Source organism: Hetaerina americana, unplaced genomic scaffold (genome assembly GCF_022747635.1).
Source record: "Hetaerina americana unplaced genomic scaffold, ioHetAmer1.1.p SCAF_9, whole genome shotgun sequence".
Lineage (NCBI taxonomy): Eukaryota > Metazoa > Arthropoda > Insecta > Odonata > Calopterygidae > Hetaerina > Hetaerina americana.
In genome coordinates, this window is record NW_027287538.1 from 63,963,894 (window position 1) to 64,228,991 (window position 265,098).

Below are 265,098 nucleotides of genomic sequence, written 5' to 3' on the forward strand. Positions count from 1 at the left end.
ACATCTACTCTTAAAAGTATACACTCTGTTAGGAAAGGGCTCGAATATTTTTGCAGGTAAAGTGTTCCACTCAACAATTGTTCTATTTAGAAAAGAAATTTTTTTTTTATTTGTTCTCTGTGCCCGGCATTTTATCTTAAATTTGTGATCATTTCTGCCTATAAAATTTGGGTTCCCCGCCTCTTTCCTAAGATCTGCCCAAGCTTTCTCCCCCTTCAAAATTCGGAACATTCCACAAAGTCTGCTTACTTTTCTTCTAGATTCTAGAGGTTCCCAGCCCAGCGTTTCTAGCATGTCAGACACACTCTCCTGTGCACATACATATATTAGCTAGCTCTATCAAATCTACTACATGCTAATAATATAATGCTATTATCTTTTAAATAACAATAAAATTCATTTTATATATCACTAGCGACTTAATAAGCTTTAAATTAAAAAATCCACAATGCATATTTCTTTTGTAATTTATTTTCAATAACAGATTACCTAGTTTATGAACTCTCCGGACTGTCTAATCTTCTTATCGTGTTTGTAGCAAAAGTGAACTATTTAAATGTTGATGTTGCGTTTAAATTAATGTAACCTAACGGCAAATGCCGATAATTAATATTCAGTACTAAGTAAATTACATATATTTTAAATAAGAACTGTCATGCTGGATGCTAATTAGAGACTATTACGTAAGAAAAATTCTGGAAATTTATAAATTAACTATCCTTTTTAATTTCTTTTCGTAATTTCAGTGATGGAACATTAATGATTGACCAGATAAATAAACAGGATTCATTTAACGTTGTTACGATTTGAATCTCTTCCCGCGATCTGCTACCATTTAAATATCAACCAGCTCTTCTTGATTTAATTTCTTTATAATTCTAAACCACCCAATAGATTTAATGCATAAATTTTTAAAGCTAGATACGATAAATTTATATATTTGTTAATATAAATATATATGAAATTGAATATTTTTACACGAGTTAAAGCACTCACTTTAATGCTGAAGGAAATAAAATCTATTTCATAACCAATAATTTTTGTTAAATGTTGAATGGCATTGTTGTGTATCTGCAATTTGTAGTACAGTATCACACACAATTAATTTACATTAAGGAGTAAACAGATATGAGTTTCCTGAATCATACTCGTACTAAATTCATGTTTTATTAACTTTGTCTCTTCCATAAGGAAGCGTGTTTAAGTGGACGCACGTAGTTCTAAACATTATAGTATCTATCAACTTCACATTTCTTAGAATTATTGCATCCAAACTGAATAGTGAATTCCCAAATGAGTCTAATGGATCCAAATCTCAAGAAATAATTGTTTTCACTTAAGCAAGCTTTCTTTTGTATTTCCATCGCCAAATTCATTTTCCGTAATATCTCCATGAGCTATAATCTATTTTTCATTCACTAGGACACTTTTACGTTTTGCGTTACAGTTCATTGCAAATCTAATGACCTGAGCAAGATTAACCTTGATCTGGAGGTAATTGAAAAGCTGGCATTTGCGGATTGTTCAATACAAGTTCCGAACAAATTTGCGTGAAACTAATTAATGAGCTAAAGGGGATACACGCACTTATTGAAGACTCCGACTCAATTAAAAATGGGACCCTCCAACCAAAGTAAGGTCAATAAATGTTTACATGACTATAACGTAAAAGTATGTTCATTGGAGAAAGTTCGACACAAATTTCAAATGAGCCTCGCAGTAGAAAAGGGCATATAATAAGCAAATGAAACGCAAACAGGTAATTTGCAGCATGTCAAAGAACACGTCGACATCAAGTAATCGAAATTGAGTTTGGTCTTATTTTTATTTTATTCATACTTCAATAGAATTCTTCTGACACTAGAGTAATGAGAATTCGAGTCTACCTACCTTATTGAAAGTGTAAGATTTCATTAGCAAAAAATGTCATCTACATCCATAGTTTTGCCACCCTTCCCGATCAACATGTGAGCACGGATTTGAAATATTTTATAATATGTAAGCTAAAGCATCGCACAATCAAGTGGTCTCTCATTTTCCAGGATGGTAAAGTTACCCAAAAAATGCTAAGTTCACAATCTAATCAGTAATCATACCAATGTTTCCAATATGCGAAAACGAAAGACATGAATACAAATATGCGTCAAGACGTCAGTAAGATAATGCAAAGTTCGCGTGTAGAGATGGATCCAACCAATCCTATGGATAATAATGCATTGAATGTTGTCCTTCTGAATCTGTTCATAGAAGATATGGAGAATCATAGTTATTCACTGACATTCAAAGGAATGAAAGAAGTTGTCACTCATTCCGAGGCACTGCTGACTGTCACCGATTATTGGCCATGGAAAACAATGATAACTGACCTTGACAGACATGAGAGAACAAACCAAAAAAATCACACAATATGGACGTAAACTCACTCAAGAATGAGGATAATAGGTGGGCCGACCAACTTCTCCATCAAAAGGAAGCAGGTATACCCGCACACACGCGCGGGAGGGCCTTTTTCGTTATCCAAAGTCAGGGAAAGTGCTGCCAGAACTTCCCTCGGCTTAAGAAAACCTATTTCCGAGGCAAGCACAATGATTTGAAACAACTGCTATACAAAATACGAACTGAAAAAACTTGAAAAAGAATGTTGATTTCTTCCTATATGAAGTGTCTGTCTTGGACAATGAAAGTCGAGAGTTTTCTCTTTGCGAAGTCGCAATATATAAAAATTGCCTCTCTCAACTGACGGGTTACATCACAGCGCTCAATGAAAAGCAGGGAAGAAGAGCCTCCAACAGAGCATTTGGTTTGAATTAGTAGTTCTTCAGATAGTCTCAATAGCTCTTGAATATACTCTTATTGAAATATTTCTCTTGCCATCCCCCCCCCCCTGTGTCTCTCCCGTCCTTTCTTCCTATCTCTGATCCTAGAAAATTCTTTTAGCTAAAGAGATCCCTTTACTATTTCTCCAAGAGAAATGACGCAGCTAAGACCATAATAAATTTCAATTTATTCCAGAGTGGCACTCAACATTCGTGTTAACTCTGTGTGTCATAAAATAAGTTGTTTGCTTTATTATCACCCGAGAATGTCATTTTTCTTCAAATTAAATTTTGGAAGACACCAATTTCTCGAAAAAATTTTAGCACTTGAAACAACGCAGGAAATTTCCCTCGAAATACTATGGGAATGAGATTTTTGCACACCTCTTGAAAGAAAGCACATGTTCTGATGAAGAAACTTCTCCGTTTTGTGATGAGTGCAGTCATGTAACCAGTCAATTGTCCTATGCAGTTTTTAAATATCGCTCCGTCCTAGAATAAAATTAGCAATTTTCATATTCCGATATAGGCATCGCATGGGGAAAGAAATTATCCTTCTTCTCCAGGTTGACATTAGGTTTCCCTTACCCACCGATTTTTATAGCAGTGTGTACGCATTTTACTTTGAGAAATGGTCGCTTCAAACCTTCGTGCTTGGCTTGGAAGCAGGAGTTTTTTAATTCGAGGGAAGTTTCGTCCCAACGAGGGCCACGATGCGTTCCGAGTATCCGGACATCGTCAACATGCCTCACGGCACAAGAGCAGCGACGTATTTCCGTGACCCAAATGTTTAGCAGGATAAATTAGTCGGACTATGTGAGTGAACAATGATAGAATTTGAGCGAAACTTAAATTTACGCGACAGTCTGAATGTTGGCCTTGTTAGCGTTTTGCCTCGTCAGATGAGTGAGCTACCGGCAAAATAATGACTCCAACCGAGGGAAATGAAAATGCGTAATATTCGAGATTATCCTTTAAAAAACGTTTGGCTTCTGAAAATTCAACGTTCCATTCAGCAATAAGATACAAGGCAATGAGTAAAACATTTGTAGTTAATCGACTTGTCAGAACTAAGGACATTTGAAGTAGATACGTACATGGACAATTATTTAACAGGCTAAGTCTTCATTCTCCTCTCATTAATTCTGAAGTTTCATTTTGTTTTTCTGTTAAAAAAATTGAATAATAATTCTACAAGACGGTCATCCAAGTGGAATTTTTTTAACGCTAGGTCTAATATTTTATTTATCGATTTTAAGATTGCTTACAAATAAACGTCATGTTCGCGGTAGATCTTCATTATCAAACGTTTTTTCAATCATAATTTTAATCAGCATATATCTTCGTTTTCTATCTCACCAGCAACGTTAAGATCAAATTGCTTTCTTACCCAAACACAAATATTAAGAGGGCCCCACCTTATTATCCCTCTCGGGCTGAGAAGCACGAAGGAATTCATCACATTACATCTTTTTAAGTCAATGTAAAGTGCCTAACGTCTTTCTAAGAAAATGCGTTAAGGGTTGAAAAAATTCTTACAAAGTTTAGACGTGCCGTTTGGAATTAAGTTTAAAGGAAAGCAAAGGAAAATCTCCAAAGTTCGCCATGTTAAGGCTTCCGGCATTTAACTACACGCAAATTTTAATGGTGTGTTTCTTCACTCGGTGAAACTTTATTAGGTCGTTCCCAAAGAGGAGCAAATTCGTTACTCCGTTCAACGCTACCTATCAGAGCATATCTCCCTCCCAACGCCATCACACTATTCAACAGAAGGAGAAATCGCATTTCACGAGTACGAAGAACTCTGAAAAATGACTTTCAAAAAGAGACTTCGAGTCGATAGCTCACGAAACTTTTTACTTAAACAGAGTTAAAGTGACACGTCGTATATATCGATAGCGTGAGGATTATCTGTATAACATGATGGCCAAAGGCCTATAAGGAGGTCAAAGGGGAAGGTAAAGCCAAGCCATTAATTCTGAAACTCAGTCCGTCCTTCCAAATATATGACTTCAACGATGTTTAAGGAGAGGTAATTTCACGGGAGTAACTTTTAAATGGAAGAGAATTTCTTGAATATTCAGTAATAAATCTTTAAGCATCAAAATTGAAATAATAAGCGAATTACTATCATCAAATTATTGTTTTTTTGAGAGTTTAACCGTATGAAGTTTTCACGTTTTAGATGGGTAACCAAATTACGATTCTCGATAAGTAGCCATTACTATCCACTTATGAGCATTTACTTACTGAAAAAGGACATTATAATTTACTTTATAATGTATTTCCTTAAAAAACTGAATTAAGGGAGCCGTCTATATGAACGATTCCCCGCATCTCTTCATTCAAATTAAGTAATGCGAGTTTTAATGACGCTCAAAAAAGGTATAACATTGAACAAAAACATTTTTTCCTTCTTCGATGTTCTTGATACAAAAATCTTCTGCTAAATACTGATTCGCATTTTAAAAACTATGAGTAGGTTTAGAACTTTCAAGATATTACATTGAGTAAGTCTAGTTATCCTCGTTAAAATAAATAACCTCCTATTAATTCCATTATTGATATTATTCCCAGTAACACATTAATTAATATGAATGCTTAACTCATAATCGCTTGAAAGGCTTACTTCATTTCATCCAAATCTGCATATCTGTATTTCTATCTTTATTGCGCCGATCCAAATGATGAAGGCTAATTCATATATCTACAACGATTTACGCTGCGCATATGAGTTACATCCTGAAACAAATAAAATATCCTAATAGGTTCAAGTAGCATGGAATGTTTCGTAATTCGATGACCTGAATGAAGTTAGTTTTAGATGAAGACGGAAATGACTTTTCGGGTATATTTGTGCGCGGTTCTTTTCTTTTTTAACGCCACTACTTTCGTGCAGAAGTTGCAGAGGATTTGCTAAAAGCCGCAAACGATGACCCAGGTTTTCTAAAAAAGGTCAACATTACTGGAGATGAGTCATGAGCCTACGGCTATGATCCTGAAACAAAAGTCTCGGTCTTCCCAATAGTCGGTTTTCGAGATAAAGGAGAATGTGACGATGCAGCAGATGACCATTCCGAAAAACGGTAAGACGATAAGTGTGTGAAGTCCTAAGGGGAGTATTTTGAAGGGGACTAAGTCTTCATTGCTCTAGGTGGGCTATTTTTCTCAAACTAGTGTATGGCTGGATCCTTTCCGGAAAGATCTTATTGTAAGATTTGAAGTTTAACAGAAGAATAAGTACCAATGTATTGAATTTGGGAGATTCTTTTGAACGCATGAGTCTTTTAAGTATATATAGGGTCTGTCCCAATAATATTTAGTCTTTTTCGACTCAAAAGTCATTGTCCACAAACAGTTAGTGCCTCGGATACAGTCAGTGAACAGTAATCTTTACGTGAAAGTCTTTGAAAGGTGGTGAAAATGATTTCAACGCGTCAGGAAGGAGACCTTTGTCAAACGGACGCGCTGCACCATGACAACCCACGCGCTCTGTCCCACACCACCTTCCTCGTGACCTGACCAAGCTGACCCCTACCGCCTAAGGTCCCGATGTGACACCGCCGGACCTCCTTTGGCTCCCAAGAATAAAAAGGAGCTTCAAAGGCAACCATTTGGGAATGTTAGATAACTTTGAAGAGGTCGTGACGAGGTATTTGACGTGGTTTCCTCCGACGCCTTCCAGGAGGCGTACCTCGACTAGTAGAAACGAAGTGTCGGTGCAACCTGGTGCTATTTTGAAGAATTTTAATAAATTTTACTTTTATCTACAATTCATTTTTTCCCCAAATTTATTCCACTTTATTTTTGGTCAGACTCTGTATATACTTTTAAGACTCATTCTCACTCGTGTGTGTGCTGGGCAAATTAATATTACCGAGGAGCTCCAGTTTGTGAATACGGTATCTTAACCTCAATTCACTAGCAGTTATAATTAACATCAATTCTCGTGTTGTTTAAATTTTATTAGAGTTATAATATTTGGTCGCAACGTCAAATAGAATGGAAAATATGATTTATGCAGCAATACCGGTTACGCCGAAAGCTGAAATATGGAATGCAACCTCGTAGGATACAAGAGAGGGGCGGGAGTGCCTTGCCATCCCTATTTTGGACATGAAAATTGGGCCTAGTGGGCAAGACGTCATGCTGCGGAGTGACTTGTTACCAGGGAGAAACAATAATTAATACATATGTACTGAAAACTGAAAACATACCCCACGCATATGGGTAAAATTTCCGTCACTAGGAACTCTAGAATAAGACCCAATCCCCGAAAATGTAACCTGCAAATTTTATTGCATGTAAAAGAAACTAACGGCTTAATAACCAAAATTGAACGTGCCTTACAACTCTAACAACATCACTTACACTTATGTATAAAAAAATATTTGAAATCATATGATTCTTTAAATCATTCAATAAACTGGATTTAAATTCATTAATTTGTGCTTATAGAGGAGTAAAAAGGGAAATTCATGCAATAATCTCTTGATTGACGCTTGATATCACTTCGGAAATCAGTTGGTTGGTGCATAAAAACATAGAGTTGTCGTCGAAAAGTGACATGATTTTTTACACGCATTAATTATGGTAGGGTGAAGTAAAAAATGTATTTTGAAATACTACAAATATGACTCAATAATCATAACATTTCCATAGTTTACATTTAAATTGCTTCCTAATAGATTAAGCTGAACCTCTCAAATCATACTTGGCTTAATAACGATAACCTGTCATTTTCTATGCAAATTCTAATATTCATAGTTTAGCATAAAAAATTAAAGAGTTTTATCGATGTTGTCAAGCCTTTCATTAAACCATTTTCCACAAGATAGTGTGACCAAGGAATGGACTAGCTAGTAACGATCTAAGAAACATGACAAGGCAGTTGTGTGCTAGATACATACTACGCACTTTGAAGCCACTCACCGAGAGACCAGTTTTCTTCACATGGTAGTTAGGTAAAGCGGAAGAACAGTTAGAGGAGCCGTCACGGACGAAAGTATGAAATAGAAAGCCGCAAATGCGAGCTGGAGGGGAGCACGAAGCATCGAAATTACTCGAGTATATCAGGAGTATAAAAGCAATGGCAGACCACCCATCAAGTCAGTCCAACCCTCAAATCACCTCCGACAACAACAATCACCATGAAGCTACTGGTAAGACTTACGTGATTACTTCACGTACTGCACCTGCCTCTCACATCCTTCGGCTATTTTAAACAGATAATATTTATTCATTAAATCATTTATAAGATTTATTACAACTGTAAGAACTAACTGATAACAAGTATCGAGATTGAATTAGTATAATGTATTCTTTTGTGTTTTCCGTTAGCAATTACATTTTTAGTTAAATTTTCTATTTAAACTACAATAATATAACGATCGTGCTAATATGCGATAGAATTAGAATCCGGTATCCGATAAACAAAAAGAAAAAAATAAAATCTAGATTTTTATAATCATTGTGCAAAATACTCTCCCATTCTATCTATCACATATTTTTTATAATTTAAAACGCGAAAAAATTTATATAAAAGAATGTTGATTTTTTTAGATTAAAAAAATAAATTTCTGATGTGAATGTCTCTTGAAATTTTGGCCACGTATTTCAGTATAGAAATCACCACGAAAGTAGTCAACGTTGTAATAAAATGCGAGCATCACTGCATATTTCCCTTGAAATTTCTAATAGTAACTATGTAAATAAGAGAACGAACGATTCATAAATTCAGACAATCATTTCGCCAATATTTCTTGTGACACGATGTTTTACTAGTTCGTACTGATATTCGGGGCACTGATCGTCGAAATCGAGTGAATTTTCTCATCGCTTCCCCGTTCGACATGATTATGGTGATGAAAAATTTTGTTCAATCACTTTTTCAGCCGTGCACTCTACCCTTCTTGGCGATCTTCGCCTTCTCGTCCTGTGAGGAATCAGCCAAGGAGAAGAATAACGCCAAGAAGCAAGACAAGAGGGGTCTGTTTGACCTAGGCTACGGAGGAGGTCATGGTTTCGGAGGTGGATTTGGCGGCGGCTACGGTGGATACGAAGAAGGACACGTCAAGACCGTGACTCTCACCAAGGAAGTCCCGTACTACGTCCCCAAGCCTTACCCAGTCACCGTGGAGAAGAAGGTCCCCTACCCGGTGCCGCACCCAGTCCCGTACCCCGTCGACAAGCCCTACCCCGTCCACGTTCCCAAGCCTTACCCCGTCCCGGTCGACAAGCCCTACCCTGTCACCGTCGAGAAGCCAGTCCCGTACCCCGTTCACGTCCCCGTCAAAGTCCCAGTGGCTCAACCTTACCCCGTCGAGATCCCTAAACCCTACCCGGTGGCCGTGCCCAAGCCCGTGGCCGTCCCAGTCCCCCACCCGGTGACCATCAAGAAGCCCGTGCCGATTTTCGTGCACCACGGAGGTGAACACGGAGGATACGGTGGTGACAGTTCTTTTGGGTTCGGAGGTCACCATGGTGGATTCGGCATTCACCACTGAATCTCGTCAACGTGAGGGGGAGGGGGGGGGAGGGTTTAGTCGGAGAAAAATAGGGAAGTGTTTTTTTTGGTCATTGAATCCCGGGCTAAAAAAAGAGATGAGTGTGGATCCAAACCCCGACGATGGAAAAACCACCTGCGCTCGCGGCTCCGGCGATCAACAAGCCGAACAACATTCACTGCATGATTTGAAATTCCAATGATTATTTACCGGTGGGAAACGGAACCATTGCGAAGCTTTAATCCGCTTCCGTAAGCCTACTCTTTTTTTTTTACATCTCCATCCCGTGCAGTGCACCCACCATCCATCTCCAAAACCGGTCGGAAACTGTTTCCTGATCCATGTGAAAGCCTCGCCTTGAAAAATAAAAAAAAATGATCGCAACTGTTTATCTCTGTGTTTTTGTTGGCCAAATTTACGTGCCTCGTCAAGTTACAATCAGTTTACGAAAGGAAAGGTTACGGGAAGAGCTTATGAACGGCCAGTGGAAGTCATTATAGAAATATTAAAACTGTGGAATTAAGAATAAAAAACAAAGATTCAAGCATCAAATATGTCTTTATTTCGCAAACTTGTGAACGAATTTCTCATTAGTCAGGCGGAAACCTTCTCTCCCTCGGTTTATTTTGTAACTTAAACCGAAAGGCCATTCTAGCAACATTGGCCTTTCTATTTAGTCGAACTGTGATGAACAAATGTTCACGCGTGTGTTCACACGCGTGGTAATTTGTTTCTCACGTTTCGACTAAATAGAAATCAATAATTTTCTACCATTTTACTCATTGTTTTGGAAAAACTTTATGTACTCATTTATTTCCGATTAGTCAAACCCAAACCAATAGAATATTTTCAAGGGGCAATAGCAGTGTTGCGTTTTTTTATAAGTCGTAATCTCAGCGAATCCGCCTTAACCGAAAATTTTTGTTTGAGTTAGGCGTTCAAATTGTGATCCCAACTCTTTGTAAATGATTTTATTACACGTAAATAATCCGTTTGACTAAATACTGTGCATATAAATACAAAATATCTCTATTACGCCACCATTATAAATGTTCGGAAGCTATATTCACCTGTATTTCCCTACCCACATATTTCTATTGGTTATTTTGATCCTGCCTCCTGATAAAAAAATAACCATAGCAATTCAAGACTGCTTAAAACCAACTGAAAATTACATCTTGGTTTAAAAAACTATAACTTGAATGTCATACTTCACGAGAGTGATCCGGTAATGTCTTATTTCTTGGACGTTCCACAGAAGAAAAAATCTCACATCCGTCGCTTAAAAGCTACGAATGTCAATATGAGGAAATCTGCTAGGCGATTTTGTTTTATTTGTAAACCAACTTCATTTTAGGAAATAAATAAAAAATAAATCGTCTTAATGAGGAAATCAACTCATAAACAAATCTCCCCCGCTATCCTGAGAATGACTGACGTTAAGTGTCAACAAACGAGTAATCTTTGACGGCGATGGCTCACTACGTTTTTCCCCCAAATTATACTTAAAAGTTTTGAAGATGAGATGTGACCAAAGTCTGCCCCACTAGAATAGCGTTATTGTTTCCCTAAAATATTTATTATAATTTTTGAGTCTTTTGATTCGCAACGCTTCCAGTCAATGTTTTTCTTTCGATTCCCTCGACCACTAGCCTGAAGACGCACGCAGAAATTTGATAATATTGAGAATAAGGCGGGATTTCAAAGAAAATCTTACTTTTTTGTTAAATAATGCTTGTGAAGTGGTCGCAAAGCCATAAGGAAAATTCTGATACTGGCCTATCGATACGAATATTGCATATAGAATGTATCGTACTTATTAGAAAAAATTAAATCAACCTACTATAAATTTTGATATCGAGGGATATTTTATTAGCCTTTGATAATTCCAAACTATATTGCAAAACAATATTGCTGTTTTAAGCTACGGAAAATGAGCATCCAAACAAATCGATCTTTTCAAAGAGGTACTTTTTTCACGCCTACGATTGCATTTAGGCTACAAAGCTAAAGTTTGTTTAAAAGAAAAATTGAATTAATCAAAATAAAATGGTGCAGCTAATTGAACTTAAATATCAGTTTCATTGTCAAATTTAATATTACCTTTTCTTTTATTTATCACCATTTTACAATAACTAATAAAACTGCTAATATATCGTAATATTTCCCAAGGCTGCATTGACTTACGATGGGTTGTATCCTTCAAGAGTGCACAATTAACCATTCGAATACAGTAACAGTTTTCCTTCATTCCATTACGTACAAATATGCATTTTATATTTTCGTCATGAGATAAGAAACTTAAATAAAACTTCAGAAGATTCATGTCTCCAAAAATGACTTCCGCTTCCGTAGTCAACATTGGCTAACCAAAGAATGAAAATAACTCGAGTAAAACTCACTTCATTGGGTTTGGAACAGGAAGAAATTGTCTTTTACGATATCACTTATGACGAGTCCTTCAATTTTTACATCCCAAGTTAGTATATAAATATTTTCATCCCTTCTCTCGTGCCACTTCCATCTTAACTGTTTCAATCAGGCACGTTCGCTCTAGTTTCTACTGTTCTTGGCCCTACTTCTACCTCACTCAGCCTTCCACAAACTACTGCTTCAAACACCTCATTCATATAATTATCTCATATCTCTTCTTGCATTACTTTTTGGCATAGATCAGCAACTAACGAATACAAAAGAAAACTCATGCCAGCAGCCCTGATGAACCTTGAGGTTGCCGACTCTTATAAATGTTCACGGATCAACGCTTTTATTCCGTATGTTCCACTTTTAAAATATTTTCCTTCACAAATTTAAACATTTCATCCTGCACACTCATTTTTGAACTTATATTTCAATGTTCCACAGTACTGCGATGGGATTTCTCTTGATTTAAATGGCAAACAACGAAGTTATTAGTATTAAATGGCCATGCCTTGGCGCAAAAGTCTAACCCATCGATCCGGGCAGTAAGAGGAACCACCGGCCAAAGTCACCTGGGAAATAGACAAGAGGAACCAAAGGTTCCGCTTATTCATTATTTGGTAGCCCTCTTCAAGTTACCTGCGATAAAATTCAAAGTTGCCCTACGGTCCGGTGGCCAAAGGCATAGTAACCATCAAAGGATTTACCTTTCCGTAGAAGATTCGTGAATTTTACATATCATCCCTCGTGCTCTATCCGTATTCCAAGGCAAAACATGAGTCAATCCGATGTGAATACTATCAAATCATGAATATGACAAAATGGGTGAAGGAGCTCGTAACGAACCGGAGTGTTTAATTTTAAATCCGGTTGGTACTTACATGCCTCAATGGTCTGAAAAGCTCAGAAAATCAATAAAAATTTAAGTCATGATGATTATTTTTCACTAATATTATTATCTTATACGATAGCAGGGTACTCGTGAGAGTTCCATATTCCTAATCAAAGGGTTTTCGAGGAGCGATTCCAGGAAAAAAAAATTTCATTAAGTATCGAGAGTGTTCGGTCATTCAATTGCACCACTCTAATTTGGTTTTTAATTAACTTCTTCGAATCAAATCAGATCATGAGAATTGTATTTCATTGAAGAAAATCCATGCATATTCATTTTATGTACGAGAATACATACGAATATACATACTCGTATTATGGAGAGGACATAATTCATCATATGACAAAATCATTACATAATATGAGAACATACAGGATATGCCCCTATGGGTAAATTCACACTTTTCAAAGTCCCTGTACGTGGTAAGGTTGATATTATGTTTTATAACAAGTTACTACTGACAATTTGCCTTTATTTCTCTCTATTTTCCGTCACCTAAATCATAAATATAAGTCGGATTTTTGCAATGCTTTCTTCTTTCGTTTGGTTGTAAAACATTCAATTTAAATCTTGTTCGGAGTATTTATTCATGTGTCACATATGCTAAATTTATTACTTATTAAAATCATGGAAATCGCACTGAACTCTCCGATAATTACTTCCGCGGGTCCAGCATAGATTACCAAAACTTAATGCCATGACGGCTGATCAACGTTTCGCTCAACTCTTCCATGCGCCTGCTCTTTCTGCCGACAGATAGAAGCCCACGGTCCATCCAATCAATGATAATCCGATTTGTCACCCGTCCGGGGAACATGCACCCACCGATGAACTTTTGATCAAGTTCCATCGAAAACATCCAAAGTTGGAGAGTTCAATCCTAGCATTGGCTGAATGGTATAGGCTTTTTATATCAGCCACCTCACTCAGATCTCTGGAAAGGTACAGAACTGAACTCTTAAACTAAACGTTTGGATATTCCGCTATAAAGATAAGTCAATAAAAACTGTACCGACAGAAATATCTCAGTAAAGAGGAAAACATGAGACTTTTTGATTGTAGAGGTGAATCTCAATTTTCTTTGCGGTCTACTCTCTAAAAACATACCTTACAATTTTATCATAACAATCTCAAAAGGACAGCGATAGAAATACAAGAAAATTCAATCATTTTTTTAAAAGAAGGCGCATTAAAAATAGTAAATAATGCGATAAACATGCTTCCTGCGCTTTAAAGGAAAATATATAAATTATTTAAACAAAGGCAACGAAAGAAATTGGTTTAATGCTTTATGAGCATGCATGAAAATGTGAGAGGCTAAATATTAAATTATCCTTCGCTTGGAACGGAAATAATTTGCGATAGTAAACTGGCTTAACACTCTATGAATAGGTCAGAGTCAGGTTTTGGTGGAAATGCTGCCGATTTCTGTTAGAAAGACTAAATACGAATTTATACATGGAATTAATTAGAGTTGATGAAAAAGAGCGGAAAATGGTCCTGATAAAATTAATCCATAGCGAGAAAAATGTTTCAGCGTAACAAAAAAATGGCTAATACATAAAACATCATTATAATTATTATCGCTAATGCAAATGCTAATACATCATCTAGAATGATTAATAGTGCATTTAATTTTGCATAAAATAATCGATGTGGCAGCGATTTGGTTTAATAATTCGTTCCTAGAGCCACATTATCAGCTAAAGCAATATTTTCAAATAAGTAATTTACATTTTGATATCAATAATTTTGAACTATTTTACATGAAAATTAACGCTGAGGATTCGCAAAAAAATACGAACAATTTATGTTCAGGAAATGCTGTTTCTTGGCGACATTTAGGACTATAGTTAGGGGAAGACTGAACTCTTAAGGCTATGAAAAGGTAATGTCTATCACTTTGATAAATTATCAGAATTGAATACAACAACAGATTATATATATATTTTACATACACATTTTCTCATTCCGATCAGACAATTGTTTAAAGAAGTTGAAATTTTATTTATTAGCAAAGGATTTCGCTTCTCACCCAACAATCGGCAAAAAAATATGTACTTTAAGACTGATTTCAATCCTTTAAATCCGGCAGTGCTCCTAACTATGCTTATTTTGGACGGATATTCTAGGGAACAAAGTCTGACTCCCATGGCTATGAAAATGTTAATATCTACCTGTGCCCTTAATTTTTTTAATTAAAGAACCATTTACAATTTCTTTTTTCCTTCTAATATACAAAAAAAATTATTTAGCACTGGAAAATGTTATCGAGCTGATAACTAGAAGAATACTGCGTATAAAGCACCACTGTATCTGTTGTCGACATAAGGTTTTCAATGCTTCGATTCCCGCAGTTGCGAAACAGAAAATGAAAAGAGTGCATCACCGGCAAAATACACGGTTCAGCTACGATCCCCAGTGCTCATTAATACTTCCATGTATATGAATTAACAAAGGGCTCCCTAAAATTTCCGGAACAGTTCAAATTCGTCCGAAATCGGAAAAAAAATTATATTCATCGAAGTATCGTTTTGGAATGCACGAATGCCCGTGTAATATGGCTAAGTCCCTTCAGGGCTCTCCAGGTATTCCTCCGCCTCTCAGTTCCCCGTAGGGAACTCTGAAGTGACATGCTTCCTCCTCGGTCTCCCTTTCCTTCTCCATTCGTTCTTTTTCTCATTGTCTACCTCCCTTTTTTCTCTCTCTGTCACTCCCTTCCTCGGCCGACAGGCATTTTTCCTCACCCATCCCTTATGCTCTCCGCTAAATCTCCTCCTTTTTCTTCCCACAGCCATCCACACAAATGTGCGCGTGTCGACCCTCTCTCCATCTCTCCCCAGTTCTCTTGTCTACCAAGACTCCCGATCTTCTACCCTTTCCCTCTCTCGCCCTCTTTCTCCTTCTCGCACACAAACACGCACGTAGTCCACTTCTAGTCGGCACCACACACGCCCCTGGTGCTCTCCCTTTGTTCCCCTTTCTAATTTTCTAAGATGCACGAATATTTGCACCGCAAATTCGATACAAACTGGATATCGCAAACGTTCAATGGTAGCTACGTGTTTTGCGGTGTTGAACGGATGGTAACAATTATCTCCCAATATCTACATCGGAACATTTTAAGATCGGAACATCGGCATGTTAAGGTATGTTAAGGCCATGCGATGATCAGCATTGCTCGACATTATCTCAATTCTTTTTTCAATACGTTACGATGCGATATGCGACTTTAGGGAATTTTATTCAAGTTTCTTTCTCTATCCTCATCATTATAGCTCCAGTTTCCTAATATACAGAATGGGTTAGAAATACAAATATAGCAGACATTTTTCCATACTTTCCAAGAAAAATATTGTCAAAAAAGAACCTTCTTTTAGTTACTTCCATGTATAGAAATTATTCCATAATGTTAATTAGAAATTTTAGTTCTGGTCCCGTATGGTTCGCTTTATCACTTTGAAGACAAACATTGGTCCAAATTTCAGGTGCTTTTATTTTGAACTCCCTTCTTTTTAACTCTTTTCTTTTGAACACATTTCACAATGAGCCAATGGTGTTTTTTCTATAAATTTTTGCCGGAATATTTGAAATGATTTAATTATTTCAGTGTTCCCCTTCATGTTTAAAACTATTTCCATCTAAATCAACAATTTATGAATTCTCTGCCTCTTGTTTAATACCCTCGGCTATCGAAAAGGAAAATTATTGGAAAAATATCATCCCTTTGGACGGTTGTCACAACTCCAAATTTGAACACTTTTAGAGACCGAATATTAAATTTAAAGGAAATGTCGATTAGTATGAAGATATACATCGGCTTACAAGTACATTTTCTACACATCCCACTTACCTCCTCGCCGAGGTATTTTGTGTTTTTTTCAGCGAAATACAGTCAAAATGTGATGAAATTCGTAGGGAAAATAAATTTTTGGAAATAATGGAGTTTTTGAGATATTTTATTTTTATTTTTTTATTTTACACAATTACGTTGCAATTAGGCAAATTTCCTGGTGGCAACGGTCAGGTTAGGTCAAAGATAACTACTAACAACGAAAATTACATACGAACACATAAAAACAGATAAGAGACAAAATATTTTTACATAATGACACTTCCACATCACATACAAACAAACTTCCACACCACCTACAAAATGCCGTCCACATCACATACAAACAATATTTTCAAAACTACAGTGATATGGATATCCAAAATAGCAATGCATTAATAATAACATATACGTAATTTTTTAACCCTACGATCCTCAGAGGAACCGAGCCCTTTCCGGATTGTCATGCATAAGAATTATTCCTGCGATCATTTGCTTCTTTAGATGGTTATTTGATTCACGGAAATTCATTCTGGCCATATATATATATATATATATATATATATAAACTCAAATTGTGTTTTCTCATAATCATTCATTGCGCACATCATATCAAAATTATTTTTTCAACACTAAGTCACAGTTATTTATTTTTTAATCAGAATTAAAGTAACTCATTGCAAAATTAATACACCGCGAAGACCTTAATACATTTATTTGTTCCTTAAAGTTCATTTGAAAGGAATTCCTTCATATGTTACTGTGTCTATATATATATATTCTGCCCTGTATTACTGTTTAAAAATTCAGACTCCTCGATTTGAAACCTTAAATACATCTATTAATCAATAAAATCTAACTGATGATTTAATATAATATCATAAAGTTCAAATAGTGATTTTAATTTTTTAAAGTTTACCGAATACCTCACCCGAGGTGTCGCATCATCGCTTGAGAAACGTCACACTTGGAAATGGACGAACTTTCCGCATCTCGCCCTAGAGAATTTTCACACGCCAGAGAGAACTACGTATTTCCTATAATCAGTATGTTGTCGCTTTCGATGCTCCGGCAACGTCGAAAAGAAACATTTCCCAATTGAACATCACACAGCCATTCCCTCTCCCGCCCAACTCTCCTCCCATGGCCCCTATCCTCAACCACCCAAACACTTTCCCCCATACCTCCGCTGCCCCCCCTGTCGTCTCCCCCCCTCGCTCCCTATCCATCCCATCTCGTATCCTTGGAGATGTCGGCGCCCTCCGCCAGTCCAACCCACTCCCGCCCCCTCTAGCCCCCCTCCCCACACACCACCGCCCTTCGGGGGAGGGGGGGCAGGAAGCCGGAAGGAGAAGCGCTGCGGGAGGATCCCTGGGGAGGAAAGGGGTTGTAGCATTATGAAGGAGCAGCTAACGGAGAAGGAAAAGATAAGGGCGGCAGTGGAGAAAGAATAATGGAGAGAGATGGAGAGGGTGGAGAAATGCACGGGAAAAGAAAGAAAAAAAAGGCGAAGCGTCGAGGGAAAGAAGGGTTGATAAATAGCCGGAGATATAGGTAAAGTACTTCATGCCTCGGGGAAGAAGAGTGCTCCCAACCCACCTTGCGCGAGATTTCGCCAGACCTTGCGTATTTGTTCGGTCTTCTCTCTCCGGGCTAAAGTGAAACAGTTACACGACACATATCTCCACTGCGTAAGCAAATGTGCTCGCGGGTCTAATTGCGAGTGCATTTCGCATGCAATGGGATTTTTTGTTGCCATAAAAACCTTTATTTTCAACCCGGAGGTGCACAGTAAAGAGCAAAGAGCCGTTCTTATTCTTGTTAAGCGTTACTTGAGAAAGGAGTGAGTTTTTCTCCACCACCGACGCAAGACTGAGGCATTATATTGTCATCCCGTGGGTCGTTTTCAAACGGTTAAAGCAAGAGATTTGCAAGAAGTACGTTCAGGCGACTAATTACGAGCGCATTACGTATGCAGTTAAAAATTTTTGGGGTGGTGTAACGTTTAGGTTGGCTAAGCAGAAATAAACAGTAAACTGTAATAAGCCAACATTATGAAAGGCGGAATGTGCCTCTTGCTTCTTACGGCAAGATTTGGTCGTCCCTTATCTTCCATAACAGTCGCACAGGGAGTAAACAGTAAGTAGGGCTCCAAAAGGCATTTTTATACGGTTCATTAATGGCAAAATGCATTTACATAAGGCAATATGAAAGTAACAATAGTGTTATGTACACGAAATTGGGTGTAATAGAATAAGATATGACATTCGCTTCTCTCCCCAATTTTCATCGAAAATATTCTGCTTTTCCACGCAATGGCTTATACCTCAAATGTATACAAGTTATGTTATTATAATATACTGTAGCACTTTGATATTGAAGTTTTTTGTAAGTAAAGTTGTTTTCGACCATAAAGAAAGCACTCAAATGGTAATCAACCGCAGTTTATCTTATTTATTTCTTATACAATTAACAACTACATTTTAAAAAATCTCAAAAATCTTCAGATATTCCTCATAAAAGTCCATATATATATATATATATATATATATATATATATATATATATATATATATATATATATATATAACACGAATAGAATAGAATAGCAACATTTAAAAGGACACTCACACGGTAAGTTGTTCGAGCTTTCGGCCCTCTCAGAGGCCTTCTTCAAGAGAGTCTCTATTGAAGAAGGCCTCTGAGAGGGCTGAAAGCTCGAACAACTTACCGTGTGAGTGTCCTTTTAAATGTTGCTATTCTATTCTATTTGTGTTACATTGTGTCAGCCCATTGTTGTGCCACTTGTGTGAGTTTTTACGTACAATCGTATATATACATATACATACATATATATATATATATATATATAAGACCATGTTACATTGAAGAAATAATAATAATAATGATTATGATCATTCTGTTTTATGGCAACACCGTAGGCCACAGAACAAAATAAACGCCGTTAGAAGCGTCAATCTAAGGACAGAGTAAGTACAAAACTACTAGAAATTGTAAAGCATTCAACAGTATAAAATGAAATAGAACCTCAGAATAAACAGCTTTAAGCATATTTTCCTGCTTGCAATTGAAAATAAATTTAAAATTACAATACCTACCTTTCGGAAAATATGTTCAATTATTTTGATAAAATTAGTGATGTATTCTAAATTATGGGTGAGAGAGCCTTTAAATTAAGGAAACGTGTATTGAAGATATTCATAATTTTCCCATTCCAATATACTTTTCTTCACCCTACCACAATATTTATAAATTCCATAGACAGTTGCGCGAGTCTCTAGAAAGATATAGGTTGAGAAAGCACAATAGTACTAGGTTTTCTTGAAGTAAACCCGTTTCTCTAAACCTGACGTGCCATTTACATTTCCGTATTAAAAATAGAATTCCTCAACAGCCCCGGGAAAGAAAACCACGTACTTTGATAGAACTGTTTCCTGAGTAATGAATCACAAAACACATTGTAATTCCTGTTAAACATAGTTTAGTACTGCACTACCTTAACTCATTTAGGATTCTGTAAAAAACTTGGTACTGCAATGAATAGGAAATTCAAAAGTCTGTTGTCATTTTTCAATCAGTTTTTCAAGACTCAACTGCGTTTGGTGGCAGTTACAGATCTCAGAAATAGCCACAAGTTAATATTTTCCACCGTGGTGAATAATTTTGGGCACACTGAAACCAATAATAATTATTGGATTGCGTCTTATATATCTAGAATGTCAATAGCTATGAGAAATTAAAATTACACAATTAAAGGGTTCACTAAATATAAATTGACAATTAGGATCACTTCTTCCCTACCTTTATAAATGTTATGGCTTCTGCCACCTCCTGTTGTAGTCATATGGAGTTCGAATAAAAACTATTCTACATCTTTACAACAGCAAATGTCATCCTAAATAGCTTTGATTGTTCATTGCAATGAAACATAATGGGATTTGATGGCAAATATCAAGAACTAACTCTCATTTGTGGAAAATTATTCCACTAGATTTAATCCCACTTTAAGCATGTACTTGTACGCTTAAAGATTGAAAGATATACCATCCTCTATTTCCTAAGGTTTTCCTAATGGTCCCCCGCGACCCATGGGTAGATCGATTGATTGATCGACCACAAATTAGATGGTCACGCAAAAAATATTTAGGAACGGAAGCGGGGGTCTTGCCCTTCCGCATTAACAAGATGTTTCAGGCGTTAATTTGGAACGAGATTTTTTATAAAAAAATATTAATGATCCAAAAGAGTATAAAAGTACCATCGTGTACCCCGTAAGGCCGAGCTTCGCTCAGTAAAAAGTAGCTCAATGCTAAGTAGTAGATTTAGGGGAGGCGACCGAGAGCTGAGGTCATTTGCGCCCTAAATGTTAAATACACTGGACATATGAAACGCTATATTTTGCATTTTATCTCTAAAGAAGTTAGGTTTATTCCGCTGCAGCCTTTGAAGAATCTGTGCTTTCCTGATGAAAGAGGAACTTTTCCAAAAATGAGGATTCAGGATCGTTGTTTTATTAGATACATAGTTCATGTTATCGTTACTATTATGATTGTGTGTTATATTTCTTACGCTAGTATCTTTATGTATGCGTGTACATGCATGTCATACTCTATATAGTATCATACACACACATATATATATGGACAGAGAAGAAAACAAATGAGGAAGTACTTGGTATGGTGGGCGAAGAGAGGGGTTTGTTGGGAGAAATCCTATGGAGGCAGGAAAAGTGGATGAGGGGGGTATTGACCGGCAGCGGGATGTTGAAGACTGTAATTGAGGGGAGAATGTTAGGCAAACGAGGAAAGGGAAGGAACAGGATAGGGATGTTGGACGGGATGAAGGGAGGGAGAAAGTACTCAGAGCTGAAGAGGGACCTGATGTAGAGTAGGATGTTGTGTTTTGCTAAGGGTCACAAATTATTTAATTAATAATTATGTCCATCCAAACAGCCTACCTTAACCGGTACATTACCTAATAATAATGATAACATACTTGAATAAATTATCATCACAATTCTTAGGTACCAAAAATTAAGAGCAATATCATTCTGAGCCACCAGGAAATGGACATATATCCCTAGATGTCCTTCGTAAATGTACCACGGGGACACTACGGAGGCTATAGTGGCCAACGGGATGCGCAATCATTAGTTTTCTTGACTAATAAAAACGACCTCTTTGGCGGGACTCATTATATCCTATTACATAATTACTTACTGGGGTTCTTATTAAATTTCATGCCAAGCGTGACTGGAAGGCAGGTATAATGTGGACGCAGTGGCATTATTTCAAACCAATAATCATTATATTTTTTTGTTATTTTTGTTTCCATAGAGATCATTTTGTTCTTTCAATGAATAACTTCAATTATTTTCTTTTTTATATCTGTCCGGGACATTGGCAAAGGGTAACATTGTCAACGTGTTCGAATGAATCCCAGTACCGAAAGCCCCGTTTTTTCGTCCGCGTCACAATCGAGGATTCCCAGCGCCAAAGAGCGAGTGGAGCCCCGCGGTCTTTAGACTCTTTCATGCCCAGGGTCACCCATTTTACGACAGGTAACCTTCCTTTTTTTCAAGCGAGGGATTTAAAGTATATTCAATCTTCCATGCAATTTGATTTTCATTTAAATATCAGGCACTCGGATGAATGATGAGGGATCACAGCTTTTTAAATCAGAAATTTTATATCTTTCCATTTAGCCTGAAATACTTTTACAAATCTGGATGGATATAAAAAATAATTAATTGCTCGATAACTTCACTTTGTAAGCAAGCAAAGGATTTTCAATTTTATCGAAAACCACAGAGTACCGCAGCTCCCTACGCTGAGCCTTTTAACGTAAACTTTACCTATTTAACTTTGATCAATAAACAAGGATTTAAAAGTTTTTAATTGGTTTGTGACCTAAAACTTTTTTCAAGTAGAGTGGGGAGGATTTCTAGGAATGCGGGATGCATTTGAACCATAAATTTGAATTTCCGGACGGCGACCCAACTTTTTAAGACCCGCAAGTGCAAGCAACGGGATGACTTATTTTCGCCTGAGATAAAATGTTTTGGCGGTAAAGGGGATTCTCCCTCAGCCAGGCATCAGTGGTAATTGGCACTAGATGTACCCTTCCGATATTAAATCTACTTCAAGTGGCTGAAACATCTATCGCGATAGCCACTCTGTGTAAAAGTTCTTCGTCTTTATCTTCCCGAAGATGTATTCAAACGTATAAATAAAAAAAATCGAAGTTGAGGAACTCGTATCCGAGGTGGAATAGTTATTCTGAAATGAGGTTAGTAACTTCTGCTTCACATCGGCAAGTGTTTGTAGCCTCAAGAATAATTATCGAAGCTTCGGATTAATATGGGTATCAGATGCACGCTAGGAAACCTGGTTCCATACCATAATGTGATGCAAATTCTTTAGCAATAAGCCTGCTCTCATACATTGGGCACGCAAAAAACATTTCGACTGTGCTCGTAACAACGGTATTGCTGCGATTAAATAATCATTCAATTATGATTAACTCAATTTAGCATTTCGTTACCAGTATGCATGTGAATATTTTACCTGCAAATATTACATTCAGGAGGATAATGTATCTTAAGGATATTAACCCATTTTGAAATTTAATTAATTGTAATTACATTTCAAAATGGGTTAATATCCTTAAACGAAATGCAGGTGATGTGATATGCAAAATAATTTCATACTTACTTCATGGTACATTGAAATAAATTAGATTAATTATAGAAAAATCTTGAGAAAATTTCAGATAGCATAGTTGAATGAGAGGATATGAATGGATAATCCAATATGGAGTTGGTAAGTTGACCAGAGGTAATGAGAAGGTCACACTCCCTTAGGAAAAGGTATATTTAACACCGCTTTATTTCTGTTCGCGTATCCTTACCTTTAAATGTGACCTTTAATTTTTCTGTTCATCTAAGATTTGGATGATATAAAGAAAAGAGCAAATAATAGACTGGAGAGGAGAGGGCACTTGCGACGGAGAAACGATCTTACGGAAGAACGATGAAAAAAAGATCGAGTGACTAATGAAGAAGGCCAAAGAGTGGGCAAGGAGAGAGGGTATGAAAGACACAGAATGGTAAAGAAAAAAAGAAAACGAATTTGAAACCATCAGAGATAACATTTCATTTTAAATCTTAATGGAAGGTGCTATGGAAGAGGAGATCCGTAAAGGGAAGCAAAGGAAAAAATAAGAAAATGGAATTACGGAAGACTTCAATACGGGACGCGACGAGGGAAGACGAAATTATCAGGCCCCACGATGGCTGATTCAATCTAGACCTAACGTTGTTTATGTTTAACGATGTGGTGACGAAACTACTTGAAAGGATAAATTAATTTTAGCAATTTTTTCTACAATAAACACAGCGTCTTCGTACAACTCTGCAATCTTTAAAGACCTCATTGCCGAAAACATTTCAAAATAAAGAAAAGAGTGATGCATAAATTAAAGCTTCTAAATTCGTGAATATTTAATTATTTTTTCACTTCACTAGGATTCGAAATATATGAATGATTTTTATACCAATATGAAATAATTTTAATAACGAATATTAAACCAGTACGTGTGATTGTATACGCAAGGTTTCTTGTAGCGTTCCCCTAATTACCGGCGAAAATGGATTACTTATGAGCCTTTATTGAGGGCATATCACCAAGTCGCGTAAAAAGAACGAACACACATTAATGTATTTTACGGTCGGTCACTCGATTTTTATCCTCTACTAATTGCGAGAGGTTCTTCTTCTTTGCTCTAAATTACACGTATTTACTTATTCAATTATTCGCAACTCCTCCCTGACTTCATGTACATGCAATCTAATACGCCTATCCACTTCTTTACTTTACCCTCATTACTCTACACTTTCTCCCTTCTGTCACGGTCTTCAAAATTCCACTATCTTTCATTTTTTTCATCTCCACTTTCTCTGCCATTTTCGGATTTACACTTGAAACTTCCTCTCTTTGACTACATTAAAAATTTTCATCACTTGTATTCCTCTCACTCCAAATTATTTTCCCCGTGATAAAAAATATACGGTTTTAAAATGTGGTGAACAAGAGGTGAACGCACCACAGAGCAGCAGTGTCTGGTTAGGTTTACACGGACTAGTTATTACCGCAGATTGACATTTGATCATTAGTGGTGATATTATTTCTCGTTAGAAAATACGGGCAACCGCCGATAAACGGAGGCACCCATCCAATGAGCCCGTTCAACCCTTCCGTGACTGAGCTTTCGCCAAGCCATACCAAGCGGGTCGAAATGGCATTTCCTTCTTACATTTGCCATCTAAGTGGAAAGTACCTAATTCATCGCAGTCCTGAGCAACGCGCTCACATCGAACCAACTGCCCGACAGCTTCTGTCCTCTGGCGACGGAAATTGGAAGCAGTCCCGGATGAGAAGTCGACCGCTGAAAAATGTGCCGAGCGAGAGGGGAGTTTCCCTAGGAGGGGGTGGGGTGGGATTGAGGAGAGCCGAGGCGATGGGGGATGCTGGAGGATACAGAGATTCCAGGAGGTTAAGGTCAGGACGAATTCGGCAAAGAAGAGAATGGAGCGATGCTTAAAGGACGAAAGGAAAATCCTGAAATGTAGCTCTCTTTCTCTCCATCACTTCTTTCTACGGCAGGTCTAAAGGGGAACCATTTTTTATTTTCGTTCAACTGATTGCCGATCGTAAAAGGTCGGGAGTAGGGCGAAAAATCAATTCCCCTGAAATTTCTTCGGTCGAGTCGAAGGGGCGCGTAATGTCCCTCCAACAATACCAAGACCAACAGCGTAGAAAGTCGACCCATGGTAGGAGTGACATTTATTTATATCGGCAACAAGGCCTGAAGCGTATATATTCAGGATATGATAATAAAAGTTGGGCGGTGTCTACATTCAAAAGAATTGTTTCGCTTGCAAATTTCTAGACGAAATGGAGATGGATGTCGATAGCTGAAACAATATGATTTCCTCCACTTCCTGCGGTTATCCTAGCCAATAAATCAGGAGCGCAGGTTGGATTTGACTCTCTGGAGAAGAGGGGCACTGGGCTTTTTATTTTTGATACCAGAGGCCAGCCGTTTTCCAATTCCCTTGGTGATGATAAAATAAACAATTCCTGCTGCTTTCCTAGCAATACTCATATAAAAATATATATCCTCTGAGTATGTATTTACAAAAATAGAAATTACCTTTCATATGCAGCGTGCTCATGAGCATATTAAGTCTTTCCTTCGTTCTTCTTCAGCTTCAATAGCCTTTTTAAAGGTATCACAGTTTAGATCTGGTAGATATCGCCGCAAATTGGAAAACTTGTACACTTAATCAATCATTGGTTTATTTTTAAAGGTTGACATCATTTGATTTCGGGGCAAATTAAAAGGAAATTACGCATCATGAAAATTAGAGAAGGTGGAGGATTCAAGGATATGCCAAATCAGGTCGGTCATATCCCAAATATGCCAAATAATATCGGTGAGGTCAGTACGTCAACGGCCAATATCTCGGAAATATTCACCATTTATATAAGGCACATGTACTAAGGTAATAATAACCATTTTCCTCCAGGAAATCGATTGAGAAATTTTGAGAAAGGCATCAATACAAACAAAAATCACTAAGATTATCATTTTAGCGACACTGCCAAAAATGCAAATATATCACGCAATCATCAAATTGTTCTCCGAGATGTTTTTTGAACATATGATGCAAACCTACGGCTATTGTAAAAAGAGAGTCATTACATATACTGGAAAACATACACGTCGGGAACCACGGAACCACAGTCGGTGCAGGGAAAAGAACTTGCCCCCACTAATACCCTGATGTGTAAATAACACAATTTGCCTCTGTATTAGATAAGCTCTACCCTCACCTATTATACAAATCTTCGGCTTAATTACTGTACCTGTATACGTATTTAATGCAGCCATCACCTTTCCATTTCCAAAAAATTAGCAATCCGATGTTTCAGTCTCAAAATCAACGAACAATTGTTGAAAATTGGAATGTTAACCTAGAAATAATTCTATGACAGAAAAGTAAATAGGTGATACCGATAGTGAAAAGTCTTATACTTCATTATCAGAAGACATTAGCGCATAAGAATCTTTTAGTTTCATAGACTGGTCCTACTTCTTGATTTTTTAAGGTGACTCATAATTTAATCAAAATTTAATAATGATCATTAAAGTTGCTAGAGAAATTTCACGATCGGACTAAATGAATGTGCACGTGAATGAGTGCGCATGGTTGGCTTAGACTATCAGACTGCGAACCAAGGATTCGAGAATAACTGTGAAAAATTCAATTTGTCGTAATCAATCCGTGCGGATTATTTGGAAGCATGCGCACATGATGCCATTTTTCCAATAGGGCTCTCGAGATAATTAACAGGTCTCTGAGGGGCTCGTGTTTGTGGGATTGGCTGATGCCGGCTGGGATTGTGTGGCCATTGGTTTCGCCGATGTTCTGTGGTCCGGGTGCGAAATGGCTCTGATTAATGAAATCCTTGTAGATTAAGCCGCTAAAAAAATAAGTCACCCAGGCGCAAAAACCAGGTGCGAGGCAATAATTCATCGAGTTGGTCAAATGAGTTGGTTCCAGTAGCGTTTCTCACACACGGTACACATGATATCGTCGAAGAAGTTGTTGAACATTTTGCAGTAAGTGGTTTGGAAATAATCGAAATAAGTGGGCCTTCACCATTTTGATGGTAGAGCACCACTAGTTAAAATTCAACGTTAAACGACCCCCAGCCAAGCAGGAGGAAATGAGTTGATACTAGGATGAGTGGTGTGTTGAGTGGCAGAACATTTTTTTTTTAATTAAAAGCCCAGAAGGCAAACGGAAAAGAGTGAGTTCTTTGGTGGAGTATTCTATACGAAAGAAATAAATCAACAAGAGGCTGCAAAAGTAGTTTAACGTAGGTGGACAGTTTTAAAATGACCACGAGACAGATCACTCGAGGCCTCTATTTCCACCGATGACAAAACACACACCCTCCTCTCAACCTTTGAAAGGTACAGATAAAGCAACGTTCTTTACACCCGTCACTCTCACCGATTTCCTCTGAGAAGGTCATCACCACTCAGAGTTGGGAAATTACTAAGTTAATTAAAAGGAAACCCCGGAAATGAGAGGCGGAGAAACAATAAATTGACTGCGAAGAGAGATCACTGATGCAAGAGTCCATGGCATGGTGAATAAACCAGCATGACTATCACTTGATGACTGCTTTTTCCTGTCACGAGAAATTGAATCGCTTCCAGCATGCGCCTGTAGGTACTCACTATTTATCCTCTGACATTCGTTCGATGGAGTCGCAGTGATGTGATTTTTCATCAAATTGCATTGTCATCAACTAAGAAAAGGAATAAAAATAGTACGCTGGTATACTTATAGAGCGCTACGCTAAATTTAGAGGATACATCTATTTCCTAGGAATATCATTAAAACTGTCTTAATAATAATAAGATATTGTTTCTCTGTTAAGCAATGTCACTGAAACGAACGGCATGAATGGTTGAATTTATGTTATCGGTTTTAACTCCGTAAGTTCATGGTATTAATTCCTATTGCACAGGACTTTGCGATACGAAATCCTGTTCCAAATTGGCTTTAGCTGGGCAGGTGTCGATTATTTCCAAATATCAACAATTTGAGGCATTTTCAAAAAAACCCACATTGTTTTACATCCTAAACCTATTCATTTTCAAGAGTGTGAGTTAAAAATATATCAACAGCATTGCCGTTGGCAAATTAACGATTTGAACCAAAATACATGTATCTTTCCAAAGACATTTCGAAGTATGAGTATAAAGCAATTAAAAATAGTGGACCTCAATTCTTATCCTTGCAATCACTAGTCTTTTTCATTTTCTTGCATCTTTACTTATTACTTAATTTACTTAAGAGTTGAAAATAGGCGATTAATCTGAAGATAGGGATCAACATGAGCTGTCAGAAAACATGCGATAAAAACACGTAACCTGACTAGGCAAAACATCGAGATAACAGTTTTCCTTTAATATCAGCACTTTGAATATGTTTACAAATTGGCTCAGCAGTCCCAGTTAATATTTTATACTTTTGAAATAAATTCTGGAATTCCTTCCAATTTATTAACGGAATCGGGTAAGTTGTCAAAAGAACTGGGTGCGGCATATATTCAGATAATTCGTTCCATTCTTTAATTCTGCGATTAATGAAGGTTTATCCATATCAATTTTTGGGGCCCACATTTCGTTTTGAATCCCTGGTCTTTCCTCTCTTAGTTATTGGGTTTTATAATGTTTTAACACCACCTTCCTAGCATTTTTCCTTACCTCATTTTAACAATCACAAATACTTAAATTATTTTTCCCTTAATTTGGTGATGTTTCGTTCCAAGAACTCAAACACTGCAGTCAAATTATATTTCTCTAACGCATATTTTGCCTATACTACTTTGCCTCACCGCTTTCCTTTCGATTTATTCTTGCATGTTAAACGAACCTCATAAGGATCACGTGCTGGTATCGGGACCGCATACTGCCACTCCCTACTTAATTATGGTTTAAGCCATTGACTTTTACCCTATATTATTAAATACTTCCCATTATAATCTATACTACCCAATTGAGGGCTTTGAAACCCTTGCCCGTCATCGTGTCTGCGTGTTATCCCCACGAGGAAATGAACGTGAGATTAGAGATATTACAGATAAATGAGGTAATAATTATAATTTTTATGTTTTTTTTCGGTATGAACTGTAGTTGAATGTATTCTAACGTTCAAGGCATTACCTGACCCTTTAGAAACTTAACGCGTCTAAAGATATGTCATTGAGTTCCATCGATGAAATAGAATAGCACAAATTATATCTCAGCGTCGGAATTCCATATCCAAAAGTCAGCAAAAATACTTGTTAAAACCCACAGTGAATTTTTTATTCTGTGACCATGGGTTCTAAATGCGGTATGAGGTGTATATTGGCAAGAAACACGCACATGTAAATAGATAGGGTAGACATTTGGAAGTGGAAGAAATTTATTAGGGATTTGACGAATAGATTACATCGTTTACATAAATTTCTCAAAATAGGCAATCAGGGTTTAAGGCGGCAAAAAAAGGCGCGATGGTATCGCTAATTTATTTTTTCACTGCTTGCGTTTTAATCTAAATGTTTAATATCTAAATACACGTATTTAACCCTAGCGTTGTATGCCATGAGTCGTTAACTCTATATTCCGCTTCTACCCCTTCCCTTCAGTGTAATGAACTATATTTTTTTATCAACTTATTTTTCCTCTTCATTCCATCATGATAAAATGTATCCATTCTAAACATTCATCGTAAACTATTGTAAGATTTTATTTTCAACTTTCTTTTTCCTTCCAAACATTTTTGTCCCCTAATTTGCAAATATTTTTCTAATATATTTATCTAAAATTAAATCCGTTGCAGAAAGTATCCCAGCAAGCAGTTAAATATGCATAATTCCAATTCAATCTAAACTGTTCTAATAGCTAACGGACTAACGTACTTAATTTATTTTTAGGGTAAAACCCAGTGCAGAGTTTCCAAGACTTTGAGTTATCCTTATCCTCTCTTCGTAGGTTCCGTGGTTATCGCGTTTTCAGTTTTTCCATAAATATCATTTCATTTCAAAGCTAAGAAAAACTTAACCGCATATGCATGGATATAGAAATATTCATAATATACAAGGTGTATTCGAAAAGTATCCGACCTGCGTTTTTAATTATTTTTTTATTGTGAGGATTTTGTGCACAACGAATTTGCTCCAAGAGGACAGACGATCAACAAAGAATATTACGCTGATGTTCTGAAAATATTGCGTGATGCCGTGAGAAGAAAACGATCGCGTCTCTAGTCAAGCGGTCGCGACTGGCTTCTCCATCACGATAACGCATTCATCGAACCTTGTGCAGCAATTTTCGGCGAAACACAAGATTTTACAGCTTCGCCAGCTTCCGTACAGTACCTGCGACTTTCGGATGTTCCCAAAATTGAAAATGGCGCTCAAAGGACGACATCGAGACGATTCAGAGTAATGCCACGCGCTAGCTGAAGGCCATTGCAGAATCTGCGTTAGAGGACTGCTTTAAGATGTGGAAGCACCGCGGGGAGCGTGTATTTAAATCAAATGGGAACTACTTCGAAGGATGCCACGGTCCGGATGACGAATATTAGCACCAATGCGGAGATGTGAACGCAGGTCGGATATTATTTGGACACACCTCGTTTTTATAGATATGAATGAGGCCAAAGTTGAACGACAGATTTTCAACTATCTTCAGTATTGGGGCAATGATAGTAAGGAATCCGTTTGTTTTTCAGTATGCCTTAAATTTGAAACAACTTCACAATACAAAGAGGGGACAACGCTCGTTATTTCAATTTTCTTCAATTTAAGGTTTTGCACAAATTTCAAGTAACAGAGCTTATAAATTGATGATCGACAAGCTTGTCAACCTTGCAAGACTTGTAAAAATGTTATTCTAGCTCTTTTATGAAGGATAAATACTAGCAATTAAATTCTAATAAAGTACACTGAGCTAAATTTCAAGACAGAAAGTATGAATGATAACATCTGGGGTAAATCATTTACTTTGGCAATATTTTGGAATAAACTGAGGATAATATATTGGAGGGTTACCATCGATTGTATCAGCAATAACGATATTTAAAACACATGAAATTTGTAACCAAGACGCTGAAAGTAATTAGTCAGTATAAGAATTGTAGAGTTGCAAGGGTAGGAAAGGGATGAGGATTAGTTGTTGCGTGGAGAGATTATTTTAAGTGCGAGCATAAAGAAGAATGGAAAATTATACTGGATTAAGAGAAAAATAAATTAAGCGTCTGATTTTATCGGGGAAGAGGGGAAGTTGTGAAGGAAATTCAAGACAAAATTCAAATTAAAGAGATATTGAGAGGCAGAGATAGATGGTTATTTCACTAAGAGAACGTAAAATAAACTAGCGAAAGGGCAGGAGAGAATATATTTGGGCGACATGAAGAGGGGAAGAAGTTATGAGGAAATGAAAATGGCTGGACTTAGGGATATATATATATACTATATATATTCTGAAGACGACAGCCGTGCTGTCGAAACGTAAAATAACAAAGTGTGAGTGTCCTTTCTTTGTGTCTCTATATTCTAAAAATCTACATCTGTGTTTTTATATATTTGTGTGTCGCCGAAGAGCGTTCCATTTCGAAGATATTTTATATATATATATATATATATATATATATATATATATATATATATATATATATATATGGCTGCAAGCATTGCTTAGTGAATTGGAAATTCAGTGCGACAGGTATGGGATGAAAATCAATATTAAAAAAACAAAGGTTATGCGATTTTCTAGAAAGAAAAAGGCTAAGCTTAACATTAAAATAGCAGGGCAAAAACTAGAGCAGGTAGAACAGTTTACGTATCTCGGTAGTGTTTTGGACCTACACGGTCAAAGAAGAAAGGACGTAAGGAGAAGAATGGCGCTAGGCAAAGAGGCTTTCACAAGGAGGAGGGAGTTGATGACAGGGACTTTGAGTAAGGATGTTAAGAAAAGACTCGTAAAAACTTTGGTATGGAGCGTAGCTATGTACGGCGCGGAAACGTGGTCATTGAAGCAGGAGGACAGACGTAGACTGGAGGATTTTGAAATGTGGGTGTGGAGAAGAATGGAGAAGGTGAAATGGACCGAGAAGAAAACAAACGAAGAAGTACTTGGTATGCTGGGCGAAGAGAGGGGTTTGTTGGGACCAATCCAATGGAGACAGGAAAAGTGGCTGAAGGGGGTATTGACCGGCAGCGGGATGTTGAAGACTGTAATTGAGGGGAGAATGTTAGGCAAACGAGGAAAGGGCAGGAACAGGATAGGGATGTTGGACGGGATGAAGGGAGGAAGAAAGTACTCAGAGCTGAAGCGGGACCGGCTGTAGAGTAGGATGTTGTGTTTTGCTAGGGGCCACAAATTATTTAATTAGTAATTACGTCCATCCAAAAACCTACCTTAACCGGTAGATTACCTAATAAATAAATATATATATATATATATATATATATATATATATATATATATATATATATGTTCCTGTGTATATATATATATATATATATATATAAATAACAAAGTTTGACAGCGACAAAAATGTGAGAACACATAAAAAGATCACTCACACGTTATTTCTTGAACATTTCGACGAAAATTCGGCTCACCGGAGAAATTCAGTCTTTATCGGAAGAAATAGAAGTTATGACTGACGAATGACTGAAGGCTGTTACTTCGACGAAATCATAAATCATATATATATATATATATATATATATTTATATATATATATATATATATATATATATATATATATATATATATATATATATATATTGTAATTGCTTTCAGACGTCGTCAACATTTGTCTCGACATGGCAGATTCTACAGGTATATCGAAGCAAATCTATTTGGGTCTGAGATATTTCTATTGCTAAGGTTAATTGAAACATTTAATCCTACCTAGTCATTTTCAATGATTTTCGAAAAATGCATACCGGCTTATGATGAATGAACTCAAATTTAATATGCTTTTCATGGAACCGCGTCCACAGGCAACGAATGGGATGTAGAGATGAACACGAGATGAAAACAAAGTAAATGAAGCCTCAGTTGCTAAATGTGGTCCGAGTACTCTGCAACTAAGTCTGTCATTAAATCTGTGTCTCCAAATCCTCCGAGAGATCCTCGCATTCAACTCGAGCCATACTCCCTCCCTCAGATGATCCCTTCCTGAGAGTAAACGGTAATGGTAGTTAGGAGAAACCGCGAGTGGAATCCTGGGAAGATCAAATAACCTAGTCCCTAACAATGGAATCCACAGGTGACGGTCAAGACCTTAGCTTATGACAAGAGGCATTTGAAGTAAAAAGTCGATCGATAAATATCCTGTCGCGTCTGATTTATGAATTTTTTTTTATTTTGAATGTGGAGTGAGGTATTTTTGCACCTGGTCACCCTCATGTTGTCGTTGCATGGCAACGCTACTGAGGCAACCTAAGTGAGATTCACACTAAATGGTCAAGAGGAAATAGACATCAGAATTTCAATACGAACGATGGTTGACTGCATGTCTCTTACTTCCTCTTCTAAAGCTAAAGGCTATCTAGGGCATAGCACATACAGCAGTTTATTTTCAGCATATAATTCGTGAATCCAACTACGCCTAGAGAAAATGATGGAGGCAACTAGGAGAAGAGAAAGAGCATCCGAGGTACCTAACCCGGTCAAACCTGCCTCATCAGTGTCTCTCAGAAATCAGTTACACTCAATAATTCCCTATGCTACATTTCTACCTGCAGTTTACTACCTGATAAAAGACTCGCCTTTTTTACTCGCCAGTAATACCACAAAAAACCAATTAACTTGACCGATTTGACCAAAACTTACTTTCTAAGGTGAGCTTATTAGCATAGTGCAATCAATACCGTGTAATTAGGCTATTTAAGAATTTGGTAAGATTATCGATTAATAATAGAAGAGCCTTAAAGTTCCATCCGGATGTTCCATTAAGCATTGCGGTTTTCAAGCATTCCATGCAGCTTCACATGAGCTTTTTATTTAAGTTCACGGACTCAATTTTTACTAGAGATATATGCACTCATGTACGTACATTTATCATTTCGTGTAATGCCTCCAATAAGGTGTATAGGCGGGTATCGCATTTTCAAATGTGTCATATAAATTCTTTTGAACCTACCCGATGAACTTTTCCAATGGCAATTACGGTTAGTGTTACTGGTGTACCCAGGTTGTGAGTTGAGTCAAATGAGAGTAAACCTGATTAATCATATCATCCAGCCATATTTTAGAAAAGCACAGGAAGTTTCTCGAGTTAACTCATCATACCGTGGAAATAATTTGGGTTCCAACCTATAACACTGATCACACTACCATTCAGATAAAATGAGGGATAAAAACTCTGGAAATAATAGGTTTAAATTCTCATTTTTGCTCTGGCACAAATCGCGATCACAACCAACTTAGGTTAAGCTCCGTTACTTTTGCGATAAGTAAATGTAATTCCTTATTCTCGTTCGAATTTTCCTTGTAAGAACACTTGATAACATCAGTTGATACCTGCTGACAAGCATACAACTATATCCCAACAAGCGAAATCTTTTGTATGGCAATCACAAGTGTATTTCCATGCGTAACCGACCTCGATAACGCTTTTGCGTCATTCTCATTTTCGAACGTGAAATCACTCGAAGAAAGCTTCTACACCACGTTCAACTGAGAGTAACACAGCTTCTAATGAATACAAAGTGTGTTCATTTGTAACACGAAGTCAACGCACACAGCTCCTGCTCGTGTGGAGACGGGAAGAGTACTGGGAGTTCGCGAGTGTCAAATCCCGCCGCGGTACCTTCACCCCTTGGAGGAGAGGGTGAACCGCAGATCTGGCGTATGCCCTAAGGAGGATTTGGAATTTTGTTTTTCACACTTATTTATTTAATTAGTCCACAAACTTAAAAGTTCTACCAATTGGTAGTGTAACATAAAAACAAGAACCTGGAACATAAATGAGGACGTACAATCAAGCATAGCAAGTGTCATGAAATATCGGAAAGATGGAAAGAGTAGACAGAGCTAATTATTTTGAAAGGTGAGATAGTGCTTGGCTGGCGATATCGTTTGAGGACAGGGGAAGTGGATCAATGCTATCTGGAAGTGAATTCCGAAGAGGGGTGAAGAGGCGGAGGAGAAGTGGTCGTTCGGTGAGGGATAGCCTGGGAACAGGCAAACGGGATGAGGAGTGCCTAAGCGGATAGGTCGTTTTGGTGCTCTGAAATTTATGAGAGAAAGGAGTTCGGGAAAGGCATTGATAAAGTTATAGAGTGTAATAAATGAATGAACTTTAAATCTGTTTTTAGTCTACGAATGGGAAGATTACAAGCGGACAGTGTGGAGAAAGTGGCATAAATTGGAAACATGGCGAAAGTGGGCTAGTATTTTATGTTTTCCAGTTTTCCCAAAGCAATTGTTTAAGGGATTAAGATTTGAAAGGATAGATGGGCTTAAACAGCGAACATACGGGGGAGCAATTAGGGATAGGGGGCAGGCTAAGTCAGTCTCTTCCCAAGCAAGAGGCCAACCTGCCAGAAAAAGAGAGATATTAAAGAACTGTTGCAACATTAACGTTTATGAGAATACAAGTAAGATGCGTTCAATATGCTAATATATTATGGCGCGTCTTTAATTCAAACCACTCGCTAAGTCGTATATATCGGTCGTTCCCATTGTGGCGATTACGTGAAATGTCTTACGATAATGAAAATGCTGCCGATTGCTTAGGTAAAGAAAGACCATCTCTTCAGCCAATAAAAATTTTAATTTAGGATAGTTTGGCGAATCAAAGATTGGATGAAGGTTATTATTATTGCAGTAGTCGCAAAATCTGAAAATATTATAACTAGCGAATTGCATATTTGGGAGCTTACGCTCTGTTCGTTTTTTACGTTGATAACGGTATCAATTTCGAAAGATTCTTAATAACGCCAAAGCACTTTTTTAATCTCAGAATGAAAGAGGTTATTTTTTGAAAATTTGAATATTTCACGAAAATTAGGAGTTTCGAAACTTGTTGAACGGTTAACGTTTTTATCTCGAGGGCGTTCCGATGGGAAAACACTGCAAACTTCTTCAACTACCCCTCCGCGAATTAAGCCGCGATCTTCAACTTTTACTCAATACCTGCTTATGGCTTTACGTCCCGACGGATTAGACTCTTATGCTATAAATTGGGTTATCCTCCCTTTGGTGAATAACAAACAGGTTATGCTGGATGATATTTTCATGTTTATGGTCTTTTATTCGAGAGTAACTTCATGGAGTCTAAAAAGTTTTAAAAAATTCATGGCATCTTTTTTTTTTTTATCCCCAATACGTTAGGAGACACGTTATGAGGTAACTGCTGGTGCCAGGCGATTGATGACTGTCGCTATTCTGTTTGTCTTAGAAAAAATAGGTCGCGAAACTATTTTGAAAGCTTAGAAAACGAACCCTAGCTCAATAATTATATCATATTAAGAACGATTTCCGAGTAACTTTTGATCAATTTCCAAGATGATAGTTAAGATAGTTAACAAATCAATTTTCTATATTTGGCAACAGTGAAAACAATGATGCTTAGACGGCAAATCTGTCACACATTCAGCGTTACCTGAGTAGTATCGCACTATGGAAATGTATGTAAAAATACAATAAAAAGAGAAGGCGGCGATGAAGTAGTTACCTAGGTGACAAGGAAAGTGAGGTCTGAAGTGAAGGAAATTTGAAGGGGACAGGAAAAGTTTAAAGAAATACTGAGGGTTTGCGGGACGGCCATTATATGGAAGAATAAACATTTTAAGATAAGCGGGAAGGAGAAATGAAGAAAATAAACATTTGAACTGAATGGTGAAGAATAGAAGTTATGAGTAAATTAAAAAAAGCAGGAGTGTAGGGAAAAAGTTCTTTCGTTCTGTCCAGAAAGATTTCAAAAATCCTGAAACCCACGAGCGATCCAGAACTACCTACTACGGTGGACTGTGCATAATGATAGAGACATAGAGATAGAACCTTTATTTCTTGAGGAATAAGACTTAGACAATACTATTTTCAGTACCAATACAATGAGACCGAAGACTGATGAACCTTTTTAATGAAACTATTCAACTTTATTTTCATTTGAACCCTTGAATTAGCGTTAAAGTAACCACTACGCACGTCTAATCACAAAGGCGGTTGGCAACAAATATTTAATGATGAAAATGTCATCTTCTGAAAGAAACTGTCTACAATCTATCGGGCTTGCAAGTAAAGGTTGAGCTAATAGACGATTGTGAAAGTTTCAGGAGTATTGATCAAGTAGCATTTTAAATTAATGCAATTGCCGATTAGGAGTCCACTTTTAGGAATTCCAAAGCAATCAGCGTTGGGCCACAATTAAAAATTGATAGCCATATTAATGAAAAGCAAAGCATATCATAAAAGAATGTCACGATAAATCAAGTATTCCAAAACCCGAGTTCTAAATTGATCAGGAAAATAAGAAAATCATAGATGCGTGTCAATAGAATTTACTTTTCTAAGGACGCAATACGAGAAAGATAACGGCGGCATAAAAATGAATTAGTAGATAGAAATATGGCGCAACATAAGGATGAAGAAAATAAAACTGATATTGCTTTCATGTGTCAACGAGTTGGTACTGAGGAACAAATCCTTCAAAGAGTGGAGGAAGAGAGAAATGTACCTGGGAGACACTTTCCGGAAGAAAATGTTAAGTGAGACGGCAGTTTGGAGCGCAGTTGTTAACTGAAGGCCGTAATGAAATGGAATACGGGAAATAAAAACTACAAAAGTGAGTTAACGATTGATTACGAAAACAAAATAATTAACCCAGTTGCAGAGAAAGACAGCTTTGGAGAGGTGTGTGTTACTATGCCGTTATTCATGGCCACCAGGTTTCCGCTGCCTAATTTATCATTTGCTTCTCTACCATTTCTGTATTACTTTTCTATAGTCCATCCCATCTTCCTTCAATTCGAGTATCCTTTCCTCTATCCAGTTTCCCAGCCATGACCACGGTGAACTTTTCTCTTGCTTGTTTTCTCTCAAGGGTCTTCGTTAAACATTTCAATTTCCATATTATTTCCTTAATCTTCTTGTCGTGGAGTCGGTCCCAAGGTTATGGTTAGCGTTTATATCTGCACCTGGATTTCTGCTGCATTGCTTCCCTTGACTTTTGTATATCGTTCTTCCCGATATGTGGTCGCCACGGTCTCTATCTCGTTCTCACTGCATCTTCAATGTGCACCTTCTTCGCCAATTTAGCTCAAAGAGTACCTTCTCCAATAACATGTTTCTTTCATTAAAGAATCTACTGTCCTTTCTCCCGTGACATCCTATTTTTTCAGCCCAAACTCCCCTTTTCTCCATACTCGCTTCGCTCTCTCCAAATACCGCGTTCCAGTCACTCATTACTTTTAAAGTCTCCTTTCCTTTTACTAAAATGAGGACTTCTTCCAGTTGCTCATATACTCCTATTCCCTCTTCTGTATGCCGGGGTGTACACCTGAACTATCATTCTGTCCATCGGCTCTCCTTCTAATCTAGCGTTAGAATCCTCTCGCTGTACAGCCAACACAACTTTACCCGGCTTCCCCATTCCTTCTTCAGTATGATTTGCGCTCCTATCCCCTCACTATCACCTGGCTATATCACTCTTTACCCGATCGATATGTGAATAAAATACCACTAAATGAGTCTAGGAAAAATGATTATAAATTTGTATTTCTGTTTAGTATCTGGGTCATCAATACTGTCAAAAGACATCGATTACTTCCGTTCCATATTAAAAGAGAGCTGACTTCCAACCCATGATCTGTCGTTTTCCGGTAAGGTCGGTTGGTTTCCCTGTTTTCCAAGAGGCTTACTCATTAGAAGGTACCTATGCGCCAACAGAAGGCTGCGTGGTTCATCCCCTCTATACGACCCAAAGGAACTAATTGTTTGCGATAAAAAGAGCGGCATACCTCCACGGCTTTGCCTTTCTGTATTCATTTGTTTTATTTGTGCTTTACGATCCACATCGATCCAATCTCACAATGAGGAAAAAAGACCCATAGCCCTCGAGTGGCATTCACGACTCCCTCTTCCACTCCCTCCCCCTGATTCCCTTCCCCTAGGTCTCCTCTTTCAACCCCCATCCGTACTCTTTTACGCGACCCGCCCATTCCCCCTCTCCCATCATCCTCCCCCACTTTGCCCACATCGCCTCCTTCAATGCAGACGTCCCAAATAGGCCACGTGCCGCTCGCTCGCCTCTCGCCATTTCATCAAAAGCGATGCTCCTCTGCCCCGATTGGCTCTCGTAACGAATTCATAAAATCCCCCGGTGACATCTTCGCGGTAATAACCGCGCTGGAGCAAAATAAAATAGCGGATTAAAAAAAAACAAATGAAAAAAAACCACCTCTCCCGTGCACTTTGCATGTTTTTAGCTCGCCGGTGTCGCCTACACTTCCGCTCCCAACTCCTACTCTTTCCATACCCGCCCACCCCCTCCCCATCCCACCCCCCATGCCACCCCCCTCCAAACCGTACGAACCCCTTCCTTTATCCCCTATCCCTGTGGAGAGCTCGCTTCTCTTCGCCGCTTATATGCAAATTTTTTGCTTGGTTTTTTTGAAGGCAAGGGAAATATCGAGTGATCCGAGTACGGTGCCGTGGAATGGCAGAGTTACCGGACGGATAGCGCGGCGGATGAAGAGAGGTGAGGAAGGATAAGATAACGGAGCGGGAAAAAGGAGTGAGACGGCACAGGGTTTTCTTTTTATTAGCAGGATTGATGTGGGGAGGATGAGGGAAAAGTGGATAGGGGAGTTAGGCTCTTATCAATTTTGGTTCTCACTCCTGTGAGCGCCCTCCAAAATTCCGTGGTCCAGTCCACTCCCGCCCCATCCTCGTTTATTTCCTTTTTTAGCGAAGCCCTCTTCCGCAGAGGAACATAAATTTTACGTCTTCCGACGAGAGGTGAGCTCCCGAATTGCGGGACGAATACAAGGTGGCAATAAATAAAATCCAGCCGTGACCTGGTTGGAGGACTGCCTAATTGCTGTGGTAGGTGGTAGAATTTGCGGCTCGGTCCGTCAACAACCAACGTCCTTCGAGCCCGGCAGATCACTCTAAAGCCTTCAGTTGTTTCAACAAAACATCGATTCCGGGGCAGCGCCAAGCACGTGCTGGAAAGGGAAGCTCAAAGCCGCCTCCAAATGAAATTTCGGAAATGCACAATGCGTTCGGCGCGCAATGTTTGGGCAAGCCTGGAGTTAATTTCCTGACGTTATGCTCGCTTTGTGGTCCGCGTGGTGAGGGACTGCCATTTAATTGCGAAAAGGCTTTTGGGGGAATGGGGAAAGGGAAGTGTGCAATTTCATTGCTTCCTTACGGGGAGTTGGGAAAGGAATTCATGAGGAATCTTAAGTAAGGTTTATTATTGCATTATTTCAGTCATTTATATGAAGAAAGAATTTTTATTAGCCTTCATCCATGAAGATAATAATACTGAGACAAACTTCGAATGTTTGATTAATCTTCAATAAAGAAATTTTAGCTGCAGCACTATTTGAGCATTCGTTCGACCTGTTGAAAGAGTTTCGAAATATTTGGTTATTTGCCTCTGTTTACGTTTAAATATACTGAATTTTACACTCTGAAATTGTTGCATTGTAATGCAGATTCAGAGGATGACTCCGTTAAAAGTTACTGTCACGGAATCTCCCGCAGTTTCCTGGTATTTGCATTTCATGTCTTACTGGGAGAATGCTTATTAATCAGGAGTAATTATGATTACAGATAAATGGGATGAACTGGAAATGGGAATGAAAGTCGGTAAAGATTTGATAAAATCAGTTTACGAATGATCAATTTTTAGCTTGCCACTCAATCAAGAGGTGGCAACCATTGCTGAGCGGATTGGAAAGTCAGCGTGGTAATTATGGAATGAGAATAAATGCAATCAAAACAAATAATTCGCTGTTTGCAATAAATTGAAAAGATAGGTTAAAGATTAAAATTATAATTCATAAGCCAGAGCAGGTAGGACAGTTTACCTATCTCAGAAGTGTTTTGGACCAAAATGGTCAAATTATCAGGGACATAAGAAGAATAATTGGGTTCGGCAAAGAATCTCTCACAAGGCGGAGGGAGTTCATTACAGGGACGTCGAGTAAGAACGTTTAGAAAAAGCTCGTCAAAACTTTGAAATGGAGGTTTTGTACGAGAAAATGGTCGTTGGAGCACGACGTAGTCTTAGGTTGGAGGCTTTTGAAATGTGGTTGTGGAGAAGGCTGGAAAAAATTTAATGGACGGAAAGGAAAACAAAAGAGGAATTGCTAGGTATAGTGGGAGAGAGGATTGTTAGGAGAAATCCAAAGGGGGAAGGAAAGGTGGATGCAGAGCATTTTTATGGACGATACTGCTATTAGACGGGATAATGTTAGGTAGGGAGGAAGAGGTAGGAATATGATAGGCAAGTTGAACGAAATGAAGAGAGGAAGAAAGTATTCGATTTTAAAGAAGGATTTATTGCAATATTGGATGTCAGGTTGTGTTTTGTTGAGTGAGGTAGGGGAATAGTTGCTGTACCGCTAATTGAATTGTGTCCATTCAAAACATATCTTAACCGGAATAAGTAGTAGTAGTATTAGTATTTCGGGGAGACGACCGACAGCTGAGGTCATTTGCGCCATTAGGGATATACAGGAAAGGATGAAGGGTGGAGGGAAACCCGGCGTCGGCATTAGCCTACTCTTTACGAAAGGCTGGCAACGGGTCCGCAGCTTAACGTCCCATCCGACGGACGGCGTACTTGCTCAAAGTGCCCTCCACAAAGCACCTCAAGTAGGGATCGAGATACCACTGAAAAAATATTCAACACCGCGGGGATTTCAACCCGGGCCCTCTGAGTTGGAAGCCAACCGGTAGAATACCTTAAGTAATAACAATCAAGAGGAGGAAAATCGAAACTTAGCTACATCAATTAGTACTCTAAGAATCCAATCTCAAATGACCCAAGCACAAATGAAACGTAGCATCCACCTAAAGTAGCCAGGAATTTCGAACGTTTGCGAATAACAACGACGACGAACGGATTTGTGGTCAAGATTCGTGCACCCGCGAGAGTTTAACTTAGTCTACCAACTTTTCTTGACAAAGGTTTGCTTAGATGGGGTCTCGAGTACGGAAATATGTATGCAGGTCCCACAGCGAATGAGACCTCGCTACCCTATACAAATAGTTCAATTAGGACTATTATCAATTTTTACACAGCAACCAAGAAGTTCGCGGATGAAATTTCGAGGTTTCGAACTAATCCTAAGTCCACCTCCTTCGTTTATAATTCCGCACTAGTGCGAACTCAAGTTACCAAATACCGTGCGACGCAGTGCGTAGTGGAATGCATGGGACTCGAGGTGGAAGCCATCTGAGAGCAAACTCACGCTTTCGTCTCTTTTGGAAGTTATTTGAAAGGACACCACCCACCTAAAACCCCCCTCCCCAATCCCCTTACGCCTTTTAACTGGCCGCCACAGCGACACGATCCCTCGGACCCTGAAAAGCTGCCTTCCACTGGGGCCTACGTCCAGGCAACCTGTTAAGTATGCACACGCTGCCACTGCGTTAATTCGACTGGGACCACTACTCTATTTAGCACGAAGGAGCGTCAGCTCTCAGTCTCCTTTCCTCCCAATCCCCCCGGTGCCTAAACTTTTATCTATGTGCGTAAGTGTGTGAGTGAGAGAGAGTATGTGTGAGTGTGTGCTCGCGCAAAACCCTCGCCCTTAAAAGAGAGCCCGGTTCCCTGGGTTGGAGATCCCGAGGGAAAAAGGGGGATCAGATGGACGGACGGACAAGACCGTGGGTTTTTATTGCGGTCTAAATTGAGACCACGAGATCCTTCCTCCGTTTCCCCCCCCCCTCCCTCTCGCCCTTACCTCTCTTCTTTCCCTCAGGGTGCGATCCTCTGGGAGGTGTCGGAAAGGGAATCAGGAAGCGAGGGGAAGGAAAGGAGAGAGGGAGAAGAAAGGAAGGTGGTGGTGTGTCACAGGGGGGAGCGCAAGGAGGGAGACCTAGGGAAACGAGGAGGCCAAGGTATAAAGGATGCGGGAAGGGTATGCGTTGGAAGGGGGGGGGAGGGGAGCCAATTCGGCGGCGGTGACTCCATATAGCCGCGGATTCCCCCGGCGCAGTTTCTTTCCCTCCGCTCTGCCCTCCACCACCACACTCCCAGACCTCCTTTCCCGACGCAATCTCAACTCCACTCGCCATGCAAAACTCCCATATTCCCTTCCCATCTTCAATCCGTCCTCGCCGTCAAACCAAGAGAATCTACCCCTTCTAACCCGTCCCTCGGAAAGAGAGAATGATTTTTTTCTCTTTCCCCGATGCAGACAAAAAAACGAAAAAAAAAGTCTCCGAAGGTACTCCCCTACGGCTTCGCCCTACGATCGGTGTCGTGTCTCTATTTTTCCCTTGCGAGACGAAAGCCACAGTCAATATGGCAGTAGCGAAGCAGGTAACATTTATTCATGGGGATTCATTGAAAATTATTTTATCTAAATTTTAATATCAATTTTTACAAAGATTTAAACATTTTTTATGCAAATTGGGCATGCAGTTAATCGAATTTTGGAGTTGAAAACAGAGGAAATATTTTTTTCTCAAACATAATTTTATTTATCATATCCTAATTTCCGTGCATGTTTACATTCCCAAATAACGAAAATTAAATAAATGTTATTAGTTCGATTTTTTAAGGAAAAAAACATTAGCAGTTAATTTGCACATATAACGACAAATAACGGAGAATTGACAGGCGGAAGTAATGAAATAATATTTGCAAACATAATTTTTTTCTCATGCATCATACTTGAGAAAACATAATTAAAGCTTTGATGGCCCTCAGAAAATGTTTCGTACCCCTTAGGAATTTTACAATCTACGTTTACAATAGCTCTAAAATTGGACAGGTAATGGTTAAGTGAACTCGCTTACATGGAAGTGACAGTCAACATGAATCTCTACCCCTTTGACTACCACGACCATATAGCGCTACTACTAATCTTTTTCTGACGACCCAACTAAAAAAGTCATTCTCTGAATTATGCGATTTCATTAATTAGTTAAAGACTAGGCCCATTATTTTGGTAAAGAGAAGACGGTTTATTTTTATTTTCTTATTATTTGACCACTGCGGAGGTAAAAGCGCTGAGCTACTTACCGTAACGCCCGGATTCAATGACGGATAATGACTGTGAATGTACTCAGATACACCTTTGGATTCTTCCATAACTCGTTGATTTTCATAATGAACCGCCAGAAGACAGTAAAAAGAAAAATATGGACATGTGCACGCATATTCGTGCGAAGGTCCTGGAAATAGACTCTGTGTTGATGATTACCTCTTCGTTCGACTTGATTTCTTTCACATCCAATTTTCCGAGTAAAATTGAAAACAATGTACCTTGTAATATGCCTGTGACCTCATCTATTTCGCGAACTTTGATTCGTCCAACACCCAAAACCAAATCGTGGACGTGGTCAATCATTTCGAAAGTAACTTGCTGGACGTCGCAAAAGATGTTCACCATTTTTGAATGCACAGCCAGGTTAAAACTGATTTACCCTATTCAAAATAGTCGCAAGCATAAGGGCAGATGTTCCATGAACTTCATCCAACTCGGCTTTGATCCCTATCAGTATTAAGCCTCATAAATAGGTGTGTTTAATACCGCAAGAAAGTCAGTTTTTTTCATTTTTCTAGTCAAACAAAACTTTGTTGTTTCAATGGACTATTAAAATGAAAACAAGGAATAGAAATAGCTGCAACTTGAACATCAGTCAAGTGAGAGATGATGCTTTACAAAAAAACTTATTCCGATATTGCGAGCTCCTTCTCTTGGATTTTCTAAGGTTATTGAACGACCCATGTAGCCACCATAGTCTGAAACTCAATAGAAAACATCACCTTGTTGAAGCACGGCTATCATCCGAAGAGATGCGCACCATTAACGCAAGCAAAGAGGATGGGTACGGTGCTAATACCCTTAAACGTTTTTATTCGGGTCTTTAAACATCAGCCATGGGCTAGAATAAAACATATCTTAAATAAGGACGTACGTATAGAAAAATGAGTATATTGGGACAATTTCATTCAAGTTCATACACACTGAGGAGACAAACGAGATCCAATGCGATTAATATTGTTCAATACTTTTCTTATTAAAACTACGGCACTATTTCTACTGAGCATTCATGCGTACATGACGGAATACATACCTGTTTACGAAGAAATTGAATATTTTTACATTCATTTCCGTCACTAATATTTAGTTACTAGCAAAGTTTTATTTTTTAATTTCTTTTATAGAATGTAGATACCATAAAAATTGAAGGATATAACGAGAGTAGATGGCAAAACAAAAAATCATATTTTCAAAAATTTTAGATGCCTATTGTCGATAAAAAATTGCATTTAAAAAAGGAATTACAACTTCGGACATTTTCAATCGCACTCGATAATAGTAACTGCTAATATTTATAGATCAAGGTTTCCGAGAAAATTTGAATCTAACATCCACTTGGAAATTACGTTCCTAATGATAATGCACTACACAATTGTCACGACAATAAGAATTCATTGCAGGCGCTTTGCAACGAAGCATTACTTTATTTATATACCTAAAAACTCCTCCTCTATTCATTGGGGGTATAGCTCAGTGGTAGAGCATTCGACTGCAGATCGAGAGGTCCCCGGTTCAAACCCGGGTGCCCCCTGATTTTTTTTATTCTTTGAAAGACATGCAATCAGTATAATATATTTCATTTTTCAATTAAACAAGAGGGTTTTTTGTTTACCAGTTGTTTATTAAAAAAACAAGTTAATGTTTACATATGAATTTATTACAAAGCATATATATGATTGCATCACTCTGGCATGTGCTGAAAGGAGGAGGATATATTATATGACTAGGCTGCCACAATATGCATATCATTAATATCTGTTTATGTTTCTTTATGGTAATCACTACCAGTCAACATTTGAAAATATTTATATGCCAATTGAATTACAAATAACTACTCAATATCACAAGAACATAGATAAACCATTCAAAAATACTTACAGAAAACTTAATTAAATATAGATATCCACCGTAATGAATTGGTGGCACTGATGAACTCGGAAAATTACCATTCCACTGCAGTTCATTCAATTACATTTTTCCTTCATTAGTGCACTGCATAATGAAATGAGGATATTTTTATTCCTGTATGAACTTGAAAATGAAGAGGAAAGGGTTTGAATTTCATGCTTTTTATAAAACTGTACAAAAATATGGGGACAATCCATTATGTAAAACTGGACAAAAACATAAATGTGCATAAAGGAACACAATCATAAATACTCAATCAAAAAAGTTCTTCTCCAAAATGGACTTCAAATACAAAGGGAGTATTTTCATGACCAAGGAAGAGTCTCAAAGTTTTTCTGAGTCAATGATGTAAATCCTGCAAATATCATTTGGTCCATCACTTTGACTCGAGAATAGCATTGTCTGATTTCGAAACACTATTTACATCTTCTTTGAGGCAGTCAGGGGTAAGCACAAATATTGGAGCTGGAGTGGAAGGTGACGTTGGAACCACATCACAAGTCTTATAGTATGAACCACCATCTTCCATATCTCCCATGACCTCACATTTCTTTGAGCTGTCCGTCCCAGTGCACCAGCGGCCATTCCTTGACCTTCCCTTCTGTATCATGAGCATAACTGAAAGTATGCATATAATGAAGGAAGATATGACGCAAACACCCAGAAGAGCTGCTGCTCCATTGCTGTTGCCACCTCCATTTAAAGATCTACTACCAAAAAGTGGGCTCTCCTGAGCATTTCTCTCATCATTGCTATCCGACAACAGTATTTCTCGATGTTCAAGAGCAATAACCCTTTGGCCAGCAGATGATACTGGTCGGTGGCTGAAATATGAACTGGTGATTTCAGCTACGATCTTGCGAAGTCCTTCATCTTTCCTGTCAAAAGTCCCAACTTCTTTTTCCTTTGTAGATGATTTCTCAACCTCAACAACCACTTGTTTTGCTTTTACCTGAAAAATAACAGCATGTGAAATCAACAAATATGACATATATATATATATATATATATATATATATATATATATATATATATATATATATATATATATATATATATATATATATATATATAGTTAGCTGTTTATTCAGTTTGTGTAAATTGGAGGCCAGAATAATTATCTGTTGGAATGTTTATTTTACAATAATATTTCTCAACTAATGTAAATAATAATGGATCTATCCAATGGTGCACACAACTCAATAGTTCTTTCACACACCACCTAGGGTTTTAGAGGATGGACCAGCTAAGAAGAGAAGGATAGGGACAGAAAAATTACGAAGAAGAATGGACCAGAGATAGAAGATGATAAATGTAAGAAGAGAGAAAGAAAAATAAATATAATGGGTAAAGATTAAAACACTCATAAAATGAAGAGTACACTGGAAGGGATGGAGTGTAGACCACAGGGACCACATCCTATGCCCCCAAAAATCTAGAACATAAGTCCCACTGGGCCTTTCACCATTTGTAATTTTATTTTTTTGAGAATGTGAATTAGTTGGCCTGCTATTCTCCCAGATGACTGTTAAATATACAAGTCAGAGCAATTGATAGGCAGACATGCAAATTTTCTGGCTCATATGTGTACGTCCAATCGTATATGGAACTTAATTTAATGAAATGAACATAAAATATCTACAAGTATTATGAGTATTTTAAAATATCTTATATATATTATAATCAACCTGAAAGCACCATGGGTGCTAATTAGCTAATCACATGAAGAGCAGATGATTTCTCAGCCAAACAGAGGGATAAAATTAAGAAAAAGTGGAAAAACAAACATTTTTTTAATCTGAAAATTAGGTCATCTGTTAGTGGTGTATCTTCTCCAAAATAGATTCTCTCCTGAGTCCAGTACAAGCTTAGAACTGAGCCCCTAATAGCCACCCGATAACTGCTAAATACCACTTTCTCATGTATTTGGTTTCAGCTTCAATTAAAAATGCAATCCATATTATTCTTTCTTAATATGACTATGACTTCTGCAATGAAAATTCCACTTTCTCTCTCTGACTACCACTCCACATAAAGGTTCAAAACAAATAGGATTTTTTTCTGGATACTTGGTACTTGAGTTTCAGATTCCAGATGAACAAGTCATTGGATCATTAATCTTATTCTCATATTTAGGGGCTTTGGTCTGGAACTTGAACTGAGCACACCAAAGAAGTTAGCGTAACAATTTCAATAGCACTTGAAATCTGGAATACTCCTCACTCAGTAGTAGAAGACCTCCGGGATTATAGTGTTTTACAGAAACTGAAAATTTTCATCTAAGGTATAATGTATGTATATATATATATATATATATATATATATATATATATATATATATATATATATATATATATATATATATATATATATAATATAATGGAGGACATAGTAGTCCAGTTGGTAGAGCACTCTGTAACTGACCAAAGGGCCCCGGCTCAATTCCCAGTGATGCCCCTAGTCACCCTTAGTTTCACCCAAGCTGTGAGATTTTTCAGATATCACATCTTCCTGGGAAATCACAAGTGTCATAGGTAAAGAAACTGCCCCCCTAACCTGATGTGTGAATTTTACATGCCATCAGGTTCAGTACTAGGCCGGCTCTATCCTCACCTATCAAATCAACCTCCAGGTAGATTGATTTAGTGGTTACATATGAAAAAAGGGACATGAGAGAATCCTAATCTTCCATTCCAGAAATTCTAAGTATCCAGGATATGTTCAATTGGGATTTAATATCATATTTGATCATTCATATAATGTATGAGGGTGGTTTGAAAAGTCTTTTTAAAAATGAAAATTATTGATTTTCCAGGGTATTCTATTTTATTTTTCAACATAGTCTCCTTTTAGGCTTATACATTTCATCAAATTCAGCTGAATTTCATTGATATTTCCAATAAATGCAATTGTTCCAACTCTGCAAAATAGGCATAAGTTCCACAATAACCTCCTTGTTTGAATAAAATCTCTTCCTCAAAAGCAAACTCTTCCTATTACAGAACAGGCAGTCTGAGGGAGCCAAATCTGGAGAATATGGAGTTTGAAAAAGAAGAAACTCCAACAGTTTGCAGCCACAACTGCAGATGAGTGACCTGGTGTATTCTAGTGATGGAAAAGGACTTTTTTGTGGGCCAATTGTGAATTTGGACAATTCCTTGGCTGCAGGAATGAAGTAGTGTATCTGAGCTGGCCTTGGAACATCGCATGGGTTGAATATAAGCAGGGACCATTATGCCTCTATTTCACCCAAATAAAGACCTCTATCTATCTCACACAATGTTGTTTTTGGCCAAATATGAACAATTGTAACATCCACCATGAGGATAGCTTTCTCATGTCAAAATGTTGATGCAAACTCTTATGTATTCTTTCAAGGTATCTACAACATTAGGAAACTCATACATCTTCATTCTTCTATCATACATCACCATATTATGGATTTTAGCTATGACATTGGAGTTATTGACCTTAACAGGATGCCCAGTACATTAAGCATCTCTTGTGCACAGCCACTCCAAAATTTTTAAGTGACCCACAAATCACTTTAAGTAATTATCAAGTTTTTTTTATTTTCCTGAGGTGACTTGCCTTTCATGAATAATATTTGTCAACACAAAATTCTCTTTCACCTATAGCTAAAACATATAACTTTGTAATCCCAGGGTATTTTATTTAGATACCACATGGGTGTCAATGTTCTATGTCATCATCAGGTTATTTCCTTAGAATATGAATTGATTCCATAAAGTCATGCCAGAAACTACCAATTAACTATTTCATTCATTTTTTTGGAAATCACTCGACTTGCTCGATAGTAAAAATACCCCAAACAGCAAAAAATTGACTGAAATGCTTGAAACTTGGTGTCTGTTCTATCCAGGGATGCTACAAACTGGTCTCTGGCTTTGCATGGACTTTTCAAACTACCCTCATTTAATGATTCTAGATGATCATATTTCAAAAAATGTCACCATTGAATATTTAAATACTGCATAGATATTTATATGTTCAGTTGTAAAGTGCGTAGATATTAAATTGATATTATTCTGTTGTGTGGGTGATGTCTTCATAAAATATTTAAATTTTTAAATAATATATCACAAAATTATTCATTTCTCAATGTTTTATTTACTTAATTCCTAATAGATACTTTGAGAATTCATATGAAATTATGAGAGTAAAAAGTATCAATCAAAAATAATGGGGAACTCATAGATACCCATTATAGCCCCATGTTTGCTTCAAATAAATATCACACCCCTAACTTGAAAAATGTTAATTCCCCCAATAATTATCATCCAAGCAATCATATTCTTCAACAAATTTAGAATCTTGATAAGAGACATTGATGACAGCATGTGATTACATTCAAAAATTTACTGTATGGGGAAGGGGTTTAGTTCCTTTTCCTGTGGTACCTGTAGTTCCCCATAAAGTTTGGTGTGTAAGGAATGAGCCATACAGCTTGGTTATAGCTTTTTGTGTCCTAAAACACCAACCAAATTTAAACCAGAGCCTTTCAGATGGTAAATAAACATTTAAGCTACTATGCTGCTCTACTGGTTCAAAAAAATGAATAAATACCATATATAATTCAACATATGAAATAATATTTTCTCACATCCCTTTGAGAAAAACCTGTTGAAATTTAAACAGTAAATTGTGACTATGTATTTATTATTTTTTAAATAATGTTGACTTCCCTGTCAAAACCTTTGGATTCAATATTGAAAAAATTACACCAATTCAACAGCAAACTGTTAAATTTCAACTTTTTTCAACAACAACAAAATTTTGAATATCATCATTAACTGTAGACATTCAGCAGCAATTGTTAAAACTCAACAATAACTGTTTAATTGAAATAGTTTTCTGTTTTAATTCAAAAGGTTTTCACAAAGGGACTGGATGAAGTTCAGTGAAAAAAATACACAATTTGTAGTTACAGACTAAAAACTTCTTTTACATTAGGAAGGAACATGGCATGCACTCAAGGCTATGCATCCATTTAAATAGGAGAGCAAGTGTACTGTTCCACATTTGCTTAATATGAAATTTCACTGGTATTTGACTTTTTATTCCAATTTTGAAGAAATTTGATTAGGAAGTGTAAACATTCTGCATATATTGCATGCCAAAACATTGTTGTTACTTAGACTGCTACAATTAGTAGTATCGTACCATTTGCTCTAGCTGATAGGCAACATCCACTTTATTTGGTCCAATCAAGGAAAACTGGACATGGATTGAGTCGCCATCAGAATCAGAGGGGCGAGTTTCCACTTCAATGGAATCAGCTTTAACCTTGGCTCCCATTTTTGAGAGAATGTCTCTAACTGAACCAATTACAGCTTTCTTCTTCATTCCTACATGGCTTCCTTGAAATCCCAAATGAATTTCTACAGCTTCTATTGGTGTAGGCACTGAGAAAGATATCAAGAAAAGAATTTAAGTTAAATGTTAAAGAAGAAAAGATTAAACTTGCCACACAATAGCAGCACTAGTTAGATACTAGCCCTGTTAGGCCAGAGAGTACAAGTTTCTTCACATATAAATGTTCACCAATTTCTAGCAGAAACAATTGTATTTTGAAATACACAGAGAATTTGATGGCATAGATAATAGTCTAAATTTATTTGTCCAAACCTTTAAAGATAAACCTTTATGATATTATGCATTTGCTTGAGTATTAAGCCAAATGTGACCACTTTCATAAAACCAAAAATAAAAGGGAGGTCATTCAAATTGAATTACAGGGTGCGGCAACATAACTCCCTCCTGTGAAAGTGTTTTATGTTTGGAAAAAGGGAGTTATGTTGCCACCCCCTATATTTCCATCATTATTCATCCTGGCAGAATAAGATACCAAATCTTCATTATAAGGATGATTTTTTTTCTTGTGTATAGAGCTGTCACTGATTTTACTGTGTGGAATAATACAAGGCAAATTCAAAGCATAATACTTAGTATTTTTTCCATTCTGTGAAATGCTAACACTTGTTCTAACAGATAACTGTCATTTTCAATATGCAAATAAATTATTGCTGTGCCCAATCCTTATCCCCTTAAAATATACTCTTTAATTTCTCCCCTAACTTCAACTTTCTTCCAAGTATATGTATTGACTGAATAGCTGATCAAAAAATAGTATTTTCAATAATTTCCACCAAAGTTTTATTTACATCGCCAATTGTGGAAAGTGTTAATATCATGCAGGTAATCACATTGATTAAAAAGTAAATTATGCAGATAAATTGAAATTATTGATTATGCTGTTATGGACTTACTGCACTTCTGAAACTACTTAATGAATTGTTTTTTCCCCATTGTTTGAAGCATCAGAAGGATCATTGGTTTGCATCAAAGTGAGACATAATCGTCTGATAAATTATTTTTACTCATTTTCACATAGTTACTATGTATTTGCACATCTTTAGAAAAGATGGTTCTTAATAATGAACAATTTTTATCAAAAATGGCACATTAGTGAGAGACATGGCTCATTAGTCACCATCGAAATATCTTGAAACTATCACTTCATATACAATGATAAATATGATTCCCCAAATATAAGAGAAATTAATAGTTATTTCCTTTTCAAGGAGTTATTTCTTTAACCAAACAAAAAATAAATGTAAAAAATCACTTATTTATTGATTTTGAAAGTAGTTACAACAAGGAGCATGCTATTGATAAAAGTGCTACTTTGGTGCTACCATCTAAGCAACACACTATTTTGACATTAATTTTATCATAGAGTAAATCATACACTAATATTGCAGTAACCATATGGGAGAGAAAATGAGAGAGTTCAGTGAGTTCGCCAATCAACAAAATTAAGAAATGACACAATAGCACCTAAATAAACACTTTTTTACCACTTCTCACTGCTCCTTTTCTATCCAGGGCTATATTACCTAATTTTTATCATAAAATGGCCAACTTACAGCATATTTTTGTGCCTCTTTTAAAGGTAGTTGTATTAGTCAACTGATTTCCAGCTTCATCAACGCACCAGCACTCCTGATATGTTTCACCAGACATACTCTGAGTGGGATGATAACATTGCATTGGCAGAAATCTAAAAAATAAATCACAAGATATTATGGCAGTGATATTCTTCATTTTCAAACTTCATCATTACACAAATTCAAAAATTTGTAGAAGATGCCAAGGCAGTAACTTTAACAGAGTCATCCGCATCAAAATGCATCAATTTCACAGTGTAAAACCCATTCACATTGGCTGGGATTCAGACATGGATTATTCCATCAAAATCAATCTATTTTTGAGAAAATATCACAATCAATAGCACTAAACTAATGAGTAACTCTTTGTGATCATTAGCGATTACTTGTAATTTTCATAAGAAAAATAAATTGATATTTAGTTTACAATGGAATGCTGTTTTCTGATCTGTGATGTGTATTATACTGAAGAATTTCCTTCTACATTTATAAATATGATGTCATGCATGCTTACCTTCCTTCTCTGTCACATACAACAGATAAACTGCCTTCGCCTGCCGACAATTCTCCACCATTTTGTTTCATTGCCTGACACCTGGTAAGGGGCTGTCCCGATTCGGGACTAGTTTCATAAGTAGGAGTAGTAACTTCTTCAGAAGTTGGAGGCACTGTGCTTATGACTACTTCTTGAATTTCAAAGCTTGATTCTTCCAGAATCTGATCAACTGGTTGGGTCTTTTCTTCCTCCAATTCCAACCACTCATTCTCAAAGTTATGTGCTGCAAATTAAAATTATGATATATTTATTTAGCTGAGTAGGATGATACCATATTATCCTATCCTATAATCTATGCATCAAAGATGTGTCTATATATTTTTAATTTGAATTTGATACAATTGAATTTCATCTATCAAAACATTATTAGCGTATTAAACTATACCATATTTATCTTAGGAGTAGTTTCATTATTCATCAAAAAACCAAGTTTAGCATATAATTCAGTAAGTAGGGATAGAAAACATAAATACCTCAGTATGATGCCAAAGGCAAAAGAAAACAAATAATGACGTTTACACATTTAGATATGCAGGTGCATAATTAAGAATACATCTTGAATGTCTTAATTCAAACCACTTATTCTAAAACAAAATTGAGTGAAAATTCTGCCAAAATGGGAAGAAAAGAAATTTAAAAAATTACACATTGCAAGATCTTGAACTGCCAATTTTTGTTTCAAGAAACAATTACTACCCTAACCAGATTATTATAGAATAATAATACAAAAAATTAATTAAAAATTATATTAAGTGGATTAGAATGCAAACTTCCCTTTTAGAGGGTTGTAATCTGGAGGTTTTTCTGCAAAAAAAACAGTTTTTAATGCATCTAACTCACCTTTTCCAGAGCGACGTCTAGCCATATTATTAGCCACTGGTGGCTGCTTTATACACTCAGACTGCTCAAGTTTTCTTTTAGAAATGGTGCCTTTGATGGGAGTTCCAGAAATAGGATCCACACACCAACAGAGAGGAGTAGTGGCACCATCTAAGCACTGTACTGCTTCCCATGCACCACTTCCCTCCACACAGCGAGGAACAAATGTGGCTGCAATTCCAGTTGCCATATGTGTAGCAGTTAACTTAGACAACCGCTGGGCTAACTGCTCACTTCTTAGCCTTGCTCTCTCACATTTTGTTGGAGCTGAAATTACACAATGCAATGCAATATATTATAATATTATAATTTATTTATATCATATATTATGCAATATTATAATTTATCCCTTCAACTGTTTAATCATTTGTAGGAATACACATAAGTGTCAGCTGGAAATGGCATTTTTATGACAGAAGAATCACACATTTAAAGAAATTCCATTTAACTTATGTAAATCCAATTTCAAAGCTGAGATTAATCAATAATCAGCATATTTTTAGACTGCAAAAAACTTGTTACTTGCATTTTTTTTACAGAATATAGGTTGTATAATTTCAATAAATTATCAATTATTTCTTTCTTTCAGAGTTGAAGGAATATGACTAAATAGATTCCCTGACTTCCTTGACTAATTAGAGCTTGGACTTAATTCAACAATATGGCCACTTAAACTATTTAAAGTTATTCAAAATGAGTGAGCACTAGCAAATTTGTGCAAAATTGGAATATATAAAATTAATTGTGCTAATTTACAGCCTCAAGCAAAGATTATATTGCCCATTAAAAGATTATTGAATAGAGATGAAAAAATTACCTGGGCAGACTATTCGACAGGCTTCCTCAGTTTCAAAGTTGTTCAGATTTCCTCCACATCCTTCAAAAGAAAATTGCTCACAGCGCTTGGAATTGGTGTTAAAGTACCACTTCTTTGATGGTGGTTGGTAGCATTCTCTGCCCCTATCAACTGGTTCCAAACATGAATCTTCTAATAAAAAGAAAATGTCCAACATTAATTTTAAGGTATTATAATTTTGACTTGTCTTGTAATAGCAAGTCCAGGGTTTAATGAGTTCACAGTGAAAAATTGAATTTAAGTTTTACAGAATAAATGAAAATATGAATGTGTATCTAATTCATGCTCGTTTAAAAATAAGGCTGAAAGAAAAAAATATTTTAAAAGTGTACTTTGATGTTTGACAAATTCAATATCTGATAGGAGTATAATAAATTTTCAAAATGAGTGATTCATTTAAATTAAAGATTATCAATGGATGTAAAAATAATGATGAATTGATCAATCTCCACCACCTGCCTTCTCTTAAAATCAGACATGAACTTGGTGAAATAACAGCATCAATAAGTAATGTGAATACCAATTAAAATATGCCTGAATTATTGGAATAAGAAAATTTATCATGCACAAAACCTCTTATAATGTCATAATTAATGATATCATCACAACTGTATTCCAAATCAATAATTAGGGTACAAACATTTTAATCAACAGTAATTTGCCAACAGAAAATAAGAATGTACAATAATTTGGACATTTTTAATTGGTCTAAAAGTGATATTAATATATTTCTCTTTTATCCATTTAACTTTTAAAGTCCTTTATACACATCAATAATGTATTTTATATAAATATTGGGAGAAATCCAAAGTAGGCAGGAAAAGTTGATGTCGAGTATTTTGAAAAGTGATGGAATGTTGAAGACTATGATAAGAGGGGAGAATGTTAGGTAAATGAGATGAGACCATGGGGAAAAGGATAGGCATGTCAGGTAGAATAAAGGGAAGTGGAAGTATGTGGACTTGAAGAATGGAACAGTTTAATTTAGTGTGGGGAGCCAAGTTTTGTCTTATTAGAGAAAACTAGGAAAATATATTGATGCTAAATCATTGCCCATCCAAAAATTACCTCAAATGGTAGGCTACTAAATAAAAATAAGTTATATCTTATGTCCTTTTTTTCTGCTTCTTTACGCAATTCGATCATGCATTTTACATAATTAGATACTTTGGTGCCCAAGGGGACAAATAAATAAATAAGTTATCAAGGAACCATGAAAATGACTGATTCATCATTGAATGTCTTAAAGTGTATCTTCTTGCAAAGAAATAACTGAGGTGTTGGGAGCAACTAACATCAATATAATTCACCTTGTATTTATAGTCACTGAGCACATTACAATCTGAGAGGAAAAAGAAACAAACAAGTAAATTCTACTTAAATACTGCCTTCTCTGATGTATCTTGTCTGAGTGCAAAGTTTTAGAAAGATTTCTGATAATTGTGAAGTATTTTTTGCTCAATTGTTATGTAATCTATTTAGTAGATAGAGCCATGCTCAGATAATACATATGGGCATTATTTGTGCTTATTAATCAAACATAAAACTTAAAATATTCAAAAATAAAATAACCCCTCACTTGTCTTAGGACAACAGACTGCATACTCTCCAAATGGACTTAGGTGGCACTTATGAGTTGATGGACAAGCATCACCCTCAGGGCCACAAGTCACTGGTCTCAAGGAGCTGGAATTGGCTGCAACAGGGGGTATCACCAACAAAAGTGGATGGCCGCCAGAAGATACACATGGGTTAGAGGCTCTGGGTAAGCAGAGAGCCACCGGTGGGCATGGCTCATCCACACACTGGACGCGAATAGCCCTGCACTCTTCTCCCTGAGCACATTTCACTTTTCCTTTCCCTTCAACACCCTGCTCACATGGATCATAGCAAGTGCATGTTGGACAGCCACGTGAATCAGGTAGACGCCCATGGGGACAATTTTCAACACATTTGTACTTGGGACATTCAAGGTGGCCATCTTTACCAATAAACTCAACCTGAGAATCTCCTTCTGGTTCTAATACACTGGTAGGAGACTGACTTTCTTCTGTAAGAGGAGAAAACAAAAAATGTATTATGACCAGAATGAACTTTTTGCCTAGTATTAAAAGAGATGTGTGTGAATTCAGAGTGAACTGAGGATGATTTGGCCTTGTGATTTTCTTCATTCATTCATGGTCTGCATTGCATGGTGCTTCCATGTGCTGATGCAGTGATCAATAGATAGTGGGATAAAACAATTGTCTCATTGCACTTTCATTGTTTTGCTACTGCCAAGATGAAAGCACAATGAATTTCATACTTCAAAAAAATAGTATGTACAGTAAAAGTTTGCCATTTTAAACATTTGTTTGGCTTTATATTTGCCTGTTGTACTTATCATAATAACAGTAGAGTGATGAACAACAAACTTTGGAGCTGTGTTACGGCATCAAATTCTATCATTCATAAGTAGTTTGGATATCTATATACCAGCTACAGTTATTAACCTGAAGGTTGGTCTGTTAGGTGATGGTAGAGCTACCTAGTACGAGTACTAAGCCCAACTGTGTGTGAAATCCACACATTAGGGTAGGGGGGCCAGTTCCTTTCCCTGGGCAACCTATGGTTTCCCTAGAAGTTTTGGTACCCAAATAAATCACACAGCTTGTGTAAAGCTGAGGGTGCCCAGAGGTATGCCCAGGAATTGAACCCAGGTCCTCTGGTCAATAGGATCACTACTACATCCCTTATGATTTCAATATACCTACATTTAAGTTATTTACTGTAACAACCTCAATATGCAATAAAATTCACAACTCAAGGAGCCAACTATAGCACCCTGCTGCAGTTTGTTCAGCACTTCTCTCCTGCAGGCATAACCAGATGGAAGGTTATGAAGTACATACCTTTAATTCACCATATTATCTTATTCATGTGTTGTGACTATTCATGCAAAATTTGTTTTCTAGTGCCTCAAAGCAAAAATTGTACGCAGGAGTATCTAACTCCCAAAGAAGTATTAAACTCTCCCCTCAAATAGTACCCTTGAAAATTCACCTTGAATCAAAAGGAGGAGGTGAAACTATTTAACACACTCAATAGGTAAATAGTAGATCCAGCACTCACATCCCAGTCAAATAAAATTATCAAATCTTCACCCCCAAGTTCATTAACCTACCAGGTTGTTGAGATGGCATGAATGGCCCAGTTGGGCACTTGGGCCGCACTCCATGAGTTGTCTTAGTCCCTGGTATCTCCATTCCCCCAACATTGACACACCAGCACTCCTTATTTATTGGATGGCACTGGACTGGGGCAAATCCTCCACCTTCCTCAAGGCATTCAGGAAGGAATACACGTCTAGCAGGTATACCACTCTCTCTTGCTCTTTGTTCCATAACTGCCCTCTGGTGCTGGCAAGCTAATGACATAAATCAGATATAAAAAGTAAAAATAATGGAGAGAAAATTAACTGTGATTGTCATGTGGAGTGGTTCTCTGACTGGAATGGTGTAAAAACAGGATAGTAAGCCCTTTCACAATGTACATAAAAGGTAGGAGTAATGTTGCAAATCAGTTATATTCAGGCCATCAGTAAAGTACCAACTCATTTCCAGTACTTGTTGTAAATACAGTCTTTACAAATGGTCTATATTTATCTTATTCATATTTTATCCCTTCTCTAGCCAAGAATTACATATTTTTTTGGGCACAAAAGTGAGCACATCTACTTATTCATTATCAGTGGCAAGAAAATAAAATGTTACCCAATTGAAATTATGTTTGGTAATGATACAAAATAAGCATACCTGATAAAAATAGAGGTTGAACACACTGAGTGCCACATCCATTTGAACAGCATTTAGCACTTGCATTACAGTGTTGATCAGTGCGGCATTCATATTCGCAGGATCCTGTACCAGGAGGTACAAGATAAGGGCACTGCCCAGGCTTCTTCCTCACACCTATAACATAATGAGAGGTTCTTATTAACAACAAAAAAGTTTACTTAAAAAGGCACCAAAATACAAACCAATTTCATTTTCACAGTAGTTTTTTGTTGAAATAATGTAAATTCAACAAGTGTTTTTTCTGCTAAAGTTAAGGTTTTACTGGGTCATTTAGTAATTTTCTTCATTTTGTTGTTATTTTAGAGATTAACGATATGTCATAATCATCACAAATAAGTTTGCATTTCCTCCACAATGGAGAAAGTAGAATGCAGATTTTGTGTATACTTCTCTTTATGTCAAATTTGATTTTTTTCAATTTCCAAATGATACAAGTCAACCGCCACCTTACCACTCCTCATGGAATTCTCATATTAAATGTATCCGAAATTAATTTGATAGAACTGTTTCCCTTAAAGCAATATGAGTCAAAGATGGAATTGTCATTTCACTTTTATGAAAGATAATGAGAGTTCTTTTTAGTTTTCAGTTTCATGCATTGCTAAATAGTATGTCTAATTGACATCCATGCATGTGAATCCTAAATGACCTTTTTTCATTTTTTAATGCACTCTATCCATAAGGTCATTATCACATCTTCTGATTAGGTACATTTTTTCTTTGGTTGGATCAAATGGTTTTAAAGTTAGCAAAACAATTAACCATTCTCCATTACATTAAGTCTAATGGAGGTTTGTCATATTTGGAGCCAATTGTTTTTGGTGAAGTTTTAACTACTTGCGATTTAAACCACCCAATCAACTACTGTTCAGATTTTGTCCTTCATGTATATAAGTTGATGAGCATGCAGTAAAATGTCTAAAAGATAATTTTGTTGATAATCATGTACTTACAAGGACGGTCATGATTTAGAATATGGTTCATATAATAAACTCTAACTTTTAGGGAAGTTTTAAGTCTGATTATTAAAATACACCTCTTAGGTTTTGTCAAGGAGTTGTAAATATACTAATTAAACAGGGGTTAAGTACCAGAATGGAGTCAGAAGCATTGAAAATTGGTCTCACTGAATGGAATTCCACATGAGTAACCAGATAAATTAAGTGGGATAATCAAAAATTAATGTATATTTAATGTGCATACTAACATGAAGGAACTGGAGGACAGTAATCTCCTGGCTGGCATTCCACTTCTGCCAACAAGCAATCAAATTCAGAACCGCAGCGGCCACCTGGAAGACTTGCTCCAAAGCATGGATCCCTACATTCGCATTTGGGGCACCTTGTGCCCATTCTCTCTTCTTCCGTCCTGCCAAGTTCATCACCATCATCAAGAATAAAACCAAAATCACACCCCAATCTGCATGTCAGACCCAAACAATCAAGGCTCTCGCGAAGGTGAACACAGTCTTCCTTCGAAGTACCATTGCCCCTGCGCAAATGTAAGAGAAAATAATCACATATCAAGCACTCCAAATCCCTATGCTTCCCAATAAATCTGGTCAGATTTCTCCCAAGCTGATTAGATTCATAAGACAGCCATTTTTGGTAGAACATAAACGAAAATTTTCCTTCACAATTAAGTCATTATTTCATATCACAAGAATTTTTTAATGAGCCCTTTTCACAGACCAATTCATGAAAATAAATGAATGCAATATCAAGTACTTTAAAATATCAGTTAGCACTATCATACACCACATGGTGTTGAAGATGGAGAAAAAATGTAATAAAATGGAATTTACATTCTTTTTACTTATTGTCCTTCAAAAAAGCACATAACTCCATGCAAAAACTATATCTATAAAAACCTGAACAACATATCAGGAAAATTAGCAAAGAGAAAATTTTTAAGTATTAATTAATAAAATGGTATAGAAATGTTCTATATTTTCGAGCAATATCATATCACTCAACTTGTTTTTTATGAAGAAACATGTTTGCTATTTTCCAAAAAATCATCATGTTCAGAAAAATATGCATATGCTCTAAGTACTGTTTAATGATAATGCAAATGGAAAATATGATGGAGTTCACTATTTGCTAATGAAGTCTTTTAATAGCTCCAAAGTATTACAAATTCACTCTTCTGTTACCTTGTTCGTGGAATTTCCGTGCCAAATTCATCAACACACCAACATTGCTTTTGCCCATTGTAAATTTCACATTGCATAGCACTATATGTGCCATCAGTCAAATTACAGAGTGGAATGGGCACTGCTAAGCTCATTCCATCTTTTGATGCTTCCATTTGGGATGAAAAATCTCTCAAGTATTCACACACTGAAACAAGAATATTTTAAGCTCAGCCTTTTTCAGAGTAATTTCCATGTACAAAATTTTATAAATCAACATTACAGCATCAACCGTCCTTCAAATCCAGCTTAACTAATGAGGTTTTTGAACTGAGTGAATTATAATTAGGATGAATAAATTAGCAAGTTAGAAAGAAAATTTTGAACATACTTGTTGGTGTGCGTTCACTCTGTAGATCATCTTGAGATGCTTCATGATTACCTTCTGGATATTCTGACTGCTTTGTGTCATCCAGTTCATCTTTGTTTTCTTCATTAGAAACACTTGTGTCAGGTGATGCCTTCAAGAGCTTTCTTGCTTGACCTGAAAATCAAACAAAACATTTTAAATAAATATATCTGCATTAAAATCTTGGGTTAAAGCATTTAATATCAAATACTGTCATTTATTTATACATGTACAAGTTTAAAGTTAAAGGCTCGGGTAAAAAAACAAAAACTGCACCACAGTAAACTGAAAATCAAATGGCTTGGGTCCAAAAGAGAATAACAGTCTGACAATATAAGTAAAAATAAATAACTCGAACTCACAAACAGGCCTCAAAGATCCACAAAGAGGGTCACTAGAAGGGCAGTTGGGCAATGCTTGCTGAGTGACACATTCTTCATCTGGTTCACATTTGAAGTCTGAACATGGGTTATCCTCACATTCACATGAGGGGCAACCATCACCTGGGATAGCTTTAAATCCAAACTCACAAAGTTGGGCACAAACTCTGGTATCACAAAGGCTGCGAGAACCTGAACGAGCAGATCCCAAATCATTACCTAAAGGAAGAGGAAGGGAAGCATGATATTCAGAGATAAAATATGTAATTTATCCAAAGATTGGGTGAGCCTTTAAACATTATTGGAAGATATACAATGATGAAGTTAACTGTTGGAAGTCATGAACTACACATACCTACCTCTGAAGTTTGTATATATCCAATCACACTAAGGCTAATTGAAGTGAAAATAATTTATATTCCAATGTACTTAAACTAACCTAATGTACTTAAAAGATAAATTGTCATTATCTGAGCAGCATGGAAATTACATCACATAAAAGTGCAAACTTGCAAATTTGCTATTGTGAACAGAAAAAAAGTATAAATGTGCCTACCTGACAAATTCCATAATAGTAGTAAAAAAATCATATTGTGAATGGTACATCCAACAAGTCACATCAAATCATAATTTCCAGCCACTAGGATTTACTAATCAGAATTTTCTAAAATTGAATTGGCTAAAGTAACAAGTTTGCAAGGCAACATATGAGTCACTAATGTTCAACCAAATGGAAAGCATCTACTTTCTTATGGTAAAGGAAATACGTGCTGGTTTTCATAACATTAACAAAATCAGGGTAAATAAATTCTTCTATTCAAGAATAATACCGCATCTCTTACTTCACTGTGACTGTACATTAACTTTGGAAGTGTTAAATATAACTTGCTTGGTTCCTGGAAAGTCTGAATTAGAAAAAATTTTTAGATAGGCCCTATAGGAAAGATAGATGTAGAGATAAGAATGATAGTTGAAATTTAATTCTGATTGAAAATGTACTCACTTGGAGAAACTGTTTTCAGAGACATTGGAGCACATTTGACATTTTGAGCCGGTCCCATTGACCCATGCACTTTGACTCCTGTTGTAGGATCAACACACCAACAAATGAGACGATTTCTGCTACACTGCCGACGAAGGAAATTCCCAGTGGAGAGTGAGCACTGAGGGACATATCCCTTTCGATTTTCACGCTCTGCTTCAGAAGACAACAACTGTGCCAACATCCTCTGTTGTAGACAAACTGAAATAAAATTGGAAGAGAGATTTATTTCCCTGCATAAAAAAAATGTTAAGTGCTAATATGAATGTAAATTTTTAAATTTAAGTGTACTTCATATTAGCATGGTTTTCTTCTTTTTAGTCTTAAAAAATTAGAACTAGCCATTTACCATTAAATTATATGAGCATCATAAATATTTTTTATAAGTATAAGGCAGGTGTAAGAAAGCTGTAACTTTTGAAACCACGTATGTTTTTTGTGCTATCAATGATCTTTCATAGGTGAGTCAACATTTATGATACTCAACGTCTAATAAGAGCATGAAAACATACAAGCAATCAGCACAAGAAATGTGTGACTTAACTTAAACTTACACAGGTTTTTCTGCAGAGTTCATATTTGTCAATTAAGTTACTTACTGGTCATATTCTGAGGTGTAGTACAACGTTTTCCACAGGACTTTCCATGTCCACAGCATTTAAGTCCATTGGGACAGTGCAGATCATATTCGCAGAGAGAGCCTTCGCATATACTCCTTCCCTTTGAATCTAGTTCACTTTCTTCCTCCCTATAGAGTTCTCCCTCTTCCTCCTCTTCAGCAGGACAAGCTCCTTGCTTCTCCAACTGCATTGATGATGAGCAGCAAACACCATAGTCATGTCCTGAAAATATAAAAAAAATGTTGAAAATATGGAAGCATAACTACACCAAATAAGTTTAATAAATCTCTCCGGAATGTTTTTTCCCAACTAATGTGAAATTATTGTAATCATAACTAGTATTTCAATAGACATGTAACATTTTGGCAAAATAATTGTGAATATTCTGGCAATTTCTCTATGGAATAATGAATAGAGCAAGAATATTCAAAAAGTATAATGTGACAGTTCTCAGTGAGAACACTAAGTAAAATGTAGTAATGCCTATGCATAGGAAATAATAAATAGTCATCCAAAACTAACAGGGGATACAAAGATGAATTCAGATAAACAACATCAAAGTAACTTTTGGGTGCATTGGAAAATTAGCTTTTTTATTTCATATTCACTTGCAGAAATATGGAAGGTGAAAAATTATGACATGATCTAGGTAATTAGGGATATAACTTTTGAGGAAAAAATTGACTGGCTATAACTGTCACAAGTTAATCAAAACAAATTCAAAGGAACACTCACCTGATTGTACAAGGCACTGGAATAAGGGGGGACACTGAGGCTTCCCAGGGGTTGTTCCACAGAGAAATGGACGTTCTCCATCAACTTTCAATGGCGGCCCTAAGGGGCAAATATTGTCCAAGCTACGAGCTCTTTTGCCTGTTAACAAAATATACCATATGCAATAATTCAATTGATATGAAACTCTATTAATGAATGTCAGACCTTAAAACAGGTTGAAATGATTTCATAGCATGCTAAAGGTTACAATAGCCAAACAGCTAAATTGACAATATTTTTGTATGATGCAAAGGAATCATAATATAATGTGAACAAAAAGAATACAGTTTACTAAGAACAAAAATTTAATACAACCTAGATATGATGCATGATTTTCATTGGAAAGCTATTTCTTTCGCCAGATAATGCAATATGTTAATAAAGATATCATATTGATTTTGATAATGGTATGTCTCATGGAAACCAAGGTAATATTAAGATTTTTACAACTATTATTCAAAGTGAGCCCAAATCATTAACCTGATGATGATATAGCATGGTTAACCTAATGATCATATATCATCAGTCTAGGTTGTATCAATGTTTCATCCTTGGAATATTTCATTTTGATGTAATATGAAAACCCTCTAGTCAATGTTGCATAGTTCCTCAGTCATAAAATCACACATTGCAATGGAAAGTGAAACAGCTAACCAATACTTACAAGTAGGGATGGGAGGACAAGGCTGATATAAGCATGCTGCTTCTTCAAGCTGGCACTCAAGTGAACCTGGACAACTGACACCAGCACAAGGATCATGACACTGGCAGATTGGGCACCCATCCTCAGGATTCAATTCAAACCCATATGGACAGAGCATACGGCAGGTGTGACCCCCACATGGCCTAGGATCTGTAATACAAAACCAAAAATAATCATGGCATATTTAAAACTGAAATTCACAACAATTTGTGGATATTACTGGAAAAAAAGCAAAAAGAAAGCATTTGAAACCTCAAAAACCATTACTGCAGACACAAAGGTGTCATTAATGCAAGTATGAAAAGTTCATAAAGCAGTCTACTTATATGAACCCATAATGTACCTCCTTGCATTCCAACAATGATGCAGAGAGTAGAAATCCTTTTTAACCACACTAATGAGTGTTTACAGTGCATCATAAAGTTCAAAAATGGTTGATTACCACCATGAAACATTTCTATATGCATCTTTGTTCTCTGAAGTCCTTCTATTAAAATCATTTGCTGCAATGTGTTGTGGTGAGGCAGTAAGGTGGACAGCAATCAAATGAAGAAACATAGGATGCATTCTTAGGTCTATTTTCCATTACGAATGCAGCCATTATTTCTACCTGCATTTGACTTTACCAAAATACAGATATATACTCCTATGTATCCAGCACTTTTGATACAAATTTTGTTTACATAATATTTAATGTACCTACCATACACTAGGTGACTAAGTATTATTAAATATTTTACTTTACAAGTTACACATGTTAGTGCAGTTACCCTGTACTCTATTTCACATAATTTAATAATGTTAAGTGTATTATCCATGTTGGACTTCTATTAGAATCAGTTTTACCATGATCCATTAACCATGTTCGACTTTGGGTTACGGCATATAAAAGATTTAAGAAGACGATTTAGAGCTGTCTTAATACAATTCTATGCTGACAAGTTGCATACCCACAATATATTTACAATTGACTTGAAGTTTCAGACATAACTTTTCGGAAGTTACAAATATTCAATAAGTGACCAGTAGGAGGAAATGATTATTTGCACTGCAGATTTTGAGGACTCCTATAATTCTAAATACCCATTGCTTCTTGGAATAAATGAAATATTACTATGATTACTTAATGTCAACTTACTGCTGCAATTGACTTCACGTATAGATGGGGCTCTGGTGGCTGGGATTTCAAACCCTGCAGCATCCACGCACCAGCATGGTGTATCTTCTGTTTCCAAATCATTAAATTCACACTGCACTTTTTCAAATGCTCCATTCTGATCGCAACTTGGGACTCTCACATGATGTCTTCCTCCCAAGGCTCTAGCTCTTCTCATGGATTCAGACCTCAGTTGTTCGCAACCTTAGTTGAATTGGGAGGATAAATTAATTTTAATAATTCCTTGGGTAATATAAAATAGTTATAAATTAAATGAACTCTTAAGTGATTTGCATTACTGGACAACACTGAAAATGATTGAATATATGATCACAGCACAAAATTCATATAGGCAAATTTTGAAGGAAAACATTTTTGTGCATATATTTCTAATTAATAGGTAAGTATTATGATTTATTAACATATGGGAGGAAATGTCACATTTATATGACATTCAATGCCAACAAACTGCGAGAAAGAGGAAGTAATTTCATTTCCATAGCAGGAAAATATAATTAAACTCAGCTTTTTTTTGAAATGAACAAAAACAAGGCCAAAGCTAATGCTACATTAGATGATATTCCATACTTATATGTACATTATACTCATTACATAGCTGTGGGAGTGCCATGCAGCAACAGCATTTTAGGGTTTGAATTACAGCAGCATTTTTATTTCATTTGGCAGGATTTTATTGGCACAAGCAATCATACAATAATTATTAGTATTTTCTCAACGAACCCACGGTTGATGAGGGAATATTATAGATTGTCAATGTATCCCCGGAAGGAAGGGGCATTGTTACAAATGCAGTGATAATGGGTAACGAGAGAAAAAGGAATTGACTGTGTACACACACACTCACACATACACATAAATGTGGGCATGTGTTATGTATGATAATAATACTTTATTCATTTCGAAAAATGGTAGAACCATATTAAATGTCATCAAAATATAACTATATATAAAAGTGGGTGAGCAAATAACCAGATATATATATATATATATATATATATATATATATATATATATATATATATATATATATATATATATATATATATATATATATACCCTATTCTTGAGAATCTGGATACAGTCCAATTTCAACTGATTAGGAAGAGAATTATACAGTCGTATGTTCACATCATGAAATTTGTTTTAAATTGATGACAATCTACATTAAATAGCATTTAGATTCGCTTAACCCCTTCATACATGTAAGATTGATATGATACAAATTGTAGGACTACTGTCAATTTGGAGGAAAGCTGGTTAATTATCTCAAATAATTTGTTTATAACTGCAGCTATTGTTTCTCATAACTCACAAACAAGAAGCACCAAATGTAATGTAGCGTAATAATAATTATTGGTAGCAAACCTGATCATATTTTGTAAAATATAAATTAGAAAAAAGGATAGCTAAGAATTGGTAGTTATAGTTGTCGAAAAATAAAGTTGAGAACAGTAGAAACAACTAAATAGCATATTTCAAACAAGGAACTCATTGCGCTACATAAAAATAAATAATTGGAATAATAATTAAAGAGAAAAAAAACTTCGCCCCCGGGTGGGCTCGAACCACCAACCTTTCGGTTAACAGCCGAACGCGCTAGCCGATTGCGCCACGGAGGCCGATGAACCACATGTGCTTCAGCAGCAATTTTAAATAGACAACGGAAGTAGGGGGCATATTACTGAGTTAAGTCTGTTAAGATATACACTTACCTGTGAATAGTGGACTAACACATGCACGACCACATGGTGACATGCAGCATTTTTCTCTTCCTCTGCATTCTTCATCTATCGTACAAGGCCTCAGTGGCGAAGGGCAGACTCCCCATTGGTTTAGAGCTGGGCAATGTCCACCGCGGGCTGTTTGAATTTAAAAAGGAAAGAAACATTTACTTCTATGATTGACATAAGATAATTCGTCAATATTATGATGACATAATATATTATCATAATAATGCTGAATGAGGCATACAAGTACCGTAAAATAATAAGTTGGAGTTGAAATGCAATAGGATAGATTAGTGGGAAGGGTTAATTATCTGATTGACTAAAAAAATTAATTGGGAATATTATTGACTAAGGGAGACCGATGAGTTTCTAAACATAGTAATTCTTCAGAAAATGACATTTATTTGTTGACATGCGGGTAAATTCTGTGTCTCTGTCCTTACACCAAGGCTAAAATCGTTTTAATTATTACGACAAGGTGGCTACGCTTCAAGTAAAATAATCAAATTTATCTTTAAGTTTAACACAAAGACGGCAAAATCAATAAAGGATTGAGATTATATAATACAAGAATTTCAAGTTACTTACTTCCAATACCAAATAACCCAAACATCGGGCGAATTATTTCGTATGAACCGTTTCGTATAATTGACGAAATGGTTGGGCTTTTTTGAGATGCATGGCATCTCAAGAAAGCCAAGCATGCAATTCACTCATATCAGACGGTTCCGTTGACTATTATTATATCTATCGGCATCCGCTACATGTACGCAAAATTATGTTGTTGCAATGACTTTAGTAAGCACAAGGATAAAATACGGAATTTTTTTAACTGCAATTGGGGAAAATATTGTAAGGACCCGCTTAGGCGGTTCAAAATTCTGAGATCACATGTACGAGGCACTATACCATATAAGCAATCTTATTCGAATGCAAAACCGTTCTTTGGAAGCAAGCGTACTTTCTTTAAAAGTGACGAATCAGGACGACGAATGACGTTTTGTCCGAGCGTCATCGCGGCGGATGAGGGAGAAAACAGCGATGAGTCAAGACACAAGCTTGAAGCATATTTAGCAGCCTAACTCCAACTACAAAGCGAACTTTCACCAAACCGTCGAGGAGAAAGCTGTAAAAAGAAACTGATCCTTGATCGCTCACCTCAAACCAGTCATAGGTAAGAAATTAAAACCTTCCAAACGCGCATGCTTCCATTTCCCTTGTTCGTCCCTGAGTGGAAATGGGGAACAACATAAGAACCACATTCGCCTTGAAAATGATTGCCAGTTCTCGACAACAATGGGAGCGAGGCATGATATAGTGAAGTTGGTGACGACACCTTCTGGCGTCCTTCGGAATCAACCGATGCAAATTTCGATCATTTTCTGCCGCAAGCTTTCGCAACACTAACAGCAAAATTGATGTTCCGAATGACAATTAACCCTCTGGCCGCCGTCTCTTCTTACAAAATTAATCACGTTCGAAATGTTTTCGCTCGGAAGTCCTTCCATATTGGAGTTGGCTTGCCCGTCTGTGACGCCTTGATCATTATAAAAACAGATATGACTCATGACCAAGAGGACGCAATATGAAACTGATGGGAACGGGATTCCCCGCTAGAGATACAGTGGTATAGGAGCCTCGAGTGGAAATCCGCGTGGGGGTGATCGCCTCTTGTTACAATTCTACGCATGAAACCCATGCTATCCTCCTTCCGGATCTAACCATCGCACAAAGAATGTTCCCAGGATGAATTCACCGATTCAAAACACTGAAAGGTCAAAAGCTGGCTTTTTCCCTTCCCGGTTAGATATTTTCAAGTTCAGGTTTCCGTTGACGGAGTAATTATAGATTTCTGTAATCGCATGCGCACTCTGTTTACTTAAGGTTTTTTATGCCCATTCCACCAGGACCTTTAAAAGTAAGTCTCGTGGATTTTCAATTCAAGATTGGTCACGTACACACCTTCAGCATCTAAGAACGCCATTGGTCACATTATGTCAATGTTTACAATTACGTCACTATAAAACGCAATACCAAATTTTGCGGAATAGCACGTTTGAGCGTTGTTAGGCTTCCAACCCAATCATAAGCCCACCATTTTCAATCACGCATGGGAACGTGGGTGTCGTATCGTGGCGGCCATAGTAAGCGTATGAGTATTTGGAGTGTCAAGATACTCGTAAATGACCGGCAAGATCTTCAGTTCCCTCCCAGCATGCCGATATTACTCCACGTAAAACTAAAAAGTTTATTCAGTTCAAACCTTCTGCTCTTACGATCCATCATTCAGTGAGTGTCTCAGAAATAATTTTACACTGGAAAAGTTTGAGAATGTCCTATATAATTATATTAAGGATTAATCGATGGGTAAGTGGTGTGTTTCTGAAGTACTTACGACACTAATGGTGTTCGGTTTAATAGCGAGGCAAAACGAAGCATAATTTTGCTCTGTAAACAAATAAATTCACATTCCTTTTCAGTCTCCTATTAAGTTTTAGAAGTACTTCTGGGGAGGAATTTTTGTGTAGGTGTGCATATATTAACAGCCTTTTGAAAAATTTCAGATACATCATTTAACAGTTTATAAGTGACAACATAGACGTGAAACATCAAGCTAAATTGTTGCTTTTATAATTCCAACCTAAAACACCATTCAACATTAAGGTAAAATGCCAAGTAATGATAGCCACGAAATGAAAGATTTTCACGAATACCTCCATAAGTAGTAATTTATCATTAAAATATTGTTAAAAGATAATTGGGTAGCCGCAAATCTTTGTTACCATAATTCGTAACAAATTTGAAATATTTATTCGCTGTGGTTCTAGTGCATTTCCCCTGTATTTCAGCCGTCCAGATGTGACTTAATCCTAAATCCGACGTTGAAAACTTGTATGTGTTGACACTAAGAAAATACTCTGCATTTTCATAAACTAATAACGAAACAATGCCATTTCATTTGAACTATGAAATCAACAGACGAATAAATTGCATAATTTTCAAGTCACGCATACTTGAGACAACATTAATTCATTTTTAATTACTACTCCTTCATCATCATACAAATGTCATTATATATCTTTTGATTTCAAAAATGCAAGACCTGAAAAACGACGTTTGTTCGTATATTTCATTACACAACGCAGAAAATAGGTTGGAAAATACACTGATAATTGTTTGTTTCTTTTCAAGTATCATTTAATTCGGAGGGGAAAATAGTATTTTCTCTCACAAGAGGAGGGTTTGCACATTAACGGGTATTGACGTTGGTCAGACCGGCGAGTTGAGGGGGAGGGCGACTGAGGCTCCGGTAACGCCATCCACCCGCGCAATATTGCGCAGCAGCACCCTCATTGTTAGCTAAGCCTTTGTCGCACGTCTGTCTGTCTGAGCAGCATATTATTTTGAAACGACGACTAACGAGGATCATCACGAAAGTACAATAGGAATTCGACGGCTTGCTCTTAATGGTTTTAAAATAATAACCCTCGAGACACGCTCCTATTATTTTACACTACATAGATAATTAATTTAATTGACTTGACCTTCAAAGGAGGAGCCGTGCCTTACAGGATGTCTCTCCACGCTTCGGATGACACGAAGAGAAATTCAACACGACTTCCGTTTTGGGGTGGATTTGAAAACATGAACGTTTCACCTGTTTGTGAATGCGGGCGCAGTTTACTGGTCGCGGAGCTCTCGAAAGGAGATGGATATCATTTCCGAGACTATATATATTTTTCCTCTCTTCAGCCAGATCATCTCCAGAAATTTCGTATTTCATTCGACCCAATGGAAAATCTAGCCCAGTTGTAACGCAATCGAAGGTCAAAAGGAAAAGTAAAGACAATCAGTTCCCACAGTGGTGCGGAAAAAAAGGAAATGGGTCCTGAGAGGGAATGCCCACATGACTCCGCCATTATCTCCAGCACAACAACGCATTAGTTCCCAGCATTGTTACGTCATTGCCAGTTGTCGTTACGAAACATAGTACCCGATGAACGGCCTTGACAGATGACAAAACCGATTTCGTAAAATGTGCGGCATAAATAATAACCCTGCAAACCCATACGGGTAGAATGCGTTCGGCTATGCATCGGAAAGTGATATACTCGTACTTGTTCGTATATACCTTTGAAAAACCCATCTAAAAATCAAGCGGTGATATTTTATGGTCACCATAACTTCGCGGAAATCCGAACGGGAGCCACAAAATGGACACCCTCTCCAGAATGTGCGAATTTCACGGGACAATGTTTAGAGCGAACTAAGTTCTCCTATGAAAATCAACCACCCGTTTGATTACTGTAAATGGTCAATTGTCATGGCATGAGATTCACAGCATTTCCCACCATGACAGAACTATTGCAAATTTCATTGAATAAATCATAAATTACCCGGAAAATCTGTAAAAAATTAGCTTAAATATCTGTTTTAGCCTTAACAGATGCGGGATTGGAAAAAAAAGTATAGATTATTTCAAGTCAATGAAACAATCTCCCATAAATGTCAACACAGAGTTGGTAGCCATGAAAACTCTGAACTGGCCAAGTGAGAGTGCGTCTCCCAGAGCAAAGCACTGATATCGGAGGACCATAACGACTTAATTCAATTGTGATTTTAATTTCAATCAATACATAGCCTCCGAAAACCAGCAGCGATTTCACAAATTTTGATATCATAATAACACAACTTTATTTATCTTGCGCCTTTTACTTATTTTTCAAATCCTTTTCTGCGCCGTCTCATTTTAATGCTACACTCTAAAGAGGAAAATCTCCGAGTAAGGCTCGATTCTTCAGCGATGAGGCAGGAGTAGGCATCTGAGCAACAATATAAAATACCTATTTTTTTTTTAACAGCGTGGTTGATTTTCTCCTGATGAATCACTATAGAAAGTGCATGAGTATTTGACGTAATTCGCGGAAAAGTGGTCCAATAGCGTGTCGGACGACCTCGGAATAGCCGTGCAATGCAGTGGGAGGGGAATAAAGGAATAAAACATTAATTATTGAGATCAACGTATGTAATCAACATGAGCTCACTTCGACCGCAATCGGTGAAAACAACACGGAGATCAGTGGATCACAGAGAATCACGAAGAATTACGGAGAACATTCAGGGGATCAGTTACACTTCAAATCATCGGAAATCACTGAGTAAATAGCGAATCCACGACTACAGGATTTATTCTGTCATATCATCATCATTACATGATTATCGAAATCATATCCATCGTTCATTGTACACACCGCCCTCGTGTATACGAGTATATTGTGAGGTAATCTACCGGTTAAGGTAGGTTTTTGGATGGACACAGATACTAAATAAAACATTTTGTGACTCCTAACAAAACACAAAATCCAAGCATCCTATCCTATATCAGGGATATCTGAGTACTTTCATCTCTGAGTACTTTCTTCCTCCCTTCATGCCGTCCAACATCCCTATCCTGTTCCTTCCCTTTCCTCGTTTGCCTAACATTCTCCCCTTAATTACTGTCTTCAACATCCCGCTGCCGGTCAATACCCCTTCATCCACTTTTCCTGTCTCCATAGAATTTCTCCCTACAAACCCCTCTCTTCGCCCACCATACCAAGTACTTCCTCATTTGTTTTCTTCTCTGCCCATTTCACCTCCATTTTTCTACACACCCACATTTCAAAAGCCTCCAGTCTACGCCTATCCTCCCGCTTCAATGACCACGTTTCCGCGCCGTACATAACTACACTCCATATCAAAGTTTTTACGATTCCTTTTTTAATATCCTTACTCAACGACCCTGTCATCAACTCCCTCCTCCTTGTGAAAGCCTCTTTGCCTAGCGCAATTCTTAGTAAACTTCAAAAATTCTTCGATAGTAATTTTATATTTTCTGAAAAAAATTAATTCCAGCCGAGTTGATTGAAACTACTGGTCTTTGGGGAGACAACGATTTTAGCTATTTCAGTCAGCCCTTTGCCAAACTAAGGTTCCGATCGACTTCGGATCAAACCGACCTGATTGGCCGGATTAAAGAGCTTTTTAACTTCCAGAGCAAACGAAAAAATCAATAAGTCAATATATTTTATTTTATCAATGCTCGGTGCGAATCTCGATATTTCCTTCATCCTAATTTCAACCATCAGCCTTCCTTTTACAGCTTCCAAATCAGGCGATTCTTCTTTCCTCTAGACTTCACTTTCTCTACCACAAAATCCATATCTCGAACCATTCTAGCATGATTTTCATCAACGTAAAGCCAAAACGCATTTGATATTAAATCGTTTACATCCACTCAGTACAAAAATAAAGTAGCAAGTATTCCATCAAATAACTGACAAAGGAATAAACCAATTGAATCACGAATGTTGCCATTTTTCACCATTTTTAAGGGGTTTTATTTTGTGGAATTAAATTTCTAATGAGACTATGAAATCGCATAATTCTAAAAATATATTCTTTTTACATCAGCAATCAATTAAATACAAAACGAAGTTTTAATGATCTTCATTTAATTTTCCGCAATTTTTTATCTTAACATTCTTGGTGACCAGTTCATAACGCACTTGAGGCACTTTTCACAGAAAGGCATTGCTTCAAATCCGTTCTCTTTTTATGGCCGCCTCAAACCCCGAATAAAGTGTTTTTGATGGGTTTAGATTGGGGCTGGGTCTGGAGAGTGCTACCTAGTCTAAAAATAGATAAAAACGAGGTAGAACATTGAACTACCTTCTTTAGCAAGAGTAGAAGTAACAATATTTCTGATTGTTTATGCTTCACTACTGAAATTTGGTAGTTAATTAGAGTATACTGCTCTCTTATTTCCATGGAGTAAGAGTCTTCGAGTCAGGAGCGTGTGGTGGAACATGGATTTCAGGTAGTAAATTTCAGAGCAGCAAGAAATGCAATTTCGTCGCATTTAACTCGCGACAAAATTTCGATTGAGGGTGACTTCAATCGGGCGAGTTTCAAAAATGCTCAACAACTTTCGACAAACTCTTCATGAAAAGTACAATTTCGTTCTTGCCCACCTGTCAATAGATATTTCCGTTCGCAAATGTGGGAAATAAGGTATACTATATGTTTAGACTCATGCTCCGCAGGTCCCGAAGGCGTCTCTTCTAAACTCTCACAAACCTCCACTGCTTAGATATTCAATTAACGTCGTGAAAGAAGCGTCAGCCGCAGTCAGGTCCAACGCTTATTCACACACGGGCACTCAAAAGACACCATGCCGACTGGCCGCGGAAGGATATATCGTATAGCCGTCTGCAAAGAGAAAACCCATCTTGATTTCTGAAACTTTGCCAAGAATGTATTCAAATTTCGCCCTTGTATTGCAGGAAGTGCCTGGAACGTGATTCGAAAATTGTAACTTCTTTCCTACATCTGAAAAGATCAAATTTTGAGAAGCCTTTAAAAAATACCTAAAATCTCACATAAACTACCATTGAAGTCATTCTAATTCATAAACTAAGCAACACTAAACTATGCAGCTTTAGGAGTCTATGACGTTACGATTTCACCGACGAAAGCATCAATAGGATTGATACGACTGGAACAGAAAATTGTGAACATCGCTGTTTACGATGACCTTTAAAATTCTCCAGACATCCACCATGAATGATATTAATGTATAATTTGACCTTACGATCCACAGGGCGTTGAACATGCGCACGGTATATCTTAAAGAAGCTCTCTGGAATGCAGTCAATGAGGTATAACAAGTCGGGATGAGGATTACGATTGTTCGATTGATACCATGATTAACATAAACACGCATTCATTTGGCGGAAACAATGAATAAATAAATATAAAAAATGCTGCTTCCATTGAATATTATTCTACCTACCACAATTAAAAATTAGAAGCTCCTTACACCTGCGAAATTAGGGCCCATCTTAAAACCATAATGTATATTTTATGTTTGTAAGTGCATTCAACATGAGAAACATGAATAACAAAATCGATATTGAACTATCTACGAACTATGAACGAGTGCCAAACTTGCGTTACAAATTAAAATAAAATGGTTTTGAAAACGAGATATTTGGGCCACAGTTTGAATATTATAACCGAAACGATCACGAATAGTTCTTCAAACAGATTATTCTCTGATGGCCTGACAGTTCTCGAAATATGGCATTAGTTCAGATTCTGAGTACAGATATTTTAAAAATATTTTTTCATGAGGGACCCTATAGAATTTTTGAATATTTTTGTGAGTAAAAATCTTCTAGTCATTATTTATTTCCAAAAGATGTTCGGTTATGCTTCTAATGCAATGCTAAGAAAATTCCTAATATTGTCTCTGCTGAGCTTTCCGATCCTTCGCGACACATCTTTTATCGACTTCGGAGTGACTTTTCGGAGTAACGACGAATTATTGTCACGGAAAGACGGAGCACTCTGTTTTCTGGGTATAAAATTCCCCACTTCGATAGGAATCTTTCAACAACAGATGTTGTGCCTGGAGGCCGCAGAAACGGGATACATTCTAGTCAGCGGCTTACAGATAATATCGTTATGAAATGTTTCCTTGGACAACTGATGATGAGCCACTTCACCAATGGAAATTAATGTTAAATATTTATCAATAAATGCATTTCGTATTGATGTAACTTTGGATGGATTTCGTTTTGCAGTAAATTTAAATATGGATGTATTTAGTTGCGGATGTGAATAGTTTATCCATTTTAATGGAATAAGTATTACGCTATCAGTTTCACTTCCAGAGATCTTTTCAATGATCCTTTAAGTATAGAAGAGGATTTAATCCGTCCCTCACGATCACCTGATATGAATAAAAGAATATTCACGACTAAGAATGCCACTAATCTATGCCTGACATGGCTCATTCATTGAAATATCGAAAAGCAGAACTAATTATGTTCTCACCGTAAATTATATATTTTATAAAAGTTGCATATATTAGGGACTTCAATGGCTTATCTACAGGGGTAATCTAATAAAATATTCACTAGAGTTTCCAGAAATAATACGTTCTAAATAGAATGGTTTGAGGCGTCACTTTGTGGAACCTCTGTAAGTCGAAACCTAGGTCGTGTTTAATAAAATATATGTGGAATAACTAAGTATTTCTTTTCCGATAATACATTCTGGTTGATGGTGAGGTATTCGTGGAAGGGGATATCACCTGAAAATATAAATGTCACAGCTACTCACAACTATGGCTTAAGACAACTTTCTCTAAGCCTATGAATAGTTCTGCGAATCATTACAACTTTCTAAAAGTAAAACGAATTTATCCTAAAGAGAGACAGGAAGCTGTACCTCTGCAGCTTTTGCAAACAGAAAGTACAAACGAACATTTTAAAACAAAACAGATGAAAAGGTAAAACCTAGAGCATGTAAATAATTACAAAATCAAAAAATTGACAAATAACTGGCTTCCGATAAAAACAAACTTTTTTTATATTTACTTCCAGTCAGTTTCTTAGCAATCAAAAATGTCAGTCCCATTAGCTCGTCCATGCTTTCTCGGAGATGTATCATAATTGCGAAACTATTGCACGAGATCTGTTACTTCACGGTGGGGAAGATATCCATCGAGTGGAATGGGTGAAATGCTGAAAGTAGATAAACTCTTATGGGAAAAACCGTCAAGATTTTGAAACAACGTCTCCTTTGTGAGGTTTGACCGATTTAGTTTCAAGCGGATGAACTTATGAAAGGTGTGTGTACTCATAACAATCTTCAACAAACGCAGTGAAACCGAGAAATTTAGAACGAAGGAGTATACGAAAGAGACCGAGGCTTCCTCCCTCGAAAAAAAAAGAGAGAGAGAGAGTCGAAATTATCCATCCATTGGTGTTATCTGTGAAGTCAATTTAGCTCTGTCCTAACGTTCCACATTCGCTTCATTTTCTTACTTCTGTTTCTGTGAACCAATGGAAACTAGGTGCAAAAAAATATGCACCTTTATTCACACGTGCATTCCTAGCTAATTATTTTGACGGAGGTGTTTTCAGCCGGAAATGACAGAAGTGGAACACTCAAATGTATGACAAACATTTTCGGGAAAATCGACGTTTCGTGACCCATTTCATGAAAAATATCGACGCCTGGGCGGCCATTATGACGAAGCAAACCACCAAACAGAAACTTTCTTTTTCGTGTTGACCACCTCCAATAAAAAAAGCGTTCATGTGTTATCTCGTTAAAAAGATATAAAATATGTTTCCTTGATTTTTGGAACGTTTACATTTGGATATTTATTCACGCATTCACTCTAATTAAAGAAAACTTTAAATGCAAATAATTTATTCACACCCTAAGGCTTCGCAGTGGCCAGAAAATAAAGAATACGATGGATTAGAGAATAGAAGCTATTACTACTAATTCGAACCGACGCCAATTAAACCAGAAAATTGATTCGCCTAAATGCCTAAAATGAAACCTATGGATCACTATGAATTTTCATTTTTCGATCTGAAAACAAAGGCGTCGTATTTCAGTGGGTAGAGCGTTGGTCTACTAACCAGAAGGGCCGGGTTCAATTCGTAGTAGACCCTTACCTTCACAGAGGCTGTGTCATTTTTCTGTTACCAGATCCTCATACTAAAAAAAAATTACAGGTGGCACAGGGAAATGAATTGTCCCTACCCAAATGTGTAAATTTCATCCGTCGTATAGGGTATCGTATCATGTGAGCTCTACACTCACCTATCAAACCTAAATTCGGGTGGATTATTGTGATTTAACTTAAAAGTATATAGCTCACAAGTAAGTGAGATAGGAAAATCCCTAATTTGAAATATTGCTTCGTAATTCATACTTATTGTGGCTACTTCATTCTGTATGCATTTGCACATTTATCGGAATGATTTTAAGAAAAAATAAGCGAGAGCTGTTGTCCGCTGAAACCAAATTGTTGCTCAAATCAAATAATTCAAGTGTTTTCTCTTAATCCAAAGGTTAAGCAAATACTTATTATTCACATTTTTCGATTAGAAAATAATTTCAAAGTTTTTTTATAAATGTCAAATTCAACGCGCAATCCATAAATCAAGTTATGAGACACTTAAGGTTCAAGATTGAATATAAAGATGGATACGCTTTTAAACTGTAGCATATGCTGAATTTCAATGTTTGTAAGGTTGCATTGCAAACTTGATGGTTAAATGCAAATGATATTTTTATACACAGCGCTTGCCTTAAAGTAGCTCAGCAAAACTTTTCAAATGTTTTCTGAACCGTTGACATTATCCATGGATAACCTAATATTAAATTGACGCTCTATTAAAAAAGGAAGAAGGGGGGGGGGAAAGGTACAAGGATTGTTGAAAAAAAACAAGAACACGCAATCTCTTCCTTAGCGTAGCTACCGAGAAAAAAAACCGAGTTTCTTTCGTCAATCGTTTACGTTCGTGCTTTGCCCCAAAAGCCTCGCATCCGCTTCGGAAATTCCAACCCTTCCTCTAGGCAGGAATAACCTCTCAAAGCCGAGAAAAACGACGACGACACGAGAAAAGGAGTCCAGAGGAGGGTGAAGAATTCGTCGGACGTTTTACGATGAACACGACTCAAGTCTCAAGAGAAGTGAAAAACCTTGCAAGAAAAATATCGAGGGGCATTAGGTGGGGAAATGGGGAGGTGTGTTCAATCTGTTCCGAATATCATCACGGGATTACATTAAAATGTTAGGATATCTTGGTAAGAAATTGTTCGTAAGATTATGCATAAACTGTCAGAGTTAACACGGCTCGCACTGCTTTTGGAAATGATGAGAGAGAAGCCAAACCATTTGCAGCAAGATTTTCATAAACCTGATTTCCAATTGCAAGCGCGCGCGCGCTACAGCCGTGGGTCTGAAAGGCTTTTATCAAACTTAAATATGCCATGAGTTTACCTCGTGCCAAGCCCTACGGCGTGAGAAATCACATACCATTTAGGTTGAGAGAGCCAATAACTTTCACTGTGCCATCTACGCCTTCCCATAAAGTTCCGGTATCCCGAGAAGCACAAATCACGGAGTGAGTGTTGGAGGCATCGTACGGATTTGAAACGGGGAACTGCGGTAAGCTCTACCCACTAGAGGGCGACCTGACCGAACCTCTATGGGGATAAATATAAAACCATTAGTTATACATTAGTTACGATATATTACCCCATAATAATTATTTAGCTTGTCACTTTGCCATATATTAAAACCAGGTTTTCGCCGTAGGACATTCGCTGAAACATTAAGTCAATTGATTTGCTTCAGAGAGCACAATGACGAGAATTTTCGCCCGTTTGGGCTCGCACTCCTTCCGTAAACTAAGAAGAGCGATAAAGACATCACTAATGAGGGTCAAAAGAAAAGCAATGAGGGAGATTAAAAGGATTGATTTTTCATAAGAAGGGATGGAGAGGAGAGGGAGATGTTGAAAGACTGACTCACTCGAACTCACCAGACCGACCGCCCCAACAAGAACCTCCACCCAACGCCGACCTTCCCACGTCTAGGTGCATTTTCTAACGGTAAATGCGTCATTCATCCACCCCCCACCCCCGGATGTCCCTACTGCTGCCCCTTCCTCTCCGAACATCGCCGGCATAAAACTCGGCGAGGAGAGCCGACCTGCAGCGGCTCTCCCCCTTTCAACCCTCCTCTTTCGCTCCCTCCCCTCAGCTTTCCCCACCCCCACGGCACGGCACATCCGTCTCGACGCCCCCTTCCACCAGCAATATCCCGCTAGACGCGATCCCCACACCCCCGGCAACCGCATGACACAAACCCCCACTAGCCCAGTCTCCGCATCCCACACGCGGCCACCTACATAAGGACGCTTGTTACGCATGGATGTGTACACACACACAGACGTCGAAACCCTAGACATTTTTTACGTGATTCCACCAATCTAGCCAATGTCATATTTGTCAAATGAACCGATGCATGCAATTAAGCAAGTTTTTAGCTTCGCCACCATATTTCTAGAAACAATCCGATTCACGGTCAAGCTGACTGTTTTTATTTGAATTTGCACACTACGCAAATCTTCAAATGTTTTCCTTTTCCTAATGTTAATGAAACGCGATGTAAGCGAGCAATCGTATTTGCCAGTGAGAGCATAACGGGACGGATAACGAAAAAAGTAACAGGAGTAATTGTGGGGAAAAAATGATGCGATTGGTTGCGTATTTAACACCGTCATCAAATTACTCAAGTCCCATTGCAGTTTGAGTTTAGTAACCGTGCTATTACAAGCAGGACTGTCGAATGCTGGGAACATGGTCCAACCATTAGCGAAAGCAAAAGAACTTGTTCACAATATCCAGTTCAAAAATATTAGGCTAAAAATTTGGGGCCACAATCAAAAGACAGTTACTTCCTACCCAAGTGGGTAAATGAGTCTAAATTGTCTCACGCCTTGGGAAGTTTTTCCAGAAACTCCCTTGCTAACGACCATTGAAGCCCAACCTTTTGTTCAAATGAAAACCTGAAACTTGTTGAGATGCGTAAAATGATAAGGCGATCGGCATAATTCGATTTTTTTTCTCATTAGCATGACAGTATGAAATCAAATTACCGACTGATCGAAGTTCTCCACCGCTCTGCACTACTCGCAGACAGATATCGGATAAATGTTTGGTCCTCGAGGACGAATATCTTTCTTGGTCTAAATGCAGGTACCCGAAAACACGACTTACGTGCTCCTACGGCACGTAACAGTTGGCTGAAGACAAGAGTAGAGGGAATATTTAACGGGTTGGACTACGGACTACCCCCAGATAATGGCAGGGGTGAAAATAAATATACAAGTATAAACAGGGGGAACATTGACCTGGGATCTGCCTTAACCAACCAGGGACATATAGTTGTTGTCCAGGATGTTATGAAAATAATAGACTCTAAACCCACAAGGCTAAATCTTGCCGGGTTTCCTGCCGAAATGCCTTCATTCAAACGCACGCTCGAAGGGCGAGGGAGCCCACCCGGCCTCTCCGGGTTTAAGGTCGACAGAGCGCGGCCGCATATTCGTACGGTAGGGGGTTGAGTGAAGGGGAGGGGGACAGAAGAGCGGAGACCCGTTACAATCTCCCCAGAAAACACAGGCGTCTGCGGAGGCGTGCTCGCCTGCTCGCTCGCTTCCCGAAGCGGGCTGGAAAAGAGAGGGCGCATGGTCAGTAGGCCTGTGGGTCATTGTGCGAAAGGTGCGAACCAACCAAGCTGGGTGATCGAATTCCGTGGGAAGGTCGCATCCGCGACGCCCACCAAGGCGCAGTCCATTCACGCGAACAATAGGTGAGGGGGAGGGGAGCGACGCAGGGTACGCATACTACTACTATTTACGAGTTCAACACTCGCGGGGATCTTTGGCCGAGGCCTGAGGTCCCTCATGGGGCGGCCGGCTAGGTTCCCAAGGGTGCGGACGTCTTTCCCGCGGTTGTTCCCCTCTTGCCATTCCCATGAATAATGGAAGCTGGCGTGGGAATTTCAGGCAGTCTGAAGAAGCTATGCTCTTTTGTTGACTTTTTGAGGAGACAATGGGAGATCCATTATGAAGCACTTAAGGGTATTCCCAAATTTTGGAGGGCCATCGCGACAAGCGTGTGCATAAATATATGCACGCCGTTTCCCTGAACACTAACGGAGGGTTAACGTGGAAACCCCCTCTGAATGAATGGGAGAGGTTTCCGATTGATAATCCACTAACGCCCTTGGGAGGTGAATAATTGCGCCTGTATTGTCTCGAAATGTATTTAACTATGATTTTAATCTCTCCTTCATCAAAATATTTCATCATGAAAATTGCTATTTATTTATCATAGAACGTTCGCCAGGCGGCTGAGTCAAGTTTGCAATTCAGGGATAAGAAATTTCAAGTATTTTCGACCCTGAAATTAATAAATGCCATCCTCATACGAAAGTAAACGTCTACAGCAAATAATTCTCATTTATCAGTAAGAATATTATACGACTGATACGTAATATTACCGCATATAATTACTTGCAATTTTCAGTTACCACTCTCTTGACACATTTTTGTTTTTGAGACAAGTTAAAAATTTACACAAGTAATTTTTCCACGAAGGATAATGGAACAGAAGGATAATGGACACTGTCCGACCGCGGTAGGGGTGAAAATATTCAGTTAAAAATTAGTCTGGTGTTTATTTACCCCCTGCCACACACCCAATCAGTGGCTTGCAGGGTACTAAAATATCAAAATATGCATAAACATTATATATACATATATATATATATATATATATATATATATATACATATATATATATATATATTTATTTATTTATTATTTGCGTACATATACATACACACACGTGCATATCCTATCTAAGGGCGCCCCGGATCCAATAGTTTGACAAATTCCAAAGAAACTGCGGGAGATGCCGCAACAGTAACTTTTAACGGAGTCATCCGCTAATGTGCATTTCAATGCAACAATTTCAGAGTGTAAAAATCATTCGCCTTGACTGGGATGGGACTCTAAATCCCAGTCAAGGCGAATGATTTTTACACTCTGAAATTGTTGCATTGTTGATGGGACTCTAATTCCCAGTCAAGGCGAATGATTGTTACACTCTAAAATTGTTGCATTCCGATAGTTTGGTTAATTAAATATGTTCATCACCTAACGTAGTTATCATCTACGAGTATAGCGACATTTACCATTACTTTTAAGCTTTTTATGAAGCCCGTGTCAATCTAAACTCCCATCAACGTAGCATTTCACAATATTCTCTTCCAGATGCGACGATTTTCCACAATTTTAATGCTCCAGACGAAACTTTGCCAATTTTTCTCACTACTTGAAATCACAATTTTATTACAGAATACCTCACATACCACTGAGAACATAACTCACGTGTGTTCTGAAATTCGACTTGAAGAGTGAAAAATTGACGAACATCGCGACCAGGGTTGTGAATGTATTTCTAGCATTAAACTGCCTTAGCATCGTTCTTAGACTAACTGATAGATTATATCATGATTCGCCATATCTCTTGATAACTAATGTATTTTTCAATGATCGTCTAAAAACATCTCTCATGTCAGTCCTTTCCATTTGGAACTTCCGCTGATTTACAAGGAGTATGTCAGCTGAAGTCGACAGAGTAGATAGATAAAAATGAATTCCAAAACAAACGATTAATATGGGGGAAACTCTACCAAATTACCGAGTATCGAAACTTGAATATGCTCGACCAATTATGTATTCAATACACCAAACTCACGATTTGTTTTTACAGCAAGTAGGCAGTCACTTTTTAAGCGTGCACGTGCACTGATCTAAAAATTCCAAATATTACGTTTTTCAAAAAAAACTCAAAAGCACCTTCGCGGCCCCATTAAGCATAGTGGTGGGGGAGGGGGAGGGAGGGTTAAACGTCACAAGTCATTAAATTTGTTATGAGCAATTCACTCGCGGCTCATCCGCCCATGAACTATAAGCCTCTCACGACTTCTCGATATTTCATCATTTCCCGCATGGGAAGCGATGAGCGACGGTCACAATTACATGAAGAATAGAAGTGGGGGCGAGGGGGGTGGAGGATCGACCGATGAGCTCATTGACGCCATCAGCACCCGGGTTGGGGGTAGGCAGGATTATTGGGGGTTAAAGGAAAGATAGAGGGAAACCCAGCATCATAGTTTCATTACCTACTCTTTTTCAAAACAAAAGGAATCACGCAGTTTGAACACTCATACGACAGACCGAGCAGAGAGTTTCTCTCTTCTCCTTTTCCCATATCTTTCTCTCTCATCATGCGACACCTCGGTAGGCATCGCAATTCTAAATACGGAAAAATCCATCGTCACCGACCTGATGACCTCTCTCAACTTCTCCTCTCAGGAAACCAGTAACAGTCACCGCACCGAATCAATCCTATCAATGAGAGATTTTAAAAGAGTTAGAGCAAGTAGCAGTTATTCCCATCATTGCTATTATAAGCCCCAAAGGAAAAGGCTTGAAACAAGTGAGAGAGGCCGATAGCCGATTGTCAACACAGGTCTTTTCTACGCCGATTAAGAGGGCTATGCTCGTACATGAGACAGGATTTGTCAATTACTATATGACGGTCGGATGAGACATACCATTGTGTGACCACCTGCGTCCTGCGCGTATCGAATCAGTCGCCTGGTTCACTCAACCATATCTCTCTTTTCCCAAAAATAAGAGTCGTCACAACATGCGGATGGATTCTTTAGAAGGAGATCTCGGGAAAAATTCCCACAATTGTGCTTTCCCGGCGAAAAAAAATGAATTACAGAGGGTTCTCGAATAAGACTGAGAGGATTCTAATAATTCTTTAATCAGCTGATAACAAGTCGAACTTGGAACGGAATTCATTCCCCAGCGTACTCGAAAGACAATTTTTAACTCCCATTCGCTAGAGGCATACCTATAAACTCCGCGATTAAGCACGTAATCTTTAAAATAATCAATTCATGAAAAATACCCTAAATTGAATTTAATCAATCATCACGTCAATCCCGCCAATTTTACAGTCATCCCTTCCTACTACCATTATCCTCTGCATTTTTTAACATTCCCGTCCAGAAAATTCTATGAAGACCATTGCACTAAGAGTATAAATGAAAATAGGCTGGGAATCTGTTGTAGATCTAAAAGAAAACTAAATTAACGAGTTTCTCTTGAAAGAAGACGACTAATTTAAGTATCAAAATATAAATGAAAAGAGTATAAAATGAAAGTCGAATGCTATTATCCTAAGGCAAGTCTCGTTGGGCAAACACACAGAGTATGCAAAAATAGCTTTTAGCCCAACATATTTTTAACATGGTCGTAATCCTGACATTGAAGAATAAAGTTAATAAATTTCAAAAATAAGTATTTTTCAGGGCAGATAAAGTATGCTGTTGGAATAAATTGGAAGCAGAGAGAAAATATGGAAAGAAGAGATATCAAGATCGATAACGAAGTCATATATAGAAGGGAGAATATACTTACGCGCGAAAGTAGGGAGAAAATAATATGAATTTAAAGATTAATTAAGAAAGTTAGAAAGCATTCGGAGAGGAATAATGATATTGTTTTCGACAGAAGCTATTTATATCGTCGCTTTAAGCTGAGATTTGGATAAGTTTTTTAGAAGATCATTTTGCTGTGTACTAATTTCTAAAATGATTTCCTTTCTTCATAAATATAAATTGACTAACCTTAGACGTTGTCACCATTTTAAAACTTAAATTGAATTGAGTAAAGCTTTAGTTATCAGAATAACTTCTCGCTCATAGGGTCTTCTACTTTGGCCCAAAAGCCTCCTACAAAGGGTTTTGGGAGAGGCCATCGGTCGCGTTCTACGGTGCGCTCTGTAGGAAGGGAAGGTGTGTTTTGAGTGTGAAAAGTTTTGCAGCACTTAAAAACTAATTTCTTTACTGCTTTAAGACACCTTTCAGAACTAAGCGTTTCGTCATCCCCGAAGAAAATCATAAATCCGAACCCTTGTCTGATTAAAACTCCTGCAGATTCTCTTTTCTTCTAAGTAGTGACGCAGGACGCTGCCGTAAATTTTTAAAATTCAGGTAAGGTAAGAACACCACATCACTTCTTCATTCAAATTTGCCTCACTCCTGCCTAACTAGATGAACCACGACGAGTGGGTGAAGCTTGGGAAAAATAAAAAAATAATAGCGAAATGTAGCCTTATACATCTCATATATATATATATATAACATATACAAATAACAAATTGTGAGTGTCCTTTCTTTGTGTCTCTATATTCTAAAAATCTACATCTGTGTTTATATATATATATATATATATATATATATATATATTTTATACAGGTATGGGATGAGAATCAATATTAATAGAACAAAGGTTATGCGATTTTCTAGAAAGAAAAAGGCCAAGCTTAACATTAAAATAGGAGGGCAAAAACTAGAGCAGGTAGAACAGTTTACGTATCTCGGTAGTGTTTTGGACTAACACGGTCAAAGTAGTAGGGACGTAAGGAGAAGAATTGCCCTAGGCAAAGAGGCTTTCACAAGGAGGACGGAGTTGATGACAGGGACGTTGAGTAAGGATGTTAAGAAAAGACTCGTAAAAACTTTTATATGGAGCGTAGCTATGTACGGTGCGGAAACGTGGTCATTGAAGCAGGAGGATAGACGTAGATTGGAGGCTTTTGAAATGTGGGTGTGGAGAAGAATGGAGAAGGTGAAATGGACAGAGAAGGAAACAAATGAGGAAGTACTTGGTATGGTGGGCGACGAGAGGGGTTTGTTCTGATAAATCCTATGGAGGCAGGAAAAGTGGATGAAGGGGGTATTGACCGGCAGTGGGATGTTGAAGACTGTGATAGAGGGTAGAATGTTGGGCAAAAGAGGAAAGGGAAGGAACAGGATAGGGATGTTGGACGGGATGAAGGGAGGAAGAAAGTACTCAGAGATGAAGAGGGACCTGATATAGAGTAGGATGATGGATTTTGTGTTTTGTTAGGAGTAATAAAATATTTGTTTGGTAGTTGTGTCCATCCAAAAACCTACCTTAACCGGTAGATTACCTTTAAAAATATTGAAAATTGCATATAAATATCATTTCAAACTATTTTTCAACCTTATTATCATTTCCATGAATCGAAGCATCAACTTAAAAACACGGAACAAAACGGCTGGATAAAATCTCTTTCTTATTTATTATAGATATTTATTATGGTGATTCATCACAGCTCGCGACGCTTAATTAACCATCCAGCCGTCCCTGGAATAGGAGGTTTAATAATGCGAGTGAATGAACACGAGTTTGTATGATACATGTACTTACACGGCAAAAACTCGAACTCTTGAATCCGTAAACGAGAAGATGGCGAGACCCGCTTTGCGGAGTTCAGCGACAGGAAACACGGTAAAACGAATCGTAGAAGGTGTTCGCCAGCAGCGATCTGCCATCCAACAGTAATGAGCTCACGGTTTATAGAGACGCGGCCGCTACTTGGCAACAGGTTTCTTTCGTAAGATTCAGCGATGTGCATGCATGCAACCGTTAGATAAATGGACTAGAAAAGTAAGTCCAAGTTCTAATCATCAGTGCATAAAAATTTGGCCTGCAGGCGTGAACATGTTTCCAGTAGCACAGCGATGGAGATGTGAGCAGCATTCAAGCTAACGGAGTTTTTATGTAATGACCCCAGTTTTTCATAACTAAAAAAAAATTAAAAGTACTCCCTCCAACGTGAGCTTTGATTCTGTTCGATTTCTGGAAAAATCGACGCACTATGGAAAATAAACTTGACGAATCAACAAAATAACTCAGGCCTTCCCAAAGTGAGGCCGAATCGTCACGAACACAGGCAGCCATGAGAGACATATTATTTTATTATGCGACATTTCCTGAGAAACAGCTATAGAAACATGAAAAATCACATCGTTTTCGTGGATCGGATCGTTTACTGCAACCCTTTTTCTCACACCGACTATTTTACAAAACATTCAGGGAATACGAACTATTTCTCGTGAGAAAGTATTTAAATGCGACTCATTTCGTCTCTTATTTAGCGAGGTTAACTGCGAGACAGAATTCATAATTGGATCGACATTCCGCGCTATATTACACGAGGAAAGAACCATTTCCCATCACTCGCCCTTTGATTTAGGAGTTTCTCATCAACCGAAAAGTCTCACCGAGAGTATGGGATGGCTGACGCCATGTGGGATACGAAATCTTTCGATGTCGGTCGCCTCAGTCTAAGGATTATTATTTAGGAGTTAATGGATGCCTGGCCATTTAAAATGGAAAAGGAACTCGTAAAAGCTAAGTTGCATGATAAGTTAAATAAAAAGTATTGTTAAAACTAAGTAACCGTAGGAAGATAAATTCAAATGCGTATTACATTTTCACTAGCATGAAACAACAATTCTGTTTCTTCTCGGAATTTGTAAAATTGATCTTTTGCTGACGTCATGCCACTTGCTGCGTGAAATACGACAGAAACGAAATTTTTGTCGAAACAGGATACAAATTGGTTAAATCAACAGTTGATGATATTTATAGAAGTTTTTCTCAGATATTTTTGAGAAAATTAGATAACACCCAAGTTTCATGATTAAAGAAGTGGCGTTAGGGGAGCTGAGGTCATTTGCGCTATTGGGGATAAACGAAAAGGAAGGGTGGAGAGAAACCCGGCGTCGTCATTAGCCTACTCTTGACGAAAGGCGCCTAGGGGTCCACTTAACGTCCCAACCGACGGACGGCATGCTGACTCAAAAGTGCCCTCCACCAAGCACCTCAAGTAGGGATTGGGATACCACTGAAAAATATCTGCCGCCTCTGGGATTCGAACCCGGGACCTCAGGGTGGGAAGCCAAGCAACCACTGCACTTTCACGATCTTCATAATTAAAGAAATGCCAAAACGAATGAATAGCAGCTAAAGTAAATTGTTGATATCGTGAAAGTTATACTAAAACTTTACCTGGCCATTCACCAAAGATAAACTTCAATGATTAAACCCGACTTTTTAATAACCGCCACATAAATAACTCTTTTAAGAGTACAGACATTTTAAAATTAAAATATGAGAATATTCCACAATTAAACATTCAACGATTAAGTTAATTTATAATCCTATCTAGAGAGTTTACATTAATATTTCAGCCAATCCAAGCATATCTTTCAATGTGTGAGAGAGCATTAAAAATTTAAATGAATTCCCATTTAAAAAGCTGCCCTCATTACGTTCGTGTCACGCTGAGGCACACGAAAAGAGTACATGAGGTTCAAAAGTTGCTCGGAAAAACAAATTTTGAATTAAATATAAATCTTCTCTCGCGGGATAAGGAAATAAACATTTCGTTGGAACATCTTAGACACGAGGTGAGGGTAACAACGCAGCACCATGAGTCATAAACGAAGCGCCCTCCAGAGCAGTTTTCCCACGCTCGTTTATAGAGTGGGTGTTACAGGCTGAACGCTTCCCATCTTGATTACACAGGAGTAAACTTGAAGTGTTTGGCGACGCGATTCTTGATTCGGTTCCCATAATCCTCAGGAACAATGGATATTTCGCATGCACGCTCACACAAATCGAATGAAACGACCCGCGGAATTACGGCTCTCCGCTATAATGTGGTGACACTTAAACAAGAAAACCAGACAATTGCAAAAAGTTTAGAGTAGAACGGCTCATAATGTGCTTGATCTTCATTTACTAGTGTTGGAAAATAGTTTAACCTCACAAAAAGTAACTGCACACACTTAGAGGAGTCCTCTTTTCTTTTCTCATCTTAGAAAGTTGAAATGTATAGGTCATTCTACAAATCAAGGTGTTAAATTCTTGGAATACAGGCTCCGCATTTATGGACATTCAATATATTCAATTTTAAGTGGCAGAGTATAACAGGTTGACTTTTTATTAGAACGATTGGCATTAACTAGGGAAGAGAAGAAGAATAAGCAAGTTAGCCCAACAAACGAATGTTTTCCAGGCCACCCTTGACCTTACGTTGAAAACAAGGAAATCATCTCCAATGTATGGTCGCTCGGTGAAATATCTTGACGTTGGATGGTACGTCAAACTGTGTTACCCTCTGGCGCATTTCGATAAGAGTAGGGTAATGCAGACGCCGGGTTCCTCTCCACCTTTCCTTCATTCCCAGAATACACGTATACTACCCCTACCAAATTACTCTCCTATCCCTTCTGCCGCAAATGATCACAGCGGTCGCTCACCTCCACTAATAACTACTAATAGTGCGGTTCAAATACCTGTACCTTCATAACTAATGGCATTTGAAAATTAATCACTAAATCCATAATACTCATTCATTGTAAAAGGTGCATTAGCAGTTATTCGACCAGCCCGTTAAAAGTAATTCTGCGGGTATAATATAAAAAGGAACAAAATAAAGTAAGTGCTTGAGAAATGGAAAATAAATGTATCGATAGACATGTCATATGTTATACGTGTACTTGAACATATGAACAGACTACGATTCTATTGAATATATCGAGAGAAAATGACAACAGAATAAATCAAACAGTTTCGTGATGTCATTTTCGTTAACTTGGGTCATTAATTGAGGTTTATATATTTTTATTAACATCTTTTATGTTATTTTTCTTTTTTCTAAGAGAAATTTGTTAGTGTCCACTGTTTCTATTGTCTAATAAACATTGTGATATTAAATAAGATGAAAAAACACGTGAGAGTGACAGGAAAATCAATGAATCAGAAAGGACGGAGATGAAGGTCCGGGACGCGGAAGTAGAGGGTCGGAATCAATTCAAGGATTTTGCCAAAACACTACAGATGTGAAGGAAAACTGGAACCTTTAAAAGTGTTCGAAGATATGCAAAGATGTGACACTTTCCTTGAAAAAATAATCCTCACCTCACTTCACATCCTCAAGGATTGCGGATGTTTGCTCTTTAATGGCATTAGAGGAGCTGCCAAAAATGTTGCTACACTCAGATGATCTCTTTTTCCAATGGTAAAAATGGCGATATGCCTCCCCACGCGTATTTTCGCAATGACTACTGCCTACTACAACTGGCCACTTTTTCTCCGACATTCTAACAGATGCAACGCCTAGCAAGGGAATCTCACCATAAATTTGAATCTAAGGATTCCTACGGCAGTAATTTTATTAATATCGTTGAATCCATAACGGATTGAAATTTGCCAAAATTAGGCCTCATGTTAGTTTCGGTACGGTATATTTCAATATCGACAACATTTGAAAAGCCGATCGCTGAAAGTACTCATTTTAAACAAACTACGAGTAAAATATTTTTAAAAGACTGCCTGAAGTGTTCGAAATTCTGTTTCAAACGACATTATTCTCGCTGCGATGGAATGACCGAGAAAAACATTAGATGGAGTTGCGGTGTGATCATTGGTAATTGTAAATTTTTATTGAAAAATTAGAACAGGAAGGCCTAAAAAGCTCTTCGCTAAAAATAAACCCCTCTCACTGCAGTTTATGGATGACTCTTTCATTCTATGGTCATATAGACGAGAAACAGTTATTGCATCTTTGAAATACCTAAATAGCCAGCATACCATCACAAAAAGGAAAAGAATGTAATCCTTATGTAAAATAAACCCTTCCTTTATGCAAAAGCAAGACGATAGGGAAACGGCAAGCTGATTCCCGGGTAACAAAGTACACTGATCCTTCACTTAATCGCATGTCACATCGCCTTCCAATTCAAAAAGTATCCGTAATTACCACGCGGTTCTGGAGTGTTGTAGAATTACATAAGATCCAACGACATTAAAAGAGATAAAGAGTAGAATCGAAGTTTTAATCCACTGGCCATATCAAATCATTCACCGAAGGGTATAAAGAAAGAAATGGCAACCCAAACAAGTGTGTGACATTACCGGTACATCGCCGGTACCACAACTGAAGGCATAGGAATGCACCACTGATTCAATTGCGAAATACTATAGAAACGCCACCTCGCCTTCCGTTGACAGGCCGGAGTGCCCGGAGATTGGGCAAATGATAGTCCAAAAAAGTATGTCCCTTAAAGGACTTATCATTCGACTATAGATGATACTTTGAGGAATAGGTAGATTAGTGCATGAGGCTCCCCTCTCCCCCTCTCAACCGGTCCTCAGTCTCTTTCAAGTGTGAATCAGAAAAATGTTGCGTATAAAATATTTGCGGGGATCGGGATTGGTGCGGTGGCTATCGTACTGGCTTCCCACCCAGAGGGTTCGGCGGTGTTGAATATTTTTCAGTGGTATCTCGATCCCTACTTGAGGTGCTTTGTGGAGGGCACTTTGAGTGAGTACCGTCCATCGGATGGGACGTTAAGCTGCGGACCCCTTGGCGCCTTTCGTTAAGAGTAGGTTAATGCCGACGCCGGGTTTCTCTCCGCCCTTCATCCTTTCCTGTCCATCCCCTATGGCGCAAATGACCTCAGCTGTCGGTCGCCTCCCCTAAATACTACTGCTACTATAAAAGATTTGCGTGTATTTCCGTACTTCATTGTCAATGGCCACTTCAACGAGACAAGATCCGAGGATGTTTACCATAGAATTTATGAGGATCCTTTAAGTTCTATTTCACCTCAAACCGACGATAAAACCAATTTTTAGATCTCATTACGGCCTAGAATCTCAAACAAAATTCGAAAATAACAAGAATTTTACAGAAATTTATGATTTAAATGCATAAAATCTTCTTCATTGTACCGTTCCTTTGTAACAAAAAATACTATCATCATTAATATTTTTACATTACTAGTGTCAAGTTTTTAACATTTCAATGAAACAGAATATGTCTGTGGATTAATTTACCAATCGCTGAACTGATGTCAATGTGCAGAATATTTTCGCGAGAAATACAGCGATTCTCAGTGAGATGCGTCTTTCCCTGGGCTGCTATCGTGTTTCCCTTGTCGACATCGCATTATTGAATCAAATTATAAAACACCTTCCAAAAAAATGTTTCAGTTTAAAACAATAAACAATCGTCTCCGTGTGTCTTTTTGTACCGTGGTCCTAGAACAGAAAGCCATCTTTCTGGAAATTCGATGCCTTTTAGATTTTTTCTACTACTCAACCATGTTACCTTGACATTCTCCCTCAGACGGCATCCAACTCACCGAACGCCTCTTATCGAAATGATGGCCGAAGACGAGGGACCTTCTACAACTACGTCACAATAATACATTCCTTATAAGAGCGTAGGACCTTCTTGTTCCTCACTGCCACGACGCGTAACAAGGTGCGTTTCGTATCTCCACGTCAGTCGTTTCGGTTGCTAGGAGGCAGTTATACATGGAAAATACTTATTCTTCGCAAACTTTCTTGAGAAACTATTAGAGAAAATATCGCTAGAGCTTAAAAAAACCGGTCTCGGGAAAAACGTTTATTGAGCACACTCCTGCCTATACGATAAATGCAATAGTATCATGTGGATTAAGGTTTGCTAAAACCTTCACATGGCAATGCACATACACACGCACACACATGCGTTAAATATCATATAATTTTGGACAAACAAAAGAATAAAAATTACGCAACACTAGAATCAACTCATTATACAAAGTAATCAACCGAAAAATTTGTGGAACACATATATTAAATGCGGGATTTTTGTTGGACTGCTAGACCTTTGGCCTACTCTTGTGATTTTTCAAGCAAAAAAGTTATATAAATTAACAGCGAGCAAAATCAGCCCTCATCATTTCGGACGTCAGTATTTATTTCGAAGACTTGATGAAGAAACAGCTTTAAAAAAAACTAAATGCCCGCGTGTCCACAGTGAAAGTTGCACATCAGACGTGTGGGGACGCGACTTTTTCCGGAGAGCTGAACTCAAAAAAACACTTCTATTGCCACGTATTAACTCCATCAATGACATTTTACTCAAAATTCGTTCGTAAGTTTGATATAAATCTGACTTCGTCAGCTATTAGGGTTGAAAAAATGATTACCGCTTCAAGGGGTTAAAAAGATTTAGTGTCAATCAACAGAAATCGTCACTAAAGAAATGATTTCTGTTCCAAAGCCACGGTGGAGGTGCGGAAGCCTTCCGTCCTCTCTCTCGGGACCTTTTACGGCAGCGTCTGGGGTCGGGCAAGGCTGACTACCTGACTAGTGGGTTTGGTGGCCCAAGAAACGAGAGAGGAACAGGGAGTTTTGTGAGTAAAAATCGAAAGATTTGTTGATTTCTGTCAATGTGAAGGGATCATTCTGAGCTCCTTAGCCAAGCAAACATATTTCATTGAGCACTCCTCAAAGCAAGAAATTCGCTCACATCTTCCTTCCGAATACTTTTCAAAGTAAATCTCTCTCTCTTGGATGCATTAGCGCTTGCACGCTAAAATAGTAAAACGGCTGGGTGAACACTCACCGGCGGAGGCACTTCCTACGGCAAACGCGAAAAATAATACTCCAAGTTGCCACCGCGTCGCCAGCAGTTTTGTTCGGACGCATCTCTCCTCCTGGAAATAAATGTATACAGTCATTAGTTCAGCGTGAAAGCCATTATTTCAGTGTTCTAGTATTCCATCAAGGATGATATAAAAATGAAATGAATACACATAAATTTAGAATTTAAATTACTTGGAATTTAATTAATTTTTAATTAAAATTTAATTTAAAAAATTCTGAAACGCTTGAATCCCTATTTCGGAAAATAAATTTAGCAAACTGTCACTGTTCCAAAAATAATGAAATATTTCCTATTTTCAACTTTGTCATCTATTGTGTAAAGCAATCTAAGTTTTTATGCAAAATGAATACATTGTATGACACTACTGAAAATAATAATATACCACATTGAAATTGCCGATTCATTTGCTGCAATTACTACATATATTGGAATAAGTATCAATAATGAAGCAGACCACCATTCATGTATTGTTTCCAGAAGACACTCAGCAAATTTGTAAGTGACCGAAAGAAAATTAATATCTTGCTACGGATCGAATGAAGTAAGAATTTGACGATAAATAATAATGGCGGCATGATTAGTAATGGATAACTCTAATATCAAATGACATTTCATCAAGTGCGAATATTTTGTGGTTTGTAAACACCAAATCGTGTATGCCATTTCGACAATGTTCTTGTACATGTTCTGCTAACAGCAATTATCTCGAGATGGTGGGAAACTAATTTTTCTGACGTGATTCATTAAGCTAACGCCGACAAGAAAACTTCTCGAAGATTCAAGAAAATTTCTCATAGATTTAAATTGCCACTTGAATTAGAAGGCATTTTAAACTTCGGAAATATTTTCGATGGAAATTTCGTTTCATTGACGTTGCTCTAAATCAAGATTCGACATACCGTCAACCTTCTTTCGCATGTTCCAAAGCCAACGTGGAAAACCAAGGATCATTGTCCGAAGAAGATAAAAAGGGTTAAGATGTGCACAGAAGACCAAATAATTAAAATCCCAATTAAAAATTCATAACATCTAGTAGAATTGAGAATAAAACATTGAAAAATCAAGACCAGAATCAAATAATCCAAGCAAAATTATGGAATTATCAATTCTTCAAATATGCATTTTCAAAATTACCAGGTTCAATGCCCTCCAATATTGATCTATAATATAATTTGCGGCAAAATGAATTAATTGATTACTATAGGAATACATATGTACACTAATGTCACCAATAAAAAATATTTCACGTGACTTTAATGATAGTACTTTCCTTTTCCTAAATTCACGCTCTATTTCGACTTCATTTATTTATTATTTTATTCCAGGACAAATAAATAAATATTATTAAATTGATACCAACTTTTTATAATATTCACTTCAACAAGACAAAAATAATAGAGCAAAAGTTACACGCAGCTTGAAATTTTTCTCTTTGCAGTAATCAGCGTGTGAAACTATTTAAGAAATTCCTGTGAAAAAGCAAGAAAACTTCATTGATGTCGCGTCAAAGTATTCTAAGGGGTCTCGGCCGATCATGAGTTAACTAGATGGTCAAAAGTAGCTTAATGGTATCCGAATAAAAAAATTGATATTTTCCCAAATGATATGGATTTCAAAAGGCCATATTAATAAAAGCACAAGCATCCTTTCTTAATTATATCGAAACAAACTTTGTGCTGTATTTATTATCCATGATTTATCTCATATACTAGTACAATGGAGCATAATACATTCCTGGAAGTTGCCTATGAAAACATCCAATGAATATGCCACCCAATGTGAATAAATACTCTGGAATGAAGAATAATCTAGGCTTCTAAGGAAATTACTATAATTACTAAATTAATCTACGTCTTCTTTTATTTTACAGTGCTGGTAATTAAAGAGGCGTGTAAGAATTAGCACATAAAATCGATTTACCAACAAACTTAAAATTTTGAAGGCCTATTTTGGGCAAGTGTTGAGTTTACATTCATTAAAGTTAAATGTTTTAATATGAGCAAAGAAACTGGGGGAAAATTTGTTGTCCCTGAAGCCGGCTTAAATCCTAAAACATCTACATATTTTCCTCTTCGTGTTCTGTAATTCATAATAAAATCACAACAAATGCCATAGGAAATATGATGATAATAATGGTGATAAATTGATGGCGACAAATATAGAAACTAGCATTTTCTAGTGATACGTAGATACGTTCAGCCATATTCATTGGGGGAAAATCACTGGCCCCCCATGCATATCAATAACTCTTGAAGCCTCCTCGCAAAATAATACGCTTAAATTCCACAATCTCCTTCTTTTGTCAGTCATATACGCACTCAAGGACAATTGGTAATTTCACAACTGCAAGGTCAACTGCCTTTGACAGTAATCATCAATTTGGTAAATGGTGCTTGTAGAGATGAAGAGTAATACAAGTTTCAGATGAAAACCCACAACTCACACTTTGTTCAAAAGCAAGAGCTATCACCGGTGCATGAGAGGACATTCGTAAGCTCTAAAGATTATAAATAACTGATGAATCTTAAATTCGAAGCCGCACGAACGACAATACGCAAAGGGTATTCCAAATACTAAAAAGGGCATGTTTCGACCAAACTCAGTGATCCAAAGGATTATCAGTGCTGCAAAGATAAGAATTTAATGGCTTAGCCAAATTAATATAGTGCCATGTGATTTTCGACTATCTATATAAGTGATCATTCATGGATTTGGTGACAGTTCATCTTATACATTTCCATGGACGTAAAAAAAGTACCCTCCTCCATATTACGATGCATCATAATTTATAAGGCACAAATTTATCCAAATCAGTATTTATAAATTAATATCGGAGTGATCATGTTAAACCAAAACATCACACCCTGAAACGTATAAAACAATAACTAATAATTTTTAGTCAAAAATTTGCTGGTGGCGGGACATATTTTTTCTAAAATTTGCAAATGTTAACAATATATATATATATATACGACGATTTTATTAATATATATATATATATATATATATATATATATATAAATAAAATAATAATATAATATAATAAACCAATATATATATATATATATATATTGGTTTATATATATATACACAGTAATCAACCCGAAGGTCGGTTTAGTAGGTGATAGTAGAGATCACCCAGTACGGCGTGTGTCACCCTATACGGCGTGTGAAAATTCACACATCAGGGTAGGGGGGCCAGTTCCTTCCCCTGTGCCGGTTATGGTTTCCCAGGAAGATCCGAAAGATCCGAAAAATCACTTCAGCTTGGGTGCAGCTGCAGGTGCCCAGAGTTCCTTGCCCGGGAATCGAACCCGGGACCCTCCGGTCAGCAGTCCAACGCTCTACCCACTGGACTACCGCGACCCACATATTTAAATATATATATATATATATATATACAGGTATATATATATATAGCCTCTGTTTTGTGTGTATATATATATATATATATATATATATATAAAACAGAGGCAAAACAGAGCCTCTGTTTTGTGTATATATATATATATATATATAAAACAGAGGCTATATGAGTATGCAATAATATGGCATTGGAGAAGAAATTAGTTGAAGGGATTAAGTCCACTGAAATAACCTAAAATTGAGCTTCTTTGGACTTTGCCTAACACGAAAAGAAACTGTGATAAGGGTACCCTTCTCCATAAAACGCCAACTCCATGAGAAAGTCTGGAAATCGTAATCAAGATAACGGTGTGTTTTTCTTCGCCTCACACACTTCTTCACTGTGAATTCGGTGAAACAAAGCTTATCATTTTAGTTTGTTCCAAAGGTCGAAATTAAATTTCTAATTTTTTTATTCCGGATTCCTATCTTAGTTTTTTTAAGAAAAGCTTCTGTCTACAATACAAAGCTACGTAAATGCACAAATTCAATAATAATGTATCGTTCATTCAGAATCGCTCATGATTACGGTAAAACTGACCTGAACGGAGTTCAAATTGTTTAGGCCAATAGATTATAACTCCTAATTGTAGATTTAATTCATACTACGGTCGAATATGAAACATTTATAAATGTTTTCGCGTGTCTAGTTACGCCTAATCCTTTCAGCAATGGAATTCCATCCAAGTGTTTGGGGTGCGGCGAAATTTCTAGTGCAAATAATGAGCAAATAGCACGTGAATATCTGAAGTGTATCATCCCCCACATATCAAATGTCTCCAAAAGAAATCCGCATTTCTGAAGGGTTGAATCACGCGGTTTATATCAAACAATACGATCAACATTTCCGCCTTTCCTAGAACCACGATCTCTCCTCCTCTCGCAATCGCCTGCATTCTTCCGTGCGTCTACTTCATATTTGACCAGCACTCCCAACAAGGCAGCGCGCTTTCACCAGCAATCACTGGAAACGTTTGAGGTCGAAGCTAATTAAATAGCACGCCTATCGCAATACCTCAGGAGTTCATAACTCTGGAGGTCCATTATTGAAATAGAAAGAAAGACTCGTACTTTCTCCATTGCTGCGGATTACATATACAAAGTCTTCCAACCAAACAATCTTCGAAAGTATATTTTGCTAATGTAGACGAAAATTATACGGTGAGTATGCTTCCAAATTGCGTTTCCAAGTTTAACATCCACGGCATAAACACCACAAGAAGTATCACGAGGATCGTACCAAATGGATTAAAGTTTTGCTGCCGACCCGACCGGTAATTCATGGTCACGTTAAATCAACAGTTCCCTCTTAGGTATTAGTAATTTATGGCATTAACATTCTGATGTGAGCTTTTTACTTAGTAAATAAAAGCCAACAGGCACAGCGCGGGGAACGTCCTCGTGTACTTCTACAGAATACCTACGTGTATAGATTGAAATTTACAAAACTACCAATCTCTGCACAGCCATTTTTAATGCCCTTTCGGAATAATTCAGTAGATTTCCAACGAAGTGGGTTTCATGGTAAGTAATGCCTTATAACAAATGAGAATTAATAATTTTTTTACATGAAAAAAACACGTTTTAACATTCAATTTAAAAATGATTGCAATTGACCGTAGTCTTCGCATCACGGATTAATACATGTGAAATGACACCGTGTTTTGCTGGCATATTATTAATGACTGTCGTCGAAGTGCCTGAAGAATAACCCACGGTTGAATGGAAATTGTTGGCGTGAGACACTCTAGAAGACACAACTATTGATACAAGCCTACTCTTGTCAAACGTTGTAACCACTCGAAATGGCGACGCCTAACCCTGGTGCTAAATACCAGCGCTTGTTGGTGCAGCAAAAATTATCCACTTCATTTATGACATGAGAAGACTTTCAATGAGATAATCTTTGTCATTTTTTTCATAATTAATGAGAGGTCTTCGCACCATCGACGACTCAAAAGAAAAGGCTCTTCAAATGAGCAGAGGAAAACTTCGACTCACAGAAAACTTGACAAGGAAGACATTCGATTCAAGCCCTCAAACGCCCAATGCACTAAGATTCTCATTTTAGCAATTTCATTCGACGCCTTGAATTCACGCTGCCAGCGATTGACATCATTTCAAAAGGGAAAATTATCCAAAACGTTTAACGCACCACGAAAATGATAGAATTCATGAACAGTAATTTAAGATTTGAATATGCTTGTAATTAAGACAAAAAAAAGCTGCCAAAATATGTGATGGTATAAAAGTATGCCTCGTCATAGCAAATGGAGAATTCCAATCGATTCCATCTTGAAAATGAGTTAAGAGTACACCCAACGTATCCCTAGGTATCCTTCGGCATTCTTTTGGGGAGATTACTGAAGACTGCGTCGACAATCGCCAGGAATAACCGGTAAATATAAATACCTTGGTCTAAATGGATTGCCATTGATGGCGCCACAAGTCTCAACGGCCTAAAAAGAGTCAAAAAAGGAATCCATAAACTGGTTGCAATAACGGCTGAAAGCAGCCTTGCATTGAAATCTGCCAGAACGGGAATGAATCTCAATATAACAATTAAAAAACAGCCCCCTGGGCCCACTATTTCTACTCGCTGATGACGCGGGTCTATTTTGATGCATATCTCGCTCGTTCATTTACGTGTTTACTCACGGAAATACCTCGTAGGCGCATGACTGTGTACCGACGTTGATTGAACGCACGGAAGTCAGCGCACATATTGGTTTTGCTGGAGAATTTACCCCTTCGGTGTACACAGTATTTTCCATGAAGTATGCAAATTCCGCATTTGTTTGCATCTAACCTCATATTAGATGTTATATGTGCTACAGGTATCGCAAACAGACAGTTGTTCATTCGAGGACTTTATTTTACTCTTACTGATGACGACTGTATCAATACGATTTGATTTTTCTTTTGCAGGTACAAGCATCACAGATATATTCGTAGTTATTCCTAGTCTTACACTTTTATTTATTTCAATACATTCTATATATTTGATAATTTAGTACAGTAGGTATGAACTTCCCGTAACGCTACCAGATTAACAGGCTAAACATTGTCAACTTTGAACGGCCCTTCATTTTGGAAGTAACCGAATTAGTGTAACTAAACCTTCCCACACCAAACTTGCTCTCATATCCTTATTGAGCATTGCCCAAACATGGGAAACCAGGAGACTAACAACCCCACTAGCCCCATCATCGACGAATGTTATCGTCCTTGAAACTAAGAGCGAAGACAACTTTGCTCACCAGAGACTCAAACACGCGACCTTCTGTTTTCTGGGTGGGCATTCAACCCGTGCCGTTCCGCTATCAAAAACAGTTCATTGACACGCTTCATGCTTAAATTGCTTATGCCACGATTCATAAATGATTTAGCGAGAGGTAAAAACATTAAAAAATGAGGCCCATATATTTCTTTTCACATTTTTTTTATCACCATGGTCGATCGAGCCGAAAATGTAGGGCGTGGTTGGCACATTCCCGATTTCCTCACACAAAATTTAAATTCACCAACTCCCAAAATAGCTTTAATGGATGGGTTTGCAGTTGTAAAATAGTCCTTCGTGTAGATAAAAATATCTCACAGATTTCAACCCAATCTCTCAAGGTAAAGAACCAACATCGTTGTATTAATGCCAAAAGGCAATGACCCCAGTGGCATTTCAGAAGGCGAGCGATGCTTTAATTCTTTCTTCAAACGCGGAGCAGCATGGGACAAAAAAAATTGCCCAAAGATCGATGCACCGTTAATAATTTGAACGGCTCCCTGACCTGACCAGCGATCACCCTCAACAATGGCACAAGTGCTATTTTTTGTTGTCGGATCGGAGATCCTCCAACTACATGAAAAGGGCCGTAGGGTGAGCGTGAAGGAAGGGAGAGGGGGAGGTAGTGGAGCCTAGAGTATTTGGGTTAAGGAGAGGGGCGGGATAGTCGAGCCAGTCAGTCAGTAGGGATGTTGAACGAAGGAGTCCGGTACAAGAAAGAGCGATTGGGGCCCCGAAGGAGTTGAGAGAGAGGAGGTGAGATCATTGAAAACCAGGTCACGCCCGAGCGAATGGAAGAGGACAAGAAAGAACGTCGGGTTCGAGACTAGCATCCCTCTCGGAGGCGTCCTTAGTGTCCACAGAAAGACCACGGCGCTCGCTCATGCCCCACGAATTACGCCCGTCACGCCTTCATTAACCAACCGGTGCATTTATGGAAGACCGAAAGGATTTGAGAAGGAGGGTAAAAGTGTGAGGGGAAGGAAGTAGGTGGGGCAACCCATTGTTTCATCACAATCGATCGATCTCCGTGGCGACGCTCTTTGTTTTTCAATATGGTACGGTTTGAAACGGACGTTCGGTGACATGAGCGCCCGGCTCGGGACCGACTATCCCCGCTTGTCGACATCTCCCCTCATCCACAGAAACAACAAAAAATAACATTGGTTGTGATTGGTACAGTAATCCAGCTTTCTACACTTAAATCTTCAGAACTAAATAGATATTTGGTATTATACATTCGGATCCTCCTCTTTCGACAACAAATGATTTATTTATACCGCAACAACATTCGTTTACTCTATTTTTCAATCTCTTCTTGTATGAAATATGGCTAATCGTCTTCGATGAATGAAAATATTAATTCCTGAGATCCTTATACTAGCTATGTCGCGCTATTAAATCCAACCTCAATTAATTGGAAATCTAAGAGACTGAAGGCCTTATGGTAAACACCGGTTTTCGTTACAAGAGCACTTTCTTCTAAAAATGCGTCGCATTTTGATTGCAATATTCAAATGATCACATGGAAAAGGAATTGGAAATGCTGAAAAACGATATAGCTGAACATACGGAGTCGCAGTAGGAAATCCTTTGGAACTGCGAGCCGACAAATCTTATAGCATTGAAGTTACCATACTAAACGGACAGCTGATGGCGTCACTTGGAAACATAAACAATCGAGACTCACCATTTTGCGGTTTAAATCCCCGATAAGGGCACACTTGTCTTAAAGAGTCACACGATAAATACACTGGATGGACACTTAACTAAGATAACATGGTCAACAACATCCCGACGTCCGAAGAGTTCAACACACGACAAATCGAGCGAAGTGGGAGAGAGCACACTCGCTTATCACCGCGCACCACCGAATGAGTCGAGAGGGCACGTCCGAATGACGATTCCGGCCAGCAGTCGAGCATGCTGCCGAGGGATGCCCTTCCCCTATGCTCTTCCCCCACTTCAACTCCAGGAGCCCCCCTCTTCCAGCGCACCGTTCCCCCTCTGCCTGCCCCCCCCCAACACCTGCCTCACGGATATAAGGCCTCCACTTGTTTTCTCCAATGACCGACTTTCCTCGACCGCCTATGCAGCACGGTCGGCGCGCCTCACATGTGCGTCACCGAGTCCGCGAGATTGGGGGGGAAGGGGTAAGGGACCCCCACACCCCCGTTCTCTCCATTAACCCCTTGCGAGAACCTACCCTTTCGTCTCCCCTCCCCCACCAGTCTTGGGTGGCTGATCACGTCATTAGGGATCAAGAGGGTTTCCCTGGAAAAGGAGGATGTGAAGTATTCTCTTAACATCAATTTGATCACTCGGGGCTATTTTATTTCCAATTGATTCGCGGACTGCGGAAATCTACCAAAAAAAAGGATGTTGGCTCAAATTTTTTTATCGCCATCATTATCATACGTAATATGGAAGGATTTTGGAAGTCCCGGAAAACATGCATTTACAGTTCGAGGAATTTCGTAAAGAATGCGGACACCAATTTCTCTCGCATTGCCGCCTACTTAAGCTACAGGATCTCTTGAGTACCAATGTGCGCGTTGCAACTCAACGGTCGGACGAATTGGCGCATAAAAAAATTACAATGTGGAAAATATCGTTGCACTCTTTGTTTAAAATTAAATCCTTCGACAAACTGAATTAAAATGCGAGAGATGCCGCAACAGTAACGTTTAACGGAGACATGATCCGCTAATGCGCATTGAAATGTAACAATTTTTCAAAATGTAAAAAATCATTCACCTTGACCGGGATTCGAAACCCTTAATGTCCGACCGAGTGCTTAAGCCAGTTAAGCTACCTTTATCTTACGCTTTGAAAAGTTGTTGCCTAGTTCATAAATCAACTTTAACAGTTGATTGGTGCTGAATGTTTTTCTCGGGGTTTCCGAAAAAATTTTAATTTCAAATATTTGCTTTTGTATTATTATTCATTTTTTTTGCAGTAGTCATTCGCTTCTTGCAAATATATTTTTGGAAGGAACCAAATTCTTTTAATATTTACGGTCAGAAAAGATTGGAAAATCCAGCAACGGTTATTTACTAGCACCCTTCGCGTCGTTCAAGAGGCTTTTCTTTCCCCTTGCGAACAAATATAACTCTTCCATCGAGCATTTTACGGTTTGACCCCTGTAATAGGGGGAAAAGGAGCAGTAGGGTTCTTAACGGCGATCCTTAATCCCTGATCGTAAAAATTTCTCTGGAATGCGGACTCTGGCGGGAAAACCCGCGCCAGGTCCGTGATAAGAGAAGAATGGGGGGGAGGAGGATCAAAAGAGTGTGTCCTTCCTCCCGCCATGTTCCCTGGCTCATCATTCCAGAATTTGCTCCGAGTTTCACAAATGAATGAACTCGGAACTCCCTCCCATTCCGCAGCCTGGAAAATCCTCTTAATGTAATCCTGGGAGACCCGACGTCCTTCTAGATCTTTCGCGGTGTGGGCTTTCAATTCCTTTAGGCAAGGAGTGGTCCTAAATTTGCGAAACCTTGATCCACTCTCGTTCGAAGTCCACGCTTCATGAATATCTACGAGTTGAAAACATTGTATCACACTTTGACATGCTTCTCTTCCCCCTTGCTTGAGTATTTCAACAGTACTACAACCTTGGGCGCTGTTCGAAGTAATTCCTAACGTTAATTCCAAGCCGTGTGGTTTTAGAGACACAAATCAAACTTGAGTAGTGAACATGAACTGCACAGGGAAAGGAGCAGGATCCATTACCACATGGGGGCACAATTACATGACGCGCTGGGCATAGACCAGTTCCCGTGATTCCGCCCATATTTCGGTTCCAACCCAATGTGGTTACGTGAACTGGAACGTCAAAAACTGTTTCATTTCGTCAAAACTCGTTGTTTGGAATAATCAGCCCCTAATTCCTTGTCCTTCAAGCGTTGCAATCCCAGCGGTAATCGACGTTTTCGAAGTGGATGATCAGCGACAAATCATTAAGCGTTCATGTTGACCGATAGCCTCGCTCCACCTAGCAGTCTTTGAGAAAGCATGTATATACCATGAGATTGACAACAAAAGTGCTCTCAAAAGAGTTCTTTACACCCGCAAGCGAGTTTTTTTTACGTATTTTGGTGCTATGAATCACATAAGTACCGTTATTATGGATATGTATCACTTATACAAGTTTAAGAAATTCAAGATTTGCTTGGCATTGCAATCAATTATTATGTTTATTGTTTTGTATCCAAGGTTACGACAACATTTCTGCAGTGAAAGAGTTGACATTTACTTGTAATTTCTGGAAAATTTTCTTGAGGTTAGTCCTAAGTTTGCGAGGGGGGAATGAGCACGTGCCACGTAAATGTTACATCGGTGACAGTTAAGCATTATACTACGGCTTTATTTTTATTTTCAAATATACTATACTGATATCGAAGTAAAGTTTTCTCTACAGAAGATTCTATAGCAACCTCAAAGGAATAAAATCTTAGTTAAAATACTTTCTTTCATGACCATGGTAAACTTATGCGAGTTTATTCATCAAAGTGTGACCAGTACGCAAATCAATGAATGCTATCAAGCCCACACCACTTAATTAAATTTTGATTTCAGAGCAATATCCCGCTTACCGATTTGCGAATACTATTCAAACTTAATCTTTGCCACCTGAAAATGTATGAAAAATTATGCAACAGTTGTTCTTTGCGAGGTGCGATATAGTTTTATAGTTTGGAAACTTAAACTGCAGTGAACACTACCTAGGTAAAGTCTCATACTGCATTGAATTATTCGCTGTAACCTTTCCAGTATAATGAGATGAGCTGATGATGCAATTTGTGATTGGCATCTATGGCACAAAACACATTTACCCTTCAAAAGAGCCTGACCTTTAGGTCTGGACTAAAGGGAGAATGAAGATTGATTATCAATTTACATTGATTTTCGCAAGAAATTCAGCAGCACCATCTGCGATGCGCGGTCCTGAATTATCCTGGTCGAGTATCCAACCTGTTGCTATATGTAAATATGATCACGTAATTTTCCACATTGTAACATTTAAATTGTCCACACAATTCTACTCCGTGAAAAATAATAGTGTTTTCATTTAATTTTTCTTGCAATCGCTAAAGGAATAGAAGTAATCTTCAACCCAAATATCGATTTCCATATTCCGTGATGGTAACTAAAATATTTTGTAAACCAGAAAATTTCGCTGCATTTAGCTGAGGATTTCCGGAGAACTACCCGGGTTTTTACTCGAGACACCCTGATAAATAGCCGAAGGTTCTATTTCTTGGCCTACGTCACATTATTTACATCATTAAAAACTGGAAATATCATAAAAATTACCTTTAAAGTGTAAATTACCTAAAAATTTCAATAAAAATTGAAATGGAAAAAAACTAATTACAAAGCTGCATTGAAAAGGAACAAATCGTAGGGTAATAATTCATAGTAGAATTTTACACATGTGCTGCATTGCCAAATTAATTTGTTATGTACCACCTTCTTAGATTTACTTTAAGTCAGTGCTTCCGAGAAACAGCAAATATCGAGCTCAGAAAATTTTGGACATCATTGATTTGGAGCAAATATTCCTACATTTTGTGTTCTGAAGCCCATACAAGTGCTTTTAAAAATAACTATGGGTCTGTAGATGGCTTCGGCGTGGATTTCAATGCTTTTATATTGATGGATTCAATAGATACGAAATATTAATAAATAACATTATCTTTACTTTGTCCACTCAATATAATTGATGGTTTCTGGCGTAACTTTATGGAACCGATTCATTATAAATAAATGAAAGGACTAACTTTGTAGTTCCACACGAACGATTCGAAGTAAAACTTCATCATCAGGTGAGCTCTCTACATTTGTAGCCCTTCTTATATACAGCCAGGGCGGGGGTGGGGTGGTACCGTTCGTGTGGAACTACAAAGTTAGTCCTTTCATTTATTTATAATTTGTCTACTCAGTCGAACAGTTCATTTTCTTAACTTTGCAAAACATGGTAATTTCTTGCGGCAAAATCCTATTTAATCGTTTCCTCCACAGCCATTACCTGGGCCGGAGCAGACAGGCGGGCCCATAAACAGGGTAACCCTGAATTTTGGTAACCTAAACGAATACCAGGTAATGATACGGGTAGTTACTGAACAATCAAATCGTCATTAAGGAGGGAATTCGAGGTATTGTTTACAACGCTCTTGATGAATAAAGACTACAATTCAGCCCTGGGGTTCCAAATGAATCTAATCACCATATTTTAGTGCCTTCTCGCCCATGTAAATGCTGGCTTAAATAAAGGAAATGGGTCGCGTTTCTTAATTTTCGCCAGGAGCACGGGAAAGGTGCAAAACGAAAGGGAAAGCGAGGCGAGACAGCAGGGAAGTACGCGGAGATCCGGCTCGAAGGCGGGCGGGGTTTTCCCGTTATATCGTTATAATGAGCCTCCCCGTGACCCAATGGCATCGTGGCTGGAGTAATTCGGGGAGGGAGAGAAGGTGAGGAAGAGTAGGTTATGGAGGACACGCCGTGTCAAATTCCTGTTCATCCCCATTCGTATAACTTAGCAGACTTCCCCTTCTCCAAAAGGCTGGTTCCATAGCATACAACTTATTGATATCAGTTGTGTAACCTGTGTAGTCAAGAGGAATCGGAAAGAGGGAATTCCCTTCTTCCGAAATTCAATCATATCAGAAATGCATACCGTCACCTCCTACAGGTTTAAGCCGAGCAAAGATGGATGGAAGGGACAAGGGATCCATCCCTCCGCTACTGAGGGTTCCTCGAGATGTGTCATAAGCTTGTAAATGACTCCGCCGCACCGGGGTTATTGTTTAATTATAATAATAATAATTATTATTATTATAAGAAGTAGTAGTAGTATTATTATATTTAAAACGCACATGTGCAGTTAGATGATGCCAGGTGGCACTCAAGTCCCAATTGTTATAATCAAACTTGTTTTGGAAAAATAACATGACATTTCAAACCCAAAAAATCCCCATCTCCTTAACATCAGTTTACCAATTAACAAGAAAATAATCATAACTAAGCTGTTGCATACAACTTTAACAGTACATCGATCAAATTATTACATAAATTGTTTACATCTTTTCTTGAAAATATTTACCCTGTTAGGAAAGGGCTCGAATAGTTTTGCAGGTAAACTGTTGCAATAAACAATTGTTTTATAAAGAAATGAAATTTTTTTATTTGTTTTTGTGCCCCGCATTTTACCTTGAATTTGTAATCATTCCTCCATATAAAATTTGGATGTCTCGCCTCTTTACTTAGTTTTGCCCAAGCTCTCGCTCCCTTCATTCCACAAAGTCTGTTTATTTTTCTTCTACTTTGTCAAGGTCCGCAGCCTAGCGTTTTTAACATTTCAGTCACACTATCCATCCTCCTATGCTTCCCCAGTACATATCGGGCAGCCTTTCTTCGTACATTCTCCAGTTTTGTAAAATGTCCTTCTTCTTGCGGGTCCCATACAAGTAATGAGTACTCTACAACTGGTGTTACCAGGGTTTCATACGCCTTTTCCTTAGTTGATCTAATTCTCCCTAAAAGGTTTCTCATTCCCCAATGAAGAAAAGCTATCTTAACAATGTATTCCACATTCAGCCCCCCCCCTAAATTCTTGGTTAAATATACACCTAATTAATTACAGCTATCACTTCTAGGAATGATATTCACCAAGAATTTTTTAGTCCATGTTGGTTCCATTTACCTTGTTACTAAAATTGATGGATTTGCATTTGCTAACATTAATATCCATCCCATTATTTGTCACCCAATCCGCCATTTTATTAACGGCCCTTTGCTGAGGGTTATTGAGGGTCCCCGCAGTACAAGGTGCGGGGTGCACAAGGCTGAACAAAGTCGATCACATTCATAAAAATTATAGCCTTATTAAAATTGTACAATTGGTGTATGTGATGGTTCATACTATCGCAAAGTTTTATATATACTATTTAATATTTTTTAAAGTTCACGTCTGGCCTACATCCATGAATGTCTGTCTGTGCTATCACCATAAATCAACATCCATCACATTTACTTTCGGGGGATTAACAAATGGGCACGTTCAAAATTCGCAGGTACTCTCCGTATTATGTTTGTATGACGTGAAACTTTTTTCCTCATCGGAACACTTTTTTGCGAACCGAAGAGTATTAACACAGTTATTCTGTTATAAGTCATTCAAACTTATGTACCCATGTTATGTGTTGGAATAAAACTTAATCTTTGAAGCAAAGAATGGGAAAAAAGGAAGGAAATTGTGGGGAAGAGTCGTTCATCTTTCGCGTTTCCACAGTAGATTTCAACTTGCAGGTGCTTACGGTTTGTTTTTTTTTCGTCTTACTATTCGTGGAGAAGAGGGCATATTGAATCGTCAATGGTAGCAGCCATTTAGGCTCCAATTTTTATGGAAATGATATTCTGTAATTATTTAAACCCTTCAATGAGTTTGTTTTCTTTGAAATGTGGCGAAACATTTGGCGTTAATTGTTTTGGTATAACAGAACGGTAGCTTCGCCAAATGTTGTTTTGACAACGAGTCAATTTCAAAGTTTCTCTTTGAATGACTATATAAAGACGAATTTGAAAGGAAATGAGTCGGAAATGGATTGTATGCACATGAATATTTGTATAAAGAATTCATATCCGCGGATTTGGATACCTATTCAATGAAGTTTGTGGGTAAAATCTGATTATTTTGTCATCCACGCAAAGCTGACTTACAAAGAAATTACACCTCGCACGACCGTGTCCTGAGATTATTTCCTAGTCATTCTCCTTTCTTTTGCCTTTTTAATCTATCTGTTGCATGCAGATCATCAATGAATATGATGAATCCCACAATTTCATCAGCCCGTTGCATGAGCTTCTTTTCTCGATTAATTTCCAAATTACGAGCTACGTAAATCGTACTCAACCCTATGTCGATTGCACAATATCCCTGATTCGCCACTTTTGAATCTCCCGTGCTATCAGTTCATCAATTTTAGGCATTTTTCCATGCTGCCAGCTACACCTGGTAAATGGTGGTTTTGGGGTCCATCGGACCCCTAATACGGCCCCGTTCATTTGAACTCCGTGTCTCAAATTTGAGGAGTACGTCCCGAATACCTGTGACCTTGCCTTCGCGCTTGCTGTCGTCTCTCAAGTTCACGCATGCGGCAAGTGTATTCCAAGATTAATATTCTTTGAATTTCAAAGAGATGCCATTTTCGATGGGCCGATTAAACGTTTACAAGGCCGCAATCGAAAGTTGCCAATAATTCTCCGTCGTGAGTAGCTTTTCCGGCAGGTAACCACATATCATGAATATGTATGCGTGGCAGTGGTTTTATAAATTGCCCCCAACGAATGGGTTTTCTGTTTTATCAATGGTTTAGATTTTAAGGCAAGAAATGATTGTAATAGAAAACATTTTTATGCTACGCGCTTTGAAATTTGTTGAGCCAATTTCAGGCATTGGTGAGTAACTTTAAACCGTTTACTTTTGTGTCTATCTTTCAATAGCAAACTTTAAAATATTTACGCATTCAACGTTAATAGCGTATTTTTTTGAATTTTAGTGGTTGGATCTCACGGGGAAACTAATTAATGTTATTACGTACAGAATATTTACCACCTATTATCACCGATACCAAATATATATATATATATATATATATATATATATATATATATATATATATATATATATTGTTTCCACCGCAACCGTTTGAGAACGACAGAGAATCGAGATCAATGTGATTAGGTTAACCGCTAGCGCACGCCTATGCACTGATTTAAAAAAAGCAAAGAACATCTTAAACGGGCAGCAGTCCATGCGGAGTTTTTATCACTTACACCTTAATAATTAGCACTTTCGAAATTTTTTTAATAAATGCCGGTAGTTTTCACATCGTTATCGGTTTACATCACAAGCCAAGTTTCTTTCTGTATCCTGCCTCGTAGATAAGTACGTTGACTGAGAAAACTACACTCAAAAGTAATTTTTTAAATTTAATACCTTCACGTGGCTTTGCACAGCGAGAGTGAAAGCTTTATTAGAGATGTCGTTTTTTTATCGTCGAATTTGATGCACTTTAATGCAGATTCCAACCCAACCAATATTTCCAATTTAAATTAATGCTCATAATATACACCATGAAACATTCGCAGAGATTATTTTCAGCATCCCATGACGGTTACGGGTACAACCTGTCTGAAGTGCAGTGAATGGATTACGAATGAAACTTCTAACATGTGACCTTTATGGATTGGATATTTTTTACACGGTGCACTGAAATATTTGAGTTCACACCACAAAGGCACATTAACATGATTAAAAAGTCAGTGGACGTTCTTCTCAAAACCTTGAGTAATCTCATTAAAACGTCACTTGCCTCTTCAAGTTATCTTTCCTGGTTCCTGATGAGTGTACACATATTTGGTAAGAATCTAAGGATGCATTTCGAAAAATTCATTCGATGATGGTACATCCGAAAATATATTCGAGGCTGACATCAAATACTTTGGTATACTAATACGTAAATGGACTGCTGACCGGAGGGGCCCGGGTTCGATTCCCGGGCAAGGCACTCTGGGCACCTCCAGCTCTACCCAAGCAATGTAGTTTTTCGGGTACCAGATCTTCCTGGGAAACCATAACCGGCACAGGGAAAGGAACTGGCCTCCTACCCTGATATGTGAATTTCACACGCCGTCGGGCTTAGTACTGGGTGAACTCCACCGTCACCAACCAAACCGACCTTCGGGTTGATTACTTTGTTTATGGTTTATAATACGTACATGCCTTTTATACTTCCAATTAGAAATAAAGCGTAAGTGTGTACCGAATAGTAAATACGGTACAAAGTATTTCAGGTTAACCTCGAACTGAGAATTTATTTTATTCTCTTATTATTTATAAATTATTTTCGCACCTTTTAGTAAATTACCACAAGCAACTGGAATCACGACATGAGTGGAAAAAATAATTTAGATAAAATGAAGGATTACCTCATGAATCCACGGCAGTACGAAATGGGGCGTCGGCGTCCTAACCTTTTCCCTTCAAACGGAATAAATTTCAAAGAAGCATACCAACGAGTGTTTTACAAGAATACGTAATATCGGTAGGCAATAGAACCGCTAACTTTCTAATGCTGTATATTGTTGCCATTTGAAAAAAATGTGATATTATTAGGTATTTCATTGGGAAAGATGGCTCGGATCGGTTACGGTCAGGCAGATCGCTCGCTCACTGTATGGATCTCCCTTCCTCTCTCAGTGTGACGTAAGGATTCAGGGAGTTCCCAAGACTATTATTTTCGCAACTACCGGGGCGGATGTCAGTCAATGGAAAACTGTGATGCAACGAAACTGCAGTTGTCCCTTTTCCAAAAATGCGAGTTTATTTCTATGAATATGACTTCAGAGAAAAAACACGAAAAGAGAACAGCTTAAGCAATAGGTCTGAGAGTGAACACTCTACCCTACGGCACTTAAAATAAAAGGAAGGTTAAAGGTTAACCGTGTTGAGGCCGTAGTCTAGTGGGGTCCAGTTCCTTGTCCTGTGTCGGTTATGGTTTCCCAGGTATATCTGGTACTCGAAAAATCACACAGCTTGGGTGCAGCAAGAAGTATCCAGAGAGGCTTGCCGGGAAACGAACCCGGGCAGCAAATCCAATGCTCTCCCCCTAGACTATCGCGGCCCTTAATTATAATACATAGTAAATATAATTCCATGAATATATACGAGCGATTTCGAACTAAAGATCTATATTAATGAATAATTCATATTATTATTAAAACGCACATGCGCAGATAGACAATTTCAGGTGGCACTAAAGTATTAAAATCAAACTTGCCTTGCTAAAATATCATGACATCTCAAATCCAATCAATATCACAAAATATAATAAATAAAATCAGTCAGGAAAAAAACCATACACTTAAAGGAAATTTCCAAACCTCAACCTCTAAAACAAAAAAAAGAAAATCCCCATCTCATCAACTTCAGTTTCCCAAATCAAAAAGAAAAAAATCCAAACTAAGCTGTTACATAGAGTTTTACACATCTCTCGAAGGGGCAATATTATATGATCTACAGCACATTGCATGGCTTCAATCATCCAAGGATTTGTTTGAATGTTGTGAAAGAGTATATGCAAGGTTGCCAGCCTTTTCAGCACTAATGCTAGTTGCATTTTTCCCTGCTAACAGTTAATGGCACAAGAATAGTCAGTTTTGGCACCACCATGCCACAAGCATAGCAATTTCCCTAGACCCAATTTCACTCTTATAATTCTTTCAATATCCTTTCTTAAGAGATTATGTACCACGACAGCCTGCCTATAGTTGCCAATTTTCTCTGTTTTTCAGCCATTTTTATGAGGGTGGAATTACAAGGACCGTATAAAAAGTACCGGTAACAATTTTTTCCTGGCGTGTGCGTGAAGTGATGAATTCAGACCGTCGATTAAGTGTGTCCATGATCACAGATTGTATTGGCATTGATAAAATGACAGTGCACACCATTATCACAGAAAATTTGGTGTTGCAAAAGATCTGCAATAAACTCGTCTTGAAGGTCTTGATGGACAATCAAGAGCAGAGTCGAGTGTCTGCTTTCAAAGACCTTCTACCATGGCATCAGGATGATTCCCTAACCCCCTAACAGTCCCAACGTGACACCAGCAGGCTACCTCCTATTCCCAAAAGTGAATATTGACAAACGTTCACAAGAAGAGAGCAGCCTTTTCTTCACATCATCCTTCTATACAGAACACTTACTTGATTTGAAATGACTGCATGGAATCTTGAAGTCATTTGATACAAAGCTTTTATCATTACATTCTTGTTGATGTTTGTATGTTTGTGTCCTTATATGTTGCTGTTATACGTGTCACCATAAATTGGCAATCCTACTGTATGTGCACAATTTTTACTAAATAAATAAATATTAACAGATGAGAAGGCATTATTTTGTTTTTCCATCAGAAAATTGATATCGATTTTGAGGTCTTCTTATACTCTAAGAGGGTCCTCCTAAATGCTTTCACCATAAATAGTTGCTTTGGAACATGATACTCCAAAGCTGTAATATTGTTTGTTTTTTCTGCCTCCTGAGTCACTAATATTTTTAAGTTCATATCATAACTTTGTTGGATTTCTTTCTTCACTTGAGATTCCAAAGGTTTTTTCCCGACATACTAATATTTTCTCTACCCGTTTTAAATTTATAAAAGCTTAAGGTTCAAGAATCATGGCTACAAAAATACTGATGTAAGAGCTACTGACAAAAACACTGATTAAACAACACATATGAGCTACCATACTCATAACCACCACTGAGATCAAAAGGCAAAATGTATGTGAACGTGCTAAAATTTAGCCTTGATCAATTATTTTCAAAATTTCTCTTCAATAAGCTTTCCCAATACAATGATAAAATGTAGAATCATAAAAGTGAACATCCAATTCATTTACTAAGAAGCGATTGTAAATTGATGTGCAGAAAAAATGTAGAGACTGCAACACTAATGTTTTTGAAGCTACAAGTTCTCAAATGTAAATAGAATGTGACCCTCAGAGGTACATATACACTGGAGGAGAAAATCTCAAATTTTATTCAGGATAAGATGATATCAAAAGTTGACCAAAGTGCCAAGATGATGCAGTGATAATTTGAGGAAGTAAATTTGAGCTGTTTCACTTCATGGGGTTAAGACATTGGAACGTATGAGAAAGGAGTATGTAAACAGGAGTACATAAGTATTACAGGAATAAGTACGCATGAGGAAGCAGAGTATGCTGTGTGGGACATATAAGAAAAGGATAAACTGCAACTTGGAAACAAAGCAACTCGGAGCTGCTTTATTTTTATTTCAGTTGGACATAAGGGAGTGCAAAAATTAAGAGTAGATAGGAAGAGGAAGCATCAGTAGCTTAACTGGCTAAGGCATTACGCTGGATATCAAGGGATCCAGGTCCGAATCCTGGCCAAGGCAAATAATTTTTACATATTTAAATTTTTGCATTGTAATGTGTAATAGTATGACCCCGTTCAAAGTTATTGTTGTAGCACTTCCGGGAGTTTTTTTTGAATTTGTAACCTTAAGTGGAAACAAGATTTTTAAAACAAAAAATACATAACAATTCATTTACAAACAAACATATTGTTAATTAGAATTGCCTACCTGGGAAAGTAGGCTAGCCTTTTCCAAAACATTTTACTGAATTTCAAAATAAATTAAACAAATCCATACGTAAATCCTCGATTTTCATAAGTATTCAGGAGACTGAGGAATCAAACAAATTTTTTCTAATGTAAAAATATTTATTGATCTGAAACTTAGCGTTAATTTGACAAACATGAATACATGGTCCAAAAATTAATAATATCGTCAACATAGAGGCAATTTTATCACAGTCGTACCAATGTATAATACAAAATTTTCTTAAAAATTTCTAACTCAGAATGCTGTTAAATAATATAACAACACATTTTATATAAGTACAAAAATCAATAACTAAATGCAAACCTCTTGACCCTTTATATTCTACATTTATTGAAGTGGATATGACATTTGCTACTGTAGGCAGCCAGGCATAAAAGGTTGTAACATGGGCTCATGTATTTTAGAATGTAACTGAATGGACTGCAATGATTGTGTTAACAACTATTTTAAAACAGTACAATAAGGGTCTCACAAAATATTAATGGATATATGTCAGAACAAAATTTATCGCCCTTAAATGCATTTTTGATAAAATTGGAAAAAAATTTATGTAAATTTAAACGAGTTAGACTGAAACACAGTACAGGTTACTCTTTATTAACTCACACAAAATAAAGGGTTTAATAAGAGATTTGCGCAGATCATAAAATACTACATCCACCATATTCCTAAAGTCATTAGTACAATAATGAGGTCATTAAATAGGTAACTTTGTCCAAGAAATAACATTAAACATAAAGATCATCAACTAATCCCACAGATATTGAAGCAGATTACTCAGATTTACTAAAGAATTGACCTCTTATAAAAAGTGTTTTGAACTATAACTGGAATAAACATAAGTAATCCAGTCCAACTTGAATAAAAATACTCACCTTTATGTTAAATGTGACAAATCTATCTCAAAATGAAAAATCTGATTAGTCATTAACAGTGAGAAGTCAATTCTTGATTAAAATCATTTAAGTTCATACAAGAGAAAACTAAAGTTTATCTTCGAGTCTGATTAAATATCTACTAACAACAGACCATGCATATAAAAATGTGCAGTTTTTTTAAATGGGGATTGTCACTTATAAAAACATTTCTTTTGGCCTCCTAAGAAATGGAAGCCATAGAGAGTTAAACTACGGGAAGGGTACAAATTGCATAATAGATTTTACTCGTAAATTCTTTCATTACATACAAATAAGGACATTCTTCATTTAAAATACACATTAATTAAACAGCATCTAAGGATAAAACAGCAATGAATTGGATACATAATCCACAGCTATTATTCCAAATAGGGGTCAATTCCCTGAGCAAATCAATTAACTATTGCGGAAGATGCCATCATATTGACTCCACAAGTACCATCACCACGATATAGTCTGTAGTAACCCTGCAAGGACACAAAAGATAACTTTTAGGACGAAAAGATTCACAAAAAGATTACTTCATTGATATATTCAAAAATGAAACTAGGCATTAAGAAACAAGCTTCTGAGCATTTACCTGTTCACCCCATCTACTACCCCAGCTATTTTTAATGATCCAGAAGGGGAATGTTTTGTTAAATATAGGATATTCTGAAAGGAAAGAATAAGATAAAGAGAATTAATATTGGCTTACCTGCTCCCCCCAAGAGCTTCCCCAGCTATTTTTAATGATCCAGTATGGTAAAGTTCGGTGTAGAATGGATGTCCCTGAAAAATTTTATGGATCTAATTTTGAAATTATTATGACTAATTGGAGAGTCAAATATTCCTACCCCACTAGAATTACTATTGCAAATTTATAGTAACTCTTACAAGAAGTGAGTCAACTAATTTCATTCATTCACTCAATTCAGATAATTCACGGTGACCTAGTGATGCCTAAAAATTAACTTCAGAGAAAAAATTAGACTATATTGGATAATAAAGGAGAGCTTTTTCTGAGCATTAAGTTTACAACCTGCAATCAGGAGGCAAAATTTTAAGAGGAGAAGAGAGAAACGCACACTATTGGTTTCTCTACAGAAATGAGGGGCAAACTTTACGAATCCATGTAATTCCAAAAATTCCTATTCAAAAGACAGCTCTTAATAATTTAATACTAATCCAAACCACTACTAAATATGACCCCAGGTTCATATATGACCCTAAACACTTCCCCTGTTCCTTCCTCCACTTACTCTAGTGTGTTATAATTGGGCATATTTCCATCAAAAAATTGTAACATGATTGAATTTAAGACCCCTAAATTCATTTCTGTTAGCAAATAGAATTCTGAATAGCAACAAAGTTAATCAAATGAATGTTTTGAGATGACTATATTCAGAATAAAATAAAGAAAAGAATGGGCATAACAAATAAATGGTAACATTGATTCAATTAAAATTTAACTGATAAAACTAGGCAAATGGATATTCTGAGAAAAAACAGCCAAAAGAAATTTAAAAAATTACGCATGTACCCATTTAAAAATTACATGTGAATTGTGTGCGCACTAAATTCGTTGAAATCAGATAACTGGATTTCATTGCAGAGTTGGCGAGATTCAGTAGCATAACTAATAGGGTGAAACCTCAAATTTACATTTTTGAAGGGATCAGTGAACAAAAATGTAAAATCAGGGATAGTTTCAAAATTGAGTTCAGGAGGTAAAATGTTAAAAAATGTATTTTTATGTTTTACAAATGCAATATCTCAGGGGATTTTTTTTTCAAGAAGAAGACATTAAAAACGACCGATCAGAATTAATAATTTGAATGAAACTTAGACCCAAAGATTAAAAGTGCAGAAAGAGCAGAAACCATAATTGAAATGGAACCAAATCTAATTAAAATGAGATATTACACAGACAAATGTCAGCCAATAGCTTTAGTATTATTTTAAATTACTTAAAAAAAACCACTTCAGCTGGAAAACAAAGACTTCATGTGCTTTATGCAGTCCAGATAAACACCTACATTTAGACCTTCATAAATGATATTTTTAAATAAATGCTATGAACAAATGTACATTATATAAATATGTAAACCTTTGAATTATGAATGATGCCTGAAATGAAATATTATAAAAATCAGTGAGCTATATTAATGGAGCAGTGAAATTTTACTAAAACTACACGTTCATAAACGTAATTTTGAGGTTCTTACTGCATTGATTTATATGTACTCCAGTCCAGACAGTTTAAAAATTACAAATTTGAGAATTATGTCATTTTGGAGTGCTTACATTCAAGTTTTCAAAATATTCCACATTTTAAAAAACCTTTAGAGGAAACAGTTAAAGTTGCCTTTCATTCATTTAATTCCTTCACTCCTCACATACCTCATGCATGAAAAGATTTCAGGTAAAAAATCAAGGTTAAACCAACATTTACAACACGTGAACATATTTTTTTAGATTGCAATCTAAAAACTGACTTTTACACATCAAAGATACCACTGTATTTGTGCTGAGGCAGAATGAGTTAATATGCAAAAATTTAATTTTTGATAAATTCATAATGAAACTCACTGTGAACACCAAATCCAACTATAAGAACTCCATGGTCTAATTCCTCAGGATCACACAAGATCTTCCAAGGATGAGAAACACCCCCCATATAAAACTAAAATGGAATAAAATAATTTATTAGCACTTCAACCGACGTTAGTTTTCTGAAAGGCAATGTATAATTTTTCCTTTTCATAATTTAATCATGAAGATTTCAAAATTTTTTCATCATAAACATTAAAACCACAACCAAATTATCACTTCAATCACAATTCAGCGAGTGACCTCAATGTAGCATTGCTCAAGCAAGGAAATTCTAATCATCAGTACTAAAGCACAAGACTCCATTCTATTATTGTTGATACATTTTAATCTATGTATCTAATTTCATTTGACCAAAGAATATACTTATATTTGTAAGTGAAGGAAAGCATGAAAAAAAGAAAATTGATTTCATTATTTATAATATGCATGCTAATCAATGTATCTCTGATAAAAGATGGCTACATATCCATCTCATTACATGAGCGCCCCTAACATATAGCATTAATTTAGCGAGCACGTAAAATGTTACTGAGACGAAAATTTTATAGAAACAGAGATTATACTTTACCTGCATTGCATTGGCATTCAATGCAATTGATATTGGTCCATTCTTGAAGAGCCACCGTGCCATTTCATCCTCATTAGAGGAAATGTTGAGGGATCCAGATAATGTTACCAACACTTCAGATTTATTGAAATGGCATTTCTCATTCTCACCATCATATGGGTAGTCTTTCTCACTTTCCAAACCACCAATTCCCTCAATAGCATGGTATGCCTGGTCCATTAATCCCCCATTACAGCCTTGATCTAATGAATCACAGTCCACTAATTCTGTGAAAAAAATGTATTTATTCATTAATGTCAAAGATATCAGACAATCATGTATTGGCAGCAATCTCCAGACTTAAATTTAATGGTTAACTTAGTCCAAACTACAGAGGGGGCTAGTTACATTAGGTTCCACAGCCACATACTCAACCAAACCCAGTCCTCCTATAGCCTACTGATCAATTAGCATGATATTTTGAAGGAAAGCAAAAGTAGGGTACGACAGATCCCAGTGGAATGTTAAAAAATGTCATTGAGTTTTAGACCCTACAAAAACCTATTAATTTGACATTCATCATATCTGAACCAGCTTCTTAAGAAAATCTGCATGGTTTCATAATCTGGAGAAATCAGGTCAGAAATAATCCCAAAAAACTGAATTTTGCAACATTTTACTCTTTCAGATCATTTAATTTGGTGCATTTATGATTTGAAGCGCACTAAGAAATTCCTCAACAAGGTACGAAAGGCAGACACTTCTGCAAAAGTATTATAATAATTTCATAAGTATATTTAAAAATAATTGACAAAAGTATGTAGCAACATCTGCTACATACCTTTGTCAGTTATTTCGGTTATCAACTTGTTTAATAACCGCTACTAAGAATGCAATTTCAATATTGATCTCAATTTTTTAATACATGAATAAAACAACTATCACAGTCACAGCAGGCCACCATGAGGAAAGTAAACCTCAAACATATCACATAAAATTCCTGGGCTATAGTTGACAATCTTCTTAATGATTATACTCAACTGCAACATGTGTAATGCTCAATCATGGATCATTTTAGCTAACATCGAACCCAGCGGCTATATTTATTACATTAAAAGATCCACCAAACCTGCTCTTTCTATTAAGATATTTCATTATTGAGATGCAATGACAATAAAACTCGTGTATACAAATAGTATAAGGCTTAAATTACGGATTCATGAATTCATACTTAAAATGTTAATGTAATTCAAAAGAGGAATATAAGATTCATTTCTAAGATGCCATTATCACTGAATATTTAGAAATGTGAAAGACCTGCCCTTAATTCGTCTATAACCACATAAATTATCCTTTTAATGGAATATATAATTACTTTTGAGTGGCAAAATTCATAACTCAAATATTTAAAGAGGATTAAAATTTGGGAGGAGATTCCTTTGCTATAAACTACAATGGCTGATGGAATGAGTTGGGGTACTTCTGATGAAATAGTTTTCAATCGACAAGTTTGCTTTTCCTCCTTTTTGATTTTGAAGTTACAATTGTTAAATTTTAACTGCACAGGTATTCCTGTAGTTGCATTCAAATGCTATGAAACAATTTGCAAAATGTCCTTTCCGTCACTTTACCTACTCCATCCTTCACAAATTTAATGTCATTACAGGTCTATACATGACGTAAGTAAGCTATAGGTATTTTTGAACTGGTTTGATGGTTTGAGAAATGGAACACAGAAGGTTGATGATGAGCAGATAAATAAGATGGTCCTAGATTACAAAAAATTGAAAAAAAATAGATGGACCTCTAACAAGCAAGAAAAAAATTGAAGTTACCTTGCTCAGAGAGGGAGAGAAGTTTTCCATGCTTAAGAGCATATTGGCCCTCAACATTTCCAGTCACTGAGAAAGCCCAGCATGATCCACACATTCCCTGAAATAATAATTTTTTAAATATATAAAAGAAACTCGCTTTATGTAAGAAATAATGATAGTGGCCGGTAAATAATGAACATCCAATAGCACTGAATGGAATGATATAGCATTAGGGTTCTCTAAAATATCACCACAAATGGTCAATTATTTTGGTGATTTTCGCTATAATGTGCAAGCTGTTTTTTGAACAACATGTATATTAATATTTCTCATGCTCAATCAATGACATCAATAAGAGAATTTGAGAACAGAAGACGTAAACTACACTGGAATTACTGAAAACCTTTATAAAAGGTTAATATACCTCTGAAGTTTGTAGTCTAATGTAAATTTGTCCTTTTGAAACATGAAAACAAAATCTAAAGAGTAGATAAGTGAACCACAAAACCCAGGGGCTCCTTTCTCCTTTGAAAAAAGTGAAAGTTCTGCATTCTTAATTTTATCCCAAAATCCCTTTCTGACTCACTATCCATCTTAATTGATGCTTGAAAACCCTGCCTCATTGCATTGGAGGGTTTGCATGTAGATGAAGTTTAGTCCATTCACAGCAAACTCACAGGCAAATCATAAGCCATGGTTAGAGACAAAAAGCATTCTTGAGTAGCAAGATGTAAAATTCTTTGGTTGTACGTATATATCTTGAATAAAAATCATTCACTATAAACCAGAGATCCAGAACATACTTAAAACTAAAAAATGGAAAATTATTGGGGTATGTCTGGCTCTTTTTCAAGCTAGATTGGGACAAAATGTTGAGTTAGATGTTACACAACAGCAGACACTATGATATGATCAAAATAGTAATAAAAACATCCCTAACTATTGCTTTAGTAGTGGTAGGCACATATTCTAGGTGTATTTCACTAGAACTAGGGCACTTAATGTAAATAAAGGAATATAAAAGATATAAAGTCAGTGATTTATATTATGTTTAACTCTCCTTTTCCGGAAGAAGAACAGACTGTAAGAAACTTTCTTATACTTTAATTATATGATTTTAACAATGAATATAATTCATAACTATTGTAAAATATTGTCATCATAATACTAAATATTGAACAATCAATGAACAATATTATGAAACCATTCTACAATTCTGCAAAACATAGGAAGGGTACATCTGAGTGATGCGTTTGGACATCCCAGGCTGAACAAAATTTGTATCCCATTTTCTGGGTACCAGGTTTTCCAGGTAAATCATAAGTGGCACATGGAGAGAAACTCCCCATGAGCACAGAAGAAAAGATTACAGGATATTGAAATTCAGTTTCAGATCTTCCTGGACTATATCAGTATTGCCAATATTTTCCTGAATATTTCCTAAGTACCCCGTTTTTCTCAAATTTCCCTGATAGGTGAACACCCTGTGTTAGACTCTAGACTAACACTTATTCCTCATGAGTGTCATTAGTAAGTCCTTTTAGATGTTAGGGTTAATTAAGAGACATACTATAACATTTAACCCTCTTAGTGCGGCGGGCCGATATATCGGCTTTTATATCCCTGGCGAAAAGTGCGGCGGGCCGATATATCAGCTCTTGCGTAGGCTATTGTTTAAATCGCTGTAACTTATGGTTTTTTCTTTAATAATTTATGGTTTTTGTGCTATCGATAGGGTGAATTCCATACAATTATATAACACATTTTTTAATTTTTTATTAGTAATTTTAATTGCTTTTCAAAAAGTATAATTCTTACTATAATTTTAGGTTCAGTTTTGTACATGTCGGGATGCTCAGCCTAATTGTCTGCTTGCTTTTTTTTCTGAGTGGTCTTTCGACTATGAAAAGCCACTGAAAGGCTACTAATCTGTGTTCATCTGTAATCTCTTGAATGTGTTATGGTGTCCTGGTGTTGATAACCGCTTATTCAGACTTTGTTGATACTATGGAAATGAGAGCACTGCTTTGTTATCATTTTGGTGTCTTGCCGTCCATCCTATCTAATCATTTGTGCCCTGTGTATTTGAATACATTGTCAGTAGTTCTCCATGAGTTAGAACTTCGTTTTTTTCTGCCTTTAGATTGTAAGCACAATGTTGCAGTCTCAAGGTAAGGGGAAAAGTCCCAATTTGACTCAGTGAATTCAACCTTTTAAACAAAATTGAACTTTGCAGAGGCTGACAAAAAAATTTGCAATTCACTGGTTTTTCTTTATTTATTTATAATATTTTCTACATGTCTTTTTCATTCTTTATTATATTTAAATATCGTAAATTTATTGAAAAATGTTTTTAAAAAAATATTAGTATTGTGTCTAAAAATCGAAATATTATTGCTAAAAAAATATTCTTCAAATTTATAATACTGTAATAATTACATTTATTTTTCAGATGATGTAAATGTAAACCATCATTATTAACTACAATATTTTATTTTAAAATAAAAAAACTGCATATGGATATCTAAACAAATAACTTCATAAGGTTTTTTTTCCTAAGGTGATACATTTTCTTAAATTACCCTTCGCACTTCTCACTAGTACCCCTGGAATCCCCGCCGCACTAAGAGGGTTAAATACTACCTTGATCAAAAAGTTCCCGGAATAACCACCGTGTGGAGCTCCCATCGTTCCGATTTGAGTTCTGTTTTTTTTTGTTAAATTGGTACATCTGTTGTTGATATTCCCTTTAAATCTTAGTGTCATAACTTGACATTTGCAAAAGTTACGTAGCCAAGAGTACATCTATCTCTGTGTGTGTTGGCGATTTTTTACAATTTCAGAAATGGATTTAAATTTGCAACAACGAACTTGTATTAAATTTTGCGTAAAAAACGGATTTAGTGGCGCACGGACGTTGGAAATGTTGGAAAAGTGTTTCGGCAACGATTCTCTAAAAAAAAACGGTCGTTTACCAGTGGCACGAGCGGTTCAGAAGTGGTCGTGAGTCAATCGAAGATGATGAACGCAGTGGCAGACCATCGACATCGAAAGTCGGTGAAAAAATTGATAAAGTAAAAGAAATGTTGGTCAATAACCGCAAATTAACCATCAGAGAAATAGCGGAGGACTTGAACATTGCCTATGGATCCGCCCAAGACATTGTGGTTAATGATTTGGGTTTCCGTCGTGTAGCAGCAAAGTTGGTTCCAAAAGACCTCAATTTCATGCAAAAAAGAGACCGTGTTGACGTCGCAAAAGACATGATTTGCGAGGCTGAATCCGATCCCACATTCATCAAAAGGATCATTACTGGAGACGAGACGTGGGTTTATGAGTACGACACGCAATCCAGACATCAGGCAAGTGAATGGCGTTCACCAAATGAGCCGAGACCAAAAAAACCACGTCGTTTTCAGTCAAAAAAGAAGGCAATGCTGACGGTTTTCATGGATTACAACGGTGTAGTGCATCATGAATTTTTGCCAGAAGGCCAGACAGTAAACAAAGAGTATTATTTGGGCGTTATGAGACGTTTGCGTGAAGCAATTCGCCGAAAGAGACCAGAAATGTGGGCAGAAAACTCGTGGATTTTGCACCATGATAACGCACCGTCGCACAGTGCTATCATTATTCGTAATTTTTTGACGGAAAATGCAACAAATACCATCCAACAGCCACCGAATTCACCTGATTTGGCTCCCTGTGACTTCTTTCTGTTCAATCGAGTTAAAAAACCATTACGGGGAACGCGTTTTAGCAGCCGAGAGGAAGTAATGGAAAAATCGCAGGAAGCACTGATGGACATACCGAAAACCGAATATAAAAAATGTTTCGAGGATTGGATCAAGCGCTGGCATAAGTGTGTTGCAGTCGATGGGGATTACTTTGAAGGGGACAATATAGATTTAGATGAATAAACTTGTATTTTTAATTTTCTGAATAAATTCCGGGAAATTTTTGATCAAGGTAGTATGCCCAAACTCTTAAACCTTTGTATATGCAGAAATTGTAATTGTTATGTGGTCCCCACACAATAATAATCATATTTACTGGCTGAAAAGAGTGCAACACAATTTTTTCTAGTACGGTTGAATCCAGATTAAGGAGACCAATGGCTGACATAAATTACAAAGTATTCACCTGTTGTTTTACTACCTGTTTATGCACATAATTTGATTATACATTTTCCTAAATGGATAAATTGGTGCCTGGATGGAACTCTTTATGAGCTGAACAAGGGAAAATGAAAATACAACTACTTCACAAAATCTGTGATTTTTATGTAAAAGCCAGTCAATATCACAAAGGAGTAAATAATTCTAATTACCTGGTCTTTCACTTCAGTCACTACATTATAATGCCTCCAGTCAAACTCTACAGGTAGCTTGACTTTGGGTATCGTGGCCTTTTTCATAGGTATATCTAATTTTCTTGCTTTTGGGTCAAAACCCAGATGATGCTTCTTGAATTCTTTGGCTGTAAATGAAACACATACATCATTTCATTACAAAATCTAGAATCATATGAAGCGGTGATAGTAAGAATATTTTGAAGTGAAAATATGAACAGCATTTAAAACAATGCATCACATCAAGACTTGAGAGAATATTGTAGCAAGATGCATCATATCAGGCTTTTAAACATGCTATCATGAAAAAATGATCAAATTAATACCAAAGGTGCTTTTAATACACCGTCTTTGTTCATGAATTTCCAGGCTTTCCTTTAGATTTTCTAGGCCAAATGAAAATTCTGTTAATGCAACTTGAAATGATGAAAATGGGTCTAACTAAAATTGGCAAATGAAATCTAAATAGTAGGAGATTTAGAACAACTTTTACGTAGTCTCTTTGAATAAATATTAGTAGGACACACCAAATGCAAGTTCCTTATTGGTACCTCAATTGACAGCAAAGAAATGCATACTCTAAATATTGATCCATGTCTTACAAAAATTATACTAATATTTTTTAACTTAAGATCAAAAATTTACTCCCACTTAATGCAACTGCAAAATATTATGTTGACACTCATCTAATGGCGCTGATATCAGACTTGCGAGGTTTACCTGTAAACGCACCCAATTTTACCACCAGTTGAACCAATTTTAACCCCTCGTGTATGCAGATACTGCAAAACTAATGTTTATGGAGAAATACTTCAAAGAAATGTTTGGTGCCAATGATAATGGTTTAGTGAACAAAATTCTACTTACAATTGGGGAATATTGAACACTTCATTGTTTCAAAGGTGAGAGATAAACCACATGCCTTCAAAACAAAATCATGAACCCTTAACTGAGAACCACCATATTTCAAGAATTACTCATTGAAGATGGTGCATGAATGACATGAGACTTCAGAGAATAATTCTCCCATGAACTAAAACACATGAAATTGAGTATAACAAAATGGAACACATAAACTACATTATAAGTTTGAATTTTCAGCTTTAAAGACATTATTTTATCATTGGTATTGATTTAGCATGTTTGCTCTTTAATTTTGAACCAAAAATAAATATGCACAATAGTAGACATATCATTATGTTTAGGCAGAAAACTACAACACTGAAATTTCATTTTATCATCCTCCCCTTCCCATCCCTCACTCATTGCTAACACATTCCTTCCCTTTGCTTTTTTTTTGCCCATCTCATATAAAATATCAACCCCCTGCTGAAGTGGTACATCCAACTTTCTCTCCCTTCAGTCAACCTCCACTCTCCTTCCCTCTTCCCCATCTTCTCTCCCCACCCTCCCCCACGTTTTGCCTACATCTTCTGTACACCTCTTAGTTTATATGTCTTGTACTTGAAAATGACTATATGAGTTGAAATGCACATCATTTCAATGCAACAATTTCAGAGTGTAAAAATCATTTGCCTTAACCAGGATTCCTCGATGTCTGGCCGAGCGCTTTAGCCAGTTAAGCTATCGAGGCTCCATAGCTTCACTGGCTAAAACACTTGGCTGGACATTGAGGGATCTTGGTTTGAATCCTGGTCAAGGCAAATGATTTTTACACTCTGAAATTGTTGCATTGAAATGCATATTAGCGGATGACTCTGTTCATAGTCACTGTTGTGGCATCTCCCGCAGTTTCTTGGAATTTGCACATCATTGATTTAACTTTATTATACGGTGACTAAGTGCTAAAAACTCCATTTTTTTATTTTCAACTAAAAATCTCCTTTCCCCCATGTACATCTAATGCAATAACAAAATTGGTATATTGTTCTGCAGTCATTCTGTTGATATGTGCAACTTAGATCCATAGAAATCTGGGATTAATTGTAATTGGATCCAAATCACTATCATAAGCGTATACCTATATACCTATGACAAACTCAGGTTACTGAACTTTCATCTTTATTAAGTCATGTGGTATTTCAAACATAACGTTTAACTTGACTGTAATACAAAATTAAAACACAAAAGCATACCAGAAAGGTCAGAAAACTGTGTCATTCCATATGTAGCTGTCCCTTGCTCAGTTTCCTGAAGTACCTGCACTTTTTTCATGTTAGCACGGAAAATGCGGAAACGATGCTGGTGCTCTTCCTCAGTATCATATTTCTTGTTGAACTTGATGAGGAAATCAGAAAACATTTGGCGATGCTGACCTTCATTCATATACTCCACATCCTTTTATGAGAAGCATGAAATTGAAACAGAGAAATCAGAGGTTAGAGATTCGGCATTTAAAATAAAAAACCAAATAAGTAGACACCTGGTTAGCAAGAGATATTCCTATTTTGAATTTAACTGATTGAAATACAATTTTAGTCACCTGAACATTCTTCATTGTCTTACTTAAAGTTAGTGCAGGATTTTTTCAACAGGTTTCGAATTTGTAACCTTTTCACTATGCCCAGATTTTTACTAATTTGCACTCATCAGTAGCACCCGTAACTTTAACAAAACCTGAGAAGAGTGACAACTAAACTTGGTTTAGTAAAACTAACCAGTTACAAAATTTAATTAAAAATAATGACTAATGGTTATTGCCAGCCTAAATGTTAACAGTCAACAGTTTATTACTGTTGCCACACTTAATTAAAATCATACAGTCAAAACTCAGTCTAATAAACTCTTTGAGTCCAGGTTAATGATCGGACATAGAATGAAACCTCTTCATGTCTTTACTCTATTAATATCCTTACACTCAAAACAACAAGAGAAATGTCATCCTATTAAATTACAATGGAACCTCGCTTAAAAAGCACCTACAACATCGAGTAATTCTAATAATGAGCAAAAATATTGGCCCTGAAGACAACTCGCTTAACGAATGACTTCTTGCATAAAAGGTGATGAGGAGAGGGTATTTTCCAGATACATTGCGCACCGGCTACTGCAGTTTGTCTCTAGCATCATAGCATCGCTAGTGATCACACATTTTTCCAAACTTGTGTTCAAACATATTATTAGCGATTTTTTGCGCTAATTTTAATAATAATTTGTGCATGGCATAGAAATGAAAAGTAAAATAATTGAAAATCGGGAATCAGGTGTGAGCTGGTTGATCTAGTGCACAAATTAACAATCGGTCAACATCAACGACTGGCCTTTGCTTCAAGAACACGGACAAGACTAAGCAGATAGATACTTCAAATAGAGTGAAAAGAGTATCTACGCAATGGTGATGTATTAAAAAAATCCATTATTTATTACATACAACACAAATACATGACCTTAATGTAAACAATCAATGTTTCAAATTATATCTCTTCAAACTCTTCCAAATTATAATACAATCTAGGAGCTCAAGAAAGCTTATTGATAAAAATGAGCAATTGACTACATATTCCTATTCATGACTGGGTATGTCATATAAATATAAAATGTCAATAACTTCATCTTTACTAAGAATATAGCCGGTAAAAAAATTTCCTCTACACACCTTAATCCCATTTGTCCTGTTTACAATAACTAAAAAATCTTCTTAAAAACTCTATCACAATCATGACAAAGTAAACAAAAATTGACAAGACTTTACCCTTGCCTATTTATTCTTATACTGTAGATTTCATATATTAGAATACAACTTGACTGAATATTTTGAAATTATTTCAGTAAAACAAATACAACAGCTTAAGGCAATAAATTTTAGTCAATTATTATAAGTAATTAATATGTTCGAATATTTCTAGTTGAGTGGTAGCTAGTTACCATTGGAAGAGGTTTCCAAATGATTGTAGCTCAGATCAAAGAAACTGAAAATCAGAATGATGTTTACAACTGTGATTTACAAGAGAGGTCAGAAACTGTTTATGCATCCAGAAGCCATTTTGTTCAACAGAAATATTCATTGATTGGTTCTTCAGCAGAGAAAGAAAATGAATTTAAAATTATGGGGGTAAAATTGGGACTAATTTTTGACATCCTATGAAGCATGTTTTATCAATGGAGATTCATTCTAAAGAGTTTTGACTGTAATTGGTTACCCAAAAATGCATTTCTAATCACGAACCCCAAGAAAAATACCTGTGGTATTAAAATTAATCCAGACCGTAGGAGACTTACTAAATGGATGAAATTACATTATCTACTGATAAGATTACATGTTATGGTAAAATTTGATCAATATTCATCAATGCTTGTTTATCAATCAACAGTTTTAATGGCAAAAGTTATGAAATTAAAGTTGGAATTACTACAATATCCACCATATTGACCAAATTATGTAAAACAGTACAAAAATACCCAAAATTATTTGTTTTTCTATTGCTTACAAAGAACTCTTGTTAAACTACCCACATAACACATATGAAATAACATTTCAGATTTCCATCCAAATTCTCACAACCACAATAACCATACCAGAACCCAGTTAAACCTTCATTTCATATACAATCACACCAAAACTGCAAAAGCCTGGAACCAAAGTCACAGGGACTTACCCGGTACAATAAATTACCTTAGAAATATAAAGATATAACATAAATTGACTTAAAAGACAAAAACATTCACAACTGAGAAAGAAATTAATACCTCTTGCCTAAAATTATTAAAAATAAAAAAATATGACGTTACGAGCAAAATATAACCTATGTAAAATATGGCCTCTGTACATGTCAATATGATTAAAATGTGTTTTTTCCCTGCTTAAGTGCATTTTCTGAATGCCTATATGTATATGATGTGTCCTATATTGCTGTTCAAGAACAATCCTTTGACAAATAAAAATTATTAATTTTATTTTGCACCAAATGAATGAAAAATTTACTACAGAAGAAGCACATTCTAAAGAAGAAAGAAAAGAGAGACCAATATAAATATCAAATCAGGGAAAAATATTAAAGAAAAGAGAGACCAATATAAATATCAAATCAGGGAAAAATATTAATCAACTTTCTCTAGCCTCAGATTGGCATTGTTTCAGCCTAAGTTGGAGATTTTGCCTGCAAGATTTGATGAAGCAAAGGCTCTTTTCATGAATGCCACTAAATTTCTTTGACTTCTTGAATGAAATCATGCAATATTTTGTTAAACATGCAACATAGGAAATATGAAATCAGGTGGTGTGAATACATTTTATCACCAACAAGTTTTCCTGCAGGGTGATAGTTACAGCCTCATCATTTGTTTATTTTTCCCATTCACTTAACTTAATATTAATAATTAAAAATGAAGCACAAGATGTTGCTTCCATTTGATATCTATTGAAAATTTAATCTCTTCACAGAGCAAGACACTCTTTTGCCTTATTCACTAAGTTGATTCAACATACACTGACAAATGACTTTTAAAGACATTTTTAATTGCAACTTGAAAAGCATAAAAGGATTAATTAAACGGCTTCAAGATTTTAAAATCACTCACCCTTTTCCTTCTGGCAGAATTTTCTTCACAAGTAAAGTTCGTGACGCTTCGCTTGGCAAGCCATCTTTGGTCCCATACTGAAACATAGCAAATCTGTGGATTCTGTTGAAAAAATAACAATACATTTGTGGAAGTAAAAGTGATTAAACTGTACACCAATCCTGACACTTGAATTCACTATTATATTCACTCTTATTTTACTATTCAAGGAATTACCACAAAAAGTGCATTACTGAGGAAACAATTAAAATGGAAAAATAAAAATCTTTAAACAAAAACATAAATGAAAATCATATAGGGGCAGTGATTATGAAACTGAAGGTATCTGTTTCAAATTCTTTGGAGGGAAAAAAATACTTTTTTTTTTAAACTATGATTCTTTTTCAAAATAAATTAAAAATAAAATGGCTGCCACAACCTGTAGCACCAATGGTGAGGGGAGCAATTTCACCAGGTCAACAAGAATATCCTGGCATCAATTATTTCAGCTGTGAACAAGGGAATGGTCATGGAATCAACTGTAGCACCGTGACGTGGAATACAATTGGAAACCACCAAATTAGTCTCTTTAGAAGGGGCAGCCTTCCATACTATGCAACATAATGACATTCCTCCAGGTAAATATTTCAGAGGTAAAATTGGATTTCCACTAAGTGACTAGAAGGGGGATAACTTTGGTAAAAAATGATAAATGAGGAGATGTGAAGTGAAGAATCATAACATAAGGTTGGTGATCCTGTTCCTCATGTTGATGTTTCACAACCTGGTCCCCGTGCTTGGGAAGCTGCATTGAATTTTCCACATTATATTGACACCACACAGTTATCCCCCAGTAGTTCCTGCACAAGCTCACCAGAGCCTATAAGTTCTAAAATTATACTTGATAACTCCATGGTCTCCTCTATCTAAAGCACCAATATTTAAACTGCCACCTCAAAGATGCAGAAAATCTAACCAACCAAGCCTTGGACAACACTTAGATGGGAAACAGGATTTTTAGGTTGGAGATTTAAGATTGGAAAATATGTGAATATTTGATTCCCAAGATGATAGGTAAACATTGTCAACCTTTGACCTTGGTCAGAAATCATGAGTTAAAAAAAAATTTAAAGCCTTGCTAAACTATGGTCTCATGAAAACATGTGGCTATAAACTATATGTATCTAGCCCCTTACATTGATATGGCAAACAAGGTGAAATTTGAGCAGAAAAAAGTAGATTATATTGGTGTCACCAATGATTTTTGGGTGAGTGCTTCCTTCAACTGATGATTGTATGATTCTAACCAACCATTATACAAGGCCTTTCAAAAAACTATTCGACCCTGAATTTCCCAGTACACAGTAGTGGTGCTAGGGTGGCACCACCGAGAACAGGGGAAGGAGACAGTTTTTATGCATATGCTTCATTTTTTCTCTGCCTTTTAGTGAGCCATTTGGCCACCAAGTGAGTTGCTGTCATTTCTGTTCATCGCTTTTCAATTTCTCTCAAGATCACTGAAAGAGTAATTTTGTTGGTTCGTACCTATACACCCATGACTTTTCTCCAGCACAGGAACTGCTGGACACTACTAAGAATTATCCTGAGTTTCCGAACACCATGATAGCAGGAAGACCAAACAAAATCAACTAATGCAGTCAGTCATCTTGGGAGAAATCAAAGTTATATTACTTTTAAAAATATACACAGTTCTAGGCTCAAGCCCTGGTTGAATTTCCAAAAGAATCCCATCTTAGTGCATGCTTACATCATGGATGGAATATATAATTTAAGTTTACAGGTACAGGAGCACTTATGAGTCAGTCAGTTAGGACATTTGTCTTTACATATGAGTATGTAGATCTGACTGGTGCTGCACAAAATGCATGTAAAATCAGTAAGTACAGAATCACACTCTCCACTGTAATTAAAATGTTCCTAATCATTGTTTCATCATGATGCCTGAACATGAGAAGCCTAACATAATAATCTAATATTTATCTTGGAGGAAAGAAACTACAAGATTGAAAGAAGGGATAACATGTAAAGATGCACAATGGCAGGACAGAGATGAACTAAAAACTGATTAGAACGGACCAGAGTTTTATGTATTATTCTGTCATTAAAACCACTTATGCAACAAGAATTTCAAATCATCAATAAATTTTTGCAAAAAAAAGTGATACAAAATTTGACTAATTATTTAAGCATTGAAGGACTGAGAGCTTTAAACATAATGATCAAAGAAAGGAGTTCAACACCTTGCACAATAGCTTACCACATCATCCTGAAGAGGACAATCACCTTGAGTTTCACTGTCTTTCCTGCATGATGTGTCACCTATCTTCAATTTGAGGTGTATCATTAGACCACTCACAACCTTTAAAACAAAATAAGTAAAGTAAGCATTTCATTATAGAAATTGAATGAACAATCAAATCCCTAACTCTTAACTAAGAAGAACCATAGCAGAGGGAGGTTTGAAAAGTCCATGCAACCATGAAAAACTATTTTTCAGGATTAACCATTATTATTTGTCAACATAGCCTCATTTAGGTTAATACACTTCATCCAACATTGCTCAAATTTGTGGATCCAATAAAAACAACCTGATTGCTGCAACTCAGCAAAATAGGTATTTGTTTCAATAAAATTTCCTTTCCCCCAGATATTTTTTCACATTGAGTTCATATGAGTAAGAATTGCAACCCATCAACTTCGAGGCCACAACTGCTGCAAGTTAGCAGATGCATTTTTGCATGGAGACGGAGTCTTCTGTAAACCAATCTTGGACAATTTTCTTGCAACTAAGTTTTCAGACAGGTCTAATAACAATGCACACATAGTATGCACATATAATAGTTTGAATCTTTCCCAAAATAATTATTTCTCATAAGAATATTCATTACAAATAACAAAAACCAGCGGCCATAACCTTCCCAAGAAAAGGAACTGCATCCCTTTTCTTTCTTCAACCTTCTTTGGTACACAATCCCTACAGGCAACCCATTTCTTGGTTCCAGGTTTGTAGTGGTGTATCAATGTTTTTCCATGGCAATGAAAAGATACCTGGAGTACATATATTTTGCTAAAATAACTGCAAAACTATCTAATAACATGCCACACTATTTTACTGTTGGTCAACTGCAATAAATCTCAGATCCCATCTTGTGGATACTTTTCTCAAGTCCAAATGTTAATGTAAAATATTATGTAACCATTCACTCAAAACTCCTACAGTGCATACAGAAAGCTTAGCTTCACTTGTACACATACAGACTTTCCAAAAAATTTCATACCACCTTAAAAATATTCTAATCAAAGGTACAGTTTCACCACAATGTCTATCATTATTTCTCTTTAGTCTCCTGAGGAAATTTGCCTTTCATAAAATTATGTTTGATCAAATTATGAAATTATCCTTGCTAGAATTAATTTTTTTCTTCATTTCCTTCATCCAATCATTCATTCCATTCACCATTGAAAAAACTTATTTAGTCAAAATTACTGCTACTTCATAAAACACCGTTTCTCTGCCTTATGAATGCACAAAAAATCTTAAGTTTAATATGCTCATTACATAAATCAGCAGTTCTAAAATTCACACCTCTTCTATTTCCACACCTCTTGATGTAAGTAGGACAGTAAGTATTTTAAATTATTTATCATCAATTATTGCATTCACTCCATTTTAATCGAGCTATTTTGATGGTAAACATAGATTAGTTATTAATTTAACAACTTTTATCTGGGCGAGATTGAAACGTTATAGTTCCTTCTTCCACCTAACCTTTTTACATTACATCAAAGGCAATTACATACACCCAAGCCCCAGGGGGAGGAAAACCTCTCCCCACCAACCACCAAACCAAACTACCCTCTCCCCTTCCCCCCATACACACACACACACCAGTTTCCCTTCTCCTTCTCCCAATTTACCAGCACCTCCTCCCTCCTCTTCTCTGTCTAGTATGTACGAGGGTGGACCCAAAAGTAACAGAAATTGGGCTGTGGTGGGGAGCTACAGGTAGAGTGGGGGAAGCCTTTGTTCAGCCGGTCGTATGTCAGGCTCACACCACCGGCATCAATATGCACAGCACCGTTGCTGTGACTGGATCAGTCAGTCCATGAGAGCTGTTTCAGTGAAACGACTTTTTTCATTTTGGCAAAAAATGTGAGGGCAGATCATCAAGAGCAATGCACTGCAGTGAAATTTTGTTTCCTGTTGGAGGAATCGGCTGCGGAAACTATTGTAATGCCCAAGGCTGCTTATGGGGAAGTTGCCCCTAGCAAAACCAGAGTCTATGAGCGGTTTACATGTTTTAAAAATGGTGAAATGTCAATTGAAGACCAACCCCGTTCAGGCTGCCCTTCAACATCAAGAACTGATGGAAATGTCCACAAAATAAATGCCCTCATTTGTGAAGACTGTTGTAGAACCATTGATCAACTCTGTGAGATGTCTCGAGTGTCATGGAGTCTGTGTGTCATCTTTGGCACACAGGCGACTGGTTCTTCCATCATGACAACGTGCCGGCTCATACCGCCCTCTCTGGGATGCAATTTTGATAAAAAACGGCATGACATCAATTGTCAACCCCTCCTACTCACCAGATTTAGCTCCCTGTGACTTGTTTTTGTTCCCCAGACTCAAAAGGGACATGAAAGGAAAGTGTTTTGACACTGTGGAGGAGGTAAAACAAAAATCGCTACAAGGCCTAAAGGATATCCCAATTAATGAATTTCAGAAATGTTTCAAACAACGGAAGCATCGTTTGGAGAAGTGCATTGTGGTCAATGGGGAATACTTTGAAGGTGAACAAAATTTAATGTAAATATATTGAGAACTAAAGAATCTATAACAACATTCCTGTTATTTTCGAGTCCCCCTCGTATAGCTCTCTCTCTCCTCTGTTCTTCACCTGAAAGTTGAAACCTAGGTCGTGCATAATAAAATATCTGTGGAAGAACAAAGTATTTTCTCTTCCAATACCTATGATTGAGGTTTTTTTTCAATATTTTCCTAAAAAACAAACCAATTATGGAAAACAAAAAAGATTTAATAGCTTCACGGAAATATGTTTCAATTTTTTTTATCACCCTAGCAGTAATCAATCTGTGAAAGCATTGAGTTGCAAAATTATTTCAGCCGAGAGTTTGGTCAAATTGTTGGGATTGGACTAACTTCACAGAACAAGTATGTAATACCATAAAAATAATGCTTAAATAGCCACAGAGTATGAACTGTCAGAAAAAATCTTTCAATTTAGCCATACCCAAAAATGTCCAAAGTGTGGATTAACTTACTAATTACCTGTTTATGGACTTCCAAAATTTCCACAACCTTTTTCTTGTACTCTCCAGAGGAAACACCATCGATGTGATTAAATGCAAATGCTGTCACATTCTGAATATAAGGGCTATCAGCATCGGCAGGGACTAGACCACCCGGTACATGTCTACGGTTTCGGTGCTGACGGCTGGGCTCCTTTGCAAGTGTACATTCTGACTGCACTAAGCGCATTGATTCCCCAGCTTTTGGTGGTATGTGAACTTGTACCTTGCACAAATAATGTTTCTTCTGATATTCACCACTAGAACATGTGGTCTGGCTGGCGTCTTCACCACATTTCAACGTGCTGACTCTCAGCTTCAAGTGATACAACATACCATTCACAGTCTAAAGAGAATAAGAATGAAAATCAAAAGAAGAATAAAAAGAAAAAGTCAATTTTTCCCAACACTTTCATTGAAATAGTTGTGATGCTGTATGTATGTGTACCACCATTATAAATTGCATGCAACCTCCTTCTTGTAAGTAATAACATTATAATATAATTCAAATCATCCGTAAGTATTTCCCCTTGAATAAGTATGAGTTAGGTCTCATTAATCAAAAACTGAACAATATATAGCCACAAAAATTAACGTTATAGTATGATGATGATACTATTTATAATTAGAAGAACAAAGGCAACTATTATTAAAATTATGGTATTACAGCATAAACCACAATGGATTGCAAAATAATGACATCAACAAACAGTGGGCCTGGCTGATTAATACACATGGAATAGTTTTATTAAAACAACTTTAATAAATAATTACTTCAGAGACATAGGTATTCACTGTAAGAATAAACATTGATGTAATCTGAATCTAAAATAAATCTGACATACCCACCCATGTGACACATGACATCACTTACATTAGTATCAGTGAGGCATCTGGAAACTGTCCATTAGGTTGGCGAGAATAGATGACAAGGATTAAAATATCCATCTAACATTCATAAATATACACACCTATATTATTTCTGAAATGTACACATGTAAGTTCTCCTCCTAAGGTGATATTGCAAAAATGATGGGCTAATATTAGCTAGATGATGGAGAAATAGATACTTCTTTAAACAGTTGTGTAGTTTTTCATTCAGTAATATTTGCCAAATCACTAGTATTAAACCTCCCTAAAAAATGCTCTTAATATTTTTGGATTCTTGAAGATATGATTTTACTCTTATTAAAATACAACATGATCCATGCTGTTTTTTATGACAGATTTTATGGAAATTATTTTTTCTTTAATCTTGGCCATAGGAGTTTTTGACCTAACACAACAAAATGGGGCAGTTGTGGACTTGGGAATTGGGGAGGTGAGTGGGTAATCTCCCTCCTTGGGCCTTATTACTTTTTTAATACTTTCATTTAAACCAATTTCAATGAAAAAGCATAGTAAATTGAATACCTGTTTCTCAGCACTCTCCACATTCTCAAGTATTCTTTTGTCTAAATCTTCATCCAGATCATCCATCCTCTCCAAGGCAAATTTGGCCAATTTCAAAACTTTCTCTTTCTCCTCTTCTAATACATTCTTTTTACCACCTAGGGATGCACGGCGTCCATTACCTGTAAAATGAATGAGATTTACAATAGTAATTTTAAGAATTAAAAATTAATTGGTCCATCATATTTCCATAATGGTGCTTGCAAAAGCACAAGAAAAAAATCATAATGTTTTTAGGGAAAGTATCCAAGCTAGAGCTGACTGCTTGATGCACCAGACTGTTAATTAGTTCAGATGCAAATCAATGTTATTTAAGATGATGGGAATTTAAAGTAATTGAAATTCACAATTATGAAGAAAAATCAAATAATTTGAAATAACATACTTCTCCTTTCTCGGTTCAAATAGGTAATGCCAGGGAACTCATTGCTTTCCTCCAGAGGTTCAACAGAATCACTGTAAAGATGGACCTTAAGGAAGAACAATAAAATTGTATTTAATTTTGTACCTCACTAACAGACTTCTAATAATCAAACATAAGTTTGCATTTCTCTGAAATTTTTAAAATAATTAAAACTCATATCATCCTTCATCAAGAGGTTGAAAAGATGTTTATTAGAAGCAGACACCTATGCATTAACATGGGCAAGGTCATGCCGTTCATAAAATTTTAGCGTGGATATAAGCCATATATTTCCATCAATTTATAGTGATACCTAAAAGAATTTGTACTTTTCCACAGACTTTTATTATAAGATACAATGCGTTTCACCGATCTTTTCATAAAAGTCTGTGGAAAAGTACAGTCTTTTAGTATGGATCCCACATGAAAATTTATTTCTAATTCCTGCAAATTTTGATTTCCCTCACTTACTCAATTACAATTTACCCACCTCAGCTTGCCCTGGATCATCAGCAAACATTTCATCAAATGCTTGAACAACTTCATTCAAATCTGAATCTTCCTCAGGAGTGGCTACAGTGGAATCTGGTGATGCCATCAGTTTTACATCACTTTGTCGTGTGGCAGCTGACTCTCCAGAGCAGTCATTAACAATGACCTCCCGAGCACTGTCAGCCCATGGTCTCTCCACCACCTCAATGTGACAAGTTCGGACACCTCCATTTTCTTCACCATCAATTACTGGACAGCCATTTAAGTCTACTCTAGCAGCCTCTGGGGGGCATGCTGTCCTAACTACCTCAAGAGTCATAATGTATTTGATTCCATTAATAACCTGGAATAAAAGGAATAGCTATGACTAAAAATAACTCAAGGATTTTGCAACACACTAACTTAATAAAAAAGTCTACATATTATTTAAACTGCCACTATTTAAGGTTGTAGGTTCCCAAAAATGAATGTGGAAATAATAAATGTCAAAATATATGCTCAAAAATCCAGATGGAGAGGTGCATAAACACGTGAAATTTTACTCGCACAACAAAAAGGAAGTCATTTTTGCATCCTTTCATCACTTGGGGTGGAAATTGGATTTTGGGAATCCCAAGCGCAAAAAATCATGGGTAGACCCAGGCACAACCATCCACATCAACTGCAAAAGCAAATGGCTTTGACAGAAAGACAATGCTTTGGGTTTGGTGGGACCAGAAGGGAATGGTCAATTACGAGCTGTTAAAAACTAGTGAAACAGTTAAAACTGAACACTACCAACGACAATTGTTCAATTTGAACAGTTCGCTGCTTGAAAAAAGACCAGAATACCAAAAGAGGTAACACATGGTCAATTTTATTCATGGCAATGCTCTATCACATATGGCAAAACTGGTTCTTGAAATAGTGGAAGCACTCAGCTGGGTAGATCCACCCCATGCAGTTTAATCACCAGACTTGGCAACTTCCGATCACCACTTGTTTGCATCAACTGGTCACACACTTGCTGAGCAATGCTTTGCTTCATACGAAGATGTGAAAAAATGGCTCAATGTATGGTTTGCGGCCAAGGGGAAAGATTTTTACTGGTGTGGTATCCCCAAATTGCCCAAAAGATGGGAAAAATGTGAAACTAGCAATCGAGCATACTTCGAATAAAACTTTTTTTATCATTCTTCCGAATTTTTTTTTAACCACATTTCATACTTGTACACCTTGCAATCCTAATCAAATCAAGCTACTCTGTTTTCTTCATGAAAATGTGAACTCTGTTAAAGTAGAATTTAATAATTTTATTTGATATTTGTAAATGGAGATCCTAAATAGCAATTTTTCCCCGTGACTGAAATAAATATTGAAAATATGGCATTATTGTATATTTTTATTCCGCTCAGAAGATTAGTATGTCAACTACTTATTTTATATGCATTCATGTCTGAAAATGACAAAAATGTGCAGCTAAATGATATTGTGCCAAATTATGAATAATTTTGTGAAATGGTTTATCATACAGTTGTACCTTTGCATGCTGTAATTTTATTGATTGATATTAAGTGATATTTCAAATGAATCAGGAATTGTCACTCAAAAGTTGAGAACCTGGATCAGAATCCAAGGCAATTAAATGTTGATTTTAACCCATTAGTAATTAAGTTTCACCCAAATTACTATTGAAATATGAGCATTTACAGAGAGCATACATACCTGTTTCTGTGCTTTAACAACCCTAATCAGCCGGTGAGCAAAAGCAGTCTCCATAGAGGTAAGAACTTCTTGGGCCAATACACGGACACTTTCTGATTCAGAATCTATATCAGTTGGGCAACCAGTACAATAGGCCTTCTCCTTTTCTGACTTTGGTTCATTGATATTTGTATCTTGCTCCTCGGCCAAATCTGACACTGATTTCATTGGAGTTTCCTCTTCAGAAACAGGTTTCTGTAAAATTAGAATACAATATTCATTGTGAAGTGCCATTAAAGAACAAAGCTAAAAACTTTGACCATTGTGTTTGCCACAATTTGGGAATGAAAGTCGCAGCAACTCTTATGTCTTTAAGGCAAAATTCAATATTAATTTTATTCTCTCTCCAGTGAAGTAATTGTAATTTTCACAAAACTCTTTTTTTGTTAAATACCAATTCAAATACAGCCAGATTTTTGGTCTTTTACATAAGACTATATACAAGCAATAAAAACAGCCACAAACATCCAAGCCCTAGATGAAAGAAAATCCACGTATTCGGGAATCAAATCCACGATTTCTAGTTTGTCAGGCAAGGATGTACCCTGCCGTCTCCTGAGGCTGGTTTCTTCCAGTTAATTTTTCAGTATATTAAATTTTTGTTCAAAATTATAAACATCAGATCCAAATATTAAAGAATGCATTGAAATATTGAAATGAAATAATTAACTTTATAATTCCACACACTTTATTTTTTAAAAACACGACCCAGGTTTCGACGTTGAACGTCATCTGATGATGACATTCAACGTCGAAACCTGGGTCGTGTTTTTTAACAAAGTGGGTGGAATTACAAAGTTAATTATTTCATTCCATTTCAATATATTATGCAAATTCCATAAAGTTACGCCTGAGACAACAAATTTCATTAAATAATGCACTTTTGGTCATAAGCGGAGATTAAATCATTTTTACAAAACCAAATACCAGTACTTGATGGAATTTCAGAAGAGAGATATTATACAACTGTCCCATTTTCCACTTCATGATCCATTTCCATCATTCCATGGAATGATTGCATACATGTATTTTGAAGTCCTTCATGATTTCAAAATTGGATTATTAGCTTCAATCACTATTTTACAATAATTATTACATTACTAACAATGAACAGCAAAAGCCTATATCCTAATTACCTTGCCAGAATCACAGACAGGGCCAGAATATAAGGTTGGAGTGGTTGGATGCCATGGACGCTCCCATGCAGTGAGAGTGCACTGGAGAGGCGCTTGCTGAGACTCAAATGAAACAGCAGGAGGGCAGCTCCTGACCGCGGGGCTTTCCCTCTCGCCCCCACCATTCTTCAGGCACAGACTCGGTGCCACTTGAAACTGGATGGTAGTAATGGATCCTTGAGATCCTGGAGTCACCTAAAATTAGGAACAAAATTATTTAGTTCTATTTTATTCAGGTGCAGGCATTGAAGCTGCATAGGCACAGCACTTAGGCATTATCTGAATTGCCCATGGTGTAATCCAATAGTATATTAATTTTTATTTTGCAATCTATTATTGCCTCTGTTATGAGATGGCCTAGTAGGTAACGCATTCAGTTCTTGGCCAATAGGAGTTAGTTGAAGTCTGGGTGACTCCGGAACCCCTAAGCTTTACCCCATCTGCATTATTTTTCAGGGATAAACCTTTGGAAAACCACAGCCTTTCACAGTCAGGAATTTGTTCCACTACTCTTAAGCTTGATTTTCACAAGTTGCAGGGCTTAGTACAAGGTAATCTCTACCTTCATCTCTAACTTGTCCAATGCATACATAATTGTCTAAATTTCATAATAGAAAAGCCTAATCATGATGGATGCACTGAGTCCTGGATGAGATGCATAAAATGGATGTTTGTTCACCCAATGTCCCAATGCACAGCAAAATATGAATGCCAGTGATAATTGTTACAACCCTTTCTTATAATGTTATACTGAAGTTATGGATGAGAAATGAGAGCTTACAATAAAAGTGAGATGGTCCTGACAAGGACCGACAGGGAAGAGAAGTGAAGGGAAGATACGATCCAAAAGCAGACAGGAATCCAAAAATACAATAAAGCAAGTCCAAAGCCAAAGGTAACATCCCATTGATCTCAGGAACATGCGAAAAGACTGCCTGAGTCCAAAGGAAACATTAAGTCATCAAATGTATGTAGAAAATAGCAGACACTTCCTGGAACCAAGGAAAAAATCCCATAGAATCTGTATGAAGGTATTTACCAAGTGCCATGCTCCAACGGGAAATTACACATTGATAAGACATGCAGATTGGTGAAAGTCCACTTAAAGGAACATCAGAGTGTGACAAAGAACAAAAATTTTCAACTGTCAGCCATCTCGGAGCATGTCCTGAGTGAACCTGGGTATGACATTCTATTCAAAGATACCCAAGTAAAATCGATATGATGCTTATTTAATTAGAGAAGCTACGGAAAAAGCTCTAAAAATTTCAAAAAAGTTACCACATTCACAATTTTTGTAAAAGATTTTTTAATAAGAGGCCAATCAGAGAAAAGGTAGTATTCCGAAACAAACTCTCCAAAAAGTTGACCAATCAGAGGGCAGCAACTAAATGGGATCACTAATATAAAATTGGTAAAAATCAGGGTCTCTCATCTTAAACCTATACAGACTGATTCAAATGTCAGTAAAACTGTTACACATTGGCACATATACCGAAAGCCAACACACCCAGTGCAAACCCAGAGGAGTGGAGATATATCCACCATCATCTTCAGAATGAAATAATGAGTGTCATCCAAAGAGAAAAAGATGCAGCACTTTTTCAAGTTTATCTCGCACATAATGCAACTAGGCGTGTCTGCATTAGGCAAAATCATTATGAGGTGAGCAAATGAAGCTGTGGAAAACTATTTCCTTTTAATTCTATGGGTATGAACCTAATATAACCAAGAGTTTACAATATCTGCAAACAAATATGAATTCATAATTATTTTAAGAAATACATTTAAAATATTTTTCTAAGCTGCAAGCAGAAACAGGGGTGAGTATTAAATCTTACAAAAAAAATTACCTTATTTTCCCAGGACTTTTCAGAGCTACATATTAAATTTTCCAGTCCTATTTTTTTTCAAAATTTCCATCAATATTAATATTTTTATTTTATTCTCCAGGTAACATACAAAGTTGAAGTCTTTGAGCACTTCATTACTAATTATATCTGTGTTAAAGTGATCAAATGAAAATGTATCCACGCATTAGTATATACATTTGGTTTTCAGAGAACACATCAGTTATGCCGGATCAGTGACCAGAGTAACCAACCACCACTTAAGAAATGGCATATGATGTATTTGACATTTATCTTCATACCAGCAGTTCATACAATAGGATTCTCACACAATTTACACAAGGGAAGTGATTTGAATAAGCTCATGTATCAGCAAAGGGAAATCGGTAATTATTTACTGATCAGCCATGGTATATCACATGTCTTTCTAAATTGGTAAAAAGTTATCATATAGCCAAAAACACTTTAGTTGCAGTGCATAATATATGTTTTTACGAACTGCATTTGAATAATTATACCTCCTTCCAAGTCATCTTTATGGCAGACACAGGCACTGAATATTATCATCACATTATCACCATAGGATTGGCATTAATGCATGACTAAATTAACATTGGCACCATGATTATACATTTCATTGATAAGAAAAATAACTCACAATATATGCCTGATTGTCAGCAGACCTGATTGTTATTACAATGTCAAATCTTTGAAATGAATCATTTATCACATTGTTATGCAAAATAATGCATTTACTATACATTAAAGTGGAAAACATGCTCTCAAAGAGAGTTTTATTACTGTTCAAGATGACTGGAGGAGTATTGGTGAGAGCTACTGCTGGACCCATCCAGCACAAATTAAAAATGATATCACTTAAGATAAAACAATTATAGAGTATAAAAAACAAAAATAGTTACGATATTTAGCCTAGTAAAGAGAGATGAGACCATAACTGATAATATTTGAAAAAAAAATAAAACCAATGTTTTGCAAATTAGATTTTCATCACGTTGTGTGGAAAAATGTGCACATAAATTAATGTCGGGAACTGAAGTTACAAGTGTACTCACAGTTTGGTTAAAAACACAATAGTGGAAATACTTAGAACATGATTTTCAAACTAACATTTAGAATAATATTAGCAACTTAATAAACCTTTTGTTGACCTGAATTGTTTTAAGCTAGCAACTCAATAGACTGCAACTCATTTCTCTGAATTTTTCGTTTCTTAGAAAGCTGAACTAATTCTTGCATGGGTTCTCAATAAACTCAATACTACTCAATTCCCAATAAGTTTTGTTTATCTGACGGGGACATGTGGCACACTTGATGAAACTAAACTACAGATTCCTGATATCAATAAAAATAAATAAACACTTAGAGAGTCAAAAAATATATCAAGGTTAATTGCACACAACAAAAGAAAGTGGCATTAAGAAGGTTTGAAAATTTGAATAAAGACATAAATAAGACATATACAAATTCCAAAGTGACTCTAACAGACTGAACACATTGTACAAGATATTGCTTTAGGTTTCCTTTTGTGCAAATAGTTCATAGCAATCTACTCACAGTTGGCCTCCTATTCCATTAAATTCATATTAGTTTTATTTCATTAGAAATATTATAGTTATCCATATGGATTCATTAATTATGCTGTTAAATGTGAATTTATTTTATGGAATATCCAGCTACTGGATATACGTCATTATAACATCAATATATTCTATTTATTACTAAAAAGGAAATCGGCTTCCGATATTAGCTAGCGGTCAATTAATACCAATGGCCAGATTGAACCTGTGGCATTTGCTGAAGACAATGAATCAATACAAATTTGGCAAGATAGATATCTAGAAAACTATTATTTACATGGTTCCATGAGAAGTTGAGACGGGATTTTGAAAAAATAATAAGTTATGACGTCAAGGAAAAATCTAGTTATCTGATGTAATCCGTTTTAAAGTACTTTGTAAAGATTATCGACCGAAATTTTCAGTTCTAAAAAATGAATATGGGAACATTTTTTCTTCGAAAATCTTACTTTTTTCAACTTTTCGTTTAATTGCAGCAGCTGCGTGCATCAAAGGCCAGATATACTAGGACCAAACAAAAGGTGAAGAATAACAAAGTCATTTTAACTCTTAAACCCTTCTCAATCAACCCCTCTATAATTAAAAAAATACAACTTTGAAAAAAATCCTTTCGGGAAAATCATTTTCTCGAGTAGAGATAACCACCTTATTTTAAAAATACATCGATTACGGTCAACTGACAAACATTTGCAGTAGCTACTTGATTTGAGATGGAAATGGTCAAAAGGTTATTACTGCTGAATTGGTAAAACGTAATTTTTCCGCAATGGGAACTTGGTGGTTTGACTAGACTAAAATGTGAAGGAGGCACTGACAAATATGACTTAATGAATGACTTACAGATCTATCAGCTGTCACCACTTTGACCAAAACATGCTGAAATGGTGAAGATGATAATTTGTTGATTTCATTGACAGCCTTTCTAGCTTCTTCATTCATGTCTTCCTCACTCATTGAGTAATCAGTTTGTCCTTCGGAAATAGGAAAACACGTAGTACTATTTTCCACAGTGAGTGGATCTTTCATCGAAACTTCAATTTCGCAAGTCTCAAATTCAGTCATATCCACAGCATCATCTAGGGTTTTTGCAACCTTTAATGTGAAGAACAATTTCTTCCCGTCGGCATCATCCTAAATTACGAGAGAAAAATGATGAAACTGGAGTATTTCGAATTTTATCACAGGTACTGGATCATGTACGAGCTATGAAGTTCTTACCTCCGTTTTAACTGACATAACTTCAAATATTGTTCTCTTTGTGTCTCCTTCATTTTCCAATTGCTCTACAGCAAGCTCAGCCACTCTCTGGACTTCATCATTGACACTTTGTTCCCCAAACCCTCCCTTGTTGACAACTGATTCAGAGGGCGGAGACTTTTTCACGCAAACGGAATCGTCTTCAGAAACGTCTTTATTTTCCGTGGTCAAGTCTTCTTTGACAATAACCTCGCAAATCAGATGCTTAGTGTCACATTCTTTACTTTCCTTACATGACACATCTATATCCAAAAGTAAAAAGTAGCTTCGGTCGGACCCTTCCTGGAATATTTTTAGCAACGCAAATTACAAGATAATTAAAACTGGACGACAATAGGCCAAATTATATACACCATTCGACAACTATCAAATGTATTTGCGTATGTCTACTTACCCGTTTGTGCGCGTCCAAAACATGAGCATGGTTGTAAACATACACAGATTCTTTATTGTCATTGAATGTATCTAGGATGAACTGCTTTAAGCTACTCATAACATTGTCCGCATTTTCTATTTGTTCATACTCCTCCGATAAGCAATTTGCGTAATTAAACGCTAACAGACACAACACAAACAGCTGCACGGTCGCCATCTTTCACCTTACAACTGCGAATATATCAGAATACCCTGATCACTCCGACGGAATAAATTTTTTTCCGCTTACGCCTCTCGAAAACTCGATGACGTGATGCGTAAATTATTGCGCAAATATTCAAGAGAACGTTTCAATATTGTGACCTTGTTATGAATAAAAACATTTGATTCTTTAACAAACGTACCAGGAAATTTCGGTAATGTCAATAAAAATGTCAAATCTGAATTCCTTCAATCTCGGAGTTAATTTAAATGTTATCGGAATAAATCTAATGATATTCAGAGAAAATAAATGCAATTACAGATTAGGGTAATTTTACTTGTCGCATTTATTACGGCTGCTGCTGAACCCGAAACACTTACCGTCAAGCAGTACACAGAGAATATAAGTGTATCAAAGTGACCATTTGACTTTTAAAAAATATTTCATCACCTTTGATTTGAGACTAGACATTAATTTGCATAAATTATGCCCGCAGCCCGAATTGCACCCACACCAATTATTTGTAAAATAACGCCTCTGGCAGGTTTTTAACAGCATTAAATCTGAAGGATTGAGAAGTCATTTTCACCAATTTAACATCGACATTTTAATGCCTCTTCCGCAGATTCTGCAGAAGGTAATTCAAAGTAACAGATATGGTCAAGCTCGGTCGGCTGGTCAAATCTAAATGACGTCATGCAGAAAACATCTGCAGAGCGTAATTGGAATCAAGTACGAAATACCGAGGAAATGTCGCATGATTTCATCTCTCAATTTGGAATTTGAGGATTGACGAGTCCAAGGCTGGTAGCTCGAGTTTTACTTCTGTCTGTTGTGAGTATTTATTACCAATATTACCCTTATGAATTCTGTTACTGTGTCATCTGTTAAAATTTAACCTTCAATTAAAGTATGATACTTTTAATATCATTAAACGCGAAAATTATTGATTCCAGCATTTATCAAGAAATTTACTGAACAGTCAGGTGAAATATGACTTCTATGCCAATATATAATCCTGTAAGTATCCGTGGCATATCTCTCAAGTGACCTGAGGTATTCGCACCTTGTGCCAATACATAACGGTTATGGTTTCTTTATCCTTTCAGCCCGTTCCTTATGTGGGATATATCGATGGAGGCTTCGGACCAGGTAGAATGCTCAGGATACAAGGAGGAATATCCGCTGCCGCTCAAAGGTTCATAATTAAGAAGGAATATATATTGGCCCATTTCTAAGTATACATAGTTACTTGATCAATTTCTTAAATGTTTAGGTTTGCTGTCAACCTACAATGTGGTCCAAATACCAACCCAAGGGATGACATCGCTTTGCACCTGTCCCCGCGATTCATGGAAAATTTTGTAATGCGGTCATGTTTACAGAATCAATCATGGAATGGGGAAGAAAATCATGGCTCCATGCCTTTGACTAGAGGGCAAAATTTTGAAATTATTATACTGTGTGACCCAGCACATTTTAAGGTTGGTGCGAAGATTTCCCCGTATTACTTTCGAATACCTTGTTCCCTTTCCTTCTTCGGTGTCTCGGGAAACCGTCACTAGTATCAGCTTTAAACAAATCCTAATTGATATACGGAATACACAGCGTAGGTTCTCATTAATTTTGCTACTGGTAGACAAGGTGGGGAATTTGATGTAGAAAAAAATGGCATTGAATGGCAAAATACTGCTCTTAAATTAGTCTATTTTCAAGTCGAAGTACTGTGATCGCGAAGACGTGATCAAGTAATGCTGTAATTAACTGTATGTTAGATCCTTCCCTAACCTCACAAGGAAACTAAATGAAATGGCATGCACTCCCTCCGCCAAAAATTTTCATTTAGTTGGATATTCATTAAGGAAATATTCGATGTTTTCAGGCTTAATTTTGTGAAAATTCATTAACGAAATCGCTTTACCTAGTCATTCAAAGAGCATTTTCCTTCTTACACCCTCACGAAAGATCAGGGAAACTGAAATCTCTTAAGCTAGCTTATTCTCTTTTTAGCCCATCTTCTTTTAAAAAGTATCCTGTGATCAGGGCTCGAAATATATTACATACTAGTGATGTTACTTTGTAGTGATCATTTTCAATTGTCGTTAAAACATCGCTTATCGATACAATTTTGTTATTGGTAATTTTTTTCTTTTTTCACCCATAGTAAACTGCTTTAAGGGCTTCTTTTTTTGTATTGGCTGCAGACATCCAAATGAAATAAATGCCTCTAAATGTGTCCCATGACAGGATCTACAGCAGGAACAAGTGCAGGGAAAAAGGCAGCTTTGTGATCATTACTTTGTTTGATCCCTGTTCATATATTGATTTTCATCACTCTCCATCTTTTTCCACTTCAGCTTCCATTTCTTTGTTTCCATTGGTTCCCATAGAGCATCCCATTGAGCCAGTTACTTGGTAATAGCAAATTTGCTGATCCATAATTTTTTTCTTGCTTTTAGTTTAAAATGTCCCTTTTTTCCTTTATGTATGTCAATTAGTCTTTTTTGGTCATCAAACTGTTTTCATCCCTGTACAATGTTTACTGGAGTTCAAGTTACTATTCAATATGTTTTCTACAATATCATAATAAAGTCCAGCCTCTCATATCATCACCATTTTAATTACTCTTCATAGAGCAGCTCCTCATGAATCAGTTCATCAGTCCAGTTCCATAGTTTTTTGGTTAAATCTCTTGGTGAAAATCTTTGTTGGTATTCTCATGTTGAAGAAGTAATCAATAAAATTGCCACTAGGACATACATGATCATTAAACTTGCCCCAACTACCTCACTGAAGTCTTTGAAATTAGTCTACTCCACTTACTCAACCTATGGATTTGTATTCTGAGGGGGCTCATATGCTACAATTGCAGCTTTTTTCTTGCAAAAAAGGTCTGTGAAAGTAATGGTGAATGTTCCCATCAGGACCCCAGAAGGACACTATTTTTGGAATTGAAATGATACTGTTGTGCATGTACATCCTTCATTGTTCCTTATTTGTAAAAAAATAATAGATATTTGTTTTTGCCTGATTACACTGTGCATAGTCACTTGGCATGTGGAAGGGAGCATGTACACCTGAAAATTCAACCACTCACTTTACCTTAGAAATAACATCACTCAGCCTCAGTTATAACAACCTGGCCACAAGCATTAAAAATATTATGTTACTGTCCACTATTATTTTTTTTAAATTGAACTTGAGAAGTTGGTACTATTCAAATGATACTTCATTGTAGTGGAATACTCGGATGACAAAATGTGCCTAGACTGATGATCCTTGTACAATATTAAGTCCTGTGTAGTAATTTTTTGTATGCATTCTCTCTTCACTCTTGTTGACCATGTTCTATGTCCTTGACCAAGAGATCAAAAATATATTATTATTAGTGTTATGTGCTCAAAGGCCCCATTCATTATAGAATTTCTCTGAGTGGCTGGGCATCATCTGTGCAGAATACAGATTTTCTGTACCAGTTCGTATTTTTAGTTTGTTATAAGCCATTGATTTGGGCAATGCATGCAGTCCAAACAGTTCTCTAATTCGATATTAGATCGTAGATTTCTGGGGTGTTCAGATGAATGACTCTCCATTCTCAGGATGCCACAGTGTAGGTTGTTTTTTTGGACAACAGATGCTGATTGTTCAAGTGACTCAGGAAATCATTCAGCTCTTGTATGCCATGTTGCCCGGTAACGAATGTGTCATCCACGTACCTGAGCCATAGTTAAGGTTTCTTCACGTACGTCGCAATTGCTGACCTTCCTCAACTTTCTCCATGCATAAATTGGTGAGAGCAGTGATCCTATTGCTGCTCCTTCTCATTGTTCGTAGAAGCCTTCGTTCCAGAGGAAGTACGCATTCAGGAGGTGATATTCCACCATTTCAGGAAAGTCTTCTGGGATGCCGGAGGACATGAGTTCCTTTATGATTTCGACTGAATCTTGGATAGGAACATGGGTGAATAGTGATGACACGTTGAAACTTACCATAATGTCGTTCTAGCTCATGGTCCCTCCTTTCAAAAGAACTGCGAACTGTCTGATCCTGAATCATTATCTGCAGAAAAGAAACATATAATGACAGCCTAGCAGAAAAACAGATACAAGAGGTCCGCGGTCCTGAAAAGGACTGCCAAGGAAGAGAAGTGTTGCCTCAATGCCACTCATCACAGTGAAAAACAGAGTGATGCCAAAATGGCCAAGGCCTACGCCACGATACTTAACATTGCCGGCACTAGTGAAAAGATATCTCGGGTACTGAGAAAATACAACGTTGCCTCGAGATACAACTGTCTCAACAAAGTATCTCATTTACTTCTACAGCCAAAAGACAAAATTCCCAAGGAATTGTATTAGGGAGTCTACCAGGTGCTGTGCTCATGCAAAAGGTCATACATAGGCGAGACATGCCGATCAGTAAAAACACACCTGAAAGAGCACGAAAGGACTACAAGGAACAAACAGTTCAGTTTATCAGCCATTGCTGAGCACACTTGGAGTGGGCCTGGCCATGACATTAAATTTTACGAGGCTAAAATAATATCTAAAGAGAGAAGATATTATCCAAGGCTGATTAGAGAATTGATCGAGATATTCAAGGGAAAAGATAACTTCCATGGAGAAGATGGCTACCGCCTAGCAGGTGCTTGGAAAAGAATTTGGTGGCAAACCGCTGACCAATCACAGAGGTAGGAGGGAAATGAGAGGCATACATAAACGGGGCCAAAACAATGTCCTGGCACTTCGACCTGAAGACTCTCGTTGGAACATGGGCGTAACTGTTGTCCAAAAAAACAACCTACGCAGTGGCATCCTGAGAATGGAGAGTCAGTTCTCTAATTCACCTCCTTGCCTGACACTATCAATGTTACTCTTGTGAACTCTGACCTTGAGGTTCATTTATCATAAGCGAATGCTGATAAATATGTACGAAAAGGTGCTGAACATTTTATGTATAGGACCTTTATAGGTATTATATTGGATGCCAGGGTAATTTTCTATTTTGGTTTGACCTGTGACCACCTCAGATTGCTATGAATGGCCAACACTTTACGGAGTACATCCATCGCATACCATTTAGTCGAGTGACCCATGTGACCATTGACGGAGATGTCACATTGAGCCTTGTCTCCTTTGAGGGTGGCTTTGCACCTCCTCCGGTTGCTAACAATGGAGTTCCCGGTTATGCTCCGGTGCCACCCATGCCAACCCCTGGAATGATGCCGAGTGCCGCTCCCGGGGCTGCTTCATACCCTTCCCAGCCAGGGATGCCCTATATGCCTCAAGGGCCTGTGCCAGGGTATGGCCCCCCTCCAATGTATGGAGCTGGAGCTTACCCACCTCCAGGACCACAGCCATATGGTGCATATGGAGGTTATGGAGGCTATGGTCCAGGTCAACCACCGCCACCTCCTGGCTATCAGGTTAGTCCTACTTTTCAACAGAAAGTTATAAAATTTCAGGTGCTTAATTTTCTTGGTGTACTCTCAAATACAGGTTTAATTTTTTTGCATGTGTCATTTTTTTCCATAAGATAGTAGTTTTCTTTTTTCAATTAAATTCTCTTTTAAATTTCTAATTTAAAAAACATCACTACTCGGTTCATAAACCATTAACATTTTTTCATGATTTGCATTGAGACATTAAACTGGATTTTATTTTCTGAAATATTGATTAACATTGAGCATTCGTATGTTATCCATCTCATTATTGAGCCTGAGAGTCAGGCGTGAAAACCTAATATTATGAGGGATAGCAACGAAAAAAACTAAAATATATATGAATTGTGAATGGAATAAGCCTTGCCCTCAGAACGCCTGTAATATGAAAAGAATTCTAGTTTGAGAAAAAATAATGGAAGTGAGAATTTACTAAGGTTAGCTGTTGGCTCTGAAATTAGGAAAACATTCCAATTGATTCTTTTTTTAGCTCACAATAGTAATCTAAAAATCTCTTAAATTTGAAGTACAGTGAAACCTGTATGGTGGCTAGAATCGCAATGAAAATATTGGCCACTGAAATGAGTTGTTTTGGGGTGAATAATAAAGCAACAGATGTCATGATGTAATTTTAATAAGTTTGCATAAGATCTCAATAATAGTCTTACAATAATGACTTTTAAATTCAAACATGTATATGAAGCACACATTTCTAATGGAATTTAGTAAAGATTGGAGTGTCACCTTTTTTTCTCTTCTATGTATTTATTCATGAATAATATGCCTCATCTGTCAGAGATTATCCAGGCCTTTAATCTGCATGAACAGAGGATTATCTTCATTATCACTTCCTGGATATGTCACATTTAATTCTGTGGCATTTTTCTCTGCATCTTTGTCTTTTGTATTTAATGCAAAAAAATACTGTGCATTCACTCTCAGGTTTTTCCATTTTCATAAGAATTTTGCACTAGATGGTGATTTGTGAAAATCATACTCAATATGATATTGATGATGTGTGAAACCATTACCATACGAGGATTTTCCCATCAGTTACGCACACGTTATATATACACAAATGTTCAGATGATCAAAAAAATGATGCCCGTTATGTAATGAAAATTGAAAAAATCAAAGCATAGACGTATTTTTGCTCACACACATCCGATATAGACGTATTTGTACACACACTATATATAATTTTTATGCGCATATATGTATGTAAATACAGATGCGCGGCATCTATTCATGTTCAAGATAACTATGAAGCCCTGGGTGTGCGGTATCTATACAAATTCATGATAACTACAAAGTTCTGGGTGCGCTTCATCGATGGGAAAATACGGTAATTTGATTATGGACTTTTATCCCTTTCCTAATATTTCCATTGACATTTAAATTAAGGATATTGAAATTTTTCAATATTAAAGAAAATTGGCATACGTTAATTTCCATTTGTTGTTCCCTTCAACAAAAAATTCTTACCTACGAGAGTCAATTTATAATTTTTAGCTATTGGGAATCCATTGAAATTCTATACAAAGAGTGTCACGCACTGGAGTAGTCTTCTTCAGCTGGGTTTCCCAGTAAGCGTCCAAAACATTGAAACATGTTCTGCCATTTCCTCTTCCACATCATAAGGATTCCTGAGAAGTTCCACTTTGTTATTGTTGGGCATCAGTATTACTTTTACTGCAGCTTCCAAGTTTCTCACTTTTCAACATCTTTCAAAGCACTGAAGTATATATATCCGGTTCAGTCCATTCCATGATGACATAGCCCAAGAAATGGCATCATGAACATTCACCAGTTTCATCATTTCAAAAATGCACTCAACTTTGTGCATACTCACTATAATAGGCTAGAGAATTCACTTGCAATATTGCAATTTGAATGACTAAGCTGCCTTGATCAAGTGGCCACAAGTGTGCCAGAGTGGTTTTAGGGAAGAAAATCAACATAGCATACAGTAGATTAACTATAGAATGGCCAGTGCTTTTTCAAGAAGTAATTTCACATTCCTTCTATGATTGAAAAATCAAAAGCAGCCTGTATGCATTTTGATTTTCGCTACACTTGGTGCACTTAAGGTTCTTCTCCACATTCTTCAGAAACCGAGGTTTCAGTGACTCTCCTGTAACCAATATTTTTTTTCTTTTCTCCTGCTACATTTCAGCAAATCATCTCAGTTAACGAGCCTTTTGTCACCTTTCCACTTTAATGAGACTTTTTAAAATGAGACTGACTTGTTTGGTATGGAACAAAAATATGAACCAGCCTTATTAACATAAACAATGTCCCTAGGTTGATATCCTTCCCATCTGTTTGATAATCATAACATCCATTCAGCAGCAGCTTTCTCCACACACAGCTTGGAATGCAATATTGTGATGCCTGTGGAAACATTCTAGCAACCCATTGCTGGCAGCCATGTTTGCAAAGTTCAATTTCAATTGACAAGCTCTCCACCATTTATACAGTTGGCATACTCTTTGCTCACATACATTTGAACCATCCATGCAATAAAGCATCCACTTCGCTTGCTGTTGGGTCTACAGTAGGTTAGGTCATTTCAATTCCATGGCATTTGTTCTTTTCCCAGTCTAGCAAAACATCCTCCTTGTCTTTATTGTGTTGTTTATTTGCATCCTATTGCAATAAAAAATTTCTGCAAGGGTTATTACCAAAAATCTCTTTTCATCTTCCGTAATTACTCTTCTTCCCTTTTCCAGACTCGGTATACATTTCCCTTGCTTTTACTCTTTTTTTTTCCAAATCAGAACACACAACTTAACAACCCCGATGGATGCTTAACTCTGCTTGCAAAAATGTGAAACACTAATACAGTGAACGTGATGATGATCTGCAGATGTACCAAGGTGAATAACAGGAAGCAGTTTTATGTGGCCACTAGAAAAAGGGGAAACACTTTCATTGCACTTATTTGGGCGATGGTCGTTTCTATCACCAGTTCCAAAAATTCCCTTACTGGATTACTGAAAATTTCTAGAAGCAATTTATGTTTACTGCCAGGTCAAGATCTGAGAAAGGGATATGGTCGTTTGAATGAAAATACTTTGTAACTTCCACACAATTTTTATTCGTACTACCGGTTTCAAGGCTTCGGCGTCATCATCAGGACGCCGAAGCGTTGAAACCGGTAGTACGAATAAAAATTGTGTGGAAGTTACAAAGTATTTTCATTCAAACGAACATGAACCTCCACAAAGTTGAGCCCGAGACCATAGAATTCATCAAAGGGATATGGTCACTAGCCAGAGGAGGTGGCCCATGAAAAGTGTCGAAATTTCTCTGAAAGATAGCCTCTCGATGGGTTGACCAATGAGTACTATTAACTGTTAGGACAGCTTTCACTGTATGTAAATTATTTTTGGTTGGTTTGCTGGAACCCGTTTAAAAAAGGTTTTAGTTGTTCATTTCCATACTTGTTTTTATAATTTCATCTGGTTGCCTCGTATATAATTTCATATTTAAGCCAAAATAATTGAAATGTTGAATTTATTGGGTAGAAATATTATCTAAATAAGAAATGAAGAAGGTTAGTTGTGAACAAGGTAAGTTGTGTGTTAATATGCAATTATTTGCTCTGTTGTTTTGTGATCATCATAGCCTGGGAAAACCTCTGGAGGTGGAATTCTTGACAAAGCAGGATTGGCTCTTGCTGGTGCCCTAGGTGGAGCTGGTATTATGGGAGGTATGGGAGGAAAAGTGAGTACAATTTTTTTGTTTCATATTAATTTAATTAAATCAAAGCATCTATTTCCCAGGCTTTACAATAAATAAGCGTTGTGTGTATAACTTTATCTGTATTGTATTTTTCACATAACTTACTGATCTTTAATCCATTGTTAATCGCAGCCATTTTTGTTCATTAAATGTTACTATTATGTTTTTTTTATGTTATTTAACAGCAGATATAGTAGCTTTTTGCTAGTTTTAACATGTTACCTTAAGGGAAGGTGATGAGTTATTGTAGAAAACCTATTCTAATCTTATACTTATCTGATATACTTTTGAGTGTGTATTTTGTCATTTTTTTGGTTCTGTAAAGTGAAAATGGCTCATATTCACATTTTGTAATCCATTAAATCTTTAAATTTCTTGGTGGTGGATTAGAATTCTTAGGAATAGATTTTAATGACAATTTGTCTCTGTTTTGCTATTAGTATGATTTATTGTTGTATTTAGCTTATTTGTACAAAATATGGGAATGTGTTCCATTAATTGGTGATTATGGTGACTTGACCAATGTTTTACTACCATCTTATTGGTAAAAGCATTGCTTTTATAATGCATCACATTGTAAAATAAGTGTCAAATTAATATGGAAAATAATCATTGCTAATAAGTGCATTGCATCTTTATTTCCCATCATCTGGAAATTTTAACAATAAGTGATTGTTAAAATTGTAGGTATTATGTTGCCAATTCATTCTTCTTTAATCCCAGACAGTAAAATATGCTAGGTAATTTGGTGATACAATCTGTCATCGTTCATTTCATGCAAATAGGGCATTACCCATGAGCATATTTACGGTTCTTTCTGAGCATTTTTTTAGGTGAACTGTACAGTTCAAATTTCAAAGGACAAGAAAATCCAGTCTTTCATGCCTTCAACTTTTTCATGTTTTCTCTTTCATAATTATCATTTTTATACAGATTTTTCTTTCGTATTTCTGTTTCAATCTTTCCAGTTTAGGACCTTCTATCAATTTGAAAATATTTAGTATGATAATGAAAGAGTAAAAGTCAGGTAATGAGTGTTAATGAAGTGATAAAATCTATTTTTACAGTTCATTCATTATTTAATAGTGTCTGCATTGTTTTTATTCCAATCACCATGAGTGATTAAAGATAAACTATGGAATGTGTTTTGCAATATACCATATATACTCAGGTATAGGTTGATCCCCCAAATTTTCACTTAACATTTGTTATTTCAATCATTTGATATGTATTTTTATAGTCAACCCTAGGTTTTCCTATAGTTATTAAATACTGCCAAATTAATTCCAGTGGACTCATTTCAATTATAGCTAATTGACTTTTTAAATGCATATTCTCAAGTGTAGAGGGATTATAATTAGTTATACATATATTAATAATAAAAATAATTAATTTTAATAATTTAGCATTTTTAACATACACATTTGAACTGTATGTGTAATTCAAGATGCACAACAGCATGCCAATATTTTTGTAAGCTTCAGATACCAGGAATTTGACCAGAATATCTCAACTATTCACTCTAAGACTCGGGTAATCAATATGACATCCTGGCAATCTGTTGTGCTAAATCACTTGCTATGTTGTATAGTAATTATAAAAGGGCCATTAACTAACTTATTTTCTGAAATTACAAAATTATGGGTAATAAAAAGTTTTAATTGGTCCAAATAAATATTAGTTGTTAAACGTTATTTCCATTATATGCATTTCATATCACATTATGTGTCCCTCATATTTTTCTTTTTTGGTAGTTGAATAGTTGGGCTTCAGAACCCATTACTTTTAAAATATGAATTCCAAAAAAAGTAGTGACACAGCAGAGTTTAAGCTCAAAGAGTGCTCAAATTTACCACAGGGACCAATAATTGATGCTGCTGTAGGAGTTCAACATATCTTAAAATCCCATTCAAGGCAAATTATTGTAACATTTTGGATTTTCTGCATTTTAAGGCATATTAGCAGATGATGTTGCTAGAAGTTACTGTTGCAGCATCTCCAACAGTTCTTTGACTTTGTTCCAAAAGAGCATCTAAGGAGGGAAGAAAGTTTTTTAAATATTGAGCCCAAGTCCCAAAGCTGTATGTGCAAACTGAGGTAAATATTGTGAATGGCCAGAATGAGAAAAATAAGTAGAAAATTCTGTCCTCAAAAACTGTCAAATAGAAATGCTGTTTCTTGTGGATCAAATTGAGTCTTTACCATGAGTAAAGCCAAGTCCTTTGATATTGCAAACTTCAAAGCAAGTTCTGGATGGTGTGTACAATTTATAGAGCGGGGCAAGTTAGTTCTGTGTCAGAAGACAAAAACTGAGTGTTTGCCCGGTACTTAACGAGAAAGCAGTGGAATTTCATGAATTTATCTAGCAAAGTGTAATGAATGAATGCAGTTTTGCTTGTATTGGAATATGGATGAAACTGATCTATTTTGATATAATCAAATCGGACTATAAATGTTGTTGAAGAGATACCAGTCCTGATTAACACAACGGGGCATGGAAAAACTAGGTTCAATGTCATACTTTCTTGTACAGGACAATGGAAGTAAACTTAAGCCCAAGATAGTATTTCTTAGATGACTACTTCAAGACAGATATTTTCAAATGGCATCGTAGGGCACTTCCACAACCAACGGTTTGTGGGACAAAGATGAGTTAAAATTGTGCTCAAGGAGAATTTGGAATTTTCCATCTGGAGGGTTACAAAATGTGGAATCTTCTCATCTGGAATATGTTCTGAGTGTATCTTAACGATTTTTTCTAAAGGAGGTTAGGTGACAAAACACAGACTTGGCAGGGATTCCTGATTCCCACATGAGTATCTAACTGTTACTTATTGTACAGCCATAGCATGAGTCTATTAATAGACTATTTAAAAGCAACTTGAGAAAAATGTGGAATGAATGGATGATTAAAGGGAGAAAACATATTCTCTATAAGAGGTGCAGTAGGAGTTTCTATTTTTTGACTTGGGAAGAAATAACTTGGTTATACAGGCTTGGGAAGAAATAAAAACATAAATCATGTTTAAATATTGTTGGAAATGTGGAATATCCACTCAATCGAATGGATTAAAAAATGGATGTGTCATGATGAGCTGATACCTTTGACAATATGATGATCCTTGCGATGAAAACATTTCAGAAAGGGACGAGTGGAATCTATTTAAACCTGATGGCTCTGATGATAAATTGGATGGATTTTAATATATTTTTTCTTTCATGTTCTTTCTAAATTGAAATTGTTTCAGCTTTTTAAATAATGAGAATTTCATTCTCAACATTGATTTTAATTCTCAACATTGATTTTAATTGAAATGTTAAATAATCTAATAAATGATGATAGTTACAAAGTTGTAAATTGATATTTTTTTCAATTTATTCAACTGATCAAGGGTGAGATTTTGTACAAATAGAAAATTGTGCGTTTGACTCACATCTTCAATTACATTTACTATACATACCACTCCAGTTTTTTCATTGAAAATTTGTATTTGAAGGTCAACTTTTACATGAGTATATATAGTATTTGTAAATGCATTTCACAGACCATTAATTCTCTTTGTCAATATTTCTGAGAAAACCAATTATTAGCTGACTCATGTTAGCCATAGATAGCATGATGATTTTTAATGGTATTATGTGGAGGAAGGTTAAGAGAAAGGTTGAGGGGTTCTGCTGTTCTTGACTGAGTTGAGGGTCAAGGAGATGTAATCATCGCAGGTGTGTGAGATAAGGAACATAAGAATGAATGGGAAGAGAACTCATTCTACTGCAATCTGCCTTTACCCTTGACCTCGGCTAGCTCAGTCATTAACAACTCAAACCTCTGTCCCTCCATTCTAACTATTATTCTCAAGGATTTAGTTATCACCAATCCACTCCCCCTTGATACAATATTACTTGTTAACTCTCTTATGATATTTTCCAGCATTGAATAATGCACCACAATGAAATCTAGTTCTTTACAACAAAAAAATTCTGATGTAAAATCAAGTCCTCATGCTCCTACATTAGTTTAATTTTTTTCCAGAAGTAAAATCTGATAATGGATTTTGTCAAGTAAACATTTTTTTTAAATAGGACCATTATTAAACCTCTTTTGCATATATACTTGCTTCTTTTGAGGGTATTGTCCAAAACATCATCCATCCTGTTAAATCACAATGTTATCTCACCAAGTGGAGTTTTACCTTTTTCTCCAGAAATATGAAAATAATGTCACAACATCACATATGTGTGATGCATAGCAAGTATCATAGGTGAACAATGTCAATGCAAAATAATAGCTTTCGTTGAATTGCCAATGATCTGTTTAAACAAAGTAAAAATGTAGACCTTTCCTGAAATGAAAGTATTTGTTGACTTGACTTCACTTGACTCCTTGTATCATGCCTGCAAAGTAAAAAACAATCAGAACATTTACCTCATGCAACAAAATTAGTCTAATGTGGTTTGATCACTGTGTTATACACTGATCAACACTAAAATAATAGCTGAGTGGATAGAAATAACTGATGACTGCAGAGAACTGTTACCTTTTGAGATAAGTTGTTGAGTCATTTGCTGGAATATCCCTGTAGCATAACTCCACCCCTCATGGGCCCTTGAGCCTCGGCAAATGTAACAGATGAGTCATGTGACAATTAATTTGAGTATAACCATTTAAATTTCATTTGCCTGTCAGAAAAACGTTTTCTCTTGTGAGTGCATTATTGCTGTAAGTTAGGCTACTCATATAACAATTGTATCACAGCAGACTTGTAGTGGAATTACATAAAAAATAACTAACTGTTATCTCTTGTTGAACTCTAAATGTTCCTTAATGTGAGACCAACAATGGGCATAAAGTCATTCACTACAAGCCATAATTCCTACAGTAGACTTATGCTCTGTGTAAAAAATACCATGAAATATCTGCATAGCCCATAAAATGATCTTTAATAACATTTCATGTTAGCAAAAAATTTGGTTTAGTTATAATTTGCTGGTTTAAAGACAATTTGCATTGTTATAAGTTGTGCAAGCAACAAATTTAGTTAAACTTATCATTTGATTATGTTCATTGTTTGATATTTAAAATTTTCAGAATGATTTCAGCATATTGACATCCCCTAAAACTAAATCAGTCATTCTAATCATGGAATATTTTCCCTAGTTCTCAGCATTAAATAATATCATGCATGGTATTCCCAAGCATGACATAAATTGTGTGTACCCTGGGAAAAGTTTCGTCCCAAACTATTTTTGGTCTCATATTTTAAGTTAAATATATCTCTAACAAGTTTTTAGAATTATGTAATTAAAATAAAAAATTGCAATATTAGTTGATAACTTTTAATTAAAATAATAAACTCCTTACAATGCATAAGCTGAGCAATATACATGTAAGAGCTAAGAAGTATTTTGATTATTTCATTTTATCGGAACGGAAAAGGAATCCTCATCCAATATAGCAAATGTGATAGCAGTTTATTTCAGTAAAAATCAATGATCATTATATACCTAAAAGACTTGCCTTTGAATATTATTAAAACTATCTTAAATTGTTTTCATTGTTGAATGGAATTAAAAGTTAGCCCAAGAAACTGATGGAGAAAAAGTCAAATATGTTGCTAAAGAGTACATGCAAAACATTTTATGTACCCCTGGAAATAATGGGTATAATAGCTCAGATTGTATGCATTAATCTCATTACCTGCCATTTTAAACTGCGTATCTGCTAGTGCCTTCCACTCAATTACTATAAGTACCGTATTTTCCCATCGATAATGCACACGTTATCTGTATAGAAATGTTCAGATGACCGAGAAAATGACTATGCGTGTTATGCAATGAAAATTGAAAAAATCCAGACAGACTTATTTTTACACACACTATATATAATTTTTATGTGCATAAATATATGTATATACAGATGCGCGGCATCTATACACGTTCAAGATAACTTTGAAGCCCTGGGCGTGCGGTATCTATACAAATTCATGATAACTGCAAAGTTCTGGGTCCGCATTAAACGTAAGGTGTGCGTTATCGATGGGAAAATATGGTAATTGGTGCTGTATTGTACTACATTAGCTTGTAGTTGGACACCCTATAAATTGAAGTAATCTCCAGTGAGGTAGCAAAGTTGAGACAATCGCAAACAAAATACGTATATACCGATATTTGTTGGAACCGCTTCATTATGATGGGCATGGTAGTTCAGCAAGTAGAGCACAGAACCAATGAACAATTTGGCTAGGTTTGTGATTCCACTAACTCAAATTTATTGCATGACCTTTGTTTACTGCTGCGCGACATCTACAGGTGAAAATAGTCTTGAAGCAGGTGTATGTATGTACTTATTTTTCAGAATGCTGTGCACTGTTTACCACTGCTCACTGGATTTCTGGAATGTCATCATCCAATTTGTGACCAAGTCTTTGCAGGATGCTAAAGTCATGGGAATAAGGTGATTCGTCAAGCTTTGGAATGCATTTCTGGGTCATGCACCCTCAAGCACTTAGCTGCATCACAAGCAGGAAGATATTTCCTGGTGGAGAGTCCACTTGTAAAGCCAGGTACACCAATGGTGCACCATCTTTGCTTAAATCTTTGTCATTCCCATATCCTTCAATAGAATCATCTACACTGTTTCCCTGGTTCAAATCCAATTCTTTTGACGTAATTCGTGCATTCCGTGTTTGATTTCTAAGTGTTTTAAGGTCTGCACACTGCCCAAGTCTGCATCCATCCGTTGTATATTTTTGCTTTCCTTGCATCATCTCAAATATCTTCTCGCCTCTCCTTAAACCATCTCTGCCACTATCAAAAACACTTCAATAGTTCTTCATGGTATGTTCACCATAAGCCTGTTGTAATAGAATTAAAGATTCACCTGCACTTCTGAGAAATTTATAACACAGTTTGATGTTACTTCTCTAATGCAGATTACTGTCACTCGTCTTTCAACAACAGCTAATTCCTGTGTTGCTTTCTTTTCTCTCTACTACTCTATAAAGACTGCATGAATTAGTCTGTAACTTTGAGTTTATCATGATATGCTTTTGTGCAAAGGCAGTGTGATTCGCTACCTCAGTATTATGCCTTGGGCATTCCGACAATTGAATTGTTGTATCTTATGTTTCTTGGGAATAAGGTTGAGTGTGGAAGGCAACTCTTTATGCTCTCCATGTCCCCTTTTGCTTTAAAACTGTATGTTTATCTAATGATGTTGCTCTGCAGTTGAACCTAGATCATGACCATGACCAAGATTAAATTAGCACCTGTGGAATTACAAATCATGTTTCCTTACCCAAAATCAGAATTTTGGAATCATTATTTTTATATGTTAAATCTTTTTTTCTGATAATGTCATGGGAATTTTTTTCCATGCTAATTCCCATCTACAATGGCAAATCAAAAAGTAATGAGGTTGAAATTTCAAATTTGAAATCCCAATTTAACCTCAAACAACATAGATTTAGAGTTTTCTGTATTTTGAGAATTAAGAGTGGATTCCTGTACTATTTTTTACATGCATATTGCTGAGTTTATGAAACCTACGGAAATGTCTTGAGTAAAAAAATTATTTTAGATGGTATTAAAAATCTTAGTTTAAACTTAAATAACCATTAATTTTATCTTAAAAGGTAATTTAAATAATGTAATTATTTTCATAATGCATAAACCTTGACAATTTAAATCTCAATTTTCTGTTTCAATCGTGTCTCTGTGAATTATGTTCATAGTAGGTAATAGCTGACAAAACTTAAATGAAAAATACATGTGTATGTAAGTAAGCTGATGTTTGTTACATATTCAGCTTTCCTTTCCATATTAAGTATACTTTTTCACCCAATTTTTATTCAGGAATATTGGTGATGGAAGTATCATTTTGATTAAGCTGCAATTCTGAGAGTTTCATATGATGAATGTACCCTGGATCCCATGTGACAGGTTTGAAATAATGTATGTATTTATTAAATTCATAGCCCAAGACATCTAGTTGTGAATTACTAGGATTTTCCTGGGGAAAAACATTTAAAATTTAATTAAATTAAACAAAACTAAAATCCATACTAAAAAGAAAGACTCGTACTTTTCCACAGATTTTATTATACGGTACAATGCATTTCACTGACTTGCGGCATCATCAGGTACCGTATAATTAAATCTGTGGAAAAGTACGAGTCTTTCTTTTTAGTATGGATATTAAATACTTCCACGAAGTGAAGCCTGAAACAATAGAATAAAAACTAAAATCATTAAAACAAACTCATCATGTTACAATGTTGATATAGGAAGTTATGTTTTATGATCCTTATTTCAGTAATGAAAGATTAATGCAAAAAACTAGAAAAATTTCAAACAATATACACAGACAGTAGTCTGAAATATTTTATGGGATGCACCACCTCCCACTCAATCACCAGGTTGGTGGATTCCATTTTTAAATCACTTATGGTCTTCAAGATGTCTTCTTTATCATGTTGTTTGTTTCTCATTTATTCTTCTGGTCATCAATCAGCTTTTCAGGTAGTTCACACATCTTACTCTGTGAGTACTGGTGTGCTCGCTCTCCCTTTAATTAGTCGGAACTGACCAATATTTGGACTCTTCAGGCTGATCAAGATCCAACTAAAACCTGGAAACTCAGCCTCACTAAATTTTTTTCTGGCTGCTTAGTGACATTTTATAGCCAGCTCTTTACTTATTCTCTCCTTAAAAAAAATTCCCTTTACTGAGTTGCATTTCCTGACCACTAGTATGTAGTTCATTTTGCTATCATTTCTCTCGGGTTCATTATATCAAGTGGCTCTTATGACATTTCTTTGGCCATTGCATCGCTCTGTCATGATCTAGTAGTTTTCCAATATGTCCCTCATGCCTAAACAAACGAAGAAATTAATGCCAAGTGCCAGTCGTAGTTCAACAGCAACAAAATGGTTCTTATATTACTTCAGTTGTTATTAGTTCATTTAAGTATATTTTACCTCATTTACTTCTGATTATTTGTTGTCATGGTTTCCGATAAATGTCTTCCAAAAATTTCTATAGCATGGTGCTTTTATCTTTGTAACTACATTTACAATGCTGTAATTTACCTAGCTTTTTTCCAAATTTAATTGTATATAGCATTTAGGTCTTTAATACTTACACCTAAGCATTTGTACATGTCTGTACATAATTGAATGTTATAGAGATAATAGGCACTTAATTCCATTATTAAAACTGATGTTTGTTATAAATTCGTAATTTAGGTGAAAATGCTAAAGCTTTAAGTTTTAATTTTTTTAATGTTGAGTTTTAGTTTTATCGTCTTAAATCTGTTAAAAGCTGTCCCCTTTCTTCATTTTTACTAGCTCAGGTGATGTCACTTGTCTTAGTTTCTGTATAAAAATGAGTGTGCATCGTCTCAGTTGTTGTCAGACAATAGTTGACTCAGAAAAGATCCAAGAGAGATAGAAGAAATCTTGAAGAACTGTATGGTAAAAAACTTTCTCCTACAAACTTAGACTTAGAAAGAGAATATGACATTGATTAATATAGATTAGGTCCAGGCATACTCGACGATAGAAAGGGGATGGAATTGAATAAAGCCGTGGGGTAGACTAAATTCCTGTGAAACTAACAAAAGATTTAGGAAAATGTGTGAGGAAGAGTCTATATGGACTGATTAGTAGCATCTATGTGGAAGGAATCTGGCTGGAAGACTTTGTGAGAGAGTCGGAAAGAGGTAAAGGCTACATCATGTAAGGACTACAGAACCATAATTATGATTTTTATCACGCTGATAAATTGGTTATCAGGATCATCAACAAAAGGATGGAGAGCAAGGCAACTGATTACTTAGGGGATGATCAGATTGGGTTTAGGATGGGGAGAGATACGCATGAGGCCATTGCAGTGATGAGATCACCAATCAAGAGGAATATAGAATATAATCAGGACGTAGTTGCCTGTTTCATAGATTTCGAAAAGGCATTTGATAGAGTGAGTTGGGAAAAACTAATAAGTATATTGCAGGAAATAGGAATAGATTGTAGAGACAAGAGGCTAATCCGCAACCTGTACATGTCTCAGACTGCTCAGGTGCAAGTGAGGAACAGAGAGTCAAGATGGGCAGTGTTAGGGAGAGGTGTAAGGCAGGGTTGTGCATTATCATAGGTGCTGTTCAACTTGTACGTGGAGGAAATGATTAAAGAGGCATGGGAAGAACTGGAGGAAGAAATTAAAGTCAGAGGGGAAATCGTAAAATCATGTAGGTTTGCGGATGACCAAGCTCTAGTTTGTCGGTCAGCCAAGGGGTTGCATGCATTGCTGAGTGAATTGGAAATTCAGTGCAATAGATATGGGATGAGAATCAATGTAAATATAAAAAATAAACAAAGGTGATGCAATTTTCCAGAAAGAAAAAGGCAAAGCTAAACATTAATATAGGAGGGCAAAAACTAGAGCAGGTAGAACAGTTTACGTATCTCGGTAGTGTTTTGGACCTACACGGTCAAAGAAGAAAGGACGTAAGGAGAAGAATGGCCCTAGGCAAAGAGGCGGAGTTGATGACAGGGACGTTGAGTAAGGATATTAAGAAAGGACTCGTAAAAACTTTGATATGGAGTGTAGCTATGTACAGCATGGAAACATAGTCACTGAAGCAAGATGATAAAGTAGATCAGAGGCTTTTGAAATGTGGGTGTGGAGAGGGTGAAATGGGCCAAAAGGAAAGTTAATGAAGAAGTACTAGGTATGGTGGGCGAGGAGAGGGGTTTGTTGGGAGAAATCCTATGGAGGCAGGAAAAGTGGATGAAGGGGTTATTGACCGGCAGTGGAATGCTGAAGACTGTAATAGAGGGGAGAATGTTAGGCAAATGAGGAAAGGGCAGGAATAGGATAGGGATGTTGGACGGAATGAAGGGAGGAATGAAGAACTCAGAGATGAAGAGGGACTTTATGTAGAGTAGGTTGCTGGATTGTGTTTTGTTAGGAGTCACAGCATATTTATTTGGTGGTTGTGTCTATCCTAAACCTACCTTAAAAGGTAGATTACTTGACAGTAAAAATAATAGCTAATTGCCTAGACATAGAATGGATTTATGGACAGAGCTTGTTTCCGTCATATTTTATTGAACCTCCATCAACTGCAATCACTTCTAGTCAAATTTACATAGCTTTAGCCAAATTTGTATATAAATTTGATTTTCATCTACTGTAGTTCCATATTTCTTTTTTGTGCTGTGGGAGAGCCTCTCTTGTCCCAAAATTTCCTCATTTCAATTCTCTTTCCATTTTTCCCAATTTTTCAACCGATTCCATTGTTCCTCGAATAAAAATTATGTTACTCTCAAACACCATAGTGCAATCTGCAGACGTAAATGCTTCCTCAGTAGCTATTCCATTTCGTTGAATGGATACAGCTTCCTATGCCATGAGTGGCTTTTAGCACCTCGCACAAGCAACCAGAACTTAAAGCACTACTTGAATATGATGAAAGTTGCAAAGATCACAGATTTCTTCTTTATGCATGTTAAACTGAGAGAGTGAGGGGAATTGAGGAAGATGTTACTCTTTCTCTCATCGTGTTGAATTCCATCGGCTTCCCCTGTCAAGAGGGGTATTCAGCACCATGTTCAAGCTACCAAGGCTTTGTGCCCCACATATACTCTTATGTTTCCCCATATCACTCACCCTCCCCCACTCCTGCCTCCCCATACCGACCCACTCACGAGAAACCGGACAAAGCAGCTTAGAGTATGTTGTCCTTTTTCATATGGCTGTATATAAGCCATAGTATGTTTTACATAGTAGTGAGGTATCAAAGCACAAAGAAATATTCTATTCCTCCTTTTTATGAACGGTTGGGAATTTTACTCTTCAGAAAAGCTCAAGGAATACAGCAGATGTTGTGGAAAAAATCTGTATTTGACACTTTTATGAAGGAACAATCTTTACCTCTCATTTTGAGGTGCATTCAAGAGGTGCTACCATTTCACACCTGGGCATTTTTTTTGTTCTTTGCAGCTGTTGCTCTAATGAGAGGCAATGCATTTAGATAGTGTGCATTGAAGAAAATTTTATCGGAATATTTTAATTTTTGTCTTGTGACAGTTTTTGTTCATGGTAACTTTTGCTGTGAAGCCTGTATATATTTTTTTTATTTTTGTTACTTAGTAGAGGCTATATTTCATTGTGGTCCTTTATAGTGTAGTTGCCAAGAATTAATTTCAATATGACTGAAATGATATTGCCCTCATCCCATGTATAGGTTTACTATATTAGTGAAATGATGTATCGCTATTTTACATAATTTGAGTATCACTTTCCAGGTGATCTATGTCACAATAGTACTACCAACCTAATAAACTCAGGAAATTTCTTGATAGTTGGGAGTGGGCACTCTGAGCATTATGTAAGGCTACATGTGATATTTTGAGAAATTATTTTAACCATATTAAAGTGTGAAAATGTTAATCATATGTAAAGATAATTAAAGCAGTAATTATATATGTAAATATGATTTGACAATGGAGGATGGTGCTAACTAAATGTAATGTTTGTTCAAGTTTTAAATTAAATATAACTGAGATAGATATTGTTAAAAGTTAAGCAAATTTCGTTGTAAGGAAACCATTTGCTTTGTCTGAGGAAACACATCTTGGCTTCACAATTGAATAATTTAAAGTAAAGTTGGTGTATTCGTCATTAAATTCGTATTCAGTTTATTAAGCAAGTTATGATGTGTCAACAAACAACACTCACTGTGTGAACGAAGTGGTTTCCTATAATGATAAGCCCAGAAATTTCTCCCAATAATGAAATAAGCTACGTTAAAATAAATTATTCATTTCCATGTTTAGTGACACAGTTTTGAAACTTGTAAATTTCAGATGTGCATAATAATATGATAGAATAAGTTACTTAGCATTAGTTTTAATCTGGCTGTTCATGGCTTCATGCTTAACTTTAATTTAAAACTTTGATATGTTATCATTCATTTTAGGTTTTTAGAGCATTCCGTTAAAATTCCATTTTGGTAAGTTTTGTGCCTTGTCGTCATCTTTTAGCTGTTGTATTTGTTGTTGGCATAGATCTGTGTATATATGTCAGAGCTAAGTATTACCATTTGAAGCAATTTCATCTTTGTTTATTATTTCAACATTGATAGTATTGTCATTGTAGCCTCTTATTGTGATCAATGTTGTTCCTGCATTGTGTATGTTGTAATTGTAATATATACATAGAATTCATGGCAGTGGCCTTTCAGTTAGTAGAAGCTGTACTTAAAGTATGGTATTATTTTGCTGTAATTCATAATAATGTATTTATGTTGCAAACTTAATAGTAAGGTTGCATTTCATAATAATTATGCCATTAGAAGTTACCATCCTTTAGTCTGATTGTTCTTATATTTCTTGTAAGTCCACTGGAAAAAATACTGTGAGTTTAATTTAGAATTTTCACTTAAGTTAGGCATTAAAAAATGGAAGTTCCTAAACAAATGGAAAATAAGTAGTTATGAAGGTTAGAACCCTCTGGCATAACATGAATGACTAGGGCCAAGAGAAGTGAAAAATTGTGGGAAAAAGTTATGTTGCCAAGAGCTCTTATTTGAAATTAATATCATATGAGCTAAGAAAACTTGTTTAAACCAACTTCACAGTATGCTCTCCACTTTAGTGAATTGTTTTCTGGGCCCTGTATATGCTCAAGTATGTATATTCAACATTGCATTTCAATTATTGCTTATTATTGATTTCAGCCTTGATCTCATTGTTTCCCAAAATGCAGAGTTTAGCACAATGTATTCAACACTAATATCATCCATACTTACCTCCTTTGATATACTTAGTAAATATTTTACTCGATAATTTTCACATTCAAGATAAAGCAGTAGCAATAAATAGATACATAAGTGTTAATAATTAGTTAACTAGTATTAATAATTATATGGAATGAGGTAGTTCAGGGGTAGAGCATTGGAATACTGACTGGATGGTTCTGGTTCAATTCCTGGGTACTGGATCTTCCTGTGAAACCATAGGTGGCACAGTTAAGGAACTGCCCCCCCCCCCTCCTTCCCTGATATGTGAATTTCACATGCCATTGGGCTTAGTATTAGGTAAAATCTACATCACCTATCAAGCTGACCTTTGGGTTGATAACTATGATTATGGTTTATTAATAGTGAGATAATGTGTGTCTATGAAACACGACTTTGTTAATATTGTTTGGGTATGTGGATTTAGTCATACTACCTTGATCAAAAAGTTCCCGGAATAACCACCGTGTGGCGCTCCCATCGTTCCGATTTGAGTTCTGTTTTTTTTGTTAAATTGGTACATCTGTTGTTGATATTCCCTTTAAATCTTAGTGTCATAACTTGACATTTGCAAAAGTTACGTAGCCAAGAGTACATCTATCTCTGTGTGTGTTGGCGATTTTTTACAATTGCAGAAATGGATTTAAATTTGCAACAACGAACTTGTATTAAATTTTGCGTAAAAAACGGATTTAGTGGCGCACGGACGTTGGAAATGTTGGAAAAGTGTTTCGGCAACGATTCTCTAAAAAAAAAAACGGTCGTTTACCAGTGGCACGAGCGGTTCAGAAGTGGTCGTGAGTCAAACGAAGATGATGAACGCAGTGGCAGACCATCGACATCGAAAGTCGGTGAAAAAATTGATAAAGTAAAAGAAATGTTGGTCAATAACCGCAAATTAACCATCAGAGAAATAGCGGAGGACTTGAACATTGCCTATGGATCCGCCCAAGACATTGTGGTTAATGATTTGGGTTTCCGTCGTGTAGCAGCAAAGTTGGTGCCAAAAGACCTCAATTTCATGCAAAAAAGAGACCGTGTTGACGTCGCAAAAGACATGATTTGCGAGGCTGAATCCGATCCCACATTCATCAAAAGGATCATTACTGGAGACGAGACGTGGGTTTATGAGTACGACACGCAATCCAGACATCAGGCAAGTGAATGGCGTTCACCAAATGAGCCGAGACCAAAAAAAACCACGTCGTTTTCAGTCAAAAAAGAAGGCAATGCTGACGGTTTTCATGGATTACAACGGTGTAGTGCATCATGAATTTTTGCCAGACAGTAAACAAAGAGTATTATTTGGGCGTTATGAGACGTTTGCGTGAAGCAATTCGCCGAAAGAGACCAGAAATGTGGGCAGAAAACTCGTTGATTTTGCACCATGATAACGCACCGTCGCACAGTGCTATCATTATTCGTAATTTTTTGACGAAAAATGCAACAAATACCATCCAACAGCCACCGAATTCACCTGATTTGGCTCCCTGTGACTTCTTTCTGTTCAATCGAGTTAAAAAACCATTACGGGGAACGCGTTTTGGCAGCCGAGAGGAAGTAATGGAAAAATCGCAGGAAGCACTGATGGACATACCGAAAACCGAATATAAAAAATGTTTCGAGGATTGGATCAAGCGCTGGCATAAGTGTGTTGCAGTCGATGGGGATTACTTTGAAGGGGACAATATAGATTTAGATGAATAAACTTGTATTTTTAATTTTCTGAATAAATTCCGGGAAATTTTTGATCAAGGTAGTATATATAGAAGTAAGATGAACCAAGACCTATTTTTCTGCTAGACAAGAGTGAGATGATTCATAAACAGTGACAATAGTGCACTTTAAAAAGTAGGATTTGGAATGTATGTCTTTTACAAAATCCTATGTTTTACCTTCACATTTCAACTGAGAATATATTATCAGCTATTATTGTTGGAGATATAAAATGTTATAGTATAAATAAGTTTAAGTAATATTAGCTAATAATTAGTATTACATTTAATTTGTAATTTGTTTTTTTTTATTTCTAAAATCTCTTTCACTGAAAGTAGTAAAGCCTTCTTATTTCAATAGAATGCCTTTTCTCTTAAAATATTTGAATTTGTACAATTTGCCTGTGCATGCATATTCAATAATAGATTGAAGTCATCATCTTTTACAAAATTTTTATTTCATATCCAGAGTCATTGTTTTGCATTTCTGGTTGCTTTACCTTATTCCTACGTAGAAATAGTAATGACTTGTCATCAGAAATCCATCGTTGAAAAATATACCTCTTAATAGGGAATGGTAGATTGACTCGAGATGCTTTACCTCAAGGCTCAAAGAAATGTTTAGCATGTCCACTTGACATGTGTAAGTAGAAGGAATTAACTACTTTTCTATGATATGCAAGCTTATTGTAAAAAAATAAGTTCCAACTTCATTGGTATGGAACCATATAAAATGTTAATATTTGTGGTTTCTTGGCTTGTGCAGGATTAGCTTCAAATGCTTCTTTATATGTCCTCTAGCTGCTGTAGTTATTCATATTTAACAGGGGCTAAATTTAATTTTAAAGCTAACATTGTGCTTTGAGGCCAATGTGACACCAGTTCTTTTATGAAACAGGATATTGTATATTATGACAGATCAGATCTAGAGAATGTCAGCCTTGATGAATGTTTGTGCTCCTCCCACTCCATACTTATACTTTCCCCATATTTTAACTCATCCCTCCTGAGTCCAATTGTAATACCTGCATTGAATATGTTTGCAGTCTCCTCCCGTTGTCTCCTTAGTCCATGCTAGCATATGTCTTCAAACCACCCACTGGTCCTCTAGCTTAGGAAACATGCCCTTTCAAAAACAAGATCCCTTTCACCTCTGCTCTCTGCATTAGTATACAGTATATAGGATGAACTTTGTCATTTTTGAACCAATTGTCATCGTAAATACTAGGTTAATGTGCAAGTTGTTCCAAGAAACTGCGGGAGATGCCGCAACAATAACTTTTAATGGAGTCATCCGCTAATAAACATTTCAATGCAACAATTCAATGTAAAAATCATTCGCCTTGAGCGGGACAAAATTTTAGAGTTAAAGAGGATTCCTTAATAGCTTAACCGGCTCTAAAGCACATGGGCAGACATCGAGGGATCTGGGTTTGAATCTCAGTCAAGGCAAATGATTTTTACTCTCTGAAATAGTTGCATTGAAATTGCAGTGCAAGTTATTATTTTTGTTTTAAGTATTTCTGTAATAAATGAAGTCTTTTATTGATAAAATGGATTCAGAATGAGAAAATTTATGAAAAACAGAGGTAAAGGATTTTATATTGTTCTATGGAACAATATGATAATTAATGGTTGCAAATTATGGTGTGGTTGCTAGTCATTTATTATTAGTTGCCTTTCTTCCATTTTCTCGCCACCTTTGAGACATTGTCTCTTCAATTAGAAATTAGGTCCAAGACTACTCAATAAGTAATATTATTGTAAAAATTGTTTACTTCCCATCACTGCTCATTAACATAAAAAGTATTGATGATAATGGAAGTAGTTGTAAAGACTATCAGTAGTTGAAAGATGGGTCTGCAATAGATCATAGAGGCATGTTCATTCAATTATGGTGAGAATATGAAAAGTTCACTTTAAAGCTTGACCAGAACACCTGGGGTAAAGACTGCAATAATCATAAATAAGACCGAAAATGAGGGTGGTTGGTCTAAAAATAGGCATAATGTTAAACTGAAATAACAACACTGCCGAATGAAATATAACACTTGTCAAAACTTTAGATTAATTAATTGGCTTCATAAATTTTGAGTACCTTTACCCTTTTATCATTAGTTCAACTTCTCTAGTGTTTCCATTCAAGTGTTATTTCTATAAGCTAAAAAGTTAATGAGACGGGTCAAATAATTCAGAAAAATTAATGGGAAACATACGAGGGTAGTTGAAAGGTTCTCGGAGTCATCACCAGATATTAGCACTAGCGCAATTAGTTTCCTGCATAGTAATAGGTAATCCTTTTTGAATAAAAACGTAACGTGTCAGTGCTCTGGGAAGATATCTGTGGTGCGGATGCCTCTCTGTTGTTCTTCCAGTCTAGTGATTTGTGAATATGGAAAAAATTGAGATTCAAGCAGTGATTAAATATTTCATGAAGAAAGCAAAGGGAATCCATGCAGACTTTCAGAACATTGGAAGACTCTGCTCCTTCATATTCAACTGTTGCCAAGTAGGCAAATGAGTTTGTTTGGTCGGGAAAGTTTGGATGGTGATCAGTATGGTGGTTGGCCAAACTGTGCCCAGAAATTATTGCAGAAGTGCATAAAATGGTCATGGAGGATTCCCGACTGAAAGTGCAAGAAATTGCTGAAGCTGTAGGGATGTCATCTGAATAGGCATATCACATTTTAAAAGTGGAATAGGATATGAGAAAATTATTTGCTAGATCGGTGTCGCGACTCTTAATCGCAAAACGCATAAGAATGGAAATTTCTGAACATGTTTGACCCATTTGAAGAGCAACCAACAAGATTTTCTGGACCAGTTTGTGACCACAGATGAAACTTGGGTCCACTACTATACCCCAGGGACAAAACAGCAGTCAGTGAAAAAATGTTCATGCTATGTACCACCACAAAAGAAAGCAACAGCAATGTGGTCTGCCAGAAAGGTATTGGCTTCAGTTTTCTGGGATGTGAAAGTGATTCTGCTGATTGATTATCTTCCCAGTGGTCAAAGAATTACTGGACAATACTACAATAACCTCCTGGACCAACTACAGCAAAAGAAACACAAAAAAGGCCCATATTTGGCAAGGAAGAAAGTCATCTTTCATCAAGACGATGCATGCCCAGACACAAGTTTCTTCGCCATGGCAGAAATACGTAAACTAAAATATGTATTGTTCCCACACGAATCTTATTCATCTGATTTGGCTCCATCAGATTTCCATCTCTTCCCCAAGCTCAAAATTTTCCTCTGTGGATGGAGATTCTCTTCAAACAAAGAACTAACACCTGACGTAGATAGATATTTTGCAGGCTTGAAGGAATCTAATTTTTGAGATAGGATCAAGACATTGGACCAAGTGCATTAGTGTACAGGGAGACTACTTTGAAAAATAAAAAAGTTTCACTGAGGTAAGTCATTGATTTCTAATCCATTCCGAGAACTTGTGAAATTACCCTCGTGTAATAAGAGGCAATGAAAATTGTCTGAAAATTATAAAAAGTCAAGCTAATTAATTACTGGTGAAATTTGTCACCACTCTGATTGGCAACATTGAAATAGATATGTATTGAATTGTTCTTGGTTACATGAATACTAAATTGAGAGGATTATGTGTTTCAGTTTTATTTTCTAATTTTAAATCAATGTGATATGACTGTGTTAGGTTTTAACCCAGATTCCAATTATAAGGTTCACTGGAGTGTGTGCTAATTGCATTGCATGTTTTTAGTGATTTAAGGTCCTTTTTATCATTATTCAATGCCAAAGTGATGAGTTTTTCCTCTAGTTGATATTTGGCTTTGAATTCTTAGTTTATTATGATGGAAAATTGCTTCCATGTATTAGCATGAAAAGGAGAGAGTTTCCATGTAATGTTTTATTCCTTATGAACCCCATTAACTGTGGTTGTGGCCAGTCAAGCATAGTTCCTCTTCCTTCACTCTCATCCTTTTCAGATTTAAGAAACACCCATGCATAGTTTAGATTATTTCTGTAAATGAAAAAATAAAAGGATGATTTGCCTCATAGCAAGGCTTTGCCAAATTGACACTTACTCTCATGAAAGTGTACACCTGGATCACATGAAAATGCCTCAGCCAAAGTTAAAAGATTATTTTGAGCTTTTAAATATATATTGGGCTATTAAATGCCTAAAATATCATTAATGTTTTAAAATCATTTCAAAATGAGGCTTCATTCTATTACTGTTGAGAAACTTGTATTTGATGTGGGCTAAATTTTTGTCAACACCACATTTTCTCAAACATAAGTCTTCTGCTCAAAAATTAAGGTAATTGTAATGGAAAAGAAATCAAAAATTTTTTGCTTTTCTAGGAATTGTCTTTTTGTGGTTGGATGTTTATATGATTTTGTTTGTACATATTAGTTATGCACAGTATGTGATTCCACTTAGCTTTGATGGGCTTGATTTTCCCTTTTCAACTTCTAATCAGAATTGAAGAGTTTTTTTATTCTGAGCATGACTTGTGTGTGAGCAAATATGGTGTTTCTAATGAATTGGGAAACTGTGAAAGTAGTGTTTGCTGATTGCAAATTCCTATACCCTACCATCAGTACCCCTCATTACCACAAGGCCATGGTGATAGTGGTCAGCAAAGTGGAGTTGGTAGCGGTTCCCTTGGTGGTCTTGGAAGTTTGGGCACATTGATTGGAACTGGTCTGGCAGGGGCTGCCCTTTCAGGAGTATTGGGTGGCAAAGACACTCCTACAACAACTAGCAACAACCCTGACAGTAAGCCTAAGAACCCAACCTACACAGATACTCATCCATCTCATGCCGGTGGAGGAAGTAACACTGGCACTACCTCAGCTGGTGGCCTTGGTTATCTTGGAAGTTTAATCAGCCCAGGTCTTGCTGGTGCTATTCAGGCAGGGTTAATGGGCCCAGATCGTAATGCAGCATCAGACAGGAAGTACCCAAACCCATCTCCTCATAGTGACCCTTCTGCTGGGTCAGCTGGTGGTCTTGGGTCACTCGGAAGCCTCATTGGTACCGGTTTGGCTGGAGCATTTCAGTCCGGATTAATGGGTAACCAGGATCGTCCGCAGCCAAACCCATATGATAGAAGGTCACCAGTCCCTTATGGATATGGTGGTCAAGGGCAATATGGAGGGCAGAATCCATATGGTGGGCATAATCCATATGGTGGGCAGGGCAACTATGGAGGAGGCCAACCAGGTGGAGCAGGAGGTCTCGAGTCTCTCGGTGGCCTAATCGGTTCAGGATTGGCTGGAGCAATCCAGTCGAGACTGTTCAGTGGAGGTAATGGTGGTAAGGAGCAGTCACACAGAGCCACCAACTTGCACTCAACCAAAGATGGTGAAAAGCCTGGCTATAAATCGGGTGGTAAAATTGATGAAGATCTCATAAGATCACTTGATGAAATGCTTGTTGGTCCTGAAGGCGGTAAGCCAATGAAAAAAAATGTGATCAACTTGGTGGATGAAGCTCCAACAAAATCTGCATATGTCAAGCAAGACCAATCAGTCGTTGAGTCTGAAATAAGTCCAAAAGAGGAGCAGGAAGTAGGATCTGGCAAGAAGCCTGAGGAAATGACTGCTGATGATATTTTTGCTGAATTTGCCGAAAAGCCTGTGGTCAAATCTGCTGTTAAAACTACTCCAAAACCTGTGAAAGAAGATGGCAAGCCAGTGGAAGAAACAATTCAATCTGCTAATTCTTCTGAATAATCCATGAGTCAATGTTTTTTTTTTCAAAATACCATTCTTCTTGCCCATTAATGTTATGAATATAGCTTCTAACATTCTTATATGGCGAATACTGATTTTCCTATTTCATCTTCCTCTTAAACATTTTAATATACATAATTTGATGACTAACTACGTCCTTTAATCTTGTGAACTCTTGATAATCTGGGCAAAAGAGCATAAGAGAGACAATGACTAATGGAAAAATATGTAGTAGTCAAATTTTTTTTTGATGATTTTTAATGAAATTACACAGAAAGAACTTACATTTAATGTATTTTTGCAGCCTTGGCTTTTTAGTATACATAAATTAATTTTCTGATTTGCATGACATGTTTTTAGGTCTTTCTTTTATTTTAAGGGTGTACATGCACAAAAATAGAATATCATGAAGTTAGGTGCAGAATCTGCCCTTCTGCTCTGCATGGCACAAGCTAAAATTGCACGAATAATTAAAAGTTTGCCTTTAGCACACATGTGATAAGAATTATGCAATTTTTGCTAATGCAGATAATCAAGAGTTTACTATATATATTTTAGATAGTACCTACTTAACTCAGTAAATATATTTAATGAAAAATGGGTGTCAAGGGACATTTTCATCTTGGATTAGGTAATAGAAGCAATATTGCCATGATTCATAACTGCTGTAAAAGGGAGCTTTGCTCTAACACAAATTCATTCACTAGGTTGAGCAAGATGGCTTTTATAATCAATGGGCTCACATGTTACTCAGAATTGATGGCACAACGTTAAATGATTAAAGAAATATGAATTGATGGCATGGCAACTTGGAAAGTTGAGTCAATATTTGAAAAAGGCTAGTGAGTTGTTGATCAGATATATATATATATATATTTATATGTATTTCTGTTGCCTTATCATAATAGCTAAGTGCCTTGGATTTCATGAGGCTTTTCCGTGCATTATAGATTTCAAAATTCATCATAACTATGCTTTTTCTTAATTCGTGTCTTCAAAAAGACTGTATAGGAAGAATTTGGAGAGAGAATTTCTTGGATCCAGGGAACTTATTGCATAATAGGTAAATTTAAAAAATGAAATGTGATTTGTAATACTCAATGTTATTCATATCAAAATAATGGAATGCAAAAATATTATTGTCTGATAGGCTGTGATAAATCCTCAATGAAGTCATGCTTTTGTAGTATGGATGTCATAAATTGCATAATTAGTGATGGGTAAGACATCATGAGACTGAATTTAATTGAGAAGGATCATATTGTTAATACAGCTTTTCCCCCTCATCAATAAATGAACTTTTATGCAATGCACTTGTTTTCAGAACATACATGTGTCATCAGACAAGATTTTGAAGTCAGAGTCATTATCATAATTTTTGGAATGTAAAGCTACATCTTTAACTTATATATTTATTGCAGTTTTATTCATTATATTTTACACACTCAGGTTCTTTTATATGCATTTACTTAACAGTTTTGAGAAATTCTGCTGTTGCATCTTTAATTTATATTTACCTACTAATCTATGGAATTAATGCATCATTTTGCGATGCTTGTACAAGTTTTTCAGGTTATAATTCATTAGAAATACTTGACTTTAATATTTATCCTTTGCAGTTTAATGGTTTACATTTTCCATTAGGCTTAATTTATAGATAACTTACTGTGGTTCTGATGGCATTACTCTTCCTTTACATATAGATTGCATGACTGCTTGTGTTTTTGGTTTCTTTAGGAAGAATACTTGTGGTTTGTGATTTAATTGTCAATTGCAAATTTATTAATATACTATGATAATTAACTAACAAACTTAAATGAATTATTATTTTGCATGGGTTCCTAATTTTCATTTCAAGTTTAACTTTTGCTTTGGAACTAGATGCTTTGATGTTGGGATTGATTTGTATTGTTTATTCACTTGTGTTATCAGAGCTTGAATGTGTTCAATTCTTGATGTTTGGTAATTTGGTGGTTGCCTTGTTTCATTTGCTATGCTTCTGTTGTGAAACCTGGTAGTATTGTTATATTTACCCTCGAGTCATACTTGAATCCGTATCACTTGAATTAAATATTGCAAATAATTTCACCTAACTCCTAAATGGTGTAGTTTGTGAAGGTCCTTATTGTGTCCATTTTAATACGATCATCTACCTTACTTGTACTACAATACAACTTTACACACAGCACATGAAGAAAATGGGAGGAAAAGGATTGGGAAAGAAAGCCCTGAAGTATGGAGTACCTGTGGCCGGATTGGGCTTGGGAGCATATGCCGTAAAAAAAAGTTTTCATGGTGGTTGGAGTAGTTCCAGCAGTAGTAGTAGTAGTGAAGAAGAGTGAAATAAATGTTGGATGTGATTTTGGTGTTCATTCATGTAACAAGAATTAGAATGTTGTGCGAGGTTTTAAAAAGAGATTTGGATTTAATTATTTTCATTGTAAATATAATTCATGTAGCTTTTGTTGCCTGGATCTGTTAGTTTTAAACAAAAGCTTTACAACACTTGATCATTGTTTCATTTTTTACATTTGTCTCATATTTTGTTGCACTTTTTGTACCAACAGACTTAACTTCATATCCTTTATTTATTCTGACAACTCGATAGTCATGTCAGCATTGTTTGAATTGGGGGAGGGAGAATCTATTTTATTCTTATACATATAAACATTGGTGCTTGCTTTTTGACATTTTTCAGGTTTGGGTATAACATGTCTGAATTACTAATTAATAAATTATCATACATTTTAAATAAATGGTAAAAAAATGTTTTATTACCAAATTAATCTAATGATGATGCATCTATATTATTGAAATGTCTGCTGTTATTAAAAATTCTTACACTTGTAATTTGAGGAATGATTTGCACCACTGCACAGATAAATCCGTGAATTAACTATGTTTAAGATTATTTGATGTTTTTCTAAACGTGAACATCATTTTTTGCCTTATGACATAAGACTGGTGGAAGTTACCATATTTTAAAATCATACTCTGATTAAATGAAATGAAAAGAATATGATAAATATTAATGAATTAATTGTGTATTGACACATTTACACTAAAATTGTTTCTAAAAATAGATATTGATTTTAATGCTTTTTGTATAATCTATGTATGTAATATTATTGGGAGATCAGCTAATTGTCCTTAATGTCAACTAAATTGATGTAAAGCTGGAATGTCAAGTGTAAGCTCTATGTTGTTTTTTGTCTTATTGTCAATAAATTCTATTTTTCAAAATTTTTCTTTATTTTAATGATTAGTAAGTCCATTTCCCCATAGTTTCATTATTCAAAAGCTTGTTTTGCTATCTAAACTGAATTATATATTCATCTTAGTGATGCTGGATATTTTTTTCATGGACAGCAACCTTGATGTTGTGGAAAAATGTATGCTCTCTCTCAAGAGTTAAGTTGGTAGGTGCATCAATAAATTCTCCTGTTAGGGTAATATATGTTTAGGTTAAAGGCTAAGAGCAAGATGAAATGTCCACAGAGCAGCTGTCTGATGTCATTTGGACAGCCTTTTTGGCGATGGTGCCACATAATACTCTTGAGGAAGGTACCGCAAACCAAAATTATATCTTTTTTTACGACAGAAATATAGATAGTGAATCTTGAAAACTAAGACTTGGTTGAATGACACTAACAGTATTTGGGTACATTATTCTAGTGATACAATTGGCAGCATGAAAGGGATAGACATGACTTCCATGCACTGGATAATCATGTCACCGACTGCTTAATCATAGTATCTGACATTTTCTCGTGAGAGTACACTCACGCATGGTCTCTCCATAAACAATTGAATGTTTCTCACTGGCTGCTTACTTACGTGGTCTGTGCAATAAATGCATGAACTGGTGCAATCTGGTGGCCATGATGTGGACTAGCGACACTAGCTGCCTGAGACCCAATGAGCTGTCTATGCTTGGCGGATTGTCGAGCTGTGCGTATGGTGCCAGTGTGTTAGTTTCTGTTGTCCTTGTTTTTACTGTTCGTTGAAAATGGAAATTGACGAAATCATGAAGCAACGAATCAACATCGAAGTTTTTGGGTAAAGTGCGGTAAAGGTTATCAAGAAATTACTGAAATGTTGTCAGCTGTTTACAGTGATAAAGCTCCGAAGAAAAAATCCATTTTCAACTGGATTAAGCATTTTAAAGATGGCCAACAAAATGCCACGGATGACGCAAGGCCGGGAGTGCCTTCAACCACCTGTGTTGACGATAACATTGATCGTGTGCAGTCCCGTGTCCTTACCGATTGTCAAAAAACTGTCCGAATGATAGCTGATGAACTGAAATTAGGAAAATCAAAAATGCACATTATCTTAACCAAACATGATGGATGGATCCTTCACCTTGAAAATGCACCTGCACATTCAGCATTGGTTGTTCGCCAGTTTCTGGTAAAAAATTCAATCACCATCCTTGATCAACCTCCTTCTGCAACTTTCTCCTATTCCCAGAATGCAAAAATGTTATGAGGGGACATCACTGGGAAGATGTGGACACAATCAAGCAAGAACCGACAAAGACAACTAAAAAGGCTAACTGCCGAGGACTTCCAATGGTGCTTTAAACAGTTGAAAAGAAGATGGAATAAGTGCATAGATGAATGGAGACTTTGAAGGGACAAAAATCGATTTAGGCTAAATTTTACAAAATAAAGTTTTTATGGCCTCAGTTCACGTATTTATTGGACAAACCTCGTATGCCTATGTTCAGTTTATTGAAATTCATGATTCAGCTATCACTTTTGTTTAAACTCCAACCTTGTCATCCTGCCTGAGAGACTCCCAATTGTTTCAAAATGGACAAGTTTTTCATTCAAGCCCATTTATTTAGATATGTTGATAGCCACAGGACTGTCGTGCAGTTCCTTATTCTCAAAAGTGGAAGTGATGCAAATAATCATGTTTGGATTACTTGCCAAGTTATTGAATGTGCATATTACCAAATAAAAGTGGCAGTATAACTAATATATTTGCGACCAGAAGCCATGATGATGGAGCCATCAAGGTATACCAGTTATACTCGTAACTTTGGTGCGAACAATGTATGGGGAAATTGAGAATGGGGTTATAAAAGGACATCGAAGACATACATTCTACACACTCGATGGATTTCAAAGTGGCCTATCCAAGCATGGACATTGGTGCAAAAGTGAATAATATGCACTTATATTGAACAAAGCTAAAAATTCAAGGCTTGAAATGCTCCATAAAAATAAACATTTCACATTAAAAAAATCTGGCTCAAATTGAAATAGTCATTTACCAAACATTAAGGCCAAACTAATTAAAATAATTTTCAAAATTACTAGTGCAAAATTGACAAAAACTGGGATCATCAACAAAATATCTAAAATACTGCAATAAATATGCCTTTGATTGCGTTAAGTTCTCACCTTATGGATATTAGGTAGTTTCCTTCGTTTTTAAAAATAAGGTTGAAGGAAGCCTCCTGGGGATCGAGATGGTGCGGGGGCTAACGTACTGGCTTCCCACCCTGAGGGCGCGGGTTCAAATCCCGGCGCTGTTGAATATTTTTCAGAGGAATCTCGATCCCTACTTGAGGTGCTTTGTGGAGGGCACTTAGAGTGAGTACGCCGTCCGTCGGATGGGACGTTAATCTGCGGACCCCTTGGCGCCTTTCGTAAAGAGTAGGCTAATGCCGACGCCGGGTTTCTCTCCACCCTTCATCCTTTCCTGTCTACCCCCTATGGCGCAAATGACCTCAGCTGTCGGTCGCCTCCCCTCAAAACTACTACTACGAAGCCTCCTTTATTAATACTTATATTAATATTGATGGTATTCTACCATTTAAAATAGATTTTGATTGAAGAAAGAGAAAAAGCAAATAAGGTGATGGGGATAGATAGCATCCCCAAGGTACTACTCAATGGTTTGAGAAAGCAAGGAGGGGAGATTTTTCATGAGGGAGGAATTCATAGGTATATACAGGGAATATAAAGAGTATGATGATGTTAGAGCATTGAAACCTAGGCTGTGTGAAATTTTACATCTGTGGTATATATTTTTTTTAAGTGAAACAAAACTAAGACGATGGCATATCTTAATCTTAGCAAATAAACACCACTATATGACCACATCTCACCTATGGAGGTAATAGAATCTGCACGACTTACGATTTAGCCCACTAATATATTACCCTCTGTCTCAGGTTGAGGATTTTACTCTTACATTAATGTGATTGATATTAGAATAAGGTACGGTAAAATGCCTTGTAAATAGTAATTTATCTTCTACACTGTTACAGTGTAAAAGGCCTTTTAACATAAGATAGAAATGCAGTCAACAACATGAGATGGTGTCTTTCCAGTTTTCAAGCTAACAGCATCATCGCAACTCTCCAATTAGCATTAATGAAAAATGTTATTGGTTAGACTATTATTGTTTTTTATTAGAAGGGTTTCCAACCCTTGGTGCTTCTCATAAAAATTCTTCTCATAAATTAAATTTCGTTCTATGCAGATAAAATGTTTGCCATGAATCAATGTTTAATGGTAAAGGCCAAACTATAAGTTATTGAATTTTCTGAATGAAGAATGTACTCAAATATTTTATACTATTATTTTTCCAGGAACAAATAAATTGAAAATAAGGTCAGTTTAAATACTCTGACACTTATTGACCATGAGTTTCATTCTATAATACAGTATACCACTTGAAATTTAAATTTGATGGAAAGTAATTTCTCTTATTGTTATGTATTTAAATTTTATTATCTGATGACTGTTGCTAGATCCTATCTTTCTACCACGCACTATTTTGGATTCGACTGATATCAGAAGCAAAGAATGCCTAAAGGCCTTTGTAACTGCACCATTAACCAAATCATTTCATGGAAACTTCTAGCATAACGAAAACTGAGTAAATATCTTCTGGTCTAAAAGAGTTTTTACCAAATTACATGCTTTTTATTGGCACATTTGCATTTAAGTCGATGGGATATGAGACCGTCACATTTGATATATTATTATATTATCACATTTGGTTTTCAATACTTATCGTAGATTTGCCTTCTTTAATCATACTAGATTTGATCTGTGAAGTTCACGTCCTACCAAATTAAGAGAAAAATTTTCTGTAGCTCCCTTTAGGTAGCACAATAAATCTTAAATAAAACGTTATTGAGAACAAATGTTATATTGATTAAAGCTAGAAAGTTTATTGTTGATCTCAATCCACATAGCCTCTTGCTTATTACACAATGATAGCTATGAATGTAGCCTGTCATTCATCGTGGTTTCACTTATCCTACAGTCATGAAACTGAAAAATCAATGTATTCTAGCATCTGTGTAGTGAAACATAACATCTTGAAGAGAAAAAAATTAAGTTTTGAGCTCGGCCTTAGTCATTAATTTCTTAAAAGGTTTACTTATATATTTATTACAAATTACTATGATTTTCCTCGAGAAGTATCTCCAATAATTGTTTAACGATGCATACATTAAGTTACCCAGTTAAATGCTTTGGAATAAGTCATTCTTGAGTGGTTTCTGGGTACATAGTAATATTAATCAAATGCCAATCTCATCATTTGATAAATCACAATGAATTCATTGTAATTCAATGCCATTACGATGGAACCTACAACATAAAGTCTCCCCTTTCAAATAATTCATTCACATTTATTTATACTGAACTAAATGTAATATGCGTTTGTGGATGTACATAAAATTTTGGAAACATTTTCACAGAAAAAAGTTGACAAATACAATTAACATAAAAAAAACTGTTTTCTATATATTACCTGTAGAAATTACAAAAATATAACTTTAACCATGTCATCTCATGCTTATTGGAGCTTTATTTCTTTAGAAGAAAATTCCATATATTATAAAGAACTAGTATTTAGCAGTTCATGGCAAGTTATTTTTAAGAAACCCAAATACACTGTTGATTGGCAAACTGAAATTCTACATCTAAACCTGAACGCATTATTGAATATTTCTAAATGCATGTATATTTTTTGGATAAGGAATGGACAGGCCAACATACCCTTGCTTAATCATCAATGAAGCAGAGGGATTCATATTTTCAAATAATTTTTACTGTTTTAATCAATGTGAGCCTCTATCATAGTGTGACTAGATTTCAGTTCATACTTAAAATTTTCATACATTGTGATGCTTTTGAGGCTTAGAATTTTATACATTTTTTCTCCAACAAAATATAAAATCACTGTACAACAATAATAATTTCAGTAATGACATTTAAAAAATACTATTAGAAGCAAAGAAGTACATAATAAATAATTTTTGGAAGTACTGATATTTTCAAAATTGTTAAGTGCTCTTTAGTTTAACAGGAATACTCATTATATGTAGCAGCCATTATTCACAGCAATAAGATCACAAAATGGAACACAAAATTTGACTTTCACCATTACACAGAGAGACAAAACGTTTTTCCAACTCGAAGCAATTTCTTCAAATAAAGTAAAATTTTTTTTTAAGCGGAAAGGCATGACAGACATCCCAAAACCAAATTAACCAAGTATAGCTTAAGAGGTGAGTATTTACTTAATTAAATTGAAAAAAAAAATACTAACTTCTGAGGACCATTGGAAGAACATTGCATTTATGATTGGCAATTAGCACACAAATGAGTAAAATTAATTTTTTCATCCTGCATATGTATTTGTTCACTTTCAGGACACTAATTGGAGTCAGAATCATAGCCCACCTTGCTGCGATAGTTCCTATACGGAGCTTTGCCAGATCTCCTGTTGAGTCTCTTGAAAACACAACTGGAGCCTGAGCTCCCCTCAGTCAGCTGCCCTGTGTTTCCATTAGTTGTGCTTCCACTGCCTGCGCCAGCACTCTCCCGGCACTGCCCTGATGCTATGCCACTATCGGGGGTTTCCAAAGCATGCCTCATAGGCACTGGACTGACCGACACAGTCTCCGGCTCAGGGGTACATACTTTACCATTCAGACCAGATGGGGTACCGGATGAACCTTGTCCATTCACTGAATTCCCATTGGTGACTTTCTCACAGTTATGATTTAACCTGAGCAAGACTTTACACAGTTTCACTGGCCTTTTCCCCTTACGATGGGAACCAGATTTTCTGGCTTCCAAGTCCTCCCCTTCATCTGAAGTACAGCCCGAAGATGATGATGAGTACCCACCCACTTTTGACTTTGTAACAATCTGCTTGTTGCCCTTGCCAACTGATCCGTTTCTCTCAGAGTTACGTTTGTGGGAGGCTGGCAAGACACCCTGAGAAACTGAAGCCTTGTCCCTCACGTTATTATCACTATCAGGTTGAGTATTGCCACACTTGATCACTTCCTTGGTACGTTTTTTCAGGGGTAACATATCTGACGAGTCTCCATCATCAGATGAATCATTGTCAGAAGTGTTTATCTTCCTCTTACTCCCAACAACTAGTCGCCTAGCGTGGTTGACTCGCTTTCTCCGAACCCTTTTGCCATCTACGGGGGGTGACTTATCTCCTACCAACACCACTTTGCTTGTTCCTTCTGAAGTATTCTTAACAGAGACTTCCTTCTGCAACCCACTCGCACACGGTTCATCACTTTCTGGGGATTTGTTGCTTGAGTTGTTGGCGCCTTTGCTCCTCTGTGACTGCCTACCCAATTTCTTGTCTCCGGCATCAGCTCTGCTTTTCTGACTCCCCGATGAGTTTCCTGCCCTCCTCGTCTCTCTCAGCCGACCATGCCCCTCTTCATTCATCTCTTCCACAGTATTTGAATTTGCATCTTCAGGAGGAAAGAGAATGCGTGCAATCGACACTAGGCTTGTCTGGGTGGATGCACCCTGACCACTGGAGTTCTGCCGCCATTTGGGTTGGTGCGGGGGCTGCCTGTGGTTCTTGACTCTTGCCATACGAACTAGCTGTGCACGCTTCTGCGCAATCAGTTGGGAAATTCGATTTGGTGTGCCCGAACCCTCCTCTCTGCTCCAGGACTCGAGGACTTGTTCTGTTCAAGGAAAAAAACCATCAAAATTGTTTCTCATAAATCTCATCAGTCTTTTTAACTCGAGATATATAACATTTGATCATGGAAAAATAACTCATGTTAAATTTTCAGAGGTGTAAATAAAATTATTTCACACAAAATTACATTCAATCTGAATTAGGTGATTTTATTAATTTATATTTCGTGGAATCAATGAGGATTAATAAATAATGCCATTATGCACTTTCAATAACAAAGAAAAGACAAGAAGCATAACTCATACAAATATCCTCCTTATGAGGTGCTGAGAGCCTATGTGCTGTACAAATGAAATAGCCTCGCTTAATGATCACTACTTTTAAACAACCTCCCATTTAGAGACTGAATGACTATCCTACAAACCAAGAGATATTTAAATATCAATGGATTTTCAATCCCTATCCAACACCTACATCCCATTCTATCAATTCCTATAAACAATCACTCTCTCAATCAGTAAAAAACATTGCTTAGCTCCAGGAAGAAACAATTTCACATAATTATAATAAATTTAACATTACAATAGACCATTTTCTTACAATTCAGACCTAAAACCTAAAATTAGTTGTCGACCAAGATAGATCCGAGAGCATAATAAATATGTAGTCATTCCCCATTGCTTTACTGAAAAAGTCATTTCAAAAACATGGACACCACATTTTTACTTTTCACCTCAATACATCAACTCCAACGTCACACATATTCTACAACACAACCTTGCTCTAGTATTGGATGATGAAAGAATTAAATGTATTCAGCACTAGATTCTATGAAATTGCATGCAAAACTTAAATTTATACAACGAACCACCAGGTAATATGAAAAATTAATCTCTGATAAACTTCACCATCAAATTGCTTACATGGCTGTTATTGTAATCAGTTTTAATTTGTTAATTCAGGCATAACCTTGAGGAATTGAATCATAACTGAGGCACAAATACTTGGATTTCATCATAGATTTTACTATGATATGACCAAGATTTCAATATTATGTGCAATCAATATTATGTATTTGCTGCTGACAGTAATTTAGAAAAATCCCTTCATGCTCTATTACATCAAACTCAGATATTACTGGAAAATTAATGCATTACATTATTTATTAATTTCATTAATTAATTAAATGATATTCTCACTACTAGTGGGAGATCAGGATGGTGCGTTGGCTAATGTAGAGGGCCCGGGTTCAAATCCTGGAGACGACAAATATTTTTCTGCCGTATCCTGATCCCTTTGTGGAGAGCACTTTGAGTGAGTACAATAACCGTCAGATGTGACGTTAAAGTGCGGACCCCTAGGTGCCTTTCGACAAGAGTAGGCTAATGCCGACACCGGGTTTCTCTCCACCCTTCCTTTCCCATCCATCCCTAATGGAGCAAATGACCTTAGCTCTCTGTCGCCTTCCATAAAAAACTACTACTCACAACAAGTGAAAGCTAAATTGTGCATAAATGAATCTATATAAAAAAAGTTGAATGACAAGTTGAAAAAGAGGGATCTAAAAATTATTATGCTATAAAATATTTATTTGTATGACCTACAAAACATATCACAAGGCATTTATTTTGACTTTTCCGCAATCTTTTTTTCCCAATTAATTTGTGTGCACAGTGGCTGGTGACAGACTAGCCAGAGCTAAAGTTACTCTTGTGGCATTTCCCACAGTTTCTTTAATAGAGTTCACAACAGTAGTCTATCTGAAAAGTATTGAAAATAATTTTCGAATTTCACCAAAATAAAACTCAAGACATCTCAACTTGCATAAAAAATAATTGTTACACAGCATAAAATGAGTCCATTGTTTTCCTCAGCACAGCCATCGTTGTGAATTAATTATCGCCCAACCCATCTCAATTTTAATCATAAGGTAAAAATACATACCCCTGGGCAGCATTTGATCATCCTGATTTTCTGATATAGCACCAACATATGCAGCAGCTAGAGCATGCAGATCATGATCTCCAGCATCTGATGCTGAAAAATAAATAATAATTCCAGAAAATGTTTGGTGGGTAACAGAATTAGGCAATAAATGTGATATCATTGAGAAAACAAAAGTCATGATAATCTGAAGTGATGGAAGGTTAAGAAGTAAGTTGGACATTTAAATTAGGTCGGCAGGAAGAAGATTCAAGCAAGTGGAACAGTTCACTTCTGTAGAGTAGTGAAAAGCATGAACTGACTGACTGAAAAATTGAGTGCATGAGTTAAATAATGCTGTTTAACTTATTTCTCAAGCTTTCATAAAAATTACTTCTAAGTCATCCATAATAAATAGATCAAATTGAATGATAACCATCCAACTCTGTGCATAAACCATGCTTCATTTATCCACGAATTGGCATATACATAGGCAGAGTTAGGATCCAGACAAAAAAAATAATTCTTGAATAAGAATACCATTCTTGAGACACACACCTAACATTTGAGCCATTAAGACCCTTTTACTTTGACATTTGCACTTGACATCCTTTCTCAATATTTAAATAAATAGGGTATGTTAAATCCCCTTTAAATGTACTCCCAAGTAAGTACGTGTGGCAAAAACCAACTGCATGCATATACAAACCTGAATTTGAAGAGTCTCCAGAATCTGACTCAGACTCCATGCATGCTGAAGATGAAGACGAGGCTGATGAAGAGGTAGAAGAGGAATCAGAGGTAGATGAGGAAGCTGAAGTCAAGGATGGAGATGGTGATGATGTGTCAGGAGATGACAGAGATGAAAGTTCGGCTGTGTTATTCGCATCTGGGGGTGGTGGAGGGACCTGAAGAGTTGGACTTGAAGGATTTGCTTCCGATACACCATCATCTGTGGTTTGGGTTGCCACGGCTGCTTGGGGAACCCAACGTCGTCCCTCCCAACCTCGGACTCCTCCGTCCTCTACGCTTGAGCCCTCACTCCCTGAACCCCATCCTTCTATTTCCCGCTGAACAAGGGAATCAAAGAATGCCATCATACGAGGGTCCTCACGGGTGGATTGGTTGCTGTAGTCATGTGACATGAACTGTAAGTAAAACAAAGTCTAAAATAAGATAGTAGCCAACTTAAGAGTGTTACTCATAACTATGTGTTTAGAATGAAAATTGGTCAACCTAACATTTTTGCATAATTTTACTTTAGAACTCTGAAATATAACCAATTGTAAACTCAAAAAGTAAACAAAATGACTAGCTATTAATGTCAACTAAAAATTATTTCTACATTTATTATGGTACGGACATTATTTTATAGCAGCAAAACACTGCCTGTAATGTATATCATTGTATTTACACAGCCTGAATGTAGACCCTACTTTTTTTAATTTTTCATTACTCAATTTGCATGGTAATTTTCCTTACCACTTAATTTCTCACTAGAACTACTACTGAAACTACCAAATAGTGGTATTTTCCACATCCCTCATCTTTCATTCCTTATGTTCCCTGCTTACACACCCAGTCCCTCACTGAACAACAACAAAATAAAATACAATTAGATTAACAGAACAACCCATTTTCCATGAGTATAAACATAGGGAGATTAATTATTAAATCATACATTTAAGACAAAGACACCTTTTTATGCAAACACCAATTTTTCCCTAGTAACTGAACTATAACTCAAATTTTCACTATTATCACTACCTCTGGGATCGCCAAAAGGCCTTATCACTTTTTCAAAGGCATCTCTTCTAGTGGCAAACAAGCCATACATGTCTCCAAATACCATTACCTATTCTTTCCTTAAGTAGTAGTAGTAGTAATCAGGGGAGGTGATCAAGAGCAGAGTTCATTTGCTCCAGAAGGGATAGGTAGGTGATCTGGTAGGGGTAATATGTTTCTGGGAATGGAGGAAGGATGGAGAGAAATACAGCCTACTATTAAGGAAAGGCACCAAAGCATCCACAGTTTCACATCTTATCCGACAGATGACTTATGCACACATAGCATCCCAAGTATGGATTCAAACCTGGAGCCTCAGGGTGGGAAGCCAGTACATTAGCCACCCCACCATCCCAATTCCCTTCTTTTATTAAGGTCATAGTTTTTCAATACTTCTCTAAATTTTCCACAAAACTCACTTTATTCTTTCAGTTTCACACTCTACAACTACATAATGAAACATTATCACATCTCTTCTGATGGTAAATTTCCCATGAATCCCATTCAATTCAGGAGACATTAACTAGCATGCATCCTAATCCTTTCACGTAGAACTAAGTCCAGACTTTAGTGCATGTTCTCACTGACTCCCCACCAACATGTCAAAACCATTGGCATCAATTTTAACGTCAAACCCTTTCTACTTTGTTTGCTTTTTAATAAAAAATACCCATTCATCTGGTAATTATTTCATTCACGACCCCTTGTTCCTTTCCATGCACACCTCTCAAATTCCAAGTACCAAAGTAGTAATTCCAGGTAATGCCATGTTCATTTATTGAAGGGTTATCTTAAATGGCCTAAACTACCCATTAATATTTTGGTTGTCCCAGGCCTTAATTTCACATTTATTGAACAATAAAAGCTGGGGTATGCAGAGTTTCCTGCTTTGGAACATATCCTCTATGCATGCTTTTTACCACTCTGTCTGGCATATATTACCCGGCACACAACAAGCCAAAAAAAGTGTAGTAATACCCTAGGATCCTCTTCAAGGATTCTAAACAACCTAGTACCCTTTCTGAGGGACTACCTGAGGAGCCAGCAAACATTGCATCCCCAACAATAGGAAGAGTTTGCAGTTTGACTGACAGACCATTGTACTTCAATTTTTATGGATGCATGATACAGCAATGCATCTTTTTGAAAATATAATAATGAATTATATGCCACCATACTGCTAGAACACTTAAAAACTAATTACATTCCAAATTTCATTAAGATGTACAATAATATTACTTCAGTTTACCTTTAAATCCAATGCATAATTATTACATACTGTATTATTTTCATGATTGAGTAATGAGGGCAAATCTTATGAAATGAATGAAACACATCTGCATTTAACCATATAGCATTGAAATGATTACCAGATACCTAGAAAATGTGAGTTAAATGGAACATAACATCACGCAACCATTTCCTTACAATTCTTTACAACACAAGCTGATTCGAGAATGAAGAAGTCATGCAGAAAATCACTTGGCCTAAAAGCAGACAATGACAATTTCTTATTTTTTGGTAACTTCATTCCAAGATATAAAAAAATAATATATTTACCTGACCACTGCGTAGCACTAGACTGATGTATTCTTCATGCGTGTAAACTTTTCTTTGTTTTTCCCATGAGTCAGATTCCTTAGCCAGTCCACCAGATGATCCAGGCAATGGAAAAGGGCTCCAAAACTAATTAAAATTGAAAAGAAATGCTTTCAGCTTAGGTGCCTTGAACACTCATTCAGAATATCCTGTATGCTAAAATTAGGTAACAGCATGTTATTCAAACATTTTCATTTCTTTATTTTAAAACATAAATTATGGATTTCACTAACTTCCTTTCCCTTTCCTTCAGCTAATTTAGAGATCACCTTCATAAGTATTCTTTACCTCATCATATAAATTAGACAATGAGCACTTCTACTGGTTATTAACGTTATTATGATTATCCCTCCTATCCAGACTAAAACTACCCTAACTAGTTTTCAGCCAGGATCAAAATTTAAATACCCTTTTTCCAGGTTCCAACTTATTAACCTGCGTGGTGGTAAACATACAGAGACTGCTTAGATCAACTTAAATACCTCATAAGCAATTAAAGTATTTTAATCAAAATTTTGATAATATTATTTTACCAAAAATAATAATTATCTTATGTACACATGTACATCCCTATTTTCTCCCCATTTCATCAGTGGTACTGCAGATAACATATTAATTTATAAAGGAAAACAGCTTTCTAGTATATTAATATCTGGATATTCTACTCTACATGAGAAAGGTATTTTCTTTGAGCTTTGAGCAGTACACATAAACATGCATCTTCCCTTGATCTATGTGAGAGCATGAAAATGCTTGGGTGATATATCAGTTACATGAAGGCTTCTTTTACAGCCCACAGTTATGTGGGAAGAGAATTTTCTTATCTTTGCCAAGATCTAAATGTAAATCATGCTGTCACTTCATACCTAGTATTTCAAGGAGAAAGTTTCTTTGTAGAGAAGCAAGCTGTACATTATGATAGTATTATCAATTCCAACTACTTCCACCATTTTTTTTAAGAGTTCCTCCCAAAGCCATTGTAAGACTTAATGTGATCCTTTTCATGCCATATATTTGGCAAAAAATTAAATTGATGGGAGGCAGGAGACCATTACTCATACATTTCCTCTCTATTTTTTTTCAAATGAAGAACAATACTATTCTGGTCATAATCATCACTCAAAACCCTAGCAGTAGCATCTCCACCACTCCATTTCCAAAAATACTTGTTTCCAAATGTATGCATGTAAAGGTGAGGAAAACTAAATCACTTTGGTACTAACCTTAATAAGTTTTTCCACACCAGATGATGCAATTAGATAATTAGTGTAGTTGAAGCGGACTTGGTTCACAATTGATCTGTGCCCTTTTAACACCATGTGAGCATTGACAATCCAATGGGCTGAAGAAAACAGATTAATGGCATCTCATAAACTTAAAACATCAGAGCAATAAGAATAAAGAAATGATAAAACAGATAGGTTTGGACTTTAAAACTGAAATGACACATTTATTATAATTCCTTTCCCCTCAAGACACAATTTCATACATGCACAAAATTCATGATTATCTTAAGACCAATACTTTCATTCACCTCAGAATATTATACATACCTTGTCCATCGACACCCAAATCCGTGGGAATTTTCCAAACGTAGAGATTGAAATCATCAGAACCAGACAGAACATAATCATCAGCGTCGCCAGCAAAGCAGCAACTCTTCATTGTACATGAATTATAATAGCCTTGGTGGTCAAATTGGCAAACATGTGCAGGAGAATGCACAGCATAGAGGACTGGAGGTAGCCGTCGCCTCAGAGCGAGGACATGTGTGCCACGGCTGTTGAAGCGAGCGCTCATGCAGCTCTGAGGGGGGCCACTGCACCCATATCTCAACACCACCCTGAAAAACAGTTCAAACATTTCAACGGAAAGGCAGAGCAGAATGAATTTTTTTGCACTGAATTCAATTTCAAATTTCTTCCACTGCTTAAAAATGCAGCGGATATTATCAGGGTCACATACAACTGAATTTATGACTTAAAGTCATCAGAATTGAAATCAGTGTGTTGCCAATTATTATAAAAAAACAGATCATTGTATCAGTGGTATCATTTTGAAATTGAATGAACTGTTATGAAATTAAATTGGCATTAGCATATTCCTTAACCTTGAATCCTCCTATGACCCCAATAAAACAAAATCATGATGTAGTCCCACCACTATTCCTACCTCATCTTCACCGCCTGCTTTAACCATTAATACATCTGTCTTAACACATATTTTCCAATGTGATTCAAGGGTAAAACTAACGTGACTTTTAACCTAAACATTAATTAATTCCACAGAAAAATGCCAGCTATCATTAACTCAACTACTTATTATTGCACGCCAAAATTGAAACCTTAATAGAGTTAGTTACATTAAAGTAAACTGTATACAAAGAAGTTGATATTTATAGTCTTCGTAACAGATATTTTCAACAAATAAATCATGGATGAGGCTTAAGGTGCCCACAACTCATTACTCAATCCCATCATATTAGTCTTGTTCCAAAATTAAAATGATCAATGTATCACAAATGAGGCATTTCATGTGACGAGGGCAAGTCTGCAATGAGTCTGAGAAATCATTTTTGTATTTTCATTAGACCTTTGCTAGCCCTCTGTCATAATGAAAAATTACTGTGAATTTGGAATTCCCCTTTTCGATGATTTTCATGGGATATGCAGTGCACTACAAAGTATATGCCAGTTTACAGGGAGCATGATGTTTGCATACTACGATGGAAAGTCAATAAATAACTTGAAAAACTGGATAGTGGCAATAATAATCAAAGTAACTTCTTTGAAATTTATATCACTTTTCTAAATATTCACCCTGTACATTCAAAGACACTTATTACATCTCTTTGCAAGCCCTTGATAGCCGGTAACAAAGAAGTCTTATGATTGCTGTCGCAGCCAATGCATAACCTCTTGGATGGCATCGTAAATTTCAAAATGTCAGCCACCCACATGATTTTAAGGGTCTCAATTGGTGAAAATCACACAGGGTTAAGTCGGAACTGTATGGTTGCTGTTCCAAGTATTCCTACTGTAATATTTGTAACAGCTCCTGCATTTGTCTCGCAGAAATTTGGGACTATTTTATTGACTTACCCTTGTACAATAGCAAAATTGCCACAAGTAACGACTGATAAAACTCATGGTCAGGGCATATTAAGACACACTTATCCTTGGTTGAAAGCTTATAAACTGGTGCACATGACATCCCCTTACTGTATTCTATTCTTTCTGTAGAATAATTATTCTCATCATAGATTACAATTACAGGGAGACCAACTTAAACAATCTGAATATTTGATGAATGACGAGAAAAACATGGATGCATGAAAATGTGTTCAGGCAAATAAGAAAAGGAATTCTGGCTGGACATATATCAGAGTCAAGACTTCTAAGCTTACTGCTACCGTTGGTGAGATCACCATGTACCAATTTGTTTATAGGATATAATGCAAGCATTAATATCAATGACATTTTTATATGTTCATTATTTTTACTTATCTTCATTACATTATTTACTCTAATCATTTCTGGCATTCAATAACAGGTTCACCCTTGCAGTGAGATAGGCCTCTTCCAAACTTATCTCTAAACCCTCATTATCTTTGTTAATGGAAATGCTGCCTACACCTGATAGGTGTGGAATGGCTGATATGAAAACAATTTTAATTGGAGCAAAATTTTACTGCCTGCCTCATTATATTTTATCCCTTCTGACTAAATTGTAATAGGTGAGTCAACCAACACCATATAGCAAGACATAAGGGAGAGGGCAGAGTGCTACAAAAATGAGAATGAATTTCTGGTAAATACAAATACTGAGTTTCATTCACTTATTTACTAGTCATTTGTATTCCAGAAAATCCATTACCCCCTAATGTTATTTTCTAAGCAATTTTGTAATTTTTATTTCCTCATTTTATTCCATATTTTTCTAATAATCACTATCAAAATTTCGATCCACTTCACTGTAATGATTGTTTGCATATCAATGCATGTAAACTATGACGGGTTGGGTGGAAGAAGGGACAACCTAGTCTGAATCTCACCACAATAAAGGCGTTTTGTATTACTGTCATTATTATTCCCTGTTTTCCACAAATTCTTTTTCCTTTCCGCTTCAATTACCTGATTTTTCATAAATATTCAATTTTCCTCAGGTGTGCAGTTACCTTTTTAAAATGATATCACAAGTGTAATCTTGCAGTCATGTTCCTCCAATAAGCCAACATCTAACCAATAAGCATGTTCCTCTAAATTTGAATGTCTAATGCCCTACATTACAGTAATTGTATAGTGGAGAAAGCACATTTGTTAACTATCGTTTGTAATAAATTTTATAACAACGACATCAGTCATCATTCAGCTTGATTTTTTAAAATTCTTTTAAAATTTGGCTGGGAATGTCTGCCATGTGCACCTAAGCATATTGAATAATCAGGATTATCGCTGATTAATCATGTGGGGCAATGGACTTGCCTGCTAACCCTAAGGTCATACATTTGAGACCTGCCTCAGGCATGCGTGTGGGTTCACATATACATTCTAAGTGGTAAAATGTGGGTTGCTACCTTTTGAGTATTTATGAAAGAGGATCTACAAAAAAAAAGGAATGGAATGATGACACAATACACATCAAACAGTCTCTTGGAGAAAGCTTTAAGTAAAAACTCTGCCTTATTTCATCATGCATCACCTGTAGGAGCCAATTCCTACAGTTTGTGTAAGTATTGTAGCAGAAAAAATTCTTTGGCACTAAGATTTATGTCAACCAGGTGATCACCATTGGGCAAAATAAAGGGTTTGACATGAAAAGAGGTTAAGTCCAGAGCCATTATCCAGAGATGAGTGAGCTTTGAATTTGGGAGAATAGAAAGAGAATGTTATGAGCAGGAGAGTGGGGAGTAAGTGTAGGAGAAGAGGATAAGGTGGTGTTTATTCCACACACTGTATCTTACATGTTGGTTCACCCTTTTTATTTGAAAAAAATCCAGAGTTAAATAGCACACTGTTGATGAATCCAGGTTTTCTGCAGACGATTTTGTCTGAGTACATGCATATTTTTAACTTTCACTGACATAAAGTTTGAAGTTTCCAGTCAGTTGTATTGCAAACACAACTTGAGAAGTAAATGTTTCAAAGATTGTTGATAACTAAGGTTGTCTAGCCTGTCCAGCCATTTTAAAGTGCATAAAGTGTTCTATAAACCATAATTAATTTTTTCCATGCACTCCCCAATGCTCTTACCCCTTTATACGCAACCTTTGAAGTGACGGCCACTAAATTGACTGAAATATCATTATCAGAGGATTTTATTACCTTCAATACTTTTACTGACTAAAGCATACACACCTATTGCCATGTCGAGTGAAACGAGAAAGTTTTCTTACTTATAACCATCTCCATTATTGATAACCAACCACTCACCCATTACCCTTTTGTATGCCTACATTTATAAAGTACATTTCAGGGAAAAGTTTTCTCATTTTTTGATGTTGATGCAAATAAAATCACATCATGAGAAGTCCCATTTTATGATTTTTCTTTAAAATTGACTAATTCCCCAAGTAGAGACTTTTGGAAGGCATTCTGGCAAGTGGGCCACAACATAGTAATACCCACTCCCTTGATAAAAGTTGGAACTAATAACAGTAACAGTGGACACCTAATGACACCAATTGTAAATTTTATCAAAAGGCTCCACATGTTTTTTCACAGAATTCCACTTATGACTAGAATTTCCTGAATTCAATCACTACAATCCATTAACAAGGTTTGCATTGATTGAATAGGAGAAGTCATATTGAGAATGACAGAGCTTCAACATAGTTTACATATTGCCTTTTAACATGCTAAACCAATACTTCTCAACAGAACAAGAAACCAGTTACATAGCCCCAAGTATTCCACAAATCAAATAAATGTATTTTAGTCCCATTATTTTGCAATATTCTTTGTAACACATAAAAAGAGAAGATAAATGAAAATTTTTGTGTAGTCCTAGCTTACCCTGGGATGGTGTACCAAACCTGAATGTCCTGTTTCAACTCCCAACTCGACTTTAATATCATGCTGAACTATAATGTTTGTTTTTGGACTCAAGTATATTACACAATATTGTATCAGCTCTTGGAGCAATAAAAACCCAAATATCATCACCACCTAGGTATCTTCAATGGGTGTGTGATTAGAATATCAGTAGCCCTCAATTGTCTTCAATACTATTTAATGCTCGAATACAACACAAAAGATAGGTACCTTCAAGAGCTTTGGAGAGCAGTCCATAAAAATAGAGAAATGATTTATATGGTACCACTAGTTCAGAGATGTGAGCAAGTTTATGAAATAATATATGCCCTTGAACATATTATAACATGATTTACCTGAAAGTTACCTCATTTACTTAAGTTTAACAAAAGTTTAATTCAACTTGCATCCCAATGACACTTATTGTTCATGACAAAGAGCTTGGTTAAGGATTATGACATACACATAAAGATTATAAAATGATCGTAACAACTGAAACTTACTGTCTTGGCTTTCTGATATCCCAAAGACCAACGCCTTCTTTGGAATTTGCGGTGGTCAGCAATCGAGGTTCCACAGGGTTGAACATAACAGCATGAAATGCAGAGGTATATCCGGCAAGGCAAAACGGTTCTGTAAAGATAATTTTACGCGTCAAAGTACGGAAATAATGATAAATAATGAAAACATACTTCTGTTTAACAATTTTACCTGTGCTAGCTGGCTCACGAATATCAAAAATAAGAACTCTCCCGTCATCACAGGCACTGGCAAACACATTATCGTTTAGAGGGTCTATTGATAGACCGTAGACTGGTTGTTCGTGCAGAAAAAAGTCAATTGGATCTCCGCTGAAACCGAAAGTTGCTCCGTTACACAATGCTATGAACACTGGATTACAAGAATTAGTAGGAACATTAGTCGTCTGGCTAATATTAGTTCACAAATACAACTCACGTCCTAGTGTCATGAACAATCACTTGATCATCATTTCCTGCCGAAAATATCTTACTATTAGTGCTATCATAACCTAAACAGAATATGTTGCTAATATGTTGAGCTCGCATTGCCACGGGCTTTCCAACTCCGTGGATTGCCTCTTCCACTTTCCATAATAGTACCCGTCTATCATCTCCACCTGCGAAATTGGAAAAGCGGAAATTATTTGCATAATACATTGAATAATATCTGCAAAATGATATAGTTATCGCAAAATATAACGCACGGCAAGAATAAGTAACAAAGGGCGATGGCTTTAAAAGTGCCGAGATTGAGAACTGTCAATAGTATCATTTGTCATTATACACCCTAAAATAATTTAAAATTGTTTCTTGTGACGCCCACATATTTTGTTTTATATATAAATAAATCAAAATATACCAACAACACCTGTAGTGAAATTTATTCGCAAGATAAGAAAATATCCATACGTCACAAAAACATGATGCCATTAAAAAAATATGATTTAGTACAGAATCATTTAAATGCACGATAATATGAACATACATCAAAATATACTAATTCAAAAAACAACTTATAGAAACAATTATTATTACCTGAAACCAGAAGTTCTCCTTCATTGGAAAATTCTATGGCGTTAACACAGCCATAGTGAGCAAGAAGATCTTTTCTATACAAATTTCTCGCATGTCCTAACCTCTCTCTCAATAGAGATTTACTTAGTAAATATTTATCTTTATATTGTCTATTAAAAATATAATTCACAGGATTAGAGGGCGAAGGTAGGGCCATTGCAAAACAATTTTCTCACGTACTCAACTATTCCCCTCCCCCCCAGGTTCCTCTCAATCAGCTGAAGCTACTGCCATCATACCCTTTCCCCACAAGTCCGAGCGAGACTTTGCGAATAATGTTCAGTTCAATTCAAATAAGGAACTATTTCAATTTCAATGCTACTTTAAAATGAGTATTAACCAATGCATAGCTAAAAACTGCTATAAATGCCTTAAATAATCAGCGCCCCATACGGATATATTTATCGATGTAAGTTTTGCAAAAATAAATTCCTCCTAAAAGTGAACTTTAAAACATTCGGAGCAAGCTTAATTCCCATATTTTTAATCTTAAAGTAAGTACACAGTAAACAGTTTGGCATTACGTCACGAATCTTTAAACTTCTAATTATTCTTATACTTGCCGCTACGCGTTCGTTCTTATAGTGTCTATAATTGCTGATAGGTGGCATTAGACATCTGACAGCTGCTGCTACCTAGGATAATGGGCAACTGGTATCAGCAGTTAAGTGATACATGTACATCGTCCGCAATTGTCATGAGCTCGTTGTTACTATGAATCTGAAATTTACTAAAATAATCGTGATCAGGGTAGTGTATGCAAATATGTCGTTTGTTCATTGTAATGGCAATTACGTTTTACCTCGGCGAAAGTATGCTGTTTTAGTTTTCATTTTTTTGTTTACGTGGTCAACTTTCTTAAAGATGAACCTAAATATGTTATCAAAGATATTTTTAAATTGTATTTTATGACGGTTAGGTGTTTTATGTTGGCAATATTTTGAAAACAAGTGAATCAAAGCGTGGGTTTCGCCTATGCACGATGACATTGTTACTAGAATATCATTCTATGGAGATAATCATGTCAGTTTTTACACGCCTTTATTGTGAAGTGAAAACGACGAAAAGAGAGTTAAAAATCCCAACAGAGTGGCGAGAGACTCGGGTGTAACTGTGTGATGACCGGGAAAAACAATTCTTAGGTAGACTTAGTCATTGTCTTAAAATGGATTATTTTTCCTGTAAATCAACAACGGGTCACTTTTAGTAATAATTCATATTTGTGGGTAGTGCCTATTTTAGCATTTCTGATCATCTCTCGTTTGCAAGGAGCATTGTTTTGGAGCTGTACTGCGCGATAGGCCTCAGGGGATTGGCATCGCAGAGAACCTGGATTGAAGATTTTAATAAATTGTCTTAGCAGATTAAAATAATAAAAAGACTATGGCAAGCTTATTGCATGTACATAGAAGTGACAGCCATAAATTGGCAGGTACATTGACGTAATAATTAATCAATTAGGTAAGATAACTGCAATGTAATTTCCATATGGGTACTTGTGGCAGTAAAATGGAAATAAATAACCCATGTAAATGGTGCAAGGCATGTGTTGGGAAGTGTTTTTAGTTATTATCTTAATTTAAAGCAGGTCCGGTGAAGATGCGACTTCAGCCAGTAGGCAATTGTACACATTAATAAGTATCCCTGGTGCTTATTTCACTACTTGTTAGTCTTATTGTTTTAAAGATACAGTTGTTATGTCTAGGATTGTACTTTTCTATTTATCGGGAAGAAGTTTCTTAGTTTAATAATTTGTATGTAACAATGAAAACATTTAATTTGCTGAACAGGTTCACTGGTGTGTTACATATTTTAAGGTCTGTTTTGAGGGTGTTGAGGCAGTAAGACCAAGAATTTTCTTCAACTTTTTTTAAATATGTTTTTTTATATTTTTATCACAGAACGTCCGCATGCTACCCATATATTGCAGGTCACACGAAGCAAATAATTCAATGTGTAATTATATATATATTTATTTGTTATATGTTATATTTACTGTTATTATTTGTTATATGTTATATTTATATATATATAACCAAAACACAGTAATTTACTTCGGTCGGTTTGGTAGGTGAGGACGCATGTTCACCCAGTACTAAGCCCGACGGCGTGTGAAATTCATACATTAGGGTAAGGGGGTCAATTCCTTTCCCTGTCTGATTGTGTTTTCCCAGGAAGATCTGGTACCCAAAAAATCACATAGCTGCAGGTGCCCCGAGAGGCTTTCCCAGGAATCGAACCCGGGCCCTCAGTTGTCCTACGCTCTATTCCTGGACTACCGCGACCCACATATTCATATATTGGAAAGCATTATTCAAAGCTATAATCCAGTCTGTATTTCATGCAGAGTAACTATCATTAAAAAAAGTTAATTTTCTGTTACCCACAATTGAACATCAGTAGGTTTAATACTTGTTTATCTGGAATCCTACGTACACTGTTGAATCCTTAAATTGCCATATTATTTTAGTGGATACTCTTCGACAAAATTAATCGACTTTTACCAATTGGTTGTCAGATAATTCCTTAAATACTACTCAAGCGGTCATGGAGGCGGCAAATAATGTTATGTCATTGATGTAATGATATGGTTTCTGGCTCAAATTTGTGGAAGTTCATGTTCATTAAATGAAGAACACAATATATTTTTCCACTTCTTTATTTTGGTACTACTAGTTTCAGTGCTTAGGCATTATCATCAGAACTAGTAGTACCAAAATGAAGAACGGTGGAAAAATACATTGTGTTCATCATTTAACGTTATGTAAGCCATTGAAAGTACGTTCATCTACAAGTACCGTATTTTCCCATCGATAACGCGCATCCAGAACTTCGTGGTCATCATGAATTCGTATAAATGCCGCGCGCCCAGGGCTCCATAGTTATCTTGAACGTGTATAGATGCCACGCATCTGTATATACATATCATATACATGCGCGTAAAAATTTCATGTAGTATGTGTAAAAATACGTCTATGTTTTTACTTTTTCAATTTTCATTATATAATGCGCATCGTCATTTTTTCGATCATCTGAACATTTTTTTGTGGATAACGCGCGCGTTATCGATGGAAAAATACGGTATTTATAACACAAATGATTTTTTCCCTATGAACACAACAGTGGTTGATAATGCTTGTATCTGGTGTATATCTACTGAAATGTTGGTAAGCTCTCAGTTTTAGGAGTGGGACAAAATGATTTAGTTTTTGACTTCACCACCAATAGTAGTAGTTTAAGGGGAGGCAATCAACTGCTGAGGTTATTTGTGACTTTAGGGATGGACGGGAAAGGTGGAGAGTAGCCACAGTTCGGGATGTTGGTGCCTCGCTGATTATCTTCGGTTTTCAAGCACTGTATTTTCACGTTACCAAAATTGTAGTAGCCTAAATGTAAAAATGGCATGGTGATCGGTGGTGTAACTTATCTTGTCAATGGGCTGTCCAGAGCTACAAGTTTTGGTTTGTCCCTTGGATAGGCACATATCCTGATCATCAGTCTTGGGGTCACCATATGATTTGGGGTTGAGTTGTAAAATATACTAATTTCATAGTGAAATCTTTATTCACTCTATCAGAAGTTAAGAGTTAACTCTCACCTAATGAATATCACAACTTTAAACTTTACTCGAACTGAGACAGCCAGATGCACTTTTCAGTATTCCTATAAAGAGGAAGTATGACCCTTTCCCCCTCTGTACTTTTGGATTTCCTTATTGATTAACTTGTATGTTTGTCTCAAGGGTTGATATTCATATATTTTATGAATTGGTTATATGTTTATAAATTGTTTTACATTTTTCATGTGTAAATAAAAATTTACTGTCATGGGTTAACCAAATAAAAAATAAGATTTTTTAAATAAATCATATGAGATGTATGTTGGGAATAAAAAGTTTAGGAGATAGTTATTGAGTCTAAAGTCTACAAAATATCTTTAAGTTTGGAGGTTAAAAATTATAAATGGCTAAACAATGAGTTTTTCTCGTCTTTAGTAATAATAAAATTATTTTGTTAGTTGCCAGCAGTGTGACTCACTATATTTACTAGTTGCACTAACTATTCAGTTCAAATTATGTTAATAATGTTGGGAGTACATATACAAGTACTTTTATAGGGACCATTGCCCTGGTCTATGTCATCTATGTGTATAATTTAACCCCACTATGTTGATAGTTTTAAGGAATGATTAAAGAGTAATTCATATACTCAGCAATTCAACATAAGGTATTTTTTTTAAATTTATTAGCATATAAAGCAGAATTTCCAACTCTTAGCGATGGACATAATTTTATTACAACTTAATTGATGCCTGCAGCTCAAGGTTTAGGTTTGAGTAACAAATCCGTCCATTCTTATTTATTTATGTACCCTGCAAGCCACTGCTAGGGTGTATGGCAGGGGGTGAATATAGGCCAGACCAATTTTTACCTGTACATGACCCTACTGCGGTCGGACAATGTTATTATGATCCCTTATTGTTCGTGGAAAAAGAGATATCTTAAATCTACCTGTTCGAAACTTAATTTCTCTAGTTTTATTTTCATGATCTCTCCTACCTGCCCAGGAATTGGTTTGCTTTATAATGGCTTTGGTCCTCCAGCCAAAACATTTTGATGTGTTGTTGCTTCAGTTTTTTGCCATCACATTGAGGCAAAGGTAGAGGATGATAATTGACAATTTCAGTCAAGTTTTATTTACTGACTGTTACAGTAATGAAATATGGGCGTTGCTCCAATTATGATAAGCTATTTTTCAGACTGGCATTTTCAAATGGGGCAAGATATTTCAACTTTTCAGGGAACTTTGATTTGTTTGGAATATATTTCATCGTACACATTGCTCATGTTCGATGCCAACATTAAGTAGTTTCTTGCTTAGTGATAATTTAATTTAAAGTAGTATATTTTATAAAAATGCATAAATCACTAGATGGATAACATTTTTTTAAGAGCTGTATGCTGTAGCTACTTTAATCATAACTGTACTGTATCACTGTGACTATTTTCAATAACTGAAGTTATTAATTCTTCAGCACATCTAGAATGAGGAATATTTCCTGTGAAATTTAATGTACACCAGGGAAATTGTGTGGGTTGCTCAAATTACATGCAAGATTCTCAATATATTGAAGGTATTCCTGTAGTGTTAGCATCTCTACTGCCATATAGGGATGGTTTCTTGTTTTAAGGCAAATATCAGGAATCCAAGAGAAAGTGATGAGGTTGAAAAAGTTTCAGAAGAATGTGAACATTGCCTCATGTGCCCAATGGCATAGTGAAAAATTGGTATATTCTTAGTAAGTGCAGGGCATAAATTAATTAAATCCAATCTGATAACTTGGAAGTTTGCATGGGAGTATATGGAAACAAAGCACATGATCTGAAGCTGAGACGGTGGCTGCTTGGATTTCTTTTAATTGACAAATGAAAAGGAGAAATTAGACGTGATCCAAGACGAAAAAGAGAGGAGAAGGCACTAATATACAATGTACTTGATGTTCCTTGGAATAACCATGAATTTGCGGGCTATAATAACGCTTAAATGAGGTTGTGCTTGATGGTGAACAAGTCCTCAAATATATTTCTTTCCAAATTCTAATATTTTGCATTTTCATGAAAAAATTTTCTCCCAAGTTCTTTTTAAGTTTTCACCATTAATCTTGGGTGAATCCACTCTTCTTGGTTGTGTCGTAACACACTGGCTACATTTATGTAAAAGACAACTCTTGAGGTATATTACATGTTGTTCTAGGCTTTAAAAACATTTATTTACTATAGAAACACAATTTTCACTGATTCACCTCTCTCATGCTGACAAAAATCCTAATCCTCTTCCCCATTACCCTAACATACTCCCAGTTTTGTCAGCCTTTCCCATTCCATCAACTTACCCACATGTCTTGGTCAATCAATTAATGGAAGAATTAACATGCCTATAACCATTTAAAAAAATTAGGAAATAACCCCACTCCAAGGTCATTTGCTTTAGAGGGACGAAGTGTTGAAGAAAGTAGAATTTTACCAAAAATAGGGTTAAAAGGAGGAATGATTAGCCAAAATAAACAAAAGCAAGCATCGTGAGTGTATGGGGATTTTGCTACCATATTAGTGACCATAATATATGAAATGGAAGAAAAATGTTAAAATATAATGTAGGGATGCATTCATGGTTTACTGGGGTTTTACTCTGGTGACAATTCTTGGTTGTTTGCACAAAAATGCAATTGAAAGAAATGAAAAATAAGCTAATTTTATTCATTTATTATATATATTGGTCCCAGGACAGGACAAAGTAAAATATAGGATGTCACAGAACAAACAATCTGCTGTTTCAGTGTTCCGAAGATTTCAGAAACTCTTCCACACTATAATAGTATTTATATATAAGAAAATGCTTGAGATATTACTTAAATGTACCCCTGGAAGGAGTAAATTTTATACAGAAGTGTAGCAATTATTCATCTTAATCCCTCTACCTGCCCCTTCCACCTTCCCTCCTTTCTATTTCCTTCTATCCTTGAGCCTTATACCTTTTCCCCTCCAGGCTTATTCATTTTCCATATCCTCACTGTGATGGAGCTGCCTGGAACCACTGTAAATTCAAAAAGTGAGTGTTCCTGTAGTGATTGTATCTATTGTGATCTTTTGTGTGTGTTATGCCTGTAATTCAAAATATAAAACTTTTTAGCTATAATTTTGTCACAATATCCATTTTAGTTTAATGTTCTAAAATCCATTGAACCAATAAACTCATCTCAAGTCTAATATAAATAATTAGTAATTATTAGAAGGAGTGACTGACAGCTGAGGTAATTTGCTGCCAATAAATAAGGTATCGGGTAAATGTGGTGTATTCATATATCTTGTTCTCCATCTGTTTCACTTAAAGGCACAAAAACTTTTAATTGCATTGAAAAATTTGGAGTACCTGTAATTTATTACCATTACAAAAATATTCAGAATATTCAATTAAGGTTGTTCATTACACTGGGAATCAGGGAAGAGAATTATTTCTTGCTCCAAATACGATTGACCCGCTAAATATTTTTTGTGGATTCAATCTCAGTTCATCAGCTAGATACGTTCACCATTTTAATGTTCTCTCCTGTACCAAAATTAATAAACCCACCAAGTAAATGAACATTATCTACCACCGCAAAGATCATCATTGTTTTATCATAGAAATGAAGCAGTAATATTTCATTATAGAAATGAAACATTTGTATCAAATAGTAGCGTAATTCATGCAGATGCCTTGATGTTATTTTGTAAAAGACTATCCTCTACATTCCTCTTGGAGAGTTCAGGAATCATTTTTTTTTATTTTCTAACTAGTTTTTAAGACAGCATGGATGCAAGTTGTTCCTAATATCAATCCTGATGCAAATTGAAATATTACCCAAAAAGGGTGAGCTAAGGGTTTGTATATCTAAGAAAAGGGAAGTCATGAATCTTCCAGATTCAGTTCAATCATTGTGTATATGTGTATGTGTATATGGGGTTGTACATAACATGTACATACAGTTTTGAAACATTAGATTTATTGGATTATACTTCTAGAAAATATTTATAAATTAGATAATTCCTTATGCCTTTAAACTTGCAAATGTATGTAAGCAAATTTATTATTTATAATGGTTTCAGATTTATGATGCAAATCATTGCAAGGTTCATCCATGGGGGTCGTAAGTTGTCTCTATATACCATTTCCTACGACTTTGCCAGCCAGACACCCCTGAGATGTAAGCAATGTGGGAAGATTTTCTTTGAGGCATTCCAAATGAAAACACCTAAAGCCAGAGAAATTGGTTGCACCTATAATGAAGGAAATGCATGACCCAGGTGAGAAAGTGTAGTCTACAATTGTAGTTTTTCAGCTGTCACTACTAGGTTCAGGTTGATTATTTTGTGAAGTCTGTGTTATTTAGCATATTCTGTGTTAGCATTTATCTTTGAGTTGATATGGTATTTGCTGCCAAATGGTGTGCTCATATGCAGACAGTGATAAAGCTTTCTCCTTTTCTATTCTAAGATCATGTTTCTTTCAAGAGCTTTGGCTATTGTTCTTCCTACTTTTCAATTAAGTGTGGATCTTTACCCACTCCTCTCTCCCAATATTTGACTCTGGGCTTCTGCTTCTCACCTATCATAGTATGCCATTGTCAGCATACTATGGAAGGCCCTGTAGACTCTTAATCCATAATACCTCTCAAGTATCTTACACAGGTATAATAAAATTGCTACGTTTGTATTGACATGTGTCAATGAAGATCAATGTATCTAGTTTAACCTTGTTTTTTCAACACCGAGCTTTTGCTTAAATCAAATGAACTCAATTAAGTTTTAGACGGTATATATTGATAAAAAGGTTGGCTGTAAAATAGCTATCCTATGAATTAGCAGAACCGATTTAATAACAGAAACAATGGAACCCTCTTTGAGTAAGTATTCTGTTGGTAAACTTGTCTCCCATTTGTATATCTGTCTGGGAACAAGTTAAATGAGTACATCGGTCAAGTGCACTAAACTACAAATTAGCTATGATCATATCAGATCACGTGGAGGTCATATAAATAAAAAAAGTGTAATGGCTCATAAAAATAGAAGGAGAAATGCAAGGAATGCACCTGGTGATTTAAGGATGAGTGAAGTGAAATGGCCCAAAAAATAAAACTATTGGGGCGACAATTACAAGATTAAAACAACTTCATGATAGTATGGGAAGAAAAAATCACTGGATGGTTGGAGGGAAGCTGTGGTTGTACTGGTCCACAAAGAGGGAGATAGGAAATTGCTCTCCAGCTACAGGACCATATGCCCAATCAGCAAGCTGTTTGTAGGGTTAATAGATGGAAAAATAAGACCCAACTATTAAGATAATGCCAAAAGAAGAAAAGTATGTTTTTTGAGGAGGTAGCTAATGATAATAATCTTTATTCATCCATGCCATGGAGATATCAGTGTGGATGTCATCAAATAGTTCAATGATATAATAGGGCAATCCCAAGTAAAGCAACAATGGTCAACATCATTACAGTACATTTAAAATACAATACAATAAGTCCAGCTCGAAATACTCATTGTTAGAGTACAGTGGGTTGGTTTACAACCATTTTTCAATGACATTTTTGTATCTTATAAAGCTTACTGAGTAGGCCTTGCTTGCCATCCTGTTGAAAAATTTTATTGCCTAATTGTAAGAATGACAGTAGGTCTTAGCATGCACTTGTTTATATCAAGATTGTGTTTTGATCTTGTGTCAGGTGAGTGAACTGTTGGCAGGATTGGGAATCAATAGAGATTATTTTTAAGTGCATGAGACTGCATAGCACAAATAGGCTGTGGATGGTTAGAATTTTCAGGTTTTTTAATATAGATCTGCAATGCTCATGGGGTCCAGTATTGCTAGTAAGAATCCTCCTTCCCTTTTCCTGCACTGTAAGTGTTTCTGCAGTTTCATGAGCATACCCCCAGAGTCAAGGAACATAGGTAAGTATGCTCTGAAAGAAGGCAAAGTAGACTACCCTCATGCAGTCTTCACCAACACTGGTTTAAAGTCTTCTTAACAAGTACAAATCCCTGGAAAGGTTTTTACTGACTTGGAAAACAAATGAATTCCAAATTATCTTCCCATTCATATTAAAATCTAATTGATTTATAGGAATGCTTTTTTCATTGACACAATTTTAAGACAGCATATAACATGTTGCGTTTTAGTGTCATTCAGGTAGAGATGCTTGGCTGCAAACCAGCATTACGCTTATATTTGTGATCTATAGTAAACATAATTTTTGGGATTTCAATTGCGCAACTGTTTCATAAAGATAGTTGAAAATCTGATGAGGCCCAAGAACAAAAATCAGCAAAAGGTATATGAAGGAGCATAATGAGTGCCATGCTCCTGTTAGTCTTAAATTGGTGAAACCTGCATATTATAGGGTGTCTGAATGAAAAAATAGCAATGCGCTATGGAAAAAAATAATTCAGCATATCCATCATTTCTGAAAATATGTGGCATGAACTAGAATATGGCATCACATTTGAAAAAATACAAGTAGTACCCAAAGAGAAGCATTGCTCTTATAGTTCGATGAAAGAGGCAATCAAGATAGTAAAAAACCCAATAATTTCAACCAAGAAGATGGATATCTACTACATATGGCATTGAAAGGAGTAACTTATCTCTGGTAACTAATCAATAGGAGAAGAGCAACAGGTGGGATGAAACTGTTGTCTATCCAAGCCAAAGAAAAGGTGAAAACCCAATAAACATGAACCCCTGCCATGGAAATCTCTGTACAAGCACTAGTTTTTGGTGGATATATTCTTATTTTTTATAATACATTGTTTATTATACATTGTATTATAAACTCGCCACTATTATCAAAAATAATAATTAGATATTTACTATGCAAAATACAATATTAAAATTTAGGAGATAAGGTAATCCAGTGGGTGGAGTACTGAGCTACTGACCAGAGGGCCCGGGTTTGATTCCCAGGGATTTCTCTGGACACCCTCTGCTTCCCCCATGCGGTGTGATTTTTTGGGTACAAGATCTTCCTGGGAAACCATAGGCAGTGCTTGGAAAATAACGAACCCCTATATCCAAATGCATGAATTTCCCATGCTGTTGGGATTAGTACTAGATGAGCCCAGTCAACCCCAGTCCTCCAGAAACAGTGAATAGCCAAAATATAGAATTTATCACATCCTTAAATTTCTTGGTATCCATTTGGACTCAAAATTGACATGAGAAACCCATATGAACTGCCTGACAGGAAAATTAAGTTCAGTATATTTCCTCCATATAACTTTGAAGAAAACTGTGAGCAAAGATGTGATACTAATGTTTTACTGTGGCCTTATCTACTCCAATATCACATATGGTATGGGGTTGATTGGCATATTCCTTAACCAATTTATACGGAAAAAATAATTTTTCTGAAAAATATGCATCATACAACTTTTATAAGAAAACTCACAGTTGTGAATGAAAACTGAAATAAAAATTGGCTGTTCATCTCATTGGGCCAGTAGAGTTTTAAATTAATGATGGGTTCAGAAACAGTGTTTGAGTTTCTTACTACAAACTTTTATTTGGAGACTTCTGAAATATTTTAGAAAAATATACATTTGAGTATTATGTAAATTCTTGGAGTACAAATTTGAATTTTCTCTTGATATACATTTGATATAATTTTTTTAGTGACAGCTCTTAAAAATACATTGATGGTGGCAATGGAGGGATTAAACCACTTCTATTGCCTTTGGATGCACTGTCAAGTTTTCAAACATGTGTTATCTGTGAAGGATTATATTTTGCTCCTTGGCTTAACATAATATCTTCCATCAAATTCAAGAAATGAAATAGATACACTAAAAGATGACATTTCATATCACTAACCATTTAAAATGTTTTATTTACAAGGTGTATCCAGAAGTATTGATCTTGATCAGATAGAGGGAAGACTGTATATATGCATGCTTATGTCACTAGGATGCCCTAATTATATACTCCCTTCTTCAATTATTTTTCCATTGTAGTTTGTATACATTGTTAGCATCAAAACTGATTATCCTGTTCAGGAAAGCTACTAATGGACTGACATTTATGAAATGCTAAAGCAAGCATTTGGTGACCATAAAATGAGCCAAGTCATTTTGAAATACGTAACTATCATGCTTCCAGCCAGGAGAAATGGTAGATGAAAATTTTGTGTGATCTGATTGGCTGTCAAAGGTCACATCAGATAAAAATGTGTGGAAAATGTCAAAGGTCTTTGGCAGGTCATCTGTGATATTAGCAGTATTGTTGCTCTGTGATGCACTTCATTCTAATGACTTTGAGGGGGGAACTCAACGCAAGGAAGATAAGTAGCCTACTGGATTGGAAATTTGGGTATTGGCTGGAGCGTCCTGGATTCAAATTCCAGTTAATGCCTTTTGACATCTTCATCTAAAATCCAAGTGGTGCGATTTTGTATATAGTATTAGAGCTTAGTGGTATAACAAAAGTGGTATAAGAGGAAAGAAGCTGCCCCTTCCATTTTCTACTTTGAATGTATGAATTATATATGGCAAAGGCTTGGTTCAGCATGAACTCATTGGCAAAACTGAGATACCAAGGAATCGAGTTTTCCATTGATCATCTTTGCACTAATAAATTTTGCTTTATCACTCAATCAATCTGTGCAAAAATGTCTAACTATCACTGTACACTACACAAATACACTGAGTCCAAAGCTGACTGATACATCACCAAATATCTCTTAACAAGCACCTACCATCACTTCCCAATCCTACCTCCCCAAAATCCTTCTCCTTCCCTCTTCACTAATTCACATTTCCTCAGCCTCCTTCTTTTCCCTTTCCTGAAAAGGGCATATATTTCCCTTCTCAATATCTGTAATATTTATGGTGAGGCCTTGTAATGAATCCGGTTGTACTTCAACAAAATTATTTGAAAATAACCATAGCTCTTTCATGCAGTAGCATTTTCATAAATTGATCCTGAGGTCATTTGATCATTTTACCTAGCATGGTGCAACCCGTTAGAGAAATTTGCACTCCACATACTACTCAAGTTCATAAAAAGCTGTGGTTGTAAGTGAACAGGCACCTCACATGTCCAAACGTCAATTAAAGCCCATTGATGGTAATATCATTCCACACTGAACACAAAAATTGTTACAGCAATGTTTCAATCTAATAGCAAAGGTGCAGAAATTATTTCATCAACTTCCAGGAGAATTATTTAAAAGTGGGTCATTGATGAAGACACCCTGTATGTTTACGTACGTGTGTATAAACAGTTCAATCCCAGAAATTACAGTGAATTAACTATATGGGTAGATTCATTGAATAACCGATTTTAAATCAGATGGAGAAGCATCCAACACTCGGTGATCCTTGCTGACACCAATTATAGTCCATAGATGACTCGTTACCCAAGAGGAATGTTACAAATGGTCAAGAGGAAGTTTGTGCTGGTTTATTGCCATTAGGTTGTCGAGTATTGTCGCAGAGCAAAGTATCCTTAGTGATAGCTACCCGCACATCACAAGCGGTGAAAAAGTTGCCTATCACGCTTAGGGGCTAATCTGCTCCCGTTTTTTACGGTGTCAGGAAATTTATTCTACCAACTTTAGTGAGATAGCGATGTTTGCCAAAATAGATACATACATAAATTAGAATGAATTGTTCCCGTCAGTACAGTACAGAGATATGAACCGAAGAAATTAAAGAACTGTGCCAAAACGCATACAAATAACGCTGCTGCTCAAACTGTCCCGTTTTTGGTAATATTTAAGTACAAGAGCAGCAAAAATACTTACCAAGTGATGGACTGAGAGCCAAAGTGGGCTACAAGTTACATATTAAAAACTGAGAAATGGCGAGACTTGCTAAATGAGACTATTAAATGCAATTATTTTCATAACAAGTAAAGTATGCATTGCATAGATAAAATATTAGATATTTTTTGTATTGTAAATGTATATTATATGCATTAAAATCAGTAAAAATTGAAGATGGCTGATTATGGCTCCTTAATCCTTTAATTAAGATTGTAATAATGACTTGATTTATGTTATTCAATGGCTGCTTATGAACAACCTAATTATTTGTATTCTCCTCGATGAATAACTGGAAACTAACCTCCTTTTTGCAGTATTACTTTTGCTGACTTATGGCTTACCAGTCTGCATAAGTGTTTTGCCTATTAATGCAGAGTTAGTGTTATCTAAAAGCCACAAGTCAGGAAAATGATCTTGGTAGAAACATGCTGCCTATTTTCTTTGGCCATCTACCTTAAAAGGTAGACTATCAGAGATATACCAGTTCCATACAGGAAGCAGGACTCATATTGCATTAATTTATACATGAAATAGTATGAGTATACTTTTATTTTATGCTATCTAGTATTTTCTACTGCTTCAAATGGGAAACAAAAAATACAAAAACATTTTATTTCATCAGTGTGTTTCTGAGTAATAATTATAAAAACTTAATGATTAATTAAATTTCCTATTAACAGGAAGGCGGAGTCTTTTTAAATACTGCATGGTTTTATCATTTACCGAGATTGCATGAGCTGCAGTGGTGTGGTAGGTGGCCCAGATAATGCTTATCAAATGACTTTTCTAGTCTCAACATGAATAAAGGCCCAAGGCAAGGTATACGTATGCTTTTCTCAGGGAATGAAATATCAGGCCACATTATAGCTTTGGATCCCTTGCTCCTCCTCATCATCTACCCATTACCCCAAAATAAAACCTGATGCTTATATTGAACAGCATCTGAAAATTAAATTTAAGTTATTCAGTGGGCTTGGACAGTCCCTTGGAGCTCCATAAGCAGATCAACAACTGCTCTATGCCCCAAAAGTTCCTACCAGAGCACATGGTGAGCATAATTTAGAACAAATTCTTTAATTGTGCCCATAGTTTTTCGTAAGGAGTGATTTCTATAATTTATTATTTTTTCATAACAAGATGGCTTACAAAAATCTGTATTGTATTCTAGTATTTAATCTTTTATAGTTGCTTAACATATTAGAATCGTATAAAATCCAAGGGGAATGGGACAGGAGGAAACTTATCATAATGCTAATGTTAGGGACATAATAATAACTTTTTACTCTCGTGGAAAATACCAAGGGTGGTCTCCCTTTTTCCAAGTGGTCTAACCCAAAGCTCCAAGCCTTCACTTTTGCCCAACCAAATTGGGTTTTCAGTAGTTTATGTAGCTCATTTATAAATGCAATAATGAATACAAACTTATTCAAATAACAAACTTCATTGCTAAAAATCGATTATTTTAACATTAACTTTGATAATCGCCTCTGTTTTCCCAGTTAATGAACATTATGGGAAACAAATTTATGCCGAAACATGGTAAACTTTTTTAATGAAGTCATTTTTCTACACTCTGAAAGGTTTGGGCACCCTACGAGTCCATAGTCTTCAATATTTATGGTAAGGTTACAGCAAATGTGTGAAAATATTGTGGATTGAGAAGGATAATTCAGAAGCCAAATATTCCCTGATCTCATTTTTCTCCATAATTTTTCCCTGGGCCTAAAATGACCCATATACTCTGAATACAAAACATTTTGCTTGTGTATGCCTTATAATTATGACTGCCACTAAAAATTAATTTCATTAATGTACTTATCCATCGATTATATTATGCATTACTTAATTTACTAATGTTCTACAAAACATATATTTTCCTGGAAAACTGAGATCTTCCTTTTTATTGAAAGATGAACTAGGTTTAGAAAGGAATCAAATTGAAACCCCATGAAAATATGAAGAAAGTTCATGCCTGACAATTTATTTCTAAACACAAATAGAAATATAAATAAATCAGCAATATAACAGGTGTACATAATTAAACTTTGGCATATTATTTTATTTTAAATTAACATGGTTAGCAATCATTAAAACATTTGCTATTGAATCGAATCAATTAATATACACATTGGCTTTCTAATAGATGACTACAGGATGATCCAGGGTGACAGTCCATAAGAGCATTAATAAAATCAAAAGAAGAAGAGAGAATTCATGCAAGTACAGGATGTTTCTGAATTAGATATCAATAATAAACTCAGTTGTAATTAGGGGCATAAAAAAACCATTTTGTGCCATCATCATAAACAGTGTATAACCAATTTGAAGGTTGATCTTGACAGGTGAGGTAGGTTACCTTCATTTAAGATCAATGGAATACGAAATTTAGACATTCTGGATATGATGGCCAGTTCCTTTAACTGTATCATTATTTGATTTCCCACTAAGTCTGAGACACCAGTAAATAAGGAAATCCTCCCTATGTTGGCAAACTGACAGCATGGTATTTGATCATACAACTTACTGATTCCTTCCATGCTTACACCACTAGGGTTAATTCTCATGAAATGCTTACTTAGTTACCCCATAACACCCTCTAACTTTTTGACACTTTATTTATTTTTCATCTGGCACATGATCGTGAATTCTCTGATTATTATTTCAAAATTCAAGTTATTAAAAATTGAGGGCAAATTTTGTACACTAATATTATATAGCGAAGCAAATGTAATAATTCATTTAAATGTGGAAATTATTTATATCAAATCAAAATTCTTCATGCTATCGCTTCCACTAAAAGTTTATTCGCAACCTTAAAGTGTATGAGAATATTATTCTCAGATAGCATTGTTATGAGGCAGGAGTTTGGTATTTTTATTGTGAAATCAGGGTGTGAATGAATCCAATTACTGGAGTGAATAGTATGAAGGCATTTTAATTCCATATCTACAGGAATCTCAGCTAAATGTGACAACAAGCACATCATGCCTATATTGTGATACCTCTGTAACATGAGTGGGTTCTGCACAGCCCACAAAAAAACCTGAGGAAAATTGTTATGAGGGTAATATGTTGTGGTTAACTCTAGTAGAATGTGTCCCAGGGTCACATTCAACTTTCCATTAATTTTCCAACAGGCACATTGTTTGGAATATTTGTAAAAATACGCCTTAGCTCAGGTACAGAACAGCAGTACATAACTCCCTTATGTACATCATTCCTTGCTTTCCAAGTAACCCAATGGATTCTATTACAAACATCTTGGCATACAGGAGGCTCTGAATATGGTGGAGTAGTTGCAGGATGATTGAGTAGAACAAAAGCTACACTTTCATTCCGACTTGGATTGCTAGCAATCTTCCATATGTACTTTGGTACAGGGACCCTGTTTTTTGGCCCTAGTGAGAGGTAGAAAGGAATCTCATTCCTATTGATGTCCTGGAGCTGCAGAACTCCAAAAGTCCCAGTGTAGACGACAAGATTATGTGGTGATGGTCTGGTGGCCTTTACACGAATGGCATTTTCAAGTACCTGTCGAATAAAAGTATGTCATCATTAATTCACATCTCAATTAGTTATGCTGTATTAGAAATAAAAAATGCACTTCTTCCAAAATTCTAAGTATGTGATATGCATTTGATAATGGATGACTGCATATTTAGCTCATACTGATTTCCTTACAGATTATTTGAAAATTATATGAAAATTATATTCCTGGAAATTTAAATTGAATCAGCATGCTTATTGAAGAGTTCAAACATTAGAACAAGTTAGTTATCTGAGTTAGCTTGGAAAAATAAATGTTACAATTACTTCAGGTGATCATACTTTCATGGTCTTGGTTTGATAGAGATTTAAACTAAACAATCATTTGACAAAATCTTTTGAATAAATCATTCTTACTTCTTAAGTGTAACTCCAGAACTTGTATAGTACCCTAATGATACATTTATAAATGACAAGGGTAATGGTTGGCCAAAAAAATAGCACTCTCAAAGCATACATTAGCATGATACTTATACACAATGTTGGGACAAATATGCTTCCTCCTAAAAAAACACACACCTCTCAAATAAACAATACTAAGTAAATGGTCCATGGTTGACCCGTGATAATAGGTAGGTGATATATCCCTTCAGATATTCCTTGGTTGGAATTTCCTCACGAAAAATGATCCCACCAGCTTAGTGAAATAAAATTTATGAGAAGCCTCTAACGTTTGAATTCCAGCACACCTGTGGCACAGATTAATACCACATCAGCGAGAACCAACAGTTCCACCAGTCAAAAGATTTCCCTAATTCACCCATCATGTTTGAACTACATTTCCACTATGGCATGCCACATTCCAGGCATAATCACATGACTTGCAACTAAAAGTACTTCATATAAATCCAGCCGCAATAATATACCATGAAAATTTGAATGCTGTACCTTGCATTGCTACTTTACTAAAAGCCAATTTGATATCTTAAACCTTTTGTACTGTACCTTGATATGGTAAGTATTACCTGTAAGCTTGATCTGAATTTTTCCATTATTTCATGTGGGGCGTGAGTGGATGGTAGATAAGAAAATAGAAGAATGTCAGCAGAATTAGAAAGAATAAAGTACAAAGAGTTGAATAGGACATATGAAACTATTAGGGCAAAAGAAGCATGGCAGAAAATACAGTGCAAAGATATGGAATGTTTACAAAGGAAAGGTGAAACTGGTTCACTGTACAGGAAGATAAAAGAAGTGTAAGGAACTAAGAAGGGAAAATCATTGCAAACCATCAAGATAAATCTGGAAAATTATCAATTGAACCAGAAAACATACAAGAGAGATAGAGAGAATATATATAGAATCTATGGGGTAAAGGCATTAGGCCATCAAGCTTAAACATAGACAGAGAATGTGATGTAAATGAGGATAGCTTAGGTACAGGAACTCTTCATGTCAAGATAGAAAAGGTATAAAGGGAATTAAAATCAAATAAGGCTATCTGGGCAGACAATATTCCCTTGGGACTACTTAAAGGTATAGGAGAAAATGGGAGGAAGAGTTTTTATGGGTTAATTCATAGCATTCATGAATGAGGAGTGTGGCCACATAATTGAGTCAGATCAGTATTAGTTCCTATTTCAAAAAAGGGAAAAACAGCCATATGTGAGGACTACAGTATAATAAGTTCCACAGCTAAAATGGTATAATGATCATCATTAAGATAACAGAGGGGAGAGCAAGTAATGAATTATGGTACGATCATTTTGGGTTCAGGAAGGGGAGAGGCGTGTGTGATGCCGTAGCAGTAATGAGGTCACTGGAGAGGGACATAGAATATCATCAGGATGTAATTGTTTGTTTCATATATTTCAAGAAAGCATTTGATTGAGTTTAATTGAGTGTAATTGGAATTAATGAATGTACTGCAGGAAACAGAAGTATATTGTCGGCATATGAGACTTATCTTTAACCAGTACATGTCACAGACTGCTCAGTGACAGGTGGAGAGTTAGGATGAGCAGTGTTAGGAAGAGCAAGAAAGAGTGTCCATTATCACCTGTGCTTTTCAATATATATGTGAAGGAAATGATAAAAGAGGCATGGTAAAAATTGGAAATAGGAATGAAAGTCAGTGGAGAATTCATAAAATTAGGTAGGTTAGTGGATGATCAAGCTTTAGTTAGCCAGTCAGCCAAGGGATCACAAGCATTGCTGAGCACATAAGGAAGTCAGTGAGATAGGTGTGGGATGAGAATCAATGTAAACTAAACAAAATTATGTGGTTTTTAAGAATGAGGAAAGCTAAGTACAATATTTAAAAAGTAGGTCGTAAACTAGGCTAGATGGAGCAGTTTACCAGTTAAGTTATCAAATCAGTTCAGTTTGTGGAGCGTCAATATTTTATTTTTCACTCATTCAAGGGGTGACAAGAATTGCCAAGCAGATTGGAAAGTCAGTGCAATAGGTAAGGAATGAGAATCAATGTAAACAATACAAATAATATACAGCTTGCAAGGCAGAGAAAAGCTAAGTTAAAGATTAAAATAGGAATTCATAAAACATAGCCAGTGATACCGTTTACCTATCTTGGAAGTGTTTTGGACCAAAATGGTCACAGTAGTAGGGACACAAGAAGAAGAATTATGTAAGATATAGATATTTTCACAAGGAGGGAATTAATGACAGGGACGTTGAGTAAGGATGTTAAGAAAAGGCTCATCCAAACTTTGATATTGGACATGATTTTGTACGGCAAGGAAACATGGTCATTGAGACAAAATGACAAGAATAGATTGGAGACTTTCGAAAAGTGGGTGTGGAGAAGGATGGAAACGGTGAAATGGACAGAAAGGAAAACAAATGAGGAAGTGCTAGGCATGGTGAGGGAGGAGAGGGATTTGTTTGAATTAATACAAATGGGGCAGGAGAGAAGGATGCAGAGTATTATGATTGGCAATGGGATATCGAAGACTAGAGGGGAGAATGTTAGTCAAGTGAGGAAGGGGAGGTAATGTGATAATCATGTTGGATGGAATGAAGGGAGGAAGGAAGTAGGCTGAATTGAAGAGGGACTTAGTGTAATGTTGGATGTCAGGTGGTGTTTTGTTTGGAGAGGTAAATAAATGTTGGGTTAGCATAGTATGTTTCCATTCAAGGTTAATTGTTAGTGTACCAACAAAAATAATCCAAAATAATATTTTATGTATTAATGCTAAATGAAAAACATGACAGGTTAATATTAACTAAGTCAAGTTGCATTCCACTAGTTTTGACTAAAATTTTCCTCTTATTGATGACACACCTATACTCCCTCATAATCATTTATTATTTAAAGGAGGTCTTAAACTAGATTAAATGGAGCAGTTTACCAAATCAAGTTATTAAATCAGTTCAGTTTGAGGATCATTGATTTTAATTTTGCCACTCAGTCAAGGAGAGAATCAATTAAGCTATATTGAATGGAATATGAAGAAATATATTAAAATTCTAGCATTTAATAATTTAAAAAAATTAATTATGATATAAATACACAGCCTTTATTATTTTTTGTACACAAGACACCACCCATTTGACAGTTTTAGGAATAAAATCTGCTTATTAACTGATTATTTTTTATTAAAGGTGTCAGCTTCATAAAATTTCCAAAAGTTCATTGAACAGCATAATATGTTTAAATAATAATAATTATTATTATTACTTTTTATTTGCCCAGAGATGACAATACAAAAATACCAGGTGGGTGGTGTATGTACATGATATAAGGCATGTAAAAAAGGAGCAAAGACAGGCTCAATTAAGATACAAAGAAAAAGAAATGGTGCTCAGAGTTACATAATACTTGGCACAAACTCATGAACATTGGCTGTAACATGCACATGAAATATCAATTCAGAAAAACCATTGATCATAAACATGAATCAGAATAATACCATTGCTATAAACTAGAAGTGTGAACTGGTCAGGAATATTGCAGAGATATTTGCCAACCGAGTAGAACATATTATGTTTTAGATATCTTTTCAATTTATGCCCGAATGCAGCAGTTCCCTTAGTATCCATTATACTTTTCGGTAGTTTGTTTTATAATCTGATGCCCATTTCATAGGGTCCTAATTTCAATGCTTTAGTTCTTATATTCCCACAATGGATGTTGTTCCTTCCTCTAGTGTAATGATGATGATAGGCAGAGTTAAGAGAATAGTGGCCAATGCCATTTTTTATATACAGAATTAAAAACATGATGTAGATGCACGGGAGTGGTAGTAAATGTAATTCATGGAAAATAGGCTGTGATGGAGCATTGCGTGGTTTCCTAGTTATTATTTTAACAGCTTTCTTTTGAATTTTAAAGATGGTTTGACAAATAGCAGCTGATCTCCATAATATTATACTATAAGTTATATTTGAATAAATTTCTCCATATTATGAATTAAGTCATGCAGTTTTACTTATAGTTTCATAGAGGTGTCTTAATAAATAGCAAGTTGAACTGAGCTTATCTTGAAGGTCTTTAACATGCGTATCTCAAGAAATATTTGCACCCAGAGAAATACCTAGAAATTTACATTCCGTCACATGCTCAATAAATTGGTCATTAATTTTTACCAGCAGATCATCTGTCACATTCTTATTGCGTGTAAAGTATACTATTTTACTTTTACATCATATGATATAATGTCATAATATATGATACAGATAATATAATGTCATCTTCAAGTATGCTGTACATTCTAAACATAGATCACATTAAAAAATGATTTAACATTGAAATGTACATTGTGCTGTTCAAAAAATGCAGGAAAATTTTACAAGGTGATTTTTTCCCACTGCATGATAGAATCCACGAAATTTCGACTTTAACAGTCATATTTGTTAAGTGTTATTTTTCAAGACATTTTTCACTTTGAAGTTAATCACAGGATACAATTTTTAATTGCAATAAAAATAAGATTACAAGTGGCAATATTTAAACCAAGAGAGTTTCTTTTTGCCAGGATATTTGCTTTGTGATGTGTCAACAATATTAATTTTTAGCTTTCTATATTCAATATATATAATTTATTTCATGCCAAGGCCAGAATCATTACATACCCAGCCACATGCCATTGTGCTTGATGAATAAATGGAGCATGGCTACTATTGAATTACATACCTTCCAGTTTCCATTGTTAAACTCTTGCCATTGTGGTACTACATTGATGAAGTGGTAAGTTGCATCTTGCCATGACTGGAGAGCAAAGTCTGCATCAGGAGATAAATGTCCTTTGGCAAGATAGCTACTTGGTCCCCAACCTCCAACATAATATTCGGCTCTTTCCCTGCTGCCCAGCAGTGCTGTTAGTGTTTCTTTTTGTTTTTCTTTTGTGTAAGAGGATGCTATAGAAGGTGATAACTCTGAGAAGAATTTATCTTGTTTAAAACTGGCCCTCCCCTGCCAACTAACATCTCTATCTCTGTAAGGCACTGAATCTCCAATGATAGTATGAAGAGTGTATTCAGTGGCCAATTTGAGGTAATTGAAACATACTTCAACTTGGTGGAAGGTTCCTCCATTTGGCAATGGCCATCCAATGTAAATTTTTTTGGAATTTGAATTGGAGCCACAATGGATGTTTGTTTCATTAAGGCTTTCATCAATTTCCTTCGTGCAATTAATTGTGAAAGTGCTGGAATGTGGCAACTCCAGACGACCTGACTCTTTACAAGATAAATCTAAGGTTGCCACATTCTGACCCACAATGCTATTATTTTTTCCAGGGCATGAGACTCGAACTGTTTCTTTCTTTTGAATGACAATAGACCTGTTACCAGCTGGAAATAAAATACCTCTTGTTCGTGTAGCAATTACAGGGAAGTGACGGTTTGGATACGGACCTAAGGCCACAATGCAGTTCCTGTTTTGTGCTGAAAGAAAATGTGAGTATAGTTTATAATTCAATACATAGCATTCGTAAGATTTTGACCCACAGCATTCTGCAAAGAGAACCAGAAAAATTGCCAACATGCCTGCTTCAGAGTGATATTCAAAGTACTGTAGCTAATACATAAATATTGACCCTTTCGTTGCACTTCACTATCCGGGATCTTACTTCTCACATGCAGCAAAAATAGATTTTATAGTGACTGCATAACCTTAATTACTCCCAAAATAATATAAATGATAAAAACATGGAATAAATAAAAATAATCTAGATTCACTGTTTATTTAGTGGACAATTTTTATTGATTCATTTTGACGAACATAATTCTTATCAAATTTCAAAATATGACAACACACCAAAGAGAGTGTTAAAAGCTACGTTCACAGCAGTGAAAGGGTTAAAAATACTAGGGTACCATGTATCTACTAAAATACTAGTGTATCCTACATTATCAACATCCTGCATCAATTATAAGCTTTCAAAAATTAACATTTTACATGATTTTCTCAAAAATGTTCATTATTACTTGACTGAACTATGAACCAAACAAAACTTTTCGAAAAACCGAAATATTACAGAAATTATCATTGGTTAATGAATAAAAGTGGATAGAATTATTCATCTAGCAACCTCAGGTAGGAGCTTAATAGAATAAAGATGGAAATATTTATTTCTCCAATTTTAAGTTGACTTTCTTTGAGCATTTTAATTCAATTTAATTTAAGTCTCCAATATACCAAAAAACATGCATCTAATTTTATTGGTGGCAAACAGAAAAAGCTTGCCCAACCTGAAATAAGACCTTAAGCCATGACCACAATGCAAGTAGGTTACTTATCATGCAGCTACCAAAACTTTTAGCATAAATTTTACATAGAAAAATACTTCTGCCATCTTACTTTGAGTTGAATATTGTGCTACGTGGTGTAGTTTTCCCACTGTGCTAGGGGTGGTACACTACCAATGGAATGTAATCGCAGAAGATGGTATGTCCCATAAGTTTTTGATGGATACAACACCTAAGGTCTCCTACATTTCTAAACTGCAACTTACACAACACTATAAATACTCTAAAATCTCCACACGGTACTTCAGACTCAAACCTCCAACAAACTTCAGACCTTTCCTCATTCCATCACACATGCCTAATCTTTTCCTGTCTGTTCCTAGTCCATCCAACATTCTCTAACACACTTCGTGATATCAGGTTTGATTATGTGGAAATTCATCTTGAATAAAAGAAGAATAGTAGCTGCTTTTCATGTACTTTTATTTGGTACTTTGAGTTTCAATGCACAGGCGTTATCTTCGGGTACAAACAATTTTTGGACATGGCAGAGAGAGGTTGGGAATTCCAGGATAGGTAGAGGTGGTAAGTTAAGGACTGGAGTAGGAAGAGAATGAAAAGTGCATACCCGCCATCCACCCTGAAGCCATTAGCTGCAGTGAGAAGGGAGGGGGGAGGAGAGTGACAGGGAAGGGACTGATGGGCCTTGCCATTAGCCGGATAAGGAGGCTTCCAGCAGGGGAGAGAGTTTTTTAAACAAAATTGTTATTCACTATATGTCCAGTTCTCAGATTCTTTCTTATTTCCACCTCCTCCCATTTGTCCAACTTCTTTCCTTTTGGCGAGGGATGTGAAAGAACTGGGGTGAAATTGCTGAAGTGATTCTCCTCCCGCAGATGTTTAGCAAAGTGGGATTGTTTGATGTCTTATATTGCAGTTTTGAAAACAGCAATTGTGTTCTTCTGCTCTTGTTAAAAGTGACCTCCCCATTTGTCCAATATATATTTGATTGCAGTCATTACCCTTAAATGGATAAACTTTACTATTTTTTTAATTGGTCACTTTTGTCCTTGTTTCTTAGCAGAGATTTGAGATTGTCCTTGTTGTAATAAGTGATTCTAAATTGATCTTTTAGAAAGGCGTTGTCTGTCCATTGAGAGATGACCCCATGAAATTGGAGTGGCAACATCTGGAATCAGTTACTCTCTCGGTAACCAAACCAAACAATATATTTTCCCTTCTGATGGAACATTTCATGTCTTGGAAGCATACAATACCAATATTCTCTTCTTTACCACAGTCTTCAACAGCACATTGGCATTCAAAATGAATCCATTATTCTAGTCTTCTTTGAATTTTTCACACCAGCATTCTCCCCTCCTCCACCATTCCTAGAACCTCCTTATGTTTTTCCATTTCAATTTTCCCATTCTCCACCCTACCCACATCTTAAAAACCTACAGTCAATGCTTATCCTCTTGCCTCAATGACCAAGTATCTTTACAGTTCAATACTACATTCCACATTTAAGTTCTCACTAGTTCTTTCTTTAAATATTTACCAGTAATATCTGTCAACTACCTCTACTAGGTAAAAGATGAGAAATATTATTTTCTTGAAAATTGTGTGTAGTGTTTCAACATATTGGATTTCATGAAAATTATCCTGGTTTGCCACCACTGAATATGCCTCCTAATATTTAGCAATTACTCATGCATACAACAAAAAACCATGATTACATGTCATGTATAAAAATGAAATGGGGTATCAAGCTTTATTAGAACAGCGAAAGTGGGTTTATGGTGTTACTAGGCTTTGGTTTTACTTGTGGCATGCTGGCAATTAATGCCAAAGTTGACTAGCGAAGTGCTCTAGGCATTAAGAGGAAATGTTGCTTCAGGTATGGATGTTCTAATTTTGTACTTGTTATTATTGGTGACAATCAAAGATGTTCGATGCCACCATCACATCAGAAAACTAGTGGTAATATGTGTATAAAGCATAAGTAGTGACATTCTGATGATATATAACAATAAAAAAGTAGATAATATGGTATGTCTCATTAGATAGATCCCAAATTGAATGTGCAGAAAGAATTCGGGGTTCAACTCAGAAAAAAACAATTTGAGAACTGAACAAAATAGAGGAAACCTATTTCATGAAAAAACTGTCGTGAAAGTACACAAGTCATAACATAATTTCTATGCACATTTGGATGTGGCTTCTGAAAATTTGAACACTAAACACCAGATTTTAGTTTGAACAAATATATAAATCATTTGATTTTTCATTTGATATCATGAAATATTCCAAAACTCATGTTACATTGGAGGTAGATAGGTATATAACGGTAAAATTAGGGAATATATTGCTGAATAAGTTGATTCAAGAATGCATTTTACAATCACGCCATGCAGTTTAAGGACTATTTGAATCATATACTAACAAATGAATATCAATTTTCCAGTCTTCTTCTGGATTTGCATTGTGTCTTAACATCACCTGCCACATACCACTGCCGTGGCTTGAAACGTAGTGAGAATGATATGTGATGTCTGGTGGAATGAAGAGTGACAGATTCTGTAACTGCTGAGAAAGGGGCTTATAAAAGGGTGAATGCGGCCCAGTCCATAATGGTGGCATATGATGCATGGAAAGAAAAATGCATACAAAAACAATGAATACAAAAATGTCATGGCAATTTCGCATTCCTCTATATACCGTGGAGTAAGTATCTATTGCAAAAATAAAATGCAAGGACCGGGAAGAATGAAGGAATTTGGTAAAATGAAATGATTCTGAATTCTTATGTAATTTTTTCATGTCAACCCTGGGAGACGATTCTCATTATCGGCATTATCAATATTTTGATTACATTTTAATTAAAGCGACAGATATTTATTTCCAAGCCTTAGTCTTATTATGGAATTACATACTAAGTTCATAATACTATTGAAGACACTTCCATTGAATACGCTAGCATTGTTAGTGGTATTATCCAAACAAAATAGTCGGGGGTAATTTTGCCACCTTGGAGGAAGTAGCTCGAATAATAAAAATTAATCTATCGCAATTTTAGGTTAAATCCGCGCGTTCCAGATCTCGCAGCCTCGGTGAATACAACTTATAAGAAAACAATTCAAGCGAGCTGGGATGACAGACGAATCGAATTTCGGCTATACCAATATAAGAACCGACAGCAGGATGTCGTGAGTCAAAATCCGGGACAATACTTAGTAAAATTTCATCTTCTACAAATAAACAACTTTCTCTCTTATGCACTAATTTTACTAAACATGAGGGTGATATAAATTACTATGAAAATAATTTTATTATTAAGATGTACCTGTGTAAACAGATGGTACCTGACAGAGCACAAAAATGATTGTCAATGTACGTATTATACGGCCAATTGCGTCGCATGTTGCCGACGCGCGTGTGCCCAATTTATAGGGGTCCATCGGAAACTTGTGACGCAAATTAATATTTATTTCGTGACTTTCTCGTACACACTGAATGCTTCTCAGACACTAGCGTTTTATACAATCTATCTTCCTAATTGACGTTGGGCTGTTGGACTTATGGTCTTTAGTCTCAACCTCTGAAAAATAGCCTAAAATCCCAAACGGATGCCGTCATTTTCGTGTCCCGCAATCTGTTTCCTGTTAGCGTTTATCACAAATAGGAAATGGCTTTCCGTTTGGTTATTGCCTGAAGGGCACGGGGAGGATATTTGCGAGGTTGCATAGAACGAATTTTCATGGCATTCTGGCCGCACGCTTTTTTAGCCTTTGGTTAGTCAAAATAACAACCACGCTACAGAAACTCCGTGGATGGAACACATAGGTCTTCAAGATCTAAATAGGGCTAAGCATATAGATCCAATGATGCCATTTATGTACGTGTATGTTAATACGGATATTTCTTCCGAAGTGAACTTTGCTTGAAGCGCCGGAAGCATATCGTCAGGCTTTTGTTATTTAAGAATTTTTAAAAATACGATCGCAGATTATTTTTTTACCGACAAGTAAGTGAATTCCGTGACTGCAACAAGTTAATATAATGCCGTCGTGGATTAGGTGTATTCGAGGCGTTATGTTGGATATATCTGGAGTGTTAAAAAATGGCGATGTTGCTATTAGTGGCTCGGTGGAGGCCGTAAAAAGGTGCACTCACTTCTGGTAGAATGGTGTATTTCTCTCTATCGGCTAGGGTTTAATCCTATAAAACGTTCTAACTCTTCCAGACTAAGAGATGCCGGGCTTACCGTAAGATTTGTTACTAATGAGACTCAACTCACTCGTCGTATGCTCTTGGAAAAACTCTTAAATATTGGCTTTCAGCTAACCGAAAACGAAATTTTTTCTCCAGCACCAGTTATGGTGAATTTATTGAATGAGAAGACTTTAAGACCTATGTTATTGGTTCATCCCAAAGTGAGTAAAGTTAATAATGAAGATGGATAACCTGGATTTCGCTGGGTGGGATACATATTTCTCTAGGTTTATCTAGTACAAGATTCTGTAATAGTCTTAATCTTGTTCGATTCTTTAAGGATGCGTGTTCAGGGACAAACCATCACCTTTTTACCTCTGAGGCGTCCACGTGTAGATATACTATCATCGAAAGTTGACTATTTTCGGCAATTATTCATTAGGCCATTTTCCCCTGGTCCCGCATGGTTAGCGTTGTCCGTCCACAACTTTTCATCGTTATTTACTGAGTTAATTTAAAGCGATCTTTTTCTCTGGATATAATCCGACGATGTATCTTGGAGATTTTGTCAGATAATTACTTTAGGTGGCCAGGGTTGCACAATATTGCGAGGATACTACAGAAAAGGGAATTGGGAAAAGTCATGATTTTCATATATTCGCTACGGAGCTAGTTAATACTCAAAGTCAAAGTCTCCAAAGATGCTAACTAAAAATTGCCATAAAAAGTGGCCTTATAGTTACCGATTACTGCCCTTGGTGGATGTCGTGTTTTCAAGTTTTTATGGAGTGATTTTCTGTAGTACGATGGGAGACAAGCTGTCAAAACATGTCAGTTGGTAACAAAACCAATAACGACGAAGCACTTGCTCCTACGCACGAGTGTGTGCGTTGTTTTAAAAAGAATCTCGCCGTCTAGTTTGATTCCCAATGACAAACACAATGCCAATAGGTTAGAATTTCTTGAAAGTCAACCCTTAATAGACAACCCCTAATAGCATCAGAAAAATCTATTTGTTTTGAAAATGGTAAGACTAATTTGGAAAACTGATTGATTTATCACTATTTGAATAGCTTTGATTAAGAGGTTTCATAAGATCATCCGATTCTTTGACCATATTAGTCAAATCCTTCTGCATATCTTTACAGTGCTCTTATGCGAGGTAGTTATTAAACAATGTCTTACCAAATCAATCGAAAATTACCCTTTCCCTGTTGAAGAAAATCTGGCTTAGTTAAGAGGGACGTTCATGTTTGGAAAGGTATGAAATGTTCTGATTTGGTTGTGATGGGTTTTAAAAACAAAGTGAAGACCGTTTCCATTCCAACTCCGACAGCCATCTCCAATTATTTTGAAAGAAATATGGGGATTACTCAAATTTGAGAAAATAATTTTACCAGAGGGTTTTTGGGGAAAAGTTCTTTTTTAACCAGTCCATAGCATTTTGAAAATATATTCTTACCATGGCATGGCCCCCCCCATTGGCATGCATTTTACCGATTGAAATCAATGGATTTACGGCTCCATAGCCTGGAATATGAACCTAAAGGGGCAGTGGATAATGGGACCTATGGTTTAGGGTCATTAATGAATATAATAGTATGTGACAACCCTGCAGTCAATCACATTTAAAGTAACATGTGTCTGCATTTATATTTTAATTATTCATTTAGTTGTAGGTACCTCTGAAACAGTCAACTCTGCCATATCTCTTACTTACTCTGCTTACTATACCTTTGTGCAGCTGGTGATGAAGTTTATTTGCACCTGCGCAATGAAACCATTGAAAGTGTAAAGTTTTAAAACCACCTTATATGTGGTGGTAGCAATCAAACCAGCTATTTTCGAAATTAGAGGTGGTTTGGGTGTTTTGTAAGCACAACTTTCATCAATAGGAATACTGACCTCTGAATCTTTGACCTTGAAAACTTTTGATTGATTTATTTGAAATCTTTGACCTCTGAATTAAGATTAATTATGGAACAAACGGTTTTTTTTGCAAGTCAAGCATTAAGAATGGCACCCAATGCATTAATGAAATGCACCAAATCGATTTTTGAAGGCTACAGTGACATGAAATGCCTTTTAATATGGTTCAGTAGATACAGTTTAGGGAAGACAAGAATTTTATTCGAAAAAAATTCTTTTAGGGAAGTGACATATTGAAGCATGCAAATGACAGGCTTGCCTCAAATATAGGACTCGGCATATTATATTGTAATAATGGCCTTTTGCTCTAAAAATTACCTGCAGTGTTGTGGTATCACGATTTTCATTATAATTCCAGAACCCCATTCTCTTGCTCTCACAGGGAAGAGTTTACATTTGAGATAATCAAGATCCTGAAAGTTCAGTAATTCCTGATTTTTCAAGCCCTCTCGAGAGTGGGTTAGGCAAGGCCTTTCCTAAAAATAGAGCTTCAGGAGAGTGCAAATTTCAGAAATTTGTTACCTGCCCCCAGAGATCAAATCATAGAAGCATGGAATCTTGCCAACTCTACAGATGTTGAAATCTGGTCAACTCTTTTTGTGGAAATTCTCAAGAGCTAATGAACCTCACAGGTTTGGTTGACATATCACTCTGTAATTCATTTGCAAAGAATCAATTTTTTGTTAGTATGTCTCTGAATGTTTATGAGTACAGTATCTTCATCGGCAAGTGCATATAGTTATGGACAACTGATTTCGAATCAATGAGATTTTTGCAGAAAAAATTATGGCAGCTAAATGATTTTATTGCGCATTAGAAGCTGTACTGGTGCAAAATCCTAGTTCATATCATGAAGGTACCTAAATCAGGGGTTAGATGGTCGAAGAGACTCCATAGTCTCAATCTCTCCCCAAAATAAAGACTACTATATATCCATCTATCTAAAGGGTTATTGTCTTCAGTTGCCGTAGCTGCAGATTTTATCTAGTTTGGTTCTTTTGTACCCTAAGAAATTAATTATTGAAGAACATTTTTTTAATTATTCATTCTTTGGAAATTTGCAAAATTGTTAAGTTTTTTTACTTTGTCTCAATTGTTTTAATTTAAAAAAAATTTAGTTTGATTTAAACTTCTAACACCAAAAGTTCCTAGAAATTGTTAATAAATTGATATACTACTCTTGCTTTTTTTATGACTTTTGTTAATACTCTATTTAAAATACAATAATTTTTCAAAATGCATTTGATTTTAATTTAAACTTGAATTTTCAACAGGTATTACCAGAATTTATAGGTATTGATCAATCCAGTCCTAATTGTGTGGTGATTGGTGATGCAGTAGATTTCTTCACTTATGAAAGACTGAATGATGCTTTTAAATTATTGATGACACAAAAGGGTGCACCCCTGTTTACTCTTGGTCGGGGGTCAGTATATTTTAATATCTATGGTACATGTGCAGTGTTTATGTAAATTATGCATTGGAACTCATTTTCAGTTGAATTGGTTTTGTTTGAATTTCTCATTGAGATGGAAATCACAAATATGGTCTTATGAAATTTATCATTTAATTTTATAATTAATTAAAAACACCAGAAGGATATAGGTCAATTGTAGCCTCCATTTGGTTCATCAGATGTGATAAAAGTTCAAAATCCGTATTAGATTTGGTCAAAATGCTGTTTTCAAAATATCTATTACTACTGTCTCCTCTAGGTAACTTGTTTCGTGCATGGAAAAATGAAATGGGTGATTTTTGGTAGTTTGTTAATTCACATGCATTTATAAAATATGGGTCGCGGTTGTCCTGGGGTAGAGCACTGGACTACTGATCGGAGGGCCTGGTTCGATTCCCGGGCAAGCCTCTCTGGGCACCTGCAGCTCCATCTAAGGTTTGTGATTTTTCGGGTACCATGTCCTCCTGGGAAACCATAACCGGCACAGGGAAAGGAACTGACCCCCCTACCCTGATGTGTGAATTTCACATGCCGTCGAGCTTAGTACTGGGTGAACTCTACTATCACCTACCAAACCAACCTTTGGGTTGATTACTGTGTTAATGGTTTTTTATGGTATAAAATAAAGGCTAAAAGATGAAGATTCATACCTAACTTTTTAAAATATAATTCTGAGTACAAGAATGCAAAAGTTAGGGTTAGCTTTTTAATTGTGTATGAAAATTGTGAAGAAGAACAAACTTATGGGAGAATAATGCTCTAGGAATGGGCTTGAAATTATACTTTTTACAAATATACTGGGAATTATGTGGGTTGTTCAGCAAGTCCTTAAGTAAAGTTAGAAAAACAAATTATCTTGGTAGATATTTTTTTTCAACATAATCTTCTATTGGCTTGAGACACTTCTCCCAGCATTTCTCCAACTTTTTTAAGATCTCCAAAAAGTAGGATTTCAGGTCCTCAAAATAGGCATTGGTATTGGTGATTACCTCCCTGTTCAACATGAACTATTTTTCTACTGAGCCGTTTTTTCAACTTTGGAAATAAAAAATATGCCACTGGGGGCCAAAAGTGTTGAATATGGTGGAAATTGTAATAATTTTAACTTGACTTCCAAAATTTTTGTTATCGAAACTGCGCAGGTGTAGACCGGTGCATTGTCTTGATGGAAGAGATTTTTCTCTTTGCCCAATGAGGACGTTCTTTCTTGATTACTTTGATCAACCGATGAAATAACGATGCATAATACTCACCATTTACCATTTGTACTTTTTTAAAGTAAGCATTTTGTGTATGCTATTACCTTGTTGGCTGGTGTCACTGTCTTCTTCGGAAGCTGACCACCTGTAGAAACCAACTTTTTCAACAGTTTCTTTGCCTCAGGAGTGCAGTAGTTGTTTCTTGCACAGTTATGTATCAATGCAGAAACTCATCAGGGCTCTAATGGAAAAGCTCCAAACTCCAAGCTAGTTCCCCAAGTAGTCCCCCTATGATCTCCATTGAGGGTCTAGATCCAGGAATTGCACACCATAGGCTTGAAGGTAGCATGATAGGATGGTTGTCAACCAGCAGTCATGGATCTCCTGAAAAGGTTTGTGAGCAGCAGGGTCCTGTGCACACAACACAACAGTGATGCCTCAGGACAGCACAAGCCGTGTGAGCAAACGTGGCTCCCATCTTGCACACAGCTTTCTCATGTCCAAATTTTCAGTTAATATGCGATGTACCACACTTTTTGAAATGCCTACTATGTCTGCTAGCTCGTGCACTTTCAGTCAATCTGTCACTTTTTGGATTTTTTTCACTGTTTCTGGAGTCATCACCTCATTTGGTCGACCAATGTGATGCTCCTCTTGACAGCTTGTAAGACCTTGTTAAAACCTTGCTACCCAATATTTTACTGTTGTAAACAGAGCAGCAGCCTCAACTAGAGTAGAATCAAGTTCAGCATTTATATTGGTGGGGCTGAGGCCTTTCAAATAAAAGTATAATATCACATAACGATGACCAATTTTCTCCATTTTCACAAATTCCCTGAAAATGTTCACTATTGATGGCCGCCAAACAAATACTAAACAACGTGGTGTCTTCAAACTTGAAACATATGTTTTATAGATTGCATACATTCTAATACAGTGATATTTTTCAAACAACTACCGCCACCTCTAGGTCTGGCCGGGTATTTCTGGGCCTTCCCAATTTATGAAAGGAAACTCTCTGAGAGTAATTTCCTTCTTATGCCCTCTCCTTATATATTAACTAAACCTCTACCACATTTATGCATTTTTTATGAATGCTCTTCTATTTATAAAACTTCTGATATTCCTTTCCTTTAGTCTCTTCATCAAGTCATGACTTTCTTGATGTACTTCATCCTCAAAGCTAATTACTATTCCTTCATTGATGCTGATTTGACTCTTACCCAATCTCTCTGCATGACCAGACCAGATTGCATACTTCTTTCATACCTATCTGTTGCTGGCACATCTGATTCATATTCTTTCATAGCCCACCTCTTCCTCAACCTATTTCTTCTATTAATACCACAAATGCTCCTCAAGCATTGAACACCAACCACTCCTAGTCTGCATTTATGACTACACTGGCTGAGCCAAGTTTTTCTCTATGCAGCAGTATCAGGAGTATTACACTTTTATATCCTGCCATTTTTTCTCATTGGTCATATACCAACTATTTTCATTTATTGAATGAATGTAATGAATAGAATTATTAAATTAAGTTTTATTATTACTACTTTGTTCTGCATCTGTTCAAAATGTTATAATTTGCGATGCTATTCCTGCAAGTGAAAAGGAATCTTTCTTCATTGGCAGGCGTTACTATAAGGAGGAGGATGGACTTTGCATGGATGTTGGTGGTTTCACAGCTGCTCTAGAATATGCTAGTGGAGTCCAGGCTGAAGTTGTTGGAAAGCCAGCGAAAACTTTCTTTGCTACTGCCCTTAATGACATGGGACTGGATGTTTCGGAGGTAATTTTGAATTTCACAATCTACCACTGTAGAATTATGATTGATGTGGTAGTTAATAAGTGTTAATATATGTTATTTAAAAAAACTCTCATATGAAATCCATGTTCTTTGAATTAAATGCATTATAAAAAAACTTATTATCAGACTTAAGATTCATTTTTAAGTTTTATGATAATAGCTTCAATTATAAAATGAGCATTATGTTAGAGGAAAATAATAGTTTCATATTCTTCCATTTCTAAAGCAGCTAAGACTTATATTTTTTCGGATGTATACTCATTTTAATTTACTAAATGCAGAGTAAAGCCATGTGAATCTTTACATTTAACTCTCTAATGAAACTGAATTTGAAGTTGATGATTGAAGGACAATCTAATATTTTTCTTTAGAGTTTGCAATGCCTTCAATAACTCCTTATACTCCAAGTGTCTTCTCTGTTCAGTCACATGCTGCATATAATTGAGGCCCTTAATATCTAGGTATTTATTCCATCACAGATTCTTATCCCCATCTTCTCAATATTTAGAATTCGTCTACTTATTAATCTTATAAAATTTTGAGTTTTCATCTGTTCCTCCTTATAGTGTTTGCCAATCTACCCTAATCAGTTTGGCTCAACTCATGGATACATAAAATATCTAATGTTTCCTTTGTTGTCCAATATTCCAATCAATTTCCAATTTGCCCATGTCTCTGAGTGCAGGTTTCACAAATAGTTCATGGACCCAGTGGTTCCAAAGTCCATGAAGTTCATAGAAAATTATGCAGGGCCTCTTTCCTTTAATCAGCTCTTTCAGTTTATTTCTTATCTGTATCGTATTCCTTGAAAGAGTAAAAAATATTTAGTAAGCAACTATAAGGATTCAATATTATTTCTGTATTGGGGTGCATACTTGAGGGTATATGGCATATATACACATATATGTGAACTTATTTCTAAAATTTAACATCTAATAATATATTATAATGACTTCTCTGCAAATAATAAGGGTTCTGTCATTGTTTGTCTATCAATTAAACATGTGGCATAAAGTTCATGACCATTTTCTCAAAGAGTCAGCATAGTTTGTTGTTTTGGGAAGGAAGTTAAAGCTGTTTGCTCACATCAAATGAGATAATTTTGAGGTCAAGTTTTTTTTAAAGATGGGAAAGAGCCGGAATGTCATGTCATTTTTATCTCTTTCTTTTTCAGTTATGTTAATATTATTTTTATCACAAATACTTTTGTCGACCCAGGGATTGATGATTGTATCTTTAGTATGTCAATTTAGTTAGACCAATTTGTTAAATGCTATTTGAGCATGATTTTCCATTATTTTTGTCTTCATACATGCTGATCTTTCATAAAATCCATGTATTGAAAATATGTATAGTTGAGTTGTTCATTCGTTTTGCCTAATTCTGGTCATGGGTTTTCTCTTTTCAGGTATTGATGGTAGGTGATGATATAGTTTCAGATGTTGGTGGGGCTCAAAAATTTGGACTGAAAGGAGTTTTGGTACGAACTGGTAAATTTATTCCTGAAAAGGATGAGAACCATCCCATTGTGAAACCAGATGCTATTGTTGATGACCTGGCACAGGGAGTGGATATGATTTTATCTGGACAAGCTGAAGAGAAAATTTCCGGAAATATTTGAATGTAAATGTGACATTGAGTTGCATGTATACACTAAGGCCCTATTTTTATTTATTTGTGAGGATGCATGAAAAGTTATAATGTTTTAACAGTACTCTGAACATTAATTGTTACTGCATTAATGGCAGTATCACTATTATCTCATTAAATTTTATATGTCATATGAAGATAAAATTGTATAAGAGATATATAAACATGTTAGATATTTTTCATGAAAAGTAATTTATTCAAATTTAAAATAATTATTTATGTAAATATGGGTGACCAATATTTCATCATAAAATGACTGTAATTTCAACCAAATTACAAGTATCCATGTATCTACTGACAATTACTTGTTTGATTTTGAGATAACATTGTAGTTCCCTTTATGATATGAAGATGATTAATTATGGGAGCTCATTTGTTAAAGATTGACATACAACTATATATTTTTAATATAAAGTTACAAAATAATATATACTAGTGTATGCTGTAATGCCATAGTAGTATTCACTCTTAAAATATGGATAAGTGAAATACAGCACTTACATTTGTAAATTTTATAAAATGAGAAATAAAATATTATTAGCATCGGTGATATGAAAGTGAAATACTGACAGATAAATGTAAACAAGGCGTAAGGTTGGCTTTTGCATGCTTGTAAAAAATTTGAAAACATCTAAAAAATGTCTCAAGAAAGTTGAATACTTTTAAGTTTATGAGTGTTGCTAAAAATATCTATTGACTTAGGTGGCAGCTGTGAACTACAGTGGCATTTAACTCTTTTGTTTTTAGGAGTTAATGGAGAAGCCATTTGTTTTCATATATGTAAAAACAATTTATGAGTTGTGCTTGTAGTTAAACGTAATAGGGTGACTGGGGATCCTTATATTGTGTACTGATTGAAGTTCAGGGAAATTGATTATATTATTTCCTAAATTTTACAAACATACAATATCAGAAGTTATTCTTCTCTAATGTAGATCTGTCATGTGAATAGTAATTCAAATACTCCATTGGTCAATTATTAACGACTAAAGCCAAGTTTATGATTGAAAAATCTTTAAAATTGATTTTATTCTTTTTCTTTTGCACTGATGATAGGACTTGTAGCATGGGGACAAGGATATGAAGGAATATTCTAGTAAATTCCTTAGTAAAGCCCAGTAAAAGATTTGAAAAGAGTAAATGTGATCATGACCACATGTTCCTCAACATAAAAGCTAGCATTTTCAAAGCTTTTCTTTCAATATAAGTTATGTGAATGACAGATTATGGTTTTTACCCAAGTTGCCCTACATCCTCATTTTACAGTCTTAAATTATTATCCCAGAGAAATTTTGAAAATTGTTATTGTAATCCATAATTTATTGATTTGGAATAAAATTCATATATTTCTTGTAATGCTGTTCATATGCTTATTTTTGTAAAAATAGTGAAGAAGTGTTCTAAGTAAAACCTGTGATAAAAGAATTCCTAGATTTAGTAATTATTTTTGTGTCATAATTTTTTCTATTTTTACCTAAAATATATCATTTCCAGCATTATTTGTGATTATTGTTTGTTTAGAAAAGTCTTTGCCAGAATGGCAAATGATATGTTAGGCTGTGGCACCTTTCATGAATCACTTAAGAGCAAAGTCAAAACTTACATATGTACCTCATTAATTAGCGTAGTCATAGCTCACTACTATTCTGGCTTCTGGCAGGTGGACAATGGAGGCTATGCTCGTGGTCTACTTTTCTACTTTACACCCATTGGTATAGTTGAATTGAATGGGACTAAATTGTTATTATTTTAGTCTCCATTACCTCAACATTAGGGAAAATTAGTTCTTGTACTGAACATACTTCAAACTCAGATGTGATTTGACTACCAGACATGATATATTACAACTATTTACGTTCTGAGGGTATAGCTGTAAAAATGAGAGTTGTTTCTTTTTTTAACTTAAAGTTTCTCTTTTATGAAGATTGGATATTCAGAAGTTAATGATTGTGTCAAATAGTTGGAGTGCCAATTCATAATTTTACCCTGTAAAAGTAAATGCTTCGTTATTATTTCATAAAATGGCTTATTGTGTGAAAAGCATAAGACATTGTTAATGGTGAAAGAGATAGAGTGTGATAAGTATTTTCATTTCCAGAGAATCATGTTCATGAATCCTTTTTAATTTCTCAAGTGGTATAAGCAATTCAAATACAGGTTGTTGGACTTGGATTCAGGACCTCCTAGTTTAAGGTGAATCCTTTAGTCTTATCGTGTGGTATAGACCAGGAGGTTGGGGAGATAAATGCTAGTTGAAAGCTATGAGGAGTATGTCTCTATCCCACATACCTGTCGAAGTCATTAATTGCCCCTCCTTTGGTTTCCAACTGCTTGGAACTGGCTCTGAATTTGTGCCTGAGTTCAGCTGAATATTTAACTTTTAGAATTGTATCCTAACTCAATGTGAGAAGAAAGTGTACAACTATAATCTCACATTTGTAGTTATATGCAAAAATATCTTATTTATAAAATGGTCCTACCTGGTCTTCTGTGTTGATGCCAATGAAACCAGTCTCTGTTGAGTAAGTGGCAAAATTAAAAAAATAATTTGATGATCGATGTGTTAATTGTGTGTCATAAGGAAACATATTTTAAAAAGTGAATTGGATTAACATTATGTGATAAATATATCAAATTATAATGACAGGTTTGAATTCATTTTGCATCTTGGTTATCGTTTACTCCTGGGCAATTTCATTTCAGCTTTTTAGTTTTTATGACTCTCATGTAAAGAGTAGATATTCAAAAGTTAATTCATTATTATTACCTTTGTTTACATTAGTACTATAAACAATGCTATTGATTTTTTTATGCTTCTTTTCAGTGGCTTAATAAAAGATTATTCATCAGCATTCTGCACCTTCTGATGAATCATTTTCTGATCCCCCAAGCCATTATTTGGGATTTTAGGTATAAATAGCAGAATACGTTTGTGGGTTCCATTATGGCCTACTTATGGAAATTATTAGTTTTCCCGACATTCCTGTTTATCATTTTCAACATGACAATAAACATTTTTGGAGATCTTTTCAGGCATGTTTTTTCTTTTGATCCTAGTTCAAAATTTTAGTGCAACATTAGAGTTCTTATATGAACCTAATTTATTATAAATATTCGCTTGTCCACCATTGAATTTAGGTTTTGGATGGACACAGACAGTAGTTTCCTGCATTTCTTAATTTACAAGTCAAAACCTGACACCTCACACTACAACAAACTTCGTTGATTCTGCATACATTCTATCTCCCTTCATTCCACCCAACATCCCTATCCCTTCCTACCTGTACCTCTCTTGATTACCGTTCTTGCCTCTGTCACAGTCTCAAGCCTTCCGTACCCATTCAAAATTCTGTGCATTCATCTTTCCTGTCTTTTTGGACTTCTCCCAGCAATCTTATCTCCTTCCCCACCATGCTTAATACTTATTCATTTGATTTCCTTACCATCCATTTGACCCTTTCCATAGCTATGATTGCCTTCCCTAGCCATATCCCCAAAAGTCTCCAATCTCCCAAAAGTGTGCATTTTAAACAATTAATCTCATACATGTACAGAATTGCAGTAATGTTTTGTTTTCCTGCAGACATAATGCAATGGAATTACTTACTTATAATCAGCTATAGTATGTTTCAGATTTAATAATTGGTTTCCTTTGTAACCTGGCAGTATTATTGAAAACCTATCAGCGAACAATAATGTATGATAATAGAAATTCATTGATAAGGGTCCTTAATATATGTAAAACCTAAATTTATAGCAATATTTGGATTTTATGTAAAATATGGCCTGTTCTTGATAAAGCATGGAAGAACATATTTACATCATGGTTCAACACATTCCTAGGTTATGCACAAATTAGAGTTTTCCACCTGGGTCATTGAATTAAAGTATTGCAAATTATTTGTACAGCATTAGAATATAGTTACCACAGGTTTGACCTATTTACATGCATATAAGTTTAGGCCTTAGTGTATCATATATTTTACTCACACTAGAAACCATACTCAACATTAATATATTCAGAGAATAATTTTACAGAGCAATAGTCACAATGACATAATATAGATTTTTATGGTATTTTACCGTAGGTTGCTGATTCTGTCAAGAGTTCTCATTGTATAAGAAAATTTATAATATCTAGGAAAAAGCATGGTACTATTAAATAAATATGTGCATGTTTCTGATGATAATAAATGCCATATGCTTGATTGTTACAACATTAAAAGTGACACTATATTTTATGACAATATGCTAGTTTTTATTTGATTAAAATGGTAATACTACCATGTAAGCTAACTTAATCTTGTTTCATGTTATTCTCACTATAGAGTAAAGTAAGAGAATATGTGATAACCATTCTATATCATATAACTAATCTACTTTGGTAAATACTCAATAAAGATCCCCTTCCAATGATACCATTTTCAAGTCAAAGAAAGTGAATAGCCCACGGACTGCGGAGAATACGAAAGCAACTTAAACATAGGTATAGTGTATGAAAGTACATAATTAATATCAGGCTTTATAATTCATAAAAAACCATTTTTGAAATCACTGCATTTTTGTGTAAATGTCTAGGTACTTATGGGAGAGTTTAACTAAAGAAAGCTCGTATATTCTGAAATAAATCAAAGCTGATACCAAGCCATATGTAGTTGGCATAATTAGAAGAAAGCCAAATGAGTTGCATAACTCCATGGATATATGTGAATGATTAATATAAATATATGATATGAACAGTGTTTGATGCTAATCATGGTGTTTTGTATGACAAATAGTACACATCAAATGTGTCTGAACTGATTGTTCATATTGTTAACATATACCGTTTCTTCACTGCTACTTTCTCCTTGAAAACTCAACCACAGGATGCATACAATGTAAATCTAATTTCTCATTGCATAGCACAAGGGATCTCATTCTGCTACATGGATTTTGTTCAATATAATTAGCCAATACATAAATCTTGGTTTGTTTGTATGTGTGTAGATATAGATTGATAGAGATGACCTATAACATACTGTATTTTATTTAGTTGAATGCTGGTAACTACCTTCACAGGTTCTATATGTTTTCTACCAAAATTGTATGGTGCCTTCAACTGGCACACCAAATGTTTCTGGACTTGAGTAAAAGTATTGTTCTGAACAGGAGATCGTTAATGATTGAATGGATGACTCCTCAAATTTGTTAATTTGAATATTGAAGGAAAGAAGGCGTTAAAAGAGTAGTCCATCTATTCAAATGTCTCCATAAAGACCAATACGTATATTTAAACTCTAATGTTGCAATGAAGGACAGTGAGTGCCACTGAACTCATCAGTGCACAAAACTGTTACTAACAATAGTTCATAGCCATCACCACCTCAATGTCCTAGTTACTCATAAACTGATTATCAAGGTTGACATAACATAGCTGTTGCATTAAAAGGCTCTATAGACACATTCAGTTCATTCATGGTTTCCATGAAATTGCCTTTAGTGTATTTCGTTGTTATAGTTTCAGCTTGTTTATAACTTGAGTCTTTTGATCAGTTATTTCCTGGAATATTCTAGAATGGAAGAATTTTGTAATGATTGTCCTCATGTAATGTCAGCTTCAATGACTTTTAATTATTTCAATTAATTAATTTTATTAATTTAATTCTATGCTCTGCCTTAATTTTATGGAAAGGTCGTTGGATTCACAAACTGTTGATATCATTGGATACCAACAGTTTGTGATAGAAACATGGGTTTATTTCTTTTGCATCATTGAAATTGTTTTATTTACCATTAATGAAGATGATAAAATCTTACATTGTAATGGCTAATAGAGGAGCTCACATATTTCAGTCTTCTTTTGATGGTTTTAAAAGAATAGTATCTCCATATGTAATTTTATGTATGACTGACTTCCACATCAATTTTAGGGATTACAAGTATACTTTTTTTTTACTCTTCGGATCACTGGTTGTCTGTGCATGCCAATGAGTTCTTGGCTTATCATCAGGGGATGAGCCACCAGTGTTCACCTAACATCCATGCTCAAGGCAGGAACTGAACTCATGCTTTGGGTTAACAGTTGAGCACAGTATTTAGTTTTGTTTTTTTTTAATATATGTGTATTTTTTCTTTTGTAGCTTCTTGCTTTATGCTTATTTTCTCTGTGGCGTTTTACAATTAAACTCACCCACTGTGATTTTTGTATAGTATTATACCTGTAAATAGAATTCAATTCAACCTCTCTCAATCACAACTTGTTACATGTAATCCTAATTTTATTTTATATATTTTAATATTTTAAATTGTGAGAAGTTAAATGAAATGTAATTGTTGTCAGCAGTCATTCAAATTGCATTGAATGACTTCCCAAAAACAAATATTTAAATGGATATTTATGACGTAGATATGAAATTTAATTATTTAATGGTATTTCATATCACATGTAACACCATGGAAACTCTGTGGGTGAAAAATTAGGTTGCTGTTACACAGACCACCCTGGTATCACTAATGAACCAGTAACACCAGCAGCCAGATTATCATAGTGATATCTTGGATTAAACACATCACTCATTCTAACTATGATTGCAATGAAACCTTGGTAGCATCAAAACAAATTATTATTATTGGTAATCTACCAGTTAAGGTAAGTTTTGGATGGATATAAACTGCCAAAGAGTGGATTTGTTGAAAGAGGAGTTGAGTAAAAATGCAAAAAAAAACAGAAAAAATATTTTTACACAATACTTTGCTATGCATGGCTCAGAACTATGGACATTAAAGCAGGATATTAGGTGAAAATGGAGGATTCCTAAAATGATGTGAATAAATACAACAATTTTTAAATGTGTGGGAAGGGAAAATAACAATATTGCTACTAGATGTTCAGTAAAAATAATATTAGGAGGCAAGATACAGGTGAATGTGATTACTAAACTTGGAAATATTAGGTCATGCAAATATGTGGGATTCATTATAATAGGTAATCTACCAATTAAGGTAGGTTTTTGAATGAACAAGCCAACCAAATATTTCTCTTGCTTTTCCTAATAAAACACCACTCAATATCTTATTCTACAACAAAGTCCAATGCGTGTTGCACTGGCTCTCCAATGTACTCAGCAATTCTTGCAACCCATTGGCTGACTGACAAACTAATGCTTGATCATTAGCAAACCTCATCTTATGAATTCCATGCTGAATTTCATTCATAACTCCAATTCTTTCCATTTCTCTTTAATCATTCTTCCACATTTGTGTTGAACTGCACAGGTGATAATGGACAACCCTGCCTTACTCCTCTTCATAACACTGCTCATCTGGACTCTCTATCCCCCACTTTCACCTGAGCAGTCTGAAACAGGCACAGGTTGTGGATAAGTCTTGTATCCCTCTAATCTATTCCTATTGACCTTATATTTAATCCCATAAATGCTACGAATTTGTCTAAGAAAACTTTCTCCCACCTTTCTCTAAACCTTTAAGTAGCTCCACGGGAGTGTTGTTGACTACCACAGACTAAGTTCATTTCAATTCCCTTAATGTCCTTTGTATCTCGCTGTCAAATAAGCCTGGACCTAAGCTATCCTCATCTACATCATATTCTCTCTCTTTGTCTAAGCTTTCTTGCCTAATGTTTTTACAATACAGTTATTCTCTATATTCTTTCCATCTCTCTTGGATCTTATCTTATTCCACTAATATTTTTCCCCACTTATCACTGATTGTAACACAGATTTTCCTTTCTTGCTTCCCAACAGTGTTTTAACCCACCTATATAGCATGGACTGCATTTTATGTTTTTCAGAATAACTTCAACTCTATGAATGTAGTATTTTTCGGATTTAAATCCTGGTAGTATTTCTTCTAGAATATTTTTACATGCAATCAAGTAGTAGTTTTAGGGGAGGAAACGGACAGCTAAGGTCATTTGTGCCATTAGGGATGGATGGAAGGAAGGGTGGAGAGAAACCCGGCGTTGGTATTAGTCTACTCTTAACAAAGGTGCCAAGGGGTCCGCAGTTTAACGTCCCATCCGATGGATGGCGCAATCACTCAAAGTGCTATCCACAAAGCACCTCAAGTAGGGATCAGGATAACGCTGAAAAATATCTCTTCTCCAGGATTCGAACCCAGGCCATCTCAGTGGGCAGCCAGTACATTAACCACCACAACATCTCGATCCCCTCATGCAATCAAGCAATAAAAAATGTGAGATTTCAAATGGAAGCTGACGACGCCTATTTCAATGGCCAGTTGATTTTCGATGAATGACGTTGGATTCTTATGATTCCTTAAAATTCACATTCACTAAACAATTACGTCCCTTAGATATTTTTAAAGCATGCATTCCTTAACTGGGTAGGAGATGGTAGGTAAAATGATATACGAGGGCGATTCGAAAAGTAAGGTCTCCTATTTTATTTCCATGAAAAATCAAATTTATTCTCAATTTTGCATACATAGTTGGAAAGGTTGAGCATTTAGCTATTTTCATATGAAGCCACCTTGACGATAATTCACTTTTTGCATCCTTGTGAGCAGCTTTTCAATACCAGCATCGTAACTTTCTTCCGCTGCGTCGCGAAGCCAACTGACGACTGCTTCTCTGATAAAAATTCATCCCCATTTAGTGGAAGTGTATGGTGAGAAGTGTATGGACATCAAAAACGTGCGGAAGTGGTGCATGGAGTTTTTTGATGGCCGGGAAAACGTCCTCGATGAGCAGCGATCGGGGCGGCTGAGTTTGCCGGAATCAACGATGGCTCCAATTGACGAGATGGTGCGCAATAACCGGTACCCTTCATGAGATAAAGGCAGGCCTTAATAAAGAGAGTGGCTACTTCTCCGTGAAGAATATTGTGTCGGAGGTCCTCGGTTACAACAAGGTGTCTCACCAAAAGAGTGTGTTTGCATCATGATAAAGCACGTCCACATGTGTCACATCAAACGATCACCCTACTCAATGAATTCGGCTGGGATATCATCGACCACCCTCCTTACAGCCCGGACGTTGCCCCCAGCGACTACCACTTGTTTCCCGCTCTCAAAAAACACCTTGGAGGACAGAAATTCAAGTCAAACGAGGAAGCGCAAGAAGTAGTCGTCAGTTGGCTTCATGATGCGGCGGGAGAAAGGTGCGATGCCGGTATTAAAAAGCTGCTTACAAGGATGCAAAGTGATTGATCGTCAAGGCGACTACTACCTTGATCAAAAAGTTCCCGGAATAACCACCGTGTGGCGCTCCCATCGTTCCGATTTGAGTTCTGTTTTTTTTGTTAAATTGGTACATCTGTTGTTGATATTCCCTTTAAATCTTAGTGTCATAACTTGACATTTGCAAAAGTTACGTAGCCAAGAGTACATCTATCTCTGTGTGTGTTGGCGATTTTTTACAATTTCAGAAATGGATTTAAATTTGCAACAACGAACTTGTATTAAATTTTGCGTAAAAAACGGATTTAGTGGCGCACGGACGTTGGAAATGTTGGAAAAGTGTTTCGGCAACGATTCTCTAAAAAAAACGGTCGTTTACCAGTGGCACGAGCGGTTCAGAAGTGGTCGTGAGTCAATCGAAGATGATGAACGCAGTGGCAGACCATCGACATCGAAAGTCGGTGAAAAAATTGATAAAGTAAAAGAAATGTTGGTCAATAACCGCAAATTAACCATCAGAGAAATAGCGGAGGACTTGAACATTGCCTATGGATCCGCCCAAGACATTGTGGTTAATGATTTGGGTTTCCGTCGTGTAGCAGCAAAGTTGGTTCCAAAAGACCTCAATTTCATGCAAAAAAGAGACCGTGTTGACGTCGCAAAAGACATGATTTGCGAGGCTGAATCCGATCCCACATTCATCAAAAGGATCATTACTGGAGACGAGACGTGGGTTTATGAGTACGACACGCAATCCAGACATCAGGCAAGTGAATGGCGTTCACCAAATGAGCCGAGACCAAAAAAACCACGTCGTTTTCAGTCAAAAAAGAAGGCAATGCTGACGGTTTTCATGGATTACAACGGTGTAGTGCATCATGAATTTTTGCCAGACAGTAAACAAAGAGTATTATTTGGGCGTTATGAGACGTTTGCGTGAAGCAATTCGCCTAAAGAGACCAGAAATGTGGGCAGAAAACTCGTGGATTTTGCACCATGATAACGCACCGTCGCACAGTGCTATCATTATTCGTAATTTTTTGACGAAAAATGCAACAAATACCATCCAACAGCCACCGAATTCACCTGATTTGGCTCCCTGTGACTTCTTTCTGTTCAATCGAGCTAAAAAACCATTACGGGGAACGCGTTTTAGCAGCCGAGAGGAAGTAATGGAAAAATCGCAGGAAGCACTGATGGACATACCGAAAACCGAATATAAAAAATGTTTCGAGGATTGGATCAAGCGCTGGCATAAGTGTGTTGCAGTCGATGGGGATTACTTTGAAGGGGACAATATAGATTTAGATGAATAAACTTGTATTTTTAATTTTCTGAATAAATTCCGGGAAATTTTTGATCAAGGTAGTATGTAGAACAATAGCTAAATGCTTGGCCTTTCCTATGATGCACACAAAGTTGAGAATAAATTTGATTTTTAATGAAAAAAATAAGATACCTTACTTTTCGAATCGCCCTCGTAGATGCATTCCTTCATTTCACTTTGCACGTAATAATGCGTAAACATTCAGCAACATTAATAATTAATACACCCTGAGTGCCGTGAACATTTTCACAATCACAGGCTAGAGTTATGTATTTGATGGACCTTGCTGGCTATTTCACCATGCCTTGATCTTCTGCTGAACTTAGTACTTCTGAACACTACTTTTACTGAACTATCATTTAGCTCCATAGAACAAATTCTGTCTCTCTTCATGCAGTCTACTGACGCATATTCATCTCCTTCCACCACCTCACTTAACCCACATTTTCCTTCCTTCCTGATGTATTTTATTTGCAATTGTCTCACGATAGCACTTCCATATGCTTTTCCTGTCTCCTTCAAACTCTCTCCAGTAACATTCTCTCTCACAGTAATTCACAAGACACTGACACAAGGTTCGTCTATATTTAGAAATCATATTCCTCGAGTCCCTCTTACTTGGCATTCTCATTTAAGTGGTCACTCGTGACCGTCAAGCGAGAGGAGTTAATTTCCTATTGAAATTCATTCCTATATCCAGTTCTTCCCACTCAACTTTTACCATATCTATCACATACTACCCTGATCAAAAAGTTCCCGGAATAACCACCGTGTGGCGCTCCCATCGTTCCGATTTGAGTTCTGTTTTTTTCCCAAAGATAAAAGTTTGTAAAAAAAGAGAGCTTTATAAAATGGAAATGCCACATTACTGTGTGCTATTTATAACAAAAGATAAAAATCAATAAATAATTGTAAGAAGTTATGACTATTACTGACTCCCATGTTTCACCAACAGAGTACACCTCAAAAAAAGATAAGAAAATGAAAATTTAGAAAAACTGTCACAACAAGAGTAAATCCCTCAGGAAGATGGTAACCAGAGACTGAGTTCAACTGCTAGACATGTTTTCCAAGATGAATAAACACTTCACAGACTAAACATTGTATGGATCAAAATCCCTCCAACTTATGGTACTCATGTCATCATTGGCTATTTTTTCTTCCACAAGCCAAATCATTCATTTACAAGGGCATAAGGACTGTATAAAAATCCACGAGTAAGTGTAAAGTATGTTTTTAAATGAGTTGCATCTTCAACTACATATAGGCATGATAAATTATGAATCTGCGAGTATTCAATAAACCACTTTTTTTTCAACTGATAATCTACCATAAGTACAACATAATATGTTTTTTGGTGGTATGAGATGAGGAGGTTAGGCTACAAGAACAGTTTAGTACATAAAGAGATCCTGCCAACTTATATAGTATACTACCTTGATCAAAAAGTTCCCGGAATAACCACCGTGTGGCGCTCCCATCGTTCCGATTTGAGTTCTGTTTTTCTTGTTAAATTGGTACGTCTGTTGTTGATATTCCCTTTAAATCTTAGTGTCATAACTTGACATTTGCAAAAGTTACGGTCGGTTTTCGGTATGTCCATCAGTGCTTCCTGCGATTTTTCCATTACTTCCTCTCGGCTGCTAAAACGCGTTCCCCGTAATGGTTTTTTAACTCGATTGAACAGAAAGAAGTCACAGGGAGCCAAATCAGGTGAATTCGGTGGCTGTTGGATGGTATTTGTTGCATTTTTCGTCAAAAAATTACGAATAATGATAGCACTGTGCGACGGTGCGTTATCATGGTGCAAAATCCACGAGTTTTCTGCCCACATTTCTGGTCTCTTTCGGCGAATTGCTTCACGCAAACGTCTCATAACGCCCAAATAATACTCTTTGTTTACTGTCTGGCAAAAATTCATGATGCACTACACCGTTGTAATCCATGAAAACCGTCAGCATTGCCTTCTTTTTTGACTGAAAACGACGTGGTTTTTTTGGTCTCGGCTCATTTGGTGAACGCCATTCACTTGCCTGATGTCTGGATTGCGTGTCGTACTCATAAACCCACGTCTCGTCTCCAGTAATGATCCTTTTGATGAATGTGGGATCGGATTCAGCCTCGCAAATCATGTCTTTTGCGACGTCAACACGGTCTCTTTTTTGCATGAAATTGAGGTCTTTTGGAACCAACTTTGCTGCTACACGACGGAAACCCAAATCATTAACCACAATGTCTTGGGCGGATCCATAGGCAATGTTCAAGTCCTCCGCTATTTCTCTGATGGTTAATTTGCGGTTATTGACCAACATTTCTTTTACTTTATCAATTTTTTCACCGACTTTCGATGTCGATGGTCTGCCACTGCGTTCATCATCTTCGATTGACTCACGACCACTTCTGAACCGCTCGTGCCACTGGTAAACGACCGTTTTTTTTAGAGAATCGTTGCCGAAACACTTTTCCAACATTTCCAACGTCCGTGCGCCACTAAATCCGTTTTTTACGCAAAATTTAATACAAGTTCGTTGTTGCAAATTTAAATCCATTTCTGAAATTGTAAAAAATCGCCAACACACACAGAGATAGATGTACTCTTGGCTACGTAACTTTTGCAAATGTCAAGTTATGACACTAAGATTTAAAGGGAATATCAACAACAGATGTACCAATTTAACAAAAAAAACAGAACTCAAATCGGAACGATGGGAGCGCCACACGGTGGTTATTCCGGGAACTTTTTGATCAATAGTATACGCTAAAAAGCAGAGGTGATAATGGATGCCTCTCTTACTCCTCTTCTAGCAATATTCTCTCTCTTAGTTCAATAGTTTCAGCCTCAACTTTGTGGAAGTTCATTTTAATAAATGAAAAAGAAACACTTTGTTCCAATCCACCACTTTATTACAGGTACGACTAGTTTCGACGCTACGGCGTCATCCTCAGGTACGACAGGTACCTGAGGATGACGCCGTAGCGTCGAAACTAGTCGTACCTGTAATAAAGTGGTGGAATGGAACAAAGTGTTTCTTTTTCATTTATTCTCTCTCTTCTTCCCACATTTGATTCAATACTACTGCACCCATTGCTTGCTTCCTTCTCCTCCACTGTATATTACTGTATAATAATCGCGCCAATAATCCCCGTTCTCCTCCAATCTCGCTTCGCACTGCTCTAAAAATTATATATTTTCCCTGTCTGTTCCCCGCCTAATGTTTTCTTACTTCCCTGCCCTTAACATTGTCCTAATATTCCAATGTCCCATTCTAACTGGTTCGATCCTTTTCTGTCTCCTCCTCTTTGCAGCTGCTGTCGTTTCTGCTTCGCAAGAATTTCGTTAGATGCCGACTGTGGAAGCCTTATCTCTCCCGCTGCCATTCACGGCCCAAGGGCCCAGGTACCCATAGTTACAGGACTCATTCTCTTGATGCGCCCGTCATGTCTTCTTGGGATAAATAATTGAAGTGGTTTCCTGTTGTCTTAAAGGAATGTGAATTGCGGAGTGTGAAATGGAGGATAACTTCACACTGACTGAAGCCATACCTGACTCATGGTAGTTATCAGAAAAATATATGGGGAATATGTGAAACGGCAGGGTATTCTTGGGAGATAGCCAAATTTATGAGTTTCCAAAAAGAAGTGCTGAAAGCTAACTTCCCAGCCCGGCCGATTCGGGGCGAGGGTAATTAAGGTGATCAGCAGATTTCCCCATGTCCAAGTTCTTTCATCATCGCTTGGTGTACAAAACCAAAATAAGTCCTAAAATCTAGGAAACTTGAGCTCTGCGGCCTCGTAAAATAACAGCTTGGAAGAAAATCTCCTATGGCCGTAATTATTTTGGGAGATTTCCGTTAAATTTGCTATCAAAATTAAGCCTAAAACCTTGTTCACAATTTCTTAATTTTTCAATCGCAGCTTTGTTTTACATGTATTTAAACTGCATGGTTTACCCCCGCCGCAATGATAATACTATCTTACTATGACCGCGGTTTTATTGCGAACGACATTGTGGTTAGCATATTTTCGTTTGCACGGTTTTGGTGTGTTGCGCTGCACGCTTGGTCTCCCCGGAAATTCGTAATCTTCACCTGCTGTAATTTGTTCGCTGTGGAATAATCAAGATATGCCAGTGAAATTGGAGGGAGAAGCGACAGTTCTTCACCGATAAGGGCACGACCCCCATAAACTTAAATACCAAGACACATAGGTTCCTCTAAATCTTCAAAATCAACGTCCAAAATTAAAAAAAACACGAAAAGAATGTCGAGGCGGCTGCAAGGATGAGCGGTGAAATTTAAATTTCTCGCCCCTCTCAGCGCCAGTTGAATGCATGCGAATACGAATAGTCCTCGTGCCAAACAAAAGGAATCGTATTGTACGTAATTGCTATTTTTACTATCATACCAGTAAACGAATAATTTCATGCCAACGTTGAAGTTAAGAATTGGCGCGTATCTAGTTAATATAAATGAGACTGATTGCAAGCTATGATATGCGTGTTTCATTGGGCCTCGGTTTGGGATTGGAAAACTTCAAGTTTATGGTGGATGAAGGGCTGTTTATATTATTCCTCTATTATACCCTCCATTCTGCATATAACCACAATCATGCTGTCACGACTACAAATATATGGTTTCACTTAGAAGTGAAAGAAATTAGAAAGTAAAAACGTGAGGTTCTCGGGAGGGTAACTTGGGCCTATGTTCGAGGATTTTTATGAAGATTTGCACCCGGAATAATGAAAGGGCTCCCCCCCCCCTCATATAGTAAACAATTCGGCAGGATTGGCGGTATATTTGATGGTCCAAAAACAACCTTCAATGGGTAGGTGGTTCGGTGTTTTGTCAAGCTGATTTTAAGCCTTGGAGGGAGAGAAATTTACTCATTCACGATGCGGGGAGCAGTTAATTCCTCCGTGCCGCCTCTAGCAAACTAGAAGGTTGTGCAGCTAGAAGATCACTTCGATTGGGGAAAGACAGGTTTTTTCACAGGTATCACATACATTTGAACCCGCATCACCCGATAGGCTTAGTTCGAGCACTCTACCCACTAGACTGACACGCAACTCCATTGGCTAAAGCGGTAAGATAAACATGGTGGAAAGATAAGATTAATCAAAACAATGAGGTGGCACCTTCGGTGACTAGTGAAGAATGAGGACGGAATATTGAACATGCTTTGAGGTGAGGCTCAGCAGTAGTGAAGAAAAGTATTCCTTAATTAGAATTTGAGTAGTGCCATGAAAGGTTTAATGAAGATAACGTGAGAGCAGAGATGGTTAATTAATTTAGGAAGTTTTTCTCTAGTGTTTAGCTCGATAAGATCAAGAACAATAGTCCCAAGCTAAAAGTTACAGGATAAAGTGAATATTGCAGAAGTGAGAATAAGCCATGTGGCTAAGGAAGATGGAATCTCGTGAAAAAACTCTCCAGACCTCAAGGGAAGAAATGGTAAGTCTCTTAAATAGAGATTCAAGATCCAAATGTGTTATAATCAGTATTTCAATCAGGTCAGTTTTTTCGGTAGAGCTCAACTCTTTCAAACGTTAACTCCCTTAGGCTGAGAGGTCTTACGTCTAACCTCCCTCTCTTCATGACATTCGCATCTGTCATTTAGTCTTCCATGCCTGCCCTTCCTTCTGTGATGCTGCTAACAAATTAATGGCGTATCAGCATTTAACAAATGTTTATTTATTTTTTTCCTTATCGTTCTCTATAGTGTATATCCCCCAAAATTCTCATCTAAAGGTTAGCCTGAGAAATTGTATCTGGTTTTTAGCAGGTTTGGAAATAGACGATTGCCAATTTTTCGATTGAATAAAAAAATCAGTTTCTCATAAATTAAAATTAGTTTAAAAAACTAGATTGTAACGGTAACGAGTTACAAAATCGTAAGCTATTTAAAAACTTAAGTTTTCCTCCAATCCTCAATTTTGATGTAAAAAAACATTTGAAAAACTTTCGTCCCCTAACAACGCATTTTAAGGCCCATGGAGCAGGTGAAAACACCTCTGACGCCGTAAATCGGCACTTTACTGAAGTTCCCCCGCCTCCTAACATACGTATATGGATTTTCTCAATCACATTTTGCTATTTGTACCGCCCATCTTCATCGCAACTATTCATTAGGGACAAGCCGAGAGCGAGTAGTGATGAATCATCTAACTACTCCCGAATTGAGGACGCTAGCATACTATATAGTGATTCTTATAATTTCCGAGCAATAAAGCGAGATACGCCGCAACTCCAGCCCCCCCTCGCCGTTACAATTTTTCTGAACGCGTTTTTATTGAGTCTAGGCCATTTGCAAGGATTCTGGAAAATAAGACTGCTGAAACTCTAGGATTAGGTAAAACGTGGGTTAGCGCGTCGTGATGATCATAATTTCGCTATTTTCAGAACAATTTCTGAGTATCCAAACTTTGTACTATTTTGAATAATTGGTAGAAGGAGCAATAATATTAATATTTTCTATCCTATTGGTACATTTTACGGTGATCATAATTTCGCTATTTTCTGAACGAAATTTCTGAGTATCCAAACTTTGTACTATTTTGAATAATTGGTAGAAGGAGCAATAATATTAATATTTTCTATCCTATTGGTACATTTTACGGTGACATATACAGAATATACGTTGGGGTATCGTAAACTTTTAATTATTGCTAAAATAAATCATGACATAAACTTAATATTTATTTTTAAAACTTTTCTTCATACAAAATTTACATTAAAAGAACTGGGAACAATTTTTTCCTAGCGTGACTACGTTGCAGCGCGCTCGCACCGAGCAGGCGGGAAGGTTCTGACCTTCAGCAAGCGCCCATCGCCTGTGAGCGTTCGTTTAGGCTAGATCGTGTTTTTAGTGGACCCCTGTCTACTGAATCGGTGCAAGCGGAAAATGTAGTGAATGATTGAACAGTGGTACGCCAAATTTTGTAATGAACTGTAGAAATCGGGTACGTAGACGGTTAGGTATGATTTGCCAATTGTTCAAGGATTAAGTGATGTCACAAACTGCAGTTTTTAAGTGCTCTTCGAAGAAGGCCGAGAGAGTGTGGAGGACAAGCCCCGCGATGAACGGCCGTCGACAAGAACCGACCACAACGTGTGGGTGAATTGCTGAATTCAGACCGTCGGTTGAGCGAACGCATGCTTGCAGATCGTATTAACATTGATGAGGTCACAACGCATACCACTGAAAATTATCGCTGAGAATTTGGCGATGCGAAAGATCTGCGCTAAACTCGTCCCGTATTTCTTAACGGACGACCAAAAGCAAAAGTTCCAAGGTAATCGACTACCTTAAGAAAAACGGCAACGACGATTCCCCAACCCCCTTACAGTCCCGACATGGTACCAGCAGGCTGTTCCCTATTCCCAAAAGGGAAATCCTTCCTCGAAGGACACCACCATGGGACCCTTATTGCCGTCAAAGAAGCTTGCTCGCGTAACCTTAAGGATCTTGAGGAATCCGCCTACCAGGGAGCCTTTTGAGTCGTGAAAAAGCCGCTGGCAAAAGTGCGCCGACGCTCTTCTTTGAAGAATTTCGAGGCATTGTAGTAATATCTGAAATAAACCTATTTTCCCGATACTTTTTATACAAACCTTGTAGTCGCCATCCGGAGTTATTCAATTGTCATAGTGTTTCTTGACCTTGCGAAAGTAGTCGTTGTAGAACTCAGCAGATTGCAATGAAAACCATTGTTCAACCTCTTGAATGGTGTAATTTATTGTCAAATCTCCGATCCCGCTATGGTTTTTTGATTTTTTGGAATAATAAAAAGTCGCCTCGGTCGAGATCGGGAGAATAGGGCGGATGTGGCAAAATTTCAAAACCTCATTGCTTTGATTGCCGCTTCTATCGTGGCCGCGCCGTGTTTGTCTCTGAAAAGGAGTAAGTATTCGTGGAACGCATCGTGCTGACATCTTTGCATGCGCCGGTCTTCGTAAAGAATTTTCCTGACTCGGTCATAATGACCACTCTCATTCATGATCATTCGGTTGGTTACACTTTGGTCTAATTCGACAAATTCCTCACTTTGCTCAAATGCAAATTCACTTGGCTGTATCATCCGTGAGTGATGGTCTTACACTCCTTGGATAGTCTGTGACATGTGGTCAGTTTGAATCATGTGTGACCGTATGGGACATGAGGTCAGTGTGAAAATTCATTTTCCACCTCACAACTATGTCATATGACAGACGAGCTCTATCATCCCCATAAACAACCATCATTTAATAGTAGATTTACAGGGCTCTGTATCCTTTCAAATGAAGGAACTTATTCACACTGCAAGCCTCTATCTTATCCATACTACTTCAGTCTACGACTTCCTGGAACAAAAAAATCAAATTCCAAGAAAATGCAGTAGATGCTGCAACCGTAACTTTTTAACGGAGTCATCCGCTAATATGCATTTCAATGCAACAATTTCAGAGTGTAAAAATCATTCGCCTTCTCTGGGATCCCAGCCAAGGCAAATGATTTTTAAACTCTAAAATTGTTGCATTGAAAAAAAAATCGAAATCAATTGCTGTAATTAACAGTATTTTGTACATGAGGATAAATTAATATGCAGAATTAATTTTATCCAAATATATCTATTATATCCCACGCAGCTAAAGTTGCTCTCAGGATCATAAACAAAAGGATAGAGAGTAGGGCAAATGATTACTTAGGGGATGATCAGTGTGGGTTTAGGAAGGGGAGAGGTATGCGTGATGCCATTGCAGTAAAGAGATTATTAATCGAGAGGAATATAGAACACAACCGGGAGGTATTTGCCTGTTTCGTAGATTTCGAAAAAGCGTTTGATAGAGTGAATTGGGAAAAACTAATGAGTATTCTGCAGAAAATAGGAATAGATTGGAGGGAAAGGAGGCTAATCCGCAACCTGTACATGTCTCAGACTGCGCAGGTGCGGGTGGGGAACGGGGAGTCCGGATGGGCAGTGTTGGGAAGAGGTGTGAGGCAGGGTTGACCATTATCACCGTTGCTGTTCAACCTGTATGCAGAGGAAATGATTAAAGAGGCATGGGAAGAACTGGAGGTAGGAATGAAAGTGGGCGGAGAATTCGTAAAATCAGTTAGGTTTGCTGATGATCAAGCTTTAGTTTGTCAGTCAGCCAAGGGGTTGCAAGCATTGCTGAGTGCATTGGAAATTCAGTGCGACAGGTATGGGATGAAAATCAATATTAATAAAACAAAGGTTATGCGATTTTCTAGAAAGAAAAAGGCTAAGCTAAACATTAAAATAGGGGGGCAAAAACTGGAGCAGGTAGAACAGTTTACGTATCTCGGTAGTGTTTTGGACCAACACGGTCAAAGTAGTAGGGACGTAAGGAGAGGAATTGCGCTAGGCAAAGAGGCTTTCACAAGGAGGAGGGAGTTGATGACAAGGACGCTGAGTAAGGATGTTAAGAAAAGACTCGTAAAAACTTTGATACGGAGCGTGGCTATGTATGGCGCGGAAACGTGGTCATTGAAGCAGGAGGATAGACGTAGACTGGAGGCTTTTGAAATGTGGGTTTGGAGAAGAATGGAGAAGGTGAAATGGACTGAGAAGAAAACAAATGAGGAAGTACTTGGTATGGTGGGCGAAGAGAGGGGTTTGTCGGGAGCAATCCTATGGAGGCAGGAAAAGTGGATGGAGGGGGTATTGACTGGCATTGGGATGTTGAAGACTGTGATAGAGGGGAGGATATTAGGCAAAAAAGGAAAGGGTAGGAACAGGATAGAGATGTTGGATGGGATGAAGGGAGGAAGGGAGAGCTGAAGAGGGTCCTGATGTAGAGTAGGATGTTGTGTTTTACGAGGGGTCACAAATTATTTAATTAGGAATTATGTCCATCCAAAAACCTACCTTAACCGGTAGATTACCTAATAATAATAATATCTATTATTTCTTAGGAATACAAGTAAAAAATGTGATTACTATAAACAATATCCATAATTACAACCAGGAAGGGTTATGGAGGTTGTTTGGGGAGTTATGGGAGGGGTGAGTGATTGCTGAAGTTTAGTGGAGTTGGTAAGCTGAGGAGATGGGAGGGAAGGTGGAAGTGCCTACCTTTTTCCCTGGTTGAGTGATTAGGGAGAATGGTGGAGGGGACGGGTAGAGGGAGTGCACAGCACGGGCGTTAGATCTCTTTTGGTGTGGAATAGAGAGGTCTCAAGAAGGAGGGGGTGCTTTTAAAACAAAATAGTATTCATTCATCATGCCCAAATAGATGTTTTCAAATTTCCAATTCTTCCCTCTTATCAATCTTCTTCCCTTAACAGTAAAATAGAAGGCTTAAAAATGGGGTAATCGTAGTCATCACTCGACACGGATTTATTTGTAGATGATTTTGAGAAAAAAATATTAAAAAGTGACTCAGTTATTACTAAAAATATATATTGTTGGCATTGTGACATGGATGATGTCTTTGTGGTATGAATGGGGATTGATAAGACAATTGGATATTTTTATGAAATGCGCACATTATTGATGTAAAAATTTTATTATATGTATGTATAATTAACCATAAACACAATCATTAACCTGAAGGTTGGGTTGGCAGATGATGAACCCGGGCCCTCTGATCAATTGTCCCATGCTCTACCCCTGGACTACCATGACCCACTCACTTCGATATTTCGGTGGTCCCAGCCAGCTTCATCAGGGTATAAGAAGTCACTACCAGCAAAGTAAGGAAATGAACGAATACTGGGTGGGGGAGAGTTAAACAGAAGGCATATGTAATCAGTGATTGGCTATTGAGAGGAAGTTGTCAGCTAATGGGAGCAATTTAATCTGGGGTGTGGCAGGATTTAAAATAATTTCTCTGACTTATTTTATTTAGGGTATTTGTATTCATTTTATCACTAAAATTTTATTTTAGAATGCTAAACTGAAATACTACTTTAGTTAGCTAAGGGGTTACAAAGGCAAATTAAAAACTATATAGCTATGTAACCGCAGTTATCAACCCAAAAGTCAGTTTGATAGGTAAGGTAGAGCACACCTAGTACCAAGCCCAATGTTGGGTGATATTCACATATCAGGGTATGGAAACCAGTTCCTTTCTCTGTGCCACTTATGGTTTACCAGGAAGGTGTGGTACCCAAAAAATCACACAGCTTTGGTGAAACTGAGGTGCTCCTTGGAATCAAACCCAGGCCTTCTGGTTAGTAATCAATGATCTACCTACTAGACTACCTTATCCCCCATTTGGCAATATATGAAAGATATATCGGCAAAAAAGGCCACTGTGGTAAAATATAATAACTGTGAGAAGACTATAATTGAAGACCATGTAAATATGTACTTTTCTCCTATCAAAAGAAAATTGAATAATATTGGGTGAAGGCGACCCTGAAGGTTTATTTAGGTTGAAAGAAATGAGTAAAGAAGTTTTCACCTTAATTGAATGTTGACTGGAGGACACCACTATAAAAATATTTTTTCTATAATTAGCAACCTCAGCCTAAAGTTATTTGCAAAAAATAGCTCTTTGGATGTCAGCAAATGCCATCCAAATTTGTTTTATGTATTTACGTCTATAAACAATTTACTTTTTATGACCTAATGTGAGAGTTTTATGCTCTCCATCCTCTCACATTTCCACGGCATTTGGTGTGATGTTGACGAAGCAATACATCAGGCAGGTTTTTGAGGATACTATTAAGGTTATTCGAATTCCCTTCAACATGCTTTTGCTACCTCAAATTTCCTCCAATCATGCAAAAGTAAGTATCATTTTTAAGCAAGCATTGGATACCATTTCCTTTCAACTTGCTTACTTCATTCTCCTTGTGCACCCACTTCTGCGCTCTTACCCATACCTATCAGTATACAGGGTCGCACCCAAAAGTGGTAGGACTGATTTTCTCTGGCGCGAACGGAGCGGTGGAGGGGGGTCTGCCTGGCAGGGTAAGGTGGAGGGGGCTCTTAGCAACAGACCAACACCAACCTCAGTCGCCTGCGGGCTGTCGTTGAGTGAGGACACCGTTTTTAGTGAAGGAAGTTTTTTGTCCGCGTCGAAAAACAAAATGAATCTGAATTTAGAGCAACGTTATTCCGTGAAGTTTTGTGTGAAACTCGGGAAGACGGCAATTGAGACCCTCGATATGATCAAGCAGGCTTATGGGGACACTACCATAAGCCGTTCCGCAGTATTTGAGTGGCACAAGTTGTTTAAAGAGGGTAGGGAGCTCGTTGAAGACGACCATCGCTCCGGACGGCCGTCGACGGCAAGAACCGACACGAATGTGGACAGAGTGAGGACACTGCTGAACACAGACCGACGCTTAACCAGTGAAGAAATTGCAGACCAGTTGGGTCTGTCTGCATCCAACGTCCAACGCATTATTTCACAGGATTTGGCCATGCGTAAGGTGTGGGTGCTTCATCATGACAACGCGCCGTGCCATGGCGCGCTCGTCGTCAGACAGCTCCTGGCCAAATACGGCGTTGCCACGTTGCCGCACCCGCCCTATTCTCCCGATCTGGCACCACCGGACTTCTTCTTCTTCCCCCTGATGAAAAGACAGCTCAAGGGACGACGTTTTGACTCGATAAAGGCCGTTCAAGAGGCTTCGACGAGGGTTATCAACGGCATCCCCAAAGAAAATTTCCAGCGGGCGTACGGAGAATGGGAGCAACGTTATACTAAGTGTGTAGCAGCTCAAGGAGCATACTTTGAAGATTATTAAGTCGATGTAAGTATATCGTCAATAAAATTCTTTTAAAAAAATCAGTCCTACCACTTTTGGGTGCGACCCTGTACATATTAGATCTGGATTCAAATACTTTATGTACAGTTTTGGTAAGTATGTGTACAACTTTCTGATTTTTTTAAATTGTTTACAAAATTGTTGAATGAAATATGTATGGATATTGAGTAGGTATTCAAATTATTGGGGATATATGCAGTTTGATTTAACTATATTGATGTTTTACTGCTGGGTAATCTTTTATATATATATATATATATATATATATATATATATATATATATATATATATATATATATATATATATATATATATATATATATATATATATATATATATATATGACTCATTTTGAAAATGCAGTGCCTTCTAGAAATGATATCTCGTTTGATAATGTTGCAGAAATGGTATGAGACTAGAGATAAGCCATTTTTGATAGCGGCATATCTTATCTCTATTGTGGCATCATGTTTACACCCATTCTGTCCACATCAGACCACCAGTAATTCATACTCCATTCATAATGGATTGAATAAGCATTGGAAAACAGAATTACCAGTTTTTTGGTAACTGAGTTATACTCTCTTAAGTTATTCAATGGAGGTTAAAAGAGAAGATTCTGTAAGTTCTACATATACTTGCCACGAGTCAGCATCATAGTGTTATTTACTAATTAATTCAGGCTTCAGGTTCTTCTTCTCCAACTCTCTCTGTCTTCTACTTTTGTCAACATGTCATCTTTCTTCTTTGGGATCATCCACCATTTTCTTTCTCCTTATTCCTCTCTTTTGCTTTCCCTTTGCTGTGCTGTCCAGCAGATCTCTTTAGGCATTCCCTTGTTATTCAATTTATTTTATTTCCTGGTCCAATATTTTGTTCAGCAGTATTGTTTCTTCACTTTTCCTCTTAAATTATCTTGATTTGTTACTTTATCTGGCCATTTAATGTTTGCAGTTCTTCTCCTAATCCACATTAAAAAACTCTTAATCCTTAACCTCATTTCCATAATATCCATGTTTCATTTTAATTAAATGAAGAATACAATGTATCTTTCCACTGTCATTTATTTGTGTACAACCGGTTTCAACGCTCAAGCGCCTCTCTGCTTCTCAAAGTTCTTCATCACTTTCTATTTTTGTAAATAGGAGGAGGGAAGATAGGGTTTCTCAGTGGGAGGAGGTTAGGTTTTTATCTGTAGTATATGGACTTAAGTCATTCACAAATTTGAATTATAATTTCCCTAATGCACTATTCCTTGCTCAGAGTTTGACAATTGTTGCTTTGTTGGGTGCATTTTTGTGCTATGAGATAATGTTAGTTAGTCTAGTATTGTTAATAATTCTGTTATATTCCTATTCTGTACATCTGCCTCCAAACTTCGTAACATGGAATAAACTTATCTCCAGGCTGGTAGGTCACATGCTGGAAATAAAGAAAACACACTTAGGAGAAAGAATAAAATAAAAAAGATTGATATAAGCTTGCCAAAAGATTTTGTTCATGTTTCAACTGTCAAACCCAGAAGAAAAGATGAAGTTGATTTCAGCGATCCAGTTGTACAAAACTTTCTGCAGCGGGTGAGTAAAAATGTATCTCTCATCACTTTTTTTTTGCAGTCACCTTGAGATTGTCTTTAATGTGTTTCATGATTATTTCATTTTTCTTAACTTAAACATTTCATAGTAAAATTCTTTAACCTATTAATGCTCTTCTACCAGGAAATATAATTGATGAAAATGTTGGCTAATAGCTTGGAGGATTCCTTAAATATTTAGATGCTAATTCTACTATTTTTTTCTAGGCTGATGTGAATGTGAATGAACTTTCAAACCCAGAGATTTTACTAGTAGTGAAAAAGTTCATTGAAAGAGTTGGGCTAGATGCCATTAAAAAGGAGTCACAATCATACATGACTTCTCCTACCCATGCTGAAACTGAACTGCAAACACTCAGTGATAAATGCAAGAGTTTTACAGTAACAGATAGTAAGCAAGACTCTGATGATTCTAGTCATATATCAGCTGATGACAAGTCATTGATATTTTCTCCTGACCATGACATTGAGATCACCCCTGAAATGGATGATGTATTTTCAACACAATCTGATAGTAGGTTATCTGCCATTAGTTGTGAAAATGATGAAGGTATGTTTAGTTGTTTTATCTTATAAAATTTGTTCATATAGCAAATAATAAATTTTAGTTTGTTGCAAATCAGAAAGTGTATATGAGGCATGTGGAGGTAAATAAGAGTAGGTATTATTTGAGGCTTTTTCCCTTGTCTGGAACATCTCTTGCATATTATGAGGTAGAATGTGCAGTTAAATTAAGTCAGAAAAATAGCATAGTAAGTTTTCACTCACACATTTCCAGAAATTCTTCATCTAAGCAAGATGAAGATGAATAGGTACCTTCAATTGCTCATAAGAGGTACATATCTCTTATTTACTCTTAGACTGAACATTTTTCGACCATATGATGGACAAATATAGGCTGGTTTTAAGTGCATAATTATTTTATCAGCCAACTGACCGGTAAATGTTAACATCAAGCTCCTCTAAAGAATTTTGATGTTAACTGGAACCGTGGATAACTGAACATCAGTGAATTTGGTTGGATATTCTTAATTTATGTGGAGCATACATACACACACACACACATGCTGTTTTTACAGGCACTTTTCATAAAATCTCAGTGAAACAACCTCACAATTTTTATACAAAATGAAGCCATTTAGCACTGCACTCAAAGTGTTGATAGGGTGTCTAGACGAAACCCTGGTACCTAGTTTGACGTGGTACCATAGCCATTTTAGTAACCACTAACTGGTAAATCCTAGTAATGCTCATCCCCTTGTAAACTTGATATTCTTATACCATTTACACCACCCTGAATGCTTCACCTTTAAGCGTGCTGATACTAAAATATTATTATAATGAACCTTTGGTGTACTTTAAGTACAGATCTTGAAAACAAATGTTAAAAAAATTCTCTCTTCTTAATGTATCTATTCAGTACAGTTGATTCCTGTGTCTTTTGGTATCTCATTGTATATTAATTTTTTGTTCATAAACAGAAAAAATTGATTCCCCTAAAACAAGAAGGTCAAATACTTCAGAAGAAGAGGCCAAAGTGAACCATGCCACATTTTTGAATGAGTTGCAGGGGGCAATCAGAAAACGAGAAATCAGAATGAAGTTAAAAAGACAAGCTGAACAAAAATGTAAGCTTAATATAGTAAGTCATCTCCATGTTAATTCATTAACACATTCTTAACCTTTGTGTGTGTTTTTGTGCTGTTCTTGAAAATAGCATTATAAATTTTCTGGCCATGAATTTAATTATGTATGCACATATTTTTATTAATTTTGTCATTAATGAGTTACCTAATCCTATTTTACTCCTGTTATTTGGGCTTAAAGGGCGTTACTACACTTCCCTTATCTAAGTTGTGATTAAAAAAGTTTAGAGTTATTGGCATGAGTTGATGATGCTCTCTTTCTTAATACTTATTTTTATTATTTTAAACTGCAACAATTTTTTCAAAATATACCATCTGTCATACTAAAACATGAAAGTCATTATGTTACATTATTATTTACATTATTATTACAAGTATTATATTGCTTATTTTGAAAGAATGCAAATTTTAATTATGTGATTTTAAGTGGAGAATTACTTGAGGATTCTATGCATATTGATTCATTTATTGAATATTTATTTCTAGATGGTGATGAAATTTGGTCAGGTTTAAAGTCCTCTGCGAAATCAAAACGTCGTGTTTCTTTCTTTGAACCGGAAAGGTCACCTAGTCCAAAACAACTAAGAACTGTTCACACCAGATGGGACTTAACTGATGAATCAAGTGAAACTGATAGTTCAGTTTTGAAAGACACGGAGGGATGCTGTGCCAACGATATTGATGGAATAGGGCAGGGTCATGTATTTGATGATTGTGATGAGAATTCCAAGATAGAATACTGTGAGAAAACTTCAGCTAAACCAAAAATCCCACTTTCATTGGGCACTGAGGCACTAAATAAGGTTTTCTTAACTGAATTGGGGACCTCAGATGTGGACAACAAAACTGTACCTGAATCGGTCATTGATTGTGGCACCTCAGACAACGGTTATCAACAAAAAGATGATAGCCCCTTAAAACCAAAGGGTGAAGATACATCCAATCAATTTCAATCTCCTGCTTCAGAGGTTACTCATGCAAAGGCAGAGGAGTCATTAATAAGAACTGAAGAAAATAATGGTAACACCGTTTAAAGCATTCCAATATGATCTTTTGATATTTTTGGTCACTTTACCCTAAATAATGGGAGTCTCTGGTGGTTTTCCATTTTTTCTTGTGATGATAACACTACATTCTATTCAGTCGAGTTAAATTTTTTTTCATATGGATTTACAAAGTTTTAGATGTAATCGACTGAATTACATGTTAAAGGTGTTTTATAAAATTCCTTTGGGGTGAGTGGAAAGAAATTCATTGGTAAGGAAAGGTAGGTTAGTGTGATATCCTTATGATTCTTCCAAACATTGAAAAATTCTATCATTCATAGATCATTTATTGTGCTCTTGTTTACAACTGATGGTCTTTGTGCTCTCATAAGCATATATATTATTGAAGAACAAGGTATATTTTACATTTAGCTTTTGTCAGATTTCCTTGGGTATGAACCACTTAAGATACATAGTCAACATTTCTTTAGTACTATGTACTCAAACTTAAAACTCTAGGTTAGAAGTGGGTGTTCTACCCTGTACCAGATGATTTCCCATAATTAGAATCAAGTTTTCAAAACCTGCACTCCGTGAAGAGGAAAGAGATATAATTGCTTTGATATGAAATTCCATATCTTGATGGTCAACTTATTCATATCAGCCTAATTTTAATATGTATCCTTTTTATGTGTTTTAAACAACACAGACTGTACTATAAACTAGAAGCAATCCTATACTTTATGCTCATATTTTATTTTTATAATTAGAATTTTATTGCAATATCCTTCTTTTATTTTGACTGAAGAAATTAAAGTTGAAAAAATAGAAAAAACAATTACAAAGGAAAATACAACTCCTGGGAAAAGAAGAGTAATGCAATGGTTCTCTAGGAAAAGAAACTACGAAACATGCAAAGAAATCAACAG

The 265,098-nt window shown here is 36.4% G+C and overlaps 7 protein-coding genes and 2 non-coding genes across 11 annotated transcripts; 4 read left to right on the top strand and 5 right to left on the bottom strand.

Annotated features, from left to right (window-relative positions):
- The first annotated feature begins 7,870 nt into the window (after positions 1-7,870).
- Positions 7,871-9,322, top strand: LOC139698600 (uncharacterized). The gene is made up of 2 exons (XM_071597443.1): positions 7,871-7,978; positions 8,711-9,322. The coding sequence occupies exons 1-2, from the start codon at positions 7,967-7,969 to the stop codon at positions 9,320-9,322; spliced, it is 624 nt and encodes a 207-aa protein (XP_071453544.1). The 5' UTR covers positions 7,871-7,966.
- A 36,509-nt stretch (positions 9,323-45,831) lies between these two features.
- Positions 45,832-45,903, top strand: TRNAC-GCA (transfer RNA cysteine (anticodon GCA)). The gene has a single exon. It is a non-coding gene; the product is annotated as a tRNA-Cys (tRNA).
- Positions 45,904-45,995: 92 nt separating this feature from the next.
- On the bottom strand, positions 45,996-103,740 carry LOC139698891 (thyroglobulin-like). 2 transcript variants are annotated; one of them, XM_071597843.1, is made up of 21 exons: positions 103,552-103,740; positions 95,135-95,225; positions 68,330-68,476; positions 66,579-66,800; positions 65,402-65,590; positions 64,699-64,836; positions 63,943-64,185; positions 63,305-63,544; positions 62,284-62,520; positions 61,904-62,056; positions 61,534-61,720; positions 60,586-60,869; positions 59,337-59,492; positions 58,706-58,948; positions 57,122-57,592; positions 55,504-55,674; positions 54,648-54,953; positions 53,766-54,030; positions 53,231-53,364; positions 51,465-51,706; positions 45,996-47,232 (listed from the first exon to the last, which is right to left on the bottom strand). In XM_071597843.1, exons 1-21 carry the CDS (start codon positions 103,552-103,554, stop codon positions 46,657-46,659), a joined length of 4,698 nt encoding a protein of 1,565 aa, XP_071453944.1. In that variant the 5' UTR covers positions 103,555-103,740; the 3' UTR covers positions 45,996-46,656. The 2 variants fall into 2 exon arrangements, with proteins under 2 accessions (XP_071453944.1, XP_071453945.1); XM_071597844.1 differs by lacking the exons at positions 95,135-95,225; positions 103,552-103,740 and adding an exon at positions 69,306-69,346.
- TRNAN-GUU (transfer RNA asparagine (anticodon GUU)) lies at positions 68,163-68,236 on the bottom strand. The gene has a single exon. It is a non-coding gene; the product is annotated as a tRNA-Asn (tRNA).
- Positions 103,741-116,157: 12,417 nt separating the features above from the next.
- On the bottom strand, positions 116,158-148,109 carry LOC139699109 (uncharacterized). 2 transcript variants are annotated; one of them, XM_071598134.1, is made up of 19 exons: positions 148,093-148,109; positions 147,460-147,671; positions 147,027-147,347; positions 146,649-146,939; positions 142,322-142,555; positions 141,147-141,380; positions 139,441-139,785; positions 138,933-139,017; positions 138,509-138,669; positions 137,076-137,441; positions 134,040-134,141; positions 131,783-131,884; positions 128,401-128,602; positions 126,284-126,432; positions 121,975-122,071; positions 120,161-120,426; positions 119,569-119,662; positions 117,695-117,768; positions 116,158-117,464 (listed from the first exon to the last, which is right to left on the bottom strand). In XM_071598134.1, the coding sequence occupies exons 2-19, from the start codon at positions 147,655-147,657 to the stop codon at positions 117,390-117,392; spliced, it is 3,396 nt and encodes a 1,131-aa protein (XP_071454235.1). In that variant the 5' UTR covers positions 147,658-147,671; positions 148,093-148,109; the 3' UTR covers positions 116,158-117,389. The 2 variants fall into 2 exon arrangements, with proteins under 2 accessions (XP_071454235.1, XP_071454236.1); XM_071598135.1 differs by lacking the exons at positions 117,695-117,768; positions 148,093-148,109 and adding an exon at positions 117,578-117,651 and having other exon boundaries at positions 147,460-147,708.
- Positions 148,110-148,279: 170 nt separating this feature from the next.
- On the top strand, positions 148,280-180,358 carry LOC139699110 (spidroin-2-like). The gene is made up of 7 exons (XM_071598136.1): positions 148,280-148,476; positions 148,599-148,662; positions 148,752-148,840; positions 148,919-149,126; positions 152,672-153,067; positions 156,713-156,811; positions 176,927-180,358. Exons 2-7 carry the CDS (start codon positions 148,636-148,638, stop codon positions 178,061-178,063), a joined length of 1,956 nt encoding a protein of 651 aa, XP_071454237.1. The 5' UTR covers positions 148,280-148,476; positions 148,599-148,635; the 3' UTR covers positions 178,064-180,358.
- A 5,406-nt stretch (positions 180,359-185,764) lies between these two features.
- On the bottom strand, positions 185,765-201,497 carry LOC139698873 (DDB1- and CUL4-associated factor 5). The gene is made up of 10 exons (XM_071597820.1): positions 200,901-201,497; positions 200,302-200,482; positions 200,056-200,195; positions 199,848-199,977; positions 194,866-195,155; positions 194,536-194,654; positions 193,274-193,399; positions 190,638-191,076; positions 189,950-190,042; positions 185,765-188,048 (listed from the first exon to the last, which is right to left on the bottom strand). The coding sequence occupies exons 1-10, from the start codon at positions 201,094-201,096 to the stop codon at positions 186,757-186,759; spliced, it is 3,006 nt and encodes a 1,001-aa protein (XP_071453921.1). The 5' UTR covers positions 201,097-201,497; the 3' UTR covers positions 185,765-186,756.
- Positions 201,498-216,266: 14,769 nt separating this feature from the next.
- Positions 216,267-228,395, bottom strand: LOC139698670 (salivary endonuclease-like). The gene is made up of 3 exons (XM_071597543.1): positions 227,842-228,395; positions 222,940-223,691; positions 216,267-217,829 (listed from the first exon to the last, which is right to left on the bottom strand). Exons 1-3 carry the CDS (start codon positions 227,954-227,956, stop codon positions 217,410-217,412), a joined length of 1,287 nt encoding a protein of 428 aa, XP_071453644.1. The 5' UTR covers positions 227,957-228,395; the 3' UTR covers positions 216,267-217,409.
- Positions 228,396-228,505: 110 nt separating this feature from the next.
- On the top strand, positions 228,506-238,166 carry LOC139698671 (phospholysine phosphohistidine inorganic pyrophosphate phosphatase-like). Its single transcript, XM_071597544.1, has 5 exons — positions 228,506-228,661; positions 228,742-228,931; positions 231,914-232,065; positions 234,930-235,086; positions 236,513-238,166. The coding sequence occupies exons 1-5, from the start codon at positions 228,558-228,560 to the stop codon at positions 236,723-236,725; spliced, it is 816 nt and encodes a 271-aa protein (XP_071453645.1). The 5' UTR covers positions 228,506-228,557; the 3' UTR covers positions 236,726-238,166.
- The last annotated feature ends 26,932 nt before the right edge of the window (positions 238,167-265,098 follow it).

What these genes read in the sequence shown, in the direction of transcription:
- LOC139698670 (XM_071597543.1), bottom strand. Translation starts at nt 227,956, where the DNA reads ATGGACCCCTATAAATTGGGCACACGCGCGTCGGCAACATGCGACGCA. An exon ending in GGTACCATCTGTTTACACAG is followed by an intron (nt 223,692 to 227,841) that starts GTACATCTTAAT and finishes ATTTTCTTTCAG; the next exon opens with CACAAAACAGGAACTGCATT. An exon ending in TTAACAATGGAAACTGGAAG is followed by an intron (nt 217,830 to 222,939) that starts GTATGTAATTCA and finishes TTTATTCGACAG; the next exon opens with GTACTTGAAAATGCCATTCG.
- LOC139698873 (XM_071597820.1), bottom strand. Translation starts at nt 201,096, where the DNA reads ATGGCCCTACCTTCGCCCTCTAATCCTGTGAATTATATTTTTAATAGA. An exon ending in ATTGTTCATGACACTAGGAC is followed by an intron (nt 200,196 to 200,301) that starts GTGAGTTGTATT and finishes TTTCGGTTTCAG; the next exon opens with CGGAGATCCAATTGACTTTT. An exon ending in GTGTGGAAAAACTTATTAAG is followed by an intron (nt 193,400 to 194,535) that starts GTTAGTACCAAA and finishes AATTTTAATTAG; the next exon opens with TTTTGGAGCCCTTTTCCATT.
- LOC139698671 (XM_071597544.1), top strand. Translation starts at nt 228,558, where the DNA reads ATGCCGTCGTGGATTAGGTGTATTCGAGGCGTTATGTTGGATATATCT. An exon ending in TGTTATTGGTTCATCCCAAA is followed by an intron (nt 228,932 to 231,913) that starts GTGAGTAAAGTT and finishes AATTTTCAACAG; the next exon opens with GTATTACCAGAATTTATAGG. An exon ending in TGGGACTGGATGTTTCGGAG is followed by an intron (nt 235,087 to 236,512) that starts GTAATTTTGAAT and finishes TTCTCTTTTCAG; the next exon opens with GTATTGATGGTAGGTGATGA.
- LOC139699109 (XM_071598134.1), bottom strand. Translation starts at nt 147,657, where the DNA reads ATGGCGACCGTGCAGCTGTTTGTGTTGTGTCTGTTAGCGTTTAATTAC. An exon ending in TTTGAACCGAGAAAGGAGAA is followed by an intron (nt 138,670 to 138,932) that starts GTATGTTATTTC and finishes TTCATTTTACAG; the next exon opens with GTAATGGACGCCGTGCATCC. An exon ending in TTTTGGAAGTCCATAAACAG is followed by an intron (nt 134,142 to 137,075) that starts GTAATTAGTAAG and finishes TTTGTTTTAAAG; the next exon opens with GTTGTGAGTGGTCTAATGAT.
- LOC139698891 (XM_071597843.1), bottom strand. An exon ending in TCTGAAAACAGTTTCTCCAA is followed by an intron (nt 62,521 to 63,304) that starts GTGAGTACATTT and finishes CTCTTCCTTTAG; the next exon opens with GTAATGATTTGGGATCTGCT. An exon ending in TCAACCTCTATTTTTATCAG is followed by an intron (nt 58,949 to 59,336) that starts GTATGCTTATTT and finishes TTATGTCATTAG; the next exon opens with CTTGCCAGCACCAGAGGGCA.
- LOC139699110 (XM_071598136.1), top strand. Translation starts at nt 148,636, where the DNA reads ATGACTTCTATGCCAATATATAATCCT. An exon ending in ATATCCGCTGCCGCTCAAAG is followed by an intron (nt 148,841 to 148,918) that starts GTTCATAATTAA and finishes TTAAATGTTTAG; the next exon opens with GTTTGCTGTCAACCTACAAT. An exon ending in GTGACCCAGCACATTTTAAG is followed by an intron (nt 149,127 to 152,671) that starts GTTGGTGCGAAG and finishes TGACCACCTCAG; the next exon opens with ATTGCTATGAATGGCCAACA.